This window comes from Grus americana, chromosome Z (assembly GCF_028858705.1).
Source record: "Grus americana isolate bGruAme1 chromosome Z, bGruAme1.mat, whole genome shotgun sequence".
Classification (NCBI taxonomy): Eukaryota; Metazoa; Chordata; class Aves; order Gruiformes; family Gruidae; genus Grus; species Grus americana.
Genome location: NC_072891.1, coordinates 59,966,497 through 60,254,854, shown reverse-complemented (window position 1 = coordinate 60,254,854; position 288,358 = coordinate 59,966,497). Strand labels below are relative to the sequence as shown.

The 288,358-nt window shown below is 38.5% G+C and overlaps 3 protein-coding genes across 48 annotated transcripts; 1 reads left to right on the top strand and 2 right to left on the bottom strand.

Moving 5' to 3' along the window:
• Positions 1–3,111: 3,111 nt before the first annotated feature.
• Positions 3,112–60,023, bottom strand: PPIP5K2 (diphosphoinositol pentakisphosphate kinase 2). Of its 14 annotated transcripts, none has more exons than XM_054810700.1 (31): positions 59,890–60,023; positions 45,573–45,974; positions 43,899–44,094; positions 43,096–43,186; positions 42,115–42,200; positions 40,572–40,726; positions 40,085–40,186; positions 38,145–38,306; positions 36,902–37,023; positions 35,947–36,048; positions 35,301–35,387; positions 34,264–34,339; positions 34,064–34,173; positions 32,952–33,037; positions 32,154–32,279; positions 31,928–32,049; positions 26,495–26,677; positions 24,372–24,513; positions 23,029–23,252; positions 20,888–21,015; positions 20,584–20,698; positions 19,161–19,268; positions 18,958–19,074; positions 18,038–18,211; positions 15,535–15,708; positions 14,236–14,305; positions 12,067–12,186; positions 11,113–11,175; positions 7,139–7,270; positions 5,473–5,601; positions 3,112–4,892 (listed from the first exon to the last, which is right to left on the bottom strand). In XM_054810700.1, exons 2-31 carry the CDS (start codon positions 45,714–45,716, stop codon positions 4,789–4,791), a joined length of 3,750 nt encoding a protein of 1,249 aa, XP_054666675.1. In that variant the 5' UTR covers positions 45,717–45,974; positions 59,890–60,023; the 3' UTR covers positions 3,112–4,788. The 14 variants fall into 14 exon arrangements, 12 of the variants coding, with proteins under 12 accessions (XP_054666675.1, XP_054666678.1, XP_054666673.1 ...); XM_054810703.1 differs by having other exon boundaries at positions 59,945–59,966; XM_054810698.1 differs by lacking the exon at positions 59,890–60,023 and adding an exon at positions 59,664–59,745.
• Positions 59,782–72,643, top strand: GIN1 (gypsy retrotransposon integrase 1). 22 transcript variants are annotated; one of them, XM_054810743.1, is made up of 11 exons: positions 59,782–59,903; positions 61,915–62,398; positions 63,059–63,125; positions 63,426–63,553; positions 64,189–64,334; positions 65,220–65,413; positions 66,502–66,807; positions 67,490–67,678; positions 67,775–67,942; positions 68,399–68,687; positions 71,716–72,643. In XM_054810743.1, exons 5-11 carry the CDS (start codon positions 64,196–64,198, stop codon positions 71,982–71,984), a joined length of 1,554 nt encoding a protein of 517 aa, XP_054666718.1. In that variant the 5' UTR covers positions 59,782–59,903; positions 61,915–62,398; positions 63,059–63,125; positions 63,426–63,553; positions 64,189–64,195; the 3' UTR covers positions 71,985–72,643. The 22 variants fall into 22 exon arrangements, 20 of the variants coding, with proteins under 20 accessions (XP_054666718.1, XP_054666716.1, XP_054666719.1 ...); XM_054810741.1 differs by having other exon boundaries at positions 63,298–63,553; XM_054810744.1 differs by lacking the exon at positions 63,059–63,125 and having other exon boundaries at positions 61,915–62,088; positions 63,298–63,553.
• Positions 72,644–84,484: 11,841 nt separating this feature from the next.
• Positions 84,485–235,472, bottom strand: PAM (peptidylglycine alpha-amidating monooxygenase). 12 transcript variants are annotated; one of them, XM_054810716.1, is made up of 27 exons: positions 235,343–235,469; positions 163,939–164,452; positions 162,676–162,796; positions 153,362–153,419; positions 146,257–146,344; positions 139,845–139,930; positions 138,043–138,126; positions 128,957–129,005; positions 128,385–128,452; positions 126,674–126,754; positions 126,484–126,560; positions 126,087–126,190; positions 120,974–121,161; positions 120,237–120,308; positions 116,050–116,133; positions 108,106–108,411; positions 102,871–103,000; positions 97,457–97,573; positions 96,882–96,954; positions 96,133–96,346; positions 95,259–95,459; positions 92,412–92,530; positions 91,345–91,444; positions 89,918–89,971; positions 87,420–87,623; positions 85,835–85,891; positions 84,485–85,297 (listed from the first exon to the last, which is right to left on the bottom strand). In XM_054810716.1, exons 2-27 carry the CDS (start codon positions 164,028–164,030, stop codon positions 85,116–85,118), a joined length of 3,009 nt encoding a protein of 1,002 aa, XP_054666691.1. In that variant the 5' UTR covers positions 164,031–164,452; positions 235,343–235,469; the 3' UTR covers positions 84,485–85,115. The 12 variants fall into 12 exon arrangements, with proteins under 12 accessions (XP_054666691.1, XP_054666692.1, XP_054666695.1 ...); XM_054810717.1 differs by lacking the exon at positions 235,343–235,469 and adding an exon at positions 207,251–207,369; XM_054810720.1 differs by lacking the exon at positions 116,050–116,133 and having other exon boundaries at positions 235,343–235,472.
• Between the last annotated feature and the right edge of the window lie 52,886 nt (positions 235,473–288,358).

Genomic DNA, 288,358 nt, shown 5'->3' with positions numbered 1-288,358 from the left:
TTAAGTCTAAATATATTCCCAGCCCTCACCCAAAAGAGGAATTACGAAGTTATCAAGAATCTGAAGACAAATATGACAGGAGGTCCAAATGGACTTATACTCAGATTTTAAGAGATTCACTAGAGTTTTAGTATTTATATTAGTGTACAATAAATAATAATAATCTTATGAAAGGAGCTCTTCTAGAGAGACAAATTAGAACAGATTTACTGAGACACATGCACCCAGACCAAATACGCTTTGTTGGAATCAAAGCTAATGCAATTATATCAGAATTCTTCATCTGGTACAAAATGCACATCACCTAATTACTTTGTTTTCCCTTGTTGGTGACTTTTGTCCCTTTTACTGAGCAGAATGGAGATCTGTAAGTGTGGTGCATCAGAAAATGGCTTTGATGATACTTTCATTCTGCTTGGACATCATATTATATAGATCAGGACTGTTGCACAAAAAGTGTATTTCTCAGAAGCACATTAGATAAAAGATTCATCCAGGCAAAAATAGCCTAATATACTTCCCTTCAGGCTAATCTTGAGATACCCATGTAAAATATGAGAATTTTCTTCCCTGCTGTTCTCATTTATCACTTAATTAAAACCAAAGAATTTCTCACTAGAACCTGTCAACCACATAATCCTGGTTAGATCAGAGTAATTATCACCAAATTAGGCTATTTTTGAAAGAGAATACACCACTAGACATTTTAATTTCCACATAAAAGTTCCTCTTTTCCATCAACTTTGACAGAAAAATACACATTGATCTCAGTATAGCTTGGAGGAAGACAAAAAATGATTTCTAGCTATGTTCAGTGTTATTTCAGAAAGCTGATTGTTCCCTTAGTAGCAGATCACATGAAAATATATAATTCTTAGAAGTTTGGACTACAAGTGTGTTTCTGGATACTACACTCATACATTATATGGTGTGGTGACAAACCATTTTCCATCCATGCTATTTTTTTTTTCTTTTTAAGCAAGTACACATTAGAACTGTTTTTGTGTCAATGCAATGACTTTAAGCTTCTTGTAAGGTCTTTTCCACATTGGTTTCTACCTCTTTTATGATATGCATGTTCTCTGTATTTAGTGCATCCTCCTCCTCAAAGGCCCACATTTGATGCCACTTACACATGCTTGGATCTCTCCAAGATTTTTCTCTAGTGCGAAAACACAGATTTTTTTTCTCCAAAGAACGGATGATTTGTAGGGCTGTCATATTGTATCATACTTCAGCTTCTTCATTGAAAGAAGAAAGAGGGATCAGAGACAGAATGGCATATCCTTTGAAGACCAAACCAGGCCTTCTCCCAACTATTTTGCCGGGAATGTCAGAGCTGGAATACTGAGTCTTTGCTATGCTTAATGGAACTGTATTCGATTAGATGACAAGACTGTTACATTTAAAAATGTATAGTTAGCTGACAGAGATAATACAGTATGTGGTCTGGCATATGCTGGGTTTTATTTCTTTATTTATAGATAAGATGTTTGGTTTATTTTTTATTTTGCATCTGTTTTCCACTGTAATACACTCTGGACTGCTTTGTTACTACATCAGGTTTTTTATTAGAAGCAGAAGATGGTTGTTTTTAAGGGCTAAGTGAGGAAGAAATTAGTACTTGAAAATACTCAAATTTTTCCTCTGCACAAAACCAAGCAAAATTAAAGCCATTGTTTAAAAAGAAAAATATAATAAATGACTATGAGAAAGTACCTTTCTTCCACCAGTTCTTCCAGAACTGACTTTTTGGAAAAGTTTTTGCAATTTTTTCTTTAGCAAGTTAGTTATGGGTCTATCAACAATATAATTGCTGTAAACTGATAAAAAAATACAGGACAAATAATGTACATTATGCTTCCATCTGTGTTAGATGACAAAGACCAGTGTTAAATCCCTGCATTCTGCCCCTTGAATAGTCTATTGCATTGAAATGGCTATTAAAAGTCTTTGTTACATCTCTTCTGCTGTCTCCCTCTGAACTCTGCTGGTTTTGATGCTATTGATCAGTGTATGATCATTATTTTTTGTATGCATACCTCCCTAGGCTTGTTTGCACGGATTCCTACAAAAGCGAACTATGAAAGCACATCTGCTTTCTCTTAACAAATTTTACTTGCTTGTATAGAGAACTCAAATTTATGTCTTTATTATAACAAAGAAACAAACAGATAAAACAAGATTAAAAAATTAATTTTAGGAGTTTTTACAAACATTTTTATGTTTTGCTCTTCTTGGTAATGATGCTTCATTTTTGAAGAAAATGCTAAATGCTTATTTACACTACATTTCAGAATGTTAGTATTTTGGGAGTTACAGTCATATTCAACCATTGATTTTCTGTAAACTTATTCTTTAAGTGGGGACCCCACGCTGGAGCAGTTTGCTCCTGAAGGTCTGCACCCCGTGAGAGGGACTCCATGCTGGAGCAGGGGAACAATTAAGAGGAGTCCTCCCCCTGAGGATGAAGAAGCGGCAGAAACACCGTGAGATGAACTGACCGTAACCCCCATTCCCTGTCCCCCTGTGCCGCTGACGGGGGGAAGGTTGAAGCCAGGAGTGAAGATGAGCCCGGGAAGATGGGAGGCGTGGGGGGAGGTGTTTTAAGAGTTGATTTTATTTCTCATTCTTCTGCTCTGTTTTGCCTAGTAATAAATCAGATGAATTCCCTAAGTTTGGTCTGTTTTGCTCGTGATGATAATTAGTGAGTGATCTCTCCCTGTCCTTATCTCGACCCACAAGCGTTTCATTATACCTTTTCTCCCCTGTCTAGTGAATGAGGGGAGTGAGAGAGTGGCTCTGGTGGGCACCTGGCCTCCAGCCAGGGTCAGCCCACCACAGTGTTCTTTTGTTTAATGTTACCATTCTGGAACACGAGGAAGCACTGCAGAATGTGTGACTACTATTTACCTTTTTGAGGAGGGATTTCAGTATAAAATGATAAACCCTCACTTGTTATTAAGTCATGTCCTTTACTGTCGAGAGACGTTTTGGCTTATTTGTTTACTAATAGCTTATTTATAAATTTTTTTCCACCAAGACTACTAAGTCAGCTACTCACTGTACTTCACATATACTCTTAAAAGAAAACAAAATGGACAAAAGCTGCCAGCGACCTTGTTTTTATTTAGGAGCACATAAAAAACCATTATGCCACAGCTTTGGTTGACTGGAATGATACACATACTTAAATTTTAACAGCATTTTTTAAAAAATGGTAAACAAGTGTACATTCATTTGTGTGCAAGACCAACACTGTCAATAACACAATTACACTACAGACAAAAGAAATGTTTTAAGTATATAGCCATGAAACCCTTCATATTTTTGGTATTTAACCAGCATTTTTAGAATTTGTCTACTGAAGTCATTTTGTGTGTGGTAAATACTGAAAACAACCCTGTGGCAAGGTGAATGTAATTATAGTTGCACTGGCTCTGAAGGCAAGTAAGAGCCCTACTTGAAAATACTACTCAGAAGCTATGTCTTCTACAACTTTAATGTGAAAGGAATTATCTAACTTGTAGTTTATGAAGTCAGTTATTAATAACCAGCCACTTGAACTTACAAAAGTGGACAATATTTTCATACATTTGGGATAATTATAATAATTCAATAATTTTTGATGCCACAGATAAAATCACAAGAACTGCTGAGACTCGATGATTACTCTACATAACCCTATAACTCAAAGTTCCACTGACTTACTAATGCTTCTCACAGCTCTTATAATTTTTTTTTTTTTGAGAACTGTTGTCAACCACCTAGATTGGAAGGACAGAGGTATGAAAATTCCCAGGCCATGATGAATCCTGAGTATTTTGCAACAGTAAGCACTGATTTCTGGAAGACCATAGCCTCTACTCTGAAGGGATGATAATAAAGCATAGATGGAATATTTACAATTTTTAGGATAAACTTACTAGCAGACCAGCTGTAACCATTTCTCCTTTTATAAAACCTGCTTTTTAATATCACCTTTTTGTAGAAACATATGGCAAAGCAAATGAAACTGTCTTTTTAGTAAACAAAGGAAGTTGTTGATAAAAACATACAGTTTTATCTGCTGGATGATAGACAGGTACCCGTATACAAGCATGTATACTAAACAACAAAAGAGAAGGTGTATTTGAATGTTACAGGTCTGATGTAAACACAGAATAAAAATTAGGAGAGTCAAAAGTGAAAATGCATTAACTCATTCCATCATGCCTAATTATTGCAGCATATATGATAAAAATAATTCAAATGCAGAAAACATCTGCTTATCTTCAAAAATAGGCAAGAGATATCTCTTTGGAAGTGTAGTTAAATTAAAAAAAAGCTTCTAGCCAAGATGTGTTTACATTTCATTCAGCCCACAAAAGAAATTGACAGGGAGATTATAAACTCCTGAAAATAGAGTTTATAATGACAACAGACAATGCCTTCATTACAGTGACATCGATGGAGCCACTGTAACACATACCACTGCATTGGTATTTTCTTTTTGTACAAGTTTACAGTAAACATTTGAAGACACTGAAAAGGTTCATATGCAACTTTGCCATTAAAGGTGTGCAGTTCATCAAACTGATAAATAAATATATTTCCTGAAATGTTTTAGAAAATGAGAAAAGACATTTGACCTAAATACATAGCGTGCACACTAGTTAACCATGTATGAGCTAAAGATTCTTAAGTGCACTATGAACTGCAGATGTGACTGGCTTTTGAAACAGTAATTTATTTGAATACACGCTGAAGAATTGTTTAAAAATTGCTTCCAGTTTTGTCTGATCAACTTCATTTCTTCTCAGAACGAGTTTCACCACTAAGTTCTACATCTAGTGAAGCCTCTTCATGAGATAGCTTAACATTAGATACACAGACAGAAGATCCAGGGGTAGCTGTACAGATAAAGAAAAAAAGTATTAGGTTTTATACTTAAGAATATCCATGCTAAAAAGCATCAAGAGCAAGAAAAATGCAAGTTACCTAGCACAGAAACACACACAAAGCTACACTGTATCTAATGAGATCAGAAATGCAATGGGATTTTGTTCTAGAGGCCCTCTACACAGCAGAACCATCCAAAAGCAGACAGGGTAGCTGGCCAACAGTTCAGACTAAACATACTAATGACTGAATGCATCATGTTACTGGTAGCTTTAGTCAGAACCTGGTCATAGAGCTCTATGGTAAATGTTTAGAAAAAACAAAACAAAACCCGATGAATTTTCAGGCCATAGAAATTCTTTCAAACACTTTGGAGGATAAGAGAAAGTAATTATTAGCACAGTTTTACTGCTAAAACTATTTGTGCCATGTTATTGAGCTCTTGCTGACCCGTAAAATGATCCTACTTACACAAAGAGGGAATGTTAAGAAATAGCTGCCCTAAGAAATTCTGTAATGTATGGGAAGAATCCTACTGCTGGAAATCATGTAATGAAGTTAGCCATTCTGCCTCTGACAGAAGTTACTTACGTAAGGTTGGTTTCTCTATTGCTGTCCTTTCAGGCAAAGTTTCAAGTGGTGTTGGTTGAATTTTTGCAGGGGTATATGTATTTAAAGAAATTTTTCTTCCTGACAGTGGAATCATGTAAGTTGGAGAAGCTGAAATGGGGGTGGGGGGAAGAAAAGATATACATAGTTAATAATAAAAGTACTGTCACCTGAGCAAAACATCAAACATAGCAACCACAGGACTGTGTATCTGTCCAGCAATATAGATGCCACAGTAACACAACCTGCAGCTCAGCTACCAATTTTGACTCTAGTGTCAAAACTTCAAAGCATGAAAGACAAATCTAGAAATCTTTTTACTTCAGAAAGTGACATCATAACTTCATGCTGCTAAGGCAGCTAAGCCAAATTTCAGTAACAGCTGCCTTGCCAGAACCCTGGCAAAAGCATTAGTGCTACTTTCTCATCAGCAATGAGGATTGCGCTGGAATCTATTTAGTCCAAAATGCCTACGAAAAGTGCATGCAATAGATTATTCTCTAGACTGCTTCCGAATGTTACAGGAAAGCAAAAGGAGAACAAAGCACCTACAGCCTCAATTCTGTCAGGTGTAATTTCCAAGCACTCCTTTGCAGAAAGGTGACAACCAGACCACCACAGAAGTATGACAGGTTTTTTTTTTAGAATACTTTTTCGTCTTGTGTACTCTATATTTTGAACTGATTTTGAGGACACATGAACTTCCTAACCAGTGTAACAAAACATTTTAAATAGCTGAGAACTTTAAAATACCTGTAAGCCTCCATGAGTTGTTCTTCAGTAATATGAGTTTTCTGAAACTGCTTATCTTCTTTCTCAGATATAGGAGGCCTATCCTATCAAATTAGCTGCTGATTAAAATCTAAACTGTATAAAACTAAAATAATAGAAAAAAGAAAAAAAAAACAGAAAAAAAGGAAAAATCCTAACATGTATATAACCTTTGTATCAGTACTAGCAAGTACAAATTTTCTGATCAAAGCATGAGTCTTTACACATTTCCTCAAGAAGAATGATTTTCAATCACCTGACACATGAATTATAAGCATCCTAATACATGGTAAATCTGACCTAACTGAAACTGTTTCCAAAGACAAAGCAGTAGAATCACAATAGGAAGTCATCTTCCCAGAGACACGCACATAGATAGAACTCGGTTTGCATTTCATTTCAAGATCACCTGAACATTAAACATGCAGCACAAACTACTAAAAGAACTAAGTAACTGCAAGGCACTCCACGTGAAACTCCAAGTAATATTGAAAGAAGCAGAAAATAACACAGTTTTAAGATGTAAAAGGCTTGTAAAAGGCAACACTAGTCTGCTTAAAAAACAAACAAAAAATTCATTGTAAATTCAGCTAACAGTGTGGACAGCACAGAGAAGTTTTCAATATGAGGAAACAAACCAATTACAATTTCATTAAATCCTTAATTTACTATCCCAGTCAACAGAGACATTACTTCAATGAATTATGACAGTGTCCATACCACTAAAAAGATACTGCAAAAATTATGGTTTATGTATATGTTTCATTTTTTTAAAGCAATAGTCTTAGTTTACTTGTTAGCTGTAAAATACTGGGAAGATTAACTAGACAATATTTAACAATTTAAAATTAACATAATTACAAATTAAAATCAGTACATGTTTCCTGTAGATTTTCCCTTGATGGAGCAGCAACAGAGGCAAGAAATTCATCCACCTGCTTCAAAGACAAGGAGTTGTGTAGAGTTTCCAAAGGGCAAATAGAAGGCACCATGGAATATAGTTCAAAACCTGAAAGAAAAATAATAAAAAAAAAGAGATTTCCAAACATAAGACAGGATTTAAGCTATTGCATGGGCAAATATTAATGCACAATAAAAAGTACTTATTTTAAAGCAGCTCATGCAGACCTCGTATTCTTGAAATCATGGACACTAAATACTATAGGAGTTGGAACAAGATGTGCCAATTTCCAGGGTGTACAAAACTAAATGTTCCATGTAACATACTATAGGATACAAATCCCATGTACACATAAAATGTTCTTCAAACATTACAACTGTGCTCTACTCCTGAATCAGTTCATGAAAGATAACTTTCCTCTAAGACAAACTTAGTAAATCACTAAAAAAAAATATGTCAGGAAATGGTAGTATTTCTCCTACTCATTCTCATACCTGGCACAACACTAAATAAATAACTCAGTTATGCAAGTAAAATAGGATAACTATGTTGTCAACTGTTAGCAGACAAGAGCTAAAAATGCTGTAACTTCCAAGAAATAAATTTGCAGGATTCACATGCTATCATCTTCAGTATTCTGTGAAAACAAACTGTTACCTTAAATATCAAAGGAAAAACACTGTTAGCACTTTTGTATGTTGAGGTTACACGTTTTAACTTCGTAAGACAGATTTACACCTACCTTTATGCATTTATAAAAATTTTCATATATTAGAACAGGTAAGTATAGCAACCCAAAATCTAAAAAAATTATTAGACTTTGCTTGTCTACATTAGTATTGATCATACACCAACCATGCATATCCACATTACTAACATACTAAAAAGCATTTAAACATCTTGGCAAAAAAAAATTCAGTTCTCTAAAGTGATGCAAGTTTGATAACCCAATGAACAGCTCTTCATCCAATTGCATTTCAGAAGAGGAAAGTATGTCCATTAGTGTTTTCAACATACAGGTGTAACATTAAAACTTGGCAACTCAATATTGTAAATTTACAGTTGCTACATTTAAGATATTTAAATGAAGAAACAATAGTGAATGAAATAATGTTTAGAATTTCAGTTCAAGGTACATTTATTAGAGATAGCATTATGACTGTGAACTGTTACCTCTCCTAAAATAATAAGCATCAATATTCTTGTGATATCCAGTGTTCCCCATTCACTCCCCATTTAGTACTTTGCATAGAGAAGTAACTCAACAAAATTTCAACCCCCAAATGTCTGTATTTATATTTGGATCCACCTTGCCCATACTCAAATCTGAGGGACAGTTGCTTCAAATATACAATCAACTGAAGTGTACTTATGTCAGCATCACTTATATTACAAATAAAATGTTGCACTTCATGGAAACTTGGTTTTCATGTACAAAAGAAACATCACCACATACTTAATTTGTATTTTCCTATAAAGGCAGTAGCTGAGCTTCAGTCTAAGTACTGTTTGGCATACATATTAATATCCTAAATAACTATGCATGCATGCAAAGTGCTAACCCTTTCTTTGCTTTACAGTAAAATATAAGATTTATCTCTTTACCCTGACAGAAAAGTAACTATCACTTGAAAAAGAATTTATTTTTAATTTTGCAAAGAACGTAGTGGGACAATGTCAGGTTTTTAATAACTATTACTGTTGTACTCCAGTGTCACAGAAAACCAGAAAGGAATCTCAAAATACACCCATGCCCTTTACAAAAAGAAAAAAGTTTTCTTCTTTCAGGAATTTCCCCTTCATAGGTTTTTGTTCAGTCTTGACAATTCTGCTATTAGATAGCCATATCCCAGCATGTTGTTATAGTATCTTTGCATCTAAGGGATATGACTTAAAAGATACCCTGGAAATCTATCTGCAGTGTTTTATTTGATTTTTTTTTCTGATAAATATTTTATGATGTTATGAGAAACAAATTTGAATTTTAATGATGAAGCCTGACAGTATCCCTTTAAAAAAAGCCATTTTCTGTAAACTAAAGGGCTTTGAGTTTTGGCTATATTTATTCTTAAAGCACTGTCCCCATCAAAAGGCAAGACAATGAAAGGGTTAACGCAGCATCTCAAAAAGCCACCCTGCTGTCTTATACTTAAAAGCTGTAGAGACATACCACTGGAGCCTAGAAATTCCACAGAGGAAATTGACCAGCACCTAAAGAGGTGTGGGTGTTCTGCACAGAGGCCCAGAAAATAAGGTAAAGCACTGGCAGGAGATACTTGTTTCACCATGTTCCTTGAACTAAAGATGGGGGAGGGGGGATAGTCTGAAATGAGTTAAGAGGGTGTGGTAACAACATAAAAATAAGAAAAAACAGAGTGAAAGGGACAAGGAGAATCAAAATGATAGTCCAGGGGACAGACAAAACAACATCAATATGTTCTTATGTTAGTAGAGAACCCTTGGAAACCTGCAATATACTTAGGTTTCATAGGAGCTCATACAGCATTAATCTGGTGAAAGATGTGTGGTAAACTGCTGTATTAAATGAATCAGAACAATCAATGCATTCATTAAAAGCAATTGAGATCCTTTTTTAAAGAATGCAGTAACAAAAAGATAGTGCTAAATGGAACAGAAAGTAATCGTATTATTAGACTGATACTCAAATGCAGTTCTTACTTTCTGATCTTGTATGTTTGGGAAATATTATTTGGTTTGAGTCTGAAGATAAAAAATGGACTCCAAACTCTCCTATTTGAACTAGAACACTAGAACTGGCCTTTTAGATCAAACACAGCCTTAATGGTATTAATTCAGCCTTACTATAGCAGTTTCCCTTCAAGAAGCACTGCAATGCAGAAAGTCACTGTGGATTCCAAATGAACAAAATAAAGGACTACTTTGCTTATCAGCAAAGCCAAGCAAAACCTCAGTCTTTTTTTTAACCTTGTTTCTCAGCAAATACATTTTGAATCTAACATGAAAATGCTGATGATTTCCACTGCAGTTTCAGTAATATTACCGTCACTGTACTCAGCCAGCAGTGACGCACATTTTAAAACCGCAGTTAAGAAATCTGGAAAAGCCACATTAAGATCCAGTGGATGCTGAAGATTAAGTCTGGTTTTCATGAACAGGATACATTTTGGACCTATTTAATCATGTAGAAAGGTAGGCATGAAATATTTTGCTGAGGGGGAGAAAGACATACCTCTGTCCTGTGTGTTAAACCAGACTTTTTTTGAAGTGTGATAGACTGAAGACAAGTTAACTCACTCTTGAAGCTCAAGAGGTCAATGTAAGCAACAGGCAGCTCTCCTGCTGTGATTTTTAGTGCAATATTTAAGTAATTTGCACATCTGATGAACAGAGAAGTACGATAAGGTAAAATAAATTTTGTCTACTGATAAATACAGCAATTTAGCAGGAATGGAACATGCAGAATGCTTCTGCTTTAGTTTTTTAATTTAGCATAACTTCAAGAAGATAGTCAAACTCCAGTTGTCAATTCAGTGATTTATTTTAGAATCAGGAGGCTCACGGAAACAGCTCAGCAGGAGAAAGACAAAGAAGAAGCAGCAGCTATCAAGAAGTGTATGCCCAATAAAGATCAGATTTAATTCTGTTTTCATCCTGTACCATACAGTCTGATCATACAAGAAATTGGGGAAAATAATTTGTTACAGAGATCATGATTCGCAGTAGCACTTCAATTTTTTCAATAATTTTTCTAAGGAATTAATTTTGATGTTGTATTTATACTAATGAATGGTAAAGAAAAGATTTAGGATATCTAATGATTACAAATATATTTGGAGTTGTGCTTGGAAGTTAGGAATGACAGACGGCTGAATGATACTGTACACCCTGAATTTGAAATAAAAATAAAAGGGATGAAGCAAGGAACCTTTTGTTTTCGTTTTTGTTTTTAAAATAAAAGCAAAACGTACCATTGGTTGGGTGTCGAGCAAATGAGATAGAAAACCTTTTAACAGCAGAACCGCGTGTGGTGTCTGAGAAAGAGAAAAACAGGTACCTGAAATTTGTAACAGCTACCAAAAGAGGGACATTTTAAAAAAGGAAAGGAAGAAGAAAGAAAAAAAGAAAGGATAAGAAGGTATTAGAACTGAGTGGCATGCACAAGGGACCAAGGAAAAGGGCTAAAATCTAAACAGAGGTTAAAAAGAAGAAAGTGGATTGTTGATAACTACAAGATGTGTAATGAAGTGTATAAAAACAAGCAGAATGAGCTGGTGATTCTGGCATACAAGGTTATATCATGTTAGAGTCGAACACTGAGTAGTGAATTGGGGGGAAATCAGCATGACTACTGTTTCATCTCAGAGTTATAAAGGTGTGCTTTGGTATCTTTACATTCTGAAATCTAGTGAGACAGTTTCTTGTCTAGCCCAGGTTATCCAAATCTGAAAATCTCCTGCTCCTTTGTAATCCAAACCCCACTAAAAAAGGTCAGGAATCCTAAAATTTTCACCATCAGTATTTAAGTTATTAGTTTATAATTTCTTTCATTCCTTGTATATGCTCCAAGCAATTTACTTCATTTCAAGATCAATATGTAATGATAAAACCTGAAGTTTACAATAAGAAAAGAATTTCAAACACAAGATTTTGGTTTACTTAAAAAATGCACTTGCTGAAATCTCCTGGCATGTATTACAAGTCTGTGAGCTAGTGTTCAATTCAAGACAGAACCAAGAATTAACTATGCTATTAAGTTAAACATAAGCAAGCTACGGGTAATAAAGAAGCAATAGAAACTCATACAATTAATACTAAGGCAAAGGATTCTAGGATTCCATTAAAATCAGTAACCTAGGATTTATCTTCAGAAGTTTAATGTGGCACATGGGTTTGTGCGTGCATGTGCGAGAGTGTGCACATACCATCTATGAAGCCAGAAGAAGTCAGCTTTTTACGATGAGTACGAGCATAATCCTGTAGGTTAGGTGCACTTGAAGAACCCCCGAGCACTGAGGTGCTAAACAGGCCCGCACAGTGAGACCCTGATGGGAGTTAGAGAAAATACATACAACAACCAGGTGTTCGTCCATTCACATTGGGGATGCATGCAGCATGCAAGCACATGGCTCTTACCACACAAAAGGCAGCTTTTGGCAGTGCCTTGGACAGGTTCACAATATGCTTGTAATGTCAGAGTGGTACTTGTAGGCTGAAACTATCATAATTTATTGTGCTTCTACTCATGACACAGCACCCTCTGCTATTTGTGCAAAGAGAGGACTGGCTTTAACAAAGTGAGTTCTTGTCCTGTTTTCACTTTTGGTAAAAAAAAGTTACCAGTTAGCATCAATGTAAACATAATCAAAACAAGAAAGCAAAACCAAGATGATGATGATGATGATGAGAAAGTTGTGTGGTTTAAAACCTGCAGTTCTGAAACAAATATAAACTGGAAAAATACTGCTCATTGCTTTCATCCAAATCAACCTTTGAGATGACAGGCTGCAACGATGTAGTCATGTGTTTCCACAGACTTAATATGGAAATATTTCCCTTCTAACCCCAACAGAATGTTAACCAAATTGGAAATACTCTAATTTGTATTTCAGCTACCATCATTGACAAAGTTACAAACTGAAAATACCTAAAAAGTTCCATCAAGTTTAGCCTGACTTCCTTTCCTAAGACTTTTGTACATCTCCATGCAAGTGAGAGTACTTTTTTTACAAATCATACATTCCTGCCACTAGGATGGGAGTTTTAACAAATCACTGAAAGCCACAGACAGAAGTATAAAAACAACTTTTATAATCATTGACCATAAATGAAATTTACATATAACAATGAACAAAATGGGAAAAAAAGTTGCAATTTTTTTCCTTTAGTTTTTTACTACTAGTTGAAAGGAGAAGTGGTTTTTCACTCAGAACTGATCTTTTATATTTTAGATAAGCAGCAGATTTTTTTTAAAAACCAACTATCTATCCAGTGGTATTTCCTTTCATTGCTTTTAGTGACCCAGTGAGGGGAAACATTACCAGCACATGTGACCAATCACAGCCAAAATAAATTGGTGCCTGGTCTGTGGCAAAAGCCTTTCACACCAAATATATAATACCTTAATCTATGCACAGAAATACATCTACTTCCACAAGCCATATTGCGTCACACATTGGCAAAAGAAAAGTTGTTTAACTTTAGCAAGCACACAAGAAAAAACATGAGTTCAATAAACAAAAGCACCTGATGTATGCATTTTACTAAGGGAAAAATATAATAGGGAGAAAAGTATCACAAAAAGATTAGACATACAAAAATACAGATGTTTACAAAGAAAGGAAAAGCTACTTCTAAGTTTATGCATATAGGTTACGCATTTTCTACACTTTGTTTTTCCCATGAAGACACATTTACAGAAAAAAAATGCAATATTGATTTACAGTAGTGCAAGTTTTCATATTTTTACATATCAGTCATGTATTCTGTTGCTTCTTTGAAACAGGCAAAGCACCACTTGAATTAAAAGAATCTGAAACAACTCATTGAATTATAGCATTCTAATGCTGAAAGGAAGAAATTTATTTTAGGAGAGGGAATGTGTGCAAAACCCCTGATACTATCAAGAAACTTGAAGTTTGTTTCCCATCCCCCTCCCCTTGGTAAAACACCTTCAGTTGCATCAATTGCCCGCAGTAGGAAACGTTGATTTTGAAGAAAAGTATTTTAACAGTTTCCAATGCAGACCACTTAAATCCAAAAGATTCATGAAAAACCCAAAAACTCAGTCATGAAGTACATTATCTTAAAAGTCTTATTTATGTTAAATATAATCCTGTGTACCTGTTGCAAGCAGTACAGAGTCAGTAGTGGGAACAGTCTCAAATAATTTGTTCTTTTCGGTTATAATTTATTTAAAAACTTTCGCTGCAGAAAAATTGTCCAGTTTATAGGCAGACAGCATATATTATTGGTAACAAGTACTATTGGGTCCTGTTAACATAAAAACTATTCAAAGAATGTACAACTGTGCAGAACAAGGGGCAGATGAAAAGCTGCTAACATAAAATAAAATTTTAATTGTAGGCACATACCTAGACCACTCTGCTTTTGTTCCAGAATAGTTCTTGGTGTCCGTAAGTTACTATTGCTTTCTGATAGGACCTGGATATAAAAAAACAGAAAAATAAGGGAAAGTAGAACAGCAGCATGAAATGTCCATTTAACTTGATACAGCAGCCTGTTTCAGACAGACAAGTGTTAATAAGCTGTATGATAAGTGTTAGTAAAAATATGTAAAGGAAACATGAAAGATCATGCAATATCCCCTTCTGAAGGGAGTCCATTTCACATATGAGTTCCTTGCAATGAAGTGGGGCAAAGCAAGCATTCAGAATGAGAAAGGGCACAGACCAAGACAGATACGAGAACAGACATTTGAGACATTTTATTTCATTTTACCAAATGCACTCTCCTAAACTGCGCCTGTATTGAAAAAAGGAGGGGAGGGAAGGAAAGACAGACAAGCTATTGAGGACACCATACAATCACTGATCCATGCACGGGCTCAATCAGTGTAATCTTCAGATGCTCACAGCCTTTACTGATATAAACTTTTCCTATGTAAATAGTTTTAGAATTTTCCACAATAAAAAGAAATTATGAAAATTTTCAAAGAAAAAGGACATGGTTAACAGAACACCATCCATTGTCTTACATGTAAACAATATTGTGACATACTAAACAATCTTTAGATCTTCACTAGTACTTCAAAAAATTTACTGTGGTTTTTTTTCCCCTGCCTTTCCCCCCAGTATTTAGAAACGATCTTCAAAATATTGTACAAATCAATGGATGATGTACTGTGTTGGGAGTTTCAGATACATCTGGATACAAAAGGCGAGAATTATTAGTGCTAGAGTTTGTTCCCTGCAACAGTTAATACCAGGCCACTGAAAATATGATATATGCAAAACAAGTTTTGAGTAGCAATATGGAGTACCAAATAAATTATTTTTAATGGTATTGGTTGCAATTATTAAAAAAAAGTTTTTCAATTTACCTACCACCAAATTAAGCAATGCTGGTTTTAAAGTCTTAAAGGACAACTAAACCAAAGCAGAAATCTGTTTCATTAGGCAGTAGACTAAGTCTTTTTACTGTGGTAACTTTTGCAATTCCTATAAAGAAACCACATTTTTAGGAAAACATGTAACATTCAGTGGAAAAACATGCACTTGCTCTTTTTCCCCCAAACATTCTCGGGAAGTAATTTTAAGAAGTGGAAGAATTTGCTTTAAACATAAGCCATAATAAGGGATTAGATGTCCTTAAAGACAGTTGGTTGTTGCTTGGAATGCATAATAATGTTTAATGAAGTAAAGTTTAAAAACCTGTTGCCATGAGCCAAAAATACTGGATGTGAAAGCCAATGATTTAGGGGAGACAGGGGAAGAAGTGATTTGTTCCCCTGATCTGCGCCTTCGACGCCCAGTACCCACACCACTGGTGTAATGCAGCCAGGTACCAATACACTCTGGGCTAGACACACTCAGGGGGCTCTCTTCCTGGAAGTGAGAAAGGGGGCAAAAAACAGCAAAGCATGCAAAGTTAGATTCAACAGAGCCAAATGAACAGAAAAGAAAAAAACCCAATCTACTTGCACCCTTCTATATAACTGCTTTTAAAACTATTAAACAGCCAATAGGGAAGAGTAATATTACAATATTAAGACGTTATATCTTTTAATCTAATTTTATCTTTTAACACAACACTTTAATCAAATTTCTGGTAGACTAATTATTAGATATAAGAGAAAAGTAATTGTTATCAATAATTGACTCATAATTTTAAGAATTTCCCACATGTTGCAAACAGAACATCTGTTATCCTTGACATACTGTTTAATAGTTTTCACCTTTTAGGTACATTAAACTTTCCTATTTCTTACTTAATAGTTTTCATTTCTAGTCTTTCACCTTATCTAAAAGATTCTCATGTTTACAATTGCCTTTGAGACTTTACAGCTGACTCACTGGTAGTAGCACCAACCTGACTGGTCGTAGTTTTCCAGCCTTAAGAAAGCCCTAAAAATTATCTGATGCTGGACACCTATTAAGACTTCAAGGGAGGACAGTGTCAGGCTAAGAGTCTCCCATGCCCTACATCATTAGGTATAATTAGCAATCAACATTTTTAACAATACAGAATTTGATCTCCAATGCTGATGAGCTGTACTTCCTTGTATGCTCTTTGTTTTATTTTCATGACTCAATCACAGTTGCAATCCTTCTGTAAATATTGCTGACTATACCCCATATTAAAACTTCAATATAATCTCACAGCTGACTGTCCTTTCAAATTAACGGACATAGGTGAAAAGAGAATTGCCTATGGGGGAGGAAAAAAAAAAAAGGTTCAAGGCAGTTGCAGTTTAAGTTGCAATGACTTTTTCAAACACTTCAAAATACAATTTGGTTTAAATATTCCAAATACTGGTTTTGCAGATTTCAGTAGGCCAGATGAAACTTCCAATTTTACTTTTTCAAAAGAAGTTTCATAGTATATGTTTTCTTTAAATCGGCTATTTTCTTTCAGCAAATAAACACGCACTGAATGCTGAAACACATTCCATCTGAACATAAATTATCTGCACAATCAAAATTTAGCAATTTATGTTCCTGATACCTTTTGAAAGTAACTTCTACATAATTCATGAAAATGAGAATGGTTAGAAGTTTGAAGTAATACACTATTAAGTTGTGTGTAATGTGAACTCGTAACTAGGAGGGGAGTTTGCATGATCATAGTGAAAATAGCTTTTAAAAATCCAAAATATTGATGTTGTGAGCATTTGTTTATGATAAAACTTGGAAATAGAAAATGTAAGACATTCACATTTATTATCTCTTTTAATTTATGGAAGTCATGTGAAGTTATACAGATATCCTTGTAGAAGGAACCATGCATCTTTTTGTCTCCACACTACCAATAACCCAGTTACTTGCAAATCTGTAATACTTTCACTGCATACAGACAGCCCATTCCCAACATACACATGAAAGGAAAAGCTTTTTGTGTGAATCTTTGTTTCTGATGGTTTAAGCAACTGAAAATGAGGCAATAAGAAGCTGTTAGTCTGCTTCTAGCATTAATATCACAGAAGTGCCACTAAGCACCATCTGAAGCTTTGCCACTCAACTGTACAAATGTTAACAGTGATACTGCTGTGCATTCCCCCACCTCTGTGACATTAAAGCCGTATGTGTGAAGCACACCTAGATGTCATGGCCTTCAAGACAGACGACTAGACTGTTCAAGATGTTATCTAAAGAATTAATGAAACACAAACCCCACCCACTTAAAAAAAGCTTCCAGTTTATTCTCTTACCTTCAGATGCTTGACAAGTGGAGTCAGTTTCACCCCACATGAAAGCAAATACCACAGAAGACATGTCTCTTACCTCCTGTACCTCCCCTACCGCCCCCAATCCCTCTGTTCCCTCTCAGCGTGATCACCCTGAAGATTTGCTAATTTCCCAATAGCAGCTGTCTTGTAAGGACGAATACAAAAGCAACGTATGTTAGTTTGAAGATGTAGGTTTAAACTGAAAAAGTCTTAATTTTCAAATGCTGGCTTTTCTAAAATGGCTTACCAAGAAAAAAGGAAATAAGTCTTATTGCAAAATAATAATTAATTTTAAAAAAGCAGAATATTCCTTCAGACAATTTACTGCCGTGGAGGATTTGCCATAGAATAAGAGCAACCCTTTTGTGAGACATAACATCATACTGGTTCTGTGTAATCAAAAGCAGAATTACATTTGTTTTTGTTTTGTTAAAAGTTAGCAAAAGTTAGTTTCTGTGAAAGACATGATTTGGAACAGAAACACTTACTTCAACAGAACCAATCTTCCTGGATCTTGGAAGGGGTGACTTTCTGTGTATGTGAATTGGATCTGATACCATTGGCTTGAACATCACTACTGACCGATCAGTTTCATCTCTTTTAGGAACATGTGCCTCCTCATCACTATCGTTTCTGTGAGAGGTTTTCTTCGGACCTTCATTCTACAAACAAAACATAATTCATTTTCAATTTAGCTTCATACTTTGCAACATGTAGACAGAAGTGGCTGTTAAATTAATCTTCTGTGTAAAATAAAGCAAGCTGATTTAAATAAAACCAAGATGTAAATCACATGTAATTGAACAAATTGCTCTAGACTTTAATAATCTATGTGTATTTGCTCCTAACCAGCCGCTGTATATCATACTGTGGTCCTAATTAACCACACTTTTCAGCCAACATATCTTACTCCAATTTTCTGTTGACATAGTAATAAAATCCTAAACCCACAAGTCAACAGAAGAATTCTAGCTAAGCTTTGCTTTTCTTCACTTCTCAAAAAGCAGGCGGTATCTCCACAGACCTGCCCATACATCTTTGAAAATATCAATCCTTCCTCAACAAGCTGTATTCATAAACATGCCAAACTACTTTCATAAATATTTCTTTCTATTGCTGGAATATCATTGATGTGACACTGAAGTTGATATCACTTTTCTTATAACAAGTATTTCATACTTCTAGCAAACCTTTTGGCAAAGCCATAGAAGGTCCAAATTATCTGAGTGCATTAACTCAGAGTCCAGTCAAAATAAAATTGGGACTGCCTATATTTTACTACATATTTTTCTATGGAAAGCAAAATCACATTTGTATTTTTTACCTAACAATTTCCTAGTGTTTATTTTAGGTATGTCCACATACAAAAAAACCTAACTTTTGCTTTACAGAAAGGCACAATTATTACCTCTCTGGAGGCAGGTCTGTATCCATATCCAGCTGGTAAATTTTTATCTTCCTCACAGCCTTTGGCTCCTGGACTGAAGTGCAGCTCTACATGAAAACGCTCTTCTGAAGAAAGTTCCTGAAGGAAAATGATTAAATAGGTTTACACATTATCACATAGCTTAGCACTACTCACTTCTGAAGATACTTATCCATTTTAAATACCTTGTTTGGATCCTCATAAAGCATGATAACAATCTGTGTCATGTAATTGAGTTCATTGACAACATTTAAATAATCCATAGCTCGTTTCCATTGTTCATCTTTTGATTCCTTATGAAGGGGGAAAAAAAAATATCAGCAAATAAAAACCAGTGATTTTCTTTAAAAAGACTGATGATTTCCCTTTTTCCCCCATTTACATGGATTTTGCATTCACAGCAGAAGTATGAAGCTTTTCACAGCTAAGGAAAAAACTGAAATACAACCAGGAAAAAAAAAGCGACTTAAAATTACCCATCAAATGAATGAAAAGTGGAGATCAGAACTTTTCACATTTTATTTCACTGCATCTTCTATGTTCTTTCGCCCATGATGACATATGCTGTGTAGACAGAGGCACTGTTTTAAACTCTCCCAATGGGAATTGTTAATTCTGCAATAAACTCATTTCAACTAGTATATTGTGGAAAATGTTTCTAGATATTGCTCTACCAGTCCAACAGAGTAAATGAAGGCTTCCAGTACATAGAGGAAAAATATCCCTCACATTCCAAACTATTTAAAATTTCTATTCACCTTTTCCCATGCTCTAGAAAAAAAATACATTTAGTAATCCACTTTGAAGGAAACTTAAAAGTTTATCAACCTAAAACAAGGACCGTATCTGCTGCAGCATATGTCACAGAGGTCTAGGATTAAAAATGCATTTGCCATCAGTGAGTTTAGTCATCCATTACCAGAAACAATTACATCAATTTCAAATGTCAGTATATTAATCAAGCACTATCTTAGAAGCAGCCATGTAGGCTTTGTGGTGCTGCATTTATCCTCTCCAAGAGGATAAATTTAGGTAATTTAGGTATCTGGAGACCTTGTCTTTTTTAGCCCATGGTTTCAAAGCCAATCAGATGGAGAATAGTGCATCACCTTCAAAGTATTCTAGGACAGCATAGGAAACTAAGACAATCCACTGAACAGGATAAACTTTCTTGAAGTCAGGTAGGGAAGTTTTGACAACATGCCAATGGTCAAAAGTAACAGGCCAGTCCAAAAGTGAATTCAAGAGAATCCTGAATGATAACTTGAAGGAAAAAGAGTTGGAAGAATTATAGGTGACAACATAAGACAAAAAAATGGATCGTCTGCCCTTTTCAAATCTCTTTGAGACTGTAACATAAACAGCTGAACACACCAATAGAACTCAGCATTACTTTAAAGAGCGTGGCGATTTCTACCAATGTGCACACCAGCAATTTGAAATATGCCTGTGCATATATAATAGGAAATCAAATGTTTGAAAAAGTGTGATACATTTCAAAGCCACTTACAAAAATTAAGTTTTTAATTGAGACAATTTTAATAACATTGAGTCCTTCTGGTTCCTCTCAAAATATCAGAGCTTTAACAGAAAAAGTGTTCAACTTACGTCACATAAGGCACCATAACGAAGGGTGGATAACAGGGAGTGGACATGACTCTCACTGGTGAAATACAGCCGTGTACGAACATGGCGTTCAGGGGACATAACGCCCCTGGAATAACTTGAAAGAAAAAAAATCTTATTAGACCATAATGACATGTGTCCCTATTTTACAAATAGCTGTCAATAAATAAATAAATAATACTTCTTAAATTACTATGACAAGCCATTTCAAATATGAAATCTATGGAGTATCTCCATTAAGTCTTACAGAAATTAATGTAACCATGTAAAAAAGTAAGAGACTTACAGAGGGTGAAGCTTATTTACAGTATCATCATCTTGAGTTCTCTGAAGGTCAGAGCGGATTTTTCTAACTAGAGGAGTGCAGTAACCTTTGGCAATCTCTAGTTTCTCAGCCTTAGAAATACCATATTCCTGTTTAAGAAGAAACAGACTTTTAAAATTCAGTTAAAGATTAAAATGCTTTCTAATTCAAAGCTTGTATATTAAAGCCAATTAGTCATCTATTAGTTTGCTCTGGCTGCAAATTGTTTTGTTTAACATTTTTATTACATTTGATTACTGATGTCTAAGTAACAAGATGTTTGCCTTTTTTCTGTTTGATTTGACACAGAGAAACAATTTTTTATTCACCAGTTAAACCACAAAAGTGGATTCACCTTCTGGTATGATGAAGCTCTTTTTCTTAAGCAAAACAATTATTCCTTCATTCCTCCTCCTCCCCACCCCCTGCCCTGGATTTAGACATCTATGATGCATTTCAGACATGAGACAGATGAGACAATGAACTACTAGAGACAAGGAACTACTGGAGAGAGTCCAGGGGAGGGCTACAAAGATCTCTCGTATGAGGAAAGGCTGAGAGAGCCAGGTCTGTTTAGCCTGGAGAAGAGAAGACTGAGAGGAGATCTCATCACACTTATAAATATCTAAAGGGCTGGTGTCAGGAGGATGGAGTCAGACTCTTTTCAGTGCCCAGCAAGGGGCAATGGGCACAAACTGGAACACAGGAAGTTCCATCTGAACATGAGGAAAAACTTCTTCACTTTGAGGATGACAGAGCACTGAAACAGGCTGCCCAGAGAGGTTGTGGAGTCTCCTCTGGAGATACTCAAAATGCACCTGGACATGATCCTGTGCTACCTGTTCTAGGTGATCCTGCTTTAGCAGGGGTGTTGGACTAGATGATCTCTAGAGGTCCCTTCCAACCCCTACCATTCTGTGATTCTGTGATTTCATCTCACCTGATTTCAAGTAACAGTCAATAAAGAGACATAGGCACATTACCTATTTAATATGCCTATTTGGGGTAGACCAGCCCCAGAGAAGATCTCCTATTCATCTCAAATACTACTGAAAATGGCAGTTAAATACAAGTGGAAAATATTGTATCTGTTACAGTATACAATATTTAAAAGTCTGCTCTTCCAGAAGCTTCATGCTCTGTGCTGCACATGATACTAAAGTGCTCTCATGCTTATGAAGTCTGGTTACCCTAGAAAGTGACATAAGCACTGTTCCTTTGCATTATGTAGGTTTATCAAATTTTTCAGTTTTCCTCCTTCAGTATGTGTACTCTTCTTTAACGCTCTACCCAAAATTTAAGCTTAACAGGCCCATATAACACAACGCACGCTTAGAATCATTGCTCTTTTTGTCCTCCTTCCTGTCAGGAAATTTGAGAGACAAGGAGAGGAAGAAGTTCCCTCACTTGTTGCATACAAGATGGATAATACCATTAGAACACTGCTCTGTAACTGGAGGGACACTTGGGGAAAGCTTTAGTCTGTTCTGTCCTGTTATCACAGAACAATTTCATGTCCTACAGCCTACAACATTTTAGAGCTAACCTGAGTTTAACAGCCTGCAGTATACGGAAGTTCAACGTGTCTGCTTCTGGCCTGACATTCTATGAAACTTAATGTGTACATTATTATCAGGGAGTGTTAGCATTTTGAAGTAGTAGAAAAGTCTTTTTAAATTTAAATTGCTTAAAACAAGTGAAATTAGATAGATTAGGATTAACAGTGTCATTTGCAAAGTGCCTGAAAATGAAATTTCTAAAAGCAGGAAGAATGAAATTAAATACAATTTCAGAACACACAGTTGTTCACAGGGACTCCAGTTAAATCTAGAATGGCTGATATGAACCGTTTTATTTTAATACACTGCAGTAAAGGAAGCAGACATATTCACTGCTTAAATTGCTAGAAAAATTCACTTTGAGCACAGCTTAATGAATTATGAATCAATTTTTTCTTACAAAAAACCAATCAGCTTGCTACTGGAAAAAAAGAGGTAATGATAAAGGCTCCTATTACTGTAAAATACAGGAACCTTCAATAGAAAAGACAGAGGAGACTTTCACAAAATTTGAAAAAGCATTTGTTCTACAATTTATGCTATTGAATAACTGACAATGCTTACCTGAGGGATCACAATGTCAGCTAAAGCCTTTGAAAGCCTGTATAATTCCATTGTGTTTTCTAATTTTAAGGAGCCATTGTGCTGCACATCATATTTTATACAGTCATAAATATCAGGAATTTTGCTAATATCATATCTTCCATTTTTTGTTTTAAAGTCTTTTTCCAGCTTGGCCCACCTGCGCAGCATCAGTTCTAGTGTTTCACTGTGGTACAGCTGAATATCTGGATAGACACATATCTCATATAAGTAATCAAAACCATCCAAGTAACAAAAGGGAAATTTCAATTACATGATAGTAACAGTTGAATATAGAGGGATAAAAAGGATCAAATAAGTTAAATGCATTACTTCTAAGAAAAGGGAACAGATGTGCATATGGTTAATTTTACTGCTGAAAACATCATAGCTACATTGCTACATCAAGATAGTAGAAAGCTATGCTGCAGAAATGCACCACTGGCCCTTTAGGCAAAGGTAGAGCACCAAGAATAAAGTGTCCTACAGCACAGATTGTATATATAAAAAAAAGCAACAACAAAAAAAACCCCACCTAATTGTAAGAAAATTCTAGGAGGGAGAGCAGGACATGTCTGTTTTAGAACAGACCATACATCCCATTTGTCTTTCTCCCTTGTGTGTGTCAACAGCAAGAGACAAGAGACTGGTAGAAGGATGGATTATCCCCATCCCAGGACAGGAGATTAGACCAAATAGACAAAAACCACTCATACTATGTACAGGTGACACTTGTAATGCTCAACCTCAGAACAGAAGCTGTTTGCATACTATACACTGCAGAGAACACTGATAGCAAATATTCCAGTATTTAAGCTAGTACCAAAAAAGCACTGTGGTCATTTCTGGCTCTCGTTTTTCTGTGCCACTGGTTCACCACCATTAATACTGAACATCATTCTATGCAATACTACTACATATCATACAGCAAGTAACAGATCTTCAGCAAAGATACTTAAATATAAAAATGTAACTATGTCACTTAGCATTAGTACCATCTGCTCTTCCTACTACTTTTGTGGACTGCTGAATTTCAAATAATTAAGACAAGAATTTCTGCAAACATTTGAGGACTAGCCTGAACTTCTGAACACCACAAAGACCCCTTACCTGCAATATGACCATGTAGTCCTCCTGCTTTTTACTCTAAAATTATGCATATGGAATCGGACTGTGAAAATCCCTAGCCCATTGTTGATTAAAGTTCTGCTAAAAGCAAGTTTAATGAAGAGTAGAAGTGAGTTTAATGAAGGCAAGTTCCATTACAATTCTCTCTCAGATATAAACAAGAGAAACTAAATACAACTTAAAAAATGTTTAAGTACCTGCAGACTTTGGATCTTCCATTCTTTGCCTGATCTGAGAAGTCAAGCTCTGGATCAAGGAATAGACCTTGTCACATGTTTTTACAGGATTTTTAATAACCTGCATTGATTTTATCAATGAGATGCTTCCAGATGGAGTAAGCTGCAATTTGAGATAAACACAAAATTATCTAAACAAACTGACTAGAAAGAACTGGGGAGATAACATGGAACATATGAAAGATTCCAAGTGTTGGATAAAAAGCATTCAAGCAGTTTGCTATTAATTTTTGAAACCATTTCTCAATTACCTACTCCCTTTGAGGCATTAAGAAAAATATGTTGAAAGGTAATAAGATTTACTAGATATTCAAAGATGATAAGGAATTCATAGGGCAATTAATTCTATACAGTAAATGTGAGCAGTTTCAGGAGTTCCTAAAACTCCTTTTTTGTTCCAAGACAGGAAAATTGGGACTTTGTACATAATTAGCAACTTTTCGTAACTTCCTTTCAACTAACTAATGTATTCAAAAGCTTACCAAAAATCCGTAAGAAAAGTTTTCGTTAGGCTATGTGCCTCACAAAATACTTTTTGTTCTATGAAGTACCCTCCTTAGCAGAAGTGGAGCAAAAGAAACAGATTTGCAATACTAACTGAAAAAAAGTTTGTGTCTTCCTGTTTTAAGTTTTTGTTTCCACAGGACTGCAGCACACAAACAAACAAACAGAAACCCTTTAATGCACATATATCAAGAACATACAAGATGCCCTTCAGAGCTGACTTCATTATAGAAATTGTGGAAGCTACAAATTGTCACCATCAAGTTGAGTGTCACTAAAACAATACAGCCCATATCCATGTAAGTGAGATACAGTTTAACCTCATTTTTTTTCAGAAAAGTATGCATAATACAAAGTAAGCAAACAATGGTATTAAACAATAATTTATATACATAACACACATACATATTTGCACTTTCCCCAGTTTGCTCTAATGCATAGGATAATTTGGATATGGAAAACTTCTGCTTTCTACCTAATAGTAATCAGTTCCTACCTCCATATTACGACCAAGTAAATGAATAGGAAAGGTGCTCTGGCACAGGAAAAAACCCCATATTGTTTTCCCAGGTTGCAAGTAAGTTAAAGAAACCCACAAAACACCTCAAAAAATCCCCAAGAAAGTTATTACCAGTTTATAATCCCAAAGGTTAGTTATTTTCAGTGACTGTCTTAGAAGAGTGTGCTCTATTAGTTCCAGCCACCTTTAAAATCCCATTATATAGCAAAAAAAAGGGGGAAAATTAAATAAATCCTTGAGACATTGTAGCATTGCAGCCTCTCACTTTTTCCAAGTACTGCTGAATCTACTGCTGTCAATGGTTTGGATGATACTTTTAATCTGTAAATTCAAATGAATCCACAGAGTATACATGCAGGGCAGTAAAATTATTTTTTCAATAATTTGCTCTGAATACCTTTTAGAAAATAGCAGTTTAAGCTTAAACCTCATTTGACGACTTGTATTTAGTTGTTATACCAGACAGAGTAAGGATAATTGAAAGAGAAAGATGTTTCTTACCAATAACAAACTTTATTTACATTTAAAACCAGGAACAATCATGTGTGTTCAGTACTAAGTCAGCATAAACTATATTAACATGCACTGATTTAGCATGTTAATGAGACATTTCCTTTCACCGATTAGAAAGTATTCTACTGGTTTTCAGCATCTTAGATTTTTTAAAAAAGGCCTTTTAGCAGATTAAATATTCAAACAACTGCAGTAGGCAGACAATACATTTTGTAATACCACACACTGTCAAAGTAAAGATTACAGGAAGTGTAAACAATAGTTTCATTTCTTGAATAATTAAAATATTTTTAAAGGAAGAGTGAAAAAGATTTATGAATCCCTGTCTAGTCCTATTTCAAAGTTTGTAGCTATTCTGATTACTCAAATTGCAAGACAGCTCAAAATTTCTAGTATTACAATCGTACAGCTTCCTTTGTAGTTCAAACTATTTGCAAGCACACAAATAATTTTTCAAAATAGATACATAACATCACTGCTCATTACTTTTACACAAGAACTGTGTGGCTATTTATTTCATTTCATAGGAAACTAACCATATGCTAACCTTATCGTAGTCATCAGCAGTAAATTCTCTGTCTCTCTGGAGAATTTCATGGAGTCTTGCTTTAACACGATGTTGACAGCTGCTTAAAGAATCACTGTCGCTGTCCAAGAGACCATTCATATTAGCACTTTTTACCATCTGGACAAGAATAGGGGTCAGCTCTCCCTCTAAAGCCAGTAGTCCCTGAAGCAAATAATACAATTAATCAGACAAACAGATAAAGATGACAATATAACAGTATCTTAAAAAACCCACCCAAAACACTAATTTAAATTCAAGATTGCATCACTTTCCTATGGGTTAGACTAACAGAGACTTGGCAGACAATGCAAATATTTGTATAGAAAAGGTGCCCAAAACACTGCACTGGTGTGCAGGATTGCTACAGTTGGTTGAACAGTGATGGTGACATGTCATAGAACATGCTCCCCACCACCAGCTGAAGTGACCCTAGCATCTTAGTAGTGCCAACATTGCTCCTGGGAGGCCATAGCTGTTCAGATCTTGGGTTGCAGGGGGTGCATGGTGCTTTCTCCCTGAGGCTGGGAGCATATCAGCCTGACTTGTGGGAGACACGCTCTGCTCAAGGGGTTGAGTCACCTGACAGTAGCTATGGGAAGAGTTAGCAAACCAAATAGCATCTGGGAGAACAAATGGGAGATAGACAAGGTCTCTGCAGAGACTCTACAGAGGCAAAAGCCCAAATCCTGTCTGGCACAGAAGGACACTCAAAGGCTACAGCTGAACAAGAGGTGAAAAGAGACTTCAAAAACGGAGGAGGCTGAAAACATTTGTGACTTTTCTGGCAACAGAAAGGCTCTGGGATAAGGAAGGAAATCGAGGGGTATCTCCTCAAGCCTGCTGACCAAGGAAAAAGCAAGGCAGATGGCTGAAATACTTCTGCACCAACACATGGAGGACGGGAGAAATAAGAAGTCCGAACACTTGCAAAGCTTTAAGTTTATTCAGATTACAGACATGTAATGGAATAGTTCACACAAATGGAGTTTTGCTATAGCTAGATACAAGGCCTTTTGGAAGCCAGGAACACAAGGAGGCAGAGTTGCGCTGGATATAAAGGAGTAGCTTGAACACCAGGACCTTTACTTTCAAACCAGTGACAAGCAAGTTGAGATCTTATTCATAAGGAGCAGAGGACAAATAAGGACAGGACAACACCATGGTGGGCCTCTGCTACAGACTACCTGATTTAAAAAGGGAAAGAGATGAAGACCTTTTTTAAAACTACTAAAGAAAGCCTCCTGATTGCAGGCTCTGTTTTCCATGGGAGCCCTTAGCCCTGGGTACCTCATACACAGGCAATATTGCAGGGGACAAGCAATCCGAATTTCTAGAAAACACCCAATTCTTTGACACAGGTTACTGATGAACTATTGAGCACAGGCATTCCCCTGGACCTGTTACTCGGAAGTGCCAGGAATGTGGAGGTTAATGGCAGCCTCGGTAATTGAAATCCAGTATTATATAGGTACATCAGCGATAAAAGGAAGACAAGGGAAAATGTGGGCCCCCTCTGGAATGATACAGGAGACCTGGTTACCCAGGATATGGAGAAGGCTGAGGTACTCAACCAATTTTTTGCCTCAGTCTTCACCAGCAAGGGCTCTAGCCACACTGCCCAGGTCACAGAAGGCAAAGGCAGGGACGGGCAGAATGAAGAACTGCCTGCTGCAGGAGAAGATCAGGTTTCAGAATATCTAAGGAACCTGAAGGTGTGCAAGTCCATGCGATCTGCTGAGATGCATCTGTGGGTCCTGATGGAACTGGCAGATGAAATTGCCAGGCGACTCTCCATCATATTTGAGAAGTCATAGCAGTCCAGTGAAGTTCCCACTGACTGGAAAAAGGGAAACATAACCCCCAGTTTTGAGAAGGGAAAAAAGGAAGACCCAGAGAACTACAGGCAGGTCAGTCTCGTCTCTGCGCCCGGCAAGATCATGGAGCAGATCCTCCTGGAAACTATGCTCAGGCACATGGAAAATAAGGAGGTGATTGGTGATAACCAACATGGCTTCACTAAGGGCAAATCATGCCTGACAAACTTGGTGGCCTTCTATGATGGGGTTACAGCATTGGTGGATAAGTGAACAGTGACTGATGTCATCTACCTGGACTTGTGCAAGGCATTTGACACTGTCCCACATGACATCTTGTCTCTAAATTGGAGAGACATGGACTTGATGGATGGACAAATCGGTGAATAAGGAATTGGCTGGGTGGTCACACTCAAGATGTTACAGTCAACGGCTCACTGTCCAAGTGGACACTACTGACGTAGTGGTGTTCTTCAGGGGTCAGTATTGGGAATGGCACTTTTTAATATCTTTATTGGCGACATGGACAGTGGGACTGAGTGCACCCTTAGCAAGTTTGAAGATGACATGCTGGAGGGAATGGATGCCATCCAGAAGGACCCTGACAGGCTGAAGAGGTGGGCCTGTGTGAATCTCATGAAGTTCAACAAGGCCAAGTGCAAGGTCCTGCACACGGGTTGGTGCAATCCCAAGCACAACTACAGGCTGGGTGGAGAATGGAGAGAGAGCAGCCCTGAGGAGAAGGATTTGGGAGTGCTGATTGATGAAAAGCTCAACATGAGCTGACAATGCACACTTGCAGCCCTAAAGTCAACTGTATCCTGGGCTGCACCAAAAGAAGTGTGACCAGCAGATCCAGGGAGGTGATCCTCCCCCTCTATTCTGCTCTCATGAGACCCCACCTGGAGTACTGTGTTCAGCTCTGGGATCCCCAACATAAGAAAGACATGGACCTGTTGGAGTGAGTCCAGAGGAGGGCCATAAGGATGATCAGAGGGCTGGAGCACCTCTCCTATGAAGACACGCTGAGAGAGTTGGGGTTGTTCAGCAAGAGAAGGCTCCAGGGAGACCTTACAGCAGCCTTCCAGTACCTGAACGGGGCCTACAGAAAAGCTGGAGGACTTTTTATTAGGGACTGTAGTGACAGGACAAGGGGTAATGGGTTTAAACTAAAAGAGGGTAGGTTTAGATTAGATATCAGGAAAAAATTCTTCATTATGAGGGTAGCGAGGCACTGGAAGAGGTTGCCCAGAGAAGCTGTGGATGCCCTATTCCTGGAGGTGTTCAAGGCCAGGTTGGATGAAGCTTTGGGCAATGTGGTCCAGCGGAGGGTGTCTCAGCCCCTGGCAGGGGGCTTGGAACTAGATGATCTTTGAGGTCCCTTCCAACCCAAACCATTCTATGATTCTGTGATTATGTCAGATCCTTGGAGAAGTGAACAAGACAAATAATAGTGTCAGAGCCCTGGACTTCAAATGAGCAGACTTTAGCTTGTTCATGGAATCCTGTCGAGGAGTGTCCTGCAGGACAAAGGTGCCCGGGACAACTGGATGACCTCCAAAAACAACCTACTCAAACCAAAAGAGCAGTCCACTCTGACATATGGAAAGTCATGCAGAAGGTCAGCATGGAGGAAAAAGGAACACACAGAAAGTGGAAGCAGGGATGGGCTACTCGGGAGGAAAAGAGACATAACCTGAAAATGATGAGTTGAATTAAAAACCTGGATATGCTGTGGAATCTCCATTTCTGGATATACTCAGAACCTGACTGGATATGATTCTGAGCAACCTCATTCAAACTGGCTCTGTGCTGAGTTGATTAGATGACCTACAGATGCCCCTTGAAACCTAAACCTCTCTATCACTCTGTATTATTACTGAAACTCATTCAACTGAGAAGTATTTATTTAACACTTGCACCGTCTTTGTCCTCTCACACAATTAAAAAATCCGTATCACTGAAATTAGAAAATAAGTGAAAAACTTATTAACAAGCGGAAGTATTATGCATACAAAGAGCTACTTGGAAAGAAAAGCAAAAGAGGAATTTGCCTAGAATGAAGAGTGGTAAAAGAATACTTTGGCAAGCATTACAGATGTAGGAAGTTCTGAATTCTGTGCTTTATATTAATAGTTCCTATAAATTTATGTCTGTAATGAAAAAAAAGTTCATGATTTTTAAAATCACTGCAAAATTTTTAAAGACTTCACATAAATAAAACCTACATGTAAAAAAATATTTTTATCAAGTGCCAAAATGTAGTACTGCTACCATGTCTTACTTATTAGGTATGCATTTTGACAGGCCCAAAATAACAAGTTTCTTGTAACCACTTTAAGAAACTACTTCTATTAATTCCAAAAAAAGCATGAATGTACAGTCTGTACTATTTCCCATTAAAATACATGCTAAGCAGTTTGTTAATTCCACATTTTTAATAACTTCAAATCCTCTGATTTCCTCTATAAAGTCACAAATCAATGAATGAAAGATGGTTTCATTGAAAAGGGTTGCCTTTTGAACTTCAAATCTTCTGGTCCAAATCACAAAAGTGACTGAAAATTGCAATTTTTGCTCATGTAAAATGTATACATTATCTCAAATCAGTTCTAATGTCTGTGCTTTAACACCCCCCCCCACCCCAACCTGTCACAGAAATCTGACATAATTTGAGGAAAGTAAGTCCTAAACAAATAAGCAAAGTGCAAACTAAAACCATTGCCAATCACATCCTGGGCTGCATCAAAAGAAGCATGACCAGCAGGTCAAGGAAGGTGATTCTGCCCCTCTACTCTGCTTTCAGGAGACCCCACCCGGAGTACTGCATCCAGCTCTGGGACCCCCAGCATAAGAAAGATATGGACCTGCTTGAGGGGGTCGAGAGGAAGGCAACAAAGATGATCAGAGGGCTGGAGCACCTCTCCTGTGAAGACACGGTGAGAGAATTGGGCTTGTTCAGCCTGGAGATAAGAAGGCTCTGGGCAGCCTTCCAGTATGTAAGGGGGGCCTACAGGAAAGATGGGGAGGGACTGTTTACAAGGGCATGTAGGGATAGGACAAGGGGTAATGGGTTTAAGCTGAAGGAGGGTCAATTTAGATTAGATGTCAGAAAGACATTCTTTACTGTGAGGGTGGTGAGGCACTGGAACAGGTTGCCCAGAGAAGTTGTGGGTGCCCCCTCCCTGGAACTGTTCAAGGCCAGGTTGGATGGGGCTTTGTGGCAACCTGGTGTAGTGGAGGGAGTCCCTGCCTATGGCAGGGGGGTTGGAACTAGACGGTCTTTAATGTCCCTTCCAACCCAAACCATTCTATGATTTTGGTGGTTATTACTGGAACGGACTAAGGTATATTGCTATGGCTGTATAATTAAAACCTGTCTCCATCTGCCCAAAGAACTTCAAATCCTTGGCACAATAATTGGATACTTTCTTACATTGACCAAAAATAATCTTTGAAGATACATTTCTTTTAAAACACAGCCTCATTATACACTGTCGACTTTAATAAACCATAAATCTCCCGTCTTCAAAAGAAAAAAACCCAAACTTAAGAACGTCAGAATTTTTAATATTGAAAATACAATTTCACATTGTACCTTTGCAAAAGCTGCCGCAGTCATCTGAACTCGTCCCTCATCAGAAGCGTAGATTTTGAGATCATGTCGGTAAGTGCTATGTAATCTAAGTAAACCACATCCAGGAAATCCAGCATAATCTCCTACCAAACAAATATTTTGCTCAAACTTTCATTTTGCACTTGGTTATCTTCAAAATGGATTTATGCTACTCAACACATTTTTATTTTATTTTTTTTTTTTTTACCTTGTCCACCTGGATACATACACCTGAAAGCCCTTCCAAGCTCCTCTGCTTGAACCCTGCCTGCAGGGGTCAATTCTCCTCCCCATTTTAGAACCAGAAGCAGGGATGGCTCATTTCTTCTATTATCTAATTGTACACAGAGAGAGGAGTTTAGTAGTGAAGAATATTATAAATCTTTGGGGCTTCTCTGCATATGAACAAGAATATTTGGACTGTGCAGGGCTTCAGTAAAGGATCTCTTCAACATTATGAATCTTTAATGGCATTTTAACATTAAGAAAGTATTGAACTGGAGAACTAAATGGGCACTTAAACAGAGAAACCTGAAGTAGTTAAATTAGAGGGAAAACATAAATGAAAAATATTTAGCATGAAATCCGAAGCAAAAAGTAAGCAGAAAAATTAAAACAAACTGGCTGGTAAATACCCTACAGTTATTCTCATCAATAACCATGTGTCAAGGACCAAAAAAGGTTATATAAGTTTTAAAGACAGCAATAAATGCTGAGTTGGATTTTCCCAGCCCAGCCCTAAAATAGCATTTTTGGTGAATCACTGAAGCCTCTTTTCACCCTACTTTTCTCTTACAAAAAAGCAGTATTAGAATACAAATTTACTACATACTTTTAAGTGTACAGTTCAGCAGACTAAGAGACTCTGAATATCTGCCAACAATACAAATATTTATTCAAAACAACAAATTCCTTCTTCTTAACATCAAGACATGTTATACCACTAGTCCATGACTATTTAAACACACATGATATTAAGTGATTAGGTGCAAAAGTAATACAATACCTTCCTCTTCACTGGAAGTCTTTGGGCAACCATGAGGAAGATATGTTAACTGAACTTTGCGATTTATGCCTGAAAAATGCCCATACCTGAAGTAGCAAGGGGGAAAAGCGAGAGGGGAAGAGGGAGAGAAACATTTTAAATATTTTCCTCCAAATCTGCTATGCTCCTGTAACGGGATATAATAAATCTATGCTGGTCATTGATTTGTGCATTTGACCACCATTTACTGAAACAGTGCTTAGAACAAACCTAATTCAACAAGCACAGAATGACTACAGAAATATCAACCATTCTATAATAAAACATTTAAAAATACTATTTCTTTTTTTCACAACATTGAACATAAAACTGAAAAAAAAAAAGGCAAAAAAAAAGCATTTGCAGATTGCACGAGTAATTTATCTGTTCAGACCCACAACTACAGTGGCTATCACTATCCAGAATCTGATCTGGCAGTGTAGATGGCCACTATTCTGTTAGTCCATTAAGTTCTCAAGCAGAACCCCGTATTTCAAACAATTGTCATGAATTTCAATAATAACTGTCTTTGCCCTGATTTTTTTTAGATTGAAGTTACCTACTACCATTTAGAGTTCCAAGACCCTAGATATTTAACAAACCTTGAAGCCTTAGGTTTTTAACTTGTCTTTAAAATTATTAAATATTTCAGGCTTAATATACAAAACCTTATTTATTAGAATCCTCCAAGTTTACTGTACACACAGTGAAAGTTCTTACTGGCTCCATCAGACTTCATTATGTCACACACTGCAAGAAGCAGACCCTGCCCTCAAATACTTAAGTTTAAAAACATATGAGAAGATAAAATTTGAGATCAAAGAAAGTAACTTTTTCATGTGGAAAGTATACTGAGATACTAGAGAAAGCAGTAAGTTCAATTAAAAACATAAGGGAAAAAAAAAACACAGAGAGATGGCCTAGTTCTCCTTCATAATGTCAAACATGACATCCTTTCTCTTGATAACCCCTGTGCTTGAATTAATACATCATTACATATTCGATAACCATTGCAATCCAAGCAGTAACTGGTCAAGCAGGTCAAAACAGCAGATACAACTTTATGCTATGAAGCCTGAAAATTAGGCACTTACATTTCTAACACAGTCTTCAGCTGCTCAAGTTTTGCTTTACTTTCTTCAATTTCAGAATCATTGTTTTGCCCAAGTTCTACAAGGAGTTGCCTTGCTATATCAAGCACTTCCTAAAGAAAAGGAACATAGGATTTACTTAAATAATTAATCCTCTACCTATAAAATAAAATACCACAGCAAGAAAATAAAGACAAACTTACCTGTAACTGTTTTGGTTTCTTCAATTTTAGTTTTCCAGATTTATATCCATCACATTTTTCAAAGAGATCAAAAAACCTTTAAAAGAAAGAAGTGATTAAAAAAATGTAGTTAATAAGTTAAAATACTATGTGAACAAGTGGATCTTAAAGCGGTCTGAAATTAGCGCCTTTACACTATTTGAAAAGCATGTTAAAACCTGCACTACAGAGGTCAAACCAACATTTATTCAAATCTCATTTCCCAAGAAAGTCTGCAACACATTACAGAAGTAAGAGCACTAAAAATGTTCTCTTACTGCCTTGCTAAGTGTTAAAAAAACACACCTAAAGCATTCTAGATATCAAATGACATAATATTTGAATATACAGCTATGTAAATTCTTAATCTTCAAGAATGTTCCTGAACAGAAGTAGGGACCAAAAACACCAAATGAGCAGTCCTACACATTTACAGCAAGTATGTCTGAATACAAGAATCTAGTCCCAAAACAAATAATTACTTCTTTACTGAAATTACAACTAATTCCAGGTCAATTATGTAAGGCATTTTATGAGTGCTAACATAAAAACTGTATCTACCAGAAATTCAGAGTCATCAAACTTTGATGACTTTTACTTTTGAGAAAAGTAAAAGACAAAAACATGGTGCAGTAAGATGACAGCTCACAGAAGAATGGTTATGATAAAAAGAGAAAGGCAGAAGTCATGGTCAAACAGTGAAGCAGAAATATTCTCTGCTGCTTTATTTTGAATAAAGACATCTATAGTGTCAAATGCATTTTTGTTAAGATCAAGCAGGACTGTTCACAAGGCACAGTATATGATGAAGGAAGTCTGCATAAGTAGTTTGACAGTCCTATTAGAAAGAGAGGTGCATGCTTCTTAATTAGCTGCAACATCAGTTGGATTTAAAAGAAAACAAAACAAAAAAACAACTTGTATCGTGATATTCCTGCTCAATTCATTGCTTGCACATCCACAAGAAGTGAGCTCTGCTCTAAAGCACCCAAACTAATTTGTACCAAGATTCTACTTACTTCTGATGTTTTACTTCCATTTTCATTTTTTGTTTTGGTGTTCGGTCCCCATGGCGTATTACGGCTATAACACATCTAAGCTCCATCCTGAAATTTCAAGAGAGTTATATTTCACAATTCCATATATGAAGGTCTTTTATTTAATATTAAAACCACCATGAATCAAGACAATTAACAAAGTGGTAGTTATCTGATATAACTACAGAAGTGATGGAAGGATGTGCAAGAATATAAGGTTAACTGAAAATGATGTAAGGTATAAAATATAAATATTGATTTTAAGACTTGGGTAACTACAGAGTATCTATTTCAAGTAGTTTATAAAACAACAATTTTGAGGTTCATTAAATGAGAGAGCATGTTTATTAGAAGTGCATATGAAGTTGGTGCTGGAACAATGATTAGCAGTGAAGGAAGCTATGCATAAAAGACACTACAGTTGAAAATCTGCTGTTCTATACTCAGCTTGACTAAGGGTCAGAAACTCTGATTGCTGGCATAGCAATTGTGATTCCTTCCTTGTTTTCATCACACAAAACAAGTGTTCATAGGCCAAAATGGGAACACCTTGTGAAGAGAAAAAAAAATTCACACAAAAGTTACATGAGGAGTTTGCACAATTCAGGTGTAGCTACTGTTTTCTTACATCGTTCCAGAGGTGGTTGGCACAATAGGGATATCTTCAGCTTCCAAAGGAATCGACCATGGTATCTGAAACTGGGGAGCAAGTTCTCTCATTATGATATTTCTAAAAAAAGGAGTTAAAAAGAAAAAAAAAAACCAACACTAAGTTTAAAGCACAGCTTATACAATGCATACAAACTGCAAACCAAATAGATTACACATGCATTTTTATCAATGTGGTTTTAGAGTACTAGGGGTCATGAGTCTCTAAATGCATATTTTTCTTTTAATTGCATAATAAAACCTACTTAAACAACAATTTAAAGCTACTACAACTGCTACAGAGATAACATTAGCCTAATGGCCCTGGATTTGTAAGAAACCTTTTAGGAACTGGAGTTCAAAAACAGAGCTCCTTGGATATGACTTAGTCTTGTTTGTTTAAATATTCAGATACCTGACTCCATTGCCTAATTGAAAGTCTCCGATAATCAGCAAGTCATTCTCATCAAAGAGTAACTGGATTTACCAGTATGAAATCCACAAATATACAAGTATACACCAGCTTCATATCAAGGACAATGTACGTTAATTTAGGCACATATTAAACAGCAGCAAGCATAACCATCCAGTGGTGCTTCCCTACTTGAGAAAAATCTCAACTGCTTTTAAGAACTTAATCCAGCTTTCAAAATACTTATTCAGTTAGCTTTAAGTGTTCACAAAATACTCAGACTCAGATGTTTTGGATGATTTTAGGAATAAGGAATTTATATAGTATTTATTTATTGATTTAGGATTCTTCTTAATATTTTAAAGATTCTTTTCAATATTTATTTTATTTTTTAATTTAAGGACCTATTTTATGTGATATTTCATTCTAAATAATTAATTTAGGAATAAGAAGTATATAAACTATAGTCACATACAACAGAATGAATAAGTAAAACTCCTGAAATAAATCAGTAAACTCTTACCCCAGTATCTTAGCACAATCATCATAGTATTTCATGGAGTTTTTCACAAAACTGAAGCCATTCACATCACAGACATAGGACTGTCCATTAGCACGCAGCAAATCAAAGCCACAAACTGTTTGCTGTTTTTAAGAATAAAAGTTCAAGTCATTGATCAGCTTCCTTAGGATTGCTTATTCTAAATAAACTTTGTATTTTAACATGGTATTCATCTGAAAACATAACAAAAATATGACAGATTTTATACTTAGTACCTCTTGCCAGTTCCATGTTAGGTTGGCTCATGTCATGCAAACATCTTCCCATTTTTAACTTTGCATCCCCAACTTGATTTTATCCTTCCTACATATCGCTAGCAGTATCAGTATTGAAGTTCACATGCAGGCAAACTTAACCTTCAAGATCTACAGCATAACCTATGATGAGCCGACAAATTCCCCATTCTGACAGTGGTTTCCCCCTACACATAGCTTTTAAGGGTGGCAGGCAAGAAATGACAAAATATCGAAAAAACCATTTTTGTCCAGATTTAAATTTGACAGGACAGTTTTGACATTGACATAATATTGACATAATTAGTACAGGATACTAGATGCTATTGCAATGGATTACTTTTCTAGATCTCAAAGTCCACTTTGCTAGGTGACAGAGGTTCACACCCTACAGGCTGCAGAATGCCATCATAGCTACACACAGGTAATGAGACTGACGGAAAGACAACCTTTTAATAAGACAGGTGAAAGAAGAGTAAAAGATTGGATGAAGTTTTGAACAAAGAAATCTTAAACTATACAAAACTGGAAACTATCAAACACTTCAAATAAGGACCAAGTCATGTCAGTACCAAATTAACATTTAATTGGGCTGATGCAAACACTAGGTAACAAAAGTTACAGAAACTTAACTACTGAAATTGTGTTTTGCTAACTTAGAAACCATCAACAAAATGTGTGAACATAATATTATGCATAGAACAGACACATTGTGGACTAGCAAATCACAATAGCCACACGTGAATTCAGGAAACTTAGGCAACCCATCCAGAACTTTTCAATGCATTAAAGGAAGAATTCTTCACGATTAAAAGAAGATGTGGATGTGGAAGTTCAACTTTTCACCTTCTTAGAAGTTCTGCAGCAATTATCACTGCTGGCTCTGTACACTAAAATCCTACAGAAGTTTCATGTGGTAAACAATTAATTAACACTAAATGTTTGATCAGATAGGAACACAATTGGCTTACTTTAAATGCAAGGCATACTTTCCAAGCAATTAACTTCTCTCTTGCATTCAGGATGACTGGATACCTCACTTCTTTTCCTTCACTATCTCGTTCTACCTTGCCATCCAGAGCTGGAGACTTCCGGGCTTCAGCATGAGCATAGTCAGGGCCTACCGTGTACACCTTTATTGAAAAACATGAACTCTTGATTCAGTGTAATTGAAGTACATTACATATACAAATACATTTTGCTAAATTTATGGCAAATGTGATAATGACTTCAAAAGATAGTAGTTCCTTTCATCACTGAAAACGTCACTCTAAAGTACATTCTTCAATGGCATTCTCTGCCTTCAGAGAACACTCATCATTCACTGACAACCTAGCATAAAGCAAGAGGAGCTGGAGTGGAGGTAAAGAAAAAAAATTATAAAACTTGATGAATAAAAATGAATTCCTTAATTATGGTGGTACAGAGGTAAAGAATGTTTTCCTGTCCAAAACATCTGCAGAACTTGGAGAGCAGATTAATTTGAGAATTATTGCAGTTTACTTGATTGTGGAAATCTGGCTGCAGGACTAAGCAATTATCTTTATTAAAAATATTTTCATACTTTAGGCAGGACTAAACAAAGGAAAGATCTGCCCAGTTTTAGCATGACAAGGCAAGGGCTTGAGAGAATGATTGTGCTATCTGCTCTGCCACAGTTTTGGTGCTCACTGAAAGGACTGGGGCATATGCTAGCAGAGACTTGTCAGCAGCTCTCAAAAATGGGCTACTGTCACTTTAAAAACAAAACTCTAAGCTCTGATAAAAAAGTATTCAACCAAAGCAGGTGATTACAAATACTGCCAATTTAGTCAATTCAGGCAAGAGGCTGAGTTGGGTGAAGCTGCCTAATATAAAGCTGACAGTGCTGTTACTTGAAGAAAATCCATTATTTACTTGGGGTGCTAATGTCCACAGCTGCTGCTTGATGACTACAGTACAAGTAGTCAAAATAGTCCCCACCCCTTAATTCATTTGCATCTCTTCAGGTTGCAAGAAACTTTTCTCTTTGGGAACAGTTTGTAAAGCTCTTACACAGATGTCTGTAAACTCAGATTAACCTATTGCAAAGTGTTGCACAGTACATCTGAAGAGTATAGCTTATGAAAACAGAGCAACTTAAAGAACATGGAATTTGAGAAAATGAGCATTTCCCTCATGTCACCGAGTGGAAGAAGTTGACTGCACTTGATAAAAGGGCTCTTTGGCCTCAGATTGGATTAGATCTCGCACTCCTTAAATCTCCACTTTTTGTCTAAATACAGTGAACTTTCATGCATGTTGTAAAACATTTGTTTCACATCTTTTGCAATGGGCTTAAAATAGCTGGAACTAACACAAAGGAAAGAAAGCAATCTCCATACATGGCTGGCTTAACACCTATTCTGTTACTGCTCTATTTTAGCACTCTTATGACACCTATTCTTTACATGTCAGGAAAATAAATGAACAAAAGAGTGAAAATAATTACAGATAAAGTCAATGCATTATTTTCTGCAATTTCATATAATTTTAGTAACTTATATTTATTAATTAGAATACTAAGATAGTTGGTAAAATCTATTTGAATTAGAGATTTCTTTATAACCTTCAGATAAAATATCTAGGCAGCATCTATCTGTTTACATGGAAAAGTATATGCTGTTTTGGCATTAATATAGTACAAAAAAGAAAGACAATGTGTTGCATAATAAGCCTCCAACACTTGATTCCAACAACATAAGCAAAGCTGTTCTACATTACAAGTACTGTGTTTAGCTAGAATAAGAATTCCATTCTTTACTTATGAACTGTGTCAAAACTTCATTAAAATTAATCCTTGACATAAAGATATACTTTCATATTTAAAACTCACAAGCTCTTGGAATACTTGATTGTTCTAAATATAAATAAGAATCCACAGTTGTCATACCTTCACATCAGTGCCATCTGTAGGCATAAATTCCTCATAAATATAGGAGCCTGTTTTTCTCACACTGCTTTCAGGGGAATAAACACTGCTTCTGCTGCCAATCTGAAATGAATATTTTTCCATTAATAAACTCATAGGCTAATGCCTGAGAAGCTTTAAAACTCCTTACAATAACACACTTGTACTGAGAAAACATCTCCTGTACCAAATGAAGCAAGCAGGTTTTGATCATTCCCAAAAGATTTTTCTAAGATTCTAAAAGTGCACTGTATGCTTCTTTTACCTATAAGAATCTGCAGTGGCTGACAATCTACTGCAAGGAACAATCTACATGTTCTCCTGAAATGCATTTCTCTGATCTGCCAACTACTCAGCGAAAGCAGGACATGACAAAACAGTTCCCAGCTAACATATGGATAGGACAGAATTACTCTGCAATTCTGTTAGACATCTACGACTTTTCAATAGCTTTGTACAACACCCTCACCTTTCGAAAGAGCCTCTGGCTTCCACCTCCAGCAGATGTTGGATAATAAATGTAAACATTGTGGTCCTCAGCACTAACTGGCTTTTCTACAAAAGGCTTTTGGAAAATTTCTCCATTCACTTCCACATGATCTTCTCCTTCAATCAAGTTGCATTCTGAAGAAACAGTGTGAAAAACAGAGATGTAATAATATATTCATGGAATGAAATTATTAGAGATTTGAGATAATTTTGTATGTTCAAATAAAAAGACTGTATTACATTTTTGGTTCACTGATTTGTTACTGACTGCACAAAGACTTGATGATCATGTGCTAAACACATCTGCTGTACCATGTCTATATCATGTTACTTTAATATTACATTGCATTACTTTAATATTACATTTCTGTTGATTCCCTCAGTGTCAGACAGGAAATCATCTCCTACAGATGCATAAGCTTGCATGGGTGGTATTTTTTTGGAAATGTTTTGTAGACAGGGGGTAGGCTGTTTGTCTTTCCTCCATGCCTTTCTCTGAAATATCAGGGGGATGGCAGATGGACAGTGAACATGCTGTGGTGCCAGATGCAATAGTACTTTTAACAGGCTGAGAAATGTCTCATACTGTGTGATTGATGCACCTTGCACAGAGGATTAGGTCCTCTGGAATGAGGGATCAGTAATCTCTTCACTACTGGCTGGCTGTTTGCAGTAGCTTTTATTTGACTGCTGTAGCATAAATGAGTCATTTTCCCCCTAGATTATGCAGACCTTTTAACCTAAAATTCCCTACCTCTTAAGAGCTACACCACAGTAATACTTCAATTTTCTTTATTTTTTCTTATCTCTTACTCTTGTGTCTTGACCTGACATTGCAATCTCCTATTCATTTCAGTAGAAAAAAGCTGTTAAGTTTGTTTTCAGGTACAGAAAGAATTAATTCAAATTTATATTCAGAGTATATCATTTGCCGATCTGCCTGGACTAGATTTCCCTTACATGGTTGCTTCTACTTAGAAGGGAAAGTATTCAATAGCTTGACTTGTTTCTGTCAATATTACTTTCCTAAGTAAAACTACTAATTATTGTGGGTAATGTAACATCATGAATGCTGCTGTCTTTGGTGACATACTAGAATCTCAATTTGAGCTTTGAGGCCTTTATATTCTAGTTGTTCTATGATGGCTGTATGAGGATTGTGACCCCAGGCTTCAGAATTATGCTTTTCAGAGGCATACTTGTACTGCCTTTGGCTGGGATGGAGTTAATTTTCTTCACAGCAGCTGATATGGTGCTGTGTTTTGAATTTGTGATCAGAACAGTCTTGATGTTTTAGTTATTGCTGAACAGTGCTTACAAAGCACTTTCTGTTTCACATACTGCCCCCACAGCCAGGAGGAGTTAATCCACAACAATACTTCAAATACCATAGAAGAAATCAACTTCTGCACCAATTAATTAATTTTCTGGCAAGTGAAATATAGCTTTCCACTATGTACGTACTGTTCTTCAGTGGAAACAAAGAGATGTCAATGGTTGATATTTCAGTCATCAGTTTTTACCTTGGGGATTGTTTGGATCACGGTTCAGAACTGCATAGCGAGGAAGTAAAATGCCTTCAGCTTTAAGAATACCGTATACTTCTCTCCTAGAAAAAAGAACAAAAGTTGCACAGTAAGACAGCAAATCCTGCCAATATTTGTATTTTATAGTCCATGAGTAAGGGAGGAGAAAAATACATATAATTTTTTTTTAAAATCACACAGGATAAGATTACATATATAATAGTCTACTTATTAATATAATGCTTTAAAGATTACCGACATAGCTGTACCTTTGCAGTGATCTCATCAATATCAATAAAAATGTAATTTGCTATGCCAGTCCTGTCCTCTCCACTCTGGCAGTGCAACAGCAATTTATATAGAGCAATTCTCTTGTTAAAGGAGATTATTAAAATGAAGGGTTGAAAAAGTTTATACAAGACAGAAAGTGAAGGCATCGAAAACAGCAAGTCTGGTCACTGTTCAGAAGGCTCCAATGTTTATCTATTTTGCTCACCATTGTTTTGTAGTATTTGCTATGCATGACTGCAGCCCCAAAAGAAAATTCACTTTGAATAACCACATGATCTTTGAATACCAACAACTTCTGTTAAGTATCCACTTAAAAGGAAAAAAAGCCTTTAGTAAATCATATGAATTCTACAATTATAGGAAGTTGTACAGTTGCTATACATACCTACGGTATACATATTTTCAGAGTTTAAACTTTTTTATTTGCTAAGCTTTAGACAAATGTATCACCAAATTTCTACCTTGGTAAATCTTAAGATGTATGAATATAAAAGTAGTTAAAGAAAAAACACAACTAAAGACATATCCCAGAAAACTATGCATACATTAATAAAACATAACATTCACTGCAATTTTATTTAGACTACTGTACAATACACTGGAACTGTTGCTATGCAATACCAACAGATTCTCACAGTCTCAAACTTAAAAGTAGTTTGCTGTTTAAAGGTAATTAGTGTTACTTGCCTGTCTTGTATGTGATACTGCATATTCAAGTCATTGATTATGAACGGATTCCTGAGTTTTGCATAGGCAACTGCTTTGTCCAGTGGAAATCCTAAAATATTTATTAAGGCAAATAAATTAAAACTGCAACACCGGACACCAGTAAATAGTTTGGAACTTTCACATTCAAGCTTTGTAGTACAACCAGAGATATGACTTAAGTGGGAGGATAATCCCTCAACTATAGACACACATAACGTCAGCTTAAGACGATCATGAAACTACAGTCTTATTTCAGTATAGGCTGCCAAAAGAAGTGGTCCTGTCTCCAATTCCCTCCTCCTCACTCAACATGCCCTCCACTTACACAGGGCCAGAACTAAGGCTTTTAGTGCCTCTGCCTGAAAACACGATTTTTAACTTCAGTCTACTCATCTCTGGTTCACTGCTCAGCCCAACAAAATAACCCTAGATATTAGCAGAGATACACAAACAAGTGGCCAGAGACTCAACACTCCCATTGAGAAAGCAACATGTCTTCACAGCTATGGGACCAAGTATTAGATCACCATTTCCATTGGCTCCACAAATATTTACCAATAGAATAGCTATTTTAAATACCATGTCAGACAGGACCTTCTCAACCAATGAAAACAGTATCATTTAAAAAGCTTGAACTTTATGAGTCAGTTGTATTATATTAAACAAGACGAATCATTTCAGGAAAATCCAACAAAACTACAAGACAAAGAAAATTTAAAAGACCCTCAAACTGGTTAAATTATTTAATGTCAAAATATTTATGGTATTATTAGAAGATTTACCTTTAGAATGAAAAGAAATGAGACAGTCACATAAAGGCCAGTTTTCTACTGGCTCATTCAAAATTACATCCTCTTCAAATATTACCACAGTTATGTACTTAAACATGGAGAGGCGTTCAAGAATTTCTTTCATTGGTTTGGACTTTGATTTCTTAGCCATTGAACAAATCCCAACTGCAATTTGTCTTTCTGGTGGCTGCAGAGTGGGGGGAAAAAAGAAATTATTATTTTTAAGTTTTCTCAGAACATAACACAGTTTTAGCAGCACAATAGTAGAGCAGATATTTTCTGTTAAAATTCACCTACTACCTTTAATTTAGTGTTTAATTAGGTAAATGGCTAGCAGGTAACAAAATACAGTGTGACAATATGCTACACTGCATATTTATGAAAAATGTCTAAAAAAATGAAACTATTCAATAGCTTTACACTACATTTTTGAGTATTGTATCAGGAACAAATACACAGGATCAAAATTTAAGTCTGAAATGTCAAATCTGAATGAAATCGTACTTATGGCTTACTCTGAAATTAACTAGCAATTCATTTTTAAACTAATTTTTCTACATCTACTTAGTAGTTACAAGGCTTCTCATCTTACTACCTAACAATACAAGTGAATTATGAAAAGGAAAACTAGTAAACCAGAAAATTCTGTTCTAGATTTCTGAGCTATTTTGTGCATAGACAGTTCCACTTTTCTTCTATATACTCTGTATTTTCTTTCATGTTATAAGCCTTTAAAAATTTCTTTACCCTAACGGTATTCCTAAATGCAAAAGCCAACCTACTCTGTTTAAAAAGAAACAAAAAAAACCCCAGAACAATCTTTTATTTCATCTTTCTGTTCTTCTAAAACATAGCCAATTACCTTCCCTTGCTAAACTGAATAGAGCTGTCTGAGCTGCTAACTTTGCGCTACTTCTCTGCATTTCCAAGTTACTTTTAATCATGGTGAAGTGTTTTATTAACACTTCCTTGCATTTACATTTTTTTAGACATTCTTGCAATCAGTGAAAATTTAACCTATTCCCTAAAGTGAAATGTTACAGACTAAAAGAACAGCAAAATACAGCTAAGAAAATGATTAGAAGTTTTTATCTTAAATTAAAATTGGTAAGCACAGTGCTAAAATACAATTCAGAACACTCTGCAAGGATAATAAGGTAGAACTTAAGATTAGCATGCACTTTCTATACACCAAGGTAAGGAAGAAGAATGAAAACATGTCAGATCTTAATGAAAACAACAAGAAGATGAAAAAAGAAATGTTCAAACTGAAAAATCAACAGTTAACTCTCCAACAGTTGATAACACCCACAAAAGAAAAATTGGGGGTTTGCTACTAATTATCCAAATAAATTAAATGAAGGCTTATGCCATCAAGTTCACTCCCAAAATCCGAATCACATCTGCAAGGCTAGCACATCAACCTCAGCTGCCCTGAAATTCTGTATTAAAGTCAAATACATCAACTTCAAAGTTCAAGGTATACCTACTTTTCAAGTGTGTTGCATTTCCAAACATAACTGACAGATCATTATCTGAATAGGAACAACTTCCCAATTCAGAACACCACTTCAGTATTAGACTTTTGTGATCTAATGCCATTTCAAAGTAAAATAATGCTAGAGAACATACAGAATAGTAAACACATGTCCCTGCAATACATACAGAGTCATACTCTTCCTCCTCTTCTTCCCCATGGTCATAGAAGTGTTCATAATCTGTAGATCTGGCAGAGTCCAGTAATTCTTCTCCATCTTCTCCACCCACGAAGAATCTAGGAGGATCATTCTCTGTTGCCCTAACAGACATGGTTACAAGATCTACAGAGATCTATGTAGAAACTGCAGCCACTTTGGCAGCTGAGATACTGGGCATGTTTCCTGCTGACTCGGGAACACAGAAGTCCCCAGCTCTTTGATGCTGCTTGTGCAGTGTTGCCAGCGTGATGACGTTGTCTGCCAGACACTGTTTAACTGGTATCATCTGCTCATTACTGGTTTGAGTTACTGCTCCAAGAAACCCACAACAGGCTACTGCTTCCCTGAGATGATACAACAAATTTTTAACCTGAAAGAAATATCCAAACAAACAACAAAAAGAAGAAAACACACTTAATAAAGGCACATAAAAATAAACTCTTCTCATTTAAGAAAAAGCGCTTGGGCATTTGCACACCTCTGAGCAAATCATGAGAAATAAAACCATACACACTACACTGTCTACACTTCTACATGTATGTTTTGAGCAGGGAGAATAATTTCAAGACATTTTCAAACTACTGACGCAGACATTTTAAAAATAGACAATATAACTCATGAAAGTAAAAACTGTCAAATGTATTTTTTTCCTAATTTAAGAAGGGTAATGTGCAGAGTATATCTTTTATAAAAAGATAAAACAACAAAAATCTTCTCCAGCATTTCTGACATTTAACTCACCATCCCTGTCATGAGCTGCTTTTTCCCCGAGTTTCCTGATCAAATGGCAATGGCAAACAGACGAAAATGCTAATGAAAAAGCATATAAAGCTTCCATTAGGGCTATTCTAAAATAGAAACCTATTCTTTCAAAAACTGGGTGAATCTTCGGTGTGAAAGCAGAATGTATGTGCCGGCTTGATTTTTGCTTATTTATTTCCAAAGTATTGCTTTATTTTCACACTGAAAAATTAATATTTACAGAGATGTACACTAGCACTGCCTTCTGTCAAAAGTACTTCTAAGCACAAATGTACCAGTGAAGTAAACAAATATTGTACCCTTTTAATCAGTCATGTGAAAATAAAATCTCAGCCAAATAACTTGTATGCAGAAACAGAGACTCAGAGCTCAGTCTTCTGTTGTTTTAACTAGGTAACCGTTCTTGCTGTAAGTTGTGCATGGCTTTATACTATTATTTACAATCCATTATTACTACTTAGAAAATTAATAAACAGTTACTTGTTTAGAAGCTCATCTGAGCAAATGCTTTAGGTTAAGTTGTTTATTAGTCAGATCATTACGTAAGTGCCATTCAACAATGATGTCTCAGCAGAATTGAATTTGTCTTTAAATATCTGTCAAAATTACTTTGGCTGTTCTGTTAACAAAGTGAAGCAATAGTAAATTCCCAATGGTGATCAGCCATTCAGCTTCCTGTAAAGGAGGATGGTAAACAGAGCAAAAGTTACCCAGAAAGAATCTGTCCTAAGTCAGAGAGCAATAGGTTAAGCATGGGCAAACAATACAGCTGTTTTAGGTCCAGAAGCTGAAGCTGAGGTCCAAACAGACACATAAGGATCCTGGTGTGACATTAGGGATTCATTTCTTCAATGTATTTGTTATCTCTCTGCTCTCCTTCAATTCCGATAATGAAAAACTACTTTCCCTTATAATGTGAAACTGCAGCCATTTGTCCTTCAAGCAACAAGAACAAAATGAAATTTCAAACACCTAATTCATCTTGCTCCCATGACAGTTAGAAATTGGGTATTGAGATAAATCAATCCTGTTTATGAAAGGCTGAAGAAAGTGAACTTTCCAAATCCTATTTCTAGCAAGCTTCAGAAAGGCAGAGATTATTGTCAACGTATACTGGCAACTAATACAGAATTTTGAAATGGTATTAAAAAAAAAAGACCCCCAAAAATGGTAAAGCTGAAAATGAAGTTTAACAGTTCCTGTTGCATCAGCTTCCCCTCCCACCACCCAAATTCTGTAAATTGGACACAAGTGTCTTAACAGATTTTTAAAACCTGAGGTTTTCTCATAAAGAAGGAAAAGCAACTGCTTGAAGCAGATAAGCAGGAGGTCATCAAAAGAGGTTTTATAAGCTTTCTTTCCCCTACCTATTCCCGTAGTGCACTAAGTGAGAACAGAAGTTGTGAAGTTTATGTGCAATTAATGACTAGTTATTTCATGAGGATCTCTGGCACTGAGTCTAACCCAAAGTGATTACTTCTCAAAGCAAGTAAAAACCACACAACTAAAGACTCAAGGGAAAGCACAACATATTTGTCTACAAATAACAAAGATATAACCTGACAAGTTAAACACTGTCTGAAACTTAAGTGTTTTTCTACCTTCCTGATTCAAGAATCTGGAGAGTGTTGGTGTTATTGGTGGCAAGCAGACCTGTCAAGTGGAGCTTCGTTTGTGGAAAACAGACCTTAACAGTCACATAGTCTGCCTGGAGTTAACAGATTATTTTCTGCAAGGTTTATTATGTTGTTCACCCATCTGAAGGTGGATGATTTACTAGATTACCACTCTACACTACCGCCACTGGGCCCCAGAGTTTTCAGACAGTTTTTAAAAATAAGACCGAAGAGACAGGATCAAGAAAAGACACTGATAATTTTCAGGCTCGTAAACTACTGCATGGACTCACTGAATTGCATTTAAATTGGCATTCTGACTACTGATGGTTATCAGATTATCTCCCAGACAGCACATGCTGTAAACTACTATCATTAGCATATATTTGAGTCAGGATATAATGAATAAATTATTTATTTTTTAGAATAAATGCTTTCAGAGATGAAAGTTAAAATTCTTTCCCTCCAAATGCCTTGGCTACTATTAAAATTGAGAAATCCCCTTCTTCCTTGTAATGTGTGAATTAAAGAGTCCAAGAAGAGAGACATGGAAAGAGAAATATGAGAGTGAGGGACTGCAACTACAGTGAACAACTTACACAAGTCTACTAAAAACACCTACAGTTATCTGACATCAAAAACGCAGTAAGACTGTGCTTGCATAAAAACAGGGTTCTCAAGTTGAACACCAAGGAGAAATAATAAATGGAAGAGCAAGAAGATGGAGCTGTCCTCCTGTTCCAGAAGTATTGTCAATGCTGATGGAAGAAACTCCCAACACATGGTGCCCTATGCAGAATTCCATCTTGCTGCCCCTGGAGCAGGGAGGAGTCTTCCTAGTACCATTTTTCCGTATTAAGAAGTGAGCAGTAGCAATATAGGGGGAGAGACACTTTATGTTAGATCCTCCTGTACTTGGTGCATGAGCATAAGCCACATCGGAGAGTGAAGATTAGAAGATTACATGCATGCCTCAACCATGGAAGATTGCAAAGTATGCAAAACAAAACCCAAAGCTTCGTGTTGGAATATACACTGACCCATTTCCAAAGAGAGCATCAAGAATATGTAGGCAACGATCTCCTACCGTGCAATGACCTTTCCAGGTAAAATTAATTAGACTGTGTTCCCTTCAAACTTCAGCTGCTACACAAGGCTTCTGTTTTACATCTTAGAGCTAAAAAAAAATCTCCGCTAATTTTGAAAAACGTAATTTGACAAGTGTTGTTTAATAAAAGGACTTCCATCCAAATATATGGCCTGTTCATTCCACCTGTCCTATAACTTCCTACTTGTGACTACCATATGATATATCTTGGTAAAAAAAAAAAAAAAAAAAAAAAAGAAAATGTTTAAAGAAAACCATAAATCTGCTCATTTTACATTCTCATCTTAAAATGAACTCACTCAGTTTTTCCCTAATAAGTTAGATGGCACTAAAATAGTGCACTGCAAAAGAGAAATAAAAATCCTTAAGTTTAACTGATAGTATTATCACTTACTAGTGGAAGGTATACAAAATAACATTCTAAATATATAAAATAACACACAGACAAACTTAACATTAACATACAAATAGGGCAGTATTTGAATCACAGATTTTGGTGGCCTGCTAAGCACTCTGAAGTCCAGCATTTAACTACATACGTTTTTCCTAACAACACATTTAAAACATAGTCCTCACTAAGTTTTAACACCACAAATGAAAAGTTTTCTTGTCTCCATTCTATATGTTTCAGCAGCTCAGGAATCCAGCCCTGGTGTTTTCCATATTTACTTAGACCATTATGGTGGGTTGACCCTGGCTGGAGGCCAGGTGCCCACCAGAGGCGCTCTCTCACTCCCCTCATGCACTAAACAGGGGAGAAAAGGCATAACGAAATGCTTGTAGGTCGAGATAAGGACAGGGAGAGATCACTCACTAATTGTTGTCACGAGCAAAACAGACTGAACTTAGAGAGGGAATTCATCTAATTTATTACTAGGCAAAACAGAGTAGAGGAATGAGAAAATAAAGTCAACTCTTAAAACACCTCCCCCCACCCCTCCCATCTTCCCAGGCTCAACTTCACTCCCGGCTTCAACCTTCCCCCCGTCAGCGGCACAGGGGGACAGGGAGTGGGGGTTACGGTCAGTTCATCTCACGGTGTTTCTGCTGCTTCTTCATCCTCAGGGGGAGGACTCCTCTCATCGTTCCCCTGCTCCAGCATGGAGTCCCTCTCACAGGGTGCAGACCTTCAGGAGCAAACTGCTCCAGCGTGGGGTCCCCCACGGGGTCACAAGTCCTGCCAGCAAACCTGCCCTGGCGTGGGCTCCCCTCTGCACGGGTCCACCGGTCCGGCCAGGAACTTGCTCCAGCGTGGGCTTCCCACAGGCCACAGCCTCCTTCAGGTGCCTCCACCTGCTCCAGCGTGGGGTCCTCCACAGGCTGCAGGTGGAATCTCTACACCCCCTCATCCTTCCTCCATGGGCTGCAGGGGGACAGCCTGCTTCACCATGGCCTTCACCACGGGCTGCAGGGGGATCTCTGCTCCGGCGCCTGGAGCACCTCCTCCCCCTCCATCTGCACTGACCTTGGTGTCTGCAGAGTTTCTTACATCTTCTCACTCCTCTCTCCAGCTGCAAAAGCTCTCTCCCTAAGTGTTTTTCTTCTTCTTAAATATGTTATCACAGAGGCGCTGATTGGCTTGGCCTTGGCCAGCGGCGGGTGAGTCTTAGAGCCGGCTGGCATTGGCTCTATCAGACACAGGGGAAGCTTCTAGCAGCTTCTCACAGAAGCCACCCCTGTAGCCCCCCCGCTACCAAAACCTTGCCATGCAAACCCAACACAACCATAAAGATTAGTATTCCAGTAACTGTCACCGACAAATCAGCTCAACACAGCAGCAGTGGTCTGAACTGTAAAAGAGGCTCAAAGTTTTAACAGCCATGTTCCAAATACTAATAAAAACTTATACAACTCCTGTATAAACAGAAGGATTTCACCAGATTTTCTTTTGTATCGCTACAGCTATCAGAAGAACAAATATACACTGCCTCTACTGCACTCTAATGGAACAAAACTAGAGTAAAAATGCTTCTCATCTGTTATCTCAAGAAAAAAACCAACACATCATACATTAAATAGCTATAAAATATTTCTAAATCACAACCCACTCAGGAAAACAATTTTTGGAAATGCCATTGTAACAAAACAACTACAAAACACTTTCTGATATTTACATTGTGGAATTTAACAAGAAACTACAAGAAGCCTAAGTGGTGCTCATCTGTTACATGACTCTGTACGTATATATATGTAACAATAACAAACACCTCACTCCCCTGCACCCACCCCCCATACTGCTCCTTTTAAAGTTTCAGTTCTCATCGCTGTAGGCATATTCAAACCGCGTCCATTACCAGCTTCCCCCAATTCAAAGTAACAAGTTAAAACCTGAATGATTTTAATAGCAATTTTTCAGGTAGTCTCAGTGAGATGACAAAAACTTTCAAGATCTTCCTGCTAGAACCACTACACCTAACATTTTCATTAACAGTACCTTTAACAGCACAAATGTTTGCCTCACTCATGCTGAGGCATTTTACCTGTCCTAAAATTCCAATTCTGCAACATGATTTATGGTATAACAAACCACCAAAGAAAGCCAGTTTGTTGGGTTGCTGATGGAGCAGAAAATATGGTGGAGGCAGCAGAGGGGAGACAGGAAGAAGAAGGAACCATGGAGTCTGAACTCTGAGAGAGCTGACAGCAGTGACTGTGATCCTGAGTGGTGTGTGTGGATGTGTAACACCTTTCTACAGATCATTGAAAGAAACTCAGTAATACTTCAGATTTAAATGTGAGACCCTAGAATTACTAACAAGGCCCATGGTCAAGAATAGCATTTCCTTAGGCCTGACAGATGACTGAGAACGGAGACAGGACAGGCAGAAGCCAGAAAAAGACGGAAAGGATGTCGAAACACAGAAGCTGCTTAAGACAACACTGTGAGCAAACCATACATGACTTTATTGCTGTACCTCACAGAGCAAAGATACATATCCTCTCCAATTTACTTAAATATTCAATGTCTGCTGTGCCACATAGCAGTAATACAAAACATTAACGTTCATACACAGACATTGTTCTGTTCTACCACACATCCTGTGAGGTGGTGAGTAGCAGCTGTCAGCCCATTACTGACATGGACTAAATCTTAAAAAATGATGTAGAGCAGCTCTATCGTGATATCTCTCAATCATAAAGAATATTACAGTTTTAGCCTGATAATACTTTGTGCACAACAAAAACAAAAACCAAAACCCAAACCAAATTAAATAATAATCATGGAAAATATAAAGGGATATAAAGGTTTCCAATTTTCTGGAATGTACAAGGTCCAGTCAGTGGTGTAACAGGCTGATTAAGAAACATGGAACTAAGAAAAGTCTTTAGCTCTCCTCATCAAACACAAACTTCGACAACAGCCTTAAGAAGTTTATCACCATCTTCTGTAATTCAGCTCTGCTCAGTAACATGAGGCAAGAAATTGTGCTGATGTACACCAAAACAGACTAACAGGCTAAAAAAGGCAGCAAAGGAAAAAGATGCAATTATAGAGGCTACACTATGCAGCATTGCAGGAACTAAGTCACCTGCTACAATCAAACCCTAGATTTCACAATATGCTGACATCTTCCCCCATTATAAGTAACCTACACATTAACTCAAGCTTTTCCAAAGTTTCTTTTTCATTGTGTAAGTATTTTCACAGGAAACCAGATGAAAGATTTAGTCGGGTCTCCTCCCACAAATCAAGATAGGGAATCTGCAAAGGATCAGAAGGCGGCAGGGCAGACCACTGCACATTCCCCTCTCCACTCGCAGGCAGTGTGGCATGGGCAAAAAGTAGTAGGCACCCACACAGGGATTCAATAAAATAAAAACAACCCTTCTCTCTCCCACTACTATATTCAAAAGCAGCTGACTTTATCTGCTCCAACCAGGAGGCTGCAACCCACTCACTCTCCTCCCAGACTCTCCCAATGTGTCACCACTACTAGCTCTACCTGCTAGTCTCAATCTCCTCCATTACAGGCAATGGGGTAAAGCAGTCTCCAAAATCTGTCAGGAAGTGATGAGTTAACAAGAACCTCCCAAAAGAGAAGATGAAGAGTAGCCTTTGTTTGTTGCTTTTAGCCAGCCACTTGTTTGTGCCTACAAGCCAAGCACAGCTCTCAGACTGTCAGATGAAAAGCCATAAACTATGCTAAATGACAACTGTGAACAAGCTAAGTTCTTTCTGTTTGCAGGAACACTGCAACCATTCCAAAACAGATTACTCAACTTTCAGTTTCGCTCTACTGAGACCTGAAGAAACATTCTGTAGAATGAAGAGGAGCTGTCAGTCTTCCTTGCCAGGTAAGTACTTGTATTGTATTTATGTAACAAGGCTTTGGTAGCAGAGAGGCTGCAGGGGTGGCTTCTCTGAGAAGACACCAGAAGCTTCCCCCATGTCAAATGGAGCCAGTTTCAGCCAGCTCCAAGACAGATCTGCTGCTACCCAAACCTGAGCCCATCAGCTCAGATATTTAAGAAAGTGTAAAAAATAATGCATAGATGCTGGGAGAGAAGAGTGAGAATATGTGAGAGAAACAGCTGTGCAGACACCAAGATCAGTGCACAAGGCGGGGGAGGGGGTGCTCCAGGTGTGGGAGTAGAGATTACGCACTAGCCTGTGGACAAGACCATGGTGAAGCAGGTTGTCCCCTTGCAGCCCATGGAGGCCCATGGTGCAGCAGATATCCATCCTGCAGCCTGTAGAGGACACCATGCCAGAGCAGGTAGATATACACTGAAGGAAGCAGCAGATTGCAGAGAGCCCTTGCTGGACCTCCTGACAGGAGCTGCAGCCTGTGGTGAGGACCCCACGCAGGAGCAGGTTTTCTGGCAGAACCTGTGACCCCGTGGCGGACCCAGGCTGGAGCAGTCTGTTCCTGAAGGACTGCACCCTGTGGAAAGGGCCCATGCTGGAGCAGCTCATGAAAAACTGCTTGTAGTGGTACCATGCAAGATTCCCATTCTTGTGACCTGCATAGTGGAGGGGGAGATGCTGATCTCCTGGCATCCAGTGATAAGGAATGGTTGAAAGCTATGTCAGGGAAGGTTCACACCTGATGTTAGGAAGCATTTCTTTACAGAGAGGGTGGTCAAACACTGGAACAGGCTTCCTAGAGAGGTGGTCAATATCCCATTGTCCTAGTGTTCAACTGGGATAGAGTTAATTTTTACAGGAAGCCAGGACAGGTGACCCAAACTAGCCAAAGGGATATTCCATACCATATGACATAGTGCTCAGTATATAAGGGGGAAGCTGGCCCAGGAGGAGGGCGCTGCTTGGAGGGCTGGGCATCGGGTTCCAGGCAGTAAGCAAATTGCATTGTGTATCATAGAATCACTTTGGTTAGAAAAGACCTTTAAGATCATCATGTCCAACCATTAACCTAACACTGCCAAGTTCACCACTAAACCATGTCCCCAAGCACGACATCTACGCATCTTTTAAATACCTCCAGGGATGGTGACTCAACCAATTCCCTGGGCAGCCTGTTCCAATGATTGACAACCCTTTCAGTGAAGAAATTTTTTTCTAACATCCAGTCTAAACCTCCCCTGGCACAACTTGAGGCCTTTTCCTCTTGTCCTATCACCTGTTACGTGGGAGAAGAGACCAAAAACCACTTTGATACAACCTCCTTTCAGGTAATTGTAGAGAGCAATAAGGTCTCCCTTCAGCCTCCTTTTCTCCAGACTACACAACCCCAATTCCCTCAACTGCTTCTGATAAGACTTGTTCTAGACTCTTCACCAGCTCTGTTGCCCTTCTTTGGACATGCTCCAGCACCTCAATGTCTTTCTTGTAGTGAGGGGCCCAAAACTGAACACAGTACTCAAGGTGCGGCCTCATCACTGCCGAGTACAGGGAGACAACCACTGACCATGTGCTGGCCACACTGTTTCTGACAGAAGCCAGGATGCTGTTGGCCTTCTTGGCCACCTGGGCACACTGCTCGCTCATATTCAGCCAGCTATTGACAAACACCCCCAGGTCCTTTTCTGCCAGGCAGCTTTCCAGCCAGTCCTGCCAAAGCCCATCGAGCGCTGCAAGGGGTTGTTGTGACCCAAGCACAGGACCTGGCACTTGGCCTTGTTGAACCTCATACAGTTGGCCTCGGCCCATGGATCCAGCCTGTTCAGATCCCTCTGCAGAGCTTTCCTACCCTCAAGCAGATCAACACTCCCACACAAGTTGGTATCATCTGCTAACTGACTGAGGGTGCACTTGATCCCCTTGTCTAGATCATTGATAAAGATATTAAAGAGAACCAGCCCCAGTACTGAGCCCTAGGAAACACCACTTGTGATGGGCCACCAACTGGATTTAACTCCATTCAGAACAATTCTTTGGGCCTGGCCACCCGGCCAGTTTTTTACCTAGAGAAGTATACGCCCATTGAAGCCATGAGCAGCCAGTTTCTCCAGGAGAATGCTGTAAGAAAATGCTGTGGGGGAATGCTGTATATCACCTGCTTTGTATATTCTTTTACAAGTACTGTTGTTACTTTAGTCTCTCTTTGCTGTCCCAGTAAACCGTCCTTATCCCAACGCACAAATTTTACCTTTTTCTTCCTATTCTATTCCCCATCCTATCAGGGCATGGTGTTCAGCTGCCAGCTGGGGCTAAATCATGACACCCAAGCCTGTCAGTGTTTAAGAGGCATTTGGACAATGCCCTTAATAACATGCTTTAACTTTTGGTCAGCCCTGAAGTGGTCAGGCAGTTGGACTAGATGGCTGTTGTAGGTCTCTTCCAACTGAAATCTTCCATTTTTTAAAGAACTGAAGCCTGTGGGAAGGCCCCATGTTGGAGTAGTTCATGAAGGACTGTTTCCTGTGGGAGGAACCCCACACTGGAGCAGGGTAAGAGCATGAGGGAGGAAAAAGCACCAGAGACAAAACATTATGAGCTGACCAGTGTCCCCATTCCTCATCCCCCTGTATGGCTTGGGGGGAGGATGAGGTAGAAGAGTTAGAAGTGAAGTGGAGTCTGGGAAGAAAGGAGGGATGGGGGGAAGGTGTTTGCAGATTTTTTCTGATTTCTCATTATCCTACTCTGTTTAATGGGTAATAAATTAAATTACTTTCCCCAAATTGAGCCTGTTTTGCCTGTGATGTTAGTTGGTGAGTGATCTCCTTGTCTTTATCTTGACTGACAAGCTTTTTGTCATATTTTCTCCCCCTGCCTTGTTGATGGAAGATGAGCGATAGAATGGCTTGGTAGGTATCTGGTGGCCAGTAAAGGTCAACCCACCACAGTGCTCCAAATGTGTTTCCTGGGCAAAATACTATTGCACTGTTACTTGCACTCCATCTTCAGCAGTAAAGTATGCATACAGGTGCTTTTACCCAAGCTTTTTTAAGCTTGGTGGTTAGGATATTTTTCTGATAAACAAAAAACAAGGACCTGAAACCACTGAGACAGGAGGGAACAGAAACAGTATTTGTCCTGTTCCATTCAGCTGTTCTAACCATTAGGCTACCATAATTCAATTTCACTTTCCCCACAGACCACTAGTTTTCTTTAAAGGTGGCCACTGGGTTTCTTTTTACAGGACAGGGCTTGCTGCTTTGGATTCCAAGCAGAAGGCAGGTACCTAATGCAGAAAATCTTATCCGTGAGACACCTACACTCTCAAGCAACAGGAATCCAGAAATACCCACCTTGCTGGCATTTCCTACTGGTAACAATTCTTGTCAGTGTAACTTACAAGGGCACTAATATTTCTTGAAATGCTATAGAGCTAGGCTAGCCAACTAACTGCAATGCCTAAATCTTCTCCTGGCGACCTGAATTATTTTCCAACAACTGTGCCACCTAAATATTTGTGCCTAAAGTAAGATTTCAGTCTGACCCTCCATATTACAGTAGCTTAGCCCAGGGGACAAAAAACTTAAGAGTTGTACTGTGCCATGTGAACAAGGATTCTGTTAAGAAGCCAGCTTTGCAGCGAAGAGAGACATGCCTTTTAGGTTGTTGATGAATGAGATTTCTATTCTTAAAGCACAACTGTTACAGTTTTCAAATAGTAATTACCTGGCTGATTTCCCCATGTTCGCTTTCTTTTCTAGTTAGTTAAGCAAAATATTTCCAGTTATTTAGAATTATCAAACTTAAAGTGAAATAAGTTTTCACTGCAAGTATCTTAATCTTTCCCTTATAAAATTCTTTGCTCACAGAACTTATTTTTCCCCAATATTTCACCAGCAGAAACGTGACTTTTCAACACACGTAATGACATCTGCTAAAACTCCGAGTTTTAGCCCCAGACACCGCACTATTCCTGGGCATCTTTCAACTCTTTAGCAGTCATAGAATATAAACTGCAAAATGAACCATTACCATCCTTCAACAGAAGTGTCAGAACAGCTTTAAAAGTCTTAAAAAACCTGTCTGGTAAAGATCACTGTCTTCCCTTCAAGACAGAAAGGCAGTATTTTTTTAGACTGGCAAACACTACTACAAACTGACATATGGCATGCATTACAGGTGTCTCCTGCACAGCCACAGAACAGATAACCTTCGCATTCATTAACCTCCAAGTTCCCTTCTAAATCAAACCTTGTCAAACACATCACACAAAGACATTTATATCTGTGGCAAGCTTGAGTGTTTCAAGAAAGGCTGGCTTCTGAACTTTCAGAGATCCCACTCAAAGATGTCAAAACAGCTTCTCCATATTCTCACAAATAACTTCTTACTTTAACTTCGTAGATATGAGAAAGTTTTTGCAAAGATGAGAACGCTTTGCAAGAAATTCTGTACCAAAGTTCATTAGGCTCAGCATCTGGAGGCCTGATCTGTTCTAACCACAGCTACCAGAAAGATGAAACTTCCACAGAAACAATCAGCCAACCCAAGCAAGTCAAGCAGTATAAAAATTATTATTTCTCACATATTGAACCATAAAACAGGAATATTACAACAGTCAAATCCTTATGCCAAAACCAGCTCTACACAGCAAGAGTAGTTTTGCTATTGGTTGAATCAAAACCTATTGAAAGTGATAGGTTTCGCTGCCTCTCATCATTACAATCATGCACGTTTTCACCAAAAGAAAGGAAGATTCTATGGGAATTTTGATAGCCCAGGCAAAAAAAAAAAAGTTTAGCTTGCTACTAGAGAAGAAAAATGATGCAGAAGGGATGCACAGAAGATGGAAATGCAGCAGCTTGAATGGATGAAGGGGAACAACACTTAGAAGAAAGATGCAATAATGCAGAAATACTGTAACAAACAACTGCAGCTTTTCAGCTTAGGGCACTAAGCCCTAAGTGGTTTGGATGAGAAAAAAACCCACTTATTTCACTGTGGTTGTGATACTGATGTCCCTCACTGCTCCTGCTTATGTGAGGAGAGCAGCTAACTACAAAATCAACTACTACAGGGCAACAATAAACGTGCCAGAAAAAACAGTGTATTTGAAGCTTACCAATAACCAGTAAAGTCCCCAGGTTCAGGAAAACACCACTAGAATAAAGAGAAATGTTACACAGGCCACTATCTATACATCTCTCCCATCTCATCTCCAGACAGGATATTTGCTCGTTACTACGTGTAACTGATTCTCAGCTCTGTGACTGCTGCTGCTTTTCTTTCCTAGCTTGTTCACAATGTAGATAGCAATCTCCTTTGCCCCAAGTAATTTTACACTGAATTTATCATCAGGTTTTGGGATTTTAACAGTGTCCCAAATCCGGTGGTTTAGGAAATGTCCTATCACACCGTACATCTCCCTCTCCCTGCAGCTCCCCCCTCCCCCCCGTTTAGGAACACTGCCATTCACCCCATGTACTTCTTTGAATTAAAAAGCTCCACCTACCCGTCTGAAAGCACAGCACGCTGCAAACTCATGTCACTGCCATTTCAGTAAAACTACTTACGAGAAGAGAATACAATACAAAATGAGGCAAAAAGCTAAATGTGCTTGTTGGCCATGCCCACCATGTCTTACTGATGACTGCAGCTAACTGAACAGCACGTTTTAGGTCTGCGCGAAAGACAAAGAATGCCTGTCATCAGGCACTGCGACCGCATCCGGCCAACCGACTCCCACCACAGGAGTAAGCTGCCAGCTGACACGACTCCGCTTCTCATAGGACCTCCCGCTCGCTGCGAAGCCGGCCAGGGCCGCGCCCGCCGCAGGCACCGTGGCTGCCGCTCCTCCGCCGCGCCCGGGCCCGCTACGCCGAGCCCCGCCGCGCCGCCGCCGCCCGGGGAAGCCGAGGCGACAGCCCGCGGCGCGGCTGGGCCCAGGCGCCGCCTCCCGCCCGCTATCAAGAGAGCTGCCCCACCGAGGCGGGAACGGCCGCCTGCTCCTCGTGCGGGCGCGAGGCGGGAACGCCAGGCGCGCGGCACCGCGGCAACCGCTGCCGGTCCCCAGGCCGCAGCACGGGGGATGGAGGGGGGCGGGGCGCGACCCGCCCCGCCGCAATCCACCGCCTCCCGTCTAAAAAGGGGCGCGCAGCCGGCGGGGTCGATCCAGCCGCCATCCTCCGCACGCCCCGGGCCAGCTAGGGCGTGGCGGGAGGGGAGAGAGAAATGAGGGGGTCCCGCGGCACGAGGAAGAATCTGCCTCACCTGCGCGTGGTGGCGCCGCCTGCACCCCCGCGTCCCATTGAGGAGGTGCCACCACCCCTGTCGCCGCGCGGCCCGCCCCGCCTCCCCGCCGCGGCCCGCCCCCACCCTGCCGCCACTTCCGGGGGCGCCACATAAGTCTCGGGGCGCAAGGGCCGCCGTTGCAGTTATTTGGCTGGCAAGAGGTTAAGTTAGTGGCCTGCAGCCCCGGGACGGGCTGTACCGATACCTCTGCTGAAATAGGTGCGTGCCCAAGGGTTCGGCGGCTCTCCGCGGTGCCCGACCTGCCAACGATCTCGCTGCGGACCCGCGAGGAGGGGGTGGGGATCGACGGCGGGGAGGAGGGGGGGAAGGAAAAAGATCGCATCGACGTCGCTTCCCGCATGCGCGAGGCTTGCCGCGCCGCTTAGTGCCGATTTGGGACTACCGCACCCAGCGTACGCTGCAGTGGCAGGGGTGCTGCCGGCGGCCGTCCTCGGCCTGCGCGTTGCATGCTGGGGGCTGTAGTCTTGGTGGCGGGCGGGAACAGGGCATGGGCGCGGCCTTGGCGCTGTGGCGTCGTCGCACCGGAGGACACTGAGGGCGAGCGAGCCTCCTCCCCTGGAGGAAGCGTTTCTGGAAGGTACGGCTGACGCTACCGTGGGCGATAAATCCTCGGTTTAGTGTACCTATCCTCTCTGTGTCACTGGCCCAGCCCTCTGCCTGTCCTGTGAGGGCTTATGCCTGCTCAGCTCTCCTGTCCTTGTGCGATGGTTGCAGTAAATGATAAGGGGTATTTGTGAAGTGGCAGTCAGATTCACAGATTGGTAGGGGTTGGAAGGGACCTCTGGAGATCTAGTCCAACCACCCTGTTAAAGCAGGATCACCTAGAGCAGGCTGCATGCAGGCAGGTTTTGAATATCTCCAGAGAAGGAGATTCCACAGTCTGTGGCAGCCTGTTCCAGGGCTCTGTCACCTGCAAAGAAGAAGTTTTTTTATCACATTCAGATGGAACTTCCTGTGTTCCAGTTTGTGTCTGTTGCCCCTTGTCCTGTCACTGGGCACCATTGAGAAGTCTGGCCCCTTCCTCTTGACATCCACCCTTTAGATATCAAAGCATTGATGACATCCCCTGTCAGTCTTCTCCAGACTAAACAGACCTAGCTCTCTCAGCTTTTCCTCATATGAGAGATACTCCAGTCCCCTAATTGTCTTTGTAGCCCTCTGCTGGACTCTCTCCCGTAGTTCCTTGTCTTTCTTGAACTGGGGAGCCCGGAACTGGACATAATACTGCAGAGGTGACCTCACCAGGGCAGAGGGGGAGGATAACCTCCCTTGACCTGCTGGCCACGCTCTTCTTAATGCACCCAAGGACACCATTGGCCTTGGCCACGAGGGCACATGGCTGGCTCATACTTAACTTGTTGTCCACCAGGACTCCCAGGTCCTTCTCTGCAGAGTTGCTTTGCAGCAGGTCAACCCCTAACCTGTACTGGTGTCTGGGGTTGTTCTTCCCTAGGTGCAGGGTTTAGGGCAGTGGTTTAATTTACTTACCTGCACCTCCAAGGCAGCACTGTTGTAATCTGCAGTGCAGCTTCCATACTGACCAAGGCCTCAGTGTGGTCTAATGGTGCCAGTGGCCTATTAGGTGATGTCAAGCTTGAAGGTGGAGATACCTGAGAAATGAGGATGTTCTGAAATGGCAGAGATCTATGTCAAAAATGGCTCAGGCTTGCAAAAGCCAGGGACGGATGTAGGTGAGTGTTGTCTGTCATCTTTGCAGGTTCCTGGAAGCGCTTTGGTTAGAAAAGATGTGTTCAAGGCTCCATGAAGAATTCTTCTTTCTAGTAGGAATTGTAGATACAGTACTCAAAAGCTGGACTGAAAAAACAATTTTGCAGTTAGGATTGTGATTGGGGGGAGAGGGGAGAGAAATGGGCATTAAAAAGCAAAATAGCAGTTACTCTATTTTAAAATGTGTTAGCAGGTATGACTTTTCTGACTAAGACACTAAAGCAGAAAGAGCCCTGAATATATGGAAGTTTTATTCTCTTTGCTGAAATACTTTCCTTGACTGTAAAGCAGTGTATTCTTTTCCACCTTCAGAGGTATTAAGAACTGATTACTGTTGTAAAAGTATTTTTTTTTTTACAGGCTACCAGATACATATAGCATGCGAATTATCTGAAGTAATATGGTTTAATTGAAATAACAAAACTGAAGATTGCATAATTTGTTTTTTTTCTTTTTTTCTTTCTTTTTCTACTTTTTAAAGATTGGACCAAAGAAAGTAGATTGGACCAAAGAAAGTAGATTGGACCACGGAAACTAAATATCCAGGAAGGAACCTCATTTGATGTTGTCCTCTTAGGCAGTGCTCTAGCAGACTATTGACACTCATTACAATTCGCTGGATGAGGATCCTACTAAATACATTAAATGTATACGGGTACTACATAATGCATTCTTTATTGGCTTATGTACAGTCTTCCAGACTTTTATAATAGAAACAGCCACTGCAGGAATGAAGATAGAATTCTGTTTAGCTGAAGTGTAAGCTGTGGTCCTGCTCAGGTGTATCTTACTGCTTCATTTTGTTAGAACCAATCATCGTGTACTACATGAAGAATATTCACTGTTTCAGGCAAGAGTTTAATGAGCAAAACGTACTGGAAGAATAAAGATTGTTCTTCTGGTACATCTTTTCTTGCCATATGTGAAAATCTGTGTCAAGCCAAAATGGTCCATCATCCCAATGGGTGAGTGATAAATCATACCTGTTTAGTTTTGACTTACAGCCATGCTTGGGTAACTGCAGGACTGGCCTTTAGGAGAGCCCTGAGTGAAGGTCAAATGTATGGCCCTGGCAGATAGGATATTTTAATTGTTCTTCACCAGTACTCTTTTACTGTCAGAAATGCTTCTTTAAAACAACTTCTTTAAAACAACAGGAACACTAATATTATCGTGGTAGCCTCACCTTCCTTTCTGCTATTAGTTATCCAATTTACCAACTCAGTGAGTTGTTTTTGCTTCTGCTATTAGATACAAATTTATAAGAAACTAGTGTGCCAGCCAAGATCACTAGAAACAGTACTGTGTTCTGGCTCCACTCCTTCCCTGTTCTGAAACGCCTTCTCTCCTCGCAGACAGGATTGTAGTGGTGAAAAGTTTGTGTACGAGTTCTCTCGAGTATGAGAATTTTACTTTAAAACACTTAATGTTTTATGACAAAAGACTTGGCTGTTTTTTAAAGCCAGGCCTAGGTTGTGCAAAATGAAGTATTCAGTGGGGCAAAGGTCTTGTCACTGTTTGAATGTGAAATTCCTGGAACACAGCAATGTTTAGCCCAGCTGCATATGTAGAATATGATATTCTATGAATAACATACAGCACTTTATTTACTCCATTTCTCCCAGAAAATAAAAGCAGGCATAATGATGCTGTAGAGCTCTTCACCTCCTTCCGAGCCCCAGTATAGTTAAGGTAGGTGAGAATCTATAAATTGAAAAATAAACATTCTGACTTACACATTTGGCTTTCAAATAGCATCAACATATAATGAGAACATGGATTCCAGAGTGACTGGATACTGTCTCTTTCCCATAATTATCTGCAACTTAGTAATCAGTTTGTCTGCCATATCTGCTCTTTCTAGCAGGCTATGTGTTTTCCCATTGTCTAGTCTTGGGACACTGGCAAGATAAGAAGAAATTTGCTTAATGCTGTGGATAACCACCATTTATTAAGAAAATGTGACACAGCACAATGGTCCTGCTCTTGTAGGCATCAGTTAAACCAGGATCAGACTGCTGTTCATCTACATTTTCATTGCTGCTGGAACAAATTTGGGGAAAAAATAATCACTGAAATCACATAGAGCCTGCATGAATATTTCTGCTTGTCATTAATTGGTAAATATTTTGATGCTATTCTTGCTAGACCTAAGTTTTTCCTGTACCAATGATACATTTTACTAATGACGCTTTAGTTTATTAATGTGATCAGGGAAGTCAGCTTGTGTCAGGGAATGAATTGTTACCTTATATGTGCAGTCTGGTTTGGGACTTCAGAATCTAATTGTGAGATGAATTAATGAAAAAATAAGTTTCTGTCTGGGGAGTTGTTTTTTCTTATTTGTCTGTGGTTTGGTTTTTCTGCGACCAAGATGGCTCTCTGGACACATCTGATCTTCAGCACACCTACATTTGAGAGCTATCCAAATGTTTAAGAATGAGGAAAGCAATTTCTTTCTGTTGAGTCTTATTTCCCCACCCCCATCCAATTAATATAGTGGAAGTCCCCATTGTTTGGAAGTTTTAAGGTTGACAAAAACAACTTTGCATTGAACAAAAGGAGTGTGTCAAGCAGTGTTCCTTATTGCTTAAGACAGTAGCATGGGGATATGGAGGAGTGCAGTGGATGGTGTAATATCTTCCCAGATGCTCCATTGTCATGATATCTCTGAACTACAAAGAAACCAGTAAAAACTGAAGATGTGCTCCTCTGACAGTTGCTCCATATAACAAATACTGTGCATTTTGTTCAGGTTAGCAATGGTCCGTAGTGGAAAAAATGGTGGGCTCCACCTGAAGCAGATTGCATACTACAAGCGAACAGGAGAGTATCATCCCACAACACTATCAAGCGAAAGAAGCGGAATCAGGAGAGCAGCCAAAAAATTTGTTTTCAAAGGTAAAAATATTGTCTCAAACTACTCTGAAAATAGATTTTTAGGTGAAGATTTCCTGATGAAAAAAAAAAGTGGGATCTTGCTCTGCAGCATACTGTGATTTTAATATATGTTCTCTATGAAACACTCTGTTTAACCCTTACTAATATGTAAAAGGATGTTTACAGAAACAGAAACTCAATCTGCTTTAGTCTTTTCCAGGAGGGATTTATGTATCTATCTAAAAGCCCAACCTTGTTCTAGATACTAGGGAAATAACGGAGCTGTTGCAATCCATAATTCAAAGGACTACAGAAAGGGAAATACAGATCTGCATCTGTAGACGAGGAGTGCTTGGTCTGGTCTGGAGCACACTGTGTGTGTCTGGGCAGAAGTGCAAGGATGGCTTTGCCATCCGTCACCTTGGAGCCTCCTGGTCCTTCCCAGCTTTACTGCATCCCTGCAAGGAAGTACATGATCCTTTGTAGTCTGCTGTGCTCTCTCAATCCCATCAAACCTGCCAGGTCTATGTAGAGAGAAGGCAGGGAGGAGTTAAATCTGTGAATCACAAAGTCAGTTTGCTGGCAGGCAGACAATAAGTCTGCTAACACACCCTACCTCCCCTTACCACCCCTGGCATTAGATCATGTTATAGTCAGACTTCCTGTAGGAACGTTGTTTGCATTCTGACTTGGCCTTCTGACACCTCATGTCCAGGTTAATAAACATAGGTGAACAATTGGCTCTTTGGAGGAAATAAGGTATTTGTAAACAAAAAGCTACATTCACACAGAAGTGAAATGAAGTTTACTTAATAAATTCTGTACTGAATCATGCCCAGTAGTTCAGTAAACTAAAAGAAAAACAAAGCACTTGCATATAATTTGCTGGTACTTTTCTTCTTTCAGGAAATAAATTGTTCTATGTTGGAAAAGACAGAAAACAAATGCGCCTGGTAGTTGTTTCAGATGAAGAGAAGAAAAAGGTGCTTGAGAAATGCCATGAAAATTCTGCTGGCACTCATCATGGCATATCAAGGACACTGACTTTAGTGGAATCTAATTACTACTGGACCTCTGTAACAAATGACGTCAAGCAGTGGGTATGGCTTCATAGCTACAGGAGTTTTTTTAATGTAGGCTGTTATAAGCGTTTTGTAATCTTACGACTTCAATACAGCAAGCACTGCTTCATGATGAGGAAACATAAGCTTAGAATCAAACTTTAAATGGTCGTCTTGCCAAAGCATAGTGTTTCCTTTTTTCTTTTACTACTGACCATGTGGCTTGTGTATTGTTGTATGCTATGCAGTGGTAGGGAGCCATACTACCTTTAGTATGCAGGGCACATCTGGTCTTTGAGATGGATTTCTCTTGCAAGGACTCTTGCATATCTTTGTTAGGACGCAGTGTACCATCCCAAGTAGATGTGGCCAGAGTGGCTGCTGGCAGATAAGAATATGAAAATGGTGCCTTACAATTAGGTGTATTCAGGAAGTAGTTAAACAAATCACTGCTTGGGAAAGTTCCTTCTCCTTTGCCCAAAGATACATGGTCATTATCCCCAGGCAGAATATGATCCTTGAGGAAACTGGATGTAAATGTCCTTTACGCCAAATTACTGTTGCAGTCAGCTTGCTCTATCACCTGAATACTTTGAGTTCATGTGCAACTGTAACATGAACTGAAAGTGAGTCTTTACTTTCCATTCAGACTTGGACAAAGGGGTTCTGCCTGTAGATAAAGCTGATCTATGTTATGCCTGGAAGATTTTGTATACTGGCAATGGTTTTCAGCCACAGCATACACAATAGAACCAAAAGGGGAATGACTGGGACCTTCTTTTAATCCCAGCTGCTTTATACTTTAGTATTTACAGATGGTAATGGGTATTAAAATTTATACTATGGACTTGAAAGAGCACAGCGCTTTCAGCATGAGGAGGGTTCAACTATGAATTCCTGCAAGTGTCCTTATCCTGGTCTTTACTGTTGTTTGGTTTTGTTTTTATGCTGGGGCTGAGAAATCTAAGACTACAAAATGGTAAGAAAGATGATAAAATGAATTTGGTTTCCATTGCCTGATCTGACCTAATTTACAGAGGAATAGTAGAGATTTATGATCCTGCTGATGGTCTTAAACCTTTACCATCGCTTTTTATTGATAGCGTCTTCCCTGATTTTTGCATTAGGTTTATGCTTGCCGGCACTGCCAAGTGGCAAAGAATACAACCACCACAGCACCCAAACCACACCCTATCAAAGCAGAGGACCCGTGGACAGCAGTCACTGTAGACCTAATGGGACCTCTTAATGTTACCAAGAGAAGCCACAAGTATATCATAATTATGACAGATTTGTTTACAAGATGGGCTGTTATCTTGCCCCTGCATGACACTTCAGCAGCTGAAATTGCTAAGGCTATCATAAATGTGTTTTTCTTATATGGGCCACCTCAAAAAATGTGTATTGATCTAGGGAAGGACCTTGTTCATCAGGTAAGTCTTTATATGGCTGGTTTCCACACCCACCCCACCCCCCAAGAAAAGAATACATTTTCCCCTGTATTAAATCTGAATTTTAGACCATTCTTGAAAAAGACTGTAAATTTTTAATTAAAAAAAGAAGAAAAAAAGAAGTTAGCACATACAGAAAATGACAAACCAATTACTCGCAACTGTAACATTATGCAGTGTTTCCCAGGATTTTATTCTTTGGATAAAGAACAAAGCAAAATGATTTCCTGGTTTTGTCACTCAGTGTCAACTGGCACAAACTTTCACACTCCCAACATGCTGCATTTCATTCATCCGTATTGTCCAGTATAGCAGATAGGTAAGGGTATTTTTGACATTGGCCTGTAATGATTATGAAGAACTTACCACACTTTGATCCTCTCACAGATGATGAAATCATGACACTACGATATGGAGGAAATGACAAATTTGAGTTAGTGGCAGAAATGTGTTTAGAAACCATCAATTACTGGCTCCTAAGCCATACTGATTCCTTTAGCTCTCTCACTCAACCCTGGACTGTTTGGTGGGTATATGTGTGTAAGGCTTTTGTTCAGTCACCGTCATATCAATAAAAGGAATGGAAAAACTGCTGAGTTAGTTTACTTGAACTGTGATACAGAGAAGGGAAACCTTCAGTAATTGTGTTCTTTTTCTTTTGAAGGTAAATGAAGAACTGTTTGCACTGTTTGGAATGAAACAAATTGTATTGTCTTATCCTCAGACAGATGATGTAAATGAAAGAACATGCAAGACAATCAAAGCTTTTCTTAACAAATACTGTATTGACCATCCAAATGATTGGGATGAACATTTGTCTGCTATTGCCTATGCTTTCAATTTGACAAACTTGGTATGTGAAGGTTCTTCCTCTTTTGACTGAAGTCCCCCAAAATACCTACAAAGCTGTATGCTAAATTTGCTTGCTTTTTGCTCTCCGTTTAAATAGGAGCCAGATCAAAACACCCCATATTTCCAAATGTTTAATCGTAACCCACATGTTGTTGAGCCAATGAATATATGTATGGAAGGAGAATACAGTATATTTGCCAAAATACTTGAAGCAACTAAAAAAGCCAGTCAAGCACTGGAAGAAGAGAAAACCTCCGATTGCCAGGTAAGTGTTATATTTTCAAATTTTACTAGTAAAGAAAACTGAAAATAAAAAAAGATGAAAAGTCTTGAGATGTAAAGTATAAGTAACCTTTTAAAGCAATGTGTGTGGTTTTTTTGTTTGAGGGTTTTTGGTTTGTTTTTTCCCTTGCCTGTGATTTCTAGATTCCAGTGTACCTATTCTCATATGTATTTGGAGGGACCTTAAGAGACATATTGCCAAGAGATTCATCTCTGACTTAGAGGGCTGCGTATCTACAGAAGCTGAAAACCATTGCCTATAGACTATTGATGTATGAAGATAAAATCAATTTCTCCAGAACTCTTCAGCCCTACATATTATGAATTACATGCGTACAAAACAGCTTAATGTTACATTTCTGTGTTATTAACCGATGTTACGAGAATACAGGATTACTTTTGGAAAAACAAAATGTAATTCATACATATCTTTCTGCAGGTGGAGAAAAACACTTCAGATGAACAAAAAATCAGAAACAAAATCACTGCCAAAAGGAAGCCAAAGGAATTAAATACCCTTCGACTTAAAGTTGGTCATGAAGTCCTCAGGCAAAGAAAAAACTGGTGGAAAGATGGTCGTTTCAAGTCGGAATGGGTTGGTCCTTGTATTATAGATTATATCACAGATAATGACTGTGCAATATTAAGAGACACCACAGGATCCAGGTTGAAAAGACCCATCAAAATGTCTCACCTCAAGCCATACATAAGAGGGTCCAGTGAAAAAGGTATATGTGTATATGTGCTTCATAGATTTTTTTTTTTTAACTTTTCTGTCATGTCATGATGTTGGGGTATCAGAGTGAACAAGTATCATTCATTCAGCAGTGTGAATTAAACTAACGCTGGGTAATAATGTAATAATTGCAGTTTTCAGTAAGGAGAACAGTGAGTCACTTCAAACCTACGCGAAGGAGCATGGAATTGTGTTTAAAGTATATTTAAAAATAACTTCCATTAAAGTTGCTTGTAATTTGTGGTTTGGCCCTGTTCATGCTGGCTGATGAAAATATGCTAGAAGTATAATTAGTCTGAACTATATTCAAAGAGCATTTTCTGACTGTGTTTCTGTTCTGATGTTGGCAGGATTCACATTTATTTTGTAACGGAAACCTAATTCTTTCTTTTGCTTAGTCTGACTAGTGCAGATGGTACATGTTTAGACTTTTTTTAACAACAAGTGTCCTCTAAAACCTTAAAATAGAAAGACTACAACAGAACTGATTTTTGGAGAGTTTATTTTAAAATGTGTTTCTCTTACCAGAGCAAATAAAATTGTCACGCTCCGCAGTAGGACTGCTAGAAATTCCCAAGGACTCGGGTAATCAACTGCCGCTCTTGCTCTTACACATTCAGTGTGTGCTTTGCAATGCTGCTATGTTAATCAAGCAGTGGCAGCTGTTTCTTTTCTGTTGATGCTGTCTTTGAATTACCGCAGGCATTTTGAGGAAAATGAATACTCAGTGTTTAGAAGACTTCTGTCACAGAACAAGCTGCTTCCTTGGTTCAAGGTTCTTGAAAAGTAGATCAATTCCCACCCTACCGGCATTGTTAAGCTTTGGTTCTTCAAAGTGTTTAAACTGCATTGAGATGGGAATTTCTTCCATCACCTCTTAAAACTGAAGGATTTGCAATGCTGAAACTAATTCTGGAATGTCATGTGAGAAGCTGATAATTTATGCCAGTTGTCAGTTACGTGTTTCATAATCAAGGTACCATTTTCACATCACATCTCCAGGACACTACTTTTACCGTTGGACAGTCAATCTATGGCTTCCAGTCCTTCATTAAATTGCTGATCCATAAGGAGGAAGTCACATGCGTGTCAAGCGTGCAGATAATCTCCAGCTATTATAATGATTTTGGTAAATTGTATCACAGTATAAAAAGTTGAATATAGTTGTCTTTGTAGGACCAGAGCCTAATAATTTTACCATTTAATACTGCAGAAGCAGTAGGTAAACATAGAATTTCTTCCCTTTCCCAGGAAGTGGGACTAAAGATTGGTTGTCTGACACAGGTAAAAAATTCAGTGGATTATGAATACTCATAAATCTTAAAAGTATAGACTCGTATTCAGACATATTTACGTTGCGTAGAGAGGTAAACCAGGCTTTGCCACAGTAATTGCCAGCCTTTATCAAACAGCCTAATGGCAATCAAGAAAGAGTATTATTTCACTTGGATAAGAGCAGAGAAACTGGGCAGTGAATGACATCTTCTTCATCCATAAAGAAACGCGTGTGTCTTTGTTACAAAGGACTTCTCTTTATTAGCAGGGGTGGACTTTTTTAATCTGCAACTTATTTATTATTCTTACTGCTGTGGTGTAAGTCTAGTGGCTGTCCCTTTGTATTACCTTGGATGGCAACAAAGCATTTGCAGTGTTCTCTGAAATAAATGTGGGAAAAGTGCGTCTTAGGTGAGGATATTTGTGGCCTTGCCTACCAACTTTGTAAGTTTCATTAAGTGTTTTGCTTACCCTGCTCAAAGAATCTGAAGTGTATCTTGTGTGTATCACACTTCAGATGTGTGAGTTTAGGAATTTTAAAGAGAAAAGGCAAAGCCTGAAACTAAGGTGCTCGTTTTTTATGTGAGAAAAAAATCTTTCACAGGTAAGAGTGGGCAATCAGAAGCAAAGTATTTTTTCATAACCTTTTGTAACACTCTTGGTCTAAAGATAAATCCTGAATCAGTGCATTCATGATGCCCTTGGTGCAGGCATCACAGATTTGCAGTCTGGGTGTACCTGGGTTGCTTGCTACCTGATTTGTCTTTACAGCCAGGCAGAGGTTCCAGGACACCTTTTGCACACATATGTTTATATGTCTGAAGCAACAGTTCGTTTTTCTTGTTGAGTGTAGTTTGGTTTTAAGTATTAAACTCGAGAATGCCTCAAGGTCCAGTGCTCAAACAATTCAGGAGTTCACATAGGCAGATTTAGGACATATCTGAGAAACGTGGCCAGAAAAGTGTAGTTTCACATCCACAGTAGCCCCAAAAAGGTCCCTCTGTGGACCTACATCTTGCAAAGGAATTTGTAGCCCCCTGTAGAGAGATATTTATCTGTTGAACAGCTCTTCTGGTTTAACAGAACACTTAATTTCACACTAGGGTCCTTGTGTGAGCAAGAAGATAGGCCCTAACCTTATCTTCCAAAACAGAATTATTAATCCTATGTTGACGGTTACACTTCTAATTTGTCTGGTCACTGTTTTCATTTTATTTGAACTCATTTGGAAAAGTCAAGCATTGTAATAACATATCAGAAGAAAAACTCGATAGTACTATACAATAGCAATGACCATTGTCTTTAAATTCTATAAAACTGTTTTATTTCTTTTTTCATTTCTTAAAAAAGCCTGTTGTCTTGCATTTAGATTTCCCAGCAAGAGCTTGGAGTAGCCACATTTCTCTGTGTGCGTGCACAAAATGGAAGAATCTGCGTGTCCATTCATTGAAGGTATTAGTTCAGTAGGTGACTATGGCAGACATCAAGCTAGTCATTAATCTAGCAAAGAAAAACTCTTAATGTGGAGCACTGCAAGCATTATTTTGTGGATGTAATGAGATTTAGCCAAACATTTGATGCTCAGTGAAATTAGGAAGTTCACATTATCAGACTGCTGTCATTCAAGCATTTTTGTCATCTGATAGAAATTGTTCTGAAAAGTAACTTAGCACCTCACTAACATTATAAGTATGGCTTTTAGTTAACTAGAAAGATCTGATTTAATGGCTACTTTTCTTTTACAGACAACCATTACTTTTTACAAGGTGCAGTAGTTGTTGACCATGACTATATTGGCTTATCTGAAAGATCCTATAATCCAAACCAACAAGACTCTGTTGCTGAAGAGGAAATAAATGCTGACACAAGCAATGTCATGTCTGCTGTGCAAATGCCACCTGCAGCCTGCAAAGACCAAGAATCAACAGATAGTAAACATCAGCCTGAGCTGACAGAAGATCATTGCATTGAATCAAGCAATGCAACGCCAGAGGAATGGCCTTCACCTTGCTGAACACTTCAGACCAAGCTAGAGGATACTTAAGCATAGTCTCGTGTTATGTTTCATTGCTAAACAGTCTGGAACTTCTCTGGCAAACTGAAAAAAAAGTAATAGCTCCAAATTCCTTAGCCAAATCTACATTACTACTTTGAGTAGTGCAGGTGTTCACTGGTTAATTTGTATGGGCATTAAGAAGGAATTGCTCTGTTAACAAAAACATAGGCAAACCTAGTAAAAGCACGTACTCTACTACTGTATGAATTTAAGAACACTATCGGTGTCCAGTAGTTAATTTATGCTGGCATTGAGAAGCACTCAGTGACCAAAAGTCACAGCCTAGTACAAGAACATGTTCTCATCATGCATTTGAATTTCATGTTTTGTGGTGTAGAATGGCAGCATGGCTGTACCTTACTGTTATACTCTCAGAACACAATGCATCGTTTCGCTGTAATGACCTTTTCATTAATCTGTAGATGACTCTTATTGTGTAGAGATACTGTGGGATGAATATAATCTAAGCAACTTGCTGTAAATTTTGCTTTCACTGTAGAGAATCCTTTTCTTGTTGTAAAACAATTCCCTATTCTTTCTGAGAAGCTGCAGACTCTAAAAGCTGTAAAAGTCAATTTCTCTAAGATCTCACATAATAGTAAAGCTGCCAAAATCAAGTACGTGTAATGTTCTACATATGAAACAGTGAGGCCTTCAGCTGCTCCCCACTCATCAAAACTCTGCTAGGGTGAGTAATTTTAATTTCTCAGGTGTGTCAATCTTAAGAGCATTCAGCATTCACTTGTGCTTTCTTCACAAACATCTAGTTTCCTATATGGTTACATCTTCCCAGAGCCAGTGGGACTACAGGCAGTGGTCTGGGAAAGGTGAAGCACTGGTGTCACTTATTCTCTGAATTCTTTGAGTAAGTTGTTACTGGTCTGGACTTCCTCCTGAGAAGACTGTACTTCAAAGACAGCTGAACAGGAATTGTTTCATATGGAAAATGGATGGGTGTAAGTCAGTTCTTTTTTATAGGGGATAGACATGAAAAGGAAGCAAACTAGCAGAAAACTGAATTTAGAAATTCAGCAACTTCTATCTGATATTGTGGAAGATTTGCTTATCTTGTTCTCTGAATGTGTGTGTTCCTTCTCATCTCTGCTGCTGAATGTTATGTGACTTACAGGTGGAAGAAAATACTATTTATAAAGAGCTTTCAGTTAAGATTAACAAGACTTGGCCTTCAAGGCTGATTAGGTACCTAACTTATACAGAAATTCATACCTAATGTACAGTATGTCTTTGGTATCACAGATCACAGCTGTGTAAGAAAAGACCTAAGCACTATGACAGGATCCTATCTTAAAGTTCAAATGAAAAAATACTTAATACTTAGAAGGTATTTTGTGTCTTCTGAAAATTCAGTCCTACAGGTACACTTTTTTTCCACTGAGATTGCTTTGGAAAGAGGGTACTGGGAGGCAGTTGAACATGTTGGCTTAACAGGCTACTCCTCTGTGCCACCTCCGCAGAGCCCTTGGAGATGAACAGGCTTTGTGTTGGCATTGACAAACATAGACAAGTTGAGAAGCCTGTCTTTCTATTAGCTGCTGTTAGCCCCAAGCTATGTCATCCTCTGAGGACAGCTGACCTTTATAGTCATCAGTCTAATGCAGTCAAGGAAGTAAAGAAAGTGAGCTTGGTGAAATAGATTTGTGTTTAAAAAAACCAATGTAAGAAATCCTGTCAAACTAGTTACAGCAGAAAAACCCCCACATGTAAACATGACATTACATAGCCAGTAATTGTGAAAAGTGGCCTTACTTTGTTTTAATTTATTTCTCTCCAGTAACAAGCACTGTGGTCATACAGTATTTTCCCCTTAGAATAGTAGTTTAAAAACAATAATCTGGGTGCTGTGTGCCGTGTGCCGTGGCTGCTGGAGGTTCACCTCATGATAATCATGTGGCAGCCAAAGTGTTCTTATGTTGATCCTTAACAGAGGGCCAGGCTCTTTAAGCCAACCCCTCCTCCTCCTAATGTACCTTTGTTTCTTCCACTATGATAATTGAGTAAAGTGACATCTGCTAGGATAGATTTATTATATTGTTAAATACCTTGTGTGTGTGTGCATGTGCAATATGTATATTTATATATACATATATATATTGTGCATGGGTAAAATCGGAGAGTAAGAGCTCTCTGCAAGATTCCTTTCTGCTTTGTTAGATGTGACAGAAAACCAGACCCTCTGGTTTTTTTACTTTTACTGATCAGTTCCCTATTTGTGCACAGTACAGCAGAGCTGTTTTCTGGGGAAGCTTTGGGACAACACAAGTGCTGTGTACTTGTTAAAGCTACATTGGAGAGAGAGAAACTGCTACAGTGACAGTGGAATAGGAAAACCAGGAAACATTTCACATGCTGTGTAATGATGATCATTCAGGCTTCCTGGTAATTTTGGTCTGTATTAACAAACAGGCATTAGAGCCTTCTTCAGTGTACCTAAATGAGGCCTTCTTTGCATGTGGAAGGTTCACTGAAATAAAATACAGGGGTTTCAAATTAATGACGTGAAAAACAATCAATGGAAACTGGGAAAAAACCCACCAGGAAATCAGACTGCTTGGGGAAGGTCACAGAAACTTTTTGCACCCTTGCCATAGCAAAGTATTGGTTGGTGTATGCTTGTGACCACAGTGAGTCATAACCTGCCTACTTTTGGTTTGTACTTTAACCAACTTGGATAAGTACACAAATGTCCATTTGTACTCTTTTTCACTGGCACACAGGTTTGATTTATGATAGGACAATAGCAAGTTGTTTCCTGGGGGGGGATAGAAGGGAGTGCAGTGTGAAAGAAAGTGCAAATTTCCTCATGCCTCCCAGCACAGAACTATGGATGTTTATCCTTTTGGTTTGCTAGTAGTGCTAGCTACCAGCTCACTGGAAGCTTGATGGAAGACACTGTTAAAAATATCTGCTAGTGAAAAGACTGCACAAACATTCAGAGTGTTTTACTGTGAAATGAAAACTATTCCTGTCCTCTTTGAACACTTACTGAACTTTTATATAGCATTTGCACATTCTGTGTTAAAGTGTTCTTGCTTTCCGGCTACAAACATTTTAATTTTTTTTCCTTCTCCCTAGAACTTAATGTGCTGGAGGGCACCAATGAGTCATGATTTGCTTTTCACAGCAATCAGTTAACAAATACCATTTTAAAGAACCAGATAAATTTCCTTTACGTGTTTGCTTGGGTGCAAAATCCATATCAATGACCTTTTGCAGCAGACATCTTTAATGACTTTGCGTCGAAATCTTTGCATAGTAACCTGCTTGGTATTTTCAAAATATGTAATGGAATATTTGGGGGGGATTGGAGTGGAGTGAATGCTTTCAGTTAACAACTTTGACTAGCTAAAAATAAAACAATCAAGCTCTAGAGTCTTACCAGGTGGTAGAAACTCAACAAGGCACGTCAGCAGCTGTCATGATGTGTTGGCCTGAGAGTATGCTGCCCACCTGTGAATTCAGCAGAAGAAAATGCCATGTTAGAAGTCGCCAAGACCGGACATTGTTTTAAATTAGAAGGCTAAAGTTGACATAAATAAACAGAAAGTAGCAGCGTCTTCAGTAGATGGGTATTATACTCTTGTACATGTTAGGAGACCTGCTGGCCTACTGTGGATATCTTGGTAATCAAACTATGTGGACATTTGGAATGAAAGGCAGTATACAAAAAGCTTTAATTTGAAAAGGAGGGCTCTTCCAAATGGAAGTAACCAGACAGTAACTTAATTTTAAAACATTTGATTCAGGAACTATTAATCCTGAGAGATGCATTCTGCAGTCACTTCTTTCCCTCCTCTCTGCTTGTACACAGACGAAGATCACATTTGCAAACACAAGTGCACTTAGGTTGCCTGAGCTGCCTACTTGTTTGTCCCGTTGTAGTAGGTATTACTACAGGGTCAGAGGATGGGCTTATGTGGTTATCTTCCTGCAGAGCTCCTGACTGCAGTTATGTACAGTGCATTTTACCCTGATGCTGTGCAAAGTGTTATGGTGACAAAGGGATCTGCAGAAACCTTGCTGCACTGGTAGCAGAAATAGGTATGTCAATAAACAAGAGAGGTTGTAGGAAATACAGCATTCCCAATCTGCCGAGCAGTACTGCCCTGCTCAGATTGCTGTGCAATGGTTCACAGATCAGTTGGATGCAACTTTCCATAATTTACCAGTCATTACTCACATGGTCCTTTCCTAGATGCATGACAAGAATCTCTGAGCTTTCATCAGCAGAGCTGGAGTATTCAGAGATGTGGCTGGTGGCTGCCTTGTGGGTTAAAAGGGAATAAATCATATTTACAAATGCAATACTTAAAGTTAGTTGAGGGGGGTTTTTTTTTTGACAATTTATGCCTTTAATGTCTCTGTGCCTCACTTCCCCCGTCTGTACAAAGTGAATAGCACCACGTCAGTTCGCAGACATACTGAAAAAAATTAGTCTTCATGAAGCTGGCAGGGATAGTGATGAAAGCCCCACTAGAAAAGTCCACAAGAAAATGAGTTCTATATTTTGTGCAGAATTTTAGTGATACACAATCTGGTTCCCCACCAGATTGATTTTGAATGTTTATATAGTCAGAGACATCCATCACTTCCATCCATTAAAGACCTAGGAGAAGGAGACCAGACTAAATAGGAACAGGACAGGATTTAGCGTATGGTTATGGTATTAAACGGGCAAACTTAATTTTTGAGCTTCTCAACTTGCATATGTTCGACTCCGCAGACGTTAGGGATTTATATTGGAGCATATTCTTGAGCGCTTTCTCTGCCTCCCTGCTTACGTGGTCGCACGGTGGCAGCCTGTCACCGCAGGAGCACGCTGTGCACACCCGGCGCTGACTCCGCCACCGCCGCTTGAGGAATACGCGATGTTTTGCAGAAACTGCTGCCCGATGGTTTGTTTCTCAGAGTCTTTCCTTCCCAAGCTCCCTTCTCAGCAAAATTGTGATCTGGTTACAGCAAAACCTGTAAAACCCAAACAAACAAAAACCCCAAACAACAACGAAAAAACGCCCCAAACGAAACAAAACCAAAACATAATAATAATAGTAAATAATAATAATAATAATAATACCCTCCTTGACCTTGCACGTAAGTCAATTACAGTACAAAAATAATCAGCTTGTGCATTAGGTAGTTTATACCATGATTGCCAATTGTGGCAAACATTCAGTACAGCTTTGCAGCTTTCTAGGAACTGAACTGGGCACCTTTCAGTACTCATTAAACTGTGCTTGCTGTGAGCATGACCTCAAATACAAATGACTGGAAAATGGCCATCCCTCCAGTTCCTTACATGTGGCACAGTGTGTGACCCAAGACTCAACTCAAGCAAACATGGCAGAATTGTGGGACTCAGTCCTTTTTAATGACAGTAATTTTCTCTTGTGCTGCAGTTTTAGGATGTGCCATTGATATTGCAACATGATTGTGTAACCACTGTTGAACAAGTGTATGCCAGCAGGCTGGACCTACAAGATGACCGTCTACCTGATACCAAAGCAGAGCTCTTCACTTATGGCAGCAGTTATGTGTTGGAAGGAAAACGAGGAGCTGGATACACAGTGGTAACAACCAAACATTAGAAACCAGACCACTGCCTAGCAATACATCCGCTCAAAAGGCAGAATTCATAGCACTGACTAGAGCTTTAGAGCTGAGTCATGGAAAAAGGGTCAATACATATACTGATTCCAAATATGCTTTTGGAGTGGTGCATGTGCATGGAGCAATTTGGAAAGAGAGAGTACTATTAAACTCACAAGGAAATCCAATAAAATATGGAACAGAAATTATGAAACTCTTACAAGCAGTTCTTCAACCAGAAGAGGTTGCAAGAATGCATCGTAAAGCTCACCAAAAGGGAGACAGTGAAGTTATAAAAGGAAATCAAAAAGCAGATCAGATAGATAGCTAAAGAAGCAGCCACGAGGAAATACTACTTAAAAGGAGCTTTAATTCCAGGATCTCATTTAGAACTGTTACCACCAAAATACACTGAAAATGAAAACCAGTTGGCAGAAAAATTAGATTGCTCCAAATATGATCAAGGTTGGTGGGTGATACCACTGAAACAATTATTGATTCCTGAAAAAAGATGGAAATCGTGCTTAAAAGACTGCACCAAGAAACTCATACAGGAACAGATGCACTGGTATTAACTGCTGAAAGAAATGGTTTTGTACCCAAAATGCAGAGTATAGCAGATATTGTAGTAAAGAAATGTACCATCTGTTGCTCTAATAACCCAAAAATCAGGAAGAAGATTATGGGACAACTTGTGAAACAAGGAATAACTCCTGGGGAATACTGACAAATAGACTTTTCAGAATTACTTAGATATAACAAATTTAAATATTTATTGGTATTAGTAGGTACCTTCTCTGGTTGGCCAGAGGCTTTCCCTTATTGTACCAACAAAGCTAGAGAAGTAATTAAAAGCTTCTTAAATTATACCCAGATTTGGTATGCCAGAGGGCATCTCCTCTGATAATGGACCTAATTTTATTGCAGAAATCATACAGGAAAGTTCCAAGTTTTTGCAGCTTAAGTGGAAACTACACACCCCCTGGAGGCCTCAATCTAGTGGGAAAGTAGAAAGAATGAATCAGAGTCTCGAAAGACAAATTTCTAAACTTTGTCAGGAAGCATACCTTAAGTGGACAGAAGCCTTACCCATAGTTCTTTTGCGAATTCAAATAACCCTGAGAATTAAGGCCCTTTGAAATCATATACGGGAAAGCATATCCTACAAATCTTTTAAATGTCAAGGGAGACCAAATGTATATAAATGTCAGGCTGCAATTAAAGAATATTTGATTTCTCTTTTGCAGACTTTATCTTCACTACACAGGTACCTACGTCTCTTCCGTTGGACACACCAGTTCACCTGTTCCAACCAGGAGATGTTGTTTATCTATGGACCTGGAAAGATGAACCACTAAAAGAGAAATGGAAAGGACCCATGCTATTGAAGACTTATAATGCGGTCAAAGTAGAGGGAATTAATTCCTGGATTCATTATACATGGATAAAAAGGGCACCAAGGCCTGATGAAGATGAATGGACCTCCACACCGGCCAGAGAAGTTAAGCCTCAATGAACCGTACCTGAGAAACAGGATTGCCTAAGTAGAGGTTAAATGCCCACAAAGCCAATTGTTTTTGTATTTAGGATTAATAATTTAGTTATGTATTGTTTTTCTGTTTATGTATAGAATGAAATTTTTTTCTCCACAGGGATAATTTTAGAACCTCCTCAGAAAGCATTATTAATTTAACTCTACTAAAATTGTAAATATTATAATAGTATATTCATTATTTATTATAATAGTATATTATTAGCTGTCTGGGAAAGACAATTATGGTTTAATGAAAAGAAATAGTGAGACATATGACCCATGAGGAGAGAGCTCATAGTCTCAAAGGGGGGAAAAATGATATCTATGAAGTAGAATTTTCCACTTTACAGGGACAGAAATATGTTTGGGTTAGTGCTTAGACACTATTTCATTTAGGGTTAAATGCACTACCTTGCTTTGCTAACCACTATACCTTTGAAGAAGAGCCGAAGGACTGATAAAAAGCATGCTTTGCTAGAGAGTATCCTTGAAGAGCAGCTGAAAAACTGATAAAAAGGGAACATCCTGCCCCAGAAGGCGCCCAGAGCTGGGCGATTGCCAGAGAGGCCTGAAGTCAACAAGAATCGGCAGTAACTGGGGAAAGGTACAGGTGGGTGGGGGAGTTCACAACCACCCACACAATTAAAGGACTATGCAAATTACCTACCCCCGGCCCCCCCCAAGGAGCATGCCTGCTAGTTTAAATGTGCTTGACCAATAGTAGGTGATGTGGTAATTAATAACCAATTAACATAAATTTAGCTGGGTTTTTCTAATCCTGTAACAAGATAAATATGTGGTAGATCCTGTGTGTAATGTGCTAGCTTTGTGGAATTACCACCTAGCACCCATCTCTGCACAGATATGAAATAAATAAGATACCTGTGTATACTGGCGTACTGCACACCGAGTAAATGATCCCACTTTTGGGACAACACCATGGCTGAAGAAAGCAGTAACAAACATGGCAGGGAGGGCATCAAAGCATTGAGGAATGCAGCGGCCAGGGCAGGGTTCTGCTCTTGAAACCTACATGATAAGTAGCACCAACTTTAGCCTTTTATGTCAGGGTATGTGGTTGCCTTATCCCCATTCTGACAAAATTCTGAAATTCTAATTAAAAAAAGAGTAGAAGATTTAGGTTTCTCATATGTTTCAGTTTGAAAAATAAATGTAGTTGGTAATTAATAATAATTTCCCTAGTTTGCTGAACTGTTACCACTATTTGCTAGGAACAAATTGCTCCACTGCATTTTTAAGATCGGTACTTTTGCCTTTACATCATCTATGTATTTTTAAAAAAGTGGTACAATGAAATCAGACAGCATTTCACTTGCAACTAATCAATAAGAAACAGTAGTGGAAAGGAGCTAAAGAAAGGAGCAGTTCAGCAAACACGCCTTCATGAACGGTAGTATTTAGAAAATTCTAGTGCAGCTTCCAAGTTGACTCCCACGCAGCTGTCCCTTTTACCTCTCCAAATATGTGTGTAACAAAGCCAGCTGAATGCTCCTTTAGGTTTTCCAGCCACCATGTCCAGAAACAGCAAGAAGGCTGCAGGTTTGGCTTGGATAAGTAGCTGTCCCTGGAGATTTAAAATCCTCCTCTGCACTGTTAGGTCCCCTTTTTCTTCTGCCAATAATGTTTAGCTACACGAATTAATCTAAATTTTTTACAGGTATTGGAGAGGAGTTTGAAGAGCAGTTATAGCGTAAATTTTGCTAACAAATTTTGATAATTCACAATGGAGAGAAAATATTTTCCTATTTAAGAATTAAAAAACCCCCAGGTAAATCAGGGTGCTAAAACTAGGGTTCATTAGCATCTATTTTACATAGAAAATACAGTGGCCTAATTCCAGCTCTTAATTTTAATTGACATTGGGTTCTGCTGGTTTTTTTAAATTTTATTACTACATTACATGAACCCACACAAACTGCGCAATATATCATAACACAGTCTTTCAAATGTAAAAGTATGTCCAATGTGCAATTAAATAATAAAGTTGCTTTTGAATTGCTCAGCAGTGTTCTGCTCCACACAATTTGTGTTGCTAATACATACACAGTCTTTCAAACAAGTTCCTACATGTATGTTTGAATGGCAAGATAGAAATCAACACAGTCCCTTCTCTGTGCCATGATCCACGCTTAATCCTAATCCTCTGTTGCATGACAGACATTACTGACCTAAAAGTTCTGATAACACATAAATAAATCTAGCTTTGGCAAGCAAGAAGCTGTTGCAATTTACTGCATTGATCTGTAAATTCTCATTAACTACTGCAGTGCACTGCTTAATTAGAAAACTGTACTTAATCAAGATGCTTCCCAAGGAATCAATTTACACCCAATGATGCTTGTGGCAAGGACAGCTGCTTAATTGGGATGGTAATTACATTTAATCAGGACACCTTCAGGTGACCTGGGTGACAACCTGCACGTTACAGTTCAGTGCATCTTCCTCACGGCAGCTTGCTGTTGCACCAGCCTCCCCTCATTTAGAGCTGGTTCACAGTGAGCTACTGAAAATCGCCCAACTCTGCTTACCAGTGCATAGGCAGCCACCTTCCCATCACTCTGAAGGACTTCCAGTATGTTAGACTATTCAAAATAGGGAGATGCTTGATACAGTACTACCACAGGGAAAGATGCTTAGCTACTTCATCAGCCTAATTTTAATGACAATATTCAGCCCCTACAATAGCTGAGATTCTTGCATCTTAAAAAGGCTTAAGAAAAGATTAATTGTCAATTCATAAAAGTTAGCGTCCTGTCTTTGAAGTCTTGAAATGTGCAATTCCATGTTGTTCATTAAAAAGCATAGTCTTAACTGGGACAATTGCTGAAACTAAATGAAACACATGCACTCCAAATCCACTAGTTGAGATTGAATAACCAGTATTCAACATTTAATACATAAATAACAATATTAGCAAATAGAAACTGCTAGGGTAAAGGATGGTCTGCTGGCTTATTAAAACTTGAGCTATGATTACAGAAAACTTGTGTCTTCCTTTTTACATCGATTTTTCTATGGCAGTATGAAGTCCCTGGTGCATTGTTTTCATAAGGTGCAGCTTTAAAAAGACATAACATTCAGTGCCTCCCGGGAGGTTCAGAATTTCTGCCATTGTACCTGTGTGAAATTAAAGCATGCAACTTGAGGTGCTGAAGTTTGCTTGCCACTCAAAAGTAGTTGGTTGCCTGTCAATGTTGTTATCAAAGAATCACAGAATGGCTTGGGTTGGAACAGACCTTGATCATCTAGTCCAACCCCCTTGACAGGGGCAGGGACACCGTCCACTAGACCAGGTTGCCCAAAGCCTCATCCAACCTGGCCTTGGACATCTCCAAGAATGGGACATCCACAACTTCTCTGGGCAACCTGTTCCAGTGTCTGACCACCCTCATAGTAAAGAATTTCTTTGTAATATCCAATATAAATCTACCCTCTTTTAGTTTAAAACCATTACCCCTCATCCTATCCCTACAGACCTTGCTAAAAAGTCTGTCTTTCTTACAAGCCCACTTTAAGTATTCAAAGGCCAAAACGAGGTCTCCCTGGAGCCTTCTCTTTTCCAGGCTGAACAACCTCAACTATGTCAACCTTTCTTCACAGGAGAGCTGCTCTGATCGCTCTCATGGCCCTCCTCTGGACCTGTTCAAACAGGTCCATGTCTGTCTTTTGCTGGAGACCCCAGAGCTGGACACAGTACTCCAAGTGGGGTCTCACGAGAGTGGAGTTGAGGGGGAGAATCACCTCCCTCAACTTGCTGTTCACGCTTCTCTTTATGCAGCCCAAGATTATTGTAGAGACCAACCTCTGAATTCCAGAGAGCAGAGATTATGACTAACACTGAATTAATCTGTCTTAGCTTGTATGTGTAATTAAACTGCGTGCAGCTACTCCCCCCTCAACAAAGCAGTTTTTAATTGGAGGTAAGGATCAACTAAAGAAAAGGAGGAAGGAGGCAGCTGCATATTATCTTCATTGACCTAATACCATGGAAGCAGAGAACACCCAACATCAGATGGACATAATGTGAGCTATCCAAATGTTAGAAAAATATAACCTTACTGATGACTTCTGAGAAAAGCCTGTCACCTTTTAGAATGGATGCCATATACACTACCTATCATACCAGTGCCACCACAGTTCTCTTGTTGCTCTCATGGGAAACTTCCTGTAAACTAGTGACTTGTCATCTTTGCAGACAGCTTTAGAAGATCCTTCCCAACTACATTGTTTTTATTCATATACCAGGGCATCAAAGCCACAGCTAAATTTAATACTTTCTTTCAAATGCGAGACAGAAACAGGTAATTTTCCTTGTAACATTAGGAAAATAAAAATTAGCAGGAAAGGAAGTTAAGAGTACACACTAAATACCTACCACATGAAACTGAACCTGTACTCCAGTATTTTAGAAAGCTACCCTGGAGATTTTGCTACACTTGAGAAGAAACAACCTGTCAAGGATCTTCAGTTTTTGTTCCAGAAAAAGGATATTTATAAAATCTTGCTGGGTGAGGAAATCTTATCTTTTGCTCCACTATCATTATCACTATCATTACTCTTATTCCCTCAAAAAACACCTTGCAAAACCTGCCATCACAAGCCCAAAGCCTACTTTTCACATTCAACACCAGCAATAGCCTATTACAACACCTGCAATGACAATAATGAAAGCTGTTTCATAAAAACCTGCAGCAATTACAAGTGTGTACACTCTGCTCACAATACAGGTTTTAAAAGATTAGTCATGCTCTGATCCTCAAACTAGACTGATAAATCATCATGACATCACACAATGATTCACACTTCAGATGACTCATACAGCCAGGATAATTATCTAGCAGGTCTTCTGCAGTAAGTGGGCACATTATGGGACTGAGGACTCCTGCTGTATGAATGAAAAAGGAAGTGTGGAGAAACAAGAAAATCAGTACTACAAATCAGGTAGTATTAGATGCCTACCCTGACTAATTTGCATATTTAATTTGAGGCACATGTTTCCTCTTAGCTGTGACCACATTTTATTAGAGTAAATACCCTGAAGTTTTATAATACAAGTAATATTCCTCTTTAAATGTTTAAGCTTGGCTTTGTACATGTATGCAAATTATTACTCTTCAAAAAAAACCCCTTGTGACATAGCAAAATATTTTTCCAGCTCCCACAAAAATAGTACTTTTTCTCTGCTGGTAGGAGACATTGAAATTTTTACTGTATTAAGTGGTCTGTGTAACTTTTACAACAGTTGTACACAAAAAACTTAAAAGTATGCAAAAATTCCAAAGTACACTCTGACAGCCAATGCTCTGCGAATACTTTATTACACAAATTACATTCAGCTTCTGAAAATAGTGTTCTAACAGTGATACCATCTAAAAATAAGACATCCCAGAAACACATTGAGTTAGGAAGAAGAAAAAAAAAATTAAATAGACTTTTTTCTTTCCTTCAATGCAATATAATGTTAGTGATTTTAAAAAAATAGAAGAAGATTTAGCAGCTTCATTTTCTTCTGGCACTGTATTTTCTCTGTACTGCAACAGGTTAAAGACATTGAAGAGGAAAGGCACAAAACAGAAACTGGCAACTGAATAGTTATGAGAAAAATATTTTGATGAAGCAGATAGTAAGACTTATTTACAAGATCCCCAAATTGACATGAGAAAATACTACTGCTTTAAATCAGTTCTGCAATTAGAAGACTATTTGCTTTATTAAGATGTTTACATAAAAAACAACGGCACTGATATGGAACTTCCATACACTCCACTTAAACAGAACTAAAACCAAACAAAAATTAAAGGAACCAGTGTACAGCCCCACACAGACTAGTACAGTTCACAATTAAATACGCAAAATCTTAAACGTGCTTAAGGGAAAAGGAATCTGACATTCTGGGTTGAACTGTATAATGGAGAACTCAAAGGCTGGTCTCAGGGTGATGAAGGTGCTGGTAGGGGTGGAGGTCCTGAACACTCTTCCTCTGAATCTGTGCCATCATCTTCATCTTTTTCTTGATCGCTTCCTTCAGTGCTCAGTCGGTCAAACCCTTTTCGGCTGTAGCCTTTGCGACTTGCAAAGAAGTTCCCAAGGTTAAGGCCACCACTGCCTTTCCCTGTGGAAAGGAAAGGCTTGTCGTAAGGTTTGCTTTACTGTATGGGGGAATAAAAATGTATCTAATCATTCAACAATAGTGTGGAGTCTCCTTCCAGAAACTGTTTTTAAAGATCAGTACATGAGCCACAAAAGCTAAGTATAGAGATTATGAAAGATGAAGGAAATTCCTCTTTGAAGTAGAAGTTTAAAACTATTTTTTTCAGCATTCATTGTTTTATTAAGTCTTTATGCGGGCTATTTGTGTTCCCCCTGGTTTGCCCTTAGTTTCAAAGTGCTTCATTTCATTCACCAGATCCACAGATAACTTCTTATAACAGCCACTGCTCCCCTACTGGTAGTGACACATCCTCTTCAGCGGGCAGATAATAACGCAGTAAAGGTGTCATAAAAGACATTTCTACAAAACTCCTGAAGTTTGCCCCCGATTCTTCCTCTGAGAAAGCTCCATCATATCTGTTAATTCAACTACAAGTGAATACAGAAAAAACTCTCCAGTTACTGTGTTCTTAAAGGACCTTCAATGACTTAGACTTACCTCTAAGTCTGCCTAAAATTCTGCCTGAACTTGAATCAAGTTTGTGTTCCCCATCAGCTGAAAAATAAGGTAGATTTAAAAAATAAGCTAAAAATCATATCGTATGATTAAATAATTATCTGTATTTTCTGATACAAAGTACAGACATTCAACAAATTGATCAGCAGCTCTGAGAAGCAAAACCAATACTTTTCAGCTTTGTGATTAAGGTGAAATTAGAATTTCTAACAAAATTATCATACCACAGATATTCAGTTCATGCAAATTCAGCCATTAAGAAGATTTGCACGTAAGTTATTTCTGAGAATTTCATTCCCTCAACTGTTCACTTATGTTACTATGAAGAGTTTACAGGAAGGACAAGAAACTTGTAATTTATAATGTGCACAACTATTCTCCAGCAAGCTGCATAATACAGCTTCAGATTTGAAATGGTATAGTTTCCCTTCAGAGAAGGCTGGCTTTCTGGAAGATCTGTGAATTTCTTCATGTATTTTGTCTCCCCCCTCACAAACTATATCCTCCTCCCTGGTAACTCTTTCCATCCTCATCTGAAGAAAAAATAAATGCAATGACCAAACTGTCTTTTCCTATATACTACTCAGTCTCCATAAATCTGTGCAAGAAGTTCACTTTTATCAATGTAACTGTATCATGCTCTTTGACACCAAAAATTCAAGCACTGCTTGAATCCAAATAGAATGCAAAGATGCTATTATAATCATATCCATTAAAGGCAGTACTGCAGTAGTCTATAGTGTTAGCACATTTGATGTGCTAAACGTGTTGAACACAGAGTCATTAAGCTGCACACTGAAATCTTCAAATAAAATACACCCAATTCAGTTGCACAGCAATATTAGATAGCTGAATTACCTATTCTGCCAATAGTATGTCCTGGCCAGTGGCAGAACTGTTTTATTTGTCTATTCCATGTATGTTTTCTTCTCTTGATGAGAATATTTTGGTTTATGCCATAGAAAATAACAAGTGTCAAACTCCTACTGCAGTCTACCAGTTTCTCAAAAATAATGTTATTATATAATATGAATTAAGAACAAATTTACACAGCATTGTAAGTACCAATTAAAGCTCTCACAGCAATGGATGGGAGGTGTATTATGAAAACATGTCTGACTCACAAAATGCACTAGGTAGTAGTGAATAATAATATATAATCTCTTGTGAATGTTATATTTGCATTTTGCTTATACCTTTGTAATACCCACAGAGTCCTTTGTTCTCAACAATTTAAAGATCCCAAAATGAAAATGAAACTATGCTCAGAGTATTAAAATATGATAACACGAGTATATTCTAGTTGTTTCTGAGATACCAGTTTTCAGCTTGACACCAATTAAAGTTTTTAGATACATGTTCTGAAAAGGTGGCGGCTTGAGATGTAATATTAAAGGCATAGGGGGATGTAGTTGCTGTGTGCGTTCCAATTCTTAGTTTGCATGCAGCATCACAGTAACCGTTCACAAGGGTATAGGGACACTAAGCCTCTCTCTTCCTACCCTTGTCCCTCAGTGTTCAGAACTGGAACAATAAAAGCCTGATCTGTAGAGTTACTCATGGTTACCTCCATAGACAGTTGTCTTCCTCCACCGAATAAATGCTAAAATTGCCAGCAGGACAACAACAGGGATAATTAGAAGAGTTGTAATAAGAACAAAGGAAACTCCAGTGCTGGTCTGTCCAACCAAATGTTGTGTTTCCTGCTTCTTTAGAGGATCTGTTGATTCTGGGTTGTTTTTCAATCTGGCTTGTACAATTGTTTCTGATTCTTTAAAAAGAAGACAATTTCAATATGTAATCCATACGCATCAAGCAATGCAGAACAAGGCATTAAAGAAAATAACAAGCTAAAATACCTGAAGTGCTGAGTAACAAGGAAACAAAGACAAACACGGAGACATTTTTAGCTCTTGCTGATGTTATCCCAAACTTAAGCAGAGAGAGTCAGAATGATATCACTCACTAGCAAAGATACCCTCCCCTTTTCTTGAATGGGGAAAGGAGAGGTGTCAGGGAGAGTTTTGACTTAAAAAGCATTTATCATTTAAAATACAAGAAAATCACCAAAAGATCTATTCTTGCAAATAGGTGTGTGATGTAATATCAATTAAATATTTCCTTTTAATAATAACACTTCCACAAGAAATACAGAAATCCAGTATATGCTGTATTATCATAAACAAGAAGGAAAGCATTAAAAGTTCTTTTTAATAAACTTGCGATAAAGGGTTAAATTGTCAGAACTGCTACATCCTGTGAAAGAACTTTGGTGCTGTAAATCTGGAGAGCTTTTGAAAACTGCATCCGATCATTCCTGACTAATTTGTTACCTCTTCACCTACAAGCAGAAAAACAATTTCAGTAAAATCCTCTATGTTGTTTTGAGTGTGTATAAAAGATCATATGCTTTGAGCTAACTTTTAATGAGTAAAATAGTCTAGCTTTATATTTTAAAGTCTGACTTAACTGCATGTTTTAAGTGGCAGCTGCATCAGAAACACACTCTGAATCAACTCTATTTTGTTTCTGTATCAAACTTAAAATGACCTTCTATCCTGAAAGAATAGCAAATGCTTCGGTGTACACTTAACACTAATACAACGATAACAGTATCATTGTTATCACTAACACAAAGGTAACAATGATACAATGATAACATGCTGTCTGTTCAAGCAGTAGTTATAGCCAGGAGCAATTTTCCTCCACCATCTTGCCCATCTCTGGGCAAAGGTAGAGTTCTCCGCATGTTCTTCCCCACTTCACAGCAGTGCAAGCAACAACAACAGTCTGTCACCAGGAGGCTGTGAAAGTGTAGGCCACTCCTGTCCATTTATTAAGCAGAGGATGACACAAAGTCCACTGGCTATCTGTTTTCTTCAAAACGGAGTTGAAAGATGTTAATTTCAGTCTACATACCCTAAGGAGTTTCAGTGATGCTATTGTATTTTTCTCTGTAACGTTAGAAGTGTCAGCTAGCATAGTCTCTTCCTATAGTAAGCTGAAATGCATTAATATAAACCTAGATTTATTGTACTGCAGATGCTGTAATGCCAACGCTTCTCTTGAGTGCTTCAGAAACAGAGATAAAATAGAAGGATAACAGTTCTGGCAATAAGGATTTCATTGTTTTATAATGTCAGTCTACTTTATTCTATGTGCTTGCAATTGGCAGTTGGGATCTTAAGGGTACTTTTGTCTGTCTGCATATACATGGCTAAAGCAAACCACACAAGCTCTGAATTCAACCAAAGAAAAACCGTTAAGAATGTCTGAACATTTTATAAAGGTCTCTCCATAGCCTGGTACTGTTTTTCTGAAAGGGAAATGAACTTTTTCTTTTCAACATAAAAGACCTACATAACAGAATACTAATGGTTAAAATTACTTCTCATCTTCCTGAATTGCTATTTTACCCCTTTCAATCTCCTCTACGTGTATTTCTTTATCTCCTTATATTAGGTTTCTACATGTTTTTATTTTCCTTTTTTTTTTCCATGCAGATAAATTGAAAAAAAAAAAGAGAAAGCAATAAATCTGGGGAAATAAATCTAAATAGAAAAAAAATATTTTTCTTGCCATGTGGTGTGACTGACAAGGCTGTGTACTGAAAGACTATGCAGAAAGATAAAGCAACTGCCATTTCAAATAACCTTGTTTCAGTGGTTGAGGTTGCAGAGCAGGGGGGAGAGTGCTGGGGAGTAACTATCACAGTTATATTTCAGAGCTATTTCTGCACCTAAGGGAGCTGACACAGATAGCAATCTGGACCATAGCAGATGGTGGTATGGAATTAATCCATTAGTTAATTTTTTATCTTAGTGTCTGTGAAGCACTTGTGATCCCTGAAAATGAAATATTTAGATTGGCTGTAAAATAGCATCTACTAGGTAACACTGTTACAAGCTGCTTTCTTGTGCTTCCTATGTAGTCACTATATGAAATGATGGTGAAAAATAAACAATGAATGAAACTAGTTAGCATTTTTCCCTCTGACTTGGCATAAGCAGTCCTAGTCCATGTGAACATACTGGTTCCTTCATTTCCATTACAAATCAGACTAACCTTTTATTTCTTGTACCTCAATACCAGCCTTTTTAACTGACCGATGTTCCATTTCTGTAAAACAAAATTATTCTTCAGGACAACTGACATTTCAGAAAGACACTCGGTGACATTTTCGTGCTAGCTTTCTCAAATGTACAGTACAATCCTACAGTAAACAATCCCATCAGCACCTGAACTTCACCAAGGAGAGTCAATATAAACCATTCAATAGCTCACAAGGCCATGAAAAAAAAAAAAAAAAAAAAGAGCTTGGTTCATGAAAGGTGTTTGCAATAATTAACTCTTACGCCACAGAGAGATTTTTTTGGGCACATGCAAAGGTTCAGGGATTCCCAAAAAAATAAAACTGTTAATTATAATCAAAATCATGATGTATTAAAGGCTGGCTGAATCAGGGCCACTTAACTACTGCAGTTTTATACTGCAGCAAAAGCTAAAAAGAAAATTATATACAAGGACTTTCCTCATCTAACCTGTAAGCGATGAACAATTCTATTATTTTTTTGTTCTCGTGTTGCTTTGAATAAAAGCCTAAAAGTGTTCTTGTTCAGGTTACTACATGCGGAAGAAGTCTTATCCAGTCAGAATTACAATTTATCTGGTCCAGTTTCCTGTTCTTAACAGATACCCCAAAGGAAAACCCATGAAATATAAACAGACAAATATGGAATAACTGGCTTAGTCAGAAGTTCATTTATAACAGCAGACTCTTACTGGTTGACTAACATCCTGAAGCCTGAGGCTTTATCTCTCTCATACATATTTTATCCAATATAATGTAACAATGGATTATATCTTTATTCCTGTAAAATATCTAATCTTTCTCTGAATCCTATTAAATTGATGTCTGACTAATCAGGTCCCTCTCCCTGAAGTCAGGCTGCTTGGCTTGGGGGTTACTAGATTAAAGCTGAGAAGCGTTTCCACTTCACGGAAATAGGACTTCAAATTATACTAGGTTCATATTCTAATGTGAATACTCCCAAAGAAATTAATATAAATTTTAAGTTGACTTGCATTTTTACTTCAGCCTCTGAGAGTTTCCTGCATGATAACCTCAAAGGAAGCAGTTGACTTCTCAGCAAATGATACATTAAAATTACTAAGAGTCATGCTTTTGTTTAAGTAGGTACTGACATGACAAGGGATAGATCCACCATGAGACAAATGTGTTTTGATTCATCCTGCAACAAACGAACTAATGCACTCAGGCCTCTCCTTTGACAGAGCATGCAGCAATGCTGAAGAATTGTCTTTTAAAGAAAACTAAGCAGAAGCACACAACTTCTGCAGGCAGAGCTTTGTAACGTACTTAAATCTTCATCACTACACCACCAGGTTCTTTGCCAGTGGTACCAGGTAAGTGGTATTGATGTGAAGATAGAAAATGTGAAGTTGTGACATTAAGAACAAAAAGAACATACTTTCTGTGGATGCAAACTTCCACACTGCTCTGGCATGAACATCTCCAACAAATACTGTTTTATCTTCCGAAGCAACAACATCATGTGGCATCTCAAAGCTCTGTGAAGATAAGCAGTCACAAACAAGACAAGCAGGCCTCCTTAACCCTGAACTTGAGACTGGTCATATTCAGTCCTTAGGCTGGAAAATGCAGCAGGTGCTGGTGTGAAGGCCTAACATCAGTGAAGGCAGAGGAATTCCATTTCTATTGTATGTTTGCCTTCTCCAGGGATAACAACATGGAGATTATTAGATGTATTCATGATAAACAGTTTTTATATTTATAATATTTGTATTTATATTCTTGCATTCAATTTTATCCTGTGAAATATATATTTAAAAAAATCACGATCTTGGTTTCAAGCTCACATATTTAGTTTTTGTCAGAGTTTGTACGCAACACAGCTATTTGCTATGCTCAGAAAAAAGTAACTCTAATATTATTTAAAACCCGACTGCAAATAAGAGTATATGTGTTACCCAGAAATGGGAATCTTAATGTTCATTCTTTAGTCTAAGACAATATATGGAAACTTTTTTTTTTTAAAGAAACATAATTTTTATGTACAATACTGTATGAACAACATTTAGCTTTAACTTCCATACTAATCTTCTGTAAAGAAGGGATGTAACCGTACAGTTGAATTTTATTTCTGCTTAGGAATATACTCTATTTTTTGACATATTACTAGCATCTAAGTATATGAATCTTTCAAGTCATTCATTCTTCTCCTAAATTAGCTTTTAAGAACTGTCAGCAATAAACTAGGCTTATCCTGACTGAAGGTATTATCTGTAGGAATCATCTTGAGGGTAGTATAATTTCTGAATGTGTACCACATGTAGAAACTAAGACCCAAAATTCTAGTGTCTTTATTAAGTTAATATTATAAATAATTCCTTTTGAATACCTTACATTATAAAACATCTTATTTCCTGTAATAGTCTTATGAAAGTTGAAGTAGGATGTTACCAACATTCTCATAAATATAATTATATGCACCAGGCACTCTGTGCAATACTCTACCTTTCTAAGCGGAATGAAAGTATCAATTATTTCTGCAGTAGAGAAGTTCATCACAAATCCTTGCACCAGTTCTGCCTCTCCAGGATAAGGTTTTCCATTAACCGCAAAGAGGAGACCACCTGCAACATTAGATTTGCTTTTACAACCCACACATAGTAAACTACAGTGAAGAAGACTTGTAATAGTATAGATGAAAAAAGGCTGTCAGAGAGAGACAGACAGAAAGGTAACTCAATAGGAAATTGAATCACAGGAGGAAAGTTAAGTAAGGTACAACAGGTAAAAGTCTGGCATTTGAGAGATGCACACTTTGTTCAAATGAGAAGAACAAGCAAGGCAGTATTTTATAGACTAGTTAAATGTAAAAACAGTGTGAAAGGGTTAAAAAAAAAAATCTGAAGAATGCTTTGCTAAGGATGCTTGATCTGATAATGGAAAGCTCTTTAAATGCATGAAAAGCAGAAAGTCAGCTAGGGAATCAGTGGGACCACAAGAGGAAAAGGTGTGAAAGTGGGACTCAGGGATGAGGGACCTGCGGCAGAGAAGCTCAGTTTTTGTCAGTTTCTTCTGTTGAATATGTTGGGGAGATTCTGACAATTTTATTCCATAGAAAAGAGGTCAGAGGAGCCAGCCTAACTGGAAGGAGATACACAAAAGGTGTTAGACAAGTTCCAGGCTTGGATGGCATTCACTCAAATTCACAGGGAACTCAAATGTGAAATTACAGACCTCATGCCAAGCTGAGTAACTAGCACTGCAAATAGCCACTCCTCCAGAAGACTAGCAGATGGCCAAAGTAATGCCCATCCATAAAAAGGGCTCAAAAGGGTGCCTGGGAACTACACATCAAAAATTCTGGCTTCCATTCCCAGTAAGATGGTAGACTTCATAATGAAGAAGACGACACGGGTAAGTGTGGCCTGTGGGAAATAAGTTGGTATGCCTTCTCTATGGGGAAACTGTGGCTCACCTATGAATGGGGGGAAAAAGCACACAGGTACAGGAGATTCTGTAGACATACTTGGATTTTCAGAAAGCCTTTGACAATGTTGTGCATGAGAGGTTATTAAAGAATGTGAGTTGTTACAGGGCTGAATGAAATTAATGAACAGGAAGCAAAGAGCAGAGCTTAAGGGCAGAACTTATCATTTTTCAGGATAGAGAAGTCTGAGCAGTGCGATCCTGCAGAGATCAGAGCCAGAAACAATTTCATTCAACAGTCTTCATCAGTGACCTGAAGAATGGGGTGAACAGTGACATCTCCCAGTATGAGGAAGGTACTGAGTTCTGCGGAGTAGTCAAGAGCTTAATAATTTTGAAAAAGTCCAGAAAAACTTTTTATAAGAGTGAATGAGTTGTCAAACAGATGGCAGAAGAGCTTCAGCCAAGACAAATATAGAGTGATGGTTCTGTGAAAAAATAATCTAGGATCATGTGTATGTGATGGTTGGCTTAGAACTGGCAGCTACAACTCAGGAGAGAGCCATCACTGAAAGTTCTCTGAAATCTTTGGCTCCATGTACAGTGATAGCCAAAATTACAACAGAATGTTGGGCATCATCAGGAAGAGAATTAGGAATCAAGGGGACAGTTCTCCCACTATGCAAAAACTTAGCATGCCCACATCTTGAGTACTGAGTGCTGTTTTACTCTCTGCATCTCAAGAAGGTCCTAATGAAGTTAAAGATGCTTGAAGAGAAAGGCAACTACAATAGCAAGGGGCTAGAGCAATTAAATGGTATATGGGGAGAGACTAAGGTGGCTGGGGTTCTTTGATTTGGAGAGGAGAAGGCTAAGAGGCAGGAGATATGAGGAGTGTGGAACTGTTATTCACCAACTCCCAAAACAGTTGGATTGAGAAGTATTCAATGAAACTAGGTCACTTTTTTAAATTAAAAAAATGAAGTGGGTAGTGAATTTCTGGACACTGTACCTGCAGGAGGTCAAGAAGGCAGACAGTACAAACCAGTTAAAAATGGGATTAGGAAAACTCATGGGCAATAGGTCTATAGAAAGATACTGCGAAGAAAAGATCAGGAGCTACCTCCTAACACCCTTAAATAAAGTGCTTGTGGATGCATGGGGAGTAGGAGAGGAATGAACCACAAAATGCAGCCAGGCTTACACATTCTCCTTAGAATGCCTCACTTGCTGCCACTGTCAGAGACACAGCACTGGCCTATAGGTATGAGGTATCTCATCCAGTAGTGCACTTCCTATGTTACTGGCAGATGCAAGAGAAATAACTCTGATATTAAATTTGATATCAACTACAGAATCAGGAGCCTGACATGCTAAAATTCCTTGTCCAGTTCTTGACATTTACATTACCTTCAGTACCTGTATTAAAAATCTAACTAAAAAGCTTACTTACTACCGTAATTGTTAACCAGATTGTGCTATTAAAAACCACAACTTTTACAAACTGTTTGCTTTCAGATTTTTTGTTTTATGAAACCCAAAACTTTTCTTGATAGTTTGGAAGCTCTTTATTTTGCACTCTTCAATGAAGCTTGATATGAATATTTTAAAACATTATTATTAGCTAATTATTAAGTGTGCAGTCACTAGGAAGCAAACAAGATCATCTACTAGTTGCCATCACATTTTAGGGACTCTAACCAGTCATTTCTCAGAAGCAGAGGTTATATGCAAGCTTCCCTCATACCACAGATAGGAAAATAGGATAGTTCTAAAATTTTCCATTGCATCAGCTCTACTTTGAAAGAGAACAAATATCTGGCCTAAGATAATAAGATAGCACTGTTCATGAAGTAACACCATGTACTGTGACATACTGACATAAAGTGACTACTTGAAATTTGAGTAACAGGGAAAAAAGATTACCTGGAACATATGAAACTGCAAACAACTCTCTTCCAAATGATTTGTGCTTGATCTCTCTTGTGAACTCCCCAGTCTCCAACCTGAAGCACTGAATTCGACCATTCTCCCTGTCTGCAACACATAGTTGACCGAAGTCGGGGATCAGGGCTAAGCTGTGAGGGATATGAAACTGTCCAGGTCTAGCTGTGCCTAAAGAAGTCTCTGCAATACAAAATATCCAGGTTTATGTTTAAGTACACAATGAAACTAATCAGTTTTGGTTAGAAACAGCAATATGTCACATACTGCAATACAACCTTCAGAAAAGAATAAAGTCAGCTTGCTTTCTTCTAGAGGTTTTACTCGTATAGGTAGGTAAACCGAGCTAGTCTTTTGTGTTGTCTTTGTAAATTCTGAATGCATGCATTTTCTATTTCTCTATAATATTTGGCATAGTTTAATGCCTGATACAGAAATCTGAGTCAGGGAGAAATGTAATTACTCACAAAACTTAAAATAGATGTGATCATGGCATAAATCCTGTAAAAATGGTAAAGGCTTCTACTATTTGATCAAATGTTTAAGAATAAAATAAGGTATTTGTGAAAGCCGGAACATTTTCTTGATAAGATAGGACATGCCAGTACTTGTACTGAAAGTATGCTAACAAATTCCCATTTTTTTATTTTTAGTGAATATATAACTACTACAAGTAGCTGTATGAATGGAAGACAGAAAATTGGGATGCAATGACAAGGCTGAAATTCACCCAGGGCCTGGAAGGTATTTTGGTAGTAGAAATTTATAAATAAAAGGAATAGTAACATCAGCAATCTTATTGTTCATGACAAGTTTCTGATAACTGCAGTACGGATTAAGTACCAAGAGCTCCAACCTGTGCCTTCTCCCCACTGCATCACATACAATCCATTTGGAGAGAACTGAATGATTCGACTGTTACAGTAGCCATCAGAGACATAAATGTTGCCAGTGACTGGATCCACAGCCACATCTGTTGGTTGACAGAAATGACTTCTGTCACTGCCCGGTTGCAAAGCCACTCCTAAGATCAGTAAAGGTTCTTTGTCATCTGCTCCCAGTTTGAAAACCTGTTTTTTAGTCAATGGGAATAGAGAATAGGTTTGAGTTATGCAAGGTAAAATATAAGAGGGATGACTGCCTATGGAAAAATATCTATTACTGTGCATAAAATAAATTTATACACCAAACATAGCCTTAATATATTGACTATCACATCTATTACCAGTTTTTCAACAGTGTTGATTCTAGGAAATTTCTGCATAAAATATAAATTTCCTGTGATTATAGCAAACAACTTAGTTTCACGTTCCGAGTTTAAGTACATAGGAGAATTGATAAGCAAAGATGTAGCAGAAAAATCTGTTCTTTTTCAAAAGAATCGTTTTAAAACAGATACTTTTATTTATGAATACTATGTCCATGTAGCAAATTATTCAACACAACTATATTCCATGAAGGCCACAGGGGTCAATTTCTATAGGCATATTCTTAACGTTTATCTTAACAGGCCTAGATAAATAATTTATGTCAAATCTCTAGGAAAATAAAAACATTTTTTGGCAAAAATATTAATGTCCTAGGATTAAAGTTTCGAAAGCATACCTGATGGAGAGCTACATCAGTGGCCCAGTAGTTACCATTTTTATCTATACTCAAACCATGTGGTAAATAAAATCTGCAAGCAGAAATGTAGAAGAATCAAATTAAAAACATCTTTCAGGAAGAATGATGTGCATGTGAAGATTTCATTTTTTATCTACAGATCAACAAATGCTGTACATACTAAATACCTGTAGTGTTTAATGAAACATATACCTTTACAGAATAGAATTTTCTTGACAAGTGTCTCAGCTCTGAAATTCAGTTGATCTCTGGTATCTCACTCAGGTTAATATTTGGTATATTTAAAGACAATATACAATACCCAGCTCTGCATTTCTGTTAATCTGGCTGGTAGATGAAATTGTATGAACTGCTAGAAAGCAACGGTGGTAAAAATGGTAAATTACTTTTATTAGTTGTTGATTTTGTGATTTTTATTTATTTATTAATTTAAATAAACTCATAGGCTACAATCACACAATGTAATATAAAACATATGTGAAATGGGCTTGGGTCTTTCTGGAGTAAGATATACAAAAATGTTAGTTCTATTGATAAAAATAAAAATAACTTACAGACTTTTGCCCATGGAATGAAGCAGTTTTGCATTACTTGGATTTAGGACAAGAACTGTATTCTGTTCAATTGGTCCAAGTCCTCTTTGCTGATAAACAAATTTGCTGTCAAAAGAACTACACAAAAACAGTGGAATAAAAAGCCAGCATTAGAAGGTTCCACTGACAAACAATACAGATGCAACTTAAAGCTGAGACTTGTAAGTTAATTCCAGTGTAGGGTTATTGGCTTCTTTTTTTTTCTTTAAATAAGCCTTATTCCATTATTGTATGATTGTAAGTGTTATAGTGTTGGATGTCTGCATTTCCTGCACCAAATTTGGAGCACCAAATCAACACAACAACAATTAAGATAATGCTAAAGTAAGCAAGCAAAAACCCTCTTTTTTTTTCCTCTTTTCTTTGCTGTGGCAAATCAAACAATGTAGCCTAAGTAAAAATATAGCTAATCACCAGGGCATAATTGCCAGCATGTACAGGTAATATTTCACACTGTATAAGGCATTGTGTGCATGTTTGTGTTTCTTTTGTTTTTTCTCTTTTCAAACATAATTCAATATTTTGCTAGAGCTTACTACTGTAAGCTGCAGGTCTTAAGGTTCTTAGCCTTTTCAGAGTGTGCTTGCAGGAGGCCATAGGATATGATGTGTATTTCTCCCACCCCCACAACTCAATTTTCAGGGTACATGGAATATATTAACAACATTTAAACACGTCACTATTTCAGACATTAAAACCAGGATTAACTTTCCAGAAGACATTTACTAGGCATAAAAGTATCATATGCTTAACAAAGAATAAAAAACTCAGTTGTCTGTACCCCTATGGAGAAGTTGGCTATTAGTCTAACCTGTTGAAATACACATTCAGCATTTAGTGAAGGTAAATAGAGTGTAAAATATTTTGAACAAAATTTAAGTCTAAATATTAGAAAATGGTATTTAACTGTGGATGAAAAACATGTGAATACAAGACATACTTCCCCCTCCACCTTGTATTTTGAAATCCATTTGTTAATCCCAGGAGAAATACAGCTTTGATTGATGCAACTTGGTAAACAAGAACATACTTTGTAGTCACAGAGAAGACCATGAATAAAGCCATTAAAACTTTATATTGTACAGTCCTAGCAGCCTCACCTCTCCATAACATTAAATATTTGTATGTCTAGAATTTTCAATGTGGAAAAGCAACAGTGGCTTCAGATACAACCAGAAAAATTTATGACAGGATGTGTTTAAGTTTCTGCATAGGCTACGATTAAAAAAAGTATGTAGATATTGCCATTACATATGGTAACTATCTGTGACTATTTTATTTTCTGATAGAAATCAGTAAATTCTTTTCACTGTGAATGGTTAAGGACAAGGTGATAGTTATTAAAACTCTCTAAGCCCTCCTAAATTCTCTGCCATGATACTATAGGGAGACATAGGGTAAATGGTACTGGCACACTATGGCCTACTAACGTGGGCTTGTTTGACATGATGTGCTTGTTTGACCATGGTTCAGCAGGTGTTTTATTCTTTACCATTACTGACAGTAATCTTCTGTAACAAGTTCTTTTGGTTTTAAACAGTATTATTTAAAAAGGAGTCTAATACTTGTCAGGACTTGCTCTGGGTATGGATTACCACAACTGGAGAACCAACACTGGACAGACTGAGCTAATCTTATTATTAATCAGCACAGCTAATCACAGAAGAGAATCTTAGTGATGGTAGGTATTGCACAAAAAACCCCTCAGAAAACAAGATCACACAGCAGAAGAACTGACTAGCTAGACAACTTAAAAAAATGATTGGCTTTCCTTATGATGACTTTGGTTCTTTGTAACAATGCTGTGCAGACTTCTAAGTATTCCCTGCTAAAAACTCTTCTGGAAACTGAATGCTGTCAGTGTAAATAAGAGATTGCATGTTATTTCATACAAAGGAAGCCTAGTAAACTTTGAAATGAGTTTATGGGAATGATCTTCCACGCATCTTCTCCCTGTCAAACATCCTCTTCTAGGAGGAAGACTGGCATGCCACAGAATCACAGTCCCTCTTTCCTTCTCAGGGTTTGAGATTCAACTGATAAATAAGGACACAAATTATGCAGACTACTGCTAGCTTAAAAGAAGAAAGACCAAACCCCAACAAATAACATAACTGAACACCTTACTATTATATGTCATATTGCTCTGCAGCATGATTTTCTCATAGGTTCTGCAGTTTGATATCAAAGAACAACTAAAATACGCTGCATATGTCACTACTACTAATTTCAAACCCCAATGTAATTCTACAACTATGTTTCTACTTTTTAGCTGGTCACTTCACACTAATACAAACAATTTTATTGCAACATCCTTCTGGTGGGTTAGATATTAAATTTAGACAGACCACCCAATCTCATAACCCCTGGAGGCACAATGCTGAGCTCTAGTCTTGATGAGTATCAATCACCATTGTGGTACTATGCTCAGCCTAAATTAACCTGCCTAGCTTGTTAAGAATGCAGTAACAAAAATGCAGTTTATATTCTTTATTATGTCTTTTATAAATTGCATAAATAGTATAAATTTTTCATCACAAAATGCAGAATAACTCCAACTGATTCATTGCTCAGCTGGATGAATAGATGTTGGGGGTTTTTTTGAGTCTGAACAGCACATGCTGCATATTCCACAGGTTGTTCTGAAACTGAGGAGACAATGTGGTATGAGAACCTGACTTATTTAAAAGTATTTCTGGGTTTTCTTTGGGTGTGTGGGTTTTTTTTGTTGGTGGTTGTTTGGTTTTTTTTAATTATGCACAGAGGTAATGCTACAGCCACTGAAAAGCTGCTACTTTACAGGGCTTGTTATTGTATAACTGCTTTTGCGTTCTAAAGCAGTCTGAAGTTGCCCTATATAACACGCAGACCATTCATCCAGCTATATTTAGTTGAATGAGGATCCAGCTTTTACGGAATATATTAATAATGCACTTCCTAACAGCACGGATAATTTTGTTTAATTTGTTTCGATACTATGCTGGTGAAGCATTGAAACAGAGAAAATAGATTCTGGGCTTTCAGGCTTGACTGATTCATCACGTTTATGATTTGGTAAGGAATATTATACTCAATTAACTGTGTATTTGCAGCTAATTATAAACATTAACTTACAAGTCTGATAACTTCTTATGCCTCCCCATACCACAGTCATGAGTTTCAAAACCTCATTTTTTATTCCTTTTTATTTAAAAATGAGAACACATATACTCCCTTTTCAGCAAAACCTATCAAAGGGTTCCCGGACTATTTCATGTGCCCATGGTGTACCCAAAGATAAAAGGCGAAGGATGACTGGCTGAGCACGCTTCTGTGTGCTCCTTCTCTGTGCCACAAGGTATGGAACAACAGCTTAACCACAGGCGGGTTTTCCAAATACATTGTTTTAAAGTCACAATACTCTATTTAAACAGGCCTATAGAAGTTTTAGCCTATCTGATTTAAGGGTTCCTACCAACACTAGCTTTCCTATATATTGGCTAACAGTGCTCCACAAGAAGAAAAAAAAAAACCAAACACTTGTGAACAAAACCCCTCTGAAATGAATTAGGATTTCATGTGTAGTTATCTTTATGGAAGACCCATAACCAGATTCAGTAACAACAGCTCATCTTACATCTTGGTTACACATCTGGGACTGAATGCTTCTGATCATATTTACACCACCAGGCAGTTTCACTTTCTTCCAACTTCAATGCCCACATGATGGCAAATATGGCAAGGGACTGATGTACAGATGAACACTACTAATACTGAATAAATATAAGATAAAGCATTTTTCTGGGAAGTTCAATAATCACAGGTCAGAAATACCCAGAATATGAACAGTGGCTGCTGTCAAGGACAGGGCTGAGTTAAGTGAGCCTGTAGTGTTACCCAGCACAGCTGGTAGGTATGTGGATTTCCAGACTCCAGAGCACAGCTCTGATCTTGTTCTGCACCCATATCATAAGAAAGTTGAAGTTTAATCTGTCTCTCGACAAGGTTGATTCATTATGCTCACTTGCTATTTTAGGGAACATTCATTTTTTTTATTTTGTTTAAAATCTGCAGGCTCTCCAAATACTGCTTGGTCTCAAACTCCCAGTTTTGTGCTTTGGGTTGTGTGAATAACGCAGTTGCCATACACTCAAAAATGCACAATTCAGAAGTAGGAAATGAATACAACTGCCAGCCCATTTTCAAGAATTTTTTCAATTCTTTCTTCAATGACACAAAGAATGGCACTTATGTTCATGTGTAGGAGGATGGAAAAAAACCCAAATCAGTATCAGCTTTTCCTTGAAGCTTGAGTAATACAAGTTGCAGCGTGCGTCATCCTTTCAAATTTTACAGCCCACATTTGTATACACTTGAGCTGGACAGATCACTGATATAAAGCATGAGACATAAATGACTGTTTTTTTACTGAGCTAAAAATCCAATGACCTTAAAATGGTATTCTACACATAATTTGTTATTATAAGGTTGAGAAAGCTGCCCCCTCTAATTTTCAGGAATTATGTTATCTTAAAATTAATTCATCGGGAGTTGAAAAAAACCCTACTGTTTAGCCTTATATATACAGAAAGAGAACAGACGCTAAGAAGGAAGATTTTAAAAAAGTACTACATAATATTCTGTTACAGGCTAATACTATTTCCTCTGTCTGTTCTGTTACAGTTTCATAGAATGTTTTCCAAAGTGTCCATCTAAACAGTTAGACATACTATTTTAAAGCTTAAAGACATAAGGACACTGAACAAATAAAGACATTATACTTCATTTGGAATGTTCCATTCTTAAAATAATACACCTTTGAATATATTACTTTACAAACACTAGAAAAATGGCCATTATAAAGTTTGAACTTTTCTTTTTTTTGAGTGACACTAAATGTAGTATATTTTATCAAGTGAGTAGAACAAAGCCTGTTTTGAGAGAGTGCCTAATACTAGTAATACATTCAGTAGACATAAAAAAGAATGAAGACACACTGCAGCTAGCTTTGCATGTCTTAAATCCAGGTCCTAATAGTAATATACCATATTAAAACATCATTTTCCCAGGCTAATTAGTCCTGCTAAAAACATGGAGGGGCAGGGATAATTCATCTCAGTGAATATCACACTAACGTGGTTATACAGTTTAAGGACCTAATCTACTGTGTTCTTTTTCTCTAGAGACACATTCATACTGTCTAAAGGCCTAGTAACCCCATCATCTTGAAATGGTCAGTCACCACTCCCATTCTGAATCTTGCAAAGGCACTTTCAGCCAAAGAACTGAATTTTAAATGGAAAAGGAACTGTAATTTTTCTTTTCTTGAAGAGATATACAAATAGCACACACCAATCTGACCTTCTAACATGCCATTTGGCAGAGTATCTACTTACTTTTCATCCCAAACATGATCACCTCTGTGGAAGATAACTAGGTTATTTTCAGGGTCCAGAGCCAACCCAGAAACTTGACCTAGTTTGAGGTCTAACCCAGGCCACTCCACAGCCTCTTCTATGTGGAAATCTGACCAAAGAAACAAACAAAAGACAGGCATTCACATAGCATATTTGTAAATAAAACATTAGCTGGCTTTTGGTACAGACTGATGAGAATTATATGGACATTTTCTTACATGCAGTATTTCCATTAATGCATTGCAATTTAATTCCAAGCATAGTTTTATCACAGTAAAGCATGCACAAACACTGGAATCTTGCTACATATAGGATGACAGCAACTTCAGAAGTGCTTTTGGCTCCATTCTTTTCCACATTTTATAAGGATACAGGTACACAGATTAGAAGTTTTAGGAGCTCTGTGAATATTTTCTACATTGAAAGATTACAGAAATATACAACTCATACCACAAATCAGCAGGCAATTTTAAATATTAACCTATCAGTGTTTTATTAAAAAATGCATAACAAAGACTATGACTCTCTGAACTAACTACATATCAAAAGTGGTCGACTCATGACTTTTTTTCAAAAAAAGCTCTTAATACTAAAAAAAAAATACAGTGAAGGAAGAAAAACAGCAACAAGAAGCAAGTAAAACAATTCTGTGAAGTTTGCCTATGGCACTTCTTACAGCCAACACATGCGTTATATCTGGATAGTGTTCATATCCTAATCCAAATATTATTGGCATAAACAGGAAGTACGTGTCTAAATCTGATGAAAGAGATGAAGAAGGGCAGAATATCTGTCATTGTTTATGCCATAACACTGTGTTTTTAAGAATAAATACTGGATAGTTTTTGAATAACGCAAATATTTTCACACTAAATCAACAGCACAGGATTTAGCAAATGAACCACTACTAAAAAGCCAGATATTTTTTAAGTTTGTCTTAAATCATAAAACTCCTCAATTAAGGGAGACAAATTTATTTTCGACCTAAAGATTAAAATTAAAAATATAAAAAGATGTTTACTTCAATCTCTGTTTTATGTAAAAACAGACTTACACTGATTAAAGGTATGAACAGTCCAAAATTTGAAAAAGTTGTAGAGCATTGGCTATAAGGATTAATTCTCACAAATAGACTGCTTAAATGCTATTTGGAAGAGGTTGGTCTGGATTGCTTTGGCAGTATTAAGAGACAACTGAACAATATTCCACAAAACAAAAAATGTAATCACAAGAAAAATGTGACTAATTCTATTAAAAGAAAAAAAAAACACAAACAAATCCTAAAATGCCTTCTACATGTTAGGAAGTCCATCACTCCTTCCTTTCAGAAACTAATTTGTTCAGCATAATTCAGGTATTTCTAATGAGCAGACTTCATATGTGGATATGTATAGCCAAACTGAAGGTGAACAGAAAGCAGTTCATTGCAGTTAAGTAAAACTGGAGCTGTTTTACTAGTATTCAATGTGTTTGATAGCACCATGCTGTACTTTGCAACTTCTAGTTCACCAGAAGTTTCTGTATTTTGCTGTGATCCTAAAAACCGACCACTGGGGTACCATCTAGCCAGATGAAACACATATCCCCATTCACAAAGTGCCAGGGCATCAGTGCTTTGAAACGAGGCAGATCAGAGACCTTAACACACAGCATCCAAGGAGTCTGAGAGGGTTCAGTTGGAAGTGACCTTCTAATGAAAGGGAAAATGAAAAGGGAGACAATGCCCAATACCTTCAGGTCATCTGTGCAACCCAGCTGTTCTGATAAGCATACTCCCCCACTTCCATTTCACTTGGAAGAGACATAGTCTGAGGATTAAGAGCAAGGATGGGGTGGAGGGAAAACTGTTTTCTACAATCTTGGCATGGGAAAGATAAAACCAGTGCTGTAAACCTACCACAGGATAGGAGGTATCTTACCTTTGTAGTCTGAGATACCATAGCTAGAGTAAATGACTGAGAAACTCTTTCGGCTAACACAAATCTAAGACAAATCTAAGGCAGTTAGCAACTATGGTGAATCCAAGACAGTAATCAGAAACTTCTAAAACAAGAAAGTCTATTCTGTAGCAATTTTAGCTGAACACAAATTTAAAGCTAAAAGAAAAGCTGTTAAGAAAAAAAATTATACATATTCATACTTCTGTACAGTTTAGCTGGTCACAGCAGGTGCAGTACCAGGTATATTCATGGACATTAGCATTTTGAAAGGAATAAAAAGATGGAAATCTGGTGTCTGCTTCCTCACTTGCTCATCCCATATCAGTCTAAGTTACCTTGCAAAAAACTTGTGTATGTTTAATGTTACAGTGCTCCTTACCCTCTGAGCCTTTCTCAGAAAAGCTAGAAAAAAATAGAAGACTAAACATAGAAAGCCTAAATTTTGGCATATGTAAAATTCGGTCTCTCAAAAGGCAGACACTATAAAATACAAAATGTTTATACTTAAAGGACTAAAAGATTCCTTGTAGATCAAAACAATAAAATGAATGTAGAGTGAAATACAGTCTAAACACAAGAACCCCAGTCTCTATACAACCTTTAGTTTTTCTCACACTTTTCCAAAATTGTTTGTTATTGTTGTCTTTTCTTTTCCCCTTGAAAGCCTCATACTGAAAGTTCTTTCATACAAGTTTATCTTAAGGCAACTAGCTTTTTACAAAAAGTTACTTACTAAATTTAGACTTCCTTTATCTAAGATTGATTATTAATTCCCTACAAAACTAAGTGGTCCATGGAACAGTTACACACAAAACTAAAAAAATTATTTTTCCCCACTAAAATATTTTTATTAGAAAAATAAATATACAATTACAGGTTTTGTGGTAAATCAGATTTCTAAACTACATACCAGATCTTTGCTACCTTGTAATTTAGAGTAATTCATTTAATCAATAAAACTATAAATAAATACATAGATTTATAACATGCAAATCAGCCTCCAATCTCTCTAGAAGTGAAAGAATAAAGACTTACTTGTTGGCAAAACTGCAATTTACTGTCCAGAAATCCCTGGAAGCTCTTGCTAGCTTTTAACATTACAAATTTTAGTCGTGTTTACTCCCTGCCATCAAGGCAGTCATTGAAATCTTGACAAATATTTTGGACATTATAAAATAATGTCCTAAATATTTATTTATTTAAATCTATGGAGGAGTTTTAAAAACTGGAAAATTACACTGTTTGCCTCGATTAGGAGGTATCACTGTACTGGCTGTAGTGATGTTGAACAACCTGACTGAGAGTGGCCAGTCTTGGGGTAATAAGACAACAACAGTGCAGGAAGAGTAGTAATATAAAGTTATAACATTTATAACAACCTTACTTAACATATCAGTCACTTGCTATTTCAAACCAGTTACATGCTTAAAATCAGAATATTTGCAAGACAAAAAAATATTAAACTATTTTAATTCTGGTAATTTTTAAACAGTTAAACGTAATTAATTTAACAGCAACCAGAGTCTTGTCCTAAGAAATACTGAGGTTTTTTTTTAATTCAATATAGTAAAGGATTTTATGAAGGCCGCAAATTTTTTTATTAAATCAAGACAAGTTAAAACTCTTTATGTCCCACTTCTTCCTCTGAATAGGGAAATTCTGTTATGGAAGTTTCTGTTCTTCTAATATATAAATACTACCCAAACCAGAAACAAAACATTTCCTTAAAGATTTTATTGCCAGAGAAGTTCTTTTGCCAAAAGATGGCACTGACAGCTTCAGCAGTTCAGAATTTCTGTAGTTAGCAGTATCACAAACATTTAAAAAAATAAATCAATGCTAAATAAGATTATTTCATTTTTGGTTTTGTTGTAACTCAAAATTGCATCGTTTGAAAGTCCATTTACTAATTATTCCTCCACCAACAAACTCCCCCAAAATGAATACAGAGCTACTAAAGTAGCTGAGCAAATGCTTTCCGTAGTTAAAATTCATGCCATATGGTGTGCCAACTAAGCCATTTATTCAGTTCACTGACACTCCCTCCTCTGGATCAGTTAAAACAGAAAGGAAATTTCTTTTTTCCCTGCTATACATCACATGCTATTAGTCTGAACTGAACAAACTGGTTTTGCAGAAATGCCACACATACTACTCTCCCAAGCATTTCATTCCAGTGTCGCTTATGGAATTATTTATGATTTACACTTCTGTCAGCCACATAACATCCCACCTGTTTTTTGCCCCTATGCCAGGTTCTTATTCAACTGACTAGCATAACATAACATTGGCAAGTCCTCATCTTTGGTTTTCTGTTAAATACAAACCCAGAATTTTGCAGAATTTGTATACTATAACAGAATCTCACATAAGTGGAGACAATACACGTTGACATTTTTAACTGAAATAAAAATCCAATGATGAATGATGTATATTTGTGTACAACAGTACATGGAAAAATCAAGCTGGCTGGTTGCAACATAAAAGCAAGCATGTGCTGCTACAGCTTATGCATACAGATGACTTTCATGCATACATACCAGCTTCTTTTATGTTCGTCACATGCTGCATTATCTAGCTTTCCACATTAGCAAGTAAGACTAAGCACAATCAATACCACAGAGACCAAAATGCAAGTAAAACAAACACAATACATCCATGGTTTCTGCTGTCATAGAAACCTGAAGGGAATGAATTATAATCCTAGTACAATAAAACAGCCTGTCCAAGAATATTTGGATAGCCAAGCCCAATTTGAAATAAATATGCAGAAAATTTTACTTCTCAAGAATTTTTCAGGATTAACTACCACTATTTCTGAATGAGAGGAAAAAACATCCAATAAATTCTGTAAAATCTTCTATCTGACAAAGGTAATCAGAAAACTCATAAAATGCATTGATTATCCCAGTGACCATTTTATAGTAGTTACTTGTATTAAGGAAATTCTTCACTTCCTGTGACTACTATATCCTGTGTTTACCTTGTTGTAGCATAATTGATATGAAATTACTAAGTCTTGAGAATAGAAAAAATACTCTGTGTTCCAAAAAGTACTGGGATTGTAACATTGGTATACATTCTTTCTTCACACACGGAGGGGGAAAGAACCCCACCAAAATACCTCTGAAATAGAGGGATAACATTTCCATAATTAGGAAAACTGTAATGTAAAATTCTTCCAAGTATCAACTGATATTCCCTTCAGATTTTGCTAATGTGGATCACATCTCTTACATTGCATTTCATTGCATAAAATTAACCCCTAACCCACCTCCTGTATGTTCTTTTTCCCAGCTTCCCTCACCGCGTTTAGGCTGCTGTAAAGAGAAATGTCTGCTCTCTGGTGGCCTCAAGGTAGACTCTAGTCTGTGAAATTTGTGAATTCTGTCTCTGACAAGAATAGTATTGTCCCTCTCAGCATGATTTGTGATCTCTCTGGCAAGATCCTTCTTTTGGACTACATTAGCAATCTCAGCTACAAGATCTGATTCTGCCTTTTCTGTAGGGTTATGCTTATGCACATGCACAACATCTTCCCTTTCTCCTAGCAGCTTGGAAAGGAGTGAATAGATATCACCTGTACAGAAAAGAGAAAAGATAAGAGGAAAGGAGGGAAAAACCAATTATAACAGATCATGTAGTTTTAGAAAGCTTCAGCAAAGTATAATGTAACAAAGTTATTCAAACAGTCATTTTCAAAAGTAGTATAAGAGGGAACTGTTTCAGCCTCGGGAACTGAATGAGCCAAGTCTCTAGTATGAAAAGATAATGTCAAATTTTTATCAACTTTAATTTACATACAAATGTCCACTTTTACCTGACACTGTGGCATAAAAAATTATCACCTCTGCACAGATGTTCTTAGGAATAACAAAAAAAAAAAAAAAAAAAAAAAGTGTGCAAACTTCAGAAAAAGGATATTTATGAAGGAATTATCTGGATTTGCCAGGCTACTGAAGCTTATTCTTTTTTTTATAAAACAAAGAGATAAAAATTCTACAGTTTTATCCATTTGTTTACTTATAAAGACCAAAATAGACAGCCATGTTGCATTTCAAAATATCTTTGAAATCTATCATTGCATAAGCAGCTTAGGCTGTCAGAAAACAAACTTTCCCATTGCAAACAGATTTCATAGACCATACTGTAGAAAGAAGACACACTAGTAAAATAGAGTGATCCATTAAATTTTCATTTATTAATTCAGTCTGGGTCCTGTCCCTCCTCTTCCTCCAAACAGTAACACCTCTTAGTCACAGTATCATCTGGCAATGCAGGGAACAGTATTTTCTGAAGTTCCTTGCTAGCAATGCAGTTATGACTATAGCTTTCTTAGACACCAACAAGCATTTCAATAAATTCCACCATAGCTCAAAGCAATCAATCAAAAATTAGGTATGCAAATTCCAGAACTGCAAGTTTCTTCACAAATTATTCAAACCATCCAAACAGGTTTTGATGAAGTCAGTGTTAAATTCTTTTTGCAGGATTAAATAAAGTGATGACATGATGACAAGTATATCCCTCTCCTGGGATTCTCTGCTAACCAGCAGGTACCCCACTTAGAATTTATTAACCAAACATCTTGGCTGCATGAAACTATTATAGCTATGTTAATATCCTGTTTTCAGCTAGGATTAAGTTAATTTTTACCAGAAGCTGGGATGAGACACAGCCAGGACAGGTGACCCAAACTAGCCAAAGGGGTATTCCATACCATGTGACATCATGCTCAGCATATAAAGGGGGCTGGCCGGGGAGGAGTGGCAGCTCGGTGACAGGCTGAGTCTCCGGTGGGTGAGCAAATTGCATTGTGTATCACCCGCTTTGTGTATTCTGTTCTAAGTACTGTTGTAGTTGTTTCTCTCTCCCTTTGCTGTCCCAGTAAACTGTCCTTATGCCAACCCACGAGTTTTACCTTTGTCTTCCCATTCTCCTCCCCATCTCACTGGGGTGGGAGAGCAGGGGAGCGGGGTCAGTGAGCTGCTGCGTGCTGCTCAGCTGCCAGCTGAGGCTGAACCATGACAGTTAAATACAACTGCACCATTTGTATGGAAAGAGACATCCAATATGCTTTAATGCAAGTAAGGTATACTTCTATTTCATTTTAAGTACAAATAACTCATAACAGAATTTGTACTATTTTATGACAGGCTACGACATTTTTTAGAAAAGCAAAACTATAACTAATGAAGCTTTCACCAAAAAACCCAACATTCAGAACCAGAAACCATCATTTGCAGCCTGGGATAGAGGAAAACAAGTCTTTTGGAAATGACGCTAAGAGGATCTGTCATATTTATAAACAGCCCTAGTTCAATGATTTTGCATAGGATTCCATCCCTTGCCCTTGGAAATGAAATATCCCAGATGAAATCTTCTGTCAGAAAATAATTGCTGAAGTAACAGGGCCAATTTCAATGAAATGAACAAAGCAAATTAGATAAGAGAGAAAATTGTTGAGCTATATAACAAATAGGAATTATTTGCTTCAAATGCAATTGTGAAGCTAGAATGCTTCATAATCCTAATACGGTCATTCAACTAGTCCAATGACTGATTCAGAACAAATCCAAATATTCAAAAAATGATATAATAGTAGTTTTGGATACAAACCATATTTATTCTGAGAAAGGTTTATAATTAAATTAATAAGGTTCAGTACTCTCTACTTAAAGCATCCAGGAATTGGTGCTGATGTAGAAACACACCTAGAATTTCCTCCATTTAGGAAACACTCAGTATTAAAATACTCTCTATTGGCTTACACTATATTTTTGCACCATTTAAAAAATTAAACAAAGTTCATATGTACAAATGTTTTGGTTTTATCCATGGCTGGATCCCCACAGATGAGCAAAGCTCACTGACTTCTCTATATGCAGTCATTTCCAATGGAGAGGTGTGAATGGTAAAAATAGTGTTCTGCCTAAGGTAACTGAAAAGTCTCCTTAAACCAGCAAGCCTGGTGCTATTTTAAACTGCAGACCTTTTTAAAGCAACGTTAGCGATCTTTGCCCAGTTCACTCTTTCCTAGTTCTGTACCAACAGTCTGATCAATTTACTTGTAATTCTTGGTCACAAAAAGAACAGCAACATGCTACAGTTTATATAAAGGTTTCAGATCCCTAACTCACAACTCATATGCTCTTTCTATTTGAACAATGAAGTTTGTCACCTTCCTGCTTCAGCCAGACACGTTGTATTCTACCTCTGTTATGCAATGGTTGCCACAGAATATTTAACTCACTCTCTAAAATAGATATTGCTTGTTGATTTAAACAAACAAACAACAAACAAACAAATGTTTCGGTTTACCTGTCTGAAATTAGCGTCTCTTACTACAAAAGAAACTGCTAAGAGATAGGACCCAGTGGAGGACAAGAAGAAAAGAGACCAGGGGAATCCACCTTAAAAACAAAAAAAACCACCCAGGGAACACTTTTTAGGACAAGACGCTTTCATAGAAAATTCCAGTGTTTTTATGGGAGCTATTAATCAGAGACTCAACTCCAAGTAGGTTGATCAGTTCTGGTTTTCTCCTAGCACTGAGCCTATGACCACAAGATATATGAGGAACTTTCAAACACTGGAGTACTGAGTAAGGTGGTTTGAGTATGTCAGTGGCTATAGATGAGATATTTTCCACGTTGAGTTTGTCCTATTAGTGCTTTCATTAAGCAGGGGTATTGTAACCACAACAGTTAAGAATATTTAGGAACTGTCTGAATGTATGAAAAAAGGTGTGCCTCAGAGAGTGAAAGTGGTCTGAAGTGTAGCTGCTCTGAAACTGTGATCTGTACCTTAAGTAAATGTGTTTGAGAAAATGAATATGAAATCTCTACACCTTAAGTTCAAAAGACATCCACGACGCCAACATATCCACCCAGCATCTCCATATGTTTGGCATAAACAGCAGGCTGAAGTCTCCCTTCAATTTCTTGGCATCTTGACACAATTCAGACTATTTACAAAGCAGAAGAGATGTGTGCAGATATGAAAGGGAAGAACTGAAATTTTCTGATTACTCAATGTATGCAACTGTTCTCTAAACTCCACACATTGAATGGAGGTCCCATATTATTTGGGACCAACTTTTTTGTGATTCCTAGGCAGATTCCAATAAATTTATAAGCAGCATATTTTTAAGAAATAGTTCTGAATTCACTACAGGTAACAAGTAAAGAGTAGACTCATGTTGTTTCTGATTAACAGTTGCTCTCTGCAAAGCGATATCCAGCAAACACCAAGGCACAAGCTCCTGTTGCTGCTTTACAGATGTTTTGTACCAGCTGGAACAGTTGTAGGATGTTGCTTGCCTGAAGATAGTCAGTGGGAAAGGAACAGAAGCACCATGTTATTTGTTTGGTCTTGTTTGCGATGAGACAGCCTGGCCTTTAGAATGCCTGGTTACAACTAGAAGAAGACACAGGTGAATAAGCAACTTGCTCTTGTATAACTGAAGTCTAGCAGTGCAGTCTCAGGGAAGCTGACTGATTAGGTTAGTTTCACAGAGGATGCTTACACGCACTTCTGATGTGTAAGCTATCAGGACACTTCCCTTTATGTAATACAGTAGTAGAAGATTGGCTACAATTACCTAGAGTTTATTCTATTCTGAAGGAATAGCTGTCAAGACCAACATCTCCAGAATGAAACAATGCACAAGCATATTCCAGTAAGTTTAAACTTCACTACTATGGTGGTTCCACTCTAGGAAAATTCTTTTACAGAAGAGTGTTTTGGAAAACTTACTCAAACAAATAAAATTGTAACATTGGCAACTTCATTGCAAACCGTGAAATGAACCTCACCTGATCTCAATAAAAGATCAATTTAGTTTAAGGTTAATAAAACAGTTTAGTATATTGACCACCAAGGTCTGGGTAGAATTCCAATGGTGTTGAACTATCCATGTATAACAGTCCTTTTTTTTCAGTGCTAGAGCATGATTTCCCCGACTTGCAGAGAGCAGTTGCTGTCCATGGTCCTTACGCAGTACACCATCATGCTATTGGAAGTACAATTTCCAATCTGGATGAAGTATTTAGCCATGGTGCTGCAGGATCAAGCTATGAGACAGATGGAAAGTTCTGCCATAGTAAGCCTGTCCAGAGAGTTTGAATGTGTAGCTGTTAAGATAGAGATGTCAAAACCCATTTTACTGCATTTTAGAAAAAAAGGCAAGAACACCCTAGTGTTGTCTGAGAACTCTCATATCCAGAAAATCTATTTGTGTCATAATGCCGGTACAGTTTCACTGAGACAGTTCAGACAGGCTCCCCAGTCTGTCAGTGGCTTTCCAGACTTTTGTTAGGAATCAGACTGAACAGGATTTCAAACACAAAGCCACGACTGCAGCCTTTTGACAAAATGATTTCTTTCCAGGAAACAACCAGAACTGAGGGATTAAGAGCAAAAATCTAGCAAGCAGTCCTCTGTATTGACAGGGGACAGGTACTGCAAAGTTTATGTGTGTGTTGCTGCAGCTCAGTTGGTGTGAATGCCAGTATTGAAAGTCTCCTCTTCTTGAGCATGTCTGATCAGACATGGAGGTAGTATGCTGGTGCCTCCAAACTCATGTCTCAATTCTATTATGACTGTAGTAAGAGACAAGTTTTCATAGTTGACTTTGGGCTTCCTAATTATCTCTGAATAAAATGGTGTCTATTCCGAGACCACATGTTTCTGTCTTACAAGGATGTGCTTCCATTCAGCATGTTCATCTGGCAAAAATAGTTAGTGCTTTGCCTTTTCAGAATTGTTGAAATCAGGGTTCACATGATCTGGACTCCAACTATGACTTCACCTCATCTTAAATCTCAGATCTACATAATATGTTAAGAGTCATATCAGAGAATGTCTACTTCTGCTGAAGAACTATCTTCCTGATGAAGATATGGAAATTTGGCTGCAAGTATCACCTTTAAGACTGTGCCACCATGAATAAATGCCTTCCAAATAAATATTTATCACAATTAAAAGCTTAATTTTTTTGTCATCTTTGGCTCCTAGATGAAGCTACTAAGCTCATTTTAACAGGCATACATAAGATAACATTGCTGGTAGAAAAGAAGGGGAGAAAGGCTTGGAAAGACATTGCAGAAGTGAACAAAATCTACTGTCAATTTATTTGAAGTGACGTTGGACACAGTTTGACATAATAGGCCAAAACAACTTTCAAAATGGCTTCTAGTCTCCTATTATTTTTCATGTGAGCCCTACCACACTGATTTAATCTGTTGCTTTGATGAAAGCACTGGAAAGATTGCTGAGAACTAAAAAAAATTAAGTAAGGCTGTTTCCTTTTTGAAGGGATTTGAGGAGCTGGGGGAAGGAGGCATACATACAAAGAGGTGAAAAGGGTTAAGCTGCTCTAAAGATTCTTGGTCACCACCACTGTGTACTAAGTGATGCGCACTTATAACATAGCCAAACTGACACGTTTGAAGAACAGGAACTGTATCTGCTCTCAAGGCATTTCTAAGCAGCTTACAGAGCTAAAAAAAGATGGAAGAAAAGGTTAGAAAATAAAATCATTAGCTGTTTCCTTCTATGTCTGCATGTCCTTAAGAAAGGCTTTTACTACTATTGCAATGGATATGCACTTTCCTTGGTTTTAACTGTTTCTTTTTTTATTCAAGTGTCAAAATGTTTTAATGTACAAATGTTTTGAGAGTCTATGCATAGCTTATAAAATCACTAGGTTAAAGGAGTTTGTAACCAGGAAAAAGAGTGTTAAAGGTAAGAGAAAGTATGAAAGATGAAAGAGCCTTCAGTGAGGATTACATTTTGTTACAGATGGGTGTTCTTCACTAACAAATCAGAACCTGAGACTCAAAACCCAAGCTGTTGCAGTCTCCTAATTGCCCAATTCTTTCCTTTCTTTCCTGACTAGTAATAAGTTCCTGACAAGCACCAGTCATTTTGTTACAATAAAATATATTTATCAGCTACTGCTAAATGACTAGCAATAACACAATGGTTTCACTACATAGGACTTTGCTGTGCTCATTTGGATGTATTACAGACATTTGTAATTCAGGCACAGTGTGCCAGTTCCACCTCAAATTTCTATTTCATGCATTACATACTTGTAAATACATTTTTCTCACAAAATTATGTATATGAGATGTTTATTAAAGAATAGTTCTGCTAGTTTCAGTTTATTTCTTTTAAGCACTATCATGCTTTAGTTTTTAAAAAAAGACATGAAGATTATAACAAAGGAAACCATTTTGCCCATTATAATAATAATAATTTTTGCTGTGTTTTCTATTTGTGCTATGACTTCATTTCTCTGAACTCTTCCTGTACTAATACAATGTCCACTTTCTGTTTCTTCAGACACGTTAATGATACTATAAGCAATTTTTGCAGTTGTTCATTGATAAGTAGTCTTTTACATTTCAGAAAATACCTAGGGAAGTCCCTCTATAATTTTAAGAGCCAGAGAACATAAACCAGGTGTCAAACAACGACGACTGAAACATTCAATTTAAAATGGCTTCTTTCCATGCTTATTATAGTCTTTTCCTGCATAGGTATGCAATTGCATTTTTTTTGCTTAGATCTGATGCTCCTTTCTTTACTGAGCTAGAGATGCTTTTGTAAAGACCATTAATAACCTTGTTCTAAACAAATCAAAGGCTCGTCTTTAATTTACAGCTTTGAGCAGGATCTTTCAGTGTTGAAACAACAAGCAAATTCCCTGCAATTTTGAATCTTCCTAATTATATTTCTCTAAATGTAAATATTGCTCTCAATACCTTTCAGTAGCATTTTCTTCCAAGGTTTAATTCAGTCACTTTTCTCTTACTATTTAAGGGTTCTCATATAACCTCTGAGCAACAAACATTCATCTCAAGCCTGAAAACATTTAAAGATTGTCTCATATGTCTGGCCTCAATCTAAAAATCTCTCTAGCACTTCATTCTAGGCATCCCACATCAATACTGTGAATTTGTCTTCTGTTTCAAGCCTCATCCTTTCTCCATCAGCCTAAGAAATTTTAACCACCTACCAAACTGAACTCCTCTCTTTTCTAACAACCACATGCAAACTAGCAAAGGTAAATTATGAGAAATTTATTTTAGAAAGGAATGTAACTAATAGCTACATATGCTGGCATAAAAATACGTCAAGACTTATTGATTGACTCTGCTGCCATAGGTTTGCTCTGTAATATTATCACAGAAACACACTACTTCGTTACCTGAAAAATCCAAGATCTGTCTGCATGCTGATTCTCCTTTCCTCTTCCTTTCAATATCTATCCTGCAAGAAATTGTAGGCCTTTCTTTTTTTTTTAAAAAAAAGGAAACAAAAGAGATATGAGGCAAAAAAAGAGGGGGAACTATACTTCCTCCTTTCACTAGACAGAAATTTCTATCCCAGATACAAAAAAGCCTTGTTCAATACATTTTTATTGTAACAAGCTTTTCACAGAAATGCACACGTAAACAGCAAAATATGCAACACTGAACAGATGTTTCAGTTTCCAAACTCACAGATTCAGCCACAACCTAGCAAAATATTTCCAGCAGTTAACAAAAATGTTGTGCAAAAGTATCTGTGTGGGTGTGTGCACACTCATGTGCAAATATAGCATACAACAACTGAAATAAATAAGAGATGGGTTAGGCATCCAACAGGTTATAAATTGCAGAATTATGTGTAACCTTAATTCAGCCACCATTTTGTATGGATTCTGATGGTAATTCTTCTTACAAAGAAACCTCATACAATCAATGGGCCATCACTACCTATTTATATTTAACCTTATTCAAGAACTCCTGAACAAGTGTTTTAACTGAACAGAAAGACTTGTCTTAACATTTCTATTCCATCATCTATAGCCAGAACTGTCATTTAGCATCCATTCATTTTGGGTGTCCACATAGAAACATCTCAAAATGTGATTTTACAGGGTACACACATTATATTTTATATCTTATGTTCAAGCCACATTTTCAACCAGTTTCAATAGGAGCAGTGTATATGCAAGACTTAGCTTCAGTTGTTTTGTCCACCCTCAAAGGCTAGGAAAACGTACAAGGAAATCAGACTTCGAAGGTACCCAAGCTACTTAGAACCATTCAGCAACTCTGATGAGTCTAACATAAAACACACTTTAATCAGATACCATCAAATTGCCTTAGACCATGAAGTCATAATCTTTTCTTTATGTTGGTCTCTGTTTCAGTCACTATACACATTTTAATCTCCAAAACAATGAGGTAGAAGTCCAGTGAGGTGTTTTTCTATGCAACCTATCTCACCCATCAGGACAGCAATTCTATGACTGTAGACTTAAAGCCAAACTTTATAAAAGCTAACTTCTGAATGCTAGACTGAAGCTGTAATATTATTTTAAATGTAGGAGGTTTAATGGGATTTCAGTTAAAACACTCAAGTGTGATAAAGGGACCTCACATGAGTCTAGTTGGGACATTCAAAGAGATCTTAAGTTGACTTGTATTGAACTTCACCACTTGAGCTCCTGGAATAACTTGTGCTCACGGTAATCATGAAACAATGGGGGATGAGGAGGAAAAAACCCTGTATTGCCAGTACAACTGACCAATACTGAGAGCAAAAGAATTGCAACTTCAGCTTCTATCATCAGAGGCAAAAATATACAAGTTACTCTTCTGGTATTAACTTCTAAATTCCCTAAGCCAGACACAAGCAAAAATGTACTTTTATGTCACAGTAAGCATTAATACCAGAAATAAGATGAAAATCCCATCTCTTTTCTCTCCCAAGTATATGTAAGTAACATATACATGTATATACACATGACTTTATAAAACAAAAAATCAAATCTAATTTTTGGGTTATATGCTGCAGGTGAATTTTCAGTTCAAAACACCCTTTAATTTTTTTTTTTAACCATTTAAACATAATTATATTGACTTTACTATGAAAAAAATAGTCCTTTTTGCTTCAAAAAAAGTTTATGATCACATCTAATGCACACAAAATGAGATATCAAATCATGAGCCACAGGTCAACAAATTAAATATTGCACATCTTATTAACCATCACCTGTATATTTCTTCCTTGTTATTAAGAAACTACTCCTGCTATTGTGTCTATACAACTTTCAGGTATAGCATCAGCTGACTTTCTCAATAGTAAAGGCTGCTTCACTGCTTGCATACCAAACCAAACTTAAACTATATTATATTATGCCACAGACTACAGCCAGGAAAGCATTGTACTAATACAATGAAACACATTTAAGCCTTTTTTCTACAGGGAAAGAAGAGACATCTAGCAGACATGGTCAATGTTACGAACAGATAATTGGTTTTTTCAGTACTGTATTTATTGAATACAATTTAATCAAACTTCTAATGATGAACAAAAAAACATAAACATAAATAATATTTGTTTTGCTAGGGACTTTGTGCTTCAGCAAGAACAGGAAACTCTCCTATATGCACATATGTCTAAATCAATTGCATTTCTTACAATAATTAACTTCCTATGAACGGTTTATCTTAACCAAACAGTGACACTGCTGTTTCAGAAACAATATAATGAGGTCAGTTTCATCAAGGTAAGTTCAGTTTAACTTGAACGTAACAGGGATTTAGCTTTGTCTTCATGCTGAGTGGTAGTTCACTTTGTGATACTACTTATTTCAATACATTTGCATTGTTTATTAATGTGCTTCTGATGAGTGATGGTGATGAAATTGAAAATTTAACGTAAAAGCAATGGAAACTCCTTGAGGTGTCCATATAATGAACCGCCTGTGTGTAGCAGGAAGTACATCTTCTAAATCTATGCCCAGGCATAGATATACACAATTAGCATGCAAATACTTTCACATGGCAGGCTTTTTTGTCTTCCGCTTTTGAGGCAAATGCTTAGATTTAATGCTAGTCACATCAAAATTTGTCTCTTTGACCATGCCTCTACCCCCCAGATTTCTAAGTATCGCCAGGGCAACATAACAATTTAACAACTATTTCAGTTTTAGTGAAGTAACAGTGTTTACTTCAGTTACCTGAAATTACAGAGGGTAAAGTGAAGTTGCTACAACATAATGAGTCATTGAGAAAAAAACCATGCAAGATAAACCACAGAATTATGGAAAAATCGTTGAAGTACTATCTTCAGAGCAAATCAAAGGCTGACTTTACTAAGCAACAGCTCAGCAGCAACAGAACTAATCAAAACCTGAGTTTTGGTGGATCTGCGTTTTGTAGATAAGCTTATCATATAGAGTATGTCACACCAGACCACAAAGGGAAAAACATAAGCTATAACCTTGACCTCAGTGAAAGTATGTATTTGCTTCTGTGCAGCTTAGGGGTTCACTGCTCCCTTCCTCCAAACTGCAGAATTTTATTGTTGTAAGGACACTTTTTAAATTTGGTTGATATTGGCTAACTCGCTAAAGTTACTTGAGGAGATGGACAAATTGGCAACACAATTACATAAAACCACTTTGCCCCACAAAACCAGACTTCAATTGTATGGAATTTTTAGCAGATTACTTTCAGCTCTTGGTTTTCCCAGTCTATCTTACCAGGTGCTCATGTGCTTGAAGGACCAAAAACCACTTTCTAAACCACCCAGCTTTCCCTCTTCGGAAAAAACCCAAAACTTGATCTGATTTTTCCTTTTGCTTTTTTTGCTTACACACACATAATGCAACTGAAGTTAGAGCTGTATCAAAGTAAAAGTGAAGTTAGGCTCCTGTAAATGATGGGAGAATTTATCTTAAACTACCATTTAAGAACATGAAACAAAATTTTCTCACGGCAACTACTGTTTTTGATATTTCGTATTAAGAACATAACTAATTTCAAATGGACAAAACAATGCAGTGTGTTTCCATAGAAACATGTCAGATGAGGATGTATACTGAATAGTGGTCTCAGCAAACAAGACTGCATTGCAGAAATGTGGCTTTGAAATATATTGCATGTACAACCAATATTGAAGCATTAGAACATATTATTCCCTAATACTCACACAGTAATACAAACTGAGAAATAGGAGAAGAGCTAATAACAGATAGTTACATATAGAAAATAGAATAGTTATATGCTATAGGACTATTTTTTTGTGTCCATTCTTTAGGATTGCACTTACAGATAGATTACAAGCTTCTTTAGCAAATTAAAGTAAGAATAGGAAAATCTAATGAGATTAAAATGCACTAATAAATTTTACCCACAAGACTGGAGATCAGTGGTAGACTATTTTTTTTTTATTATTTCTTATATAGCAATCATACTAGCTGTATGGAACATTGCAAATTGCATCAATTATGGATAAACAGATTAAAAACTTCATAACTCATTAACAATCAGGATATAATTTATCAGTATTTTACATTAGTGACTCCCTCACTTGACGTAGAAATAAACAAGTACATACTCTGATCCAAAATCTCCTCCTCTTCTTTTTTGGCCTGCTGCAGCAAAGAAGTTTTATCAGAATCCTTGGTTTCTGAAAAATGGATTTAGGATATGATGTTAACCTCTGCATGTGAATGGAATTGAATATGTTCCTACTGGGGGAAAAAAGCCCTTCTGAAATGAACATTTGGTATTTTTATCTATCTATAGTAGCACCAAACAGTGCAGCAGTAAAACAATGGAAATAAAAATACAATTTGTACTTTGCTACACAGACATACCAGTCAGATTACTTCTGGATAATACTGCTGGTCCAACTTAATGTGCCTACTAGTGTTTAATGTAAACGTTTGACTCCCTCCATAACAAGGCAGTAGAATCCAGAAAGCTATTGAAATGTTATGATTTAACTTTGTAGGAATTAGAAGATAAAGCAAATATTAACAAACTGTTAGTATAAAGTACTGATATTTGGCATGGAAACAGGATCAATCTTTTGGGTACACAGCTCACGTAGCTATAAAAATGTGTTGGAAATTGAAAGACAGTAATAGAAAGAAACAGACAAAAGACTATGGCAGACATTTCCACCAAAACCAAGAGCAGAATCCTGTGATGGTCTATAATCAGCAATTTGAACGTTATTCAGAATTGCATTTCCTTTTTATGAAAATATAGCATATCAAAGCAACACAGAGAAACACATCAGTAAGCATAAAAAGACTTGAATAAAACTGATTGCAATTTTTTTTTCACCTTCATGATGTCCATGCGTCATCTTTAGCATATCAGACTTGACTGGAACAGGAATATTCGCTTCTGGTGGTATATTTCTGAACATGTCAGGGTTTGCATTCTGTGTGCACGTCATATATGAGACAGCATGCTTGGCTTCCATATAGTACATAATGTAAAAATTACACATTTCATCACTGGCTGTTCCCCTACACAACACAGAAAAGATGTGGCAGTTAGGAAAAAATGAGCTGAATATAGCTATTATTCAATTAATCTAACTTGTTTAACAGAATGTTAAAAAGTTGGAATGAAATTTTTAGAAGTCCTACACTAAAATTTTTAATAGCTTCATTGCAGTGAATATCAAAAGTTTCTTTCAGTTTATACTAGAGAATACCAGTTTGCACAAACTCCCCACGTATCTCAGAAATTCCTAACAATTTGGGTTTGATTTTACAGAAAATTGCATCAACTATTTAAACTGCTCTTCCTTCTCATTTCCTGAGTACACTCCTCATAGTCCCCAGTGTGCCATCAACTATGCAAATATCAGGATGAAATGAGACAGAATTGTATCATTCATTACATCACCATTCATACACTTCTGTGTCAATCTAGGCCAAACCTAACTTAAAATCATTGCAAATAACGTCTAGGTTTCATTTTAGCGGCTATCTTTTATGACAGTTACCCCCCCGCCCCGCCCATGTTCAAGTGCATCCATTTATTGGCCAATCATACTGGTTCTAATGCAGCAAAACTTAATTTCATTACTTATTAAGACACCATAAATATTTGTTAAAGAGAAGATAACACGGACATCTTTAGAATAACTTCATTGCAAGATTCTGTAAGGAAAACGTTAAGTGCAAGAGGAATGATTAAACACTAGCAAAATTCAGTTCTTTGATAAGTGTTGTGCATGTATTTGAAACAGAAGAGGTCTTCTGTACTGCAACACAATCCTGTCTTCAATAGAAAAAACAGCTGGTACAAGAAAGAATTTTAATGAAAAATATTACGTTGTGAAGCAGACAATACAGGTTGTCTTTGCAACTATGATCTGTTTCTGTTTTTCTTCTCTGCCATATAGGTTGGTATCCTTTATTTATAAGTACAATCCTGACAACAGAATAAGTTAGGACTTATAAAGAAAGGTTCACAAAATAAAGGGGTGTACACTAAAATTTTTTAATTAGCTTTCACAATTAACCAGTGAGTCCACACTCATAAAAAGATACAGGGGTGGCCTATTAGCTGCTTGCAAAAGACATCAGTGCTGAATTTCCAGCAGCACTGTGCAGCATTCATTTATTCACCATAGCAACAATAATGACATCAGCCAGAGGCGAGACAGGAGGAACATGGGAGAAGAGTCAGTTTCAAAAGCGGAACTGGTATTTTTCCATGCATCGAAAATTTAGCATCCCTTGGAGACCACAAAAAACAGACTTTGACTTGGCAAGCTCTCCTTATGCTTTTAGAAAGCATCAACGTCACTGTTGGACTCCCTGTATCTGTCACTATACTTACCTCCTCTTTAAAACTCCAGTAGGAAAGGGAATGTGGAACCCACACATATGTTGGTTCACCTACCACATGTTACTGTGTATAAACTTTTCAACGTTAATAATTTTAAATATTTACAGTTTAAAAAAAAAACCCAAAACCCCAAAAACCTGTCAACAACAGTTTTAGTAAATTTACAGAAAACCCAGAATATTTGAACTCCTGAGAACCCTGTTCTGTGAACAAGTTTAATGAGTAGAAATGCTGATTCACTACAAAAAAGAAGTAAAATTTAAAAATTCCTGTTAACCATCTTCACACCACTGACACAGAGATCCAGAACTGCATCTAGATCTTGGTATATTAGCAATACACAGTGAAGCATAATGAAAGAGAAGATTTAGCATCAAAAAGCAAGATAATGCAGTTAAAGAATCATAAATACTGAGAGGGAACATTTTGCTACAGACACAAACCTTCTTTTGAGTGGTACAATACCTGTTAAACATATTTTGAAAGGGAAAGATACAGGTTGCACTATTTTCTGTCTGTTAAGAGTTTTAAATAATATATGACATTGCAACTGGAAAAACAAGCAGCCACCGTGGCCAGTGGCACTTTCCTTTACAAAGATATGATCTTTACACTGAATGGGCTCTAGTTCTTTGATATCCCTTAGACTGGTAAGCTATATACTACTTGACACTGTATCGACTCTAACGTTTACTCTGAAACATCATTAAGTTATCTGTTATAAAATGCAGTGGCTGATTCCATGGAGTACTTACAGGTCAGTAGCAAAAATTAGAAGAAATCTTGCTTTATTTATAACTTAACAATAGTTTATGTCCTTCTTATTTGACAAAGGATAATTCAACCCTTTAATTTGCAAAAGTCTGAGCTGGAGGAGAAATCCAGCTAACTGAAATGGACAATTTATGAACCTTTTCAAGAGATGACGTGGTTTAGGCCCAGCCAGCAGCTGAGCACCACGCACGGCTCGCTCACCCCTCCCCCGGCAGGATGGGGAGGAGAACGGAAAAACAACGGCAAAGCCTCGAGGGTTGGGGTAAGGGCAGTTTACTGGGACAGCAAGGGAGAGGGAAACAATCAACAACAGTACTGATAACGGATATTCACAATGGGTGATAACAGAGAACAATTTACCGATCCAAGGACCGACCAACTGTCAGGGAACCCTGTGCCAAAACCGCAACGCCCCCTCCCCTGCTCAACTAGCCCCCCTTTTATGGTGAGCATGACATCACATGGTATGGAATAGCCCCTGGCCAGCTTGGGTCACCTGTCCTGGCTCCTTGTGAAATTAACTCTATCCTTGCCAGAACCAGGACAAGAGATGACTCTTGCCTCACCTCTTTAGACCAGAGACATTGTCTGTGCTCGTGTAATTACCCCAAAACTTGTATGTAGTCAATTGCACAAGCAAAATCAGGTTTCACTTCTGAACCTGGGTTTGCCAAATTCTACACATTTAAGAGGCATGCCTCCATACCTAATTTAATTTCTCAGACTAGGAGAGGAAGCAGGATGAAAAAGGTTAGTGGGAACCATGGGGTCATGAGATAATGTAAGATAATAGAAAGCCGTTAATGTAACTAAAGAAAAACATAAAAAAACCCCAAGACTAAATGTATAAAGCAAATAGCATAGTAAGTAAGGGATAAAAACCAAACAAGAACATCTATCCTCATTCCCAAGTTAGTTACTAAGTAATTGACTTGGCCAAAAACAACACTTCATTCATATGAAAGGGACTAGTTGACTGTCACAGAAATTATTACACAGTTAAAGTATAACATTGAGAACAGGTCATGTTTTAACTACAGTTAACATATATTATGAACAGTTAAGTTTTAACTGATCAGCTTTGGAAAAGCGAAATGGACAAAGTTCGTTTTAGCCCTGCCTTCTATGTATATTAAAGCTAAACCACAGAAGAAATTTAAGACCTTTTTTCAGCTAGTTTAAGGAAAAACAAAAACACAGGCAGAAAATTAAATATAGAGACTGGGAAAGTAAACATTCAGAATTGAACTGATCCTTTTCAGATAAGTATTATTTCACAGCTTTCCTTTCATGTTTGTATTTCCCATTTTTTTCAGTGTTGGTATTTGGAACTCAAAGGCTCTTTTAATGTTTCTTCTGGACTCAGGAGTCATTCTGAATAGGAGCAAGACAACTGCAACATCAGGGCAACATTTTCCAAGATTTAAACAATTTTAATTAAATTTATTTTAGCTGTGTATCTTTCCATATAACCAGCATTGTTGTGAATGCATTCCTTTTCATCCATTCATTTCATATTATGGTGATAATTATTCTCCAACCATATATACTTCAATATTATGCATCAGTTTCTGTGTAACAGTTTAAATGTTTGCTTAAAATGCTTATGTGTGGTTTCTGATAATTCATAGGTAAAAATTATGTATTAAAAATTTAAAAGTCTGCTTATTTCTTTAGTTTCTGTTCCTATTACTTCCTCACTGAAAGCATATTAGTACAATGAAAGAAAAGACTACAATTGTCCTAGGACAGTTCCTTAAACTGTAAGGATTATTCAACAAACAAGAACTACTTTGGGGAATGTTACAGAAACATGACAGAAACTTTTAGAACTTGTGAAGAAAAGGTCTACAGTTAAATTAAGGTAAATTTTGGTTATATTTTTGTTAGCGTTACTGCTTTTGTAAAAACCTCTTCTCAAACCATTTTGCTTCAGCTGCTACTCATCAGTATTTTCATTACCCACTGCAAGGTCATAAATTTGTGTTGAATCCTTCACCCTCTACTGAGATGTAATCTTAGGGTGCTTAGTGCCCTAAAAAACTCATCCCTTGGGGGTGATGCAGCACGTACAGAGAGATTTCTGCAGGGTATCTTCATACTTCACATATGCAGTAAATTACAGTTCAAAGAATGGGAGCCAATTAAGAGAATATTCATATTGCATCTATTTTTGCAGTTGAATTTGCCAACTTGATCTTACAGAGCTCTGTCGTCTTCTGCTGAATAGAATCACTGACAAACACAGTTCAGATTTTCCTGTTTATCATTACTACTAATTTTTCTTTTTTTTTTAATAAAAGCCTGTATATTTTTATATTGGAAAAAAAGGTAACTGGTACATTATTCTGAATTTTTAATTTTAGACTTTTTGATGGGTCAAAAATTTATCAGAATTTTATAAGCGTCCATAAATTTTATTTCTGAAATAATAAAGAGAATTGTGAAGCTTTATTATTTTGTTTTAAACAGTCAATAACTTCAACTTATTAAAACCACATATTTTAGAATTGATATTCTGAACCCTTCTCTAGTGCAGAACAGCACAACATCTGAGTAAGGAATTTGGCAGCATAGCTTCACCTCAGAAATGTTCTGAACACTTCAGCAAAGTGATTATTCACATAAGTAATGGCAATGAACACTGTGTAGAGTTAAATCTTTAGCTGACTGGACAGAAAAACAGACCATTCTGGCAGAATTTAACAGTTTGTTAGAATTATCTTGGAAGAAGAAATGAAACAAATACATTTCCACACATAACCAATACTTTGCAAAAAATGGTTAGGAAATGGAACAAAAAGAGAAAATTTACCCTATATGTGTCTCTGCAGTTCTGCCTTCACCACTGAACACACATCTAGCTGCTAGGATATCATCATAGCTAATATCTACAGGATGTTCTACTGGATAGAATGCCTGAAAGAGAGGATGACCCACCATAATTAGTGAAAGCGTCTCATATTATTTATGTCAATATACACACACAAGAGAGCGACAGTGTTATGCATCTGAAAAGTCATTTCAGAAAGGTTTTGCATCACAATGTAATTGTGATAATACTTGGCAGTATTCACTTCCAGTGGCACAACAACACGTACCAGTGGAAACACCATGATGCAAATCTGTGGGTACATGACTGGCAATTCAGCTTCTCACTTTTAAATAAAGATAATTAAAATTTACAGTTAGAATTAAAAAAAACAACCAACCTGTGGTAGTTGCGGACTCTGTCTACCAATCAATGTCCATTGACCATTTCTCACTCTGTATCCACTCACTACTTTACCTACAACATACCAATACTTATGTGAATATGAGACATACGTCTAAAAAATATGTTGTAGTGTCAGCATTTTTCTATTAAATATTTGATATTCCTATATTGCAATAAACTCTTACCTAGTCTGTGTGTATGAACTCTGTAGGCAAAAAGGTGCATTGGAAACCTTTTGTAATGGCAGGCAATATCAGCATCAACCACTGTTAAAATATGATGGCAATAAATAAAGAAAAACACAATATTTATCAGAGAAAAGTTCAGTATGAAAGCAGTTTACAAAAGGTACTACACTGGACAACAAACAATTTCAAAAGATACTGCATAATATTTTATATTTCTGCAGTGTCTATCTCAAGACATCTGTAAAGAAAAACTAACAAAATACAGTACAAGTCACCTGAAAATTACTTTCTGTGATGATGTACATATAAATGGGGCTGAAACTCAGTAGCATTTTTTCCAACATACACAACTGCTATTTAATGAAGTAATATATTTGCTTACAGACTATGTTGAGGGACATTTAAAATAAACATAGCTATGGTAAATAGTCTACTCAGGAGAAAATGCAAATAAAGTTATCTAAGTATAAACTGATACAATTTATAGTGAAGACTTGATTTTAAGATCTTATAGTTCTATGCCCAGTCTTAAAGATTTGGGGTTAGATGCAGACTTTGGCAGAGAAGTGCTGTACAGACAATGTCTGCAGCCTAGTACTTGTGTTAGGTGCAGTAAGAGTAGCTAAGGAAGAGCCCACAGAGAAGTAAGCATCTGCCAGTGCCTCTCTGAGGCCTATCTGGGGGCTTGGCTGCATTGTAACAAACTTCATGCTTTACTTAAGGATTGCAAATCTGATTGAACATGAGAAGGCAGTTATCAACAGGAACTGAACTATTTTTATTCCCCTTTCTCTCACCCCTCCAGCTGAAAAAGTAAATTTCTGCATTGATCAAATATTTCTGGAAGGGGATTAGTTTGATATGTTTTCACATTGAAAAGCAAAATATATTAAGTTTCAATTAAAATTAAAAAAGATTTCAAGCTATTGAATTCACCCAACAGTTGCAGTCAGTTGAGCATTTGACCACCTCATCCTATTTAGGCAGCTATCTATAAATGGGAAAAATGGTGTTCTCGGTTACCTAATCTAAAATTCAGGTATAGCATGGGAAAACGTAAGATCAGTGTTCAACTTCCTTAAAACAGAACATTCCATGCTAGCTTGAAGAAATGATATTGGGATTATCCAAGCTGAATTTCAGATAAAATCCACTGAGTTGGAATCTGAACAGAAATGGTTTGGAAACTTTTTTTACAAAGTTTTTCAGCATTTCTACCTTTTAACCAACTGGGAGCACAGGAAAAATTTTTTTAAAGAGCAGCTCCTTACTGGTAGAAATTCATTTATTAAAACTGAACTTTTAGTAAATCATAAATAGCATGAATGACAAATGTAGATGAAGAATAATAAAAAAAATGGTTTTTTGAGGGGGTAGATAAGAAAATAGGGCTTTTTTGGTAAAATATTAAGACAAAATAAATCAAAGAAATACTCTTAAGAATACTAGAAACGTCAGTATTGCACAGATCATTATTGTTTTGTACAACATTGTTTTCTACAACATTGATTGCCTTTGCGGATGTAGTCATTGGGAAACATGATACAATTTTAAAATTGTAACTATTTTTTTCATCGGTTGCTTAGTTAAGCAATTAATTTGTCCATCTACAATTCAGCAAGTCTCTGCTAAATTTTCTTCCACAATGAGCAGTAAAAATCACTCAGATGCTGAAATGATATAATCACTTGGTAGAATTACAACTCACCTTTCTCGCCTGGGGGTATTACAGTGTTCACAGACATCATAAGATACATTCCAGCAATCAAAGGCTGCCTGCAATTTGAAACACAAGCTCTGCTAAACAAGCCTGTTGTAAAACCCGACTGCAAGTGACACAATATGCAATAACATTTAACATCACTACTTTCTAAATGTTGGATTATGTCTGAAACTGGTCTACTGAGAAAGAAGTTGGTACATAGCACTTCCTTTTCCCTCCTTTTTTTCATACTGAACCACAATTTTTAAAGCATCTTCTACAAAGAATGTGAAATAGGACAAAACAATCATCTACGTAATTGCTGTTCTTGTCCCAGATTTCTAAATATGAAGCTCTTAAGCTCGATCACCTCAGTACTGATAGCACCATTTCATCAAGTCTCTTAGCAGAAACGAAAATTTTTGCCAACAGATGACACAGGGCTTAAAATCTTAATATTGTGGAGTATGTAGTATTTTTATTTCACATGTTTTCAAAGGAATCTAAAGGAGGGGTTTCCATGCCTTCTGTTCTGATGAAAACAATCATAATAGGTAAGCATTTTCAAAGATACTTACTTTTGATGTGTCAGATGTAAAGTTACACCAGAACAGTCCTTGTGTTTATCTGTACAAATCACAAAACAGGTTAATCATCAGCAACTGAACCCACGTGAAATTATTCCACATTAGTAACATTCTTCTGCTGTATGTAAAATACCAGAAGACAAAATAAGTTTTAATCTTACTGTTTGCAGTAAAACTTTCATACTATGGAAACATTACTCCAATTTGCACAAACCTGAACATCACAGTGCTGCATTTGTAGCAAAATCCTAATACAGAGTAAAAGTCTGGTGGATGAAAAACTAACTAGCATCTGGAGGATTAAACAGTGTCATTTTTTACAATAGCAGAAAAAGCTGGTTTGCTTCAAACAAATTTGCATTTTGACAAAAGTTAGAAAAATGAAAGATTTGTGGAAAAGCAATGACTTTAGCCATTAAAAAATGAAGCAGCCAGAATTCCTTGTAATAACGTCAACAAGTGAACTTGAGATACCAATCCAAACAGCAGTTCTGTTTAACACTGGATAGCCTAGAAGGACAGTAAAAATAGTTAATTCATTTTTTAATGTACTGTATCAGCATTATCTAAAATCAGACATTTTAATTTAAATATGCTATTGTCTTGATACAGTTACTCAATTTTAGTTAGCTTCAGGTAAGAAAAAGAACAGAGTAGCTATGGTTCTGCTCACAAGTATAACTTGGGATGGATTTTCCTCCCATCGGTAGCTAGATTCCAAACTGAAAAAAAGCAGTGCATTTGAACAGAAGAAAGGATAATGTCTAGAGTGGGACAAAACAGGGAGACTTTACAGATTAAGAAGCATCAGTTTAGTTTTTCAAACATTAGATAGTTTAGTTACACCACGCTTCATTATTAAGGGATAATATTCAGTTCGGTTTTTACCACTACGTATACTAGAACTTACTTTCAATATGTCCACTACGTAGATAGTAACTATTTTTACAAAATGTATAAACTAGTACATATGCTATGCAAGTGAAAAAGTTGCTAACACAATTTCACTAGGTTCTCATAATGCTCATCATCATGGCATCTGAGAATTCCTATTTTCTCCCGCTCTGTCTGTCCCAACAAACACTCCTGTATTAAAAATATGAATCAGTAAATCACAGTTGTACCTTTACAAATAACAACAAAAAAGGAAAATCTTCACTGTATACACAGAAAAAGTATTAGAACAGCAGCTCTTTCATTAAGACTACCCATTACTGTAGTTGCATTGAATGTTTGGCAAGCACATCTTATGAGATTTTTTGAATCCACTTGTGATGAATGAGAAGGAAAGCAGCCAATTCAATTGGTAATCCAGAAACAAAAGCATACCCATTCAATGTGGATAGAATTTCTGACTGTCTGTGTTAAGCTACATGTAATATTGCCTCAAATACAGAGAGTTGAGTACCTATATTCTGAATAAAGGATTGAATATGGGTTTGGCAGACTACTGACAAAGTTCACTTGCAATTACAGTAGAAGTATTTCAAGATTACACACATGCACACAAAACCGCAAAGCTAGTCAACCAGTTACTGCCACTGTATCACCCACATTTTCTCTGTTCTACAAAACAACCAAATAAACAGTATATTGTAGAAAATAGATTTTCAGTATAATAACATACATTCTTAAGTATAATTTTTCTGCAAATATGCATGTCTGTACAGAAAAATAGTAGACTCTGAATAATTAATCTAAACTTTACAATAAAAATTTTGCAGTTTAAAGTACAGTGTTTAAAATATAGTCTTCCTTTTTTTTTTAAAGTTACTTCTTAAAAATGGAAAAAAAGATATCTTTCCATAAATAGTCACCACGTGGCAAGTCATTTGCAGGGGGTGGCAGAGAGAAAGGTAAATGAAGAGGAGAAAAGGTTGAAGGAGACAGAAGGAACAGGACCAAATAAAAGACTAAGTTAGAACAGACAAGGGAAAAATGATAAATTCAAGACATGGTCAGCACCAGCTAAAGATGGAAAGAAAAAACAAAGTTATGCCATGCCAGAAGCAACACTAGTTTTCAATCACAAATAACAAATGTTGCTTCCAAATGGCCAATACATGAATCCAAAAGCATTAGAAAGACTAAGCTATTAGGATAAAAGTACAGGAATGGCAGGAAAATATTTAAGAGAAAGACAAATTAAATTCTTTGTCCACGGTTTTCAAAAAAGTTCAATACATGTATATACTGTTCACGCTCCTCTAATCCTCACTGTAGGAATCTTCACTTACAATCTCAATACCACCATGTTTGCTATAAAGGTCCTTGAGAAGTCTCTTTTGCCCCACCTTCCTCATTTCAAATTTTTTTTACTAAATTTTTGGCTATTCATATAACACAGGTGATACTGTAAAACTTAGCTTTAATAAGTTTAACATTGTTAGAAAGTTTGCACTACATCAATTTTAATGGAAGCTGGGAAATGCTTGCTTCCTCTTAGAAGATTTTACTTTATTACTTAAAGTAATAAAATTTAAAATGCAATTGGTAGTTTTGTGTCTCTCAGTGTTGCAATTTGCTGTAGAAAACATCACCATCCTGTGTTTTAAACAGGAAAAACTACTCCAAAACAATAAAGCCAAACCTGTCATAGGCCAAACATGAGTCATGTTTGAAAAATCTAAGCCTTAGTATTCCAGTGTCTCTTTTAAAAATAGTGAGATGGGAGGAGGGAAACAACTCCACTATATTTGTTTGTCAATTTAACTTTTCAGAGTATTGAAAAAAATTTTCAGTCAGTATTTTCATCTAAATTGAAAAATTTCAAAATGAACTGAAGACACTGGGAAAGTTAATATTGCTACTATACAAGGCAATCATATTAATCAGTACTGGGAGAAACATAAATCAACTTCTGGCACAAGAATCTGATCTGCAGTGCTGTATCAAGAGAAAAATAATGGATGGATACATTGGTCTAGACTTTTAAGAAATTCCTACAGCACATTATTATTTTGTCTGTGGTTATATTCAGCCATGACTGAGCTAAACATTTTTCTAACAACTACAGAGATGTGCTGGAAATGCTATTTCCTTGCTTCTCCTTCCTTACAGCTCACCTCCTTGAAACACCCAAAGCTGCTAAACCCTCCACCCAAGAACTCTTAGTGCAGTGAGGCCATGCCAGTTCCCTGTGCAAACTCTTTTCAAGCTTTGCTGTGTGACCTAAGCAAAAATATCCTTAAACAATGCACAAAGCAAAATCTGAAAGTCTCCTTTCCAGTCTGTCAGTCCAGCTTATCTAACTACTTTGATTTCTTTGTTTCAGCTATCCAGCAAATGCACACTGCTCTGCGACAAAGTACTTACTAGTTACTATTTGCCGTGTGGCAAAGACCAGAAAATGCATTTTTATATACCTCAGAAACAGGTTCAAATCAAAGCCAATTGTCCATGTACGTTTCCAACTCAAATTAAACTAGAGGCTGTGCTTATTACTGCTTTTTATGTGTTGTGCAAATATAAATCAATAATTTTAAATATTCCCTGCTTTAATTGAGCTATGCCAAACAAAATCAATGGTGCATGTTAAAGCCTAACACTGGCTTCAAATTTAAAATACATCACTTGTTTTAAAAATCGAACACGACAACTCTGTAATGGTAATTCCAAGTTTAACTGCCAATAAACATTTTAAATTAGTTAAAAAGAATCACCTATGCTATTCCTGTTAATCACATTTTCTAGGAGAAATATCTCAAATACTAGAAATACTCAGAGCTTGTCAAATCAAACACTCATAGCTGAGTAGAAGTCAAATTATCCTAAAAAGAAATGCTCTCTTTCTGTAGGCTGATGTGATAAAATTTCCAATGTGAGTCTGACAGGCTTCCTGCCAGTCTGTCTATCCAGATCTACAATCCTGAACTCTAAGTTACATGTATGATAATCTGCCATAGAAGCTGAGAATTCTAGGGCTTCCTAGATAGTTAAAATTCTGTGGCTTTTTTACTCAGAACTAGAAAAATAAACACTCTTCAAAACCTATTTTCTTTGCACTCTGGGTACATGGATTATAAATTATAGAGCACACTGTTCAAACTATTTATTCAGTTTCTTCATTGCTCTAATATTAATAGGAACTGTATAGTACTTATACATGGCTACTAGAATACTTAAAAGCTTTCACTGTAACAGAGTGGTGCTTTGTATGCAGCTCCAAACCCCTTCTTTTTTCAAAGTGCGCTTTTTGATTTCTACCAGAATCTCCACATATGGTCTCAGAATTGGCTTTGCCTCATTGAAGATAAGAAGTAGCCTCAAAGCTAGCACACAACCTCTGAGCAAGGCAATTCCAAAGCTAATGCCCACTGGGAAATAACTTTGTACAAGTTATATTTAAAAAGACAAAGACATGCAGCACAAAAATGAACTTGAAGTCTTGGTATAAAAAGGGACAAATTCAGTATGTTGCATTCAATATTGATACCTAATATTTGCTACATAAAAGAACACCAGCTGAATTCATCTTTTTCATGAGAGTCAAGGTGCTTTCTCTTGCTCATCGGTTCACTCATCCAAAATCAATTCAGCAAAATTCTTTTTAAAAGTCTAGTAATATGTAGAATGAAACCCTACCTTTATTCAGTTTGTGAAAAACAAAATGCAAGCACAGACTTCCCAGTGCCATTTTCACAACTTACTTTCCAAATAGAAAAAGAGACCAACAGCTGTTGATCCTGGTCCAGTACAAATTTTTTAACAAGTAAATACCTTGTAAAGGTCATAGATGACTGATTTGCTGAAAGGATATCATAATATAAACATGAATATCTATGAATATGCAAAAGTAATTTTATTTGAGACACCACTGTTAAGCTTTCTGGTTATCAAAGAGAAGCACACTGAATCCAGTGTTCAAATTACACTAGAACATAAATGACAGCTTACAATTCATATGCTTATGAAGAAAACAGTGATTTTTAGGACATCTACCAGGTTAGTGGCAGAAGTTAATTTCTCTCTCCAACCAAAAAAACTCAAACCAAACCCCAGTACTAAGAACCCCGCACCCTCCTCACAAAAGCAGATACATCTGTGATATTATATGTAATGTGGGTTACATAATTCTTGTAGGGAATGATAGTAGGAAGAAATAAATCTATTGTCAGTGAAGAAGTGGGGGTTAGGAAAAGGAGCTGAGAACACAAGTACTATGCATGCCTTGTGCCTGAACAGAGAGGGAAAAAGAAAGGGAATGAGAAAGGAGCAAAAGTTGAACAAAAATCAAAGAATTCCCCAAAAGTTTGCTCCAAGCATACTGACAAAAATTTTTAATTGCTTCAAACAATGCAACAGTTACACACATAGATAATGGTAGAATGGAATTACCTTTCCTACAGAACAAGTTAGAAGAGATTATTATTGATAACTTTTAATTACTTTGATTCTTGGGGATACAGTATATGTTCTCACATGTGCTGGAAAGGACTAAGATAATAATACGGCAGGTTAGAAACAACATTAGTCTTTGTTATAGGGATGGCAGGAAAAAACAAATTCTAGGCACTGGAAAAAAAACTCACATAAATGAGATCTGAAGGCACTTATATGGAAGAATAAATCAAGACCAGTGTGACAGCTGCATTGCATATCCCTACAGCCCAAATTGAAAGTTAACTGGGTGCCCTTATAGATCTAAAGAAGGCTAGATTTACTTTTATTTGAATCTGAACCCTAAACACTTGCGAATCATAAAAAAGACAAACTTCTGACAAATTCTTACTTATTGCATAACTGTATCTACTGGCAACCATAACTCCAAACCCAAATAATTTTTACTTTTGCAATATAAAAACAGAAGAAAGTCAAATAGAACAATTACTCTTTTTCTGCGATGGTTCTTTGCATATTCCCCCATTTTTTTTGGTAGAATTTACTTTTGGTTTTCCAGCTTATTTTTTAATTATGCATATTTTAGACAAGATACAATAAACTTTATTTTGACATCTAAGCATAAAGTGCACATCTAAATACAAGTACTTAGCTGTGGCTTATAGCTAAGGAGGGAGGGAAAGCACAATTAGTTTAATAACTGGTTAATGAAACTAAAAAATATCCTTTTTACAAATAGTTGAAAATGAGAGTTGATAAATTTTAACTATGACATTTTTTTCCCAGAAAATTGATAGGAAGTAGAATTGGGTGCTAATACATAAATAATTACTACCTCAAGTCAAATATTTTATATTTGCAATGACTTGTAAGTCAGAAAATTAAACTATGAACAGTTCTTCTGAATCTTTGATGTGTTACGGAAAGCATAGCAAGTCAATTGAGTGTATTTCACCATTTGTCCTCTATCCTGAGGTGTAATAACTGCATGCACTTACTTAAAAACTGCAATGATTATATTCTTATATTTTCACAAGCCACACTTATCAACAGACATCTCATTCATACCAAAAAAAGCTCCCATTAGGTCATTCCTGAGGTTTAAAATTACCTGTAAAACTCATCAAAAGTTATGCATTGAATATGCTTGAACACCGAAATCAAGGTTTAAGATATTTATATTATTAGGAGATTTAGATTATATTTTTCTCTACTGGAATTTTCACAGGCAGATATTAGAAACATTTTTCTCATGAAAATGGCAGATAACGTAATTATTTTTCACTTTTAAAACAAGATACCAGACTACAAAGTAAAAGGCATTGAAATAAAACAGATGGCATTCTGTCATGCTCTTCAACTGAAAGAAGCAGTACATGGCACTAGCATCATCTCCTAGATTATAGTCCTATCAGTTCACACTTCTTAAACCTTATTTTGCACGCTTATATCCAAATCTTGCACAGATATTCTAGGCAAAAAATAAGGAAGTCTGCTGTGGGGGGGAGGTGTGTCGGTGTAAAATTAAGTTTTAATTTCAGGTGCTAACTTATTTCATTATGGATTCTCTAAGTGGGCAAGCGGATTTTTTGAGTAGAAGCTTTGACTACCAAGTCAATTTACTAATAAAAATTTTCGAACACATCCTCACCTAATGTGCAATGGAGGTTACTGATCTTATTTGTTTTGGTTTTTTTTTTTTTTAATAACTGCATACACATAAATTGTACTTAAGAGTGAAAATGAACAGTGAGAACTCTCACTGTCCCCAAGCAATAATGAAGAGTAGGCTCTCAACTAACATGCTCTCTTTAGAGGTTTGTAACTTTAATTATTCATGATTTTAGCAGGCAAGGAATCTCATGGGCTGTATGGGTCCATCTGAACTGCCTCATGAAAAATCAATTCTTTCAACTTCAGTTGTGCATATTTGCATATTTGCTCCATTTAAACAATGCTGGCACACCCAGCCATTATGCTACATTATTTCTTCATATCATGGTAGAAACCATACATGGTAGAAACTCAGGCAGTGCTGCTGAAAAATCTAGATAAAGTATTGCCCAAAGCTTGCCAGAGGCACACAGAAGAGAAGCTGCATGGCACTGGGAAGCTGCCAACTACAGGCTAACTTCTTTGTTCAAAACCAAGTACAACCTGCAGATCATTTACCATGGTACCACAGAAGGATTCAGAGGCCATGGGACTTTACATTACACCTTATGGGTGTAATGCATATTCCTCTCTTAATTTTTTGCTGTTATTCAGCTTACTTCCTATTTCTTCTTTCAAGTCCAACATTTTGATTATCACTTTGCCCATGAAGATCTTCACATTCTCATTTAAATCCTACACAGTAATTTACCACAGCCAAGTTCCAAGAGAATGATGACCCAGAGGTTTTTTGTTCTTGAACGTCAGAGAGGCCCTAACCCAAAAAGTCCACACAGCACACAATTCACAGAGTAAAAGTGAGAATTCATGCATCTCAAAGGTGTCAGAACAAGGCATTTCAGGTTTAAAGAACAGAGTACAACACAAAATATAAATAAATAAAAAATTAATTAATCTTGTCCCCAAAAATCTCATATCACCAATATCTCAATGTGCATTAATGAAATTCAAATTTCGTTAACCCAAGCTTATAATGTATGGGAAGGATGAGCAGATAGTGAGGTGGATTGAAAACTGGCTGAACGGTCGGGCCCAGAGAGTGGTTATCAGTAGTGCAAAGTCTAGTTGGCGGATGGCAACTAGTGGTGTACCCCAGGGGTCAATAGTGGGTTCAGTCCTGTTCATCTTCATTAATGAGCTGATGGGGCAGAGTGCACCCTCAGAAAGTTTGCTTATGACACCAAACTGGGAGGAGTGGCTGATACACCAGAGGGTGGTGCTGCCATCCAGAGGGATCTGGACAGGCTGGAGAAATGGGCTGGCAGCAACTTCACGCAGTTCAACAAGGGGAAGTGCAAAGTCTTGCACCTGGGGAGGAACAACCCCAGCCACCAATACATGCTGGGGGCCACCCAGCTGGAAAGCAGCTTGGCAGAAAAGGCCCTGGGGGTCCTCGTGGACACCACATTGAACACGAGCCACCAGTGTGCCCTTGCTGCAAAGAAGGCTGATGGTATCCTGGGCTGCATTAGCCAAAGTATTGCCAGCAGGTCAGGGGAGGTGATCCTTCCCCTCTACTCAGCACTGGTGAGGCCACAGCTGGAGTACTGTGTCCAGTGCTGGGCTTCCCAGCGCAAGAGAGACATGGACATACTGTAGAGAGTCCAAGGAAGGGCCACAAAGATGATGAAGGGACTTGAGTGTCTCTCCTCCAAGGAAAAACTGAGAGAGCTAAGACTGTTCAGCCTGGAGAAGAGAAGGATTGGGAGGGATCTCATCAATGTATATAAATACCTGAAGGAGGGTACAAAGAGGTCAGAGCCAGGCTCTTTTCAGTGGTGCCCAGTGACAGAGCCTGAGTTAATGGGCACAAACTGAAACTGAACATGAGGAGACACTTTTTCACTGTGAAGGTGACTGAGCACTGGCACACACTGCCCAGAGAAGTTGTGGATTCTCCAACCTTGGAGATATGCAAAAACCACCTGGACGTGGTCCTGAGTATCTGACTGTAGATGGCATGGCATGAGCAGGGGGGGATGGACTAGATGTAATAGAACATTGTAAATATTTTCGATGCTGTAACTGATATAACTTACAGAACAAATTTCCAAAAGACTTACCTCTAAATGCACTAATATCCCCATAGTGCACCTGGAGCACAAAAAATCTGCCACCTGTTTCTCCTCCAACTCTGAATCCAACACCTAAGAGAATGAAAATGCATTGTTTTCAGAAACAATAAAATGCAAGATAGTTCACCACTGCTGACCATATCTAAAAATACAATGGTAAATAATGGCTTAGAGTGAAGACATCGAAAATTTCACTGAGACACCAGTGAAGAAAATATTGTCCTGAAAACTAGGAAAACCACCATCACAACACATGTTCCCAAACAGACTAAGAAGCTAGGACCATAACTTAGTTATTCATTAACTTAGGCAGAGAATTCTCTCAATCCAAGAATATGAATACAGGTGTGATATATACATATTTATGCAACTACATATATATATATATAAAAATTTAAAAATCATGTTTTGTCATCCTTGGTAGAACTTTCATTTCTCATACAACATGACAAATGACACAAACTGATTAATGCTGACTTACTAAGAACACATTGAGAATGAAAAGATTAAAAGATCTGCAGTAACATATTTTGAGATATAAATTAATATTGTATGCAGAAAAAATCTTGTGGAAACTATGAAGCTATGTTACTTGTTGACAGAAGTAAGCACAGGCACAGAAGAAAATGGAGGAATTTGAAATAATTTGACATAATGAAATTGCAAAATATCACCATCACCAAAAGGGATTTCTCTAAATTGATTCTACAATGAACACTCTTCAAAAGAAGCAGAGAAAGCAATTTCTTCCTATTTGGCCAGTGAATCCCACTAGATTAAACACTGCCCACGGCAAAGCCTACTTATAAATGGGACTGCAGCCTTTCTGTGCACAGATGTAATATCATTATGAACCCTCTCCTTCAAACCTTGTATTTATGGACAGGTTAGAGACAAGAAAATTATTACTAGCTGGGGTTTAACAGCAAAGCAAATACCAGGCTTCCACAGAATCCTCCAAGCAACATTTTTTTTAACTTGACATTCTGATAACCAAATCAAATAACATTCGTGCTGATAAGTGTGTAAATGGATTATTAAAAATAAACCTCTTCATGATACTGTGCACTGCTCACACTGCTTATGAAAAGAGGCAGTAAAAGATAAAAGAAAAAAATTTTGGAATTCAAGGCATTTTCAGATTGAGGCTACATAGATGGTAGGTATTTCTAGAATCCTTAGTGGTTGTTAGAAAGAACCACTTCTCCCTGTCTTCCAGACATACCACTCCAAGTAGCTTAAAATTTTTTTACTGAATTCAGCAAAGTCATCTATCATACAAAAAAATGAGTATATAAACATGTTGCTCAACCATATCAAAGCATCAAGAAGTGAAAAGCACGTAAAACTGACAAGGATACTTAAGACATAGAAAAAAATTAATGTTTAGATTGAAATTGTTTTTGCTTTCCTAAACACACAAAAATATTTTAATGCAGTTGGTGTGCTACTGAAAGATAAATAGTATCCTTCCAATGGCATATAGTAGGAAATGCAAGATTAATGCTATATAAAAATAAAGCATTATATTATGACTGTTATCTCTCCCTTAGCTTTTTTTTCCCTACTGAAATCCATAATGTTATAGTAAACAGAATGACAAAAAACCCCAAGTATAACAGCTAACAGAATATATTAATAGTTTATGAGGTTGATGTTTATACCATTTCCATCAACTAGACATAACAAAAATATTATAGGAGGTTCCTAGATATGTCAGGTGCTTACTTCCACATGCTCTTCTCTCCCTTGCACCTGTACAGGACAACTTCACATTAAAGGCACAATACCTTTGGGTAGCCTGGTGGGTGGAGCATTTCTTGCCCAGGCATACAAAATGTTAGATTTGTCTTTGCATGTTCCTTCATCACAGTCCCTAAAAATATGAGGAAATAAAACAAAAAGGAATATAAATTTTTACCTTTAAAATCAGAAAAGGGCAGGCGATTTACATGCAAAACCACTAATTTTAAGATCTATGAAGTTTTTGGATGTATTTTGATTAAACACAGTAGACTGCTTTCTCAGATATCATTAGATCCTCCATTTTCTTTTTTTTTCCCTCCCTCTGCTGTAAGGTAGTGTTAGGCAAACAGGGTCAAACCCATAGAGTTCTGATAGTACCATCCTAGTAGCCAGTGATGAAAAAAATAACGGAACCTTTGTGAGAATGAACCATATGAAAATTTCTAGCACTATTAGCTGGAATGTCACAAAATGACAGTGGCTGCCACATTTACACAAAGGGACAGGACTCGTGTGCAAAGCAGAAAAAACCCCACAAAACATCAAAGCTTTAAGTCAAAATTGATATTTAGCTTCATTTAAAAATCATTGACAAAAAAAAGGTGACAGGAATCTGTATATGAACTGGTATGTAGGAGGCACTCATGCTCTTCCCTGTACTTAATGCAAGCTCACTGCTTTATGTTAATTTTTATTATCCTGCACAATTTCTTGTTTTTCATAAACAGAAAAATCACACACACACCAAAAAAAAAAAAAAGAAAAAAAGAAAAAAAAAAGTGTTTGCCAAGTTACAGACCACAAACAGGTCACAAATACTTACAGTAACTGAAAGCTGTAGAGTTGCCCCTAGCCTTTGCAGCTAACGCTATGCAGGTGACAGTAAGAGTGGAATGTGAAAGACTCCCAAGGACTGTTAAGCTCTAGATGCCTTAAATCTGCACGAACTGAAAAACTCGGGGCACAGACACTACCAAATCTGTAAAAGCCAATACAACTGATGACAGTCGTATAGACAGCAGAATGTATCTGGACCACATCCAAGAGGGCACCGACTGCTGTATGTGGGTGTAAGCTACAGGATGATATACATGGATAAACAAACAAGGGATACTGAGAGGCTTTCCAAACACTCACCTAGAGGCCGCTTCTCCCTCTAAATTCTCTGTTAGGGAAAAGGGTTATTTACAGAGTGTATTTGTACCGTCTTCAGGTGGCAAAGCATCGTGGCACTGAGCACGTTGCGGAAATCATTCCACTGCTGTATACACAGGTATGACTTTTAGAAAGCCTCAACTCAAAACTATTCAGACTACAACTGATCCAAGCTGGATGCAATGAAGGTTGATACCTATGCCAAGGTTTCAATCCAAACCAAAATGGTACAGCCCTTTCTCCGTTTATTACTTCTGGTAAAATGAGACCTGGGAAAACATTTGTACACCTAAAGCACAGTTTCAGTCACCTTAAATACTGGGAAAATAATTTCACACAGTGTGAGCCGTATGTGCAATCTCTCAGAACAAATGACAATGATGCTTTCCAGGCTGCTCTCCTGAGGTAACCAGTTCTTCCAGCACATGGGGAAAACCACCTCAGTGGGATGTTACACATTTTTGTGATCCTGGAGAGCCTTACTGAAACATAGCTGTGTTTTCTTCTGACAGAAAGCATTGCCATAATCATCAACTACCAAGAGAAAAGGGAACATGCCAATTTTTCCTTTTCATTAATTTTGCTCCTAACAGATATTTCTAGACCTTCCCAACTACTGGTGTGGTCATCTCTCCCTTCAAACATGTCCCAGCGGACAAGCAAAACTTATTTCAGGGTAAGTGAAATGTTTCATGACTAATGATTCATAGAGCTGCAGGTAAAACTGCTACAAACTAAACCAAAAGACTTCAGGGATCTAACCAGGTATTAAGCTGCACAGTTTGGAAATGTGTTGAAAAGATTGGTTGGGAGGAACAGCAGCAGAAACCACAAGCACAGTTGCAGCTTCACCACCACACTCTGGGCCAGCTAGCCCTAGGTATTTTTTAGGACCACATTAGCTAGGCAAAAAAAACCTACATAGGCTGTTCCAAACTTTCCTCCTGAGACACTGGCCAATGGAGGGGGAAGACTGCAGGGGACCAAGATGAAATACAGATACTGGTCTTTCATTATGCTTAAAAAATGGTCAACCTTCTCATTTAGCCATCAATGCTGACCTTGAAACACCAAGTTTACAGACAAAAACAAAGCCAGAGGAGATTACAAAGAAGAGTTAAGACAACTCATGAACAGATTTAAAAGCAGGAAGCTAGTAAAACCTACAAATTTATAAACAAATAAAAAAATTAACCAATCTTTGAAATTCATAGCTTTTTTACATGCATAAATTCATGAGAATCTGAACAGAATGAGTAGCACAGAATACCTTAAAAATGGACTGTAACTGCATACTATACATTCTTGTATTAACAACTAATTTTGACTGTAGTCAAAATTTTGGGGGGAGGAAGGTAGGGAAAGGCACGGAAATAGTGCTTACTGACTACTTCTCGGGTCTGTTTTTTGCAAACTCTCATGGACTTTCCAAATATATTCTCCTCAATCTTGGGTAAGCTCAGGAGCTGGGTTTTTTAATGGCACTGGGTTTTTGACTGATTACCTAGACTGAAAGCAAAATATTTCACTATGTTAGCAAGACCAGTATTTGACTACCCTTTTAGGATATTTGCATTGTTTAGGAAAACAAAGAACTTCTTTTATTTCTTTCTCTATTATACCCTACTCCTTGATTCTAACCACAACTTGTAAAAAAAGGTAATTGAGGTCACTGAGTAACAAAAATGATCATTTTTAGTTCTTGAGCTGAACGTTGTAGAACATTCTTGGGGCAGTGACAACAGTAAGAAACTACACTCCAAAATATAAATCTTTATACTGTTCCCACTTCCCTCTAAGCAGTGAAATACAACTATTTCACTGAACCAGTCTTGACATCTTTTGCAACCTTTACTAAACTATTGTTGAAAGCTTCCAAACTCATGCTCTCCTGCCAACATAAGCAGCTAGTCTGACAGAGGAATTACTGGGTGGTGATCTATGACCTGTACTTATACATTTGTTTAAATCAGATAATTATTTAAAGTTGCCCCACCTGATCTCTAAATAAAGAATGTCTATGAATCATCTCATTCATGGGAGCTCATTTCAGTGTTAGGTTTGATGCAGTGGAAGACCTGTCTTGCCAGGAGACTCTGGTTCTGAATAATTCAACATTTTCTTTTAAATCATTCAAGTGTATTCTTGATTATCTATGGAGAATCTGAACTTCTGATGAATCAACTCAAGCATACTACTTCCATTTCAGCACAGTTTATCAGCTCAGGCAAAACTTCTTGTCATAGTAGCTGAACTGGTTTTAGGGCCAATTATGATCAACAGAAGCAGCTACACCTTTTTTTGGTGCACTGAGCAAAACGAGAACAAATCAGCCCTGGGAGCCTACTTTATTTCTGTGGAAAGGCCTGGGTATTTCAGGAAGGGAGAAATATCTGTGGACCCCTTTAGTGTTTGTTCAGATGAAGATCCTACCATGTTACAGTGAAGGTACCAAAGCAGAGCCAGTGCAGATCCCACACTGTTAGCCTTTCAGAAGGCCAGGGGCATTTGCATAAATAGCATCAAGTTACCACAGTGACTTGACAGTCAGTGCCAGAGTGGCATCACACATTTTGGCTCAGCGCTGCTATGGCCACGGGGCAGCGCATCCCAATAAAGTTATTTGGATGCTGTATCTTCCCCTCACCCATTCCTCCACAATCAAAACTGGCCTGAATAAAACCTCACGCCTCAGAGAAATAAATTTTGCTGTTGCATTCTGAATGCTCCTAAAGGACTATTTTTCCATAATATACCTAGTCCACATCATGATGGTATAAAAAATAGCTCTTAAGTTGGTATGTTTTAATGTTTTTACAACTGATTACAAACCATCTGACTAACATTGCCCAGAATTGATGAAGAAACTACAATAAAGCAAAAAATAAACGTGGTATGCCTTAATTGAATGAAAACTGGCTATGTAAAAATGTTGACCATGTAAACAGTAAGGGAAGGATCCTTGCTAAACAATTCTTATAGTGGTGCCCTCAAATGTCAGTTCTCAAACGACCATTCTTTCCCCTAGTAGATGGAAGAGCAAGTGAAGACATCACTTACCAGTCTGCAGGTAACAAAAAGAATAACAAATAACAAAACAAAATAAAAAATAACAAAGATGCCTCATTGTTAATAAACAGTCATCAGAATTACTTTAACAAAACTGGTTGTAGTGGTTGGAAGACTCTAGCAAATTTAAACTAGTAGGAAAACACTTGCTTTTAAATTATACATACTCTCTGCAATGACTTACAAAAATGTGAAATGGTTTCTACACATCTGAAAATTTAAATGAACATACTTACAACACAGACATTTATAGATATAGACATATATATGTATACACACGTGTATGTGTATACAAACATATTACATTAATTATATACACACACGGATACATAGCAACAGGCATTTATACAAGCTTATGTGTGTCGAACAGGCATAAATGCAGATGTCTAAAGCCCTGTTTTATGTAGAACAGACGTGATTGTCTTTCTAGCCTTGCAGACAGCCATGGGCAGAGCAAGATGAAACATGGCAAACTGTTGCAATAACAGGGATGTAAAATGATGAGACATTGAAGGAAGAGTTTTTATTTTGAAAAAGCAAATACTACACCTCAGAAACTACAAAAAAAAGGAGCAAGATTTAATCAAAACCTGCATATGAAAAATTGGAAATATCAGATTTAAATACAACACTAATTATGTGTTTCATCATTTGACGGGTACCTGTTAAGTATAGCAATCAAGAACAAAAGCAACATTAGCTGCCACACTGCACAGACTGCCATTGGTGAGTTTTCTGCTGGGCAATCGTTCTTCTCCAGGAAGAATGATGATACAGCCAGGGAGCTCAAACTATCTGAAGCCTAGTCTTAAGCCTAGGATTTGAATCTATTTCAGCTTTGAATAACTTTATAACTTTCCAGCTTTTGATCCATCTCTTCATATCTGAAAGGTCAGGAACGAAACATTTTACCTACATCTTCAGAATATCAACTAGATGTGACTTAGGCATCATCTTATGACTTGTCTCAACGCAAGCACTTGATCAATCTATAACAATACAATTCTATCACATACAGATTACTTCAAGGCTCTAGTAAAACTACTTCCAGACATATGAAAACAAAACAAACTACAAGCTACTCAGCTTTAAATAGGACATTCAAGATGTAAACTGGTGTTAAAAGGCCACAGTGGGACCAGTTTTATGTTGGTATATTTTTCACATTAAACTATTCAAAAAAAGTATATTCTAACATATAAGATACTATAAAAAGAACACAGAAAAACTGTCTGCTGGGAAAAGAAATCAATAGAAATTCTGTGCTTTCATAGTTTTACTTTTGTCTGAACTTCTTAAGCATCTGCTTTTCTTGCAAAACAACATTACAATATTTTCAATATTAGACCTATTGGTTGATAGGTAGAACGGAGATAAAACTTTTGATCAAAGTTTGTTGTATGTTCAAAATATTAATCAAATCATCTTCCAAAAACATGCAGAGATTATTTGAAATGCTAAATTCATATTTTTTGTGGAAAATATATTATACTATAGTATTAGCTCTAAATTCCAGCTCTAGTTACCTTTTTGGTAAATGCTTAAAAGATAAATTATGATTACACAATTCTATTAGAAAATCTATATTAAACTTGTTCCACAGATCAGTTAAGTCATATAAGCTTTGCAGTGTCAGCAAAACTACCTTATCTGCTCTCTCTTGAAAACCTGGAGAAAACTTGCAAAATTACTGGACAGACCATTAATTTCCACCCACCTTCACATTCTCTTCACTTTGGCTCCCCACACCTGTTTTAGTGGTATTGAGAGCTTCCCTCTGCCCTCACTGCTTAGGCATTTTGAAGGGCAAGTTAACTACCAAACACTTGACAGACAGAATCTTCTTCAGCTTACTGTTCACTCAGTTTCCTTCTGGACACCTGATACAATACTTCTTCATACACAGAAAAGCAGCCAACTATATAGGACGCCTAGATTTCTTGGTATCCAATGGCACCCTGCCCACTGTAGCTCCTGTCTCCTCCTCAGAGACAGACAATTAGTCATGAAGAATCAGAAAACAGATCTTCTTCTCCAACTTGCAGAGGAGTTAGTTAAAAAAACCCACCAAACACTTAAAGCTTGGAAAGACTGGAATGTTACACATTTTTTCTTCTTCTTTCCAATTTTTTCTACCTTTCCAAGAAATTGTGACACTGAAAAAGGTTTATGTGGAAGAAGTAAAGATAAGAAAAGTTAGGTACAATAACAAAAGCAAGTTGAAACTCTTACCAGTAATTTTCAGTAGAAGAGGGTTCATTACATCCAAAAAGTAACATGTGATGGACAGTGTCCATGCTGGCATGAGGCTTAAAGTCAACTGAAAAACAAAATGATAAAACAAATAAGCTATCCTTACTCTCACAAGTTACACAAGGAAGAGCACTTTGTGTATTTTTTTTCTGTAATACTAGAAACAAGGCATGTATTTCCCTGCTCATTTATTTACCTTCTGCATTCCACTTACAAGCCTTCCTTAAATTTCCATTCAACAGCCTGTCTTCCAAGGTAAAACACTGTACCTCAGTTAGTCCTTAAGAAACTCCAAGTTCCCACTAAAAACTGCTGCATTTTTTACCAAAAGTTAAATAAGACACATAGTAAACATATCAATGTATCCTAAACCACAAAATTTTACTGTAATCAGTCTAATTTCAATCTAGCTTCGAAATTTGCACTTGTGATTTATTTCTTCATCAAAAATACAAACAATAAGTTACAGTTAAGAGCAACAAACATCTTATGCATTATTTGAAGTGATATCTTCTTACAGTATTCCATCGGGTTTACATTTTTGCTGCATCTTTACTGGGACAACAGTGCCAAGAAGGGATTATGATTTATTCTCACTAATATGTCAAACCCCTTGGAATGAAAACTAAGATTTCTTTAAAGTCAACACAATCTCATTGCCCAAATATTTCTCATTATTAGAAACATAGACAAAGGTGAATGTTGAGCACTCAAATGGCTGTTCTTTATCCCATGCCAGGAACAAAACACTGGTTTTGTTTCTCAAATCTTCGTGATTCTGTTTAGTATAGGAAAAAGGTTACCAATGTCAATCACACTGTAGTAATATTGACCATGAACGTACAATCATGGCATTTCTAGAAATAAAGCAAGCTACTTTGTGTAACTTCCTTTATTACTACTGAAATGATGTCTCAGAGGTAGGGAATGCAATGGAATTTTTCTTCACATAAGACAGAGAAGGACCTTGGAGGGTTTTTAACTTTATTCTACAGTAGAAATGCCAAAACCGAGTTACTCCTGCCCTTACATGTACTTAGACACTAAGGAGCCTTCAGGTACGTGTCTTTTAGCTCTTGTAAGAGTCTTAACATGGGCAGATGGTGAAGCTGCAAATCACTCAAACACAATTCTGCTTCTGAAGTTTGAGGATTTATCTGCACTTGGAGCTCAGTATTTTAACATGCAGTTGAGGCAGGGTTCCCGAAGCGAATGATGATGTGGATTATTGTCCCAGTTTCACAAGGGGAAAAAAAACCCAAATAGATTCTAACCCTATTTTTGGAGCTGGGGTCTGTTGTGAAAAGTGATGAAAACCAGCCAAAAGTTAAGGCATGCAAGTCAAATTTTAGCTTGAAGACATGTAGTCAGATTGTAAATGAGCATGCCAGAGCTGAGGGCTTGGTTTGAGAAACAAGAGATGCACCCATATGCCCTGGGAAGGTACTTTGAGTACCACATATGAATTCAGAAGTACTAAACTTGCCAGCATGATTAAAGTCCAGAGACTACATAACACCTTTTTTTCCTACAAGCAAATTCTACTCATTCCATCACTAATAAACTAAGCTGCATTGCAGAAAGACCTTTTGTTTTGATGTTTTTATCAGTAAAAATTAGTAGTGAAATTATTGTTAATTCTCACATGGGACAGATAATATGTTATTTTATGTGGACTTACTACCTTAGTTTTCAGGTCTTTCAGGTATTTTAAGCTGCTGTTACCAATTTAAGTGAGAGATTACATTTCATAAGGATTTTATAAGCAGTTCACAGATGTGAAATTTAATGAACACTATTGCCAAACTTGATACCTGTACAAAATGTACTGTAAGTAACACCTATAAAGACAGCCGTCAATAAGGCAAAATTAAAGGTTAGGCCTCTTGTCTGCCACCACCTGTCCTGCTGGTTAATATTGTCTCGCTGTTTCTTTTACTCCTTTACTGCTCTCACATCTTGTGTATTTACTCTAATGAGTGTGTCAGGAAGTCATAGAATCATAGAATGGTTTGGGTTGGAAGGGACCTCAGAGATCATCTAGTTCCAACCCCCCTGCCACAGACAGGGACCACCTCCACTAGACTAGTTGTCTCTTCCCTTGGCACAATGCCCATTACAATGACATTCTAGTGCACGGACTGGACCTTTAAGCACTATTATAAAACATATTACAAATAGCTTACTAAATACTACTCTTACTAACAGAAAATAATGCAACACAATTAAAGCAAAAGTGGCGTGAGCCACTTGCATACACAATTTTAGCTCACATATTTCATCATTGCTTCTGAAGGAAGAGTTGTAAAACCTCTCAGTCTGCCTCCGAGCTTAAGAAAGCTTTGTACTGTCAGTTATTCTGTTCCTGTATAATTATTCTTTTAGCAGCACACCCAGGCTTATACCAGTCTTCCAAACAGAGGGTCAAAACAAGGCCATTTAAAAAATTTTATGCTGTAAAAGCCATAGAAATTAGCATGAGATTCAAGCCAAATTCAGTACTTGTCACTACCAAAGGCTTAAGAAATATCAAACAAAAGCCTTACACTCCTAGTTGACAACCTCCACATTTTATAAAAATGAACAGAAGATTACTCAATAGAGAAATATTTTTATGCATGTAGTAGTGCTGCAAAGTGTCCACAGTTTGGCACATTAGGGAGACATTAGAGGCCTTCAATACAGTGAATTCATCATTACTTGGCAATAGGGAAGTTTATATATACCATACTAGAGTTACAAACCCACAGCATCGTGAGTCACGTATGCATGAAAAGTAATAAATCATCTCATTATTTCAATTTGTGTTGCTGAACGTAATAGGCTCCATCTCATTTCTACAGCACAATCTGACAGAAACTTACCATGAGTAGGAAAAGGACACATTTACTTACTGGTCACCCATGTGAATGAACACAAGGAGGTGAAGATGACAGTCAAATTTCTTGGCTGAGTGGCTTGCTGTCAGACTCAGTTCTTATGAGTGTCTGTAGAGCACCCTTTACCTATCGCTACAGCTCAGTAGTCAAAAACTGATTTTTATCAATGTCTGCACCATTAAAGACTCAATTTAGTTTCTGGTTTGGCTACTTATTCATAAACATTAATTAAACATGAGGTGGAAGAATAAAATTGCAGTATGTTTTAAAAATGTAACTGGAATGATACCTTCTTGAAAAATTACGTATTAATCTCAATCATTATTATCTTTTACATATTAATCTCACAGCCATTTCATTTCACAGGAGCAAAAGGTATGGTCCTAACATGAACCTAACATCAACCAACCCCACAAAAGAACAAGCATTCCCCGTACCCCCATTTGTCAGCATTTACAGCCCTTTGGGATAGAAAAACAACTGGTTCAAACAGAAATCTCAGACTTGATAGTCTGACCCTCCATTAAAGACTATCATACAGGAAACTAACAGCATCTGCAAAAATACACAGATGCATCCCTGAAAAAGACCTCTAGGGCAAAATTTGCTCTACCACTGCTCCTAGCTGGTAACATTTCATAAATAAATTTGATCAGCTCCTTCTTTTGATAATGCCTGAGAACTGACTCAGAACAAGTTGGTAAATTCTGGTACAGTATCCTTCCAGCTTTGCAGTACAAGTTTATACCCTTTGTCCCTGTGCAAGCACAAATGCCTACTGGTTTAAAATCTTTAAGGGAATAGCAAAGTTGAAGTCTGAATTCAAAGTCCTCAAACACAAATTTAATAAAAAATACTGAAAAAAGTTACAGAAAATATTTTCGACTTACTAACAAATGTAGTATTGCCTGCATACAATGCTAAAAACGAAGTTCTCTTTTCCAAGGCCCTTATATGTCACCAACATGCAACAAAATTATCCCGCTGCAGGTTCTGTAAACAGAATCTCTTACATACTGTCTTGGAGGAGGGAGGAAAAGGGGGTAAAAGTAGGAAAACAAAGTGAAAAAATAATAAACCTGTAATTCTTGGTCAAAGCGTAAGGACATTTGGTCATAAAAGTGTCCTTTTGAAGTGCAGAAGGACTGTGTGGTTGTTTTAGGTGCCTGACGGGTTAAACCACACCACCATGACAGCATTACTTACAACCTCTTATATTTGGACGCCCTGAAAATAAAACAAAAAGGAAAAAAAAAAGACACAGAAAAGAGAAAAAAATTATTTTGAAGCACTATGTGCAAATAAATTGAACTGGAGGGAGAACATGTAGCTTCTGGTCTCAGCTTTACCCCTGCACTGTCTTAGAAACCCACGTTATTGTTTTAATTCTATGTATTCACACCTCCTCATGCTGAAGCTCTTCAGAACACATACTATCTGCTTGACACATCACTGAAGAGCAACCGAGAATTACAGTTCATGTGTTACTTTCTAGATGCTTCTATCACAAAGTAAAACAGCAATTAATGAAAGTTAATTACACCATTTATTGGCAATGCAATGAAGGCAGATTCTGCTTAAACCATAAAAATATAGACACTATCCTTTTAAAAATATTTCATTCTCTGTGTGTTGATCTACGCTTATTTAAGCAACACAAAATACAAGCATGCAGTAAGTTAATAATTAGTTTCACAACACTTAACGATATTATGAAATATTTAAGGAAACATTCCACTAAGCATCTAATTTCTTAGATGATGATACCTATTGTAAAAATCTCTTTTGTGAGAAGAAGACTTAATTTGCTACTCAGGTATTTTATGATAGGTCGGTTTGCATTCTTTCTATTCTCTACAAATGGATATGTTTGAATCTAGTCTTTCCAATGATTAGGTAACTTCTGTTGATTGTGAAGACTCCCATCTGACAAATCTCTTCCACTGAAAACACCTTCCAGTGACCTCACTGAAGCAAGATGGAACTGATCACATGCTTAAGACTGACCACGTGCCTATCCATTTTGGTGTAAGGCACAAAAGAGAAAAAATAAGCAAGCAATTTTATTTTCAGGGCATCCAAATATAAGAGGTCATAAGTAATGCTATCATAGTGGTGTGGTTTAACTCATCAGGCACCTAAAACAACCACACAGCCATTTGCTCTCTCCCTCGTCCCAGTGAGAGAACTGAAAATGGAAAAGGGAAAAAAAAAAATCACGGGTTGAGATAGAGACAATTTAATAGGACAAAACAACAACTGCTACTATTAATAATAATAATAATAATAACACAAAACAAGTGATGAACAGCACAATTTCTCACCACCCGAAGCCAATGTTCCACAATACCCCGAGCTGACATGCCTCCTGGCCCACCCCCCAGGTATGTACGGAACATAATGTCAGACAGTATGGAATATCCCTTCAGCCAGTTTGGGTCAGCTGCCCTGGCTGTGTCCCCTCTTGGTTGCCCCCTGCCTTCTAGTTGGCAGGCCAGTATAAGAAGCTGAATAGTCCTTGACTACTTGGAAACAACTAAAAGCATCAGTGTGTTATCAACATTATTATCATCCTAAATCCAAAACACATCACTATACCAGCTGCTAGGAAAAAAATCAACTCTTTCTCTGCTGAAACCAGGACACAAGGGAAAACTTTAGGTTCACAGAACAAGTTTGGTTTTTTTTTAAATTTGCTCATCAAGTTCCTCTTGCTCTTTAAAGCTCCACCTAACAACTAGAATGGTTTCTTCGCCCAGATGTTATACTGCTTTGCAATGACATGTACTCAAGCACAGTGATCATTGGAAAGGTGACCAAATCCTATAAAAATTTGGTGGAGAACATGTAAACACCTAAAAGATTCTCAGTCTTCAGACAGAAAAATGTGTTGCCTTGTATGATTCACATTAAGACTATGCATACATACCACTTCTAAGCAAATTCTTTTAGTAGGTCCTTTTAAACACCACTGAAAGAAGTTTATGTGGCTTTCACACATGTAAACACCAAATGACAGAACTAAATGTGCAGCAATCTAATAAAGAATTGAACTATGCAATTTCGCAACTCAGTGAAGCACTAAATAAAAATTGCTTAAGCAGCAGGTTAGTAGTATGCCTTTCTATGAATCATTTGAAAGCAGAAGAGTGTATTGCACACACTGCACAGCAAGTATAGTTTATCAGAGAATGAACACTCACTCCCTTTTATGCTCATTCTTATTTCTGGGGCAAAACTCGTAGCAAAAATGTGAGGTCAGGTTCTGACTATTTACAAAACAGATATACAGAGAAAACACTGAGAAAAATTTACTCAATTTTTTTAGTTACTATAATAAAACATGAAAATCTAACCATAATATTCTATTTCTGAAGGACTTCCACAAGGAAATCCACATGGAACAACAGTCTCATAATACACTACAACAAAAACTACATAGGATTCCCACCATATTTATTATAAGTGCAGATATCCCAAAATGCAACAGAAGAGTAAATAGACATTTTAACTTATCATTGTCTTCTTTTATTTCAGTTTATAGCATGTTCTGATAGTGAAACTATCTTCAGCCAAACCAAGAAGCCTTCGCTCTACCTGAACATGTTCACAAGCAAGGCAAAATGAAATGAAAAGTACCTCAAAGACCTTCCGAACAGATGGTGTGCTTTGCTGACCTATATGATCTCAGCATTTGTACACTATCACAGTATTTCCTGCTATTTGTCTGCCATCTTATTCATGACATGACTTTTTTTTTTTTTTAAAAAAGGGGGACAGTGGTTGGTTGGTTTTGTTTTTTCCCCTGATAAGTAAAATCTTACTGCAGCCAACACTGACTGTAAGTGCAAAGGATTTACAGCCTGTACCAGCAGGTAAATAAACAGTGTGTTCAGTGGAGCTGAATTAATTATCCGGCCAGAGACAGAAAGCCAATACTTTACAAATAGGGCTGTTGGTACAGACTGCCAGAGGCATCTGCCTGCAGCTCCTTAACTACTATTACTCATGAATCTCTCCTGCTACAGTTTGTTATCTTGACTCTAAGTAGCGTTCTCTGGTTTGTTTCTGCATTAGCCATGATGAATGCATTTTGGAAAATCTGACAACCAAAGATTAAGTCAATATGAGTCAAAGGAAAAAAAGAAAATGCTGAGGTTCTTCAAAATGGCTGGCTTAGGTTCTTCCAGTCAACCAGTACTCACCTACATAGGCTTCATCATCCACTGGCAGGGGTACTGACATGCAGAGGTAGGTATCAGACTATTAAAAAACAAAAGAACAAAAATTACATTTAAATTGGAAATATTTAGAAGAATAGAAACAAAGCATCAAAATTCTCTACACTTTCTGAAGATGAATGTGGGACTACTGAACAAACGTATATACAAAATACATACTTATATGCCTTAGCACTGAATTTATTTGCAGGGGTTAACAAACACAGCCCCCTTCCCAGCCGCTACAAATTTGGAGGGGTAACAGTACCCTCTCCATGTCCAAACAAACAGCATGAATCAATGAGTGTGCTACATAAAGTGAAAAGAATTATTGAGCTTCTGATTCATTGTGTTCTTGGTATGCACTACTTTCTCAATATTTATAAACTTACTATAATCTAAGAATCAACAGCACTTGAGTAGAGAGGGAGGTGCTGATCTCTTTCTGGTGACCAGTGACAGGACATTGGGAAATGGGACAAAGCTGCATCAGGGGAAGTTCAGACTGGACATTAGGAAAAGGTTCTTCACTGAGAGGGGGGCCGGTCACTGGAACAGGCTCCCCAGGGAAGTGGTGGTGGCACCAAGCCTGTCAGAGTTCAAGGAGCGCCTGGACAATGCTCTTAGTCATGTGGTTTAGTTTTATGTAGTCCTGCAAGGAGCAGGCAGTTGGACTCGATGATCCTTACGTGTCCTTTCCGACTTGAGATATTCTATAATTCTATGACTTCATAGCTAAATAGATTTCTGCCTATAGCAGTATTCCAAGATTTATATAACTGGACCACAAAGTGTAAAAATGCTGTGCCATTGCAGCAGCAGTCACAAAAATACATTTATTTTTGATTCATGCACCTAATTCTATCATGATTGTGTTGGGTTTGGATGGCAAGGTTTTGGTAGCAGGGGCGGGGTGGCTAGGGGTGGGGTGACAGGGGTGGCTTCTGTGAGAAGCTGCTAGAAGCTTCCCCTGTGTCTGATAGAGCCAATGCCAGCCAGCTCCAAGACAGACCTGCTGCTGGCCAAGGCCAAGCCAATCAGCGCCTCTGTGATAACATATTTAAGAAAGAAAAAAAACAGTTAGGCAGAGCTTTTGCAGCTGGAGAGAGGAGTGAGAAGATGTAAGAAACTCTGCAGACACCAAGGTCAGTGAAGAAGGAGGGGGAGGAGGTGCTCCAGGCACCGGAGCAGAGATTCCCCTGCAGCCCATGGTGAAGACGATGGTGAGGCAGGCTGTCCCCCTGCTGCCCATGGAGGAAGGATGAGGGGGTGTAGAGATTCCACCTGCAGCCTGTGGAGGACCCCACGCCAGAGCAGGTAGAGACACCTGAAGGAGGCTGTGGCCCCATGGGAAGCCCACGTTGGAGCAAGCTCCTGGCAGGACCTGTGGCCCTGTGGAGAGAGGACCCCACACCAGAGCAGGTTTGCTGGCGGGACTTGTGACCTCGTGGGGGACCCACGCTGGAGCAGTCTGCTCCTGAAGGTCTGCACCCCATGGGAGAGACTCACGTTGGAGAAGTTCATGAAGGACTGTAGCACATGGGAGGGACTCCATGTTGGAGCAGGGGAATGATGAGAGGAGTCCTCCCCTGAGGATGAAGAAGCAGCAGAAACAACGTGTGATGAACTGACCGTAACCCCCATTCCCCGTCCCCCTGTGCCGCTGAGGTGGGGGAGGGAGGTTGAAGCCGGGAGTGAAGTTGAGCCCGGGAAGATGGGAGGGGTCGGGGGAGGTGTTTTAAGAGTTGATTTTATTTCTCATTCCTCTACTCTGTTTTGCTTAGTAATAGATTAGATTAATTCCCTCTCTAAGTTCAGTCTGTTTTGATTGTGATGATAATTAGCGAGGGATCTCTCCCTGTCCTTATCTCGACCCACAAGCTTTTTGTTACACTTGTTCTCCCCTGTCTAGTGAACGAGGGGAGTGATAGAGCGGCTCTGGTGGGCACCTGGCCCCCAGCCAGGGTCAACCCACCACAATGATCAATGAAAATATTCTTGCCTGGGCATTCTAAGAAACATCGCATGACCTTTAAAATAAAGAAAAAACCAGAATCAATTAAAAAAGAAACAATTTATTACATGATTTTCTTGCTTAAGCATTGTAAAGGACTAACATTTTCCTGAAGCAATTGCACAAACAATCTGCACAAGATACCATGGGCAGAACTTATAAAGAATGCCCTCTTCATGATGCTACAGTTGCCTTTGTTGCTAAACAACACAAGCGGCTGTGTGGTGCTCAGCTGCCAGCTGGGGCTGAACCACGACAGGACTGCATTAAACAAATGAAAATAAAATTCCTGCTATGAAAAACTTCAAACCTAATATAAAAGAAGCCACTGCAAACAGGTGTAAACAATTAAATGCAACTAAGAAGGAAGGGCAGGTACAATGGTGATAACAATATGTGATTACACAAAGCAGTGATATGCAGAGATAAGAAACAATTTTTGGTGTTTTTGCTGGAAAATGGAAGGATGAACAAAGGTCAGCTGATACAACTGATGTGAATGTCTTTGTGTACTCTAGTTCTATGTATTTACAGAATGAACTAAAACCTTGTAGAAAAGCAAAAGGAGATATTCTACCTTTTCTATTTAACCTGGGTTCAGAAGTCTGTATTTTTTAAAAACCCTTCATTTAGTAGATATTTTTTAAAACCCCTTAATTTATATCCAAACTTTGAAAGTCAATGGCAGCAATGCTTCACATTGTAGTAGAAATAAACAGTTGTCTTTAAACACAAATTAAATTTAGCAACAGTGTAGACTAAAAATAAGGATGATATGTATTTTTTGAAAGCAACATTTACTCAAGTAAGAATTAGATTAGTTAAGAACAAAAGAACAGAGTATTAGGACACAGATGCAATGGCTGAGATTTTATAACTTGTGTCATAACATCTACAAAGATTATTAGAAGTCTAGATGAACTAATATTTTTGGATCTTTCTTTTTTAAATGAAGACTGTTAACTGGAAATTATAGATGTATTAAAATGATATTGTGCTAGTCATTTATCTGAGCTGCGGCAGAACTCAGCCATGCCTCTGACTCAATGTTATATCTACAAGTAGCAACTGTCCCAGTTAAACATCTTTCTTCTATGTTCTTTGTCATCTGTCTTCAATACTGATGTACTCTACATTGTATAGTTTAGAGAAATGCTTTTAGGTAATCTGATGTGCCTTTAGGATTTTAATGCTAAAGTAAAGGGTTTTTTAAGAAAAAAAAACCAACAAAAAAAAGAAGTCAATGAGACCCACTGCTTTGGAGGAGAAACAGGGTGGTGTGGGGTGAGGGGAGAGTTTTATTCAAATTTTTCTTATTTCCCGTCTATTTTTTTATTGTCTGTATTGCCTTACATTAGTCTTGTTCAGATTGTCCTCCAAAGTAATCTGAAGTGACTCCATTTCATTAACAAGAGATCCTGGCCAGCAGTCTCTTTAGCGTGACAACCCTATAGATGATCAGTACAGGCAAAGCATTGAATTGTTAATATTCTATACTACTCATGGTGTAGTTTCATAACCCTTACCTCTTCCTACTGTTCCATCCCACTACCCCACATGCTTTTTTAAAAAAAAAATACCTCTGCTTCTTCCCTATCGAAACATATTTTTAAAAGCAGAGAGACCAGGAAACAAACCCACAATACTACCCTAAATACAATTCTTTTCAAAATGCTTCAAATAACTTATTAAAAGGAAAGAATCATATTTGAAAAAAAAAAAAAATCAAAGATTAGCTATGGGTTACAATTAATTTGACAAATTGATTACACAAAGAACTATCACTATCAATTAAATATGATAGTCTGAACTAAAACTCCAAGCCAGCAACCTCTCATTATTACTGTAAACAGGGAGGGTATGTTCTAGTTTTTGCATTACCACTCTCCTATCCTACCTTTTACAGTCTTTCCATAAATAACTCCTTTTAGGTATAGTGACAGAAAAGATCACTTGGCCAAATGAATAATGCAGTCAATCAATGTCATTCTGAAGTCTTTACCATTACTGGCATAAAAACCTGACCTGGCATAGTCACAAGAGTTTTCAATTTTGTTTCTGACATACAAGCCAGGTTGTATACAGCTAATAAGATAAAATGAGCAAATGAAAAAACAGCTACTGAAGCAACCAAAATCTGCTTTGTTGAATCATCTCCAATTGTCAGTGTTACAGACTTCAAACACAGGAAGAGCAGGAACATCCTGACACTAAAGAATTACAAAAGGCGCACTGTAGAATCCACAAAAATTCTGTCCTGTTTTTTCTACCTCACCATAAGTAGGTCCGTGAGCATGAGGCTGCACATGTGATCCATCTTCAGAAGAAAATTATTACCTAGACTTTGACTTGCATAAGAAACAAGCGGGGGCGGGGGGAAATGAGATTGCTCCACTGTGCACAACCTCATCAATTCAGATGGTTCCAAAAAAGGTTGAAAAGATGAGACAAATGGAACTTTCAAAGTGCAACAAGTTGCCTTTTGAAAGCAGACATTGGATGGAGGAAAGAGAAAAGCCACACACTTTTCCCTCCCATCTGCTGCTCCCCTACTCTTTTATTTAAAGGAAGAATCTTTGTTATTAATAAGGGCCATTGCTGACTAATAATTGCACCACTTCTCATAAATTACAGTACTGATACTCACAATGCCAGGGTCCAGATTCATATAAGTAACTAAATTCTGTTTTTTACAGAATTTCACCCCAAGTAATAACCAAATCATTCACACAACTTTCTCCAGAGCCAGAGCAAGTCTTGGGAGATCTTAGGTCAAGATCTGAACTTGATTGTCGTAGCAATAGTAAAGAAAGAGGTGCCAGTAATTTATGGGTATCCAAATAATTAAATTTTCTTCTTGTGTCATGTATTTTTATCTGGTATGGTATACCCAAGCAAACTGGAGAGGAGAAGAAAAATTTTAACCAAATACCGCAACTGAGAAACTGAAGTTGCAGAACTGAATATGCAGATATTACAAGCACTGCTGACCTACTTGTAGAAGCTCAAGATAAGCAGTTCCAAAAAAACCAAAACCCAAAAAAACCCACTTGCAAAATCCTTTTTTTTTTTGCAAAAAACCCTTCCACACACAACCTTTCCACTCTACCACACTAACAATATCCCACCAAATAACATCTTTTACCACTTTTTTGTACATTTAGCAATATTTACGAAGTTTCAAGTTTAAATTTAAGAACTCAGCCAATGTTGTACAAAAATTAATTTACCAATGAAAAGTTTGTTCAGCCTCATAGTAGTAATTAATTAAAAAACTCAAATTATTATTTATGATTAAGATTACTTGAGATATAGTTTTAATTGCAGTATAATTTTTATTAGTTCTTATTTGATTTGTAGCAAACACAAATATTCACAGCAGCAAAACCGTTTTACCAGCAGAGTAAACATGTTTACCCTGCATTCTTAATGCTTTCACAAAATAGCCTTTAATTTGCTTAATAGTATTGGGGTTTGTATCTGAAATTTATAATTTTCAAAACGAGCTGATCCCATCCCTCCTTGGAAGAAAAAACATACTGCTTTCCATTTAAATAATAATTCCTAACATAGTATTAATTTACTGTGCAGAGGGATAATTTTCTTATAATTATCTTAAGTATAAAGAATGATTATACAATTTTTTCCCTCAGAACTGAAAAAGCCCTTCAGTTTTCCTCTCCACAGCTCTTCGATGTCCTCCACCCTTCAGAAGCATACCAAAATTACTCTTTACATATTAGTTGTATTTTTCCCTACTGTGCAACTGGAATAATTATTAAGAAAAAAAAAAAAAGAGTATTCAAATACTGCAGATATTGTTTCCCTGACTTAGGAGAAGTGGTACTGTTCAAAAGCACCAACGAATATAAACCACATTTATTAACTGAGCTAGAAAGCCATTCTGCCTCACTGATTTTCAGATTTGTATTGCTTGAATATACACTTCAGTGCCCTTGTTCATAAGTTCTTGGAACAGTTTCACAGGACTGTTCATGTTTGGCACTTGTGCTGAAAGAACACACAATGTGGGAGCAGATCAGCACAGCGCACTCCTAAGCCACGTAAGGTGTCGGTTCTCATTGATTCACTCACGGGGCAGCTGCAGCCACAGAATGTAAGCCAACTCCCCTCTGCCTCAACCCTCCAAAGTCACTACAAGACTAGTAATAAATTGGAAAAAAATGCAGCGTTTTTGGCAACCTTTCCCACAGTCTTGACAACCTGAGATGCACATGAATTGAATTTTATGCAACTAACGTACCAATATGACGACAGACATTAATTAAACTTGACTCCAGTCATTTGCAAATCATTCTACCAAGAATTATACCACCTTCACGATTTTAAGGTGCTACCTGTGCAGATGATACAAAATCATTTCGGGATTCTTTTCCCTCCCCCTCCTGTTTAGAAATGTCTACATATTTCCTCCATGAACCAGATACGTATTTCACAGAGTTTAAGCTGTATGTTAGCTGTATGCCTCTACATTAAGAGAATCCAATGATTCCTACAGTAATCAGTCCAAAACAACAATGTGAATGCTCATACTCTAGGTACAACCTTACTGGTAGTACCAAAAATTCATCTCAATTTCAGGGAATACATGCAGATGGTTAGAATTCTTGGAATCCAAAGAGATTAACTTTTAGTGTCTGTTTTCCATAAGCATTATCTGGGAAGTTGGAGTATCAAGGACTTTGGAAAACAAAATTAAATATGACTGCCTACAGTGATGCTATGCAAGAACTCAACTCAGCAGCAGTATTATTTCAGAAGTTCCCTTTCTTTTTCGAGCTTGGTGATATTTTTGACTAAACAACCAATGACTCCAGCCCTTCCAGAACAATTCTTACATTGCATGAACCTTCTGATTGTATATCTAATGCAGGTCACACTGGTTCTAAATTGCAAAGAAAGAACTGGTTAGTTTCATTAGACATCTTTCTGCTAGCTAGCTGTGACTCTAGAGAAGAAATGTGACTGCCACGTGTACATACCCCAAGAGAGAAAGAGGCCAGAAGAATTCAGTTTGTGAAGTCTCCTGAAAGTACTAATCTGTGGCCAAACAGTGAATTCAGAATTCATAACAATCCAGTTCAAACAAGATTTTCTTTTCACAAAAAATGCATGACAAAGAAGAGATACCATAGAATGTACTGGTGTTGATGTAAAGATACTCTTCTGAATTTAACTCATTCACATCTTCTCCATTAATTTGTGCTCCTCCTCGGGGTTTTTTTTTTTTCTTTTCCCACCTTTGCCAAATAAATTGTTATGCTTGAGAACTCAGGAAGTGCAATTAGTCATAATCAAAATAGCGACACACCTCCAGAAAGCCCTTAATAAAGCATTTTAGAAATTGCACTTGTCCTCTTGCTCTTTGGTTTATTTTGGCATCTTTCATGAACAGAAATAAACTTGCAGATAGACCCTGGAAGCAGAAACCTATGTATCATAGAATCACAGAATATCTCTAGTTGGAAGGGACCCAAAAGGATCATCGAGTCCAACTCCCAACTTAACACTCTTCTATAAACATCAGCATAGACAACTTGAACTCACAGCAGATCCACAGTCACTAAACACATATTAGCCCACAATCAGGGCCAAAAGGTACATGAAGAAGGTGGCGAGCTAGTAAGAGCCACCACAGAAGAATTTCCTCTCTAAAAAGGATTCTTCCCTTCCATGTTCCTTCTGCCACAAAAATGAACTGACGGCACTAGAACTAGGAAGCTGTTGGTTATCTCCTTCTGTGAACTGAAAAAAACCGAAGATTGTCTTTTCTGCCATTGCTTCTTGCCGAGTATATCAGTGTTTAACTTGTCTAAATGTGAACCAAGTTTCCTGTACAGTTAGTGTGCAACACTGTGGAAGGTGGAAGGGAAACGAGGAGCAAGGCTGGTGAGACAGAGACGAAAATAAAAGCTAGACTTAAAAGTATATAAGGCTAGTTACTGATTATTTTCACCTACCTTTTTAACCTGGCAAGTTGCTATCTTCCCCCAAATCTACACTAGACTGTAGCATTTCAGTATATTGTGTACATAAAGGCTGTTGCTATAAGTACACATGAATGTGAAAATTATTATCTTCTCTCTATAAACTATCACAGCCTTTTCTTGGTGGTGTTGAGTTTAGGTTTTCTTTTTTTTTTAATAGGAATCTGAAATGACTGACCCCTGCATATGTGTGTCCTAGCTCTTCAACTAATGGCTCCTCAGGTAAAATCAAAAAAATGTAATTACAAATATGCACCTGGATGAACTGAGAGTACTTTTCACCCTTTCTGAATGAGAAGTTTAATATTTTGCTACAGAAAAATAAGATCTAGTAGAAACTATATTTCTGTTTCGCACTTGCTAGAATGACACCACTTGCTCTAAATTACATGTTCCAGAGGGGTGCTCCCCAATAACTGAAAACCTCATTTTCCCTTTAGTATTTTTTGAAAGTGCTCTCTGCAACAATGAGTCATCATCTACTGCAGCACAACATCCTGCTCTTTCCAAGCATCTGCAGCCCTCTAAAAGAGATGTAGGGTCTTTTACTGACCTATATAATTGCCTGCATTGCCTCACTGCAAATAATAAAATTAATTATTGTTTATCTTGCCTCATGAAATTACACGTGAAAATGACAGTAGAATCTCAGACTTTTGTGTGAATCTTAAAAATGCCAATGCTAATGTTCAAAATCTTAATTATTGTCTTCATTTTTACTTACTTGGCTCAGTAGAAGATAAACAATTTTAAACCTGAAAGACTATACCATTATAACTTGTTTCTAGTAACTTCCCTGAAGCATTTTAAGGTTTTAAAATACTAGGTCAAAAGTATTACCCTTCTAAAATGCTTTTTGGTTGTCTTCTTTCAGCTTGCCATAGTTATAGCAATGTTCAATTCAATGTAACTAAATTCACCGAGACATCACCTGAGATTTGGTGTAAACTGCAGCTCTAACTAAATGCATGCCTTATAAGCACAGCTGGAAATATTTCACTTTAATAAAACTCATATTCCTTGGTTTAATCAACTTCAGCAATTCAAGTTATGAAACCAACATTTTACAAATAAAATTAAACAGATGAAAATATTTCTCTCTCATTTGAGATGACTTTTCTGTTTCCTACTTTTCTCTGGACATACATATATCTATAAAAGTTACCCTGGGGTTTTTTGTTCATTTTATGTGAGTGATATTGTAGGCAAGGCTTTTTTTTTTCCTAGCTTATGAAAAAAAGAGCAAGTGGCAAAAAGAAAAACTGCATTTCTCTCACCTGCTTAGGTGTCACCCCAGGCATGCGAATATCCAATGCAAAATCTGACAGACCAAGTGAAATCACCGGGTGGTCGCTTCCAAAGCATTCACTGGAAAGAGATCTGGTGGTATCTTTATACCTTAAAGGGAAGGAGGAAAGACTTTTTAAAATAGTGATTTTTGTTTTGACTTTCTAAAATCAAGGGTCTTCTGAACTACTAAAGAAGCTTGACAACGCTGAGTGGCTCCAAAGAGTGATCTGGACATTTCCCTCATTCACGAGCTGAGGAAAACATCTTAGTTATCGAGCACTTATTGAAGTAGTTCCTCTGAGCAATCAGACTAGTTTGGAAAACATTAGCTGACAATGTAACTTGTAATCTCATCTAAATAATTGTCTGAGGTATATGGATGTAGAGATAGAGAATTAATTCACTAGAAAATGACATTCATGACAGGTTTTTTTTGTTTTGGTTTGTTTTTAAGACTACGTACCTGATGTATAATTCAATACAGATTAAATTTAAATAATGTGGTAAAGGGGAAAAGTTTAATTCCAGCACCACAACATTTATAGCAACTCCAATTATAAGTAGCAAAGCAAAACAGTAAGTTTTACAACTTCACATGAATATCAAGGTTTGTATTGAATGCAATGTATAAATGTATCATAAAAAACTGTAGATCACTGTAAGGAACAACATGGTAAGACATCTGAAACATGATGCAACACTGGTATAAATTTTGAATATGTATATTCATGTATATATATAAAAGCAACATGGTAACTACAGTGCCCAATATACTTCATAAACAGTAAAACACTTTTTTGGAGAGCTAAGAGGCTACTTCTCTTGTCCACATTACATTAAAGTTTACCTGTGGAATTTTGCATTCAAAATCCCCCAAATTCCCCAGAATTGTCCAGTTTTAAGCTAGTTGATGCTTTCTCAATAAAACAGCATTTTATTACTGCAATCTAACTCGAGTAGCTGAAATATATTTACTCTCTGTGCAATACACCTGTGGCGTTATCTAAAAAGTTCTATTAATTGTTGTTTTATCATCCTAAACTCACATTTTATACAGCAATCTATGGATAAAACAAGAGTTTCTGTCTTCAATATGACGAGTGCCATTTCAAAATTGCAGGAAAAAAAAAAATCAGAGCAAGTAAGCAAAATCCAAAAAATACCATACACATTTTTATCATGCTTTTTCATATTTCCATAATATCATGACTGCATGCATTCAATACATAAGGTCTTCCTGCATAACCCACCTCTTGAAGACGGAAAGTGAGCTTCTGAAACCCAGACAGATGTTTTGAAAAACAAGAAACAGTATTAGCAGATTGTTAACGAGGCCAGCCATGTCCACCCTGCTGTTCCTGGCTCGATTAAGGGGGCAGAAGAAGGACAGTGCAGTTGTGTCAGCTGTGATCCTGACAATTAGGCAGCAGCAGCAGCAGCAGTATCAATTCACTACTCCATTATTATGTGCTCTGTGGGCATCCTCCAGCTTCTGACAGACCATCTGTCTTGGAAAGTGATGCACTGTAAATCAGGGAGGTGGATGATGCTGTGTTGTCTTTATTATTAGCTGTAAAAATCTGTTGAAGAATCTTCCCTTGCAGATGGATGAGACTGCACTTCTGTCCACTTAAGGAGCTGAAAAGTAGCAGTCCTGACACTTTCTCCCCAGACCGCGGTTAAATCTGCACGTTACTTATCAATCCACAGTGCTGGTGACTCCAATTGGCATTGCAGAAACCAGCATCAGTCATCCTTCAGAACCTGTAAAAATAGAAGCAGATAAAGGATGACTAACAGATTACAGCATTAGTTCTCAGCGAATCCCTGTTCAGGCATTTCAATACATTAGTAAGTTCTTTCAAAAGCTTTAGCACAACCCAGTGAAGATTGCACGAAGTCTGTGGATTCCTCCTTTCCCACCTGTATAGGGTCAGAAACTCACATGTTTCATATTGATATATAAAACACACTCTCAAATGCATTTTAAATGCTAGGAAGAAATACTAAAAAATCCCTTAATATGCAAAAGGCAAAGCACGCAGTATTGCACACATACAAATACTAGTATAATGTGTTCTACAAGAAGAAAAAAAAGCCAAACACTGACATGGGAAGAATCAAGGTCTGTAAATTTTATCAACTATCACTAAATGTTTCAGCACATGTTGCAGGCTGGGAGAATATTTTAACACAACCTGTAATACACCATTATGTCATTAAGGTATCTGTTTCTTATGTACTTTAGTTACTTTTATATCCATTTCAGAAAATTGATACTTACAAATTATTTTCCAAAATACTGCAACAAGAACTACTGAGAGTCCACTGCTTTATATTAGTTGAATATTTTTCTATCCTTTCATATATTGACCTTATATCAGTGTAAACCGTTACTCTCGTCATTAATGTCCTGATTTTAGTTGATGCGATATTTTAATTTCAAAATTTATTTTCTTTTTTTCATGAGTATGCTAGAAAAAAATCACACTGTGTTAGTGAAGACACATACTAGTATTTTTATGGAGCATTCCAATGCAGAAGAAAAGTTCCAAGCCATAAATAAAATAAAAATCTTTAAATCTATTACGTAGTAATTCTTTCAAGATAAATATTAATAGGTAAAAAACACCCACACCCAAGTATTTCCCAGCCCTTGGAAGACATAGTCAAAATACTGCTATAAGGATGAAATAGAAAAGAAGGATTCTGAAATTAAACACAATTAAAATGCATGTGTTTTACAGAAAAAAAAAATCACTTCCATCTCAGGGCACATGTACCAAAAAGACTTCTATAAACAAAAGTGTTCATACATTGACTAAGAAGCCATGCTGGCCATTTGCTTGTTGTCCAGCAGCTACTCTAGATTTGCATTGAACTGTTTATAAGATTTAAAAATTTGATTACATTAATCACCATTAAACTTGTATATTTTATCCATTGAAGGATGACGCACAAGATTCAGTCACAAACAACTAAAAATAATTTCATCTTAGTTTTCAGCTTGCCAAAAACATGTCAAAGCTGTCCAAAGTCATTCATGCAAGCAACGATACAAGTCAATTCTTTTTTTCTATGTAAGTTTTCATGTCTTCATTTCTGTGATCTACATCATCTTCGCCAGTGAACTATGGAAAGCTGTAAAACATATAAAGGACTTTACTATGATGAAAACCAAAAATCATTAAAAAAAAGTGTGATATGCTCCACAAAATATTAAGACAACTATGAAAACAGAGGGCTGCATTACTTTTATGCTTTAAGATAGAGGCTGAACAGTTACTGTTTCATAATTATAACTGTCCAGCCACCTGACTGGAAGTTCTAATACTTTTTTTACTTGTATTACCCAAGAAATTATGCCTTTAAGACCATACTGTACATACACTTGACAAGCATAAGATCTGAAGAACAGAGGCAGGAGGAATACACTGGATTTTAACAAACACAGAATTACAATGCTCTGATTTAATTTTTTTGGTATCTAAAAAGATATTTTCCCATGACTAGCAATAAAACCAAACATTTATTTTTTGCCTGCTTTAAGAAGTCTGAGATTGGTTACACCAAGTCTGTTACAAACATCTAGCTGGTATACAAATTAATAAAAGAAAGCTACTGAGACATTTCATCATTAATAGCCCCACCTCATCTGAAATATGAGGGTTTCTTTACAGCAGCTCTCAATTCTCATTGCGGAGTTAAGCATGGTAATAGCAAAAACCACCTGAACACACCTTAATTTTACAGAGCAGCGTTATATATGTGTGTGTATATATATATATATATATATAATATCAGACAATTCACGTCTTTTAGAACAGTGACCATGAGAGAGGGGGGAAAAAAAAATAAATCTGGAATTATGTAGCAAAGCAAAAAAATTAAGCCCGTAGTGAGATCAATACATGTATGCCTAACATCCGTACATGCTACTTAAAAATGGGCCAATTTAATCTACAAGCTTTGTTTTTAACTACAGTTTCATCAGCTGGACGGATATGAAATGGATAAAAGGTTAATGCATCTGGTACGTAAGATGAGACCCCTGCACAACCAAACTTTGCATTGGGGAGAAAAGAAGAAATAAAAGAAAAAAGAAAAAAAAAAGAAAAGATAGCACTGTTCTAAAGAGATTTCAGTGTAATTCTAGATATGATGCAATAAACAATACCACCAGACAACAAGGGAAAAAAGTGAAGATGAGAGATTCAATAATAGTAAGATTACACAGTTACTTAGGTTCATTATGTGGACATCTTGATACAGTTTTGCTTTCAATTTGGGGTAAGAGAACCCCAGGGAACAGAAGTAGTGAAGTAAAAAAGAAGTAATTAATGACAAAGACTAGAGTGAAAGGAGAGAAAGGGGAATGAAAATTAAATTGGGCAATATAAGCATGTTATTTTATCCTACATGCCCCACCCAGACATAGCAAAAAACAATGATATCAAACAAAGGAGTGAAGAAAACCACAACAGTCAACAGCAACTAGCACAAAGACATCTTACTGAATAAGCTGAGGGAAGAAAAAAAAAGTAAAAAAAAGTGGCCAAGAAGCTAGAATTCAAAATACAATTCAAAATAGCATGCAAAATAAAGTAACAACATTTCAATGTGATGTTATACAAATTAGAGTAAGTCTTTTAAAAGAACAGCAATTAAATGATCAATTTTCAAAAATGAACTACAGAAAAAGAAAGCTCTGTACTAACCACAAGTTCATAAAGCACATTGTAATGATTCCTTGTTCTCAGTTTAGTCACTAGAACATTTCACATACAGTACCAGGTGAAAAAGCCACAAGCAGAAACCTCACCTTCAATCACCCTTAGCTTCAAAGAAAAAAAAAAAAAAAAAAAAGGAGGCTGAGGGGAGACCTTATTGCTCTCTACAACTACCTGAAAGGACGTTGTAGCAAGGTGAATGATAGTCTCTTTTCCCAAGTAACAGGTGATAGGACAAGAGGAAATGGCCTCAAGTTGTGCCAGGGGAGGTTTAGGTCAGATATTAAGAAAAAATTCTTCACTAAAAGGGTTGTCAAGCATTGGAACAGGCTGCCCAGGGACGTGGTTGAGTCACTATCCCTGGAGGTATTTAAAAGATGTGTATATATCGTACTCAGTGTCATGGTTTAGTGGTGGACTTGGTAGTGTTAGGTTCATGGTCGGACTCAATAATCTTAAGGGTCTTTTCCAACCTAAATTATTCTATGATTCTATTCTATGACAGGATCAGAGTCAATGGGCAAACATTGAAACGCAGGGGGTCCTCTCTGGGCATCAGGAAATACTTTTTGATTGTGCGGGTGATCAAGCACTGGCACAGGTTACCCTGAAAGATTATGGAGTCTCCATTCTTGGAGAGCCATCTGGACATGGTCCTGGGCAACCTGTAGGCGAGCAGGGGTGTTGGACCAGATGACCTCCAGAGAAGTCCCTTCCAACCTCAATCATTCTTTGAGTCTGTAACAATTCTTTCAACCTTTAGACGTAATATCTAAGGCCAGTTCAGTATGTCAATTAAAAGCCACAAAAACCAATTTGAGAGAAACAGGTGGCAGGTGATGTGGATAAGGGGTTACAACCACACAAATTCTAGCATTCTCCATAACATGGAGAAGATAAAAGGCACCAAGGATAGATGATACCACAGATTTTCCCTTTGGATTGTGGCAGCAGATGATGAAAAATTGGCATTTCCAAACTGAGGTCACTTGGTTAGTTTTACAACTCCACTGCCCATACAGGGCAATGAATGGGGAAGAAAATGCCAGGAAAGTCAAGAAAATTCTCCGCAGGTAAGCTGCCTTTACAGCTTAAAATTCTTTGGACACCAATGAACCACGATTACAGAAAACACAGGGCCTACATAACTTTTAATGAAATGTATGGTCAACCAAATGTAGACCTATATTTAATTTTTTTTTTTTAAATAAGTATCAAAATTGTTCTGGCTTATGTGTCATGGTTTTACCAATCTTTTTGGATTAAATAATACATTTATCACTTTAGAAAATTCTTCCTCAAAGCTTTGTTACTTTGTGGAGAACACTTTGCTTTACTTCAAGCAATTTTTTTACATAGTATTTACAGTAAAACATTTAGAATATGATTATAAATCATCCAAAAACTAAGGAGGTTTTTTTTTTTAGAGTAGAAGTAGCTGCTTCAAACTAGACTTCATTGGACTGTTCCTTCACAAAGAGTTAAAGATAAATTTTCACCATATACCAAACCCATTGTAATTGTAGACTGCCCTGTATTTTCTTCCTTCTCTTGTTCTGCATTGGTTCAAGGTAGCTGATGCCTTCCCCTCTGCCCACTGCAGTGTCTTAATTCTCCATCAGATCAACTGGTCAGTATGCCAGGAGGCAGCTGTGGTATTTCTATCACAAAAGAAATGGTGAGAGCATACAGCTGGGGTTGGAAAGGAACCCCCTATTTTGGCAGCAATCTGCACTGGATTTGATGTAATATTAAAGATACTATTTTAGAATGAGAATTTTAAGTTATCAAATACAGTTTGCCTCTTGGTTTAATTTAGAATTTACAAATTCTTATCTTCTGCTGCCGAAACGTATTTTTCAGATACGGATACCAAAGGAAAAAAGAGAAATACGATTGCTCTAATTGTTGTTTTTATGAACATCCTTTTCTAAAATTTGCTCTGCTGAACAAATATTTTAAAAGAAGCATTTCATGATAAGAAACCTATCGTCCACTCCATCAGAGGAAGCACAGTATTTATACATTGAACACAGAACTGCAACTTGAATTTTCTCGTACGTATTACAGCAGTTAAATTGAATGCTTTCTATATGGATTTACTCTTTGCATGCTTTCCAAATATATTGAAATTGGACAATGTGTATTTCTTTCCTATTTGACAAGAAGTACTAAATGAAAATTCATATTAAACAGTGCTTAAAAGGATGGTTTATAAGTGCAATATAATTTATTAAAAAAATCTGAATACTTGAATATCTGAACTTATTTTGAAGGATTTCACTGACCTGTTAAGCATTGTTAAATGAAGCATCGTTTATGCATTTCCTACCTGAAAATACTACTTACTATCTGAAGACAGGCTATCTGTACTTAGAAAAACAACAAAGCAACATCTTTGGAATGCTCTGTCAATTCAGTAGGTATGTAGAGGTTTACCTACTAGACAGCAATTTGAAATTAACTGAAGTTTTATACAGCAAAGAGGATGAAGAACTGTCATTTACACTCTGCCTTTTCCTTGTTTCACAACAGGACTTGCAGGTTCCTAACTGCTGTAAGCAGCAAGAATCGCAAAGATATCATAAAACCTATTACCCCAAGCCATATGCAAACCCTATTCACTCAACAATAAAGGAAATATTCTAATTGTACTTAGTAGGCAACTCATACAGTCACGGAAATCAGAAACAAAAGGATGTAAGAAAACAGGTTATAAGATGTGTTTATGCAAAGAAAGAACAAGGATATTATTTCCAGGGGAAATATGCAAAAAAAGTTTATTATTTTCTACTAATCTATAGAATAAAGACAAACTAAAACCAGCCTCAGAATTCGTTTGTGAACATCAGGAAATGCATGAGGAAAAACAGAAGAACCAAGAAAAGCACAACTCAAGGTGTCAGAATCCCTATCACCCTAGGCTCCGAGCTCTGCCCACCACTGCTGTCCTCAGCGCCTCAGAGAAGACTGAAAGGGGCAAACTTCAAAGCCTAAGCAGACCTGATTTTGTCAGATCAACTTCTAGAATAATTAATTTTCTAAACAGTGAAAACTCAGTCAAAACTGAAGAAAATGTGTAAAGAAAAAAGATGCAAAAAGGTTTAACTGCTACTTCACAATGTGATCTTACTGAGTAGCCTTTGCTTAAGACTTGCTTATGCACCAACATGGATCTCCCCAGTCGCATTACCTCCCCTTTCCCAAAGTAAATATGACAAATACCACTCCTCAAAACAATATACACTCAGGTGTGAGATAAAAAATACCTGAAAAAGAAGGAAATTTAATACTACATTATCTAGAGATATATGCTGGTGTGTTTCAGACCAAAATAAAACTAATTTTCTTGGAAATTCTGGAAACTTAAATCAATTTCTGAATTCTAAGCCAAGATTTTCAAAATGTGATGTACAATTCAAGGTAAGATTTTTATTAATTTTTTCCATCACTGTACTATAAACTAGTAGGTATAAACTTGTTTAAGAATGAAGAATTGCACTTCTTTTGATAGAACAGAACTGTGTAAGCAAACTACCACCCAAAATCCTTTCCTCCTCATACTGATATAAATGTGTTTGCATTGCTAAAATATTAGGAGATCTCAAGCAGAAATTCACTTTATTTTTCATTCACTTTTTTTTTCATTCTTGCACATCCACAAACTAGAAAACCCTATAGTCAAACATCAGGAAAGTTGCATGCCTTTTTGGAAAGTCTAAGAATGAAAGGCTTTTAATTTTTTTTTCCACCCATCATCTTTTAGAATTAAGAATGGTCACAATTTGCTAACTCAATATTCATTACTAAATTGCTAATAAAACCTTTTATAATTGTGAAACATAAGCTTGTGAAGCTGCTTGAAACACTCCCTAATAAAACAGTAAAATGCAAAACCTCCTTTTCTTCTTGTGGGAATCACAGACGCTTTCCAGAAGTCTGAAGACCAGAGAGAGTATGTGTTAGTTCTCCCATTCTGCATTATAATAGCATTTGAAAAGCATTTTATTCACAGCAAATCAGCTTGTAATCCTTCTGCTTTAACCAGGTATCAAAACAGGTACAATTCTCTTGTCAAGGAAGATCAACATTTTTCATTGAAAGACAACATCTTAACAAACTGCTATTCTCATATTCTGAAAAAATGAACAAGGTGGAAGGTACTAATTGCTTGCTAAAAAGGGAAAACACATGAGAAGCCTCTGCTTTCATTTTAATATCCAGATCACTATCAGTAGCACAATGTAATAAGGATAAAGATTCACTGAAGTGCCCTTTGTTTTCCCTTTGTTACGCAAAAATAGAAAATACCAAAGGGACAATGTTTTACAGAGTTAGGATTAGCCTTCAAGGATAAAGCAAATGAGAGATCATTTAAAATATTTAAGTTCAATTACACATTACATATGAACTAGGAATTAAATTAATTGCACGTTCCTTCATTAAGAAGGACTTCAAATCAGGCTCTCTGAATTCCTTGTGTACAAGTTATATACTTAAAGAAGAGCAAAGCACCCTTTTTTTCAGTCAAAATGTGTAGAACCTCATTAAGATGCTGTATTCTATTTACATGGCAAGGTTTTGGTAGCAGCGGGGCTGCAGGGGTGGCTTCTCTGAGAAGATGCCAGAAGCTGCCCCCATGTCAGATGAAGCCATTTTCAGCTGGCTCCAAGAGGCACCTGCTGCTGTCCAATGCTGAGCCCATCAGCAATGGTGGTGATGCCTCTGTGATAACATATTTAAGAAAGTGTAAAAAACACTGCATAGAAGCTGGGAGAGGGGAGTAAGAATACGTGAGAGAAACAGCTCTGCAGACACCAAGGTAAGTGAAGAAGGAGAGGGACCAGGTGCTCCAGGCACTGGAGAAGAGATTCCCCTTTATGCATGGCATTCTGCAAATGGTATTTCCTGATCCAGTACAACATACTTCTGAGTATGCTGCAGTGATTCCTTCCACGTTTCCTATTTGCTTAACACCTGAATAGGATGCTGGAATGTTCTGTCAATCCAAACACTATCCAAAACACCCCCATACACACACCTCCCTGGAAAACCCACCAAAATAAATTTTCTTCAAGAGGTGCATACCATTAGATGGATAAGATAAAGGGAACTATTTTCAATAAAGTAAAGAAATATTCTTCTAGCAGCATATTTCAATCGAGAGAAATGTAGGGGAAAGGGTTGTTGGCATTTCCCCCCTCCCTTTTTTTCCCCTTGAATTGTATGTAGTAGGACACTCTTAACAGCCATCCAGATTAAAATCTGGAATATTCTCCCACAGACCCAACCTAAGTGATATAGTTAAACTGAAATTTACAGCATTGTAGCCTCATAAAAATCACAACTTCATTTAACAAAAATAATTCAACAGAAGTTTGTTAGAATTTATTACAAAACTGAATTTGTGGTCCTTCCTTCTTCAAAATGGCTCAGATAACACCACCACTTAATTAAAAAAAAGATAATGAGTGGAAGATGAAAACCAAGTCACTGATTCTAATTCAATTTAGTGTTAGTTAACAATTGAGCAATATAAACGAATTCTCAGTAGGAGGGAGCAGGTGCATGTGCTCTGAAGGAAGCTGCAGCCCATGAAGAGCCCACACCAGAGCAGGCTCCTGGCAGGAGCTGTGGCCCATGGAGAGGAACTCATAGAGGACCAGGCGTTCTGGCAGGACATGTGGCCCCTTGGGGGACCCGTGCTGGAACAGTCTGTTCCTGAAGGACTGTACCTGATGGAGAGGACCCACGTTAGACCAGCTCTTGAAGGACTATATAGCCTAGTGGGATGGACTCCACATGGGAGCAGGAGCAACGGTAGGAGTTTATTGCAATGTTAAATAAACCCTATGGCCTTGCCCAAAGGGACCAGGGTAGAGATTGTAATGGCTATACCTTTAAATTGTTGTAACCCATGATTTGAGTTGTGTGTTATAGGAACCACCTGAACCAATGGAGAACAAGCCTTACAAGAAGCAGTGCAAGTACAGCAGTGGACCTGAGCTGGCTTTGGTGCCCAGTAACTCCACACGTCACACCAACTCTTATGCCCTGAGTGATCACAAGAGATAGAGCCCAAAGTCATGGACTAAATGAACTCAATGGACATTTTATGGGCAGTAAAGAAACAGTATCTGTGTATATATCAAAGGCCAGGAAGGGATTTGTGTGTGGGGTGTGGATAATGAGGATGCATTGGATAATGTGGGACCTGAGCATGCCATAAATGGTATTGAACAGGGCAGAGTTTGTACTGGTTTTGGCTGGGGCAGAGTAAATTTTCTTCATAGTAGCTTGTACAGGTGTATGTTTTGGATTTGTGACCAAAACAGTGCTGAAAACACAGGGATGTTTTAGCTATTGCTGAGCAGTACATACACAGTGTCAAGACCTTCCCTGCTTCTCACGCTGCCCCACCAGTGAGTAGGCTGGGAGGGGACAGAGCCAGGATAGCTGACCCCAACTGACCAAAGGGATATCCCATACCACACGAAGGAGGATTGAGGGAACGTTCAGAGTTTGTCTTCCCAAGTAACTGTTACTGTTTCCTGGAGATGGCTGAACACCTGCCTGCCCATAGGAAGTGGTGAATAAATCCCTTTTTTTGCCTTGCTTGCACATGCAGCTTTCACTGTCCCAGTTAAACTGTCTTTATCTCAACCCATGAGTTTTCTCATTTTTACCCTTATGATTGTCTTTCCCACTGGGGGTGGTGAGAGAGGGGCTGGGTAGTGCTGAGCAGCCCATGAGCATTAAACCACAATTAGTTTTATTATATTTGCTATCTCTGTAAAACAAAACCAGCTGAAAGAGAAATAAGTATGAAGGGGAAAAGAAATAATCAGGATTAGTATCTAAACTACTCTGGACATTTTGCCTCTCTACAACCTTCAGCTCCAGGCTCCTGATAAAATTTCCTTGTAGAAATCTGCCTTATCCTGGTTCCTGGAGTATGAAGGGGGATTCTAGGACATGTCTGCAAAGCATTTTAAATTCACGCAGGCTTGTTTAGTTCCAGAGTAGAGCATATCAAGTGTTTTTACCTGGAAAATGCTATTCAGCTATATCCCAGTAGGACTAGAAAGATGATACATGAAAAATAATAGGATTTCCCCCCCACACCCCACTAGCAACATCTGAATATTAAACTCATTACTGCCAAAAACATAATACTTGTAGGGGAAAAAAGATATGAAATAGGATCTATGCAGGGTTGGGAAAGATAGCTTACTCTTTCTGGATACTGGAATTTAAAATGACATGTTTTAAAATGTATTTACATAGAAGTAGTTCCTTTCAAAATTTAGGTAGTTCAAATTATGTTTAAACTCATTTTCCACAAATTGCACGGGCAGAAAAACCTTTGAATCCAAGACCTTCCAGTAATTCTATTGTCTGTTTTGGCTCATGCAACAGCAATGTTTGACTTATGAGGAAGGACATCTTTACTTCACATTTCTTCTACTTGTTCAGACAGAAGTATACATGAGTAACAGGGAAAATGCGTGTAAAATCTACAGTACCTTCTACCTCAGCATAATAAAACCAACTATTTAAGCAATCATTTACCACGTACTTGTGAGATCAATGGCACATGCAGTTTTAAAAGCTTACTGACATACCTGTTACTCCTGTTTGTCAGTAACGTTATGTTTTATTCATTCTGAAAATCTTGGCTGGCATTAAAAAATAAATATAAATCTTATAGTTAGAACTTTTGCCAGCAGCCATGGGTCATACACATTTTTCCTCTTCCAGAATCTGTTCACTAATTTTAAAGATTACGAGTTACCTTAATTTTAGGTTACTTTAACTAAAGCCAACTCATTATTGTCAGCAATAATCGCAGTATGCAGTTTAAAAGCAGACCTATCCTTGAATGAAATGAACAGAAATCAGATACCTTTGAACACAAGAGAAAGAATAAGAGGCTACTACTGAAGTAAATCTTTCATGTTACAAAAGGAGGTCCTTACAAGTGCCAAAATTAAAGATATACTCTGTCTTTTAAAGATCTGACCACAAATAAACTGTGGAAGCTCTATGTAAGAAAATAAACTTAAAAACTGTACTAGTTTCCTTCTTGTAAAAATAAAAATTTTACAACAAATCTGTTGATACACACATTCATTCAGTTAAATTATGAACCGTAAAAAAATTATCATGATTACCTAATTTCAATTCCTAATGGATATATGTTAAGAAACAAGATCTTGCTGTGTGACAGACAGCTGCACACATTCAAGAGTACAGAACTGCAGGAAGCAGGGAGAACAAATCAAAATTGCACATACTGAGCCGTACTGTGCACTTCTGTTCAACAATGTTCGAGACTGACTTAATTTCATATATACTTACAGTTCAGCTTGAATATATATACACACACAAGTTCATAGCACCAATAAAACCAAAGATACAACAACAAAGTTTTAATAAGTTTCACTGCACAGAGAAGTTCTTCAGGACTGGGTAGAACCTGATCTCATGTCAGCTCAATTCAGTTTTGGTGTTTATAACATACAAAACATGTATCTTATATGTAGCTGCTGGGTCAGGTCAGAAAGATCTGCAAAATCATCTGTTGTCATCCCCAGCACAGCAGTACTCTTCAGCCAGTCACCTTTGTATTTAACTTAGCAATGGCATTCACTGAGACTACTTTTTTTATCGTGTTCTGAACACAAATTTAAATAGGCACCTGCATGCTTTGCAACAGCTGCACTGGATCACAAAGCCAATTTTCAGACAAGTATCTCCTACATCTTAGGATATCACATATATATATTTTTTCAATTTATTTGTAATTTTTTTTTCTTAAGTTTGTGACTACTGAAGTTTTTGGTGTGTGTGTATTTTGAAGAGAATCTTGCACATAATGTATGAGAACCATAATACAAGAAGCAACGGCAACGGCTGTGATTTAAGACTGAGGAAGAATCTTAATCTACTCCAATAAAAAGAAAACTAACGAAAAGACTTAGCTTGTACTTAGGTTAACTAATGTCAACAAATTAGTTGAAAACCATTTCTGGAATACATAGTTTGGACAGTTCTGGTTGAACCCTTTCTGAGCCTGTATATGAGAAAGCAAAAAATTTAAGGTTTGCAATTTACAACAGAAGTTCCCTTGCTAAGATCTGCAAACAGCTGGCAAGAAAAACTGGAATGTGCTGGGACACAATCAGGCTTTCTTAGTTGCCAAGGTACAACCACTGCTTACTGAAAATTAAAATATATTAAGATGTACTAGAAATCTCCCTTAGGAAACAACAAAAATAGGTTACTTTTCATAACCTGAGTACACGTGAATCCCACTGACCTCTGGACTCTCTAATTCTACTACAGGGATGGAAATGGAAGAAAATTCAAGAGCTGTAATGAAATTTCTTCATTTTTAAAGGAAGGATTCAGCTCTTCGGCTCAGTATTTGTCTCAGTGTTTATGACCACTTTCACAGACCCTACATTGGTATTGCAAGTAATTTCCTCCCACCTCCCCATACTCAATACAACAGTGGTAAATGTGTAAGTAGGTATTTAAATGCAAAGTTGAATCAATTTCTGGAAAAAAAAACCCCGCAGCTAGAAAGCAGCCCCATGAATGAAACTCCAAATGCAGCACCTTTTGTAAAACAGAAGTCTAGAAATGAGCAAATTATTTTAACAGGTATTTAATATTTACTCTGGTAATTGAATAAAATAGGTGTGATTCTGGAAATCTCTAAAAAAGAATAATATGTATATATATGTCTCATGACATTTAAGTTTCAGTCTTTACCCTTAAGGGGCATGAATGACAGTGTAATTCCAAATTGCATAAGTCTATCTTGCAGCTACATAATTAGGTTGAAATTGTTCAACACACAATAAATTGCCATTGCACACAGCAACAGTCCAAAACTGTAACCTTCAATTTCAACCATGAGATTTATGAGGGAGCTGTACTAATACCACTATACTAATTTGAAGTAAACAATTCTACATGTTGAAAAGGTGGCAGATAACAGCTATGCCAAACCTCTTCCCAAATAAAGTTAATTCTGAATATTCACCACCTGTCAATCAGGAACACCATGCTATAAAAATTGAGATAGGAATAAAAGAAAACAGATGATTTCCACCCAATCCCCGCCCCCCCAGTACTTTTGGAATATTATATAAATTCAAAGCATAGTTACCTATTTACTGAAACCGGCATTTACTACTTCCAAATATCACACCATAATGTTTGACATTAGGAACAACTCACTAGAGACAACCTAAGAATGTTTAATTATGTAATTGTCCTACATTAGAAAAGAGCTCTTGAGCAAAATTCATCTAAGATTCAGCCACAGAACAGTAATAACAGTATGGCAAGAATAGCAGATAATTGAAAATTAAAGGAGAATAATGGCTACAAAGAACCAATTTACATATATTATTTCAGCATTTTTCCTATTTTGAGGTTGAGTTTTACAGCCTCAGTGATACTGCAAACACCCCAAGAAGCTAAAGTTAGAACTTGCTGACAACTAACACCTGAAGTCAAAGTGCACATACGTAGCCACAGATGACTCCCTTCTTTTAGAGGAATACTGCTGAAGATTAACATGAAGTCAGAATTTTAAATACAGAAAATGGAATCGTATAATTCTTATGCTTACTACCATCAGGTTATAACAGTAAAGATTTTTGACCTGGTTAAGAGAAAGGTTTACGCAGTGGTATTGTGCATCCTTTTCTCACCTCACTCTAAGTTTGTCTGAAATTGGCCAAAAGAGAAGTAGCTTCAAAATTCTCCACTATAGCCACTGACAAGGAGAATAGACAGATTCAATCCTTTTTCCCCACCCGGGGAAGGGCTACAGCATGGCTCTGCTTGGCCTCCTGCTCAAACCCTTCTGCAGCTTCAGCCTCGTGAATACCAAGTCCTGCCTCTTGCAGCACAGGCAGTGGTGAGGGGACAGTCCCAGGAGATCTGGGACTCTGGTGGGGAAAAGAAAATGAAGGTACAGAGCAGGCATGCAAGCAATCAAAATGAGAAAGGTGTGGTGGTAGGTAAGGGCAGACACAAACTCGGAGGAAGCCATGGCATGCTATTCTGCTGTTCACAGCTATAAATTTGGCTTAAAAGTTTTGGACACATGCTAACAGAGAATGAGAGGCATTCACAAAATGGGGAAATGAAAGCTGGTGAACAAGCAGCACGCAAGCTTTTTCAAAGATCTTCGGCAAAATGTTCAACAGTTTTCAAATTTTCTGTTGAGCAACATTGCGGCTCCTTTTAGGTCAGCATTGTCCCCCCTCAAGAATACAGTAATCTGTCTAGAAAGTAGTAATCAAATACTGGTGTTTTTTGGGGTTGGTGGTTTGTTTTTTGGTTTGTTTCCCCGCCCCCATTTTTGCTTCAATTACAGCTAGCTTTAACTGAATCCTGAGGACAGTGTCATAGTCTGACAAGTGTCAGAAAGAAAGGTAGCATTCCTTTACCTGGACATTTACGTGCACTATTTTGCAGCTCTAATCTGTTTAAATAAAATGAAACATGAGAAGAAAGCAATTAAGATTTTTTTTTCTTTTTCACTTACAGTTTTACTTCAGTTTGTAGTCAGAATGTCTTCAGTCCTATTAATTTTTAATCTCCTACATAAAAATCAGTTTACCCTGATATGCAAAAAATTTTTATACACGTCAGTAATGCCTGGCCTTATGGCCAGAACATGAATTCCTAGCCAAACTGGAACACAGGAAACAGACAAACACTTCTGGTCACAAGTCCTAGAGAAGCACCAATGAGATCCACCATGTTTCTGGGCTTGTCAAGAGATAACAGGGACAAAGATTAAGACCGACTGAGTGCCTTTTAAAAAATAAAAAGAAAAAAATAATCACAACCCATGAAAAGTTATCAGAGATACTCATCACTCTGACAAATGAAAAACTATGAAGCATCACAAACATTTCTTATTCACAGATGAGATGCCTTCCCCCCACCCCCCCCCAGTTTTTTAGTTAGTAAAACAGGAAACATGTATGATTGACAGTCTGCTATCCACACTATTCCACTAGTATGTGGAAGGAGATTCAAACTGTTTGCACAAATATTGACAAACCAAGTTTCAGAAAGGCTCACAATTCCTTTATGCCAGATTCTCCAAGGCAATCATCATATTGAATAGTGAATACTTGCAAAAATACATCTTAGAGAGACTACATTAGAAGAGACATGATTTGTCCACGAGAACAAATCTAATCCCATAAACTCAGATTACTCATGAGAAGGCTCATTTATGTGCATATGCACTGGAAACCTGGTCACAATCCAGGCTACATAACCATCACCAAGTGGTAAGCACACAGGTATGTTTGCAAGAATGTTGGAATAACTTTTATTTGTAGCATAACAGACACTATTCTTTCTGGTTTGTATTTTAATAAGAGAGTTCGCATAAAGAAAAAAACTGTTGTGGCACTAGCTCAGTTAAAACCTAAAAAACTACTTAGCTATCAAAAATTGGTATAAAATTGTTATTCTTAATTAAATATAATTGATTAATTTTAATTAAGAATACATCTTAATGTTTCATTTTAATGCAGTGGCATGAAACAACTACAAGCCAGAGATAAGAGGCTGTCCTTCCAGAATCAGATTTGTGAAGAAACTCATTTACAAGTTTGTATTTTGACTAGTTCAATCACAGAACCTTCACATTTGTTTAGTGAACTTTATGAACCTGTAATAAAAAAAAAAGTTTTAGACTAGTAAAGGGAAACACTTAAGTAACATATTAATGCTTATTACGGGCATATTACTGAACTTTCTGATAGTGAAAAATAGTTGATTGAAAGGTTTCTTATGTTTTGCAGTGCTTAGAAGTTTTTCCAAACACAACACAGGCTCATCTACTTCCAGGTAACAATTTTTCAAAGTAGTTCAGCTCTTCTGAGAACGACATCATCTGTTTCTTTAGCAATAAGTCCCAAATCTCCCACTCCCAGATCCCCACTCCATCGGGCCGATTTTTCTGACAGAGTGTGAAAGATAAAGGGTGGGTGGGTGAGGTGGGGGATAGGCAGTGGGTGTGGGGGGGGATGGTGTAGAGGAGAGAAGAAATAAAGATCACTCATGGGCTGTACAGAAATAGCACTAGAAAAGCTTTAAAAAAAGTGAAGAACAGAGTATTTTTAGCATGTAGGATTTTTTACATGTCTAGTACTCTGTAAATTATAAATAGAGTGTCTTGTTTTCCTGCATTTTGTTCCTCCTGGGACAAGAACATGCATTGTTGCAGGAAAAGAAAAAAAATTATCAGTATAGATTTTTCCAAAATGGTGAATTTAAAAAAAAAAAAAAAAAGAGTACTATATATTGAGCTAGTTACAGCTTTTCCCCCCGCCACACCTCTCAAGTCCTAAGAAAAACATTATATAGATTTTTAGCATAAGTTACATCTAGTTTCAGACACACATTTTGACTCAGACATAAATTATTCAAGCCAAGTTCCAAAAACTGAATCCCAAAAGACTTCAGAGATGGAGTAGTTGAAAGGTATCAGATAGAAAAAGAGATCTGAGAGCAAAGTACAAAAATTTCAAAGATTAGTTTTTTCAGGTAAGGATTAAAAATTGTTCACACAAACATTTCATTGTCACAATGTAAGTCCCCCTTTACCATTGATAAAATAAAAAGAAACAAGACCTTTTTTTATGTGTTTTGGGGTAAAATATGACAAGAATTTTGTGGAACAAAATTTACTCAGTTTGTGACAATGAAGAAGCAGGTCAGCTATCAGCAGACTGAAGCACACAATCAGAAAGATCATCAGCTGTTGAGAACAGTTAAAGATTTTAACACAATTACTATATCAAGTGAGGAAATATTTGTTTTTCCAATGGATTACACATTAACTGACAGTTTAATATAAGGCAGATTATTTTACTGACTAATAAAATAAATTGGTGTAAAATAAAATAAGGTATATTTACAACAGTGTTTTAAAAAAATCCAACAGCACCAGCTAGCCCATAGAAACTGGATAGCCTAAACAATCGTCACTGAAAGGGGAGAAGGACTTTTGTATTACACACTAATTCCACGTCTGATACTCTAATGCCCGTACAGAGGCACACAGCTTGGCAGGGAGCATACAACATACTCTTAACTCACCTTTAAGTACAGTGGTTACCTGCCCTTACCCATTCAAATTAAATTTGTAATTTCCACAGTTACAAACATACCATAAATCTGTCGGTTTTACCTGAACTGCCTTCTGGCAATACAGGCTTGAAATAAAGGTACTAAAGAACATGGCGTAATAAGGTGAGGATAAAAATCCAAGCCAAAGATGGAAGCCAAAGAATGGTGGCCAAATAACAAAAAAAAAAGAGCAATTCTGTATTAAACAACGTAATTGGCATGGCCTTTTTTAGCTGGAATCAAGATATTTTAAGTATTAGAAACAAGGGCATAACTCATACAACAGAACCTCCGCACCAGCAGGAAAAGAAATTTGTCTTTTCCCCAGGTTCAAATCACATCCTATGCTTAATTTCCTCTTTTTATTCAAGGAGTATTTTCTGACTCTTCCGCAAGATAGGACTGCAGGAGCTCTTTTCCAAATACAGCTGTTTGCTGTCAAAGAAAACAGCCTCAGTGACTCAAACGCTTTTACTTTGTATTTCTGTCTTCTCTTATCCTCCAGAAGTGGGCTTCTATCTTTCAATTCAGATTTTAGCAGTGGGAAGGGATAAAATCAATACTTTTATTATTCTGAGCACTTTTGGTAGGGGTTTTGGCAGCATCTGTAAAGCTGTTACATTTTATACATTGCATCATAAGCAGAATTACCTTTCCTAGTTTTTAAACAAACCTATAAAACCTGTCAAAAAAATCTGTATGACAAACCTGGCTTTTAGACTGCCTTGTAAATTATCTTCTCAGCAAAATTTTTTGTAACATTAGGGACACTTGTCTTTGTATCAATACATAACCTGGTACAGCAATCCATGAAAGTGCCAGTGCACACTGGCAACACGTCTGTTCAAGAGGGTTCTGCTCACAACACTGCGAGAATCAAGGTTCACACTCTTCTGTCTAGAGGATCCACCAATGCCATAGTTGTTTTAAGCTAACAAAAAGAAAGCTGGAGTGGGAATTGCTGTGTGAAGATAAAATACAAATATGTGCCAGAGATAATAGAGGGGAAGGCGGAAACTGGGACAGGGGACACCTCACCACTGAAACTCCATGGTCTAAACTGCACTTTGTGTCCAGTGATTAGAGCATTGCAAACTGACTGTGAACTAAAGATAAGAGTATTGATTTTAGATATACACATGCTTCGGAAAATTAGGCTTGAGAACTCAACGTGAATCTTCTGTACTTGAGGCTGCATTACTTGTAACAGCTACTCATGCCAGCCCAGTAAGCACTCCCAATTTTCTTTGGTAACACATTTTTACAATCATCTTTCTATAACTATGTTATGTTTTATTTAAAAATCACATTGTTTGTGAGGCATACAGAATTATCACAGAGCACTGGTTCTCCACAGCGAATGTCATTTCTAGCCAAAGCCTTCAAGGGAGAAATGGTGTGCTGTATCATCAGCAAAGACCCCACATCTACCACTTGATATCAAGAATTAACCACAGCCCTTTATTAGATCTTTATAAAGCATGTTAATGCTGTTTTTTCAGATAATACTTGAAAGCAGAGGTGACTCAAACACTTTGTAACTGGTTGGCATCTCATCAGAAAATTTGATGGTAGACTTGTGTGCACTCGTATAACAGAGAAGTTTAGGACATATTTATTGTATGTTTATATGATGAAATAAAACTATTCAATAACAAGATAATACTGACAGTCAAAATACTGAAGGGAATGGGAAAAAATTGCTGTTACCTTGTAAAGGACCTGGTAACTTTCTCCTATATTATGCCCATTCCTTCCCACATGGAGCCAAGTTATTGCCGCACCTGTCTCTGAGGCCTGGGACTGCCAACAGCATCTCCTTTAAGGACTCATGTGCCAGCACCACAGAGGTACAGACACTAAGGGATGGCAGGTAAGTATACGGCAACTGGTTACATGCTGTATCAAATGGTTACCTCCTGCAATTTGTTGGATTTTTCAGTTTTCCAGCATGTAGCAACTGAACATTCTTAACTTGTCAGCACTCTCTTGCTAATGAATAACCTAAGCTGTTCTCTTTGCACAGTACCGTTCTTAAAACTTTATTGCATTCTGCAACCACTACATGTCACTATTAAACAAAGAAAGACTAAGAAAGATTTTAGTAAGGCTTATAGAGTTTTATATACAGGGATTCTGTTATTATTGTGAAGGTAAGAGCCACCTTAAAAATATGAAGCTGAAACTGCCAGTTCAAATATTAAATAAAAACCAACGAAACAAAAAACCCCAAACAAACTACCACAGATATGGTTTGGTAATCCTAACTGCAAACGAACAAGATGAACTGCAAGATCATTAAAGTTCTATCTATATGACTTTTAAGAACACATATAGTAAGTAAGAATCAAATGGGATATTGCTTTACAAAGAGTAACCTAATGCATGTTACTTTTTCTTTGAGGTGGGGGATACACTATGCAGAGAAGTACCAGTTCCAAAGCCACCTTCCTCCCCAATGCAACAGAAGTGATTGCTTCAACAAAAATGGTGATGATACTCGTCTGCTGAAGACAACTACAGGAATGAAAAAAGCTCCTGCTGGAAAATTAATTGCCTTAAAGTTTGCACACCTTATTTATTCCTTGAGGAAGTTTGCAGAAATAGTAAATTAAATTATTCCTCACTCACGGAGAAACACAACCATCCCTATTATTCAATTACATAGTGACACTCTGAGTAGACCCATCATAGCATACCTAGAAGTTTAATTCCCAGTTTGGGTCTGTATGCACTGCTTGCTTCCTCACGTAAGCTACCTGATGCAACAGGAGTGATAAAGTTGGGGTTTGGTTTTTTTGTTTGGTTGGGGTTTTGTTTGTTTGTTTTTTATAACTGCACAGTAGTGTGCATGCAAGCTCCACAAGCATCACAAGACAAAATGCAGCAGGTGACCAGCAGCTCAAGCTGCACCACTATGCTGGATTTGCATGGGATTTCAATTCTAGATAAAGGTTTTATTTATTTGTGCTGTAACTGTAAAAAATAAGTCAAAATCTCATAACGTGTCACATAGTTTATTATACTTCAGCAGGCTGCCTATTAGGAAACTATAGCTATCTGGACCAAGTGGAAAGATGAAATTTTGAAGCAGCAGGTTCCAGTGTCACTATTACCCCTGCAACTAGATGTCTCAGAGAGGCCACAGACTGGTCGAATTCTTTACTTGGGCTCCATGCTCCTTTTAAAGGCAGTTAAATAAGGAGACAGCTGCAGAGATTAACTTCTGCAGAACTGAAGGAGATGGGCAGTACAGAGTAAAAGCATGTAGGCAGAATAAAGGTGGCACAGCAAAAAAAAATCCTGATGCTGTTTCATTGCATTTACTCTTCACACATTTTAAAAATAACTGCTGGATGGAAGGTGACCTTCATTTCCTTGCTACACACCCACCACACAGAAGAACTTTCTGCAAACACAGGACTAGCAGCTGAGTCATCTAAAATTTGTTTTCAAACAGTTTTAATAGATTTTAATATTTTCTAAGAAATTTTCATTTAAGTTTTAAAGGGGAAGACAGAAACTCAGGATGCTGCATCTCTAGTAAGAACAGGTAGGATTGGTTCTAATATTGTTTCTTGCTTTTCCCACATGTTTGATTTTTCCTATTCAACCCTTCCTCAAAACAGGCTATTCTATTTAATCTCTAACTAATTATCTAGCACTTTCATAGGTGTTTTGTATCAGATGCATCAGATGACTCTCCAGAGAATCAGAGTCTGCATTAAGCTGCAAAGAAAAACATTTTCTATATTCTTAAGTTACTTAGCATTCAGAGAGACCTTGTGTAATTTGATGATCATTGTGATGCTTTTGGGGAGGATAAAAAGCCCACAAAAACCCAAAAAACCCCATAGCTGTGTTAATGCCATCTATATTTAACACTGCACAAATAAAAGCCAAAACTGCTCTCTTTCACCTCAGTACTGGTTGTACCAAACAGAAAGCCCAACAGCTTTCCAAGGACTGACATGCTGCAGACAACAGATTGACACTGAAGCATCTTTGTGCTTTCCTATAATCCAGTTTCAGAAAGTTAAGCCGAAAGACACCAACTACTACTGCCCTTCCAAGATACACACTGCATCTATTTTCAGAGCAGTATCTGAAGTTTGCTTTCCTGTTAAACATTTGTTGGTTTTAAAGACGGGAAACAAAGTAGTCACAAAAATCCACTATCAAACATAGTGGAAAACCAGGTATTCAGCAGTAGCTCTAACTCCAGTTTTGTCAGTCATAATGTTGTACAAACCAAGAATCGGAAAAGTAAATAATGATGCCCACAAAATAAACGGACAAATTAAAATCGGACAACTTTCTTTTGAAAAAAGGAGATTTATAAAGCAAATCTTCCAGTTATTCAAGTTGTTTTCTTGTTCAAAACAATCTTACCAGAACAACATTTTCCAAATTGTATTTCACTGATAGCTATAACTATTCCCATTGAAAGTCACAAATCACAGATTTTTTTTTCTGTACCCTATTGTACTTCACTTATAATAAATTAAAGTTTGTTGTTTGTGTATGGTGCCTCTGGGATAACAGAAACATCTTCATCCTTATAACAACTTGCTGAATTCACTGAAGAGGTTTTGTGTTGGGTTTGCATGGCAAGGTTTTGGTAGTGGGGGGGCTACAGGGGTGGCTTCTGTGAGAAGCTGCTAGAAGCTCCCCCTGTGTCTGATAGAGCCAATGCCAGCCAGCTCCAAGACGGGCCCGCCGCTGGCCAAGGCCAAGCCAATCAGCGCCTCTGTGATAACATATTTAAGAAAAAAAAACAACAGTTAGGGAGAGCTTTTGCAGCTGGAGAGAGGAGTGAGAAGATGTAAGAAACTCTGCAGACACCAAGGTCAGTGCAGATGGAGGGGGAGGAGGTGCTCCAGGCGCCGGAGCAGAGGTCCCCCTGCAGCCCATGGAGAAGACCATGGTGAAGCAGGCTGTCCCCCTGCTGCCCATGGAGGAAGGATGAGGGGGTGTAGAGATTCCACCTGTAGCCCGTGGAGGACCCCACACCAGAGCAGGTGGAGACACCTGAAGGAGGCTGTGACCCTGTGGGAAGCCCACGCTGGAGCAAGCTCCTGGCCGGACCTGTGGCCCTGTGGAGAGAGGAGCCCACACCAGAGCAGGTTTGCTGGCGGGACTTGTGACCTCGTGGGGGATCCCACGCTGGAGCAGTTTGTTCCTGAAGGTCTGCACCCCGTGGGAGAGACATGTTGAAGAAGTTCATGAAGGACTGTAGCCTGTGGGAGAGACTCACGTTGGAGAAGTTCATGAAGGACTGTCTCCCGTGAGAGGGACTCCATGCTGGAGCAGGGGAATGATGAGAGGAGTCCTCCCCCTGAGGATGAAGGAGCAGCAGAAACAACATGTGATGAACTGACCGTAACCCCCATTCCCCGTCCCCCTGTGCTGCTGACGGGGGGCAGAGGTTGAAGCCGGGAGTGAAGTTGAGCCCGGGAAGATGGGAGGGGTGGGGGGAGGTGTTTTAAGATTTTATTTCTCATTCCTCTACTCTGTTTTGCTTAGTAATGAATTAGATGGATTTCCTCTCTCAGTTCAGTCTGTTTTGCTCATGATGATAATTAGTGAGTGATCTCTCCCTGTCCTTATCTCGACCCACAAGCTTTTCGTTATACCTTTTCTCCCCTGTCTAGTGAACAAGGGGAGTGATAGAGCAGCTCTGGTGGGCACCTGGCCTGCAGCCAGGGTCAACCCACCACAGGTTTTTTGGTTGGTTTTTGTTTGTTTGTATTTAAGCATCAATTTGTTGAAACTTAGGCAAATCCTTTCCCTATTCTGCAGAGAGCTCTTGGCCTAGCCTGGCAGGACAAGAGAGAGATAAGCATCAGCAGAGCAGTAAAATTAAGCAGCTTTGTGCTGACTGAAACAAGAAAACATAGATCTCATCCAAATAATGCAATCTGTCAGCAGACTCAACAAGACTAAATTAAAACAACACAAGCAGCAATTTTAGTTTTAAGACATCTGATCTTTTCAGTACAGGGTGGAGGGTTTTCCCAGTTAAATATGTCACTATTTTAAGTTCAGCCCATTTTGAAAACTGTACTACACTGTAAGAAAGAAGAGTAGTAATAGTAAAAACTGCTTTAATTTCCACAGTTTGTGATGGTCATGAACATGCTTTGAGTTTAGAAAATCAAGCTGCCTGAAAAAACAGCTCTGGCTTCCCAGCCCAGATAGCAGTCTGCTCCTACTTAGAAGCTAAAATCCATAAAAGGAACTGCATTTCAAATAGGGAAACTGCAGCCCGACTCTGTTTGAACCTTTGTCTACAGCATCTATATGCGTCTGCTTTGATCAGGAAGGAAATGGTTACTTTTTAAGTTTAAAACATTGTACTTCAGAGTTAATTCAGTGTTTGCTTGAAATGACAAGCATGAATACTTCACTGTTGTCTTTGATCTTTTGTCTCAGGCTGTCAGCTTTAATAGACAGAACTGAATCTTAACACTCATATTTAAGGATGTCCAGGAAAACACAAAAGGGACAGAAAGATTTTATAGTACATAATAAAATAAAACTTGAGATTTGACTGCACAAGAAATTAAAAAAAAACTGACAAAGGATAAGTTTAAATACAACTAAGATCCTCATTGGGAGGGAAAAAACCCAAACCAACAAAATGCAAAAAACCAAAAACATACAAGTAAATGTTTTCAGAGTTTTTCATTAGTCTAAACTTGAGCTTAAATAACCTCAAAACCATATAAAAGTCCTGTTATGTAGATAAATTCTGAATTTTACAGTATATTATCTGCAAAACAAAAATTTTTTTAAAATAAAATCTACAAAAAGTAGTTCACAGCATTGCCTAAAATTGGAAGCATTGTCACTGCTCTTTTTAGTGTATTACAAACTCTCCATTTACTAGATGCAACAGTGGACACTAAACGTTCAAAAAAAGTTATACCAATGACATCATTGATAATTGTGACTGAAGAAAATATGAAAATAAGAAAAACCTAAGATGTCTGTCTTACCCAAGAACGTAAATTCGTTTTCCCATTATCTTTAGTATATTTGGGCAGGAGACATATTTTGCTAAGCAGAGAAGTTAAAATTGCCTCATGATAATCACAAAAAATTCTCCTGAGAAGACCCTTTCAATCATGCAGAAGACAGATGGTGCTCATGTTCAGCACTAACACTGACTGCCACTCAAATACACCTCAGCTATGAGCTCCATCTGTGTTCTAATTACTATAGCAAACCCACCCAGTGGCTCCACAATTTTTTAACATTAAAAGATCAACTCCTTCACCTAGAGGTTACCCACGAGTAGCCATTGTGCACTGTTTGCAGAGGAAAAGCTTAGCGGCTTCCTGAAAGGAAAAGTTTTCTGTTACAGTCTACATTGAAAGTATCTACTGAAGTAAACTCCTATTCACTCATAAAACAAAAATACAAGATTTAGGCTTATAGTTTGTACTCAAGTACAGAATACTATGCTTGGGTATGTGTTTTTCCTTTTCATTTTTGCAGCATTCTTCTCTAAAATCCAGCATAAAGCTTTTAAGGCTACATTAACACTGAAAAATTTCATACTCTCGTCTCATGTGACAAAAAAAGTACAAGATAAAAGATGTAACCTACCTCTGTTAAATTCAACATAACACAAACAACTGTGCAATATTCAATCACACTTGAAGAGTAAAGCACATGTTATGGAGCACTGAAACAGCAAATAAAACTACGAAAAAATGATACTACACTACTGAATCACAAAATCAGTTCTAAAGAATACTGGGGATGAAGAGTATGAAACATTCACAGAACCTAGTTCTTTTAGTACATCTATGTACATATAGATGTCTCAACAGGTACATCAAAGACACTAATTCACAAGTGTTACTAAATTCTACTCCTAGTGCTTCCATTAAACGAGGAAGTAGCTAATTCACTACACAAACTGGGAACTGAAGTACAAGTTTATGCAAGGCGTCTTGGGACCAAGCCACAAGCTAAAATCAAGTCCACCCATACCAGAGCACTGTTCACAACAAATCATCACATCGGTTATTATAAAGTCACGCTGCCCTCAATAAAACTCACTAGAGCTAGTATATGCCACAATTAAATGGGACACTTCTAAAAGCTCATATTGGAATCAAGAGTGACAGGTACAGCATTTTCCTATTACAATATCACATTTTAATTACAGACAAATAGAAATATAATACTTACCACTCATAGCTTTTACATGGTAACTTCTATTACTGGTCAGCTACTGCAACCAACAAATAAAATAAAATGCACAGTGCATACTTAATTCCTTGAAAGAATATATATTTATAAAACCTCACTAGATCTCATGAACAGAGTTGCTTTAAGATTTCATTTTTTTAGGCTGATGAATTGAAAAAAAAAAAAATCAAACTCGAGTTTTTCCAAAACAAACAAAAGACATTTCCCAGTATCACTTTCTTGGGATGAAAGAAGCAGGTTCAACTTCTTTTACTGCCTGAAGTATGGTGACCTTACACTTCTCATCTCCTAGGATATATAATTTTCTATTTGACAGAAACATACATGAAACCAGACTGTGATTTCAAGAAATCTTGGAAAGAACACTATGTAGGGGTCTCTCTCCCTTTTTGTCTGTTATAAAACTGATGGCATGCTTAGCAGGTTCCCCTGGTTTTCTTTGAGGATGTTTTGAGGATGGCAGATGACATTCAGACAGAAGAGAGAATTGAATCAGCCTTCTACCTCCTCTGTGAGCTGACTGCTCCTTAAGAAACTGGCCAACTCAGGAGAGAGAACGGCTACTGTTATTAGCAGTTTTGTAAATCTGCACTAATATACCTTCATACCCAGGCAAAATGATGAATTGTTTCAGGATTATTTAGTAAATTCAACTGCATTGAGGAGGGGGAAAAAAAGGCATAATAAAGGGCCCCACCCTGCTCAGGTCATTCACTAAACAGTAACCACACCCAAAAGGTCTGAAGCAGCTGTTACTCTGAGGTGACAGGCCAACCTTGAGTTGTCAGCCAGGAAATCCCTGCTTCCAGGTAGGAGAGGAAGGGATGGCATACTACTAAATGGAGTACTTCACAACTCTTCAGATTTAGGTTAGGGTACTCTAGAGGAACCGCAAGGAAACTTTGTACTGTCATGTTCCTTCTGATTGACTATATACATCAAGTCACTGCATTGAAGCTCTACACTTCTTTCTGAAGAATTTGCTCCTTTCCTGCCCTTGAAATGAAAGTGTCACTTCTCTAAGGGGATTTCTGAAATAAATCACTACAAAACAAACTACGATCCTCTTTTCATGGATGTCTTTACTGATAAAGCAAAAGCCCTCAAAGCCTTCAGGTTATATTAAATTTTTAATTAAAAAAGTAAAAAACTAACAGTAGTACAGTGACTGTAACAATATTGTTTTCATTGTAGCAACCCAATCCCTCTTCGCTATCACATCAGCAGCCTTTCTCTGCAGCTGAAGCATCTAACGAACAAGAGTGACTGATCCACTGTGCTCTCCTCATGCACTAAAGCTTCTTTCAAGTGTGTTGTAAGCACAAAAACACTAAGACACTCCTTACACAGCATCAAGTAAAAAGATTCATCAGCCTAATTGTACCTCTCAACTCAAAAGAAAAAAAAAGCTATGGACTTGCTTAATATGTAATGGAAGTCAGATACAGAAATCTCGCAGAGAGGTCCAAGACTGTTTCATTCCTCTAGACACCCAATCAGGTTTAGTTCTGGACTTAAAGCTCCCTTCTGACTCCTACTCTTTTCCACTGTAAATCACTTACAGATTTACATTCAGAAAAATGAAAATCAAATTCATTCCCAGAATAAACTGTGCAGCTTTCACTGAAGTCAACATAATTTATTTTCAGCCAAAATTCTTGCAGCACCTCCAACCGGAATCCTGTTACCTTGATATTAATTCTACTGCATTGAAAAGAATAGCACTGGTTTATAAAAAAAGAAAAAAGATAAAACCCTCACCTACAATCTCTCTGAGGTAATACACAATGGAATTGAATCATAAATTAATGCCTCTGCTAAATGCACAGCACTGCTCCCATTCTGAGGGTAAGTAGTCAAAAGACTGAGAGCAAGAAGGCCAAATAATTGTGTGAATTCATAATTTCAACTTTTATTCAGGAAAGAAACCCGAAAACCAACAATACTGCAACTTTGGGAGTATGGAAGGGGAGGACTTGTAAACCAAAACACAACCATAAGCTATACAAGCCCAGAATGAAATCCTCAAAAAGATCAGTGAAGTCTTACTTCCCTCTCATGCAGATCAAGCTAAATACTGTCAAGGGATTCTTTTCCTTCTCAAAAATTTCTTCAGAAATAGGTGTTATAGATAAACACAGCAGACACAAAACAGCCAGTTCCGGATTACACAAGCTCTACAGAATACTAAAGTGTTTTTCTTAGTGCACTATTATTTTTGTTGTATGCTTGCCTTTGTACTTTTTTTTTTGCTTCTAAAGAACAATCACCTAAGTACCTGCCATTGCAAAATAATCATATTTACAGGATATCACAATATACCCAGGACCAGAAAGCAGTATTTTTAAAACAGGAGAGTATCATTTTGGAAATAAATGCACTAGTGGTATGAAAACAGGTTACCAGTCAATAGGGACTGGAAGTATTTATAAAAACCACAGAACTTCAGGAATCCATTCAGGAGAATATTACTTCTAACCACCAGTTCTGCCTGGTTTATTATGATTTTGTTACACACATTTAGACAAACACATACACATGGTTCCAGACAAAAGAAAGGCACTTAAAAGAAAACTAGTTAAAATAATTTTATGCAGATTGTTCTTCATTTTCATACAGCTACAAAGGGTAAATTCCACATCTCAGGGGCACAGCAGAAAGGAGATTTTTTGAATAATACAAAAAAAAGCCACACAAGTGTTGCATATGGCTTTTTCTACATTTGTAGCCCTCCTCATTAAAGGATCCAATCTTACAGAATTATGTGAGTGTTTATCTCTAACTACTTTCATTTATTTTGACAAGACTAAAAATATTACATACATCCTGTCAGCAAATCTTAGCAAGATTAGGGCACAGTTCTTCTCCTGTTAACTAAAATGCAAGCTGCATGGCCTTCATCTCTTCATTCCACATACAGGTGTACAAATAATGTTGTAAGAGTCAGGAGGCAATTGAGTAAACATCACTGACTCTGAAAGACTATGCATTTCCTCCATTATAATTAACTTACACAGAAAAAAAGGCAGAAGCTCCATGCTTTAAAGAGATGACTATAGCTTAAAACTTTGTACTGGGGGAAAATCTGGCCAGACTAAGCAGGCCAAGAAAGGCAAGGTGGCCACAGCTCCATGTCCCCACATCCAATCATAGTGAGGTTAAGAACATATTCCCACTAAGCACATGCAGACAAAGCACACATATATAGCACACATACAATTATACACACAGCCAGAGACACAGATCAGACAGACACAGAGCGCCACTAGCCTCACCCAACTGCCCCCTGGCTGAGCAAGATGTGGATCCACTGACAAGATTCACTACATGCAATGTGGGTGCCTCCAGCAGCTGGGCTCAGACACTTCACTGCCCAATAGCTGGTCCCTGAACCCCAATCTCCCCAGTTGCTGGCACCTGGACTTACAAGTCCCCAAGATGCACCCCCATTGCTGGCACAGCCTTATGCACACACAGAGCTGGCTAAGACTTCCCTGGTCCCCCAGAACCTAACCCCTTGTGGTCTCATCCATAGACACCCACAATAGCAGGTCTGACCTCCGGAGACCCCCAGACCTGCAGTGTGTCTGGCAGCTGGCTGGCACCCTTCTGGTCCCCTCACTAGCCAGCTCCTCCCATGGTCTTGTCCTTAGAGAGATACACATACATCTGGCTCCCAGGCCACTTCACCTTCTCACTAGCTATTTTGGTTTTACCTTTGTTAGCCATGATACCCCCACTCACACACCCATGCTCGCTCCAGTTGCTGGTGCCAGGGACAGACAGACTCCCATGACCCAAGGCTCCACTCCAGTTACTGGCACTTAAATCCACTCACTCTGATCTCTCCAGTCACTGCACCATTGGCACACAGTCATAGAATCACAGAATGGTTTGGGTTGGAAGACACCTCAAAGATCATCTAGTTCCAACCCCCCTGCTGCGGGCAGGGACACCCTCCACTAGACCACACTGCCCAAAGCCTCATCCAACCTGGTCCTAAACACTTCCAGAGATGGGGCCTCCACAACCTCTCTGGGCAACCTCTTCCAGTGCCTCACCACTCTAACAGTAAAGAATTTCTTCCTAACATCTCGTCTAAATCGACCCTCCTTCAGCCTAAACCCATTACCCCTTGTCCTGTCACTACACTCCCTCATAAAAAGTCCCTCTCCAGCTTTCCTGTAAGTCCCCTTCAGGTACTGGTAAGCTGCAATGAGATCTCCCCAGAGCCTTCTTTTCTCCAGGCTGAACAATCCCAACTCTCTCAGCCTGTCCTCATAGGAGAGGTGCTCCAGCCCTCTGATCAGCTTCGTGGCCCTCCTCTGGACTTGCTCCAACAGCTCCATGTCTCTCCTGTGTACTGGGGCCCCCAGAGCTGGATGCAGTACTCCAGGTGGGGTCTCACCAGAGCAGAGTAGAGGGGCAGGATCAGCTCCCTCGACCTGCTGTCACACTTCTTTTGATGCAGCCCAGGACACAGTTGGCTTTCTGAGCTGCAGGCGCACGCTGCCGGCTCATGTTGAGCTTCTCATCAATCAATACCCCCAAGTCCTTCTCCTCGGGGCTGCTTTCAATCCATTCCTTGCCCGGCCTATAGTCGTGCTTGGGACTGCGCCGACCCACGTGCAGGACCTTGCACTTGGTCTTGTTGAACTTCATGCGGTTCGCACGGGCCCACCCATCCAGCCTGTCAAGGTCCCTCTGGATGGCATCCCTTCCCTCCAGCGTGTCAACCACACCTCACAGCTTGGTGTCGTCGGAAGACTTGCTGAGGGTGCACTCGACCCCATTGTCCATGTTGCCGACAAAGATGTTGAACAGTGCCGGTCCCAGTACTGACCCCTGAGGAACAGCACTCGTCACCATTCTCCACTTGGGACATTGAGCCATTGACCACAACTCTTTGAGTGCAACCATCCAGCCAATTCCTTATCCACCGAGTGGTCCATCCATCGGATCCATGTCTCTCCAATTTACACACAAGGATGTCGTGCGGGACAGCATCAAATGCCTTGCACAAGTCCAGGCAGATGACATCAGTTGCCCTTCCCTTATCCACCGACGCTGTAACCACAACCCATGTTGTGACCCCAGTGCCTGCACTCGGATCCCGTGCACACATGCGCACACAGAACAGAGTCCTCACTGGGGAGAGAGTTAGGAAGGAATTTAACAAGTAGACAGGACAGACTGCTGACCAGGCATAGGGCATGGCCAGACAAGCTTACCGACTTGCATGCAACTGGCTCTTTTTTAATCCCTCATGCCTCTATTTTCCCCATCCTTGTTCACCCACAAATCATCTACTCTATCCTTTTTCCTACATGTGCCATAAGTAGCTGTGTGCAAATCCAAAATGCTTGCATCCCATAACACATCCCACATCCCTGGGCAGCAACTCCTGTCAGTCCTAAAGGTGCACCCATGTTGATTCATCTTGATGGGGTTCATGGCTGGATGCTGGAGTTGAGGCTCTGCTAGGACAGCCCTGGGAGGGTCCCTCCTTTGAGTCCCTAATTTGGGGTACCTCCCACCGCCTACCTTTGTGCTCTTGTGCTCTTCTGGATTAGCAGAGATCAGGTCTTTGATATGCTGATGGCTCCTGTGTAGGGCCTGGACACAGTCAGGGCAGGATGGTATTCGGGTTCCCCCACCTACCATTGTGTCTCTGCTCCTTCATGGGCGTGCAGACCAGCTTTTATCACACAACCTAACACTTCAGATTCAAACAGACAGAAAATAACAATTAATGGTAATTTTGCTGCAGTGGTCTTCTACCCCACCCTTGCTTGAAAGATTTTTGGGCAGGAGCAGTGGGGTGTCATCATGTCAGAGCTTGAACTGAATTCCTGTGTTCAAACAAGGTCAAAAACTTCTCTAAGATTTCTATCTGAATAGTAACTTTCCTAAATTTTAGGGAAAACATTCAGAAACTGTCCATTTAAATCAACTATATCAATTAACTAAAATCTCCTGCGTCAACCAGCTCTTCTAATTCACAGTTGCATTTGAACAGAGAGATTTTAAAAACCATAAAACCCCACCACAATTTTAGGCTATGGTTCCACTTTACAGCTAAGCTAATAAAGCAAGGGTGTGCTCAGAGCTCATGCTTTGCAGGGCATTTGATCCCTTCATCTCCACTGTAACAGACTTTGTGAGTCGATAGCTTCAAGTGGAATAGGTTCATCTCGTGAATTTGGTGGAAAAGACATTTGTTTTGTTACAGATTTGATTTTTGCCACTTCGGCCCGCTTGATGAACTTCCCCTGTGTCTGCAGTGGGGTGAGAACGGCACCAGGAGAGTGAGGCCAAGGAAAGCAAGAGCAAGGCTACTCTTTTCAGCTGTAGCCAGACTTTGAATTGACTTAACATAATCAAAATTTATTAGCATTAGCTTAGATAATCCTGTTCTTTTGATATATAACAGAAGCAGAAATGGTTCTCAATTTACCCTATTCAATTTACTCCTTCAGTCCATTTTTAAGGTAATTGTCTCCATCTCTTCATTCTCAATACCCTTTTGAAACTCCTTCTAACTCTGTAATGTCCTTCTGTACAGTCAGTATTACAGACTTGAAAAAAGCATGTTTCCTTTTTTAAAGTGATCTTTATCCTTTCCCTCAGTCCTTACAATCCTGCTTGCTTTCTGGTCAGAATAGAGAAAACATGCCAATGATTAGTGACACCACTGTAACAGATCATCTCAAGTACCTCCTCAAGTATCACAATACAAATAAAGTACACTCAAACATGCACCCCTATAAATGACCTAACAGGATTATAGTGGAAGAACAAATAGAAGTCTTGTTTCTATAACAAATTGTTTGAATGTGAAATCTGAGCACAGAGTCAAAAGCTCTGGTGAGGGAAAAAAAATCCAACCTATAAATAAAGAAGAAAAAAGAAGCCCCCAACCCCAAACTACTGCTATATCACTAGATAGAGTCATTAAAGAAACAGTTGAGCCTTGGACAATCAATTTTCCCTTGCTACATGTTTTTACTGGATGTCTAATGTGCCAAAGTAAAAAAAAAAATTCTTACAGCTGGTCCCTAAAACCAATACTAAACAGTTTTCACTGGGTATGGAACTTCATTTTTCCTCTTATGCCAGGAGGATACAAAGCAGGAAGAACTCCTGAAGAAAAATATAAAAAAAATAAATCAGGCTTCCTCCCATACATGAACTGTCAGGTATCTGCCACTAGCTAAACACAGTTTACTTTTCCTTGCTTTTTTTAAAGTCACTTAAAGAACTGCTCAGGATATAATCAGGCAGAATTAAAATGAACTAGAACTGAAACTTAATCTCCATCTATGTATGCAAATCGTCAGCAAATTGTCAATGTGATCTGTGGTCAGATCATTAGCCTTTATGTTTACATTCTTCAACAAATTCTCTCCAGTGGCCAAAATTACTTCTTTCTTTTTTTTAATAGAAACACACTTTTGTTTCCATTCAGTGATAACCATGTAACATTGCCTGCATGCACAAAAACCACAATCAAAGCAGTTTAAAGCAAATTATAAACCATACACCTTCATACACAGCTTGTTCCACCTAGGTGTTCTCCAGATACGCAATTTTTTTCCTAACTGAAATCTTCACTTGTCTTCTAAAACAGTTTCTGGCTTAAAAATAGATTCCTAATATTTGGGATCATAATCTTGTCTGTATTTGAGCCCATCATCAACCTTCTCAACTTCATGAGAAGCTATATGAGACAACCAATACACAACTTGAAATATGTTTCCTTATACACATATTATGGAACTGCTAAAATGAAATTCAGTACAAAAATGACAAAATCCTCAGAATCAGCTCTTTTTCCAGAGCTTTCAGGAGGGGAAATGATGGGTAGATCTTGAGTCTTAATTGCTTCTACACAGTTATATAAAACTTTTGACATTTAACCAAAGTAGTTTCTCAACCCCCAAGGCTGGTGGTTTTTTTCCAAAATCTTGGTCAAATTCCAATAGTCAAATATAGCTCATATACTAAATATGTTATTCCTGAACATTTTATGCATCTTTTTGTCCTTCCTTCCTAGGTAACCTTCCAGATTAAAACAGAAGACTTACACAACTCCTAAAGTGATAAAATAAAGGAGTACACCGTGACCAATATGAGATTGCGTTTAGTACTGTCGTGGGTCAGCCCCACTGGCAGCTGAGCACCAGGCAGCCACTCACTCACCCCTCCCCACTGGTGGGATGGGGAGGAGAATGGAAAGACAAGGGTAGGTTTGGATAAGGACAGTTTACTAGGACAGCAAAAGAAGAGGAAAATAACAAGAACAACTCGTATAATAGAACGTACAAAGCGGGTGATACACCATGCAATTTGCTCACCACCCGAAACACGATGCCCAGCCAGTCCCTGAGCTGCAGTCTCTCCTCCTCAGCCAGCTCCACCACTTTATGTACTAAGCATGACATCACATAATATTGAATACCCCTTTGTTTGCTTGGATCACCCATCCTGGCTGTGTCCCCTCCCAGCTTCTTCTAAAAATTAACTCTATCCTAGGCGAAACCCAGGACATTATCCATCCCTTATCCTATACCATCTATGTCATGCCCAGGTCCTACACTTTCCAATTAATCACTGCCACTTTTCCTGACTTTGAGATATGTATACATGTATAGATGCACATATCATTCCCTTAGTCCATGAGCCATCCCTCTAAAATTTCCATTGAGTTCATTCAGCCCATGACTTACCATAGAATCACAGAATCTTTAAGATTGGAAAAGACCTCTAGGATCATCAAGTCCAACCGTCAACCCAACACCACCATGTCTACTAGACCATGTCCCATGTCTACATGCTTTTTGAACACCTCCAGGGACAGTGACTCTACCACCTCTCTGGGGAGCCTGTTCCAATGCCTGACCATTCTTTCAGTGAAGACATTTTTTCTAATATCCAACCTAAACCTCCCCGGATCAATTTGAGGCCATCTCCTCTTGTCCTATCACTTGTTGCTTGGGAGAAAAGACTAACACTCACCTCACTACAACCTCCTTTCAGGTAGTTGTGGAGAGCAATAAAGTCTCCCCTCAGCCTGCTCTTCTCCAGACTAAACAACCCCAGTTCCCTCAGCTGCTCCTCCTAAGACTTGTGCTCTAGACCCTTCACCAGCTTTGCTGCCCTTCATTGAACATGCTCCAGCACCTCAATGTTCTTTTTGTAGTGAGGGGCCCAAAACTGAACACCGTATTTGAGGTGCGGCCTCACCAGAGCCAAGTACAGGGGGACAATCACTTCCCTAGTCCTGCTGGCCACACTATTCCTGATGCAAGCCAGGATGCTGTTGGCCTTCTTGGCCACCTGGGCACACTGCTGGTTCATATTCAGCTGGCTGTCAACCAGCACCCCCAGGTCCTTTTCCTCGATGCAGCTTTCCAGCCACTGTGCCCCAAGCCTGTAGCATTGGGGTTGTTGTGACCAAAGCGCAGGACTCAGTACTTGGCCTTGTTAAATCTCATACAGTTGGTCTCTGCCCATCAATCCAGCCTGTCCAGATCCCTCTGTAGAACCTTCCTGCCCTCAAGCAGATAGACACTCCCTCCTAAATTAGTGTCATACGCAAAGTGACATAGAAAATAGACTTTGGGCTCCATCCGTTATAACAGTCTTTCACGGCAGGAACAATGCTGTGTACTCTTGGACTATCGCATGCTGCATCCGGAGCTCATGGCTGGTGTATCTGGCATAGTCCATGCCCACAGTCTGCAGGTTGAAGATGTCAATTTCAAGAAAGTTGCTGGGCACCAGCTGCTGAAGTCAGTCCTAGTTCCATCATCATGGCACTTTGCTCAGTTTCATCCAAGTTCATCCTTCCTTAATATGGGTGATTCTTACCACAATGCCACTGATAGGGCATATAGCAATTGTAGCAATAATGAAATACAATGGCAGGGTTATTTAGCAATTAACACCATACAATTTAATTTATTGGCTATTCTCATGCAAAATCGATCCCCTTGAGGTACACATCAGACTTCCCTATCCTTCCACATCACCCACCAATTGCACCCAGGTCCTTGAGTAAAGCAATCCCACAGATGGGCTTGCCTTTGCCTGAAGCAGGGATAACCCAGACTGTCTTCCCCAACATATTCTTCATGGGTGCTACGGGGACTTCATCTCCTTCTACAGTACATGGAAGGTTTGATTGGGCAGGGCCAGCTCAATTGGCAGATCCTCTAGAGTTAAGTAACCAAGTGGCCTTTGCTAAATGTGTATCCCAATGTTTGAGGGTCCCACTACTCACTGCTCTCAGCATAGTCTTCAACAGTGCACTGTATCGTTCAATTTTCCCAGAGGCTGGTGCATGGTAGGGGACATGATACACCCACTCAATGCCATGCTCTTTGGCCCAGGTGTCTATGAGGTTGTTCCAAAAATGAGTCCCGTCTTCTGACTCAGTTTATTCTGGGGTGCCATGTCACCACACGACTTGCTTTTCAAGACCCAGTATAGTGTTCTGGGTGGTGGCATTGGGCATGGGATATGTTTCCAGCCATCCAGTGGTTGCTTCCACCATTGTAAGTACATAGCACTTCCCTTGGCAGGTTTCTGGGAGCATGACAATCAATCTGCCAGGCCTCTCCATATTTATATTTCAGCCATTGTTTTCCATACCAAAGAGGCTTTAACTGCTTGGCTTGCCTGCTTACAGCACATGTTTCACATTCATGGATAACATGTGAGATAGCATCCATGGTCAAGTCCACCCCTCAATCACGAGCCCATCTATATGTTGCATCTCTTCCTTGATGGCTCGAGGTGTTATGAGCCAACCAAGCTATAAACAATTCACCCTTATGTTGTCAGTCCAGATCTACCCGAGCCATTTCAATCTTAGCAGTCTGATCCACCTGCTGGTTGTTCTGATGTTCTTCAGTGGCCCGACTCCTGGGTACATGGGCATCTACATGGCATATTTTTATAACCAGCTTCTCTACCCAGGCAGCAATATCTTGCTCCAGTGGGGCAGCCCAGATGGGTTTGCCTCTGCGCTGCCAGTTCTCTGCTTCCATTACTGTAACCATCCCCACAGGGCATTTGTCACCATCCATGAGTCAGTATAGAGGCAAAGCATCAGCCACTTTTCTTATTCAGCCATCTGGATTGCTTTCACTTCCACAAACTGGCTCAATTCACCTTCTCCTTTAGTAGCTTCTGTGACTCATTCTGTAGAGCTCCATACAGCAGCCTTCCACCTCCAATGTTTTCTCACAATGGGACAGGACCCATCAGTGAACAGGGCATATGGCTTCTCATCTTCTGACAGTTTATTATAAAGAGGGGCTTCTTCAGCACACATCACCTCCTCTGGCGACATTCCGAAATCCTTCCCTTCTGGCCAGTCTGTGATCACTCCCAGAATTCCTGGGCGATTGGGGTTTCCTATTCACGTCCGCTGAGCCATCAGAGTGACCCACTTACTCCACGTAGCATCAGTTGCATGGTGTGTAGAGGGGACCCTCCCTTTGAACATCCAGCCCAGCACTGGCAGTCGGGGTGCCAAGAGGAGCTGGGCTTCAGTGCCAATCACCTCTGAAGCAGCTCGAATCCCTTCATAGGCTGCCAATATCTCCTTTTCCGTTGCGGTGTAGTGGGCCTTGGATCCTCTGTATCCCTGACTCCAAAACCCCAGGGGTCAACCTCGAGTCTCCCCTGGTGCTTTCTGCCAGAGACTCCAGGTAGGGCCATTCTACCCGGCTGTGGTGCAGAGCATGTTTTTAACATCTGGTCCTGCCCGGACTGGCCCAAGGGCTACTGCATGAACTATTTCCTGTTTAATTTGTCCAAAGGCTTGTCATTGCTCTGGGCCCCATTTGAAATCATTCTTCTTCCGGGTTACGTGGTAGAGAGGGCTTACAATCAGACTGTAATTTGGAATGTGCATTTGCCAGAAACCAACAATGCCTAAGCAAGCCAGTGTTTCCTTTTTGCTAGACAGCGTAGACATGGCTGCTATTTTGTTGATCACATCCATTAGGATCCGATGATGCCCAATCTTCACATTTTATTCCTAAAAACTGGATTTCCTGCGCAGGCCCCTTGACCTTACTTTGTTTTATGGCAAAACCAGCTTTCAGAAGGATTTGGACTATTCCCTTTCTCAGAGATTTCTTCTGCTTTGTTGCCCCATACATTGGTGACATCATCGTATTGCAGGTGCTCCAGAGCTTCACTCTGTTCCAATGCACTCTGGATCAGTTCATGGCAAATGGTGGGGCTGTTTCCACTCCTGGGGCAGTCAATTCCAGGGGTACTGGACATCCCTCCAAGTGAAAGCAAACTGTGGCCTGCACGCTGCTGCCAAAGGGATTGAGAAAAACACATTTGCGATATCAATTGTGGCGTACCACCTGGCTGCCTTTGACTCCAGTTTATGTTGAAGTTCCAGCATGTCTGGCACGGCAGCACTCATGGACGGCATGACCATTCAGGCCACAATGGTCTACTGTCCCTTTCTGCTCTCCATTGGACTTCCGCACTGGCTGTATGGGACTGTTAAAGGATGAGTGAGTTCTGCTCATCATTCCCTGACTCTCCAGTTGACGAATCAGCTTATGGATGGGAACCAGTGAGTCTCTGTTGGTGCAGTATTGCTGCCAGTGCAGCACTGTGGTAGCAAATGGCACCTGTTATTCTTCAACCCTGAGCAACCCCACAACAGAAGGGTCCTCCGAGAGACCGGGCAGAGTAGACAATGGTTCAATTTCCTCCATCTCCAAGGCAGCTATGCCAAAAGCCCATCAGCACCCTTTTGGGTCCTTGAAATACCCTCTCCTGAGTAGTCTATGCCAAGCATGCACGGAGCCTCTGGGCCAGTCACAATGGAGTTCTTTTGCCACTCATTCCCAGTTAGACTCACTTCAGCCTCCAGCAGAGTTAGCTACTGGGATCCCGTGTCACTCTAGAAAATACATATGGGTTCTGCCCCTTCATGGCTCAATGGTATTAGGGGACACTGTGCACTGCTGTCCACTAGAGCCTTGTAGTCTTGTGGGTCTGATGTGCCAGGCCATCAGACCCACACAGTTCAATAAACCCGACTGTCCCTCTCCTCCACCTGGAGCCCTTCAAATCCTGCTCATTGTATTTGTTACTCACTTCTTGTAAAAATGACTTAGGAGTCCCTTCAAGAGGATCATATGTGTGATCAGGTCTTCCACTCATTCTGGGGAACTGCTTGCTGGAAACCGGAGCAGCATTTTTCCTGGAAGAATCCCTTTTTATAACTGTTTTGCCTTGCAGCTCACGTACTCATGTCTCTAGGGTCGAGGTAGGTTCCATTCCACTTCCTCACATCCTCTCCGTGGTCACGTAGATAAAACCACAGGGTGCCTCATGGTGTGTTCCCTCTATATCCTCTCTCTTGAGCAGAAGAACATTTACTCCTAATAGCTGAGATACTGATCCGTACAGGTGGGGAATAGGACATATTCTCTTTAAATTGCTAGACCTTCTGGGACAGTTTCTCCACAGCAGAGACGAGGGAGGAAGAGAGACTTTCTTCGTATTGCTTGAGTTGGCCAGCCACTTCATCCAGCATCGGCCCCACTTCGTCTTTCCAGTCCATCACTGCCAAGGAGCTGGCATGCAACGATGGTGCACTCCTTACAAGCTCCCACCACATGGGTCAGCCACATTGGACTTCATCAGGATCTGTGGGTAGCTGCGCATTGTCCAGGTCACAATAAACCATCTCCTGCACAGCTAATTCCCTCAGGTACTGGATACCTCACTCCATGGTGGTCCACCTGCCTGGATGACATACAACATCTTCACTGAAGGCATACCTTTCCCTCACGCTTGACAGAAGTTGCCTCCAGAGGCTGAGGGCTTGTGTCTTTTTCCTAATTGCCTTCTCAGTGCCCCCTTCCCTAGACAGGGATCCCAGCTGCTTGGCCTCCCTACCCTCTAATTCATAGAGCCATAGAATGCTTTGAGTTGGAAGGGACCTCAAAGATCACCTAGTTTCAGCACCCCGCCATGAGCAGGGACATGACTAGGTTGCTCAAAGCCTCATCCAACCTGGCCTTAAACACTTCCAGGGAGGGGACATCCACAGCCTCTCTGGGCAACCTGTTCCAGCATCTCACCATCCTCACAGTAAAGAATTTCTTCCTAACATATAATCTAAATCTACCCTCTTTTAGTTTAAACATATTACCCCTTATCCTATCACTACACTCCCTTGTAAACAGCCCCCCTCCATCTTTTCTATACACCCTCTTTAGGTACTGGAAGGCCACAATTAGATCTCCCCAAAGCCTCCTCTTCTTCAGGCTGAACAATCCCAACTCTCTCAGCCCATTATCCCAGCAGCCAGGTAATGATGTGCTCACCTGGAAGGCAGCTGAAATTGGGTGATTACCTCTGGTTCTGCCTCTCTTTCCTGTTCTTGTGATGGTCCTCGTTCATCATCATCCTTTACTAAGCACATTGATTTCTTTGTGTATTTCTTCCTGTGTATAGGGGCTACTGATACCGGCATAGGTTTAGTTTTTGGGTTCAGCTACAGTGCCTGTCACCAGGGTTTGAGTAGCCACAGTGCCTGTCACCGTTTTCCCTCTCTTCCCTCTGAGGGTGCTGCCTAATATCAAGCAGTGTTTTACAGATACTGGCCAGGACCTAGCACAGTGCAGTAAGGTGTGCCTCTTTGGAATAGCCACAGCATTCTCCTTTCAAATATTTACCACTTTATCAAGGTCCTGTAGTTGTTTGGGAGTGAAGTTCCAAACCATTGGAGATGAGAAGGGATCTAGATACCCACTCATATTCTCCCACATGCCATGCCACCCATGACTGTCCAGCCTCAGGGCAGATCTCTGGGTGGTATTCTTAAAACAATTTTTTGTAACCCCAAGCAAGACCTGGAACACATTCAGGAGACATAGCAATAGGAACATGCTGGCCTCAACATTCCAAGGATATTCAAAATTCTCAAAAGCTGTTGTAACCAGCCTGAAGGAAAAAGGGGAGAAGAAAGAGCAGGAAGAAGTATCCCCTCCCCTCTTCCTCATAGATTGGGTGTGATTATTAAACAATTCTGAGTGATGTTGTCCAAGGTATGCGTGTGACAGAAATGCCACATACAAATACCAGCTTAACCTTGTGACCAGTGATGTTATAAGCTGATACAACACAATACAGCAAAATGAGAATCCTGATCCCTCTCCCAGAGGTGATAAACAGGGCCACAGGGAATACATACAGCAAGTAAGGGTTTATCTACCACAGCCATATGAACAAGCACAACATCATTGTGACCAGCAACTATTTAGCTAAGATAGCAAATGTGTGTAACAAATTTATTTCAACACACTCTGGTCAGATCTGTCATTACCCTCAACCCTTCAAGCCTCATGCTGGGCGCTAAAAAGGACTGACATGGTTTAGCCCCAGCCGGCAGCTGAGCATCACGCAGCAGCTTGCTCACTCTTCCCCTCCCCCCCACCGCCAGTGGGATGGTGAGGAGAACTAGAAGAGAAAGGTAAAACTCGTGGCTTGTGATAAGGACAGTTTATTAGGACAGGAAGGGAAGAAGAAAATAGCAGCAACAGTACTAATAAAAGAATATACAAAGCAGGTGATAAACAATGTTATTTGCAATTTGTGCACCGTGTCTTACATACCGAGCATGATGTCATATTGTATCCCTTTGGCTAGTTTGGGTCAGCTATCCTGGCTGTCTCTCCTCTTCTTGTGAAAATTAACTAAATTCCAGCTGAAAAGCAGGACAAGTACCTAAACAGATTTATTTTTCTTAAGTATCAAATATGAAAGTTAATAGATATTAGCATTGGAAGGGGAGTTGGTTTCTTCATTTTACCTAAAATATTCTTCCTCTCTGTATTATTATCCAAACTAATAGCTAGGCAGTCAAGTAGAGAGGAAAATAGCACATATACCTTTGTACTAGAAAGCAAAAAAACCCCTCTGTCTACATGGACTTAAAAATAGCCAAGAAAAAAAACATAATATTGTCACTAGACAGTCTTCCTCATTCTTCTAATGTAATATATCTATTGTGATTAATAGTATTTCCACATGTCATCTTGTGTGTAGCACTAGACTGCCTAAGTGTCTTACTAGTCAGTGCATACTAATCACTTTGCTTAAGAAACATCAATAGAGGACCCCATTCCCAAAAAAGACGTAGTGCCTAAATAAAGCAATGGACCTTATGGTCCGAAAACATAAAACAAACCAGGTAGAGGAAAAAAAAAAAATTATTTGCCCACTGTATACTTAATGGCAGGGAGAGAGGGGTAAATTGGTGGGCTTGTACAAAACATACCATCTTAATGTAGAATTTCCTGCAAAACAAAACTCCCTTTTTACAAATTTGTTTCCATTTACATTAAAAGTTCTTTCCCCATTCCCAATCCCCATCCCAAAATTACACTACTCTTAAGTATTAAATACATAGACTATTTTATAAGTAAAACCCCACAGAGTTTTCAGGGTAGAGAAATCAAAATACAATAAAACTCAAAATGAAGTTACAAGGCATTAAAAGATGACTTATAAAAGGACATTTATTGAAGTTCTGTAGCTTAGCTCCTTCAGGGTTCGGGTTTTTTTTTTTTGTTTTGGGGTATTTTTTTGTTGGTTTTTGGTAAAAGACAGAATAAGACATTTTACATACTGGGCATGGCCATCTGCAACCACAGTAACCTAAAGCAATGCAGAAAGTGGACTGGGAGAAGGAAAAAAATTTCAACTGTGAAATCAAACAGTTAACAGCTTAGCATCTACAGCTTACACAAACTTAGCTGGCAAAGCCAAAATGTGCAGGAGTCCTCCAAGTTTCTCATAAAATCAGTTCCTTCAGTGTTTTATTATGTTTTTCTACTATTCAAGATAAACCACAGAACCCCTGCTTTCCTAAAGAGTAACAGTACATTTCAATAAGAATTCACACTTCCTTATACAAACAAAATCACATGCAGAATAGTTGCACGAGTGTATGTTCATCCACTGTTCAACTATGCACATAAAGACGACAAGAAAAAAGAAAAGGCAATGTGAGTTGAGGGTTAATTTTTGTTGTTGTTTTGTTTTCTTTAAAAAAGCTTGAACATTCTTCTCAGAGGGAAAGCTCCCATTACATAATTTGTGTTCTCTTCTTATGATCAAAAAAAAGGTCTGGGAATTTTAATAGGTAAAAAAACCCTCTAATTAATAAACCAGGTTTTAACTTCGGGAATTTTTAGTTTGCCTTTTTTTTCATATTGTTGAGGATTATCTAGACTTTGCCAAGTTTAAATTATACAAGCTATGCAATTGGTTCAGCTAAAACACACCTTAAGCATTTAGCAAACAATGCAAAAGAGCATAAAAAACCCCACAGTGTAAGGACATACAATACAAAGCAAAAGCCACTTACCTTGCAGTGCCATGAATACCTAAAATTACACTAGCTAATATAACGTATGGAGAGATGCCTATGATCTTTAGCAAGGGCTGAATCATCTTCACGTAAATGCTGTGAATAGCCCCTGTATGCATACTGACATCATCAGTAAAGACTTGGAGGCTAGGGATACTATGGTAACCATTCAATGTGCTGAGAGAGAGAAGCCTTTAATTGCTTTAACAACTTCCTGAGGCTCGTGCCACTGGGCTTCCATTTGCTCAGAAGGAAATGAAGGTTGTCACAGAGGCAGCGAGTGTGTCACTGTGCAGAAAAAAACCCACTGAATCCTTTATCTATTAATAGTGATGCGACTTTTTAAGTGACAAGTGTCATAGCTTGAATCCATTACTGAAATTTTCTGACATCTGCAAGCTCTGCCAGGAGTCACAAGTCAAGAAGTAATACTGTCAGGTAGCAATTTTATAAACATTTGTATTCTGTTTTCTCTATTTGCACACGTTGATACACCACATTGAGATGTTCTCTTCTTCAAGTCAGGGCATAGTTTTAAGTATAAGGTGTTCTTCTGCACCAGAGGGTCAAAGACTGATCACAACAGAACCTAAAGTCCTAATACTAAGGCTCAGATAAAATATAAACTGACTTGCTGTAAAATGAGGTATTTATCCTAGTGTCATGTCTCTCTAAACTTCAATATCTATCTGCCAATATATAACTTATGAAGGACAAAGCTCAAGTAAATATTACCAGGAGGTGACATGACATGGCCAACGGATAGCTGAATAAAAAGTTTTGGCTGAGCTTTCCAGAAAACTACAGTATTATCTCTTCATTTTGCATACAAATAGCTCAGCTGGGGTTTATTTTGTTTTTTGTGTCCACATTTTAATCAGCCCCTTGTGCTCAATGCTGAGTGAAAGAGCTTCATAAAGGTGTCAGGTTTCTGGCCATACAGTTCAGCATGGTATGCTATGTTCTTTTCCCACAGATACAGAATATGACCTGACTGTCTCAGCTATGAAGTTAAAGAACTTGTGTAATGAATCATTCCCCTGATTTGGATTAGCTAGAAGAGCTGCTGTAAACTGGTTGTTTAATGAATGTCATTGTTTCATGAATGTCATTGTTTCAATTTCGACATCAATCAAATCCTTGTGAAGAAGCTGGGCACTCCACTGTTAGGTTGAAAACCCTGATCATGATATGGTAGATTAAGAATGCTACTGGGCCAACCACTTCCACAGTTAGTTGTCATTCAACGTGACAAATTTTGCAGACTAAGTTTTGCACTTTTTTTTTTTTTGGAAAAAGCACACTTTATGGCCCCCTTTTCAAACAGAAGTGCAAAACACTTCAGATATTTCACATACATAGACCACTTTTTATAGCATACTTTCTGCACATACACCTGATTTCAAAACCATTGGTCTAAGGTATGAAGAAGTGTATTGGTCTCCATCACAGTCTGTTGCTTTATGCATTCAATACCATGCCCATTTTTGGGAAATGGTAAAGAACAGAAGACGAAAACAGTTGGATAATTGTCTTAATGATAAAGTTTTATAAATAACTAAAATAAGTTCCCTCTAACTGCAGCAATGTAGAAAGTGATAATTAGTTTTTTCTGTTGATTCTCTGTTGGGACAAGTATTGGGTCCCTCAAGGACACTAACAGCACTCGTCTATGTGGATGCATAGATACAAAGACAAATAGCAGCTCAAAAGAGTAGCTCAACAAAAGCAGAAAATTGTACCCACTCTATTCCCTTCAACTCCAGCTTTACAGATTGACATAACAAGCTAGTTAGCTCTTGTTAGGAAGCCCAAAAGGTCATAGCAATATGAACAGTGAAACTTCTAAAGACAGCATATGAAAGATGCAAAGGTGTTTACCATCTCCAATCCATTCTCAAGTGAGTAATTAAAATAAATAAACAAAAACCCCAAAAATAGATCAGCCTGAAGCCAAATATAAAAGCTTGTTCTAGAATTGAAGCACTAATCTCTTGACTATGAAGTTGAAAATGTAGTTATAAAGGATGAAAATAAACACACATACAATCTTAAATTACTAGATGACACATACAGCTTTTAAAGTGGCCTTTATCCAAACCACCTTTCCCACAATCTCTCTCTTTTGGGAAGAGCAGGAATAGACAGTATCTGGCACATCTAGTAAATTACATCCATCTCCTCAGAGAATGTAATAATAAATAAATCCAATAAATCCATCACTTCAGAGGTCTTGATTTAGTAGCTAAGTGACTGTCTCAGGTTTTTTCAACTAGCATCTCATGTGAAAGTATTTATCTGGGCAAATTCTACAACTTCCTCTCCATCTCCAGCTGACTCACTTGACTACTTTAAAATCTAAATAAAGATAAAGGCTAGCTTGTTCATTTCTTGAACAGTAACTTAAATTTGTATGGAAAATTGATACTGCCAGCCAAGGTTTATATATACAATGTCCCTTTTGGAATCCCCACAGAAACCCAACTAATTTAGGTCAGATACAAGTATCAAGTGGGGGGTGGGGGGAGAAAAAATGCCAAATGATAGTTTTGCATGCTTCTTGGAGTTTTTATTTAAGCTGAAAAAAGTGTGGGGAAAAACAATAGGCAGTCACATTTTTTTTAATATGACTATAGACAGGCACGAGGTTAGGATATCAGCATAGGTTAGAATGGGATTGCAAATAATAACATGAGCTCAGCACACAAATTCTTTACGGTCAAAAAGTCAAGTCATAAAAAACTTAATGTTGGTATGTAGAAGCGCAATCTTGACTTCATTTTTGCGGACACATGTAATGGTTTCCTCACATGCCTTAACTTCTAAGACTACTGGACTAAGAGTCCATAATCTTCCAAGAATCTCATTTCCACAGCAATAGAACGAATGAGAGAGAGTAGCTCAAGTAATCCCAACAGCATACTCTGAAGTCCTGTTCTTAAGAGACTTACAGGCTACTTATGCCCATCTCTTCTGCAGATCTCTTCCCCCCACAATTTCTGCAAAAGAGATCAAGAATACACATACAAAATTTACCACTGTTTACCCAGAACATTTTCAGCAACTTTTACCCCCCATCCATTTTGAAATCTGGGCATAAGGTCATTTAAGTCAGTAACTGTTAAACTGGTAGGTACAGAACAAGCTATGAAAGGTACCAGCTTATAAAATGATGAATATTTATCTTGAGTTAGAATATTGCTAAAAATAATCAGATCAGTATTTGTCAAAGTAGGAAATGATAAGGTGGTATTTCACACAAAGAATATACAATTAGTATGATGGAATGTAAGGAATTATGAATTCAATTAGAAAAAATTTTTAATTAGGAGATCATTGTGGTTTATTTCATATATGTACATCTCCAGCTGAAGGGTTTCTCTAATTTTCTACAGTGACACGTTGCCAAAACAGAGCTGCAATTCTTACCATCAACACTAGTGGTAAAAAGCAGGAAAAGTACTCTCAAGCAGCTTACTCTCTAGCATCAATTCCTGAACTTGGTCATATCATGGAGCATACACACATAAATAATATACAGCTGTTACAGGCCAAGCAAAATATTTTAATTACTTCATGTGCTTCTACTACAAAACCTATGCAAATCTGGCTCTTATTTGGCATCAGTCCCACTTCAAGCATATTATGAACTGGGTAGTTATAGAAGGCTTTCACGGAAGCAGTATTAATAGCAGAATGCTAACGCAACTTTCTTTTTTTAGGTGACATTTATTCTTACACATATCTTCATGACAAAACATCTTTTCCAATGTTGTAATGCTGGGTGGGAAAGCCAACGTGCATAAAAAGAGCAGCAGCACAACTGTTTTCAACAGGTGATTCTGTGACTCCAGTTACACAAATATTTTCCCATTAAGCACCTGAAACACATCTATTTTTTTAAGTCTATGCATCCCTTCAATTAGAGTTCTGAAGAGAACACCTCCTGCCTGGGCAGATTTGCTTTATGTAATACACAGGGATTAACTATAAAAGTGAAAGTTAGAAAGAGACAGGACTATACTACCACTTCTAAAATAGTTATGGTGTAACATATTTGCTAATAGCATGCAACTAAGCACTTGTATTGATATGTCCACATTGGCAAAAACATAAGAAGAAAGATGCTGAGTAGTTCCTTCCTACAGTTCAGGTATAGTTCTGAAGATTAAGGTCTACATATAAACACTGTACCGCAATACCCACATGCAATTAATGCTCGTAAGCAATGGATCCTTGAAACACAAAAGCAGTTTTTTTGGTAGAAAACAAAACTTCTCATAACTCTGATACATGTCTTTAGAAGGAACATAATAATAGCTACTTCTATGTGTAAGGGTGGAGCAGTTCACATCACCCTGTTTGAGAGCAAAAGAATCAGGCACTTGCCAAGACTCCTGTCTCTATTGTTCAAACTTCATTTCATTTTACATTTCTGCATTTCAGACAAGAATTCCTAAGTAAATCTTGTCTTACCTTCATGTGAAAATGTTAGTCTAGCTCTATCCAACCGCTCCTCACAGAAACACTAAAAAATAAACACACATTAACCTCTTTCCACTCCCTTGGCTTTACATATCAATTATCAATATATAATTATTCAGATAATCAATTATCAGATACCTTCTGCAGCTCTGCCAATGGAATAACACCAGAGCTTTTCATTCAATACTTACAGCAAAACTTCCTGCTTTGCCCTAAAATAGGATTATCCCTCAGTCATCAAATGCCACCATTTCTTTACTGTGTTGCTGGCATGAGAGCTGACTAAACTGCACCAAAGGTCAGCTAAATGCTTGAGAAGAAACAAATACCAATTCTTTTAAATTCCTCATTCTACTCCACTGTCCTGCAGCAACTTCAACCCTTCCACTTCAAGGAGCATACTGAGTTTATGCTGCTTCCAAATCTCAAAAAGGTCTCAGTGACACATGCATACCTTGTTTTCTTGAGTCAGAAATTTATCTCTAGAAGAAGGATCTTTCCACTATCACCACACTTTAAGATGCCTCTAGCTTTTATTATAGCCAAACGAGTCATGAAAAGACCTACACCTGCTTATGGCACAAGAGTAAATTACTTGCCATAGATGTTCCCAGCCTCAAACTCTACCACTATTAGACAAATAAAAGAGCCACTGTCCCAAATTAAGTGGGTTACTTTTCCAGAGAAGCAACTCCCACCTGAACAGAAAAATGAGGAAATTTAACATTATGGCTACAATCTCTCTCCTGTAACCACAAGAAGTCAGAGAGGGACATGTAAGAAGGATTAGAATATCTGTCTTTGTTTTCATGCTGAAGTCATTTACAGTTTCACAGCACTTTACAACTGGCAGATCTCTGCACTGGAGACTTCACAGATGGAGGATGTTATTTCTGTGTCTTCCAGTAGCTCCTGTCTAGCTTTTACACAGAAATATAAAAGGTAAACCATTAAAGGTTCCTTGATGGAAGTTAATTAGGACAAGAGAATGCCTTACAGAACATCTGGTAAGCAAGCTGAGCAAGGCAAGCCACACTCCTTAAATTAGCTCAGCTGAGACAGACTTCGCAGTGAAATGAGCATCTTAGCCAGTTGTTTTTCCATCTCAGCCCTAAAGGTGAGCAAATACAGATTATGTTGGAAGGTTTATTTTTATTTAAAGATGACTCAAAGTGGCCAAATTTATTACAAGAGGACAGACATGCTTGATTTAGTCAGTTAAAATAAAGGATTTGTACAATGGATATTGAAATGAGAGTTATAGCGATGATCTTCACAAAACAATCACAAAAGCACTATATATATAGAACTTTAATATTTTCTCCAAGAAGGTTTCACATATAAGCAAGAAAAGCACAGATATAAAAGAAAACAGAACCCATTGCCACTGCATCATGTTTTATTACTGATTTATTTCTTTGTCCTATGCATAACACACCTATGTAGGCACAAAGAATGCCAATTTATGTACTCCTTGCCAGAGTACAAAACACGTAGAAAATTGCTTTTGAAGAGGATTTGTCATTTGAGTGGAACTTGCTTTGGCAGTGTTCACAAAACAAAAACCAAACAGAATCAGTGAAAAGATTTTCTTCAAAATAAACTGGAAAGACAGAGCATGCTTAAAGAAGCAGGCTTTTAAGAAAAGCACCTTTTTGCTTATTTGAAGGTAAATCTATTAAAAGATCCCTCTAAGGTGTTAGCTCTCCTTTAAACACAACAACCCCCCACCCCACAGTTACAATCCTTTAGCCGTATCTACTAGTAATACATGCAATTCTTGCCCTTAACAGTAGTTTAAATAAAATAAAAAATGTCAAACTCCCTTTAACAATCAGTTTGAGTTTCACCAACAAAGAGTAAACAGCTCTAACAAAACTGTAAAAAACAGATATGAAGATACCGCTCCTAAAGATTATCTGGTATCACAGACTGCTTGGAAAGCAAAACAATGAGCTAAATAAACATACAACATGAGCTAGCAGATCTAACTGAGTAAATCATAATTTGGTTTTGTTTTAGAAAAAGAGTAGTACTGTGAGGTAGCACTATAAAACATGAACTGATGAACTCCTCCCCTAACACCTGAGCAGATACAGAACATGCTCTCATTAGCTCCCAATGATGAAAAGGAGGAAGATGCTTGAGGCATTCCTTCAAGCAGCATGCATTACACTAACACCCAAATATCTTACCTGCAGAAAGTTTTGGCATTTATGTTTGAGAGCTAATGCTGCCACATCAACACATCAGTTAAGGGAGGCCCAAAACCATGGGGTACCTCCTATGCACTTGATCTACAAAATGGACTTCAATACTAGAGAGATAGGTATGCATTAAAATTTTAGCAAAATCAGAGAAAGAAAGGACAGTTTGACACAGCTCAGAAGAACTTATAGAGGACAAACTGACTTAGAATTTGATAAAAATGAAAAATGCGTATCAAAGCATCACCACAGTATGCTCCTACTAGGTGTACCATTCTTCACATCCACAGCGCAGCATGATTGCTTTGTATTTTACCTAACTGTTGAAGTTTCATTATACTACCAATCAATAAGTTACTTTTCTACATGTGGATACATGATAGGCTCCACTTCTAAAAGAAAGTTGTGGCTTGCAAACGATTGAATGAAAGTCACAAAACTGGATATGCCAGGCTTAATCCTATCTGATACTGTGCGATTAAACGGAAGCAATCTAATTTTTGCTAATCCTCCGTTGAAAGAGGGAAATAACTAGGACATTGAAAGTTATAACTGTATATATTTAAGATCTGCTATAGGACACCTCAAAGATTAACAGCAAAATAAGCATTAATAAGCAAACCAATCAAACACCTGACAGTTTCTGCATAGCAAGGGAAATGGCCTTAGAAGATTCACATATGCAACATACTGGAATTGCTTTTAAGATCAGAACTAGTTTGCTCCTTTACAAAGTCTGTGCTACCATATCTTTTGGAGAAGCTATGTTAAATCAAAGACAAAAATCCTGACTACAATAATATTTGTTCTAATTGGGCTCAGAGGACATTGAGTACATCTTACCTCAAAGATCAATTTCAAGAACATGGTCTGTCAATTCATTACTAATAACTGAATATATGCTATTGTAATTGAAGAGAGATTATATATTCAATTAATATACACTTACATACACTGTAACTCAAAAACTTTTCCTAAGCAAACTACTGTGTTTCTATGTAAGTCAAGTTGTCTTGGCAGGGATGAAAGAAGATGAAATAAGACTCAGATGGAGATCTTCATGATTTGAACATCATTCAAGAAAAACCTCAGTGCTTACTGAAAAGCACAATAACTATAGGGAGACAGAGGCCTGTTGTGAAGATAAAGCTTCTAGCACTGACCAACGAATAAATCTTTTCTATTCCTAGAAAACATATTTCATTCTTTGGAAATACTGGCTCCTGAAAGCATCTAATAAGAACACAAATTCAAAAGTTCAGGTCAGTCTCAATAAAGAAGTTTTCAACAGTGGTCTTCTAAATTTCAGTAAAGCAGTAACTCCATACTGATTTCCCCAACTCAGTTGCTCAAGGAAAAAAATACTCAGTATTAAATGAAAATACTGCATGACGGAAGTAAATCAAATTCAGAAAAGGGCACAAAACTCACGAACTATAAGCAGAATAGAAATACGAAACAACAAAAGCTAGAGAAAACAGCCCAATTTAGAAAAGCCAATTACAGGTATACAACTGTTTTGAATGATATTTTGAAGACATAACTATGAAGCTAAGAATCACTTTTAAAAGTCTCCAAAAATGAAGGGCGGGGGGGGGGGGGGAGACAGGGGCAGGGCGAAAGAGAGGAAAAGAAAAAGCTCTCAGAAATCTGGCAAACACATATTATCCTCCAGTAACAGTATTGGTTGATAAGCAATTGTTCAAAACGGGACATTGAAAGAACTGGATGAAGAAATGAAAAATTGAAACTGACTAAACAGAGAGACAGAACAAGATGAGGAACAAGTCAGCCTGGGTAAAAACCAACAGGGAAGATGGGGATCTGGAGCCATGGGGACAGCAAATAACAGGCAGTAGTGTCAGGAAGCTTTTCCCACAGCCAGAGGGGCCCATTAACTTGCTTCCAGAAAATCTTAGCAACATCAAGAATTTCAACAACAAAGATTGCTTTAATACATGGATACCCCTTTTTCTGGCACACATATTTATCTATCAAGATTACTAACAAACCCTAGTAACTACAGATGATATCTTACAACCAAAACTGCCAACATCCCAAGAAACATGAACCTTGAGAAACTTTCATATTGCATTTCATAGTGAATACAAATTCTTCAAAAAAGCACTTAAGTATAACAAGATAATAACTTATAGTCTATTTTGCAAATGTATTTAGTACAAATGTGTCCACTAAATGGATAGTCAGAACAGAATCCGAATAAAAGAGGTCAAATAGAGTAACTAAATAATGAGAATGCTATTTATAGCATCAAAAACCTGCAAATTGCCTGAAGATGACAGGAAACTGCACTTACGCAAATAGAGTTGGGTTTGAGATTAATTAAATCATTAGCCCTTTTTGTTTGCAAGTCATTTTCAGAAAACACTTCAGCTTGACATTAGGAAAGTACTGTATGTGCATTATTTTATAAAAGCTATCTTCAATGTTTTGATGTTGCTTCTGTATTCATAAGAAAAATAATTAATTTGCAGTTTCTGAAGCTTTTTCTGGTCAGGGTTTTTTTTTTTTTTGTTAATGCTCATTTTCAAGTGTTAACTCATGTTAAAACCTTCTTGACACCACCTTATTCTTTTACTCCCTACTGTCATACAGGATCCTGAAAACAGCAAAGGTGTTAGGCTATGAAGTACTATGAGGTAGGTCTCCCAAAACTAAAAGAAACCCAACAAAAAAAAACAAAACAAAAAACCCCTAAAAAATTAAAATAAAAAAATCAATGGAATATGCTTGCCCAAGGCCAGCTGCTTTTGATTCACATTGTTAGTCTCTAACACTAGAAACTACAGAACCCTGCTAACCTCGCCTAGAGGTACTTTTCCCATGCAGAAAGGATACTTCCAGCTCTCCGTGGGGAGTATGGCAATTGTAAAGCCCCAGTGCAGATTTTCTAAGACGTCTAAGCACCAATGTTGACTTTAGACCACTTGCTTAATATTGCTACACTATGCTGAAGCTTGTATTTCAAAGATAAAGTGAAATAAACATCAGTATCACTGTTCTTACACTAGTAATGTATTTTTCCAATTTTAATTTTACACAATTCAAGTATCAGAGATGGCAATAAAGGAAGCACTTGTAATGAAAACTGACTTCTCTAAAGAGACAGAGTTATACTAGGTCTGTTAGATCCATTTCCTACCTAGTCAGTTTCTGGATCTAGAGCAAGGCCATTTCACAAATAAATTAAACTGGGGTTGCGGGGAGACAGGACAGGACAACATGGGATGAAGACAACAAGAAAACTAGCTAGCAATGGCAACTACCTTGAAATAAGAAAGTAGGAGCAAACGAAAAAAAAAAATCCATATTCTACACAAATATTTAGTTTAACTACTGTATTAAAATACATTTTAAACAGAACTTACAGACTGAGTAACACAGTTCTCAAGGGACATGGTTCCTTTAAAGCCCTGATAATCATTTAAATCCCACATTAGCTTAAAAGAAGTTAACACAATCTTGATGACATAACTGCTCAAAATATGCCACCAAACCTCCCAACTACAATGCACGCTAACTCTACAGTTATGGGCTCATCTCTAAGTGTTGCACAGCTAGCAAGTTTTATATCAACAGCAGTGCAAAGAAATTCTCTTTTAAAGTATGAGATGTTTTCAGTAAAGCCATAGATTAGTTACATAGGAACATTTATTTATATTTAGACTGTTACGGAAAAGTAACAAATAAAACTTAATCTTCTTCCTGAAGCTTAAGACTATAAAACACAATATGGTAAGCATTCCAATAATGAATCCATTGAGTAAAATAGTAGAAAACTTGCTGGTATTCTATCTAAAAAGTGAGAGAACTGGTGCTAGAAGCTAATTATTTACTCCCAAACAGCAAGAAGAGAATAAAGACAAATATAAATACAAGCCAGAGTACAGCCTTGGAAAGCCCAAATAACCAAACATTGCCACAGATCAAAGAACCTCTCCCATGATCAAGCAGTGGTCTAAGACATCTGAGGAAAACTACATCCCTTCAAAGCAAGTTTTCCAAAATAGATTGATTCTAACCAAAACCATGCTTCCAATTCATTTCTGAAACAGCAGCTACTGCAAGAAATAGTCACAAGTAATCAAATAAACAAACTTCCTTGCTACATTAGCTAACTATGGAATACCTTTACCAGCAGGCAAAAGAAACAACACTGTATCAAAAAGAATCATTACTACAACACACAAACAAGACCCACAAGGTTATGACAACAGCAGAAGTATATCCAACAAGCTGATCTGAATTTTGCAAGTGGCCAAAACCAATTCCCAATTCCTTCACACATCGCTAGCTCTGATGCCTATTAAAAAAAAAAAAAAAAAACCAAAAACAAACACAAAACGCCCCACAAAACCCCCCTAATAAATATACAATTTTGCTTCCAGTCTGATTAGGTTCAAAACCCAACAATTTCCACTGATATTATCATGAGTGCAACAGCACACAAATCAATATAATAATATAGCTAATATAGTACTGCATTATTTATCTGTATTATCATCACATATCCTTAGGAAAAAAAAGGCTAAGTATCACATGACACAGACTACTGTTGGAAGACCAACCTCCAAATCACAGATGTCTTTTGAAGACCACATAAAAACAGGAACTGGTGTCTAAATGCAGCTCTGAGTAACTGTTTTTTCCCCCCACAAGCAAAACAGAAGAAATTTTGGTAGCTATTCACTTTGTTGAATTCAATTTCTTCTGAAGATGAAGTGGTTCACACTAGATAAAAGCAGTTAAAAAGAACCAATGAGCATTCTATATCCCATAGTGGAAAAAAGCTGGTATCAAACTTTCCAGGACAGAAGCAGAACATGGTCCAGAACCAAGGCAAACAAATACAATGCCCTTTTGTTCAGTCAACTCTTTTCAGAAAGAAAGGTGAGAAAGTTTCAATGCAACATGCTCTTTTTCATGATATCTGGTCATTACTGATTTTGTTTCAGGTCAGATATAGTCTCAGCTTTATCAAGGTTTTCACCATATATATCGATGTATAAATACTCATTATGCGCACTTCTGCTTTCAAAAGTGACATGACTATAAGCCTGAAAAAGATCTCTTTTAATACTAAAGAGAAGCCTGCTCTGAAATGCACTGTTCGCTATCTCCTCTTTAAACTCTGGCCCAATCGTTTCAAATTCAATAAACCATGATGTGTATTGGTAGCCCTGTGGAAGACATTGCACCTGAGTTAGTGATCTTGGACAAGCCACATCTGCTCTATGAGGCCTTGTACTTCAGGCTTGGGAAGCCCGTATGTTAACATGGGCAGCTGCTGCAAGGGAATCGGCTGGAGTGCCCTGTGCTAGTCTGTGCTGCATGCTCATGGGTATCATGAAAGAGACACTCCTCCTGCTTGTCAGGGGAAGATACATTGTGCACACTCTGTGGATATATCCTCTGCAACAGAAAAAAGTTATCCAAAATGAGATGGGTTTAGTTTTACTCCAGCCCAGAGGCCTAAAAGACAAAATTTATAAGAAACCACCTTCTATTTATGGAAAAATATGAACAGGTGAAAGGAAAAAAAATAAACCATAAAAAGAAATCAGGATGGTGGATAGACTGATTACACCCTCTACTCCCTCATTCAGTGGGGAAAGGGAAAGTACACCAGGATCAATTACCCCAATCTGGTGGCTTGCATACAAAATCCGTATTGACTGACTAGATTTGAATCTTCACCATCAAAGAAGCAATGGGTGACTGAGGTCCCATAAGAAGGTAACAAACTTTATATTCTGCTCACAGTACACTGGTAATGACTGGTCATAACCATCAGGAGGTGATGGCTCTAATGGTTACAGGCCTGAGGTTACTGTAATTCACAGGGACTCATCCCTACATCTGAAAAATAAACTGATTAAAATTAATTCCTTGGAGGGGATAGGTAGAAGAACCTGCTTGTTAAATCTCTTTGCTATTACAATTGGGTTCCCACCTGCCTTTTATAGCCAAAGTTCAGGTAGCTAAAGTACATTAATATATTACTAGACACGACTTGATGGCAGGCAAAACTTTCATGACAACAGGGGGCAAATAGTCTTTTGGGGTTGTCGTGGTTTAGGCCCAGCCGGTAGCTGGGTGCCACGCGGCCGCTCACCCCTCCCCCAGCGGGACGGGGAGGAGAAGTATAAGAAAAGGCTTGGGTCGAGATAAGGACAGGGAGAGATCACTCACTAATTACCATCACGAGCAAAACAGACTGAACGTAGAGAGGAGATTCATCTAATTTATTACCAAGCAAAACAGAGTAGAGCAATGAGAAAATACAATCAAAGTCTTAAAACACCTCCCCCCACCCCTCCCATCTTCCCGGGCTCAACTTCACTCCTGGCTTCAACCTCCTCCCCCCTCGGCGACACAAGGGGGCAGGGAATGGGGGTTGCGGTCAGTTCAGCACACATTGTCTCTGCCGCTTCTTTGTCCTCAGGGGGAGGACTCCTCTCAACATTCCCCTGTTCCAACATGGAGTCCTTCACGAACTGCGCCAGCGTGGTGTCCCCCACAGGGTCACAAGTCCTGCCAGCAAACCTGTCCTGGCGTGGGCTCCCCTCTTCACGGGTCCACCGGTCTGGCCAGGAACTTGCTCCAGCGTGGGCTTCCCACAGGCCACAGCCTCCTTCAGGTGTCTCCACCTGCTCTGGCGTGGGGTCCTCCACGGGCTGCAGGTGGAATCTCTACACCCCCTCATCCTTCCTCCATGGGCTGCAGGGGACAGCCTGCTTCACCAAGGTCTTCACCACAGGCTGCAGGGGGATCTCTGCTCCGGCACCTGGAGCTCCTCCTCCCCCTCCATCTGCACTGACCTTGGTATCTGCAGAGTTTCTTACATCTTCTCACTCCTCTCTCCAGCTGCAAAAGCTCTCTCTAACTGTTTTCCTTCTTCTTAAATATGTTATCACAGAGGCGCTGATTGGCTTGGCCTTGGCCAGGGGCGGATCCATCTTGGAGCCGGCTGGCATTGGCTCTATCAGACACAGGGGAAGCTTCTAGCAGCTTCTCACAGAAGCCACCCCTGTAGCCCCTCCCGCTACCAAAACCTTGCCACACAAAACCCAACACAGGGGTTCATACTATCACTGCAGGAAAAGTGGTTACAGTTCCTGCTTATTTGGAACCCTCCTCAAAATGTGTTACATCCAAACAGTACAGGCTGCACAAAGGCTATATAGAGACAACCCACATGATTACAGGCATTAGAGGCTGGAGTTATTCAGAGAGCCCATTCCCCCCCTCAGCTTCACCTGGTCAGTGAAAATGCCTGACAGCTTCCAGAGAATGACAGTTGGTTAATTATCACTAAATAAGGCTGCCTCACACTCAGAGCTGCAGTGCCCGACGTTATCACTCTCCTCTAGCAAGCTGTATCTGAAGATGTGGCATGCTGTGTGGGATCCAGCAAAGGCTTTCTTTGGCATTCCAGCTGCTAATGAACCACAGGAGCAATCTGCACACTTGTGCTCAGGACAGCAGTACACCTGCACAGTACAGCCCCAAAGGTATCTACACAGGCCCATGATTTGCCATGGCCTGGTAGCCTGGTGTTTGGAAGATTTCAATACCTCCTCACATTGTAAATCACACAGCTATGCAGATGATGTTATCTGCATCACTGCAGGGACCGCTGGTCCCATTTAACAAGTGCAAGAAGCATTGAGTAACATTACTGAGACAATACAACATCATGGTCGGGAAATTAACCCCAAGAAAATTCAGAGAGCTGCCACAGAAGTAAAATTTGGAAGTATAATTTGGCAGAGACTATGCAGAATGATGCCCCAATCAGCTAAATAAACCATACTTTATATGGCAGAAATGCAGAGCAAAGTAGAAACACAGAAGATTATTGGTCTTTAGGAGTTTTGGAAGCAATTTATACCATACTTGGCCTAGATATTAAGATCATTATATAATATAGTAAGGAAAAATAAAAAGTCATTTCTTTCCAGAAGAAAAGGTAAGAGCTGCCTTTGAACAAGCAAAGAAAGCAGTTTCCCATGCAGTAGTTTTAGCCCAAAAACTAGCCAATAAGACTTTTAAGATTGAAGTCCTGCTATCAGATCAGAACACAGCTTATTGGAGCCTCTGGCAGCAAGAGGACAGGCGGCACATACTGTTGGGCTTTTGGTCTCAGAGGTTGCCGCCATAAACACAAAACTACAACAGCTTTGGGCTGCTTATTCAGCCCTAGCTGAAACAAAGAATCACCCAGAAGGCCAAAGTTGCTGATAGCAGGGCTGCCAATTTTTACAGTGGATACTGTCAAATGACTCCAGTCAGTAAACATGGAAGGCACAACAGGCTAGTATTATGAAATGGAAATGGTGCATTTCTACACTTACATCTCCCAGCCCAAACAAATTAACTGCCTTACAGGAGAAAAGAGAACAATTTGGCCTAGGTGATGACAGTGTGGCTTCACCACCTGGTCTGCCTTCATCTTGGGCATAGCAGGCCCAAGCACATAAGCTATTTACCCAAGAGCAGAAGCAGAATGTATGGGTCACTGATGGGTTACCAAGATAGATGAAAAAACTGCAATGGAAAGCAGCAGCATTTGAAACAGCTGGGCAAACATTCCTAACCTATCAAGGGAAGGGGGAAGAAGCCAATATGTCAAATTGATGGCTGCAGCTATGCTGCTGGAAGAACCATCAGCTTGAGAAGTCTTTATACTGACTATACTGTGGTATAAAAAAGGTCTCACACTCTTGGCTAGTAAATGACAAGCAGATGACTGGATGATACTTGGTAAACCTCTTTGGTGGCATGATTTGGTAAACACGAGAGAGCAAGCGCAAAACCATTGCTTTTTAGGTAAGACAAGTAGATGCCTACACTTCATATCATGGTGAGCTAGAGTAGGAATACAATGCAGTTGCTGATCAGTTAGCCAACGTATGTATTTCTGCAGTATCCCCCAATGAGGAAGTGTTAGCTGAATGGGCTCAAAAGAAGTCAGGTCATTCAGGCATAGTTGCTACCTACACAGTGACAAAACAGAAGCATTCCTTGCTCCAGAGAGGCCATTCAAGATGACTTTCGATACCATTAGATCTGCAAATTAATATAAGCAAGAAAACTGCCACAACAACCCCATGGAAATATAGAATAGTGGGTAGCCCCAGGCTACATCTGATAGACATTACATTGGGCCACTTCCAAACGGCCAGGGTTTGCAATAAATACTGGTGATGGCAGATATATGCACAACCACCTGACTGTATTGCCTACTTGGCACGCTGATCAGAAGGCCACTATGAAAGACCTTCACTGTTTAAGCCAATGGTTTGGTATTCCCACTCGTATTAAATCAGATAATGGTTGTAATTTCCAGGACAAAAGGTCCAGCAATAGTGTGGTGAAAACCAGGTAGCATGGGCTTATCATACACCACATCAACCTTGTGAAGCCAATTTAGTAGAGCACACTAACACCTTACCAAAAAAAAAAAAAATTAAAAAACTGTGAATTCTTCCATCCACCCAACCACACTTTGGTGGAACTGGCCAACAGTGCTGCCACAAACAAATCTGAACAGCAGGGCAGGAGTCCAAGGTTATACCACTTACAAACTATTGTTAGGCCACCACCGTACAGCAAGGCCCACCAGGTTCCTGTCTGAAAACAAAGAGAACTGTCTATCTCGGCACTGGATAGACAATCTTGTTTATACTGATCCCTGCCAAGATACTGGCCCCAGGTGCTGAGGACTACGTTCTTAATTTCAGAACACTCAGCTGATACTCCTTAATATGTTCTGCAACATGTATTTCATGAAAAGTTGTGCTTTCCATCTGTTTTGCAGAAAGTATATATGAGTATCCTCCCTGGGAAGTCTCAGTCCGCACTAGCCCACAGCGACATCTGTCAGTAACCTGCGGGTTGCAGTGGTGCTCCAAGTGCCACCTGCCCAGCGTATCTCTGGGGACAATGGACACTCTGGTGGGAACTAAAACACCAGTTTTTAGCAGATGTCTGTGCTGGTCAACATCCGAGGATGCCAGGAAAGGAAGCCTTGGAAATGGGTGTGGGGGGGAATGCCCCATGCCTTGATGACCCTTGCAGAGATTGCTTTACAACCACTGCTATGCACTACTCACCTCGTACAGCGAGAAATACAGATTATTCTCATCAGTAAGAGTTACTATCTTTCTTTCATACAAACTACAATGTTAAAACATCTTTAGCATGATAGACTTACTAAGGTCCATTCCACAAAAGAAAGACCGTAATAACTCACTGCTACTACCATCACAGCTGGTGACTCATGGAAAGTATGAAAAATAATTGTCCTTCCTGAGTAAATTATATGGGCAGTTTCTTACGGGAATTAGATTTTGAGATCACATCTGAAATAAAGACATTTTCAGGCCTGCAAAGGTATTGTCAGCAAAAATACCCTCAAGCCATTGCTAGAGTTGGACCCTTACCGTGTAGCAGCAGGTGGACTCAGAACCCTCAGATAAGTTTTCTCCTTCTCTCTGAATCTCCAGAATAGCCATTTAACACACTAGTTTGGAGAACTGTTATTTTAACTAAACAGACTTAGTCACCCAAGAACGTGCATTTTACACAGTCTCTCATAATATCCTCACAGAGAAACTGGTGAAAAACAGGCAGTGAGGGGGACTGGCTGAACTGCTAGGCTCAAAGGGCTGTTAGCAACCAGTGGCACGAGGTCAACCTGGAGGCCAGTCACTAGCAGTGTACCCCAGGAATCAATACTGGCTCCAGTCCTGTTCAATATCTTCATTAATGATCTGGATGGTGGGGCAGCGTCCACCCTCAGCAAGTCTGCAGGTGACATCAGACTGGGAGGAGTGGCCAATACACCAGCGGGTCACGCAGCCAGAGTGACCTCAACAGGTTGGAGAAAGGGTCTGACACAAACCTCATGAAGTTCAGCCAAGGGAAATGTGAAGTTCTGCATCTGGGAAGGGACACTAGCACAGGCTGGGAGCTGATGAGCTAGAAAGTAGTTTTGCAGTAAAGGCCTTGGTGGACAAGGTGAACAGAAGCCAGCAATGTGCACGCATGGCAAAGGCAGCCAGCAGCATCCTGCGCTGCTTGAGGAATAGCATCACCAGCAGGTTGACTGGTGATCCTTCAGCTTCCAGTCAGCACTGGTGAGGCCACACCTGGAGTGCTGCGCCCAGTTCTGGGCAACCCAGTACAAGAAAGACATGGACATATTGGCACAAGTCCAGAAAAGGGCTACAAAGATGACTGAGGGACTAGAGCACCTGCCACATAAGGAGAGGTGGGACTGTTTGTAGCCTGAAGAGGAAGAGGCTTGCTGGGCAGCGGTGGAATCTTATCAATACATATAAATAATAGGTTGATTGGCGTGGTGTGAAAGCAGAGCACGCCAGACTCTTCTCAGTGGTGCCCACTGACAAGAGGCAACGGGCATAAATTGAATCACAAGAAATTACATCTGAACAAAAGAAAACACTTGCTCATTAGGAGAGTGCTCAAACATGGGAAAAAGCTGCCCGGAGCAGCCGTAGAGTCTCCATCCATGGAAGCAGTCAAAACTTGACTGAATACAGTCCTGGGCAACCTGATCTAGCTGACCCTGCATAAGTAGGGGCGTGGAGTTATGCTATATGATCTCCAAAGGCTCCTTCCCACCTCAGTCATCCTGTGATTCTGTATTAATCTCAAACGGAAAAAGCTGGGTGAAACAAAGAAAAGAAAAAGAAAAAAAACCCCAACCAACAAAGATTATTAGTAAGCACATTTTTGCAGTCAAAAAGAAACAAAACTAGAAATCACTGTTTAATTAACGTTCTCATAACTGACACATGCAATAAAAGCTATGGTATATAGGAATAGCTTTTAGAGGAACAGCTAGGCTCTCTAAAATTAGATATCACAGAAAATTCTTCTGAAAGGACTAAATTAACATATTTAAAAAATTAATAATTTGTGATCAAAATATATTAACACCGTTTCAATACAAACATCAGTAAGCAAGCAGAAAGCAAAAGCTATTTAGAGTCAGGGTAAAAAAAGATGCATTCAAATCCACCAGAAATCCTTAATCTCTTCCATAATGAGATTGGGATTTTTAGTACCATGCAATCCAGCTCCTTAACTTGAGTTCGGGGTACAACATGCTTGCAAAAGGAATTAAAACCAACTGATTTTAACCAGCCTGAATACAAATAATGCATGGAAAAAAACAAAGAACTTAACGTAGAAGTCTGTAACAGAGCACTGCTGATTTAAAACAAATGTTAGTTTTCATAACTGTTTTCCTTCTCTTTAAATGGACTGCTGTAAGGATGCAACGGCTGACTTGATCAGCTTTCAAGTTCCTTTTCTCCACTCCTGAAAATATCCAGCTTTAGGGCCCACGAACAACATTCAAGGAGAAAAGAATGCTGTTAAAGGAAGCTGACGTATAAAACAAAATAATCACTGGCACTCTAGAATCAAAAACAGTCCCAAAGCAATAAGCACTGTTGTTGTGGATAAAACACTGGACTACAACCAACTTCAGTACCCGCACAGATGTAAAGGTGTAGTTTCACAGAGAATTGACTCAACTGGGAAGGGGTACAGGGAGGAATCATAGATGACAGATGGGTATCTACTTCTAAAAGCAAAGGCTATGGCTTCCTAGAAAGACATGGAAGAATTAGGTAAATATAATTGTGTATCACTGATGCGGGATTATGAATGCATGCTAATGAACCTCAGAGAACATCCAACTATACTCAATAATTATTGATGTAATCTTTTAAATACCTCTTAACAAAGACATGAGAAATAACACATTTGCTGCAACACAGATTAGATATATGACCCATTCCAGTCTGTCTTTCCTGTTTCCTTCTCTCTTCGCTTCACGTTAGCCTACTCTTCACTTTTCCAGTCTTTCACTTCAGTTTTTTGGTCAATAGTTCCTATAAGCCCTTCTCCTATTCCAGTTTTCCAGTTCCTCACCCAATCTACATCTTTGTGAGTCCATCTCCAGACCTCACAAGATTTCTCGCTCTCCTGATTGTACATCTCCAATGTGTCAAGGTCCCAACAGTATCTACAGATGCCACATTTCTCTGCACACTGGCTTGCTTCAGTGGACTTACCTTCATCTCAACTCTCTCCTCAGTTCACCTACTTCTCCTCAAGTTCTCTTCTGATCTCAGCTCCTCAGTCCTCTATTCCCTTCACAGTAAAGCAACACCTTAACCCTGACATGGAAGACTTCACCACCAATACTTAACAATTTGTCAACATTACAAGCTACAGACCTCGGAAACTTATTGTAGGAAATACCAGACAGCCTTTTTAAATGTGTAAGGCTGACCATCATCCTGTAGTTTAGAAGTGTACCTTGGAGCTACTTCTACTTAACATCTACGTACCTGTACATGAATTCGTTTTAGTTTCACTGAAGCTGCTTTTAATAAAACAGAATCAAAGAGAAGGGGAAATTGAACAGATGCTGAAGTAAAGAATAATTACAGAGGGAAATGAAAAATGGAGTAGCAGAAGAAATGAAATATGAATTTACTTACATTATCTTGGCAGATTACACCATCTTTCTTTGATGAAATAGAAGATTCTTCCCCCAGACAAAAGAAAATGCAGTAGAGCTGGTCTGGGGGTGGGGCAGAATTTGATATATTTTAATCCTTGCTACGACATGCAAAATTATTAAACTGGAAGAAACTGGATTAGTAGATGTAAAAGAAAAAAATTAGCATGAGAGTGGTTAAACAAAGACAACTGCAACTAGCATTGAAACAAGACTGAAGTGATAAGAGTTTCATTAAGTAAGAATGTTTCAAAAATATAGCCTTAGTATTTGCATAAAGGAAATTGACAAAAAATACAGGAGAAAAGCCTGTAACATCTGCTGAAGCAGGACTGAAGAGATACTACTCATTCACAGGAAGATCAGAGTGCCATAAAAAGAAACGGATAATTTTGAGAATCAAAACAAGAAATGTATCTATTTTTTTTTAATTTCTGCTTTTTTGTCAAGCACTTTGGGACTTTCTGCTCTTAGCTACCAGTTTATCAGCTGAAAAGAACACAGGTGTCAGGTGATTGCATAATCACAGCTACTATGATGCACTCAAAATAACAAATAGCAACAATAAAAAACAACTTTAAGGGATATTTAGTATTTTCAACTTCTCTCCATTCTAAATCTGCTTATACTAGTCACTGTCTTAATACGCAACACCAAGTACAGTCCCAGTCACCATGTACAGGAAAGATGTATTCAAACTATAGGCAGTAGAAGAAAAGGCTACTGGAATCACAGAGTATCTCAAATTGGAAGGGACTCATAAGGATCATCAAGTCCAACTGCCTGCTCCTTGTAGGACTACCTAAAACTAAACCACATGACTAAGAGCATTGTCCAGGTGCTCCTTTAACTCTGACAGGCTTGGTGCCGTGACCATTTCCCTGGGGAGCCTGTTTCAGTGACTGACCACCCTTTTCCTGATGTCCAATCTGAACCTTCCCTGACGTAGCTTCATCCCATTTCCCCGCGTCCTGTCACTGGTCACCAGAGAAAGGAGATCAGCACCTCCCCCTCTGCTGCCTTCTTTGAGGAAGATGTAGACTGCCATGAGGTCACCTCTCAGCCGTCTCTTCTGTAAACTGTACTCAACAAGCTCTTAATTTTTCCAGTGTGTAATGAGAAAAAGACAGCCAGAATTGTTCAGCCTAGCAACATAATGTCTAAAAGTAAACGTGATTGCTCCCTATAAATAAACCAAAGTATATACCAATCACAGGGAAAGAACTAAGAATTAAGCTACAGAATGATACTAAACAAGAGCAAATGAGTATATGAAGGCCATGAATAATTTAGGCTCGAAATTAGACGGACAGTTTTGAAGCAAGCCAGAAAAGGTATGCTGTGCATCATCATTTTTAAGATGAATAAATGTTTTATTTACAGGCCTGCAACCGAGAGCAAATGTACAGCTAATAAAAACTCATTTGTATACTTGGGTGGAAGGGATAAAAGCAAAACAAATCTATAATTTTATTATTTTTACAGTGGTCCTCTAGGGTTAATCTAGTCCTGTGCCTAAAAAAACCCCACAAAAAAAAAGGCTACCACCCACACAAAAACCCTCCACACAACACACACACATGAAAAAAAGAGACACCCCCCCCAAAAAAAAAGAAAAAAAGTTTCACAAATCTTAAGTTCAGTGCAAACGTTTCTTTATAATGCCTTTTTGTTCCTGTGGTGGGTTGATCGTGGCTGGAGGCCAAGCGCCCACCAAAGCTGCTCTGTCACTGCCCTCCTCAGCTGGACAGGGGAAAGAAAATATAATGAAAGGCACGTGGGTTGAGATAAGGACAGGGAGAGATCACTCACTAATTATTGTCACGAGCAAAACACACTCAACTCAGGAAAATTAATCTAATTTATTACCAAGCAAATAAGAGTAGACCAATGAGAAATAAAACCAAACCTTAGAACACCTCCCCTCACCCCTCCCTTCTTCCTGGGCTCAACTTCACTCTTGATTTCTCTCCCTCCTCCCCCACAGCGGCACAGGCGGATAGGGAATGGGGGTTGTGGTCAGTTCATCACACGCTGTCTCTGCCGCTCCTTCCTCCTCAGGGGGAGGACTCCTCACACTCTGCCCCTGTTCCTGTGTGGGGTCCCTCCCACGGGAGACAGTCCTCCACGAACTTATTTGACATGAGTCCTTCCTACAGGCTGCTGTTCTTCACAAACTGCTTCAATGCAGGTCCCTTCCACAGACTGCAGTCCTTCAGGACCAGACTGCTCCAGCGTGGGTCCCCCACAGGGTCACAAGTCCTGCCAGCAAACCTGCACCAGCATGGGCTTCCCATGGGGTCACAGCCTCCTTCAGGTGCATCCACCTGCTCCAGCATGGGGTCCTCCATGGGCTACAGGTGGAATCTCTGCTCCCCATCATCCTCCTTGGACTGCAGGAGGACAGCCTACCTCACCATGGTCTTCACCAAGGGCTGCAGGGGAATCTCTGCTCCAGTGCCTGGAGCATCTCCTCCCCCTCCTTCTGCACTGACTTTGGTGTCTGCAAAGTTGTTTCTCTCCCATCTTCTGACTCTCTCTGGCCGCAAAAACTGCTCCTTCCCCCCCCGCCTTCTTAAATGTTAGCACAGAGGCACTAGCATCATCACTGATGGGCTCGGACTTGGCCAGAGGCGGGTCCATCTTGGAGCTGGCTGGCATTGGCTCTATCAGACCTAGGGGAAGCTTCTAGCAGCTTCTCACGAAAGCCACCCCTGTAGCTCCCCCACTACCAAAACCTTGCCACACAAACGCAGAACAGTACCCAAGTATGCAAGACTAATAATCCCTTTTTGTTTCTAAGTATGAAGGACCCGAGGTGTACACTAACACGGAAGATTGAAAACAAGAAGGCCACTTGCAACATCCAATGGGTGTGTCAGAAGCATATTTTTTTTTAAAGTTATTTAAGCCTTGATTAACTCTACACACTAGGGACCACAACAGAGATAGATGATTTTAAAACAGATTATAAACTCTTGGCATATCCTTCTTTTGTAGAGATTTATATAGCAAATATATTAGTACACCAGGACCATGTATGCACAGATTAAAGCAGCAGAGCAGGAGTAAGAAGAATGGCACACCTGCTGCAAATAAAGAGATCAAGTGGAGTCATAAAATCCAAGAAAGAATATAGATAACAGAAAGGAACTGGCAGGCACTGGTGGACTGTGAGATGGTACCACGTACATGGAACCGCAAATATGCAATATGATTCAACATCACCCTCGGCATTCTTTGTCAAAAGGGAACATAAATGCAGCAAAGATCATGCAACATCATTACCAGTCAAGAATAACCCAAAGGACATGATGAGGACTTGATAGCCAACACTCCTTGCTACCCTTGTCACTGCAAGTAATCCTGGCCAGATTGATGGGATACCCATCTGTCCTGGTCTTCATAAATGTAGGAGTGCAAAAGCATAAGTATGAAAGGATAAAAGAAATCTATAAGATATCAAATACAAGTTACTGAAATTGGTTTTGTTCAAAACAGAAGTCATGTGTCCTTCTATGCAGTGATCCATTGTGAGCTGCTGCACTTTAAACTCTTTTACTTCATCTGGTTACACATCCTGTTTGGCTGTTGCAGAACCACAGTATCTTAAAACAGACCATTTGCCAAATGACATCTGCTGCATAAAATCTAGGAAGTTCCTCCCTGCAGCAGGAAGAGCCTAGGTTATCATTTATTGTCTTTTGGTTTCAGCAAAACATACTTTTTTCTTTGCATAAAATGGTGGATTCCTCTAATTGAGTATTTTGATTAATAATAATATAATACATTGATGGGTGGAGGGAGAGTGAGAAAAACCCTTACTGTAAAAAGTACAGTAAGTGTTCACAGTGCATGGAGCGCTGTTATGACAGAGTTCTTCCAACTAATGACTGCTAAGCGTCTTCCTTAGACAGAGGTCAGGCAGCTTGTTTCTAGTAACCAAATCAGAAAAGCTTGCTTGCTTTTGGCATCTCTTCACATAAAATCTGCACATATCCTTTTAGAGGCTACTTCTACACTTCATTCACTTTCTCACACAGAGATGAAAAAGAGAATCTCTATGCAACTTGTGTTTCTTAATAATAATAATATCTAGATACATACCTGAAGAACAGTAAGTTTCAAAAGACAGCACTAACCATGAATTTTGTTTCCCCATTTATACCTACACTAATTTTGTCAGTACTTGTTCTTTGCTCACATGGTTACAATATATATCTCATAATCTTACTTGATTTCACCTTATCCTTCCAGTAGTTTATCATAATCTTAACATACAAAGCCCTCCACACTTTCACTCCCACATACTTCTAACAACAGTTACAAAATGCATTGAAATACTTGTTTTAATAAAAATTATAAAATAACCCATAAAAGTTAGAGATACTGAATAAAAATATTTTTCAAGTAAAACTTTTAGGTTTTTCCATAGGAACACGTTGAATTGTTATTTCATCAACACCCCTGGGCAGTGTATAAATAACACCCTCTCCTCCTTACACTGGCCAGTTGAAAGAAACTGAATCTGAGTACAGGCAAGATTGACAGGACATTAGAAAACAGTTCTCCACTCATCACAGGAGAAAGGAGTGTGCTGTAAATCCTCACTGTTTTTCAGCAGCCCAAAACTTTTCAGTTTTATACATTCTCACCACTTTACAGAAAAAAAAAGGGGGGGGGGGCAAAATCAAGCAGAGAAGAAGGAAAGCTATAATGTTCTAGCCTACAAATATTAAATGTCTCAACAGTTCCATCTCCTCCGAACTTCATTTTTTTGTAGTCAGAAAATACTTATTTGTGCCTTGGGAAAACATCCTGTATTTATTTCATTGTTCTAAGTTCTGCAGCATGAAAAAACAGAACTTAAACTAGGCTCACTAGTTAGAGAATGTCCAAGTTTCTTTTCGTCACTTTAACATTAGACTGAACTATGTCTCAAGTAGAGATTTTTTCTAAAAAAATATACTTTGACTATACAAACTGTTATTCTAGACCAGACTAGTAAACCATTCTAGCAACAATTTGCTCAGAACAGGCAGCACCAGATCAGATACCATTCTCAAGATACAAGAAGACTAATATGATAAACATATCATATGACATGGTATGGTATATCTACTCCATAAAGATATGGTATAATCTACTCCATAAAGTATTTAATTCTAATTGTTACAAATTGTTTTCACTTATAAAACAGAAATAATTTTTCTATCTTGTTTGGCTTGGTTTGTGTTAATTTTCAGATCTTTGTTTGTACTAATAGCTGTAATTTTGGATAGTAATATTATATGTGTAAGCATCCCAGGAGATTTATTGATTTCAAATATCATCAGTGATGGTCAGATCCAATTAAGCGTTAAATGGAGAACTGGCAAGTTATAAAACGACTTTCAAATATAGTCTTCATTTCATTGTACATGCCATGTTGAGTATGCAACATGGATACTTTTGTCAAACTGTCAAATGAGGACTGCAGAACAAATCCCAACCTCCTGGCTCCTTTTCGGCCATGACTACATGTAAAACGGGAAAAATATGCTGAGAACAAGTTTGTCTTCAATATCTATGCATTTTACACCACAGTTCCTTAGAATTCATACCTAAGGAATCAAGAACAAAACTCCTCTCAAACTGAACATTTTGTGGTTATCTGCCACATGCAGAGAAATGACTTCCAGAAGAACAGATTCAATTGTATCCTGTCTTATTTGATAACCTCCAGGTTGCTGACTATCTCACTTGGTAAGGAAACAGATGAGCAACAAAATGGTGGGGCTGTATTTTGGATCAGATCTCTGAGGTTATTTTGAGCCTGCTTGCACACATGCTTGTGCAGACCTCTGTCGCCACTTGTCAGAGGAAGGGCTATGTGTTCTGTATCTGCTTTTGGCTACTTGTTAGCTCTTACCTCTTAGATCTCATTTTACCCTCCACCAGTGATGGGATCACCACATCAGAGAAACTACCTGAATATGTGAGGATTAAAGTCAACCTGCTTTCCATTTTCCAAGCACTAGTCAGCAAACATGCATCAATCTTTCAGTAAAGTTATTTTTAAAAACTATCTGCTGATTTCAGATCTACAGTACAAGACGGACTCCTGATTTCAGATCTACAATACATAACAGAAATATAAATAAGAGTCTAACATACAAATCATCTAAAAAAGTTAAGTTTAAGATTTTGGGATTGAACTGTAGTTTTCTGAAAGCTAGATTTATTACTGATGCTTTTAATGCTGGACCACCTGTAAAGACACAGAAGGAGCACACCAAATCAAAAAGGAAACAAAAGGCCTTATTCATATCAAGTGACATATCAGAAATTAAAATACCTGTCTTCTTATAAGAAGACTTTCATTTCTATGCCAAACAGACACTCAGTCTTTAATAAGTAACTTAAAAATTCTAATTAATGCCACTGATTTTCCTTTTTTATTGCAACACATAAGAACGCTTATCTGCAAGGCTACAGTAGGCAATCTTAAAACAGTCTGCAGTAAAACATACCAACTTGTCAACACCATACCTCTGTGTTGGTGGTTACCAGACAGACTGAGAACTGACAATGGTTTTACCACTCTAGAAAGGCTTGGGACCCACACGTTCATTAACCAATTCTCACAGCGTGGTCACATGCTGGCAAGTGAATAGTTATATGGTATGCTCAAAAACACATGCAAACCAAAATTGTGAGAGACTGACACATAAAACATACATCTTTCAAAACGAATGCATAAGATCTAGTACAGGAGTTTTTTAAAAAAGTAACAGAATGAGCAGCGGAGGCTTAAAAAAAAAAAAAGGGAAAAAAAAAGCCACTCCCAGGGACTAACAGGAACCATATCACCACAGCTCAAAACAGCTGGAAGTCAAGACTAACAAAATGTCAACACTTGACTGCTTTCCATGGCTGGACATCTAGAAATGAAGAAATGACAACCTCAACAGCGCCAAAGTCCGAAGGGGCTCTTCTACCTCGTTCAGCCATCTTCCCCATCACCGCAGCCGGGATTCCGCCCAAACGCACCGTCTCCGAGCTGCCATTGTCCCTTTAAGCCGGACCCCATGACAAGAGGGAGGAACTGGCCCCCGGGACGGGCGCCCCGCTCCCCTCCGCCCAGGACGGAGCCGACAGCGCTTTCCCCCTGCCGCGCCGGCGGTGCAAGGGCTTACAGTGGGGAGAGCCGCAGGAAACTTTGGCGGCAGGGGAGCGCGCTGTGCCCTGGCCGCCCCCCCCGGCGCCCCGGGGAAGCTCGTCCCTCCAACCACCTTACACGGAACACAAAACCCCGGCGGGCCGGGGGGGTCCGAGAGAGACCTCGACATGCCCAACCCGTCAGGCGGAGGCAGAGCTCTGCCGCCCCCGGGGCCAGGGCAAGCAGGATAGTACTCTCCCTCCCCCTCCCCCCTCCCCCCCCCCACGCCGCAGCCCCACAGCGCCGCAGCCCAGGGGAGAGCCGGACCCGGCAGCCGGACAGCCGCGGCCCCTGGCGGCCCTCCAGCGGCCCGCCGGGCAGTTTCCCCCGCGCCGCAGCCGGCAGCCCTCCCTCAGGCACCCGCTGGGAGGCGCCACGCCTCCGGCAGCGCGGCCCGCCCGGCGAAGAGCGAAGCCGCGGCACGTGTGCCCGGGAATAAGCAGCGCGGCCGGGGGAAGCGAGCGTCCAGCCGCCGATCGGGGCACAGGGCCCTTCCACCAAGAGAAGGGACCGGGACCAGCCCCCGCCGCGGGGCTGGGGCAAATCACCACAACTCCAACTCCCTCCTTCCCCGCGCCCGGGCTATACGCGAAGCACGTGAAACTCACGGGAGAAAGCCGCGCTGCCGACTCCCGGCCGAGCTGCCTCAATGCTGCTGGCGGCGGCAGCAACACCGAGGTCTGCCGCGCACAGTCGCCGCGAACCCCCTTCCTGCCGCCGCGCCGGCCCCGCCCCCCCGCGGGACCTCCCGCCCCCGACGCCCCGCCCCACCCGACCGCAACCCCGCCTCGCCCCGCCCGGCGCGGGGGACGAGGCGCGTCTCACGTCTGCCTGCGCATTTCTCCGGAGGAGGGAGGAAGGGGAGCAGTGCCCGTCACCGCAGCGGCTCGGCTCAGGACGGGGCGGGGCGGGGCGGTGGCTCTCCCGGTCCGGTGGCGCCTGCCTCCGCTGAGCGGCGGGGGGGGACGCACGGAAGGGTCTCGGGGTCAGCCCGGCGGGGTCCGAGGGGTGCGAGCCCACGGGGGGCGGGAACAAACTGCCCCCTCCCTTCGCGGTGCGGGCGGGGTCGTCTGTCTGTCTGTCTGCCTGTTTGCCTGCCTGCCTGCCTGTCTGTCTTCTGAGCGGTGCTGACCCCGCCTGGCCGCCCTCCCTGGCCCAGACGCCCTGGTGAGAGTTGCGATTTCTTCCGGAAAGCCAGTGCTGTCCCGACGAGTGGGTCGGTGGGGGTGAGCGGGGGCCTCCGTGTGGGGCCGGGGCACTCCGGTGCGTTCAGGACGTTGTGGGCAGTGCCCGGCCCGCTGGCTGCCGTTGCTGTGACAGCGCTTGGCGGGCAGGAGCCGGTGGGTCCGCGTGCTGTCAGTCCCAGGGGGCGAGAATTCCCTCCGTGCCGGCAGCGAAGAGGCTGCGGTCGCGGGGTCGCAAGCTGTCGCAAGCGAAGTGAGGGAAGCGCTCTGCAAGACCCGCTCTCCCAGACGGGAGACATTTTTAAAGCCTGTCCGCGCGGCCTGGGGGTCTCTACACCCCTTGCCTTGGTGAACCGTAATAGAGCCCGGCGGGCACCTGCATCTCAAACGAGGACAAACACAGGCTTTTGCTAGCATGAGAAAGTTTGCTCCATCTAGCCCCGAGGGAGTTTCGGTGGTGGAGCTGTGACAGCTCCCGGGTAACCCCCCGGAGTTACTGACTCAGGATAATGGGGAGCCAGAGAAAGGTAACCTCCGAGGGCTGGGTGCCGAGAACAGCACTGTTACTGGTCGTGAAGAATGCAAGTTAGACACGCGGATTGTTGTTGGAACCTTGTTGAACTCTGGTGTACTTGAATAAGATGATGAATTCAGTGGAATTCATAACATATAATAGCAAGCTGAACCTTGGACATGTCTTACGACATATTTGAACATTGCTCAGCATCTCTGGCTGAACAGGTTTATGCAGGAGACCTTCAAGAGATCCAGCTGCATAGGTCAGCTGGAAGAATTAGGACCCAAATCCGTACTATATTCCAGTGTCATTGTAATGAAGCATTCGTTTGTTAAGCAGGACTATCTTAATGCTGCTTTAAAATATAAATACACACATGGTAAGACATGATTCTGCCGCCTTCAGGTTAAAGTAATACTTTGTCTTATAAGTAGATCTACTGACTTTGTGAAAATAAATTTGGGTAATTGGGCCTGTGATGGATGTTTCAGTATTTCTACAAAGGCTATATGTATTACCATGTTGAAGGATTTTCCTTGTTCATGTAAAATGCAAGATACACAGACTTCGTGAATTAATTCTTTGAAAGCCTATTCACATTTCCCAAATTAAAGCACATCAGTGTATTTTTGCTTTGGTTTTAAATGCCTGGTCCTTTTTCTTCAGAAGGCGAACACTTGCCTTTGTGGGGGTATAGGACATAGCAAGCAGTTAGTGCTTAGTGTGTCCCAAAGATGCTTTCATTCTTTGATGAAAGGAAATATTAAGCTCTTCAAATAGAAATTATGACTTACTGGCTCCAGCTGATTTGCTGAGTCACACCAGCAATTTTTTGTAGAGCTCTTTGTCCTAGGAAGTGCTCATGCAAGTTTGTGCCAGACTTGATCTGGCTCATGAAACTGACACTGTAATTGCAAAGGCCCGGTCTAAGGATTTCAAACCTTACCCTGAGCAAAGTGTTTCAGTGGTGCTTTTGTGAAACAACAAGCTGATATACACATCTGTTGCTTAGGCAGGTACATCCCAAAGGCCTGTCCTCACCTTTCATTCTGGCTGGGATGGTGTAGCATACAGAAGGGTGCAGCTTCACAGTCTCTCGCTCGCAGGGGGCTACATCCTCCTCTAGCAATGTTTCCTATGCTAGCTGCTCTTATGCAAATTCTTTAATTGGTGTAGATTAATTTATATTCTCAAAGCAATCTTTGTAAAGGAAAGTATGGACAAGAATTTGGAGTAGTAGCTCAAAATAGTCCTGAGTATGTGAATGTTCCCTGGAGCAGAAGGTCCTATTTTATGGGAATATTAGGGCCCTACAAAGCCAGTCCTTTTCATAAGTGCAGAACATCTGACTTACAGGTATTAATAAAAGGAATTAAAGTATTTGAAAAAAGAAAAAAAATCATTGAAGAATTATCAACTCAAAATAATTGGGGAATAGAGCAAACTTGGGGCCTACTAAGAGGATACTCTATAAAGTTTTGTTTCTGATTTTTAAAAGATTTTTCTTCAAAATTAGAGAAGAGGTATTAAAATTTCAGCTTTTTGTGAATACCTTTGTATTGAAGTCATTAATTTGAGTAGAATCCACCAACTCTTTTTTTTCATAATGTAAACATAAGGCAATCTACCTTAGACTTCACGTTTAATGGCTCTCTAAATAATTCTACTGTATTTACCTCCCTTTGCTCATATTGCTTTCATTACTTTAAGTGTTGTTTGAATGCTTTTTTACTTTAATTTCATTTATATTATGCACCTGGTGATCTCTGTGCCAAGTGATTTTTGTGTTGCTTCACAAAGGCAATAAAAATGAATACATTAAAATGTGTTTAACTTTTGCCTTCTCTTCTTCTGAAATCCGGGACTAGACTTATAGTATCCTTTTCTTCAAACATGAAATTTCCTAGCACAGAAAAATAAAATAACTTTTAAACTTTATTTGGTGACTTATGCTGTAGCCTCCTAGTGTGGAGTGCAGAAAAATAAACAAACCACACACTAGATTCTGTAAAGTACTAAGCTTCCTGTAAGACTGGCTGAGTTGAAAAAGTATTTCTCATCTTAGGTATCATCTACTTTAATGACTTTCTGATTAAAACCAAAGTATTCTGAATATTCTTTTTTCATAAAAGATCACTTTCTAGAACCTTTTTGTAGGAAATAAAACCATGTGGGGTTTTCTTTAACTTCCACATCCTTTCTTTATAGACCTCTGCATTAGGTCCAATTCAGCAAGGACTTTAAGCATTTGGAAATTAGGTACGTGCTAAAGCAACTAAATTTAGACCTTTGACATGAAAGTTATATGAAAAGGTTTGTTTGTTGCTATGATCTCATGATCATGTACTTGGGCTTACTTGTATGCAGAAATAAACTTAATTTAATGTCCTGAACTCTTGCATTGTGGCAAACATATCTTGAAGATTTTCATTATCCATATCTGAGTCATGCAGGCAATTGCCACCTGCCATTTATAGATACATGACAAAGTATTGTTTCAACATGTCCAAAAAACTTTTCAGTAATGCTTTACTTATACTTCTGTAACACAATAATATCTTTAGTGGCAAAGAGTTATAATAAATATTGAATAATAAAGTTCAGTAGAATATATCTTGATGAAGTATTTTAGAGATAGATACATTGATTGATTGATTAATTGATTGATTGATTTCAGGCTTTGAGCTCCTTGCTTGGAGCACCATTTATTCTCTTTTTGCCACAGATACTTATGTCATTTCCCCCTCTTTTTTAGGCAAACCAGAATGCCACCCTTTCCTTTGTTCTCTAGCAGGTATAAAAGCGCGGACTGCATCAGACACTGGAAAGCTAAATGGAGATTTTACCTTGCAAATCGAGCAGCATTCTGGCAGCATAAAGGATGAAAGTCTTGGAAGAGCTCTTTTGAGGATAGAAATCAGCCCATGATCTCCTTCAGGCTGCAATCTTACTCATTGTTATTTCCAAGATTTTTTTTCAAACACTCACTAAGATAAATTCCAATTTAAAGAGTCCTAGTGAGCTGGATGTATATTACATAGATACATAACATAGCTATAGTTAATGCAGTTCTTATACCACAATATAATGCAAAAATACTACAAAACAAATAACATTACATTGGAGGCTTAATTTTATCCAGGCAAATGGAAATATACCACAAAGCCAGTTACCTCAGCTAGCACCCTTAGCAAAACTTTAACTCCTATGTGCAATAAGCGGTCTCTGCAGATTGCAGATGAGGTAAGCTTTTTGGGGCACTACTGCTTGTGTAATGCCTTTCTTATGAACAGAAGATTTTCATCTCTACCTCTGCCAGGCCAATATTTAAAGAATAAACAATAAATCGTATGAATGTTTTGAAGACAAATTATTCATAACTCTGTATTACCTAGAGTGAGGCCATATATTACATTCCATTGAGAATGGTTTCTAATAAGACATAGTTTCAGAACAGAAAATATTTATTGTTGTATCTGTCTCATCTATTTGTGTATTGCTATCCTACGTATACATTAACCTTTGGATCTTAAAGTGCAAGAGAAACCTTATGTGGCTGAATATATGTACAAGTGATTACTGGTTCCCCAGTGCAGGTAATTCAGTTAGTTGTCATTAATCTCAATGTACTAACTCAAATAACCATCCTTGGAAAATTATCTGCATTTCTCCTGAGGCTTTTTGTGTGTCTTTAAATAACCTTACCTCTTTGCCTCTGGGATCTCCACATAGGTTTCACTAAAAGGTTGGGTTTTTTCATGTACTTACCACTTTGTGTTTTGAGGAAAAAAATTGTCAGATGCTTACGGTAATAATGAAAGGAAACTTGCAAAAATGTTAAATAGATTTGAACTAGGCCTCAGACTCCATCTTTAAATTGTGTCCTAAGAATTTGGTGTAGGAAAACAATGATTTGACATTCATTGTTTGTACTTAATTGCATTAAGCAGTGACTAGTGGTAGATCCCAGCTCACCACTAAATTCTGACATATTTACTGAGACCTGATGACTAAGCTGCAGATATGGTCTCTAGTGAGATACATCACTCTAAATGGTTAATTTTTCTTAGTGCAAGAATATTCATTTACAGAAAGAGAAGTAACAGTAAACTTTAAAATGTTTCAAGAAAGTTCGTTCTGCTTGTTGGAGAGTTGTGCTGCTGATACAGTATTTAAGAAGTACTTCCATTACTCAATATCAAGATAAAACTGCAAAATACTCCCAGATTTCAGAAAACTAACACAGGCATACTGAAAAGAAGGGTGGTCAGGTGTTTTTTTGTTAAAAAACCTTGAAAGAACAATACCTATAAACAGAGGAGGTGAAAGAAGATAAAGGGAGAAGAGTAGTGATGCCAAATTGTCCTTTGCATATACATGCCTAATTGACTATACATATCCTAGAACAAGACAAAGTCTGCCAGCAAAGTCTAACTCTACTGAACAAACAACAATTGTTTAACTAACTTTTAGAGGCCATTTATTGTGTGCTAACATTGGGTTTTAAAGGTAAGTGCAGCCAGGAACACATGAATGGAGAGGTAATTTTTGAAGCAAATCATGCTGTGGCAGCTGTGTATAAATACACAGTTTTCTGCTTTAAAGTGTGGGAAACAAACACTAACAAATAAGCAATTGAATAAGTGGCAACATTAGGCATGATTTACATGGGGGTAAATTTGCCAGTGTTGTGCCAGGCTTACAGCACTTTATGGGTTGAGTCATGCCATCCACACATTTTTAAAGTCCAGATAGCTGGATTTGTCATGGGGTAACTCATGGTGGGTTCCTTACAAGCTAATTATTACACATAGGCAATGCAAAATACCACAAAATTTAGTATTCTGGACAAGGATGTAGCCTCAGAATGAGCACTGGGGGAGATTATTCAGCCACAAATATATAACATGACCGAGAATGTAGGTTCCACAACAAGCAGTGGGATGCAGGATGGATGCCAGCTCTTGCTTTGCTTCACTCAGTAATATCAATTATCTGTTCAAAGTTAATGAAAAAGAGTGAAGTTACAACAGTGGTAAAAGAGAAAGTGAAATAAATGAAATGATTCTATTTAATATTTATGTAGTACTTTAGATTTATTACCAAGTATTTAAATACTAACTAATTGAGCAGTGTAAAGGAGATAAGGGATTTTTATTCCCCATTTCTAGCATGTTCCACAGAATCTGGTAAACATTTCTCAAAGACTAAAAATAAAGATATCCAATTGTGGATATAGAACTAATTAGATAATCTGCCAAACTCACCATAGTATTGCACCTTTGTTGAACTATCAGTCAATAAGACCCTGAATTGTAGGAGAGTGAACTTTCAGTTGTTCAAGGAATTAGTGGATGAGAGGCCCTGGGAAATTGCCCTCAGGGATACAGGAGCAGAACATAGCTGGCAGCTGATTTTCTTAGAGCACAAGAGTTTTCATTTCCCATGTGTAAGAAATCAGGCAAGGAAGGCAGGAGATCAGCATAGCTGATTGAGGACCTCCTGGTCAGACTAAAGTGTAAGAAGACAATGCATGGGAAGTGGAACCAGGAACGTATATCCTGGGGAGAATATAGGTACACTGCATGGATGTGTACAGGTGGGATCAGGAAAACTATTTGGGAAGGAATGTGAAGGACAGAAGAAGGGCTTCTACAGGTACGTTGGTCAGAAAGGAAGGTTAAAGAAAATGTACGCCCCCAAAACATAAGACAGGAGAAAAGTGACAACTGACCTGGAGAAGGCTGAGGTACTCAAATTTTTTTTGCCTCATTTTTTACTGGCAATCATGCTTCCCACATTTTTCAAGTTCCTGAAGCTCAAGACTGGGCAAAAAAAGCCCCTCCCATCATAGGAGAAGATCAGGTTCGAGACCACCTGAGGAACCCAAACATATACAAGTCCGAGACTTGACAAAATGCATCCTAGGGTCCTGAGGAAATTGGCAGACATAGTTGCTATGCCACTGTCCATCGTACTTGAAAAGTCATGGCAGCCAGGTGAAGTCCCCAGTGAACAGACAAAAAGGAATATCACATCCATTTTTCACAAGGGCGGTGAGGAGAACCCTGGGAATTACTGGCCAGTCAGCCTCACCTCAGTCCCAATTAAGATAAGGAATAGATCTTGCTGGAAGTTTCGTTGAAGCATATGGAAGACAGGGAGGCGATTAGAGACAGTCAACTTGGCTTCACCATGGGCAAATCACGCCAGACTAATCCAGTGGCCTTCTGCAATGGAGTGACTGCATCAGTGGATGAGGGAGGAACTACTGATGTAGCTACCTGGACTTCTCTAAGGCCTTTGATATGGTCCCCCACAACATTCAAATTGGAGAGATACAGATTTGACGGATGGTCTGTTAGATGGATAAGGAATTGGTTGGATGGCCACATCCAAAGAGTTAAGAGTCAACAGCTCAATGTCCAAGTGGAAACCAGAAGTGAGTGGTGTCCCTCAGGGGTCCATACTGAGACCAGTACTGTTTAATATCTTCATCAACAACATAGACAGTGGGATTGAATGCACCCTCAGCAAATTTGCAGCTGATACTGAGTGCTGCAGCTGACATGCCTGAGGGACAGGATGCCATCCAGAGGGACCTTGACAGGCTTAAGGAGTGGGTCCATGTGAACCTCATGCAAGGTCCTGTGTCTGGATCAGGTCAATTCCCAATATCAATGCAGGCTGAGGAATGAATGGATTGAGAGCAGCCCTAAGGAGAAGGACTTGGGGATACTGGTGGATGAAAAATTGGATATGAGCTGGTAATGCGTGCTTGCAGCCCAGAAAGCCAACTGTATCCCGGGCTGCATAAAAAGAAGCATGGCCAGCAGGTCGAGGGAGGTGATTGTCCCCCTCTACTCTGTTCTCATGAGACCTCACCTGGAGTACTGAGCCCAGCTCTGGGGTCCCCAGTGCAAGAAAGATGTGGACCTGTTGTAGTGGGTCTAGAGGAGGGCCATGAAAAATGGTCAGAGGGCTGCAACACCTCTAGTGTTGGGATTGTTCAGCCTGGAGAAGAGAAGGCTCTGGGGAGACCTTATTGTGGCCTTTCAATATATAAAGTGAGGTTATAAGAAAGACAGAGAAAGGCCTTTTTACCAAGGCCTCTGGTGACAGGACAAGGGACAACTGTTTTAAACCGAGAGTTGATTTAGATCACATATAAAGGAAGAAATTTTTTATGATGAGGTTGGTGAGACACTGGGACAGGTTGCCAAGAGAAGTTGTGGATGCCCCATCGTTGAAAGTGTTCAAAGTCAAGTTGGATGGGTCTTTGAGCAACCTGATCTAGTGAAAGTTGTCCCTTTCCATGGTGGGGACATCTAACAAAGGAACCTATCCATTGTTTGTGGTCTCTAAAGAAAGATATCTAACCTTTTTTTTAAGACAGATTTACTCCATCCTCTCTAAACAGATCCTTAGAAATGCATTTAGTTCCTAAAACAGGAACACACCTTTCCTTTTCTTACAATGTATTTGCCTACTTTCTGGTTCACTTCCTTTATATCTGACTGATATTTGGTTGCCAGAAGATTCCTCCTGGAAGCACCTCCAAACAGATTAAGAAAACAGCAGGAGAAAGTGCTGAGATCTGGCAGATGGCCTTTAGGTTAATGTTTAGATATTTCTTTGCAGAGGTCATTGTCCCTCAAGTGAACAATGATCACCTGCAGAGAATGATCAAACCATTAAGTGAATTTGGAATATATCAGGGATTTGACTCCACAGCATGCCACCAAAACCAATTTTTTCCTGACTCACATGCAGAAAGCTGGGCAAGGTCTGTGAACCTACTTGATATTCCCTCATGCATGATGTGCTTATTTCTGTGGCCAGTGAACCCAGGTTTCCAGAAACAGAATCCTTTCTCTTGATCCTGCAGCAGAGCCAATAACAATATACGACTCTACATTTTTACCTTATTATATGATTCTTCTGAAATAATTGAACATAGGATTGCTAGAGCCAACTAAGTTGGTTTTCATCCATTTTAATTTCTAACATTGTGGCAGATGTAGCCATTCATATTATGTGTCTGGAGTCCTCTAAATGTAAACAAAAAGGTTTAACTCCATTCTGCAAGCCATTTTAACTCTAATGCAAACTTAAACCTGATTATAAATTGCCTGTTTTCATGGGGAAATGCTGGACTAAATATTAACAAAAATGTAGTTAGTGCTTTTAATGCCTGTCATGGTCAAAGATGCAGGATAGTTTTTCAACCACAAGCAAACTGAGGGTTTGTTTGGTTTTTTTTTTTTTTTAATGACAGGAAATCAAGATATCTATCCCTTGTGAGATACCTATCCTTGTGTTATAGATTTCAATATTTTCCCATCTGTTTTTTCTAGTCTTCTTGGAAATAGTAATGTTTCCTTTTTGTAAGATTTACTATCAACCTACATTCCTTATAGTTTATAAATCAAGAAATTATATCCAATTCATTCATTAGCTGATGAAAGATCTGCTGTATTGTATGAGAATATTCACATGGCAATGAAGACCTGGAACATCTATCCAAACACAACTGCCAGTTGAAATACCACATTACTTCAATTACTTGGATTTCCTTTGGCATTTGGTGCAAATTCCTAAAAGTGAATGAAGAATGCAAATGTTTCAGCAGTGTTTTTATATGTAAATATTCTGTGCATTCAGAGCAGATGTTTGTGTAAATGCTTGGTGATTTCTCAGTATCTGTGTTAAAATGCTTCCACTCAAACAAAAATACATCTTCAGTCAATCTAATGCACCAGAGATTTAAATACTTCCATCATGGCAGTACTTATTGTGGATGCAAGGTTCAAGCAGAAGCCACAGCTGTGCAAGCGTAGGTAGACTACAGATGAAGGCTATAATTGCCTGAGCCATCAGAACAACTAACAGCAATTCTTGCAGCTTTGTCTTTTTTTCAAAGGTCAGTGAGAAATACTTGTCACAGTCTTATTAAATCTCTTCCTTGTCATGAACTGTTTTAGGAGGAACCTAGATGTTTCCTCCACAGCCAGTCAAGTCAGTACTCTTTTGCCGATTGTATAGTGTTTCTACTGAGGTACTGGAAAGTGTGCTGAGGGATGGGTCTGCCGTGGTTCTGGACTGCTCTGAATGTAGAAGGCATACAGTGATATTTGCTGAGACCCCCCAGGAAGACAGTAGAGGAGACAGAGCAAGACCAATAGCCCTGAGTGCAAAGTTAATGAAGCATGCAAGTTGATCAGTAGAAAAATTATGTGTGCTTAAGCAGATCTTTTGGATATTATGGAAACAAGTGAGGAGGAGAAAAAAATACCTGTGGATGAAAACTGCTATTATACTATTTTTCTTGCATTCAGGAGCCAATAGTTAAGTAGAGGTTCAGTGAAACAACTAGGTAGCATCAGTGTCTATCTTCTGATCAAAGTATGGTATGGCTGAAGCTTCTCTGTGTCCAAGTGATGCTTTAGTAATAATCTCCAGGTAGGAGGTTTCTTTGGAAGCAGTCTTGTCACTGAATATGGCCACAACACTCCAGCATGTATGCTCAATAGAAAGTTGTGTCAGGATCTATTAATTAAAAAAAAAAACCAGTACACTATCCTTTTAAGAAGATTCCCCTCTCTGTGTCCTTAAGTGTAAAGATGGGCATTCAGCCCTGATTCCAGCATATAAACCTCGGAGAAATGAAAGGTTCAAGATGTCTGCCTTTCTTTCCTCCTTTCCTTGTATATCCTACAGGTTAAATTTAGACGATTTCCTGCTCAGCATGTAGACGTTTCAGGTCACCATTCCGCTATAGATTTTTTAGGACGCCTAACTCTTTCCCACATTATACATGGAGCCCAGGAGGCTAATCCTAATCCTGAGTTTTTAAATCCGCTAAGTGAAATGCTGCACTTAACTGCTAGGTCTTGTCCTAAACCTGTAAAATATTGCCTTTGCACAAGTTATTTTCAGCCTTCCCTTACTTGAACTTTCCTTCATACCACAGATATAATCACAGTTTTAGGAAAGAAAATATTACTTCTATTAAACCACAGTTTCTAATAGTGGACCTCTTGTTTGAGATGGCAGAGTGACAAAACACTAACACAGTCAGTCTCTTTGTAGATCTTAAAATGAAGTAGCTACATTGCCATTAAACTCTATTAACAGCAGGGGTGGGGTTGCATAATTCAGACAACCTACCATTAAACTCTTCATTTTAACCATAGGGGAGAGGGCAGTGGGAAATACAGTGTGGAAGGTTATTCTATTCATAACTGTGAAATAGTGTGGCTATTAGTATGGCCTTTGTGTAAGAAGTAAAAGAGAAGTGTTGCAAGAGAGGTGTTGCCCATAATATACACTGTGTAGTCTCCATTGAATAAGAAAGCAAATACTCATTTTCTGAAGCAGCATTCCTATTGATAAAATTGCTAACTGATTTCTCAAAAAAATCCAATCCAAACAAGCCAAAACCATACAAAACACCATAAGAGCTGAGAAATGCTTTAATATTTTGGCAAATATTCTGAAAATATATTTGAAGACAGACTAAGTGGTCTCCAATGGGTGGCTACTTATTCTTTCACTACAGTTCTGGAAGAGAAAATCTCCTGAAGAACTTGTGTCTGGGTTTTCTATTTTATTATAATGGATTTTCCTTAAGGTGAAATAAGTAGTTCTGTTCACGCATTGCAAAGATTTAAAGTAAGCCTGGTCTCACTCCCTGAAAACACATAAGCATTGCACTTAACATGTTAGGAATCCAGACTTATTTCTGCCCACAAGCTTTCCTTGGCAAAGACTCTTAAAATAGAGAAAGAGTTTGTGAAGATATAGCTGGTTTCAGCACTATGGATGCAAATGAAAAGCCATGCAGATAACTGTCCACTTATTTCCATGTCTTTGTCTCCTAGACTGTACTAACACTGTCAGTGCTAGCTTCTATTTACTTTTGCAAAAATTTTTGTTGATATTTGCTTTTATGAAATTAAAAGTTGTTAGAAATGTGTCTCATTTTAATGGGACTGCTGTTTCTTGGAAGTTCCTTGGAACACTGTAAACATTATCTTGTTAAAGAGAAGTGGAATGTCTAATATTTATTCATGTCCCATAGCCAAGTCCTTTCACTGAAGTAATTTGAAAGCTCTTTTAATTACATGACATTAATAGACTAATGAATGTGCAGGATAAATGGCCAGGTTTTCCTAAAGCTTAGAAGGAGCTTGATGGGTAGCTGAAGCCAGCTCAGACTTCTGTTAGTTATCCACACGGTCAGCTATGCTCAGCTGAAACAAACTGACTTGAAAGAGCACATCACTGGGACAAGAGGATTCACTATTGCAGGCTTTGGATTGAACTTGTAAGGTTAACAACATATCTAAAATACGTATGCCCACCTCACTCAATTTTTGCTATGTCACCACAGGTATGACCCATGCTGGGAAATTTAATTCCAGAATCCTATTACAAAACTGTATGTGAATCTATGTGGTTATACTGCTGTGCTATATTGAATTTAAATTATATTTTTTACTTTCTCTGGAAATCAGCGGGACAGATTTCTTCAAGGATCCCTCTGATATCATGAGATGAAGACAGTCAACAAAAAGAAAATCCGTCAGGTTCCAAATACATTTTTAAACCATATTATTTTCATATTTTTTGATATTTGTAACTGAAGTATTGAGCAGAGAGTCCTGATCTTATGTATATCCTACAGACACATCTGTCAGTAAAGCCTATTCGCCACAAAGTAGTATAAAGATAACACAATTATTAGCAGGAACAGTAATTCCTCAGTAAAGTCTTAATGGCTTGGTTGTGAAACCTTTATTCATGTGGAATCACAGAGTGAAAGAGTCCAGAAAGCCACCTATTCTATTACACTGCCTCAGAGCAGGGTCACTATGCCTAAAATGAATATTTTTTCATTTAAATACTTCAGAAGATTATATGCAGTATAGTTTCCAAAATAAATAGTGTTCAAGCATCACACTTTAACATTCTGAATTTGAAAAAAAATTACAACTGATAAAGGGAACTGTAATGATTTAGGATAATCTTCACCAGATATAAACTGGCATAACTCCACTGTTCTTAATAGATGTACATCACAATCTACTGGAGGATAATTTGACTTGCCATAGACAAAGAAAGAAAAACAAATAAGAAATTTGAATACTCACAGGCAGCAGCTGACAGAGGCTCAGACAAATAAAACTCTAAATTTCAGTTCATTGTATTGGCTTCTCTTCACTGAAGGGAAAAAATGAAACAACTAACTATTGCTTGAATAAATACGCATACCCCAAATGATGCAGAGCAGCAGTGTCCAAATTACCTGCGGGGGAGCCTTGTGGCACATCCCGAGGTTCCCCTGTGATTACCTGGACTGGAGACCTGTCTCCAGTGCTACAGTTCCCAGTGGTAGATCTTCTTACATCAAAACAAGGATAATGTATGGGAAGTTGAGCACAAAGCTAAGATTCTAGATCAAAAATCAGGAAGCAATGCCAGGTTGCTTAATGTGTGGATTGCTATAGAAACATACAGCAGTGAAAAGTTATGATTATTTAAAAAGTTAAATTATGTGACGAAATCACTAGAAAAATGTCATGAAAAGTGATAAAGTCTCAAACTAACATGATTTTTGAAGGCAAAAAAAAGAGAGTTCTGCCATAATCTTTGTCAGCAGAGAAAAATGAACTTTTTTGGAGCTATTTTGTAACTGCTTCTTATTTTCCAAGGTGTTTTCTTTTTAAATACATTCTTTCTGTCTGTTCTTTCTGTTACTCTCAGCCTCAGACTGAGGTCCCACTCTGAGACAGTGTAGGAGACATATAGAAGAATTTCAGGCAGCTTCATCTACTAGTTAAAACTTTATTGATTTATTTAAATTTATCAGAAGAAAGACTGAGTGAAACAGATTTTGTCATCCTTGTCATACTAACAGGCTGCAACAGTAATGCAATTTCTAATATGTAAGTGTAGGAAGACAGAGGCTTCACTGAGTTATAAGAGGAAAAAATTAAACAATTACCAGGTTGCAGTAGCTGATGGGGACAGAAATGGACAGTAACTTTTCTTAGGAGAAGGAAATGAGCTACAGCAAACCTGCATCTCCCTTCTACGTTAAACTCAGACTTGTTCCAAAGGCCCTGAAATTTGGCCCTATTAGCTAAAGTACGAAAGCAACATTACCGATAAAGCCCCCTGCACGAAGAAAGACCGCCATTTCCAATTCTGTTTGCATGGCTAGAAATTATTATCTACTGTTCAATATACATATATATATCTATATCTATTTGGGATGCTGAATTTGTTAGAAAAGAAGAGTCAAAAAAAACCCCAAAACAAATCATTTGAAATTAACATGGCTGAAAGTTTCTTTGGCTGGTTAGATTCACTGCAGCATTTAAGAAAAGGAATGTGCTTTGATTAAGGCGATATATTCAATGTGCAAGACCAAAATTCAAACTAGTTAGGAATCTGAACTATGATTTATAGTTCTCGTGCAACTTAAAAGCTGGGAATGTTTCTGCTTTTGGCGCTCTGCCAGTTTCATACAAACAACTCTGTTAGCCAAGAAGTAAGTCCTACTATGCAGGGCCTTACTGGATGAATATCTGTACAAAAACTTCAGTAGTTTTTTAGTGATTTTAAACTCACAGCAGTTGTGCTTGAGAGTGTATATCTATTTGGGATTTCAAACATTTATTTTTGAAAGGTGTATATTTATCTTCTGTAACCTACATCTAGCAATTGTCAGAATATCTTCCTTCAAAATAAGTGATTTTGGAAAAAGCCCTTTTGCTAAATTACTATGACTGTAATACAAATTTATTAATAATTTCATTAACATTTTTGACTGACAGTATACCAACAGACAACATTAAAACATGTTCCATTTATTTAATTTATTTTGATTATTTTTTTTTTTTACATCTCGGACTAAAAGTTTATTGCTGTATTCTATATTGGTGTAGAACTGCAGTGGTGGAGACTGAACGTTATATACACTACTACCTATATACTTTCATATTTTTTCACTCATAAGAGGCAGCAAATAAGGCACAAAGACAGCACTTTGCATGTTTTTGAGCTTGGCTAGGACATACATTCTGTTGCTACCTCTGAGTGCTTGTAGCTTGTCTCAGGGTGTGGTTAGGCATACTGCCTCAAGTCAATAGAATTTTGCCATAGCTGGTTTTACCGGTGATGTATTTTATAGCTTAGATATCATAATAGCATACAATTACCAGCTCAGGAGAATATAGCAGTTCAGGAACACTGCTGTTGTTGGTCTGTCTTGCAGATGTGCATACCCTGGGTTTCCTGTTGATGTAAGGTGGAAGAGAACATGAGGACACATTAAAAATTGACACTGGCGTAGTAACATGATTCTTGATACTTTGGAAATTTGTAGCGCAACTTTACAAACATTCTGTTAACACTGTAACCACAAGGTTATTTGCCTTGGAATATATAAATACCCAGCAGATTTACTCATTTAGGATTTTGGTTCATTTAACAGATTAGGCAGTAGTTCAGTATTTATATTACATAATTTACTACATGGGTCTTCTTGATACATAAAAATTTAATTGTTTTTATTTCATATTTGTTTAAGAGACTTTTGTAGTGGAAACATAACCTTAATAATCTAGAAAAGTGTCTTGTGTAACAAACATTTAAGTAATTATGTCTCTGCTATATTGCTGGCATGCTTGTGCATGAAAAGTGCGCATCATAAAAATCTCTGATACCCTCTCAATCTCTGTGATTGAGAGCTGAATTCAACCTTGTCATTGAAACTACCCTGTATAGACTTATGTTGAAGAGCAAATTAATTGCTCGCTTCATCAGTCAAATAGACTTTCTTGTGGAGAGGCATAGCCCATGGTGGTAACTAAGCCAAAGCTTGTGACCAAAATGAGAAAGCATGCCCTCAAGAGCATTGCAAATATCTCTCCACTGAGCAGTCAGGCATCTTTCTTCCTTTCGGAAACTGTCAGCGAGACTTATACTGGTACGTTGCTTCCAGGGATCAGGCTTAACCACATGCTGTTATGAACAAGGCACAGATCATTCAAAAGGCAAGAAAGAAGGGGAAGTAAAGAACACAAAGCATGAAGAATAGTAACGCAGAAGAGAAGTGAAGTTTTGATAAAAGGATTGGGAAATATGTAGGAGTGCTTATGGAACAAGGATGAAATGAGGAATAGAGTGTCAGCTGGCAGTCATGTCACGAGTTTATTCTCAAGGTTGTGAAGCTCATGCTGCTTTGTTTTTCTCCACTCCCTGCACATAAATGTGTAAAGCTGTAGTGAAGTGTCTCTGGTTTGACTAGACTACAGTGCAGAGCTGCGTCACCCCAAAAGGAGGCTAAGGAAAAGGTTGTATCACTGATGCACTATGGTTGCCTGTACCCTGGGGAGACATGGCCAGGATGGTGAGCCTGCCTAGTTACTGGGGACAGGGACGAGGCTCCTCTCTGGCCTCTGCAGGGCACTGCACACCTGGATCGTACCCTGGGGATTCTGACCTGCAGCAGCGCTTCTAGAAGGACAGAGCAATGCTCTTGGGAGACCACGTTCATGTTCTTATCTCTTTCTTTCCTTTTTCCCCCTCATCTCAACCTATTACAAAATAAATGACCTAAGAGAAGAAAGCATCCTAAGTGCCATTCTTTTAAGTTCAAGGGATTTGTGCAAGCTGGTTTGTTCATGTTTTAGATCCTGGATGGGATGATGTTGGGATATTGGGGATATTGCAGGATAAATGTTTCCTGTGATGGACATAGAAAATCAGGTGAATGAGATTTTCCATGGAAAGACTTCTAATGCTCTGCATCTCATTGTATCTCTCTGTGCATGTGTGTGTGTGTGTGTGTGTGCATGAATAAATTGTATGTAAAGGAAAAAACTTCAAAAAAATTATTTGGTTTTGTCAATCATTCCAGGGTTGAAGGCTTCTCCTAACAACCTGCAATTGTGTATGCAGCCAGGTATAGCAAGCAAAATATACATTCAGAGAATAAATTATACTTCTGTGTGTAGATGGAGCTTTAAAACTCTAAAACTAGTTAGGTGGCCAACAAAGTATGGCAATCGTGGATTTCACTGTTTCAAAATGGAGTTATTTTGTTAAATCATTTCATACAAGTCTATCTGCAGGCTTCATAAATTGACATAAAAAAAGATTCCTTTTTGGTCAAACAGTGTATGTAGCTGTTCTCCCTAGTGATGCATTTTTGCCTAGCCAATATGCAATTATGGACTGCTGAGCATTTTTGTTTTGCATGACCCATCTTAGCTGTTTGGGGCAGAGGAAGCTTTTACTGTCGGAACAGAGCGGACGAAGATGACTTACTTTGAATGTGGACAGACCAGTGCTAAGAAGAATATTTGACAGCTTTACTCTTTTGTAGCCCATGAAAGCTCGGGGCATCTTTAAGCCTCTTTTTTCTTTCAGTTGCGGTTCATGACACATTAGAGCACTAACTGCTTAGTACTCCAAGAGTATCAGGAATCTATTACTTTAAATAGAAGAGGCAAAATGATATCTCACGCAGAAAGAGAGGGAAAACTAAGGAAATGAGAGGTCAAGTGACTTTCCTAAGGTCATGCAGTGCTCGTACTACTGGCAGCATCCACACGTCTTGTATCTTTTAAATATCACAATAGTATCTTAGTCCTGGGCCAATCCTGCCTCCTATTACTGTCATGACTTTACTGCTTGCTTGTAGAGTTTCATGGCAGGCAATTCTAGCATCTTCATTTTCTAGCCTTGAATTCAGTCCTGTCCTGTCCTGTCCTGATTCAGTCATACCTTAAAATTACAGCTGTAGATGAAGCTAATAAATTAGCCTTACAGTTATACCTCATACCACACACCCCCCACCCCATTTTAATAACAGGAAAATCTTGCTTTGTTTGCAGAATTGAAGTCAATGGAAAATTCCACAGCTAGGAATAAATTAGACCAACACCTACCGTTGTGAAAAGGATTTAAGGAGAATACAGCTGGACATTATGCTAGTTACAGATGCAATGTGTATGATATTTAATCAAAATTAAAGTGCTGCAAGGTCAGAGATAAGACTGATTTTTTCTTTTTATGACCTAGAATATTTTTAATTGGTCACTTACAGGACAGTATTTTGCTCAGGCTTCAGCTACTTTCTCTGTCCCTGAGATGCTGTAAGCACCATGTCTATCCCCATATCCATAATTAAAATGAATTATTTTATGAGGGAGTAAATGGAACTAATACAGAAGCCTATTGAAAGCCCATGCCACCACAGCTGAACAAAAATACTTTAGCAGGAGGCCAGGTCTACAAAAGAAAAGTCTCCCCAGGGGTTCTTGCTTTATTCACAGCTTGAGTGACCTAAAAATAAAATATCACTGCATAGAATCACAGCTATATTATTCCCCGTGCACTTTTACCAACATTTCAACCTAAATTAAAGAAACCATTCTAAGTTTAGTTTTCTGAATCTGTTTTCCAGCTCATCTTTCCATCTTCTCTGACTTCTGCTTTATAATCTACCCTCATTTTTTCTGTTTAATTAGGGAAATACTGCTTTATTCCCCACATGTCTGTCTCGATAAATGAATATCAGCATTTTCCTGTACTTCAAAATCAGAAATACATTCTTCCACGCTCCTGTAGTTCTGTTTCCAGAAATCCACAAGACTTGTCTAGGATCCAGGTAAGAGTTCAGTATTTTCCTCATCTCTGAGCAGTAACTGAAGAGTAGCTTGAAACATACCAAGAGCATTTCAAAGGATCATCGTGGTTTATTATAGCATAGACTAGGTTTTTCTAGCAAGATATATTTTCTATTTTGATTCATAGGATTGTTTCACTTAGTGAAAGAAACACAGGAAGATGACACTGTACACACCTTTGTTAAAATTCAAAATTATTTTATAGTAAATTCATCTCATGTAGATTTTTGTGCTGGTCAATTCTTTCTGGTTTACTTCTGCTACAATGCTAATGGTAAATAGAAAGAAGTATGTATATATGAATTAATGTTCACTTGATTGTTTTTGATGATGTAGACTCTTGTTTCCAATTTGCATTGTATAATGCTCATCAGTCAGTGTCAGGAACTGTATCAGTGGTGGCAGCATCTTCTGGAATATCAGTTGCCATATTTAGTTGCTGTACAATGTATGAAGGCTAGTCATCCCCTGTTAGGAAATGGCAAGTCCACATCATTATGTTGCAACAACATCCTCACTTGTACTAAGCTGTTGTCTATAAAGAGTTCTTATCAACATGTGTAACTAATGAAAAATATTATTTTTTCAGAAGTCCAGAGTTAAGAAACAATGAGTAAGAGCTTCTAAAGTTTCTGCAGTGCTCACAGCTTTTCTCTCAATGCTGTTTGTGCATGTGTGTTTACTTTCTCTAAAAAAGAGCTTGTAAGAGCTTAAAGAAGACCTGTGAAGATAAAGGGTGTATACTTTCCCCCAAGATAGCAAGAAACTCACCTGTTTCTATCAAAATGCAAACTGTACTCCTACAGAAGAAACAGAGGCAGGTTTGGGCAAGAGTGGTGGGGAAAATGTAGAACGTTTTCAGGCTCTGCACAGTAATCTCTATCTGAATGAGTTGCCAAAAATAAGAAAATGCTTGAACTTGGAGGTTATAGTGCAGTTACAGTTGTTTGTGTACTATAGACTCTGTATATTATATCAAATTTCCTTTCCTTCAAGTTACTTCCTTTGCTATCTCCAGTGTTGCAAAGTGCTTCTTTTTGGGAAGGGAGAGGAAACATGGTGTCATTCCCCCGAAAAACCAGCTGCTTCTTGCACTAGAGTGAGGAATTAATCACAAGGAAAAACCCACAGTGCAATAACTAATAATGTTGATGTTTAAATAATCATGACTAAGTAGGCACATTAATTCCTCATGGAGATAAATGGAATACATTGCCCCATTTCCTGCTAGTGTCCCACATTCATCCCTTATTTGGTTTTTATTTGCAGTCTGAATTGCTGCAATTTAGGAGGAAGACAGAGAGAGAGAGAATGAAGATGAAACTGAAGACTGGAGCAGTAATTTCTTATAAAATGCCTGTATAGCATATATTAACTGTATCAAAATTCAGCCTATTATAAAGCTGAAACATGAGCTGAGACCTTGAATAGCCGAGATGCCATTAAGCCTGACATTTCTGGCACTGCCTGGAGTCAGGATTAATTTGTGACTTGACATTCTGATTGCGTTGGTGTGGGTTAAAGGAGAGGAAGAACAGTTAAAAAAAAAAAAAGGAACAGGGGCATTGCAGGCAGTTATGGGCACATCAAACTGACCAGCTTTTTCTTCAGGTTCTAAGTGTGCAGAAATTTGCTAGAACCAACACATTGCACTGCTGTGTGTGGAAATGAGGGACATGTTACATGAATTTTCAGAGGCAGACTTTCCGTCTTGTGAAATTCTTTCTTCCAACCCCTCTCTAATTTACATTACTTAGTTACTCTGTATTATGACTACGGAGGACAGAGCTGTAGATTTTCCTCTTTGAAACAAGAATCCACAAGTACCTTCATCATACCCCATTATTATTTAACTTACTGCACTTGCAGTGTTTCTGTTGCTTGTTGTTTTCTGCAGCAGAAATGTACCTCTACCCTCTGTCTCAGCAGTTTATGAGTTTCCACAGGCTGTTAAAGAAACTGAGCTCATCTGTTCTAGCCTCCTTCCCCATAATCACAGTTAGTTTTTATTAGTCTGCTTTTTTTTTTTTTCCCCTGAGCAGATCAGTAGTTTATTCCACAGGTTGTCTTTAAACAGTTTTGCTTCATTTAAAGATGCATTAAAACCAACTACTATCAAAAGCAACCACATCACCATATCCTTTCATAAACTTCTCCATGTAAGCTGAATCATGTTCCTTCATAATTCACTTCCAGGACACTCCATGCGGGTTCAAGATTCACTCAGCCAGAGTATTATGTTGGATGTGGGTCTTCATTTGCGGGCAGAATCAAAGAATTTGTTTTTTCTTCTCCTCAAACATTTAAACGTCCATTTTAAACACATGCATTTTGGACTGCTTTACAAGGATAGGCATTTGATTTGAAGAATGCTGGTGACTAGATAAAGAGAATCTGAATCCCTGAAAGGTGGTTTTCTTACACTACTCTCACTGTTGCTGTATTTTATGTAAGATGTTACAACCTGGCGCAGAACCTGGAGGAGACAAGACACATTGTAGGAACTTCATGCAAACTTGAGAAACATAGGAATCTTATTTGTAGATGCTAGTAAGAGTTGTTTCACTAAAGCCAGACAGTGAGTTATAAGACTAATAAATATTGCCCACTCTACTAAACTGTAATGCAATTAAATATTCCCATATTTTGACACACAGTTTACAGGGGAACATGCTATATGCTACTGTGGTGGGTTGACCCTGGCTGGAGGCCAGGTGCCCACCAGAGCCGCTCCCTCACTCCCCTCATAAACTAAACAGGGGAGAAAAGGCATAACGAAATGCTTGTGGGTTGAGATAAGGACAGGGAGAGATCACTCACTAATTGTTGTCACGAGCAAAACAGACTGAACTTAGAGAGGGAATTCATCTAATTTATTACTAGGCAAAACAGAGTAGAGGAATGAGAAAATAAAATCAACTCTTAAAACACCTCTCCCCACCCCTCCCATCTTCCCGGGCTCATCTTCACTCCTGGCTTCAACCTTCCCCCCCTCAGCGGCACAGGGGGACGGGGAGTGGGGGTTACGGTCAGTTCATCTCACGGTGTTTCTGCCGCTTCTTCATCCTCAGGGGGAGGACTCCTCTTAATTGTTCCCCTGCTCCAGCATGGAGTCCCTCTCACGGGGTGCAGACCTTCAGGAGCAAACTGCTCCAGCGTGGGGTCCCCCACGGGGTCACAAGTCCTGCCAGCAAACCTGCCCTGGTGTGGGCTCCCCTCTTCACGGGTCCACCGGTCTGGCCAGGAACTTGCTCCAGCGTGGGCTTCCCACAGGCCACAGCCTCCTTCAGGTGCCTCCACCTGCTCTGGCGTGGGGTCCTCCACGGGCTGCAGGTGGAATCACTACACCCCCTCATCCTTCCTCCATGGGCTGCAGGGGGACAGCCTGCTTCACCATGGCCTTCACCACGGGCTGCAGGGGGACCTCTGCTCCGGCGCCTGGAGCACCTCCTCCCCCTCCATCTGCACTGACCTTGGTGTCTGCAGAGTTTCTTACATCTTCTCACTCCTCTCTCCGGCTGCAAAAGCTCTGCCTAACTGGTTTTTTTCGTCTTAAATATGTTATCACAGAGGCGCTGATTGGCTTGGCCTTGGCCAGCAGCGGGCCCATCTTAGAGCTGGCTGGCATTGGCTCTATCAGACACAGGGGCAGCTTCTAGCAGCTTCTCACAGAACCCACCCCTGTAACCCCCCCACTACCAAAACCTTGCCACACAAACCCAACACAGGTACAGAAACAAATATTAGATCTCAGCTTTATAATATGCAGAAAGCAAATCTCACATATATTAAAAATAATATACCAAAATATAGCAAGAACAGCAGAAATGTAGAACTTGCACATTAAATTAGTTGTTTGCAGTATGAGAAGATAGCATATTACTAACACCACTCCACACAATGCCAATTTCAAGACATAAAGCTGCTGACCAGCAAGGAACTTAACAGGATGTCTTTGAAAATGTCTCTCTACTTTAGAAAAAAATACCATAACACAAATATTCCAGTTTCCTTCTCAGTGGCAGAGCAATCCCAGAAACTTATAAGCTACTAAGCTCCCAATAGGCACAAAATGGCTGATGAAGAAGAAAAGAAAGCATATCCTTTTTGAGAACATAAGCAAAATACTCAAAAATCAGAAAAAGCATATTAAATACCAACTGGAATTAAACAGAAGCAAATTTTGAAGTTGAATCATAGCTCAGTGAGAACATTCAGGGATTCAGACACTTTCCAGCAGACAGTTTTCTATTGAAAACTCAAACATGCTCATTTTAGTCCAAAAGAAACTTCTAAACAAAGAGAAATATTTGGTCCAGTGTGTTGGGTTTGAGTGGCAAGGCTTTGGTAGCGGGGGCGGGGGGGGGCTACAGGGGTGGCTTCTGTGAGAAGCTGCTAGAAGCTTCCCCTGTGTCTGATAGAGCCAATGCCAGCCGGCTCTAAGACTCACCCGCCGCTGGCCAAGGCCAAGCCAATCAGCGCCTCTGTGATAACACATTTAAGAAGGTAAAAAACAGTTAGGGAGAGCTTTTGCAGCCGGAGAGAGGAGTGAGGAGATGTAAGAAACTCTGCAGATACCAAGGTCAGTGCAGATGGAGGGGGAGGAGGTGCTCCAGGTGCCAGAGCAGACATCCCCCTGCAGCCCGTGGTGAAGACCATGGTGAAGCAGGCTGTCCCCCTGCTGCCCATGGAGGCAGGATGAAGGGGTGTAGTGATTCCACCTGCAGCCCGTGGAGGACCCCACGCCGGAGCAGGTGGAGGCACCTGAAGGAGGCTGTGGCCCGTGGGAAGCCCACGCTGGAGCAAGCTCCTGGCTGGACCGGTGGCCCTGTGGAGACGGGAGCCCATGCCAGGGCAGGTTTGCTGGCAGGACTTGTGACCCTGTGGGGGACCCATGCTGGAGCAGTCTGCTCCTGAAGGTCTGCACCCCATGGGAGAGACTCACGTTGGAGAAGTTCATGAAGGACTGTCTCCCGTGAGAGGGACTCCATGTTGGAGCAGGGGAACGATTAAGAGGAGTCCTCCCCCTGAGGATGAAGAAGCAGCAGAAACAACATGTGATGAACTGACCGTAACCCCCATTCCCCGTCCCCCTGTGCTGCTGAGGTGGGGGAGGGAGGTTGAAGCCGGGAGTGAAGTTGAGCCCGGGAAGATGGGAGGGGTGGGGGGAGGTGTTTTAAGATTTGATTTTATTTCTCATTCTTCTGCTCTGTTTTGCCTAGTAATAAATCAGATGAATTCCCTAAGTTCAGTCTGTTTTGCTCATGATGATAATTATTGAGCCATCTCTCCCTGTCCTTATCTCGAACCATAAGCTTTTTGTTATACTTTTTCTCCCCTGTCTAGTGAATGAGGGGAGTGACAGAGCGGCTCTGGTGAGCACCTGCCCCCATCCAGGGTCAACCCACCACATCCAGTTCACTCCACTTTAAAGGTAGTGAATGAAGAAAACAAGCCTTTTTCACAGGCATGGGAATCAGTGAAAATGCACCATCTAAAGAAGCTTGATCCTCTTGTTCTCTCAGTGCATGTCCTCATGTGCATGCCATCTATATATTAACTTTTTCAGATCTTGGTGTTTGTGTCATTTAAGCTCACAGAAAATTGCTCTTATTTAGCTAATAAAACCATTTAAAAATTAGGTAGTCTGATTTTTATGATTACCTCTTAAGAGGTATCAATTCTTATCTAGAAATAAATTATAAGTTCTGATATGATTGATGAAAAGTGCAACATGAGCCGGCAACGCATGCTTGCAGCCCGGAAAGCCAACCATATCCTGGGATGCATCAAAACCAGCATAGCTAGCAGGTTGAGGGAGGTGATTCTGCCCCTCTACTCTGCTCTCAGAAGACCCCACCTGGAGTACTGTGTTCAGCTCTGGGGTCCCCAGTACAAGGAAGACATTGAGCTGTTGGAGCAAATCCAGAGAAGTGCCATCAAGATGGTCAGAGGGCTGGAGCACCTCTCCTGTGAGGACAGGCTGAGGGAGCTGGGGTTATTCAGCCTGGGGAAGAGAAGGCTCCAGGGGATACCTTATAGCGGCCTTCCAGTTTCTGAAGGAGGCCTACAAGAAAGCTGGAGATGGACTGTTTAGAAGGGTGTGTAGTGACAGGACAAGGGGTAATGGGTTTAAACTGAAAGAGAGTAGATTTAGATTAGATATTAGGAAGAAATTCTTTACTGTGAGGGTGGTGAGGCACTGGAACAGGTTGCGCAGAGAGGTTGTGGATGTCCCCTCCTTGGAAGTGTTCAAGGCCAGGTTGGATGGGGCTTTGGGCAACCTGGTCTAGTGGAGGGTGTCGCTGGCCATGGCAAGGGAGTTGGAACTAGATGATCTTTAAGGTCCCTTCCAACTCAAACCATTCTATGATTCTATGATATTTATTTCCTTCATTCTTTCACAACTCTGGTTACAATCACTGTGATTTTCTTTGCAGGACAATTGAGATGTCTGCAGGTCAAGCACAACAACACAAATTCCTCTTAAAAACACAGATATCAGTCTGAATCTCTTGTCTCTATCCCCTGTATTATCAAAACAGCATGAAGAACAAGCATGACTAGATTTATCCAAGGTATTAATAAGACTATTGTTTTGTCTGACCTGCCTCCTAGTGCAATACGTGTACCTGATTACATGTCAGCAGATTATCTGTGCAACCTCACCTATCCATGTGAGACAAGTACATAATGTATTGTCATAGCTTTTTTAATTTTAACTTTGAATCTGGTATTTATTTTCAAAAAATTCCTTGATTTATACATACAACTAAACCAATAGTTTTTAGGAAGAAAGGTTTTAGGGCATTGCCCGTTACAACCCTCAGATACTCTCAAAATATTTCAGAAGGGATGTTTGAGGTTTACACAGCAGTAAAATCAACATGCAGGAGAAGAGAAATCAATTCCTTCTGTGGAAGAAGATATTTTGCATACATCCATTTGTACATGAGGCTGTCTGCTTTTTATGTTGGGCTGGACTGAGAACAAACAGTGCACAGCACATGTACCTCTATATTAATGACATGACCTTTGCTACCTTTTGAAATGTTATCCTTGAAAGATTTAATCAAAGGATTAAAAAAAACCACTGGGCCACTTCAAATTGATACTGGACAGTTTATAAGCAGGAGATACTGTAACAGTGGCAGCATTGTTAAACCCTTACTTTGCATCTCTTTTTACAGGGAAATACAGAGGAGATCAGTTAAAGTGAGAGATCAGTTTACGAGTAATGACAGAGAATGAACCAGATCATGTACAGATTAGAGAATTACTTCTTAAAAGCTTAGATCCACTTCATGCAGACGAAGCATGCTGCCCTGATGGCATTGATCTGTAAGTCTTAGAAGAAGCAAGGAAATAGGCAAAGCAGTAGCTGACTTTTTCCCTTGCTTTGGGATTTGCTTCAGGGGATTGGAAAGTAGAGAAACAGATCTCATTATTTTAATTGTTTGAAAAGAAAGCAAAATATAACGATAAGAGTTAACGTAAGAGTGATTTGTTTCATTTTGGGGGAGTCCTGTGTACCAACTTAAGGAATCCAAAAGAAAGGGCAGGAGATAAGAAGGGGAAACAACTATCAAAAATCATGGAGAGAAGTTTAACTTAAAAACCTACTACACTATTTTGAATGTGATAAAGTATCTGCCAATTATTTGAACATCAATGAGCATGATAGATGGCAGACAAATAAAAGCAAATCTGACTATTCAGATTTCCTGCTTACTTTGTGTAAGTAGATGTCCACCCTCTGCAGGGCATCAGTGTGGGCCCGGCTGATATGCCAGCTGCCAGGTCCTTTTTTGAGAGGTCGTCCTAGTACCCATCCTGTGAAATCAAGCGTTTATGACATTGTGCTGGCAGTGATGGGGAGGAAGCCTCTGGCAGATAGGATAATCAGCTTTTAACATTTTCAAAAATTGATTATAATGCAAAATTAAGAATCTTAGTGCTGACCTTTGCATCAGAAAGGAGCAGATATTTGGATCTGTGGGTGAAGGCTGCTGCAGGCGTAGGACTTATCTCCCTGCAATCACAGCAGATTTGCAGCTGGTCTGACAGTCCTACAAGAAGTATAGTACAAAGCAGAGAGCTAACCAGCCCATCTATTTTTAAGGCATTTGGAGACACGGGTGAATGAGTCATGCGGGAAAGCACATTTCTCACTAAATGACCAGATTTTGCATGTGTGCATTCATACCCACTGTTGTTATGTTCCCATTTTAATTTTATTGTCACAATTGCATTCTCAACATTTTGTTGTGATGCCTTGATGCTTTTCTGAAATTGAGGGGGGAATGACTCAGGAGTGCTATGAAAATACGAGTTGGTCTGTTTCTATCCAGTACTTGATTCACTTCCAGGTTGTTCTGTTCAGTTTCAAAAAAGCAGAGGGAAAAGCTCTCTTCTCTCAAACCCTTTCTCTCTCCTCATCGTTCTACAGTCACCTCTGCTCCCTCTCCCATGTGCAGTGTGGGTCATGAGAGAATGAGTTCACACTTCCCACATGTGACTCTTGCTAGTGTATGCCAGCATGGGTGTCTTGAATGGTATAATATGGTAGCTCATGAGATACACGCTGGAGGTCTCTCGTAGACGTGCACCTCTGTCTTACCATTTTGACTACAGCAGCACAATGGTCAGGTTAAAGAAACTTTTGCATAATTGTATATTAATTGCATGATTCAGGATGCCAAATAAGCCTCCTGAAAAGGAGATGCAGTAAATTAGAGATATATTCTGCTATGTCCTGTTTAATTTCTTATTTTCTTCCTTTCCTTGCGTTGCTTTCCCTCCTCTTCTTTCTGCAATCTCATCATGAAGAGCTTACTGCTGGGTGATGGATCAGAATAGACATGTATGTTCACAGCCCTTTAAGCTTTCCTCTGTGACTAGAGTTCTTAAGATGCCATGCAAATGCAAAAAAAAAATTAACTCCTGTTGATCCAGCTTCCTTCACCAAATAAGGTTTGTTGAATACATGAAAATTATTTGAATAATATACTGGTACTGAATGCAGTATGTTACTCCCTGATCTTGCAAAAAATGCTGTCTACACACCATGTCTTATTAAAGACAAGTTATGCCACAGTATAAAGGGTAAAAAAAGAGGGTAAACCCCTTCATTCCAGGGCAGGAGACTAAATATTTATTGCGTGATTTATGATGTCATTACTAATGTGGAGAATATTTTCATCCATTGCCTCTTCCTTTTTGCAACTCCTCATCAAATATATAGAAGGTGTTTGCTGTAGCCAAAAGCTACATCAGTGGAGATAGACCTCATTTCTTCTTCTTTTTTTTTTTTTTTTTTTTTTTGTCTTTCTTACCTCTATGAGCAGAAAGTTGACTTCTTACATTAAGGCATAACTTAGCTTTGGACAACAATCTGAGTGTCATGAGATCTTACAGACTAGAAAAATGATCCACAGAGGCACAGATTAATGAAAATTCTGTTGGTAGATTTTCAATAATGTTTGAACTTTCTTATTTTAAACATGAACTCTAGCTCTTTTTTAAACCTTATGCCTCAAGTAGAAAACACTAAAGAAAAAAGAACATATTTCCAAATTATTCAACAGTTTTTAAAGCAGAAAAAATAGCTAGACCAAATTTAATTACCACTATAATAATAGGATTTTGAATTACTTGCCTAGCTTCTTATAGTTATTTTGTATATACTGGACAAAAATTACAAAGAGTGGTGTTGATACATACAGTCCAAATATTCATAAAACCAAAAAAATCAGATGTACTGTTACACAATATTCACTCAGCTGCATTTTCAATCTAGGCAAGTAATGTGACAGCTGGATAAAGCAGTTTGTACTTCAGTAGAATAAATGAAAAGCTAAAATTGCATTCACAAGGAAAAAGTCATGGGGGCAGGCACACATGCTCACATGCACACACACATATCAGATGTATTACATTATTATCTGAAGGACTAAGACAAAATTGCGAAGCTGCCTTGAAGAGCACCATCTAACTGGGTTAAGATATCTGATCTGGCTTTACTGTCTTTATTATGAGGTAACACAGGTAAAGACCTGTTAAGTCACTGACTCCTGGCTTCATGAGATCTGTGTTCTAGGAGCAAGCACAAAACACCATCTGGCTGGCTATCAGCAGTGTAGAAAAAGTCAACCATGGTACGAGAGAAAACAGAGGATTGGATTTAAAAAGTTGAGTTAGAGGAGAAAGGAGGAAAATATATGAGTGTGGCAGATGAATGTATCTTTAAAAGTATTCTGCCAAATACTTTTAAAGAAATAATGAAAAATTAAATACTAGTATTGCAGCAGAGAGACACTGAAGTCACATTCCTACTTGAATGAAACAAATATTTTAAATCAAATCATTGAAAACAACCCTCAGTAGCTCAACTGCCCTGGAAACAACTTGGTTTTTGTTTGCTGTTTCTGGCAGCCTCTGGCAGGTCAGCACAGAAAATGCTGAGTTCTGGCTGCTCTGCACAGAACCTTGCTTTCCAGTACACATTGCGCTGATAAAGGCTTCTATGTTGAAATGAAAGTCATTAGATGGAGGTTAAGACCTCATCAGTGGCTTATCTCCACACTTTTTCTTCTGCTCAGGAAAAGGGATTATAGAGTGTCAATATATATGTAATGCAAAATTGAACTTCTGTTATTTAAGCTAGACAAAATAGAATAAAAAAACCCCTGCTAAATGCTGAGGTGGAGATAAAGGAGAAGGGTGGATATATATAGAATGACTGTGTTTTTCCAGTTTGTGTTTTGAAACAGGTGTTGCTGCAAGGCTGTGCTAGGATTCACCGGTCCCCAAACCAGCTACAGCAGCCCAGTGCTCCCAGGAGATGGCAGAGCCCCAGGCTCACAAGCAGTCACATCCCTACACCAGAATGCCCTAGCAAAATCCAACATCCCCAGGCTTGCTCGGGCAATAGTGCGGTGGATTTGTGCCTTTTTGTTGGGTGAAGCCACAGAAATGAACCACACTGAAAGGCAGAATTAACGAGAATGTGTGAAATCTGATGATGTTTCCACTTCTGTAGAAATGAAACTTTCACAATTCCTTAAATGCTTTCATCTTGGTGATCAACACAGCAATTTGTAATGCGGTGCACTTAGCCAATAGGTTTAAGGAAGGAAGTGTTGTTTTATGGGAAAGGCACTGGAGTGACTTTCCATTTCTAGCTCTACTAAAGACTTCCTGTGTGATCCTGAGCAGGAGTTCTACTCCTCCAGTAAGACACGTCCTACATCTTCCAGAGCTATACTTTTAATTTGCAATACCAGAAACAGTGCTTCGTGAAAGGCAATGTAAATGCAGTGGTCAGCGATTTATGTTAATACATAATATTAGGTGGGTGACTTTATACAAAAAGGGGAGAAACAATCCAATCACTATTTTTCTCATTTAAAATTAGGAAAGTTTTGACAGGAACTGCTTTCCAAATTCATGGAGTTGCTCCTTTCTCTTGCATTTGCCTTTTTTTTTCTCTCAGGAAGAGAAGCTGCTTTCTCACACAGTCTGCATTCAACAAACCTTCCTAGTTCTGTTCCTACAATGAGCTTATTTAGTTGTAGCAAATGGGGAAAAAAACCAGTTTTTCTTTTCTGTTCAATGTGAAAAATATCAGAGAAAGATGATCTTGTATATACTGCAGTTGTTATCCAAGCTACTGCTTCACAGTATAGAATGCACTTGAACTCATTGAGCCATATGAAGCAAATTTTTAAAATGCTAAATCCGTACTACAGGAATGATCAGAGATCTGGAGTCAGAGGGGGTGACATTTATGCTGCTGTGATAGTGTTATCAGCTTAGGAAGAGGAATATATCCAGCATCACATTTAGACTGATAAATATGATGATAAAGGAAAAAAAAATCCTTAAGCATTGATAGCATGTATTTACTGCTCCAAACCCATCATGGCTGTCACATCACATAAAGGAAGCAGAAACAGAATAGTTGCGGGGAATAAGAAGATTAGACAAATGGAAGTCTGGCATCCAACTATGTCCTTCAGGAGTACAAATTGTCTCCTTATCCATAGGATTCTTTTTCACTGCTTTTAAATACATACTATATCACCTACAGCTACTGTAAAAGCCACCTGTATGCAAGGATAAATCACAGCAGTCCCAGGCTTTGCAGTACAAATCACAGTGGATTTCTTGAGGTATATTTGTAAATAAAAGAGGACTGTGCTCATGTTTCTCCTTCCTGGCATTTACAAAAAACCAATAGCACAAATATGAACATCTAATCTTTGAAACAGAAAATCACTCAGCTGATGGAGGGATCAGGAACTAATGAAGCAGAAAAACTACTAAGTGCAAACAAGTAGAGCTTCAGTAGCATTAGTTTGATAGTTTTGCCCAACAGAGATATCTAGTAGCAGATCTCTGCTTAGAGGGATATGCTAAGATTTCCATTATCCGCCATGTTTTATGAGAGTCAGCAGTTTCAGACAGACATTTGCTTTTGATACTTTCAGTTCAGGAGAGTATCTTTGTTAGTCAGAAGTCAGAAAATTCAAAGGACCAGCAACTTTTGCCAACATCTGGTTCAAAAAGCCAAACAACCTTGGTTCAAATCCTATGCAGGTATTAATAGTAGTAAGCACTTTGACAGTAATTTCCTCTGTCCAAAATATGGAATTATTTCACAAGATTAAGAGCAACATTTTCAAAAGCTTACTGAAGGTACATAATCAGGTAGCCAGCCAGCTGGGGACACAAACAGGGTATTCAATCTCAAGGAAGGATCAGATGAGTATGGCGTATACAGGCAGGTTAGTTTATGTTTATATCTCTGTTCTAATTGTGGTCAAAGGTGTAGTGTGTAAGCCTTGTTAAAACTTTTTTTCTTTTTCCCCCCCAAATGGCACAGAATCCTGGGTAAAAGAAGGTTGAGGTGTTTTGGTTTGTTTTTTTTTTTTTTTCCCCTCATAACTGATAATTCCTCTGCATGGTGATGTGTACTGGCAGGTTTACAGCCTTCTAAGTCAGTTCCATCAAACACTTTGGAGTCCTGATGCTGTGACTGGGCAGGTATCCTTCTCGTGCCTTGAGCTGAAGTGTGTGGTCTAGCAACAGAGAGCTCTCTTTGCCACACTACAAGAGATACAATGCTTATCTCACCTGTTGTCTGTTCTCCGTTTTTCTACCTGCCAAAAAGAAAAAAATTGCCTAAGTGTAGGAAAGTTTAGTGGAGAGTGCTTTGTGTGCTGGATCACAGACACTGCTGTAAGAATTTTAGCTGTGTTGAGACTACACACTCATGCAGTAATAATGTAGGTCAGTCTGAATGAAATGCTTTTTTACCAGAAACTGAAACCTTAGAAGGGAGTAGTATGTGATATAATTTAAACAAAACCCTTTCCACCCTATAATTAGGGTTTCTTTTCAGAAGTGATAAAAGTTTTGATTGTAGTTATCCACGGTAAGAACATATGGACTGTGTCCAAGAAAACCTTGTGATGGCAGCTAGACAGGCAGCAGAAACTTTCTCCATACACACCTCGCCTTCACAGCCAGCCTCTCCAGATTTTAAAGTGCAATCAAAATATTACAAATGTTTCTGTGTTCTGAAAAAGTCAAGTTTACACACTATGGTTAAGGAGATAGATACCTTTAAAAATAGGGTTATAAACTATTATATATTGCAACAGTTCTTTGTGGTTGACAAAATAATATATATATTACATCCACACCTGACAAAAAGGACTGGCTACATTACTGAGTGCAGCATGAAGAAAACTGTGATGAGAAGTCTGCCCTTTGACACAGTGGTAACAGTAACCACAATTCAATACTTCCTCCAGATAGCAAATGAAATAAATGAGCATTTAAATGTAATACCTAACGGAGACTTGTCAGTAAAAGAAAACCACTATGCAGGCTAGCTTGACTGCTAATCCTTTCTCAAGCCTAGGGCAGCAGTGAGCATAAATCATCCCTAAGATGCTTTAGCATACTTTTGCAAGATAACTGGAAGATCACATGTAGTGATCACATCAGCTTCATCTAACCTCATTGCTTCCTCCCGTTAATAAGTAACAAAAGAAAAAGTCAATGATAACATTTAGTATGTAATCACTTCTTAAAATTTAAATTAGAAAGTAAAACCCACTAATTTCAGGATTTTTTTTTACAAATTAAAAATAGATTCTTCCTATCTTTAGAACTCAATGCAAATTTTTTAGGCTCCTATTAAGGAAATCGGTTGTTACATGAAATTTAAAGTCAAATTCAATGACTAATTAGTTTGCAGGACTGCGTACTTAGAATTCATCATTTTAATTAAATCTGTAAGCTTATTACTTCAAATACACTTGAATTTGAGTGCTATGCATATCTAGTACACTTAATACATATTTTTGATGTTGGTAACTTTTATAGCATCACAGTGGCTCTACTTCATGGACTGCATATGTTGCAGTAGATATCTAATCTGATAAGAGTTTAAATATTACTCAGATAAGGACAATTCTGTCCTTGCTTACAACTGTATAATTCTAAAATATTTTTGATTACTTTGATAGTCTTTAAATCCTAATTTCAAAATCTTTTTTCTAAGCACAGCTGCTGTCTCAACAAATACAGTAGCATGACTAGTCTATGTATAAAAACTCCCATAATGATAGGGAAAGAGCAAAAACCTAACAATGTGAAAAAGGGCTGAGCAAGATTTACAAATATCAGTTCTGGACTTGATTTAATGAATTTCAGTGAAACAGGTGGGTTCAGAAGTCTAGTATATTCATTGGAAACATCCCTGGAGTGTAATGATAGGCAGAATACATAAATGGGTCTCTTCTACACTCTCCTGGCTTCCATCAAAAATACGTGCTAGGAGCACACCAAGCTATTATTAAAGGGGTATATTTGTGTAAGTGCTCTTCCAGCTCTGGCTGCTCTCAGTCTTGCTCTGGGTAGCATTTTCATTTGATAATCTAAATTAAATTTAAAATAAATCAGACCTATGTATAAGCCAAATATTTGAAATACCTTACTCCCTATGCACTGCGCAAGAGAGTCAGGTCAGCCTGCAGAACTTACTTATTTCCTTAATATTTCATGTGCCTGAAGCTTGATAAAAGGGTAACTAGAGGTATGATAGATAAAAGTGCATGCTATTTTACACAGAACTAAAACCTAAAATGTTGACCATTAATTTATTCGAAATTCTGTATTTCTATCCATGATGTTTATGCTTTAATGCAATAGTGTCATAAGGAGAAAGACAACACCCACACTAAATAATAGAAGCCACATACATAGCATCCATCCATGCTGAGTGGCAAAGTGCCCACAGACATAACATTCAGTTTGCACAGCTAACTGTATCATAGACAGCAAATAAGAAACATGCATTTTCCTGGAGCTCCTGGCTAAAACTTCATCCAGAAGAGCAAGCCTTAAAGTAAATAGGCAAAGACAAATTAAAGAGAAGGGAAAAAAAAAAAAAGTTTGTCTGGCTCAAAAACAAATTAATGCAAAAGCCAAGAACAGCTTGAGAACCAATTTCATGCTAGCAGGCAAATGCTAGTAAAGTATGATGTTTTATAAAGGATTTTCAGTAGAGGTACTTTTATAAACTTTGATGGCTTTGTAAGATAAATAGTATTTATTCCCATTTCACAGACAATGCAAATGAAGGTTATTAAACTGCTTGTCCCAGGACATGTGGGATTAAAATAGCATTGTTCTAATCCTTTCTCTCCAAGGCTGCCGTACTAGCTATCCGTATGCTCTAGCTTACAAAGTTCTAGTCAGAACTAAGATATTTTGTCTCCTGGGCATTACTGAAAATTTGATAAGTTTCTGTGTTGAATTCCCTATTTTTTATTAAAGGCAATTCATGTCAGGAGTCTGTTACCATACCAGCTACTGCAGGCAGCTGTAAACCACCCGTCTGGCATATGAGAATAATCCTGATACATATTCAGTGCTGAATCCTCTGGAAATCAGATGAATTTCAAGAGTAAATTAGGAGGCAAGAGGGATCTGGGAACACAGCTATCTGAGGCAGTATCCTGCCTTAAGTCTTTGCAGGAGCAGTGAAGCATAAGGAGGCGATTAACCAGTCACCAGAACCTTCTCTATGCCCCTTCCCTCCTTCGCAAATCACCCTGTGGTGGTTCAGAGGAAGGAACCGAAGGCCCACATCCCTCATGAAGGACAGACCAGGTCCACTCTTGAAAAACCATGCACCTTGGCTTCTGTTTTACCCAAGAGAGGTGTATTTGAAAGTCTGGTTACTACATGAAGGAACGGTTAAAAAGTTTCTGGCAGTTGCATCAGTTGAGCTGAAACTCATCCTTCCTGCCCTTTTTCAGTTAATTCTAGTACAAAAGAGGAAATACCTTCTAATATGCTCTTTCGTCTTTTCCCTTGGCCTGAACGTTAAGCACGTGTTGAAATGAAGACATAACTGCTACATACCTATTTTGTAAAGCAAACAGAAAAAAATGTTACACAACTAGAAGCTCTCTGGAAAAATGCTGAAGCTGCTGTGAGGTAAGGCCTGATACTCTGAAACCACAGAACGGATTGCACACCAAAATGCTGTGAAAAAAAATTCATTTCTTTGCATGCAGTTCTTGATTAAAGTCTGCAATTGTTCATTGGCCTACTGTTGCACTAGTGACTTCCTCAATGGCTCTTGACATAGAAATACAGCAGATGGCAAGAAGATGCCCACCTGCTCTGTATAATCAGTTAGAAACATAATATGTTGCTTCTATAAGGACTCCCTTTCAAAGAGAAATTATTTATAGTCATTTAGCAATCCTTTTTGAGTGCCTGCTCTACATCTTTTAGTGGCTGCAAATTATTGCCATGCAAATTATTTCTTTCCCTTTCTATGTTGAGATTGCAACAAGCAAAGTGATCAAAGAACAAGAATACTTCTGGGCTAATATAACTTCAGAGTTGGTGTTTGACTCATAAATCTCATTTTATGTGTTAAGCAAAGGCATCCATCATAATTGCTACAGTTTGCTGGGAAAACACTTTGATGTTCAGAATAAACTCCCTTGCAAACAACCAAAAGTGGTACTAGCAGATAATGAATCATAATTTTTTCTCAAATATATGAATATTTAAAATGCTAATGTCTATTATAGTAAATAATTCTTGAAAAAACCCGAGTATAGAAAAAGGTGATTGATTTAACAGGAATGAATTTTCACTTGAATCATTGAAAATGTAGGAAGTAGCAGAATTAGATTTATTTTGATTTATTCACTATGATACTGTCTTTACTGACATGACCAGATTTACTTATGCACGTGGAAAAATGGTGGAAAATAACAGCAGTAGTCTCATTTAGAGTAGTGGGAACACAGCTGTTCGGAACTTACATGGATCTTTGTTTTCTTTGAAGACTGGGAGAGCTCTTAGAATCACCAAATCACAGAATATCCTGAGTTTGAAGGGACCCATGAGGATCATCAAGTCCAACTCTTGACTCCACACAGGGCCACCTAAAAGTTAAATCATGTGTTGTCCAAACTCTTCCTGAATACCAACAGGCTTGGGGCCATGACCAGTTCCCTGGGAAGCTTGTTTGAGTGTTTGACCACCCTCTCAGTAAAGAACTTTTCCTAATATCCAATCCGAACTTCCCCTGATGCAGCTTTAAGTCATTCCCTTGTGTCATGTCACCAGACACCAAAGAGAGGAGATCATCATCTCCCTTTCCACTCACCCTTATGAGGAAGGTTTAGATGGTAATGAGGTCACGCCTCAGCCTCCTCTTCTCTAAGCTGAACAAATCTAGTATCCTCATCACCTCCTTGTAAGTCATGCCCTCTAGACTTTTCACCATCTTTGTTGCCCTCCTTTGGACACATTATAATATATTTGTATCTTTAAATTGTAATGCTAAAACCTGCACACGGTACTTGAGATGAAGCCACACCAATGCTGAATATAGTGGGACAATCATTTTTAACCTATACTGTGTTTTATGTACCCCAGGGTACAGCTGGCCCTTTTCTAGAAATATGGGTTTTATGACTTGTCGCCACTCACCTCAGGAATTGCTGATTCTTTGGGGGGAATAAATCAACATCATGATAAGATACCACACCAGAAGGTGCCACAATGCTTGCGCTCAACTTCTATTCCTGCAGGCATTGTCCTTCACATAACTTCAGAGGTTAGTCTGAAAATATCATTCATTTACAAATCAGATATAAAGTGTTTCAGGCCAATTTTTTTGTGGTGTCCAATGGCAAAGAACTGTAAAGCTGCCAGGATCCTACTTCAGTGATTCTCTGATCAGTGCCATCCTTCAGAATAAATCCAACCTTTGCAGAGCCCAGAGAGTGCTCTGAATTGGGTTGCTCCTAAGGGACCATTTGACACCTGAGAAGTAGCAAAACGCAGGATTTGGCAAAGTTACCCTGTTACATCTTAGCCCAGTTGACATAGTTGAACATGGTGTTAAATTTACAGCTAGCTCCCAGACTATTAGATAAATTTACCCTAGAAACTTCCTGCTGTTTTCCCTCTCTCTATTGGGAGGAATTAGGAGCAGGGACTTCTGGAAGTAGAAATCAGACTGTGTTCTTGGGGGTTCCTCATACAATTTTCCTTGTTGCTCATGAATGTAGTTTCCCCTCTACCTCCACCCATTAAAAGCATCTCCCACCTCCAGAATGCTGATGCCAGGTTCTAAGGCAGAGAAATGGATACTTACATCCAGTCATTTTCCATTACTGAGGATGGAGGTGTTTGAGAAAGGTGAATGAAGGAAGTAACTTCATTTTCTTCAGAGGTCAAGGACAATATTTTTCTGTACCCATATGTGACATGACTAATGACAGGACTGAGACCTACTTTAAGTAGACATACAGTGGAAATACTCTCAGTCACTGTCTAAGTTAAAACTATGTAAGGATAATGATAGTTTTACATCTAGTGGTCTGGGAAAAGGCAACTAAGGTCTCCTGGCAATGGTAGGCATCTCTGAGGCAGGACTTTGCATAAAAAATGATCCTCATATTGTGAAGAGGAATTTCTACCTGATCAGTTGGAAGAAGAGACTTTCCACAGTTTGGGCTGTGTTGAGCTATTCAGTGACAGAAAAGGGTAATTTACAAGCATCTTTCAGTAATATAGGGCCAAATCCTGTATATGTAGGGCTCACTTTCTTCTAACATTTCAGTAACAATTAATTCTGTGGTACTTTGTGGACTGATATGTAAACTACTGTCATTACAACAGCCTTTCAAGGAAATTTTAATTTATGAAATCTGGTATAACAATCAGTTCAATAATCCTACTAATTAGTTTATTTTTATGATTGACCATATGTCATTTCTCCTTTGATTTGTTGAGAATTTATTGTGTTTTATACATTGCTTATATATTTAGTTGAGTTAACACGCCAGTGAAATCTGTAAACATGTAAACATGTTTGCATTACTTGGGCTAAGGTGGAAAGGTGACGCTATACTGGCAGCCTATATGTCTGTTCTTAGACATAGATCTTCCTGTAAGTGGTCCAAAACAGGAACACTATTAGCTTTTGAATACACAGTTCAAAACTTTCAAACCTCTTGATGCCTACCATTTAAAAGCTGATAATTTTTCCCTAGTAATTTGTATTCTCCAAACATTTCTAAAGCCTTTCTAAAGCCTTCTGGTGTGCTCTCTGTTGTTCTGTCCTATAAACATGATCTGCATGATCTGGTCATATTGTATTTCTTCAGTCACATCCTAAAAGTAGCCTGACTAGCTTAGTGGAGGTTAACCTTACTGAGGGGAGCTCACCTGTCTGCTTTTGTTTGGGAGTTAATTTATTCATTAAAAATCCAGGACATCCACTGCAGAAACTGGAATTTGTGGCAAAAGTAATGTTGGATTATGGCTTGGATACCTTATTAAAATTCAGCTAAATGATTTGCTGAAAGCAAAATATTGGAGCAATATTGTTTCAAACTTGAAATAGCCTCAGTGATCCTGTGGCCCAAAGTAATGTGTTTGTCTACTACATGCAGAGTAAAGCTTAGCTCTACTAACAGTGCCGTGAAAAGAAAATCATGGTAAAATTAAACAATGAAAGAAGATAGGTGAGGTGTGACTTTATGTAGTAAACTGTGATTGAGGAAAGAAGACAAAACAGCAGGACTCTGCATGAAGCAAATTAATTCATGCTGGAGTTTCATGCTCCTGAAGAAATTAAATTGCCCACTCCCTAATCAGCACAGCACCCTGCAATGTCAATTCTTTACTTCATATTTCCTCTCCCATATTTAGCATAATTTGTTCTGTAGGAAAGTCCCCTAATTTATACTTTTACTATATTTTAAATATTTTTATTTTTCAATTGTTCTGTAAGACTGTGTTTCTTTGTATTACTTTGAGGAAATCACTGTACAGCTATGACCAGTCCTTTATCTTGCTGTTGAAAATATGATTTAGTCTTGGTCCCAGCTTTATTTCTTCTTTCTTTACTTTCCATAAAAGTGACATATGAGACTATGCTGCTACTGCATCTATGAAACACAACAATACTTCATAACTTTCATGGGATAAACATCAAGTATGCTGTATACTACTTCAAGAGTAAATCAAGACCATCAAATTTTAAACTAGATATAGAACTAAAATTCAATCAAGGACAGATCCTCAAGAGGAAAGATACACACAGATAATAAGCTGATCTAAAATAATAATTCTAAACACTCCTTCATTTTGAGTGTTTGGAACTGAAAGATGAGTTCCACATCTAAATTAGCAATTCATTAATACACAAATATTGTGAATAGAATATCGTTTTCCCTCATCCAACTGAGTCTCTAAATCTGGCAGCATGAGTGTCATCCATTCTTCTGATATGGCAGCAGCAGCTGCAGAGAAAATGTAAATACCCATTATATGCTGTAAAGGGAGGCTGGGAAAAATCAGAGCATTTTGGAAATGGCGTCAGTATTAGACTACAAGCTAAAATACAATCTTTATACTGTATGCAGTTCTTTCAGTTTGCTTTGGTTTTAGGTATTCTTAAAATAAACCTGTTATACATGCACTCAATTTCCTTGCATAAATTGTTACTATGATTATTTGTTATTCATAATCCAAGCCCTCTGTTAAACAAGGCAATATTTTGCCTGACTGGAATATAGAAATCAAATGAGGTGGTTTTGCCAGAACCTCTTTTCCCATAATCAGGCCCTGATTCAGGAAAGCACTTCAGTAAATGACTAAGTATAAACATGTGCTTCTGTTTGTGCTTTTTTGATTAGGGATCAAATTAAGCATGTGTTTTGCTGAGCTGGGGCCAAAGTTCTGTCCATGGGCTTTAACCTCTGTGCCCTTTTGTGGGTAGGAAAACAACCAACATCCAGCAGAACTGCCAGATATTGTGACGTTTCCATTATTTCAATGGATGTCATTTTTAGTTGATACTTTGTGAGAAGAGCTCATCTGATTTATGTCTCTGAATATGAGCCCTACCAAGATCTGGCGTTGAGTCCAGACACTAAGTTTCAGCTTCAAACCTGATTCAGATCTGATTCTGAACACCTCATCAGCTCCTTGTTGATAATACAGTATGGAAAGTGGATTATCTTGTAGCCTGGAGAGGTGGTTTATCAACACAACGATGACATATGTTGTGGAGTGTCATTTGAATGTCTGATATGGAAAAAGAGGAATTCGTCCTTGGGATTTCCATCCCTGCATCTACCCCTACCCCTACATTTCTTTTAGAATTTTGTATTTCTGTTTTAAGGATCAACATTGTCATTGTGACATGTATACAAAAAGACTTAAAACTACCAGTAAAATTCTGATTCCAATGTCTAGCTGTAGCTGAAGTTTCTAGAAATCTATTCAAATTAGTGCTAATATACATAACTTGCTAAAGGCTGCCACAATGTTTGCAGTTTGTTTTAAAATTAATCACCTCAAGACTTCTTCTCAGGTAACCTATTTTTAAAATTTTTCCTTAGCTAGGAGAATTACCTTCACTATTTTTTTTCTCTTTCTGCAGAAGAATAAATGAAAAATTTGCATTCTAGCTTGATTTCTATTTTATCCTTCTTTTGACAAGTTAACATGTGGACAGCTCCAAATCGCTGCATTCACATTACTCATGACATGCTGAGGATAAATTCAGCTAGTGTCTCCTTCTCTTCTGACAAGTAAAAATCCAAAAAGACCAGATGATAAAATTGGTATTTAACACAATCACAATGAGTTGACAGTAATTATGGAAGCCTTCTAGTCTCAGTTCTGTTTCCAAAGTAAGACACATGGCTCTTTCCTTCACTCACTGTTGCACATTCAAAACTTGGTTTTGTAGCTCATGGACAAAATTCTTGACTATGTCTTTAAAACACAGATCTTGTCCATTCTATGAGAAGGACCTTAAGCCTTTTATGGTGCTATCTCATATTAGCTCAAGTGGCAGAAGCCATTAACATTCATGTTAAATGTGTTTGTGATGCCCCCTGCACTAAAATACACTTTTAGCTATATTAAGTACCTTCTTCTCTGGTGTGTCAGCCCAAACGCTTTCCTCTGGAACACATTACCTTTCTATAAACTAATTAAAATTTCCAAACTTTTTATGCTAGTGAGATTTATAATGCTAAGAAGTCACTATAGTAGAGAACCTCAAGATCTATACATAAAATGCTCTCTGTGAAAATACATGTGGGTTTAGCTTACTTTTGGCATTGTTTTTCTGTCTGCTGTGTTGTATATGCATGCATACCTAAGTAGAGGGACACAGTGCATGAACATAGAATCATAGAATCATAGAATGGATTAGGCTGGAAGGGACCTTAAAGATCATCTAGTTCCAACCCCCCTGCTACGGCCAGGGACCCCCTCCACTAGACCATGGTGCCCAAAGCCTTATCCAACCCAGTCTTAAACACTTCTGGGGATGGGGCCTCCACAATGTTTCTGGGCAACCTCTTCCAGTGCCTCACCACTCTAACAGTAAAGAATTTCTTCCTAACATCTCATCTAAATCAACCCTCCTTCAGCTTAAACACATTACCCCTTGTCCTGTCACTACACTCCCTCATAAACAGTCCCTCACCATCTTTCCTGTAGGGTCCCTTCAGAAACTGGTGCTATTGGATAAGTCAGGAATTTTATGAGGTTGGCTAGCACTACTTACTCATTTAATTTAACAGTCTGGTGACCTGTTCATGCCATTTATTTCCGGTTTAGCACCCTATCATAATTTATTTAAACAGAAGATAAATACACATTAAAAAAGAAAATAAGAGGGCCCCCAAATGTTTCACAATGAGCTAAGTTTACAAAATGACAAGAACATACCTCATTTCTACATTATTTACAAAGGTTTGGCCTTCTATGATGGGTTTACAGCGTCGGTGGATAAGGGAAGGGCAACTGACATCATCTACCTGGACTTGTGCAAGGCATTTGACCCTGTCCCGCACGACATCCTTGCCTCTAAATTGGAGAGACAGGGATTCAACGGATGGACCACTCGGTGGATAAGGAATTGGCTGGATGGTCACACTCAAAGAGTTGTGGTCAACGGCTCAATGTCCAAGTGGAGAACAGTGACAAGTGGCCTTCCTCAGGGGTCGGTACTGGGACGGGCACTGTTCAACATCTTTGTCAGCGACATGGACAATGGGATCGGTTGCACCCTCAGCAAGTTTGCTGATGACACCAAGCTGTGAGGTGTGGTCGACATGCTGGAGGGAAGGGATGCCATCCAGAGGGACCTTGACAGGATTGAGAGGTGGGCCCGTGTGAACCGCATGAAGTTCAGCAAGGCCAAGTGCAAGGTCCTGCATGTGGGTTGGCACAATCCCAAGCATGACTATAGGCCGGGCAAGGAATGGATTGAAAGCAGCCCCGAGGAGAAGGACTTGGGGGTATTGATTGATGAGAAGCTCAACATGAGCCGGCAGTGTGCGCTTGCAGCCCAGAAAGCCAACCGTGTCCTGGGCTGCATCAAGAGAGGTGTGACCAGCAGGTCGAGGGAGGTGATCCTGCCCCTCTACTCTGCTCTGGTGAGACCCCACCTGGAGTACTGCATCCAGCTCTGGGGGCCCCAGTACAGGAGAGACATGGAGCTGTTGGAGCAAGTCCAGAGGAGGGCCACGAAGCTGATCAGAGGGCTGGAGCACCTCTCCTATGAGGACAGGCTGAGAGAGTTGGGATTGTTCAGCCTGGAGAAAAGAAGCCTCTGGGGAGATCTAATTGCGGCCTTCCAGTTTCTGAAGGGGGCCTACAGGAAAGCTGGAGAGGGACTTTTTATGAGGGAGTGTAGTGACAGGACAAGGGGTAATGTGTTTAAGCTGAAGGAGGGTTGATTTAGATGAGATGTTAGGAAGAAATTCTGTACTGTTAGAGTGGTGAGGCACTGGAAGAGGTTGCCCAGAGAGGTTATGGATGCCCTATCCCTGGAAGTGTTTAAGACCAGGCTGGATGAGGCTTTGGGCACTGTGGTCTAGTGGAGGGTGTCCCTGCCCACAATAGGGTGGTTGGAACTAGATGATCTTTAAGGTCCCTTCCAACCCAAACTCTTCTATGATTCTGTGATTAAGAGTATGAATATTAAATTCTGCATGGTTCTCCATAATAAATGTTCATTTCACTAAGTACAAAGAAATTATCTCAGTGATCCAAAAATACAATTGAACATTGTCATACCATCAGTCTCTGCAGCTCAGACAGCAGCATCTTGATTTGACTTCCAATGAACATTGCTCAGAAATACTTTGACTTATCCTGTGACAACAGTCTATGTCACTAGCTGTTTTTAACAATATACTAGAAATATAAGTGTGCCAGCTGCAGAGATTGGAAGTACATCAGATGCAGTACATAAAGCCTCAGGAAAAGAGAGGAGGGAGTATCATTCTGAGGTTAATCGTAAGCTTTCTGGCTGATTAAGAAACTTATTATATGAGGCATTTACCCTCAGTCATGGGTGCAATGCGGCATATAGAAAGACCTGACAACAAAGGAAGTGTCCGCTGGTGAGGTATTTTAATACAAAGATCACAAAATTTGACACTGGATTTTTGATGCTATATTCCATGTCTTAATAAGAGAATTTCTGAAGGCCACCTGTCTCAGATATCTCTATAGCTGTCTGCAGTATTGGTAGGGTGGCATCAGGCAAAAGTGTAAAATAGAGAAAAATAATGATGTTTAATTTTGTATAAAAATTAAGTTGTTTTCCCCAAAATCTACATAAGTGTACATTTGATTTTGAGAAAATATCTCACTTTATTTTCAGTAAAACAAGCTATCTGCTCAAAAACAATAAAAAGATAATAAAAAGATAACAACTTTGCATTTTCTATCTCCATTGTAATATTTTTCACTATTTGCTTTTTGTTTCATTGAAAGCCCTTTCACTTTTGAAAATTTGCCGTTAGACCAAGGGACATTGCAATAATGTGTTATGTCCCTGAAGAGACTGCATTTCAGTAGAAAAAACAACCCCTGAATAATGCACATTATTTTCAGTCATAGCAAGGGCAAAAAGTGAGCAATGCTATTATTACTTGTGCTGTGACCCAGACCTATCCTGAGTGATATGCTTGTGTTGCTGTAAAGTAGATCTCCAGAAATCTGTACTGATAAAATGCTTTATTTTATTTTGGTGTGTACATGCTCATTCTTGAGCTAGAATGCATCACCAAAGCTGATGTTTCATCTTTTAGTCATCTGATGGATTCATTTCTTTGTTATGCAGAAGAAACTATGGAACTCTTCAGAGGAAATCAGAAAAAAACCTCAACCATTTTATTTTAAAGTATTTTGGCTAATTTTACAATTACTTGACTTCATTCATTTGGGCTGGTTTTTGTTGAAGAATCTTAAAAGTCTAACTGCAGGAAAAAAAGCATTTTATCAATATATATTTTGCTGGTTTACTCAGCAGATTGTACTAGATTTGGAATAGAAAATAGTCCAAAAGTTTGGTGATTAAATTAGCCAGAAGGGCCCTAAAATCTCTTGAAGTTTTGAAGGTTAATGTACTTACTGTAAGAGAGGATTTATTTGACTTAATGTTCCTATAATAGCCTTGAAAACTTACAGAAAGAATGGCTGATGGATGTTTAGTTTCTGAGATGCAACTTTTATTACTACGTTAGACAACCCATCTCTTTATCTTAATTAAAAGTCATCCCTGCTGTTCTTTGTGTGTCATGTAGTTTTATTATGGCATACTTCATGCCATAAATGACAGTCATGGCAAATGGCAGTCTTGTTCATAATCTGAAAGTAAAGGAAGCATATCTATGTTAATTTATCATCTTAGTAAACTTTTTTTTTAAGACACAAGAATGTGTGAACTTGCTAGGGAAAATTGAATCCACTACACTAGTAAGAGAGTTATATAGCATGTTGTAGTGTAATTAAAAAATTAAAACTATTGGCAGACTAGACTTTTGGCACAGTAAACCCTGAATGAAATTTCAGGCATGACCCATAAGAAAACAAGGCTTCATATTTGTCAGTTTTTATACCTGGTTTAGAAAAGGAGCAGCAGGACTGATTATTTTTTGTGAAGAACACTATAGCCTTAAAATTTTTTGAATGCCACAAATTTTTTCCAGGAAAATTTGAAATGTTAATGGAAAAAATTGTTGTATTTAAATATAAGTAGAGAATTGATGTAAAATTCATTGAATGACCTTGTTTTTCCTTGGCAAGAAAGTAACAATGGTGTGTAGCAACTGTACCTTTTGCTCAGGAATGGCGGGCTATGCTAGTCACTACTGTCACAGCCCTGAGGGCACCAACAGCCCTGACTGTCCCTACCCAGCCCCCCCGGGGTTCCCCTGACTTGCCCACAGCCAAGGACCCCATCTCAGTCCCTCGGGGCTGTCAGCTCCTACTCCAGCAACGCCCCAGCAGGGACCATCTGAAGCTCCCCAGAGCCCTGCTCCGATGGTCCATGGGTCCCACCAAGCTGGGCCCACCCCTGGGCCCGTGTCCTGGCCCAGCCTCGGCCTGTCCCCAGGGAGGTGCCCGATGCTCAGGGCTGGGGCTGCCTCTGGTGCCCTCATCTGCCCTGCTGCTAGCTGGGGTGGTGGGATGGACCCTGGCTACTGGGGTAGCCCCTAGGGCTTCTGGCCCCTCAGCCCTCAGGGAGCTACCCATCCATGCAGTGCCCTGACAGGTCAAAACAGATATAATGATGGGGCCTATACTTTAACATATCTTTTATTTTAGTGAAAAACGGACAATCATTTGATAAGTTTAAGTTGGAGCATCCCATGTTGTCCATTTCCTTTCTGCAGCAGGTCAGAGGTGGTGAAGATGGGTCCTTATCTTCTGAAGGCTTCTTAATGGTGCAAGAAGACAACATTTCTGTCCTGGCAATGGGGCAGAGGGAACACAGCTCGTCTACAGATGCCAGGGAAGGAAGACAGTAGTCAAAAGAGGAGGAACTGGCAAGTACAACGGTGGAAAATAGAGCTTACATTCACTGCTGTTCCTGAAGTGGTTTCTAGACTTGTGAGAAGCTGTTTCTGAGAAAGGATGCTCTGCTTCCCCTCTCATACACCCAGGGACATCCTGCCAATCTTGACCTTTCCTTGACCACTGAAGGACACCAGATGTTTTCCTACTCCAGGCAATCTGCTGCCTTACTTTGCTTCTGCCTAGAGCTGCCCTATTTTGCTGGTAAAATGTGTCCATTTTCTCATCTTTTCAATGTGTTCCCAAAAGGTTACTACAAACAATGTTTCTCTGTGTGGGCAGCTCTCTTCAAGTTCGGTTTGCTGAAAGACCTGAAAAGAGGTAGTTCGCTACTGCCTTGTGCTTAATGCATAACTAGGGATGAATTATTGAAAAAAATCCCCCACCAGATTATACCAGCGATAGCATAGCAACATAATAAAGACGGCCTTTCCTCAAAGACCTTGCTCACACTGTCCAGAGAAGTCCACAAGGCAAACAAAATTTTTCCTGACTTGTGAAAGAAGCTGTGAGCCCGAAATCTGCATTACAACTAGGAAAGTGCATTGTTCTGTGTTTGTTGTTTTAGTGATGTCGTGATACTGTGCTGTTTTTACTGGGCACAGCACCTGGAGTCCTTCATGGACATTAGGAAGACACCTCTGCTAAGCATGTGCTGGCATTTGCATGATTCAGCTGGATAACTGAATCCAGTAACTGTGCAATGTTTTTGTTCATGCTTCATTTCTTCCTTATGCTGCTACAGAATCCCATGTAAATAAATAATAGTGTTTTCTTCTTTAAGAAAGGCAAGAAACTTACTTACACAGTGAAAGCTCAGCTCAGCAGTTCAGTAAGGAGCATATGAGGCAGCAGTGGGAGGGGGCTGCTGTGCACAGGGCCGGGGAGCCGAACGCTGAGGGTGGCAGTGGAGCAGGCAGGAGGACAGGGCACAGCCCCATAGTGCCCAGGGAGTGGGGAAAGCAGGGAGCAGTGACAGTAGCCAGGGACAGCCAGCAGAACCAGCACGCATGTGGTAATGAGACAGGTCCCAGGTGAAGCCGAGAAGTCAAGTCAGGGTTGGGTGCAGGCACCTACATGACCAAGTCACAGGAGCACAGGAATTATCTGCAGCGTAGTTCAAGACAGGACCAGGGGCTTGAGCCACAGCCACAGGTTGCAGGTCCCTGGGGAACGTGAGGCTTCTCCAGTCACCCATGAGGCTTCTCCCAGCTCCCACTCATGCAGCTCTGCTCCCAGTGACCTGGGAGTACATCTGTGCCATGTCAGACCTGTCATGAGAACAAGTGGGCAAACCTAGAGGAGAGGAGATGGACAGGTAGAAAGAGATTGCAGAGCTTGTTGGTGCACTGGAGGCTGACAGTGAGTGCTAGTGTTTCTCCAAATGTTGTGCTTCAATAATGACTAAGGTAGTATGCAAGGAGTCCATTTATGAATGTCTTAACAAGCTGATATTGATAAGAATTACATGATTATTTTTGAAAATGTTTGCAATTCTCCAAGATGGATTTATCAAAAGTGTGAACTTCCTGTCCAGTCTCACAGATGGCAGAAGACTGGCAATGTCAGGAACTGAAAAGGACTATCTGAGGAATACTAAGAAGGAAATTAAAAATTATACATAAATCATGGTAACATTTTCATAGCATTAATGTATGAACTAAATACAACATGAACTAGGAACTGTTAATTAAATCCTCATAGGTTAGAGCTATCTCTGGTTTGTTCATTTACAAAAACAGATGCAGCTTTGTCAGAGTGACCTGCACTAATGTCATTCTTTTAAAGGACAATGTCTTAAATGAAGATGTCATGTTATGGGAAGGATCCGGCCCACCAGCTCAAAAGCAGCCTCTTCAGCTCCATATACTGTCAAATGGTGATTTTTCAGTGTATAAATTGTGGTAGTGGTTTCATTTTGTGCCTACCTTTCCTATATCCTTCTATTGGAAAATTTGGCTGCTAAATACTAAAATGCTTTTCTCTCCATTTTGTTTATACCTATGACTTGAAACTTTCTGCTCAAGTACAAAAAAATTCTTCTGCATTTAGAGTACATGAGCCTGGTTAATACAAAAATTCTACTAGGTGGAAGCACAGCATATTCATTCTCAAATCCAGGAATTTTATAACTTATTAAAGAACCTTCTGAGAAATAGTTATGCATTGTCAGGCTTCCAAACACTCTGTGTATAATGAACATGCAGAGTACAGCCTGCTGTATGTATAGGCTTCATTTTGTGTATGGAATGCTATATATTGCAGAGATGATTTAATCAAATATATATAACAGACAGATAAAGCAATTGCACTCTTAATAAAAATGTATCTTCCTTCAAGAGTACTTGTTAATTTGCTACTTGATGTTTTTCCTCACTGATCTTCAGGTCACTATGTAATCTTAGAGAATATTAAAATGAAATAATAAACTTAGTGTCTGAATACTTATATTCTTTATAAGCTGTAATCAAGCTGTCTGCTTAAAATAAAGAGTTTGTATGTAAATCTGTTTAATGTTTCACTAGTATATCATTTTAATGCAGAATAGCTTCTTTGCAGGGAATTCAGCCTGTCACTGGATGTTTAAATTTTCAGTGTCTGTTGTCATGGTAACGGGAATTGACTCTGGTACCCACTGTGTTCAATATAAATTAATTTAAAGTCATAGCATCTTGAAACATTTTATTCTCTTAAAAAATCTTGCTTTTCCTTAGATTTATTGCAGTAAAAAATAGCTATACTTGAAATAGCATTAAAAATGCATTGATTCTGAGCTAATTATTAGTTTTACTTGCAGAATTCAATAGATCGAACTTAATAAATAATGTATGTATGGAAAATTATTCCTCCATTTCTTGTGGAACTATGCTTTTCAAATAATATAGCTAACACATTTTAACCATTCTTTACTTTTAATTCTTGTACTTTCAGTGCTTTCAAATCTGCATGTTTGACTGACCAAGTGAAATGTTAGTATTCATGATTTCCTCAAATTTCCTGGTTCTTTTGCAGTTTTGTCATGCTTTCATGAAAACTGTTAACTTATGTCTCATGTCTGATTTTATCTTATCAACATTTATTAAAAAAATCTGCAGAACACAGCTATGTGTATATTTAAAGGAAAAAGAGTGCATCATGTATGAGACCTCTTGGGATTCTAATGGTTTGAAAGAGGATTAAGAAGAGGCGTTAAATGCATGTGGCAAGAGAGGGAAGATGGTTCCAGCAGACATAACAAAATTATTTTTTGTCTTGATATTTGTAAAGTCAGTCACTCACAGCCTAATCTATCCTTTTATATGTTTAACTAAAAAGTATAGTTTATGATGTACAGCGTTGTGTAGGGTTCCTTAGTGCAGGAGACTGCCAATGACTCTGTTTCGCATTATATTATTGACATTTTTAAAAAATTCAGTTTAACTTTCCTGATACAGATAGGTTCTACGTATTTCATTCTTTATGGTTTCTACAGTGCAGTACACCTCTGACAAGACTAATCCTGAAACAGTTCTTTGAAAGAGCTATGTTTCAGTTTTATTTCATGATGAAAAGATTATTTAATGATTTTATAATGCAGAAGAATAAAATGTGATCCTTTATAAAACTGCAGGCATCTTAAAAACCAACATTTTGAAATGAGTAAAGTGAGTGTGTTTCTAAGCAATCAAAGCCTTATTTTTTATTATCTATTCTGGAAATCTTGGTTCAATTAGAAACTTGTCTTCTAGATATTGAATCTTAGATAATGAAACACTACACTGCAATAAACCATGCTGTTCAGATTCTATTTAATTTCTGTGTGGAAAACACTGATTAATATTTAGGCCTTTAAAAATTACTGCTGAAATTCAGATGTTAATGTCAGTTGGTGTCTCTATGTGCCTAGGAGTTGTAACCTTGCCACATTGACACATACTGTAATGAGACATTTAAGAAAACAGAAATCTGCTGCAGCTCTGCATGACTCATGTGCACCAGCCTCACACATTCATTAATAACCCAGCAGAGACAACAAATCTGAATCTAAGGTTCCTGTGGGGATTTGTGTTGCAACATTTTCTACAAAAATGTTAATAGCTGCAAACTTTCCTCATTTGGATTAAATCTTCCAAACACCTCTATTTCTTAATGCTGTCACTCATTATGTTAAATCTTCTGTAACAAGCTTTGGAAGAGAAAGGCTCAGATAGCTATTCTCATCTGTCACTGATGGAACAATTATAGTCTTATAAATGACTTCATTTTGTAGACTGCTTGATTCAAGCTAGAAGTGAAATAGAATCTTCTTACTCCTGAATTACTGAGAGGGTTTTTATTTTTAGTTCAGTAAGCAGTATGTATCATAGAGTTTACAGCAAAGTTGCAGAGTTACAAGGACATGTTCTTATACAAATGTGGATTTAAGTATCACATCAATAAATGCCTTCCATAACACAGAACTTTATTTTCAAGTTCACTGTGGACAGCTGATTGCTCACTTGATGAAGTCAGTTTGTTGGGTCCCTCCTTTCTTTGACAGCAGAACCAGTTCTTTAGTATTAGCCAAGCCAAAATGCCATATAATCTGGTATCTTTTACTTGTACTTTGTTACTTTTAAAACATCTATCTGATCTTTCAGGTGACTATTCTGAGGTTTTTCTGTTTACTAATCTTAAATTCTCTTCCCCTGTTACAAGTAGATATATAGGTGATGCCTCTTTAAGATAGGCAGATTGTGATACTGAAGCCTGCATTTCATTTCAGCTCGGATTTTACTAAATTACTATTTTCATACCACCAAGTTCATTTTTGAGAGCATGAATGATTTTCTAACTCCTGGCAAATAGTGAGTAGCTTATTACATAGCTTAGCTTCACCAAGGAGATGGTAAAAACAAATTAGAAATAAAATCTGTTGCCTGCTTGAGAATGCATACCATATGCCTCCAAAAGGACTCTTGCTATGATTTTTTTCATAAGTGGGGACAGAGTCCAAGACTTCCAGAAATACAGAATGCTATCACTAGGAAAATATAGTTGGTTTATTTTTTTGAAATTGTGGCAAAATTTCCTTAAATAAACCGTTCTGAATGTCTTTGCTATTACTCTAGGTAAACCTTTTCCCAACCACACATGTATGTGAATGTATGCAGCTAAATCATGTAGCAGAAATCAAACTTACAATAATAATGCTCTAATTTTCTCTTATTTGGAAAGATAAGATTTGCCAAAGTATAGTTCAGTAAGGGTTTTTTCTGTCTGTTTCCACGGGCTTTATATAGGTTTATGTTGTATTTTTATGTTCCTATTAAGCGGGGGGGGGAAGCATTCTAATAAATCTTGATGGTTTTGCTTTAGGTCAAGACTACTGAGATTTTAATATTCTCTCACAGTCACTGATAATGTTTTTGTTTTAATTACTATCTAATATTGCTTCCTTCTGATATTTGAAGCATATCAGCTTAAGTGAACAGGATAGTCCAAATTCAGAGGTAAGACAGCCAATTTACTTGCAACAAATTAAGTAGTTTCTCTGCCAGCTTCTGTAACATTTCCTTAAGAAATTCTTGAAAATCGTGTCCATTTTTGCAATGATCTTTCTTTGACACCTGCTGATCACTATTTGGTCTGGTGGCAAAGTTCATAATAAATTGTCCTTAATCCTGAATGGTATTTTTTTTCCCAAGAGTTGATGAACAGCCAGAGAACTAATAACACTTGCTACTTGCTCTGTATTCTGACTTTTCATAATAAAATAAAAAAGAAGTGTCATCTTGAATTTAGTATGTGTTTCCCCATTAGATTGTCTGGTACAGTTACAGTTTTGTGAACAGTGCAGTCAGGAATGCATTTAATGCCTCAGTGAGTTGAATACTCTTAGGACAGTAGCCCAAGTTCTTTCAGATGTGATTCAGGACAAGATTTTGATCATTTCTGTGAAATGAAAAAAGTGTCATATAAAATATGGGAAAAAAAAATCTGCAGCAGTAAAATAAATAGATGTAAGTAGGGAACTGGGGACTGCTTGTCTGTTTTAGAGTAATCCATGATACCTACCTGTGCTCTTGTTTGACTTCCTGTGCATTGAGATTCAGGGTCTCATTTGACCTTTCTCTCCCCTGTTCAATTAGCATTTATTTCAGGAGAATGCATTTAACTTTTTCATTCCAGGGTTAGTTTTCCTCAGCTTTCTTTGAACTCAGTAAACCTGATTTTCATTTACATCAAGAACCTTTTGAGCCACTTTGTTAACTTATTTCCATTTTAAAGGGTTTGTGTACTGTCAGTATGATGGAAAAGGTCACAGTGCAAGTGAAAAATCAAGGCCAGTGGGGTTTCTAGACATCTTGTTTATATCTTTCAAAGCAATCATGAATAAGAAAGGAAAAATGTTCTTACCAGTTATTTTTTCTTTCCAATACTGAAGCTTTCTTCTTTTACAAGACTTCCAGATGAATGCTATAAAAATGTGTTTTGAAAGCTATTAAAAATACTTTCAGCATTTTTAACTGAATGACAACCTTTAAAAAGCATCTGAGTTTATTTGAAATAGAAATTTCAAAATTCAGCTTTTCACTTTACTCATGTTACACATTAATTTCTGGCACTAGGAACAGTTTATGCAGTGAAAGTGGGTACAAAAAGGAAAGCTCTGGGTTTAGTTTATAACAATAACCTCTTACTCTTACAATTGTCATTGCTAAGTCTACTATGTCAAAGATGTGAACCTGTGCCCACTGAAGACTGTGCAAAAATCCCACTGAATTCACAACCAGATGACAAGCA

Coding starts and splice junctions, on each gene's coding strand:
- PAM (XM_054810716.1), bottom strand. CDS start 164,030: ATGGCTGGCCTCGTTAACAATCTGCTAATACTGTTTCTTGTTTTTCAA. Junction 153,420..162,675: donor CTGGGGTGACACCTAAGCAG/GTGAGAGAAATG, acceptor GTTTTTTAATAG/TCTGATACCTACCTCTGCAT. Junction 139,931..146,256: donor TCTTCTACTGAAAATTACTG/GTAAGAGTTTCA, acceptor TCATATTTTTAG/GGACTGTGATGAAGGAACAT.
- GIN1 (XM_054810734.1), top strand. CDS start 60,152: ATGCTGGGGGCTGTAGTCTTGGTGGCGGGCGGGAACAGGGCATGGGCG. Junction 64,335..65,219: donor CAAAAAATTTGTTTTCAAAG/GTAAAAATATTG, acceptor TTCTTCTTTCAG/GAAATAAATTGTTCTATGTT. Junction 66,808..67,489: donor GGAAGGACCTTGTTCATCAG/GTAAGTCTTTAT, acceptor TTTCTTTTGAAG/GTAAATGAAGAACTGTTTGC.
- PPIP5K2 (XM_054810700.1), bottom strand. CDS start 45,716: ATGTCTGTTAGGGCAACAGAGAATGATCCTCCTAGATTCTTCGTGGGT. Junction 26,678..31,927: donor CTGCGGCAGCTTTTGCAAAG/GTACAATGTGAA, acceptor TATTTGCTTCAG/GGACTACTGGCTTTAGAGGG. Junction 19,075..19,160: donor TTTATGAGGATCCAAACAAG/GTATTTAAAATG, acceptor ATTTTCCTTCAG/GAACTTTCTTCAGAAGAGCG.